Source organism: Sceloporus occidentalis, unplaced genomic scaffold (assembly GCF_023333645.1).
Source record: "Sceloporus occidentalis isolate IW3139 unplaced genomic scaffold, rSceOcc1.0.p SCAF_37, whole genome shotgun sequence".
NCBI classification, from domain to species: domain Eukaryota; kingdom Metazoa; phylum Chordata; class Lepidosauria; order Squamata; family Phrynosomatidae; genus Sceloporus; species Sceloporus occidentalis.
This window is the reverse complement of record NW_028317017.1, coordinates 4,959,174-5,247,531: the sequence shown is the minus strand read 5'-3', so window position 1 is coordinate 5,247,531 and position 288,358 is coordinate 4,959,174. Positions and strand designations below refer to the sequence as shown.

The 288,358-nt window shown below is 40.8% G+C and overlaps 5 protein-coding genes across 5 annotated transcripts in view; 2 read left to right on the top strand and 3 right to left on the bottom strand.

Annotated features, from left to right (window-relative positions):
• LOC149297766 (la-related protein 6-like) overlaps nt 1–11,681 on the top strand; it is a 15,922-nt gene extending 4,241 nt beyond the window's left edge. Inside the window, exons 2-3 of the mRNA XM_089488213.1 lie at nt 9,486–9,696; nt 10,644–11,681. Of these exons, the coding sequence (XP_089344339.1) occupies nt 9,486–9,696; nt 10,644–11,681 (1,249 nt within the window). The remainder of the gene's footprint in view (nt 1–9,485; nt 9,697–10,643) is intronic.
• A 15,438-nt stretch (nt 11,682–27,119) lies between these two features.
• On the bottom strand, nt 27,120–40,135 carry LOC149297765 (N6-Methyl-AMP deaminase-L-like). Its single transcript, XM_089488212.1, has 10 exons — nt 40,091–40,135; nt 38,423–38,553; nt 37,853–37,913; nt 36,536–36,620; nt 36,188–36,269; nt 34,740–34,866; nt 29,716–29,796; nt 29,152–29,278; nt 27,821–27,921; nt 27,120–27,320 (listed from the first exon to the last, which is right to left on the bottom strand). Exons 1-10 carry the CDS (start codon nt 40,133–40,135, stop codon nt 27,120–27,122), a joined length of 1,041 nt encoding a protein of 346 aa, XP_089344338.1.
• Nucleotides 40,136–49,110: 8,975 nt separating this feature from the next.
• LOC149297764 (TM2 domain-containing protein 3-like) lies at nt 49,111–53,385 on the bottom strand. Its single transcript, XM_089488211.1, has 6 exons — nt 53,307–53,385; nt 52,628–52,720; nt 52,034–52,191; nt 50,592–50,766; nt 49,608–49,683; nt 49,111–49,276 (listed from the first exon to the last, which is right to left on the bottom strand). The coding sequence occupies exons 1-6, from the start codon at nt 53,383–53,385 to the stop codon at nt 49,111–49,113; spliced, it is 747 nt and encodes a 248-aa protein (XP_089344337.1).
• Nucleotides 53,386–54,905: 1,520 nt separating this feature from the next.
• Nucleotides 54,906–78,829, bottom strand: LOC149297763 (threonine--tRNA ligase 2, cytoplasmic-like). The gene is made up of 19 exons (XM_089488260.1): nt 78,482–78,829; nt 73,349–73,435; nt 66,936–67,126; nt 65,906–66,029; nt 64,466–64,587; nt 63,927–64,044; nt 63,122–63,186; nt 62,162–62,240; nt 61,866–62,012; nt 61,347–61,445; nt 60,320–60,486; nt 60,020–60,182; nt 59,075–59,212; nt 58,861–58,938; nt 58,653–58,753; nt 56,397–56,501; nt 56,204–56,276; nt 55,670–55,784; nt 54,906–55,054 (listed from the first exon to the last, which is right to left on the bottom strand). Exons 1-19 carry the CDS (start codon nt 78,827–78,829, stop codon nt 54,906–54,908), a joined length of 2,469 nt encoding a protein of 822 aa, XP_089344386.1.
• Nucleotides 78,830–139,530: 60,701 nt separating this feature from the next.
• LOC149297762 (tight junction protein 1-like) lies at nt 139,531–286,547 on the top strand. Its single transcript, XM_089488349.1, has 30 exons — nt 139,531–139,625; nt 144,803–144,935; nt 250,253–250,309; nt 256,289–256,413; nt 258,865–258,967; nt 259,702–259,978; nt 261,144–261,247; nt 261,791–261,959; nt 262,295–262,442; nt 267,072–267,214; nt 267,685–267,790; nt 268,152–268,302; nt 270,746–270,854; nt 271,189–271,408; nt 271,874–272,058; nt 272,703–272,798; nt 273,100–273,182; nt 273,676–273,886; nt 274,230–274,330; nt 274,799–275,143; nt 275,860–276,108; nt 276,622–277,488; nt 277,668–277,762; nt 278,159–278,383; nt 281,169–281,219; nt 281,867–282,018; nt 282,111–282,579; nt 283,167–283,384; nt 284,593–284,736; nt 286,453–286,547. Exons 1-30 carry the CDS (start codon nt 139,531–139,533, stop codon nt 286,545–286,547), a joined length of 5,526 nt encoding a protein of 1,841 aa, XP_089344475.1.
• The last annotated feature ends 1,811 nt before the right edge of the window (nt 286,548–288,358 follow it).

Below are 288,358 nucleotides of genomic sequence, written 5' to 3'. Positions count from 1 at the left end.
AGGCAATACATCCTTGCTGACATTGTGTGAATTCTATATGTGAACACTTGCCAAAGCATTCTTATTATTAATAATTTAATATTAATATTATATCAGATTTCTCTTCTAACCTATGATTTTAGCCTTTGGTCGTTAAAGCAGATTACAATCTAAATTTGATTTTAAAATAACAATAAAAGGCATCATAAAGTAAAACACCTCTGGATGTTCATCATTCAATGTACATTTCATTGGGTTCCACGGTGATTGCTCCATATTTAGAATTTTGCCCTAGGATTACTCATGATAAAGTTTGTGAAGACAAGGACATGGAAGATCTGCCAGAAAATGAGCATTAGTACAAAATGTACTTTAAAGACAGACTTGGTATAATACACATTGTGAGAAAAACCATCTTACACAGCGTATTATAAATGATGGCTGTTTGCACAGATCATGTGTGTACCATTGGTAGATGTGATGTATTAATATCCATTGTTCACCTAAACTATTCTATTATTGTACTATTAGTATTGATATAGTATTATACTATTACTTTTAAATGGAATATTGGCAGTTACTTAAAATTTATTAACACTTAAAATAATTGTTTTGAAAGTAACCACTTCATTAACACTTCATCAAGGTCAATGGCTCATAACCTGTGCCGATACAGTGGTTCTCAACCTTCCTAATGCTGCGACCCTTTAATACAGTTCCTCATGTTGTGGTGACTGCCAACCATAAAATTATTTTATTATATATTGTGAAATATGTGTTTTCCGATGGTCTTAGGCGACCCCCAGGTTCAGAATCGCTGCCTTAGAGGCTCATCTCGAAAAGGCTCCTGTTGTTGCTGGCAATAACCAGCACTGATGAAAGCAACTAAACGGATGTGGAAATTGACATTCTGCCAATTTTTTGTCTAAGGGTGATGCATTTTCATGCATATGTAAACTGTAGGCCAGGGGCCAGTAAGTCTTAACAGGTATACTTGGCTACAGGTGTGCAGTCTGTGTATATGAATTTGCAGACAGGTACTCTTCAGGAAACGAGACCTCAGAGCAGATGTCTAGGACATAAACATCGTCTTCTTAATTTATTGTAATGCATTCTTGGTTTTGGCTTATGAGCTCAGCCCTGCCGTTGCAGGCATGTATCTGTGGTACATGACTCACCAATTTCATGTTCTAGCGGTTTGGTCTTTGTCAGTATTAGTAATTGCATGATACAAGGCAGATCGGTGAGCTATCATAAGAAAACTTACTTTAATCAATATAAATTAGAAAAAACTGACAGAGGTTATTCATTTTTTTAAACTGCAGGAAAATTACATCCCTTGTTTAAATAACACGTACATGTTTATAGACCTTGGAGGTTTATACGCTAAACCATGTGTCTAGTATTGCACATTATTATTTCTTTTTTTTTTTTTTTGCTTTTTTTCCCCAGGCAGGAAAGTAATTTGCATGATGTAGCAGATGGAAGAATCTAAAGCAGGGATTGTGCATGTTCAGGCAATGCCTGTGTCTAAGTATATATATATATATATATATATATATATATATATATGATGTGTAGGTCTTGCCATTATGACACAGGGGAGGAGGTGCTGTCTACTCTCCTGAGCAGCACCTTTAATGCTTATAAGAGCTGCTTGGTCTCATTGTTTGCTAACACATGGGGGATTCTGCAGAATACCTCCTATGGGTTCGTTCCTTCCACCTTGCTTCATGCAGCCTATTAGTGGCAAGAATTGTTGGACCATGGACAGAGATGTAATTACCTTCCACGCTGCCCTAGACCCGAGTGTCCCCAGCCAAGGTTGGCTTCTTTATTGCCCTTTAAAGGTGCTTGTGCCTTAAAGGTGCACACAGTCTTCTAATACATCTAATACAGAGACTGTGCAGAGCTGGCACAGCTTCGCCTATTGAGCAGTGGGACACCGGATGGGGCCTGATCGCCCAAGAGGGTGATCTGCCCCTTGGTTTTGCAGAAGGGGGCTGGTGCTCCCCCCCCCCGTTTCCTGACCTATTGGCCTAGACCGGGATATGTCATTGACCATGGAGGAGCAGAGCAGTTATAGCTTCGGTGCTGCAGCTTCTAGTATTTGTTTTATTTATTTTTTTGTTTGTGTTTTTGAAAGTAATCATTTTGATATGCATTATTTAATATGCATTATTCTATAGTGGGAATATCAGGGACCTTAAACTAAGGTTTTTACTGTGGAACAAATGGGCAGGCTAGTTGGTTCCAATGGTTCCTATCTGGTTTTCAAACTGTATGTTTAATTTACTACTTTGTTTTACTAAATGAAGCGTTAGTGACCCAGTACTGGTTAATTTCCTAAATCCTTCCAAGAAACAATGTTTCAAGCAAGTATAATTTTGCTTCACTCATGTTTTAGCTGGAAACATGTCATGTCATGTAACACAAAACCAGTGAAGCAACAAAGTCTCTGTGTTATTTTCATGCAATTAAAGCTTAAAGCAAAGAAGAGAATGTCAGATCTGCTAAGGCTTACTTGCTTAGCATGCTAGAGGGTGAAATTAAAGTTTAAGTAGAATGGCCCTTTTAACCAAATACTGCTTACCTGCCTAAAAACTTTATGACCCAGGGCTTAGGAATTTTAATTCAGCTTCTCAGGATCACACAATCCTCAATATTTGATTTTACTTGCCTTGGTGGTTTTTCTTATATGCCATATTTTAAGGACATGCTTGAACACAAGTCCATGAGTTATATTCACATGTCTTGGTTGGTACACCTGGCCACTTCATGATGGGATATTAAAGGGTTACTATCTATAAGAGGCCGCATTATAGCATTCCAATGTATTGATCTCACGACTGCTATTTTTAATCACACTTCTGGTTACATCCTGCCATTAATTATAATGGCCACTCTTCCAATCAATATTGCTGTCAAGTTTGTTTCTAGTGTAGTCTTGTACACTACATTCATTCCTGGAAACCAAAGGCAAACCAGTGTTGCTCCGTGAAATCCCTTGTTGATCTTAAAGGGTGTGAATGTTATTAGTTGTTCTGTGCTTGAGGGCACAGATTGCACATCATCAAATTCATAAAATAATGTGCTAGCATTGCGTTACAAAAAACATACTGTTGTGCTGCCCACGTGGCCAACAAAAGAGTTAAATGGAGAGAAAACATACATTACACAACCTGCATCATTACACAGACTAGCTCCTATTTGTAGTTCCTGCTTTTTTTGCATACTATCCGCACTCTGTTAACTCAGATTCCAGATTCTATGACATCACCACAACCCTTTCCTACGACTCATTTTTTACTACCAGACAGTATTTTTCTCTCTGAAATGGGAGCTTGCAGCCTTTAACACCCTGTTAGTATTCTGCATCATGAAGGGCCAACCTTAGTGAATACCTCCGACAAAAGAGCATTAATTATTGTTAAATACGTATTCTTAACAGTCCCCTCGATATAGGGACTTACTAGAAACCACAGGGTCCTGGTGCGAAAATTGCCCGGGCTCCCGACAACTTCACCTATGTCCCACAGTCCAACCTTTGCCCCAAACAGCTTATCAGTGCCATCCTAACCCCCAAACAGATAGAATTTCCCCTTTATTGTTTTAAAGCGTTTTTTTCCAGTTGTATCCCCTTTAATTGTACAATATTCAATATCTGCAGTTTTACACATTACAGAAACACACAAAAAAAGTTACTTAATATTAATTTTAGGACTTTGATGCTGTTGTGTTTAATTTTCTAATCAAAATTACTGATATATTTCATCTGCTAGATAAAACAATGTGATAAACACATTGAGTAACAGTCTTTTCAGCGAGCTAGCATTCTATTGAACAGGATCTCCTCAGATGTATTTTTTGACTTGATTTGGAGGGAAATCTCTTTGGTTGTGCACATAATACCCGCTGAGTGCTGGGAATGGTGACCAGTAGGGATGGTGTCGAGAAACCTGTTGCTAAGTAACTGATAATCAGATTATTCTTTCTCGGGCTCGCCATTGGTAATCTCCAGTGTCTTCCAGATTAGCTCGTGACTAAAATGTAGAGTTATACAGACATAAGGGAATGGGAACAGCGGACTCATTTAAATCACAGCCAGCATAAACATCTTCACTATGATGGAATTCAAAAATAGATTTTTTGTTATGATTTAATGCATATATTTTTTTCAAGATGTTTAAGATACCAGATCTCAGGCCTGAGCGCTTAATACTTACTGATTCTTATAACTGGTTTATGATAAAGCTATTCACAGTTAGAGTCGCATTGACAATTAGAATGTTTCTGGCCATGGCCCAGCCATGTAAAGTGCTGCAATACGTGGAATGTATAAACTCATGGAGGGGAATCGCATACTCAGTCATACATCCTTCTTACTACAGGGTAGCACTTTACATATAGCAGGTCAGCAACATGTAGAATGTATAAAAATATCCCGGAAAGTGGTTGAAATCCTGGTTACACATTACTTACAAGGATGTGTAAAGTGGTGGCATGTTTAGCTGACAAATGAAATCCTTTATGCGGGTTTAAAATGTTTACATGTCCTCGAAAAAATATCTGATGGGCCATTGGCCCACAGCACTCAATACTCTCCCGATCTGCCTCTACAGTGGAATATCCATCCATCCGGCAGGTGCACTTATGTTATTTGATGGCCACTGGCCTTAAAGTGCCAGGGCCACCTCATCACCTCCACTCCAGCCTGATCATGAGCAATGAAATATACCCAAGACATAAATGTTTCTTATATTCACAGTTGCCACATATAACTGCCTACGCAATACATTTACCCACATTTTTACAGTATTTGACATTTTTAGTAAACAGACTATATTAAAAAGGTTTTGTTAGAAATAAAGTGCATCACATATCATTACAGTCTTTTATATATACATTTCTTTACTCCACCATGAAATTTAACCTTTCCCAGAATGCAGTGCACAATTATCGTAGTGTCACAGATTGAACTTTGACAATGATCCCCTCTCAATGGCATAAAAGTAGATTACCTCCTGTTAGCCTGTGGCTATTGATTCAACAGAGTATCAATGCGGGAACGGCTAAAGCAATATGACTCGTTAAATTAATATGATGATGAAGAACATGCACCTGACCTTTACAAGAACAAGATAATCTCACTTAAAACGGATCTAGTACATTTGCCAAATCCGACATTTAACAATTTTATACACTAAGAAACCCGATGTAACCCAATGTAACTGTGTTTACAGAAAAAAAATAATATATATATATATATATATATATATATATATATGGTCTGTGTATTTAAATTCATTATGGCAGCTGTACTGTCTTTATGTATTTGGGTCTGAGTTGTGATACAGCCAGGTGAGGCATGGCACAGTTTTTGCATATGAATAAGGTTTAGCTTTTTTCACTATCTTCTTCTGTCAGTTTTTACTGTTATAAAATTTGTCATAAACTCCAGTTTCTGTCACTGAGAGAAATTTGGGCTTACAACTCCATTCACTTGTGTAGGTAGATAAGTGAGCAGCCTTTCAGCAGAAGCGGTAGAGCTAAATACAGCGAGGTAACGGGAACTCGCATAGGATAGGTAAATACCTATCCTAAGCATAAGATAAGACCAGGGGCCAACTATATATATGGGCAGATGAGGTTCTTGTTTCCGATCAAATTCTAGATAACTTCTCAGTTTGGCCAGGTGAGCATTAACATTGAAATATCTCTAAAACACCAACTCTGAATGCCAAAATGCACACGCTATAGGTAGTTTAATTATTTAATTTAGTTAAAAATTCTCCTATAAATCCAAAAAAAACTGAGCCTGGGAGCTTGTTGATTGTCGTCATCCTGGGTATTCCTGATAAATCCCAGCTTTCTTTGGCCCCTTTACCTTTTTGAAAATGCATTTCTACCTGCTCGTAATACAAACGCCATTCCTGCATCACTTTTTGCATCTGGTAGGAAGACATATCAGTCGGAAAGACTCAGCTTTCTAATCAATTAAGACCACCTGGAGATACCATGTATTTCATTATGTAAATAAATTCACAGCTGCTCAATTCTCAATTCACGCAGAATCATAAGGGAACTAATGTATACTAATGTATGTACATACACATACCTCGCTGTGCAGCTATGCGGAATCTGTTGGCACTAATGAAAATAAAATAATAAAATATAAAGTCATAATATTTTGCTGGGGAGCAGAATTCTTTAAGGAATAAAACTTTGCCAAAATGTCAGGATTTTCCTAATCCCCTCTCGCTGAAAAACACTTTCCCAGAAGTATCTTTGTACAAATTCAGTTTATTTTGTACTTTTAGTTTTCCCATTTCAAACTTAACCCTTCGGTTTTCTTAATTCAATTGAAACATAATTTTTTAAGAAAAATCACATGCAATATCACATTTTTACTTATACCTTTCTGTCGGGGTCATATTACTAATATCCCTTTGTATTAGATCACCGCATGTTTAGGTGTATGTGCAGCCAAGTGACATCGAAAGGGTTACTGAGGGCGGGCAGACCTGGTTTAAGTTCTTCTAAGTAGCAACAGGTGTAGTTTTAACTATTATTTCATGATGATATTGTATATCCTCAAATTATGTAATCTAAATATTTTTGTCTCTAATGTGGTTTATTATCTTTTGGGTTTACCTGCATCTTTAATGAACCATGTGTACTTTTTAATGTAGCTGAACAAGAGATACTTGCAGTGACAAAGGGGTTAATGATGTAAGGTTATATAAAGCAGCAGAGGTAGAGGCAGAAGCCCTTCAGAGTAGCAAGAGAGCGTGATTTCACCTTGTGGTTAGTAGTGTGGTTGTAGTTCAAGGCTGATTTAAGATGTATCAGTTAATGAAAGTATCACTCCGCTGCCTTTTAACCCTTTTGCCGCTGCCTGTTTGGGACTTGTTGTGGCCTGGTATGAAGTTTGGGTGCATCTGTAGAAAGGGGCAGAGGCTCTGTAGTGTTCAAGGCAAACTAGTCACAGGAGACCAAAAAGCTTCTGTGACGCCACCTTTCACTTTAGCCTTTGCTCCCTTTAGAGCTGCAGCTCAGCAATTTTGGGCAGCCTGGCAGTCTCTGAATTGGTATCTTTGTTCCCCGTTTTTGTTGCAGATATTAGAAAAAGACCTAGGGCCCTCTAAGTCTATTGGTGAAATGGTGACGCCTGCAAAATTAAGTGAGGAATGTGCTAATGGTGAAACCATATCAGGTGTTCCATGTGGACTAGAGTCATCTAGTGTTCAGTGCTTTATCAGAACAGTAGAAGAATTAGAAACCCCTTCTAGATTGCTGTTAAGTAAAGGCATTGAAGGGACTCTAGAAGATTCAGGCAATGAAGTAGAATGCTTACTGGTACGGTCAAACCAACCAGTTGAAAATGAGATTCATTCTCACTTAATGTGGCAGTCTGAGGTACCTTTTGGCACGGGATTAAATCAGTTTTTGGACAGAGATTTTCTGTCTGATTTTGCACTCAGGAGACATTGTAGGCCCCTGTTAGGAATTGACGAAGAGCTGGTTGATGAAGAATTAGGTTCACTTCTTGGTTACCTGGAGGATTCGCTGGAAATGTCTTTAGATTATAAACAAACTAATAATGGAGATATGTGGCAGCCTCTAGATCCAGGTGAGAAAGTTGACTCCCTTCCCATTGATTGGCCAAATCTACAACATGAGAAAGTAGATGGAATTAATCTTGGAGTTAATTTAGCATTTGAAGCCTTTGCTGTTATGGAATCCTGTGAAATTGGAGAATGTTTAGTTGAGGAAATCAGAAATGCTGAATTGAATGAAACTGGAAGTCACCAGAATGGAGTCCTTGATGGGGGCAGTTGTAGTGAGGATGATGCTAACAGACCAGACAAATACAGGTAAGTTCTCTTGTAGGCTAAATTCTGCTCTACCAGTTGGCTGTAAACCAAGTCACAACTTTAGTCTTTGAGTGCTTCAAACAGACCAGAAGATGAGTTAATCCTTACCTGAAAACAAGTAGTTTAATTTTTTAATTGATGAGCCTGTGATGAAGCTGTGATAGCCAACAATAGTGGCCTGTTTGCTGTCACAGGAGGGCTGGAGTTGTGCAGCCCAGCTCATGGCTTATAGACTTTTTATTATTTATGTAAAGAGTAAGAGACTGCACTGAAAAAATCCATCCTGGTTGCAGCCAGCCAAACCCCAACGTAACAGGTTATACAAGCAGGCTTGCATATCTGTAAATGGAAAGTGATGAGTGCGCTCAGTATAAGTCTATTAATAGCAGAGACAATATTACAGAACCTGTATATATGTCTTGTACATAAATGAATTCTTAGGACGTAATATCTTGAAACGGAAAAGCAAAACAAATAGTGTAGTACAATTAGGGTGTAATTGGCCCTAAAGGTTTGTTGTTGCACATTCCATAATTTGTATAGGCTCGTCATAGGTCTTTCCCTCAGGGCTCTTGATCACCGTCAAACTTCAGCCTCCACAGGAATAGTCACTTTTTTTTTTTTTTTTTTTTTTTTTGAGACACTAAAATTCACTAGGCTTGCCTATCTGCAGAGTTCCTCCACCCCACAATCCTCAGGCAGTTGTATTCCGAGCTGCAGTGTAACAATATCTGGAGGGGTTACCTGTCATGAACGCGTCATGAGTGTACAGGTTCAGGGGACGTGCTTACATGTGCTTTTTGTCGCCCTGAAGACAGGAGCACGTTGTCCATACGGTCAACACACATGGCCTTCAAAAAGCCATTCATACCAACGTCGAGGGGATTTGACATTAGTGCAGGGCAAGCAAGAGGTGGGGAAGACTTCAATTAAAATGAAAAAAAAACAGCAGTGGTTAAAAGGCTAGAGCTGTGGGTATTAATTTAGAGGTTTGCGGTGGTTCTATGTGGAATTCTAAGATGAAGTTACAGCTGGTGAGCATATATTTGAATTTTTTGACATGGATTAATTTTTGGCTTATGGTCTTCACTTGTTAATTATGTAGTAATAAACAGTAATGTGTGTTAATTTAAACATTTTAATACCAAGAACTAAAATCTTAAATGCTGTGAAAAAGAGTAGTTTGGCACAAATTAATATATGTTCTGCAAAATCATAATTCTACTTTACAGAATTTTTTTTAATCACGTGTGCCCCTAACCCCGTCCTGCCATACGGTTCTTAGGGTTCTATGTAAAACATGTCCATCCTCCTGCAAGGAAAAAGTCAGATGTTGGCGCCAGCTGGTTAGAACATGGATCTACTCACTGACTTTCTCATATGTTCTCTATGTACTACTCCTGAACTCAGCACCACAGGGACTGGAATGGAGAATGCTGGAAGCTTGCCTGCTATTGAATCATGCTGGTCTGATGCTTGTGAAGTCCACACAGTAACAACATTTTCAATAGAGCTTCTAGATCCCACTGCATGAATTCAGTGCTTGCTTTATACTTTATCGGCCCCTGTGTGTTTTTTTACATACTGCTCCAGGTTTTCATCCAGTTCTAATATTCCTTTTATTTTAAGTGGGACTGCTACCAGCGGAGGAGAGAACGACGGAGATGAGCTTGATCAGGACTGGCAACCTCCTGACCCGGAGCTGATAAAGAAGCTTGTAGTACAGATTGAATACTACCTTTCTGATGAGAATTTGGAGAAAGATGCCTTTCTATTAAAACATGTGAGAAGAAACAAAATGGGATTTGTCAGTGTTAAATTACTTACCTCTTTTAAAAAGGTAAGTAACAGTCTGGAAAATTTAAGAGGCTTCAAAAACAAAAGTATTACTCTTTGGTGTCATAGAGGCGGGTGTGTGTGTTTCTACATAACATTTTTATGTTTTGTTGAGGGTTGCATTTAAAGACTATAAGCTTTATTCACCAACATAGGGGAGCTTGCCAGGATGTGTCTTCCTTCCATCCTTACAAGTCTTACGAGCTACTTGGCATTACCGTGAGTTGCCCTACTCCTTAGAGTAGTTAGCATTTCCGTGTCTCAACAGTAAAGGAACATTCGACTGCATTTAGTGAATCCACCCCCAAATTTATATTGTAGTCATGAATGCTCATCTAAAGGGAGCTGCATTTTTTCCCCTAACTAAAACTTGGCCATTATGACATAACGTGAATAGAAACATGAGTAAACCAGTTGAACCAGGTACTTGTGAATATGTAACATTCTCAGATATACAATACCTTTGCTCCAGTTTAAAGAGGACTGTTTACATTCTATATTATGCCAGTTTCAAATTTGTACAGCTAATACAGCTTTTTTTCTTATGCAAGTATCAATATAAGAAATAATTCCTACGGACTTTTGTGATATTCCCTTTAACAGAGGACTACATTATTGTAAACCATTTCCAGTGCTGGATGTGCAGTTGGCTGGAGGAGTGTTAGAATTGCTGCTAGGTCGGACAGTAGGGTTCCAATGCAGTTGCACATAGGGACGATATGTCCTGTTGGTGCCTTCGGTGGCTCTCAGAAATGCAGAAACTGGATTAACATAACGCAGCTGGTTGTCGGTGCTGGATTTCTTTATAGTTTTATCTGATGTGCCTGATCCCCATTAGAAGGGTTTGACATTGTATGTGTGTCTATAATGCTGTGGGGAGAGACACCCTTCGGTTATGTTCAATGACTATGGTATTGCTATGATTAAATACGAATTTGTATTACTTTACAGGTAAAACACCTCACTCGTGACTGGCGAACCACAGCCTATGCTTTAAGATATTCTGACATACTTGAACTAAATGAAGACAGTAGGAAAATAAGACGAAAGACTCCGGTCCCTGTATTTCCTAGCGAAAATCTGCCCAGCAAGATGCTACTGGTCTATGATCTTCATTTTATTCCCGAGCTGCAGGGTTTAAATAAAGAACAGGAAAATGGCATTATGCAGGAAAAGATCATGGAACAGCTCCTGAAGAGTTTTGGGACCTTTGGTGTAATATCATCTATACGTATCCTCAAACCAGGCAGGGATCTTCCCTCAGATGTGAAGAGGTTTAGTAGTAGATACTCCCAGGTAGGGACTAAAGATTGCGCAATAGTGGAATTTGAAGAGGTAGAAGCGGCTATCAAAGCACATGAGACATTGAGTACAGAAAATGACACAGATGACTGTATTAAAGTGGTTCTGATTGGTATGAAACCTCCCAAGAAAAAGATTCAGAAAGACAGGAGCAAGGAGGAAGATTCCAAAAATCTTCGCAAGAGCAAATCTTTGAATAAAAGGGTAGAGGAACTCCAGTACACAGGTGATGAGTCCACATCTGAACCAGAGAGTAATCCTAACTCCCCAATAACAGGAAGAAAAACTCAAACAAATAACAAGCTGAGTCCCTCTGTTTACCAAAACAACCACTTGAGTCCCAATGCATCTCCCAGAAATAGTCCATGGAGTAGTCCTAGTGGTCAGAGAAAAGGTGTGAAGCATTCTCCACTTGCGGAGAGCATGAGCCCAGAGTTTTCCCGGAAAACCACAGAGTATTCCTCTGATAGTAGCATAACCCCCTCAAGTAGCCCCTGGGTGCAGAGAAGGAGACAAGCTCAGACTGTAACACAAGAGAAAAGTCCAGCCTGTAGCCCCATGCTAGGAAGGAAAATACAAAATGCTGATGGCTTGCCACCTGGAGTCCTGAGGCTCCCAAGAGGTCCTGATGGAACAAAGGGATTTCACAATGGAAGTGAAAGGAATAAACCCATGCAGAGTTTATGAATGCCATACACCTTTATGAAACTGGCTAGTCACTAACCTTCATTATCGAACTGTCCAGCAGTGTGCTTCAGGCCAGTCCAAGAGTCCAGGTGCTGCACATTACTTCTGCCTGGAAAGAAGTACCTGTGTTTCATATAGACAAATATAAAGTCTGTATTTATTTTTTTATCTGATTTAATTTGTATACATACTTTGTACGTTTACAGCAGCGAAACTGCTTTATATTTTTATTTCTAGTTTTGTTGCAAAACTATTTTTAATTTCATTTTTTCTTCACTACGTGTCTAAAGTGATCTACAGCAGAGAAACTGCTTAATATTCTTATTTGATTCTAGTTTTGTTTCAAAACTTTTTTTTTTTCTCTTCACCTGTTCTCTAAAGCAATGTTTTACCCTAATGTTCACCTAAGCCCTGTTCCCAGGAGAGTAATATGTTGCTTATTTCAGTGTCTTATGGCGGATAATACTACTTTGATACAATGCGGTTCATAAACTTCAAAAGGAATAACTGTATATAAAGAATGTATATTTTCTGTGATGTGAAATTAAAGATACCATAAGCATAAACAAATACCTAACTATTTTTCTTTTTTTTGCCACCCTTGGGATTTATTTTCCAAATGTAAATGGGGAGTGTAAAGGAAGCCTTATAGAAATAGTCCACTTCTCAAAATTGTATTTTTAATGCATTTGAGCCTAGATCCCAATAGAGTAGAAGGCTCTACTGAGAAGGTTCTAACCTAATTTTAGGGAGTTACGGTAGTTGATGTAGGGGTTAAGTGAAACCAAATACAATACTTTGCGTTCCATTTGCATGCAGTAAAATGGATCCTACCATGCATTTAACATAAAAATAAGCCAAATCCCAAAAATCTAGAAGCCATGGTTACCTGTATTTAACAACCCTTCTATAGGCTGTAGTAGATCCCATTAGTAACAACAATTTCTGATGTGTAACTTTGTGATTTGTTGGATTTATAGCCATTCCAATAACCACAAAAGTTGTGAAAGTATAGGTTGTATTGATTTTTTTTTTTCTTAAATGTTAATGTTAATCAATGCAGGAGTCTAAAATGTATAATTTGTGCTAGTAAATGTGTCAAATGTCTAGATAAGTAAAGTTTTAATTCAAAATGTATGGGTTCTCTTTAAATGTGTTATTTGCAATAGCTAGACAAATTAGACACAGGTCTAAATTGAATAATTACAGGATTATGTTGAAGGAATATTCTATTCCAATGTAAAGTAGTTATTAAGTAGGACTGTGTCTGTACAAGCCTGTTCTTATATCCATTCAACAAAGACTGCTTATTCTTGAAAAGCATTACATTTGCATAAACACATTTAAACAAAGTCTCAGACATGAAACACTTAGTTCATGAATATGTCATTATGACTATGTAGAACATGGGGGCACATTGCTTGGTAATGAAGTTCAGTAGTTACTTCTGGGGTAAGTATAAAAGCCATTTTGGCATGTGTATGACATCAGAATGTTGACCAATATGGTTGTGTTTTGTTAAGGATTGTCAAGATATGTGGCATCTTACTAGAAAACAATAGAATAGAGTGGAACCCAATAGTTTTTATGACTTGTGGAGACTGTTCACAAGCACTTGTTTTCTGGCTGGACAATTCTGGTCTATTTTAGGAACTGACATCTTGAAGGTCTAATCTCACGCTGTTTTCTGGTGGCTGCATTCAACTCCTTGTTTCGGGCAAAAGTATTTTGCATTTCATTTTTCCTTTAGGTAATTTTAATGTTCACATTGCATTCATGCTTGAGCAGAAAATTTACTAAACCCCTCACCCCAGGACCTTTGTTTTGCCAGCGCTGGAGCTATACCACATAATGCATCTCTTACAAGCGTATTAGATAAGGCTATCCCTCTGTGCATTTACATACATTAAAGTGTATATGATGGCTGTAGTGTAACTTTAAACAAAGTATACAAAAACCAAAAACTGTCTGTGCTTCTTACCCTAATAAAGTTGGCAACATATATATAAACATAATATAAATAAGAGGTTTTGGTTCTATAAATTGGCCAAAGCATAATTAAGCTCACCCGCCACATCAAGGCACACTCTCAATAGGGTGAGAACCTACTCTCACCTCCTACATAGTGGGCACACAAAGCAGTTTATACTGCTACCAAAACCTTATAAATGTGTTGGGGGAGGTATGATTAAACCTCCTCCCAATTAACCCCTGGACAGCAAGCTGCAACCAGACTGATGAGGAGCCAACACTGTACAGCCAACACACTATTTGCAGCATGCTTACACCTGTTTGGTAGGCCTTGTATTATACATTTATATTATTTGAGCCTGGAACTAGCTTAGTGCACCACAATTTTTTTCTTTTAACTTTAAACAAAGGCCTAAATTCATGTCTCAAGTTTCTTGGGTCATGCTCTGGCTTGTACTGAATTTCTGGCATCACCCATAAATTTGATAGCTGAACTGGTTTAATTTAACAATTACTGCTAGAGCTTGTAAAAATTAGACATGTCTTGAGTCAGCAAAACTCTAATTTAGGTTAAGCAGGTATATCCAGAAGACCATCATGCATCGCAGCGTAAGTATATTATACCTTTCAGTACCATCCACGTTCATGTTATGTGGTTGGCAAAATGTGCCAAATATGCAGTAGAACTTTAGTGATCTAGTTATACTGCAGTGCAATAGATGCTGCCAATCAGCTCCTGAGCTGACCGGAAACCATCTTTTCTCTCCCAGTGGAAGATTTGTGAAAATCCTTTCTTTTACAGTCAAATACTGAGGCTTTCTCTTACAAAGAAGACGCTGTGATAAATATTTTAGGAAAAAAATGAGCCGGTGAGCTTTTGTAGAGTACAGCTCACTACTTGGTCATAACACAAGCACACCAAAGGTACAAAAAGGTGAGCATCTATATCTCATACCTATCCTTATGTGTGCCTACTTGACTTGTGCAAAATTTTTGTTTTGTTCTTGGTCCGGTCGTTTTCGGCCCACAGACTTTTAGTCTTTCAGCATGTACTGGCTGACTTGGCATGATAGGAGTGTGATTGCTAACAGCAATCACATTCCCATCATGCCTAGGTTCCAGCATTTACTGGTTGGATGTGTAAGTGCTGGAATCTAGGCATGATGGGACTTTGATTGCTGTTAGCAATCACACTCCTATCATGCCAAGTCAGCCAGTACATGCTGAAACCTAGCTAGCTGCCCCCCTTGTGTATTAATGCTGCCAGCAGTATGGGGTCTACACATCACTTACAGCCACCCTGTACCAGCATGTACTGGCTGACTTGGCATGATAAGAGTGTGATTGCTAACAGCAACCACAACAAGCACAGTCCCATCATGCCTAGGTACCAGCATTTACTGGTTGCCTGGGTATGATAGGAGTGTGATTGCAGTGTGGACGCCAGGGCTTGCTTTGGGGTATGCAACCTGTGATCTATGCGTGTAATTTAGGGGGTTTTAAATATACCTTTTAATGACGTGTTTTTTTGTGAATTCCAATTGATCTATACCTGCAAAGCTGGGGTTGTGTGTTATTCTGTAGATCCATATCTGCTATGCTATGTTTCCATACATTATTTATGTATACCTGCAAATACAGGGTTAATATGTCTTATTCAGTTGATTAATACCTGCAATGCTGTTTCCATGTATTTATTTGATCTATACCTACAATGCTACGTTTCATATACTATTGTATACCTGCAAATACAGGATTTGTATGTCTGATTCTGTTTATTTGAGATCAGAAGTGAATTTCAGTTGATCTATACATGCAAAGCTTGGTTTGTGTGTTAATGTGTTGATCTATACCTGCTATCGGCAACTGGGGCTAATGTTAATATATATGGGCAGCAGGGGCATCAATACACAAGGGGCAAAAACACTAAGGGGGGTATAAACAACAATGCAGTGTGAAAAATCCATCCTGGTGTAGACGTCTGTGACGTAGATTGTGTCCTGCTGTTTGTGTGTTTTTGGTTATCAGTGTAGCAGAGCCTGTCCTCGGTGTGTGTGTGTATAGGTGTTGGTGTCGCAGAGCCTGTCCTGGTGTGTGTTCGGTTGTCAGTGTGTCAGAGCCTGTCCTGGTGTGTGTGTTTGGATGTGGGTGTGGCAGAGCCTGTCCTGATGTGTGTGGGTGTCTGTGTTTCAGAGCCTGTCCTGGTGGGTGTGTGTGTTTGGTTGTTGGTGTGGCAGAGCCTGTCCTGGTATGTGTGTCTGGGTGTCGGTGTGACAGAGCCTGTCCTGGTGTGTGTGTCTGTCACAGAGCCTGTCCTGGTGTGTGTGTCTGGGTGTCGGTGTGACAGAGCCTGTCCTGGTGTGTGTGTCTGTCACAGAGCCTGTCCTGGTGTGTGTGTCTGGGTGTCGGTGTGACAGAGCCTGTCCTGTTGTGTGTGTGTCTGTGTGGCAGAGCCTGTCCTGGTGTGTGTGTGTGTTTGGTTGTCGGTGTGGCAGAGCCTGTCCTGGCGTGTGTGTCTGTGTCACAGAGCCTGTCCTGGTGTGTGTGTCTGGGTGTCTGTGTGGCAGAGCCTGTCCTGGTGTGTGTGTTCAGTTGTCAGTGTGGCAGAGCCTGTCCTGGTGTGTGTGTTTGGTTGTCGGTGTGGCAGAGCCTGTCCTGGTGTGTGTGTCTGTCACAGAGCCTGTCCTGGTGTGTGTGTCTGGGTGTCTGTGTGACAGAGCCTGTCCTGTTGAGTGTGTGTCTGTGTGGCAGAGCCTGTCCTGGTGTGTGTGTGTGTTTGGTTGTCGGTGTGGCAGAGCCTGTCCTGGTGTGTGTGTCTGTTTCACAGAGCCTGTCCTGGTGTGTGTGTCTGGGTGTCTGTGTGGCAGAGCCTGTCCTGGTGTGTGTGTTTGGTTGTCGGTGTGGCAGAGCTTGTCCTGGTGTGTGTGTCTGGGTGTCGGTGTGACAGAGCCTGTGTTGGTGTGTGTGCGTTTGGTCATCTGTTTCCTTGCACTTAACTTACAGTAGGAATTATTTAATTTATATTTATCCAGAGATAAAATGCCCTCCTGAAGTTGTAGTGACTTCAGGGGACAAAACGTTCAAGGCCCTGAAATCATTTAGTGGAAAAGTTATTTATTGTGTTATAATATTTATTTCAAGGATTAGTCGCACTCAATTGTGGCTTCAGGCTTCCGATGTTGAATGATTAAGTATTATTTTAGCCCAATAACAAAAGTATAATTCCATAGCACATTACTTTTGGAAATTATTAAAACCCCCCCAGTTTGACTGTGGTATCTTGTGTGCCCCCCCTATATATTGTTTCTAGAGTCGCCACTGTCCATACTATCACACACACACTCATTCATTCATATACTCATTCATTCCCACATTCATTCCCTCACAGGCATACTCATTCAAACAACATCCCCCACCCCCTTACCTACTACAGCTCTCGATGCCGCTCACAGACTTCAGCAGGGGGCGCGGCCTCCCTCGTTCTCCACACAGAGGAGGCAGGACTGGAGGAGAGAATAGACCCTCCCACAAGTAAGCGGCAGGGCTTGTGATCCTGGCTGCCGATCTCACGCGGGCCGCACCTCGAGGTCACGCGGGCCGCATGTTGGACGCCCCTGTCATAGGAAATGAAACTGCTAGGCCCAAAGTCTAATTCCAGTCCCCCCTCCTTCCCGCAAAGCATTAAAAGGGGAAAAAAGGCTATTTCCTTCAAGTACCCCAAAAATACTTATAATTTATTGTTTGAGGGAATTGCTTTAAAAAGCATAATTTAAAAACAGTAAGTGGATATACAACTAAGCAAATTATATACATTTTATTACATTATAGAGGGAATTATTTCTAATTGTGTGTGTGTGTGTATATATATATATATATATATATATATCCAGTTTATATTGACCCATTTGTGTGGATAAAAACCACCCACAGATAAGCCTGATGCTTTCTAAATGCAGGTATCCAGAAATGCTTCATTAAATGTGTAATAGAGGAGGATGTCTAATATATAATGCATAGAGAGAGGGAATGGTGGTTTTTTTTTTTTGGGATGAGCATGTATTTGTAATAGATCATAGACAAATTACCAGAACAGGAGAAAATAAATGATGCAGTAAAAAAAATACATATTTTTAACGCTCTGTTTTCATTTAAAGTTGATCAAGGAAAAAATGTGGGTTGTGTATAAAAGGTGATGTTATTTAACATGGAATGCTACTGCAGATTAGTCCATGCTATTGGTAGTTATGGTGAAAAGACCACTTTTTCAACCTTTATACCAGAATCGCTTTCATACATAACAATTAGAATGCTGCTTATTATGGGTTTTTAAAAACTATGATTTCAAAAACAAACTTGACAAGCATTCGGATGCGCCCCGCTCCCTAGCTATTTCCCCCTTAAACAGCGGTGTTTCACACGGCGACAGCAGGACCACCCACAGGCGTTGTTGGGACTTCCTGTCTGGATTTTGTCCTTGATATTGCTAACAATTTAGATATTGTAAGATTAGTGGATCAAACTCAATTAAATCACCTACAGCAGCTCTAAAAAAACAAAAAAACTCCATCTCTATTTTGATGTTGGCTACACATCGGAGTTTGCTTTTCTTGGACATTATTTAGATATTGCCATTAGAAAAGAAGACTTCTGTCTCGGTTAACTTCTCAGGGAAAAGAAAAAATGTCGGTGCGCTAAGCTAGTCTCAGGCTCAAATAATACAAATGTATAATATGAGGCCTACCAAACAGTGTGAGCATGCTGCAAATACAGTGTGTTGGCTGTACAATGTATACATTTTGGTAGGCCTCATATTATACATTTGTATAAACTGCTTTGTGTGCCCACTATGTAGGAGGTGAGAGTAGGATCTCACCCTATTGAGAGTGTGCCTTGACGTGGCGGGTGAGCTTAATTATGCTTTGGCCAATTCATATAACCAAAACCTCTCATTTATATTATGTTTATATATTTGTTGCCAACTTTATTAGGGTGAGAAGCGCAGACAGTATTTTGTTTTTCGGTTAACTTCTCACCAGCTACTTCTCCTGATAGCAGGGAGCGGATGATAAGTGTTCTTGCACATGCTCAGTCTAACTCCTGTTCCCAATCAAAAGGTGCTAAGCTCCCTTTGAAATCAGTGGTAGTAACAGCAGCCAATCACGGTTGCTATCTGAACACATGTTTTGATGAGTACACAGGAAGTGTACTATTCATACTTCATGGTTTGGAGTCCGTGTAAAATACATTCCAACATGCACTAAAAATCAAAACACATTTTATGATTATATATATAATCAGGTAAAAACTAAATATGTTTATTTGCACCTCATTAGGAAGAATTGAAATTGACTTAAAAAGAAAAAAAGATATGGGATAGTCAATGTGGGGGACTAACTAAATCGAATTTTACTTATTGACTCTGTGTAGAACATTTGTGTTCAGCCATAACATGACCACTGACAGGTGAAGAGAATAACACTGATCTGAATCTTATCATGGCACCCGTCAGTGCCACGGCTGAAAGCGCCTACGATGGCCCTGTGAGCATAACAACTGGACCATGGAGCGATAAAAGAAGGTGGCCTGGTCTGATGAATCACATTTTCTTTTGCATCACGTGGATGGCCAAGTGTGTGCCTCACTTACCTGGAGGCACCAGGACGCATCTATGGAGGGTTTTTGCACGTGCAATTGTCCTGAATGCATTTTTTATTAAAAACTACTTTTCAGAAGTAAGCATAAAATATATGTATGTAAAATACATGGAAATTATACATTAAAGAGCATATATTCGGAACTAACTATAAAGTAGGCCCCGGAGACACAACAAAATAACAGGAGGGGCCCCATGATCCGGCCTTGATTATTGTAAGGGTCAGGCTTGACCTCAGATTGGCCCTAGGCAAATCAAGGGGGCGTGTGGCCACTTGGCTATTTAAGGAAGGCCAGGGGTCGTGGCCTTCCTCTTTTAAATTCAGAAAGCAGCGAAAAAGTTTTCCTGTTTTCCTATCAGCAAAAAAAACCAAAAAACCTATATTTGTTTCATTACCTGCTCTCTCTTCGTAGTGCCATGGCTGACCTGGACGGGCTGCTGTCTCGGGTCTGGTATTCTGCGGTTCAGTTCGGGACGTCCTGGATTGAGGAGCGTTTGGTGCAGCTGGCGGAAGAATCGGCTCAGCGGTCGGCGGGAGCGACACAGGATCCGGCCGTGACGCAGGAGAGGGCTACCAGGATGCGGAGGACTCGTCCGCCGGTGAGGCTGAGTCCGGAGATGTCGGCTGAAGACTGAGATCCCGGCCGTCACGGCGAGTGGTGAGCCAGCTTCAACTGAGGCGCGCGAGTCGGCAGTGGAGCAGGGGTCACGTGGCTGGCGTGGTGCCAGCGAGTCGGAGGGATGGCGGGACGGCAGGCGTCGTTGGCGTTCGGCTTCGCCGGCGCCAGTGTTCAGGGGGCGGCTTGAAGCGGCGTCTACAAGTGGCAGGCGGAGGAGTGTGCAGCCGAGTGATGTCCCGCGACGGCGGTCCCCGTCTCGGGGATCGCTTTCTTCTGCCGCGGCTGCTAGTCGGGTCCGGGGCAGGGCGCGTGGTCGGACCCTTCACGGCGGTCTCGCTCTCGGCCGGGTTCTACCCCCCATTCTCGGACAGGCGACCGCTTTTCCCGGGATCGAAGCAATGCTGGCAGCGGTTCCAGACGGCGTAGCAGGGCGCGGTCATCTCAGCGGTTGTCTGCTACTCCTGCTCTCTTCACTACACCTGCTGCTGGCGATGCGAGCGCGTCTGGAACGGCTGTGCACCGATCTTAAGGCCAGCTCGGTGAGTCTTCAGGGGATACTGGTCCCGCAGGGTTGTCTCAGGCTACTCATATGTCCGTTGCGCACGTGGCTGGGGCTGGGGTGGCTGCACAGGGTCCTTTGGTTCCTTCTGGGGATTGGGGCTCTCTGGTTGCCGCCTTTAAAGCAGTCTTAGACAAGTTTCCGGCTGCTTCTGCTGCAGTTCCGACTGCTACGATTGTGAGTGCGTCCCCGGCATCTGTCTGGGAGAGTGGTGTGGCTCGTGCCTGTGAAGTGCCGTCAGTCCCTGGCTCTTCCTTGGGATCGGCTGCTGTGGGGGAAGGGGGTGCCGGCGCGGGCTCTTCTGCTGTTGTGTCCCCTACGGCTGCGGCTGGTGCAAAGGCGAAACTGGAAGTTTATGTTTGCTTCGAGGACCCCTTGGGGGCCCATCTCAAGCAGGAGGTTAAGGAAAAGATATGGAAGGGTGAATATGTCGATATTTTCACCCTGCTGTCTTTGGAGCGATTTAACTTGGATAGGTCATCTAAGACGGAGGAGAAGAAAAAGGAGGATGAGGAAAGGCGTAGGTTTCGGCTGATTCCTAGGACCTTTCAAAATTGGATCCAAGCGTTTGCCATATTAGCCAGTGTTATCGGTGAAAAGGCGTCTGATCACTGCTCGCAGCTGTTTTGTTATATGGATAGTATTGGTGAGGCGCATAGGGTTTATGGCGGTCTGGCTTGGCTGCGTTATGATGAGTAATTCCGGCAACGCAAGGCAGTGCGTCGCTCAATTCGTTGGGACCACAAGGACATTGCTTTATGGCTTAAGGTTACGGCTCCGGTACGGCAGCCCGTTTCAGGGTCTGCCGGCGGAGCCCATAGCTCGCCGTCGGCGGGTCCCAGAAAGGGCTATTGCTGGCAATTCAACGAAGGCCAGTGTAAGTGGGGATCCACTTGTAGGTTCAAGCATGAATGTTCGGGATGTGCCGGTTCCCACCCCCTGTCCAAGTGCTTTAAAAAGGCAAAGGAGGGAAAGGCCTCTGGTACTGGGGGAAAAGGGGGCGACTCCAGTGAGGGTAAATGAGATGGTCCCATGGTTGGATAGGTATGCTGATAGGCAGGCGGCCGAGTTGATTTTTTCTGGTTTTTCGGAGGGTTTCCACATTCCGTTTTGGGAGGGGGAGGCTGTTCAGGCCCCCAGAAACTTAAAATCCGCTTTGTCGTTTCCTGGGGTGGTGGGGGAAAAATTGGCTAAGGAGGTTGAGTTGGGGTGCATGGCAGGACCGTTTGTTAGTTCTCCTCTTCCTAATTTGCGGGTTTCCCCTTTGGGTGTGGTGCCCAAAAAAGAACCGGGCAAGTACCGTTTGATACATCACCTTTCCTTTCCAGAAGGGGGATCCGTTAACGACGGTATTGACAAGGAGCTGTGTAGGGTCTCATACGCTTCATTTGATTCTGCCTTGCATTGGGTTCGGCGCTATGGTCGTGGTGCCCTGTTGGCTAAGTCGGATATAGAGGCGGCCTTCCAGCTATTACGGTTCATCCGGATTGTTTTCACCTCCTGGGCTGTATGTGGGATGGGCAGTTTTTTGTTGACAAGTGTTTGCCTATGGGGTGTTCGATATCCTGTTTTTATTTTGAAACGGTTTTTTGGAGTGGGTGGTCAGGGAGGAATCTGGTGTTCCGTCTGTCATCCATTATCTGGACGATTTTCTGTGTGTCGGTCCGAGTGGTTCTCCGGTCTGTGCCATGATTTTGGCTACGTTGCAGGGGGTCATGAAGCATTTCGGGGTTCCTTTGGCCCTGGATAAGACGGAGGGCCCTGTGTAACAGCTAACAACTTACCTGCAGCTGCTACAGCCATAGCAGCCTCCCGCAGACACTGCCGGACGAGACCCTCACCCATGCGCACGCCACAACTAAGATAGCCGGACATTTTCTCTGTTTATTTATGCTATAGTTTGTAGGCGGGGTTATCTGCCTGGGGCTATTTGAGGGCTCCTTAGCTGTCCACTCACTGCCTGTCAGAATTTCATGCTTTGTTTCTCTGGGCTCAGTTGCGGTTTTGTGTTTGCTCCAGTTCTGACTCCGGCTTTGTACCACGGTTTATCCTGACTTCTCCAACCCTTGACTTCGGCTTCGTCTCTCGGCTATCCTGACTTCTCCAATCCTTGACCTCGGCTTTGTCTCACGTTTATCCGAACTTCTCCAGTACCATTTCGCCTGTCTCTGGTTCGTGCCCGGGTTCTGCACTGTGGATCCTCGGCTACTGACCCTGACTATCTTCGGCCGTTATACCCTGTTACCCGGCTGAAGTTTCTGGGCATCGAAATCGATACTGTGTCTATGATTTTCCAGCTGCCCGAGGATAAAGTTACTGATTTGCGTTCGTGGGTTGGTCGTTTCCGTGCGGCTAAAAAGGTTACGTTGCGGCAGTTGCAGTCATTGTTAGGGAAGTTCAATTTAGCGTGTCGCATTATCCCGATGGGGCGGGTTTTTTGCAGGCGGTTAGCTCTGGCCACGGCGGGCGTCCGTTCGGCTCATCATTTCATTCGGATTACCTCGGACTTGAGGGAAGATCTTGCTGTTTGGGACGTCTTCTTGAGTGAGTTTAATGGGAAGGCTATTTGGATGGACGAGGCGGTGGCTAGCGTCGATATGGAGTTTTATACTGATGCTGCTGGTGGCGTGGGTTACGGGGCCTTCTTCCAGGGTCAGTGGAGCCGTGTCTGGATTTTCGGGCACTCCTTCGTCTACTGGGGTGAAAAGAGGGCTGCGGTGCGCGTTCAGGGTACTCAGCTTGGTCTCCCGATCAGTGAAGCTCAGGTTCGATGGTGTTCTGATATTTGGTTGTTGGATGTTCGTTTCGGTTTGGAGAAGGCGGTTGCTGTGTGGAGGAGCCACTGCATTCAAGTAGGTTCGAATGCATTGGCCGTGGCGGGGAACTGAGGTTCCGGTTGGCTGTTTTTAGGATACTTATTCGTGGTACCTGGTTATAATTGGGTGGTTTCTCATCCGAGGTATGGAAACCGTGTTTATTTGTCAAGTTTTGTGGGCCTTTTCCCACGGGCACGGTCCCAAGGGAATGAGGGGGCCGTTGTGCTTATGCCACGTGCTAGCGCGGTTTACGGCTCGTGGTAGGGGTGCACGGCAAAAGTTGGTGACAGCTCCCGGACGGAGGTGGAGCTGTCTGAAAAGGATTTCGGTTTATCCTTAAGGGGTGTGGTAGTAACCTCCATGGGGTGAAGTGTGGTAGTAGGGGTGGAGGGACCCTAAGTCATGGAGGTTACAATGTTACAACGTTATGTACGTTTAAAATTCAAATAAAGTTTTACGTGTCACAGTGCTTTTATAATAAATAAAGCTGTGGCCTTTTCAAATCCATTTGGTTGTCCGTCTCAGTTATTTATGGTACAATACATTATGTTTAAACCCGTTAGCATGACCCACAAGCTGTCAAGTGCTGGGATCATGGAGTTTTCTGAAACAATTGGTGCACACATTGGCTATTTTGTACCTACCCTGATTCTGCTCTGATTTTTAGCTTTTAATCTGTTTTTCTGAATAGTTATGGCAATCTTTATTTTGTATTTTTATGAACAGTTCAGAAAATCAAAGGTTACATGAGGTTGTTACTTTTACTGTGGGGTTGTAGGCTTGGAGGACCATCAGCTCAGTATTGTCTGCCAACACTTTATGTGCTTTTGCAAAACTTCAATAACCTAAAATTTTTGTTCATGTCAACATTGGCCAATGTCACTGTTACATCTGCAGATTCCTCGCTTTGTTCCCAGCCTCTAATCCAATCCAAATGTCAATAAAATCTCTTATATGAGAACTATTCCAGGTGCTCCTTATTAAAATGAGGTTGCCAACTGGGCAGTGTTCTCGGGAACATATTGATCCAATTATTTCTTAAAGCTACCTATAACCAAACTGAGCTACTGTATGTACCCATAACTCCCAATAATGGTGTGTGGCTTGTGGAGAGCTTTACCAAAACTTACTTTTGTGATTAGTTGGTAACCAACCAAACTATCTTTTTCTTATTCTAAACATCTTATTTATATAATGTAATTTATAGACACATTTCTGTTTCCATACACATTATTGTGGCTTTCAGGTCTGTAGTATTCTGCTATTATGTACGAAGCCCAGAAAAAAAGAGGCCAGAGCCCCCACCAATATGTCGGCGCTTGCGGTGACATCCTCTCCGGATCCTTCAATCGGGAGAGAGGATGTCACTGCAAGCGCTGCCATATTGCCCTCAGTTCACATGAGGGCAAAATGATGGCACTTGCAGTGATGTCCTCTCTCCTGATTGCTGGATCGGGATGGGATGTGACCGCAAGCACCGCTCTATTGCCCTTAGTTGGTGCGTTTGGTGACATCCCCTTCCCTGACTGGACGATCTGGGAGGATATCAGCGTAGCTCCGACATTTTGGAGGAAGTTTGCACAAGTTTATGGGTTATATCGGCAGAGATGCGGACGAAGAAAGAAGATAATATAGACAAGACAAGGGAGAAGATGAAGATGCAAAAGCTAAAGTAGTCGGCAGTGAAGGTAGGGGCACATTTAGAGAGCGTGAAAGAGAGTGAATTAAAATAAGAGTAACAAATTCCCAAATTAAAGGAATGGGCCAAAAACAAACAAAAAAATCTTTATAAACGCTTATAACAGAGAAACAAATTCAAATAACATAATACAGTATATTTGTACTGCAGACCATGCAACAATGCATACCGTAAAGGAAAAATGATTTGATCCCCTGCTGATCTTGTACGTTTGCCCACTGACAAAGACATGATCAGTCTATCATTTTAATGGTAGGTCTATTTGAACAGTACTAGACAATAAGAAAAAAAAATCCAGAATAACACATTTCATTTCATAAATTGATTTGCATTTTACTCAGTGAAATAAGTATTTGAACCCTTTACAATTCTTTACAATTTTGAAGTATGCTAAATATTTGAAGACACCATGCAACTGACGATAACAAGGTGAGCCCAGCTGGCTCTTTAAGGCCGCAGGCTGCCTGATAACGTAAGCGTAGCTGAATTTGCACGCCCACACCCTTTGTTCTTAATGCCCACGTAGTGTGCGGCTGGGCTTTCCAAGGTGGTGGCTGCACATTACATAATTCGATTTGCCCCTGGAGCGGCAGATTGGGTACGTGTGTGATGCTTTCAGCCAGCTGCCATAGCGCCTTTGCCCCGTGTGCCAGATGTCTAGCCCAGGCCTGCTGTGGTTTTATATCAAATAAAAATGCAGTTGCAGTGACCGGGCGCGATATAACACTTAACTATTGGACTACTGACTATTTATGTTGAGATGAAAGATTTTTGTTGCTTTGTTTAAACCATGTATTATGAAGGACCATTCCAAGTCATTTCGTGTGTAAGAAAGACTATTGTGGTCCTCCATAATGCATTGTTAATGGACTTATTTATTGAACGCTCTAGCACCAACATATTCTGGGTAAAGAAATAGTTGTGCATATACATAAAGGTGACCAACACGCTGCTCAAAGTTCTTACAATCAAAGTCTGACATTCTAAAATATAATCTCAACCAACCTCAAACATGCTATTTAAAGCCCAGAATATTTTGAATTATCCTTCTGATACTAAAATGTCATGGTTTTTAAAGCTGCTTTAAAGAGTCTGCTGACACCTGCTGGAGAAATGAAGTCAGGCCAGCCAGCAAGGTAGCCTTTATATAAGAACATTGCACAGTTGAAACCCAACAACTTATTCTTTATAATCAGTTAGGCACCGAATGGAGCGAGCAAGACTTGCCTATTAGGCAGTACTACCCTTAAAGAAAAACATGTCTTATCTGCTACTAATACCTTTTTTTACACCTACCTTATAGCCCCATTAACCAATCTAGATCATACACAGTTAAAGAAAATTACTCAATAGAGCGAAGTAGATATGTCAAAGTCTCCCAGCAGAAGTGGTGGATGTCTGATGACTCTTAAAATTAGGGAATTTAAACATGCATTGGATTGCCATGTGGCTATCCTGAATCTAAGGTAAGATCAAGTATTGAATACGTTCTGGTGTACGTCTTTACACCAGAAAAAAAAATGGGCTGAATGGCTCTTATGTACCGTTAAAATTAAGGATTCTATGCTCCTATGTCAATTGACTTAAGTCTTTCAACCAATAATTTTTTCCCTAGCCTAGACCTACCTCATTTTCCTTTTTTACTGCTACTTTTATACGAAACCTCAGATTTGTTGAACAATTCCTCTTTAGTTTTGTTTTAGGACATTATCAATAGCTGGATGTGTATTAAAGTAGACACAAAAGAATAATGATCTTTTATTTACGCAGCGCTTCATACAATACATATAATCAAGTCTAGAATTAGCAGACTAGGACAAACTGATACATTATTGTTAATAAATATGCAGTCTACTACATGATTTTCATTCGTCATTAGTGACACATTAAGAACACAAATGACCTTAAAAGAATAAAACCTTTTTTCTAGTAAAATATATTTAAAGCTTCTGTGTGCGGTACAATCTTCATAAAAACTATTTGTCTGCTGATATAGACGTAGGCTCTATGACACACAGACATATCATGTAATATTTTACTACTGGCAAACTACCAGGTTATAGCTATGGCCGGGACGGTGTTCAGCTTTAAGCCAAGACGTCCTTTCTTCCGGCTACATATCATGCATCTTCTTCCAAAAGCCCTTGTTTTAGCTTCGTCCACTTTTCCTTTAAGTTTGACTTTATACTCTCGGATGCAAAAATGTAATCAATGGCTTGTTCTGAAAGATCCCATATTTGCTGGGAATTCAAGTTGAAGGTATTGGCTGCCACTTGGTACTCCAGTGAAAGATCGGTCGCGAATACGCCTTTGTCATCGGTCTGCAAGACAGCAAAAACCCATATCAGCTACCGTATTGAACGTGTTTGTGCCAGCCATGACGTCCAGCGCATTGTACATGTTAGTTGGTTTTATTCGATAAAGAGGGAGCTGGCTGAAGAGCTCACTGACTTCACTTTACATGATAGACTCTAGTGAGCGTCTGTCACAATAGCAGCTTGGATGGCCCTCTATAAAAGCATAATAAAATCACTGAACTATGCATTAAGGAGGGCCAGCTCAGCCCTGAAGAAATGAATGCCAAGAACCCTCGTCATTTGGCAAATTGTTATCCGTTTTCTTTATCCCAACATGAGTTTCTAAAGGCTGAGCCTGTATCCTTGTTTGCCTGGCAGCTCTCTAGCTGTCTACAACTCTCATAACTCACAGCAACCCATCGGAGAGCTGGACCACAGCCACAAAGCTATCAGTTAACTACTTCTCATACAGTAACAATCTATAGATTAATTTAATCCGAGGCAGTAAATTGAGGGATCCTTACACAGAGCACCGAAGGGTGACCCAAGCTGTACCAAAATCCAAAATGATGCTTGTCGAAAGAAGGGACGGTCTGTCCTTTAATATTTGAAGTCAAGCAAAGCTCTAAAGAGTGATAAAAAGAACAATCAGGTTATTATATGTTGAGTTAGCATAGGATTAACCCTCCTAGTAGCCATACCACTTGAAATAATGTACGGTTTGTCACTGGTTAACCCTTTACATGCAAACACATTGTGGAGAAACGTGTTGCTTTTTCCCCTCTAGTACTTAAACAGGTGTGACAAAACTAGTTTTGTGGATCCTACGCATATATCTTTATATTTCTGGAAAGTAACCAACTCAGCGAGATGTTTAAGAGGCTGCAGGACAGCCAAAATACAAAATCTAATGGTTATATAGACCATACAGTAAATAACCACCTGTAGTTTGCACAGTTGTCAGATCTGCATATACAGAGATGTGAATATTCTGTGCCAGCTACATAAAAGTACATCATACAGAATTTTCCACTTTGCCGACTAGATCTGTTATTCTCAATTCACCAATTTCCTTTGAAATGCTATTTTTGAGATGATGTTCATAGTCTAACATATGGAAATTGATTTTCATTATTCTGTGTGTGTCCACAAGGCCGTGAGTCATGACATGATAAATTCATTTCAAACAGACAGTGAATCAAAACACATCAAGACACAACGTGCGTTGCAGACCCCACCGATAAAGATTCTGTAATGGAGACAGGACAGGCAGTTTGCAGATCTAGCTCTATAATGTTTTGAGCAGGAGTGGAGAAATCTACGTAGAATGAGACCGGCGAGATGTATCCAGACATCATCATCATGTAAAAACGTGGCAGCAATAACATTTTAGGAGCCATCTAGATCCTGGGATTTGTCAAGCTCCAGTTATATAAACGTCTCGCAGGACAACCAATGTTGGTCTATCAATTAACAGTATGTTTAAGTAAGCGTTACATGGAATCGTGGAAGAAGTGCACCAATTCTATTTAAAGTTAGGTTCATGGAGAGTTATTTTATGATCTGTACCTCCTAGTGCAAAGAGACAGCTAAAAATAAAGATATCTTTGACCTACTACTACTTCCTAACTGCTTATACAAAGGCCGTAGAATTGCTGGCAAACCAATATTATATAGAACATTTTTTGGGCTATGTTGAAGACAGCATAGCCTCTGTTCACTAACAGGTTAACCTGTATTAAGATTTATGTGAACTGGCTCACATATTCTAGGTATATACAATATGGCCCTTGACATATTAAAAATCATGATTAGTGCTGCAATCAATTTGTATTAGCTATAGGGGCTTTCATACCTAAAGGTATCTGCTTTTGTTTCACCGTCTCTACTATGTCAGGCGAGTTATTCATAAACGTTCCATGTCCGATTCGGTCTGGGGGAATGGTGAGTAGAAGCGTGGTCTCCTCCTGTTGACTGGGTATCTGCGATAAAAAAGGGTGATATATATATTATATATAAAATGTCTCAATTTAAAAAGTAGCACCTTAAACTCTTACTTGCGTCAGCTCAAGGAAAATAGGAAAATTGGTCAACATAAGAATTTTTCACATGCTATTAAAAAAAAGTTGCGAAACTATATTTTTATATACAATACGGTTAATGTGAGAAAACGGCAACTGTTAAATGTTCAGGGGAAGTAGATCTTTATTTTAAAGAAACTATTTAAATTGCTTTGAAGAAGTGCAGAGTGTTACATTTTACTGGCTGTACCTCTGCAGACTTCAGATTTGATTTTCAATAATTTCCATTTATTCGCAAAACCAAAATATGCTATTCTTTTCATTTTTACACACGCACATCTTCGCCTGATCCAGAAATACATTAGATGATGGTAGATGAGTTAATATCGGTTATGTACCTCTGATAGATGAAGAGCCAATTTGAGCCCGGACCTTTTAGCTTCACTGAGTGGATCGATGAAATCCTTACCGTGCCCTACCTTAAAATGGAAATAATTATATTAATTTCAGTGCTGCACCAATCCACAAAGATGAGAAGGACATACAAGCATGCGCCCTGATACTGTCAGACCAGGCTTATTCACCAAGCTTGTGACTTCAAGAGACCCGCAAAATATCCTAAAATGAGACAGAAATTCAGTATCTTCCCAGAAAAAAATGCCCATTTGGATTAACAAATGGGGGGGTGCGGAGTCCCTATATAGGCTATACACCTATATCACCCAGACACACACTGACAACGCGTCACTGTCAATCACACGGACTACTCTCAGCCACGTCCGTGTATATTCAGACATACACCACGTTCAGTCAAAACAAATGTAATTCTCAATAGGATGACACTCCGATATACACATCTCAACCACCATCTTACCCAAGCACTCCTCTTCACATTCACAACCAGCAGCTATGTGTCTGACATCATGAGACCCCTCTAATTAGCCACCTGTGATGTAATGTTATGTTGATTTGTGACACTGTTAATGTTGTTAATTTCCAAACTCTAAAGTTCTACCTTAAATACTAATATATGGTCTACCTTAAGTCCTGTGATGCAACTAGGAGGGGGCAGCAGAGAGAGAGGAAGAGAGAGCATGGAATAAAGAAGTTTCTGCCTGATCTGTCTGTCTTTATTGTACATACAACACACCACCCAGCTACTCATAGCAGAATGATCCCAGACTGCATATCACCCCCCCAACTAATTTAAGCTGTACACTTAGCAGGGCCTGGCAAAGCATACTTGCTTTTATTCTGCGGTGGTATTGGAGCCATAACTGTGAGATTCTTATAACTAGGGCTGAAACAACGAATCGATAAAATCGATAATAATCGATAACGGAAATCGTTGTCGACGATTTCCGTTATCGATTAATCGAGTGATCGATTCGTTGTTGGCTCCTTTTACTTACCTCCGCGAGCGTTCCCTGCTTCCGCTACACGCTCTGCACTGCGTGACGGATGTGACGCGTTCCGGAGGTAAGTATTCTTCATGTCTGTGCGAATCGCTCTGTGCGAGTGGCTCCGTTCGCACAGAGCGGTTCGCTCTGTGCGAGTGGCTCCATTCGCACAGAGCGATTCGCGGGGGTGGGGGTGGGGTTTCAGGGGATGCAGGGCAGAGTGGGGGTGGGGGGGCAGGCCAGGGTAGGAGACTGAGTGCAGGGCAGAGTGGGGGTGGGGATGCAGGGCAGGGTGTGAGTGTGGGGGCAGGGCAGGAGACTGGGTGCAGGGCAGAGTGGGGGTGGGGGTGCAGGGCAGAGTGGGAGACTGGGTGCAGGGCAGAGTGGGGGTGTGGATGCAGGGCAGAGTGGGTGCAGGGTGTGAGTGTGGGGGCAGGGCAGAATGTGGGGGCAGGGCTGGGTGCAGGGCAGAGTTGGAGACTGGGTGCAGGGGCACAGTGCAAAGTGCTGGGTGCAAAGTGCCAGGGCTGGGTGCAAAGTGTTGGGTGCAAAGTGCCAGGGCTGGGTGCAAAGTTCTGGGTGCAAAGTGCCAGGGCTGGGTGCAAAGTGCTGAGTGCAAAGTGCTGGGTGCAAAGTGCCAGGGCTGGGGCAAAGTGCTGAGTGCTGGGTGCAAAGTGCCAGGGCTGGGTGCAAAGTGCCGGGTGCAAAGTGCTGGGTGCAAAGTGCCAGGGGTGGGGCAAAGTGCTGGGTGCAAAGTGCTAGGTGCAAAGTGCAAAGTGCTGGGTGCAAAGTGCCAGGGCTGGGGCAAAGTTTCTTGAACAGTAACAGTCCACCTCTTTTCAGAATGTTTGGGGTTATTTTGTTTCATAAATATTGTGTTTGGGTTTTTGTACTTTGAAAATATTGTTTTTTTATTACATCATAACAAAATAAGAATGTTAATGTAAATTTTAAGTTGTTTTTTAACATCCAGTTCATTAAATTATTTTAAATAAACAAAAAATTTGCATATGGTTTTTTTTTATCCGATTAATCGAAAAAATAATCGGCCAACTAATCGATTATTAAAATAATCGTTAGTTGCAGCCCTACTTATAACTATGACTTAAAATTCAGGTCCTGAGACCTTAAACTCTGCAAGTGATGTTTAAAGTCAAGACACTCCATAACTAATATATATTCCCACGCAGAGAAACGCGTGACAATTCATTGATTCCTACGATGAACGCCAATAGGGTTTAAATCCTGGACACTACAGGTAGGCAAAATAAGCGGAACGTTTTTTTACAATCCTTATTTAGAACAAGAATTATTAACAAATGTAATACCGATCCGACTATTGCTTAACTAGAATCTCTGGACACATCTCAGGAGCTATGGAGCCATGGCTCCAAAAAACATTACTTTTGTGTTTTTTTCTTACTGTCTGTGAAAGTATTCATTTCTGGCTTCTAAAAATCTTTCTCTAGCTCCCACATTCTAAAATAAACATGGATTGTATATTTAAAGCTAATCAACATCCTATTTTAGGTATCACAGATTTATGATGCCACATTCAAGAAAGTCTGCAGTTTTTTCTCCCGCAGCGTGTAAGTAACCAATTTAAAAGGGATATTCTAGTGCCACATTCTGACCCACCAAAGAAAAATGCATAATTTAATGTGTATTTTTTAACTGAAACAAAAAACGCACTTTTAGTAGAAGCTGCAGCACACAAGGCCCTCTGCTGGAAGCAGCCAATTGCTGGCAGGAAAGTGCCTACATTGAAGTCATTGGGAACTCTTTAAATTCAACCATGGAGCTTAAAATTCTGTCCTAGCGACATAACAAAAATACATCACACAGCTAGGGTTGCCACCTGGCTGGTATTTAGAGCACCCTGCCAGACTCTATTTTTTGTTTCATTTCATGGCCGGCCTGTGTAAGCTCGCTGCCTGTGGAGGAAAAAGCCTTATGTCCCTACTCCTGCCTGCATACACAGGAGCTGTTTAAACATTTGCATTTGCACTATTTGGTGAAGTTGTCAGATGTATTTGTATTTAGTGTTCCCTTTAATTTATTAGGTTTTGTTCAATAAGTGTTATTTATAATTATGTGATTTTATTATTTGAATGTTTGTGTGATTTAGGAACATGACCTTCGCGTATGTATTGTATCTCTTATATATTACTTCCTGTGATGTCACACATATATAATCAACTATGCAAATTAGCACAGACGGTATTTTTTTTAGCAAGAAACGTGGCAACCCTACACACAGCATATGTGCGCAATGGCAAGCATTAGATGTGCAAGCCAAGGAGCTGGTGGGTGATTCTTATTCATTCCCCCATGTACTTGCAAAGAAGAGAAAAAGGACCTAAAAAGTTATAGAAATTAAGATGTGACAACATGTTTAACTCCTTAAGAAGTGAGCATTTTGAAATATTGGAAGAAGAAAAAAAAAAACCCACAAAAAAAACTCATGACTTATTTGAAAATGTTTATTCATGTACCAAAACAAATGAAAAAAAAACCTGCTAGACAGATGCTAAATATTTGTCCTGGGTTTAGAAATACCCAGTGTTTTTAGCAAGTCACAGGGTAATAAGTACAAGTAGTGTTTTGCTATTTCAAAACCCTTTTTTTTCTCAAACCAGGTCATACTGCCCCATTACCTATTTGGGACACATTTGAAACCATATATTTATGTTGTAGGGATTTTTATTTTTATTTTATTTTTTGCCCTCGGGTGGAGGGGGGCCACACGAATTTAAACTGGTCATCCTGGCCCCCCCAGTCCTATTCGGGACATCTCTGAAGCCAACCAATTCAATTTAACCCCATCAATTTATATTTTTTTGAAAACTAGACACCTCAGGGTATTTCAAATGGTGGCATTTTAAAATGTTTCCGTGCACTAATTATACCCCCTGTATTTTATAACCCCCTGACTTTTATAACCCCAGAGACGTTCCATGAGCACAGCCTTTGACCTAGAGTGGCCAGTGACATATCCCTTACGACCTCGTCCTTAAAGGGTTAACAGTTTGCTTCATTGTAGGGACAGCCTAATCTCCCATACAACCCCCATAAACAGAATGATTTGCAAGAACTATAATGTGCATGCATTACCTGCCAGAAAAGAAAGAAAAAAATAAATAAAAGACTCCAATGAATGTACCGCAATCCCCACCCTGCTCTCTGGATATGGTGCCACTTTTGGCTGCTTTCAACAGCCAATTACTAGCAAGAAAAGTGCTGCCAATCGCTGAAATCTTGTTAGATCTCCTTGAACTCTAAAGAAGATCCTCCAATATGACATGTATTAAATTGTGTATGATGGCTGGAATCTCCCTTTAAGAATCTAAAATTCTATAAAGTAGCTGTAAAGTTTTTTTTCAGTAAAGTTTAAAATGTCAATTACCAGCCATTATGGAATCTGTGCTCAAATCTGATGCAGTTTTAAAATTGCTAACTTACAAAACCATTTTATATAACCCAAAAGCAAAAACAATTTTCGCTAAGCAGTGTTTGATACAAATATCTCTTCATCTTGGTAAGGTTGTCTTCAAATCAGAATGAAAATAAAGAATATCACAGTAGTATCCTTACCTCTGCAGACATCTATAGCTATAGCATTTGTTACATGTACTTTAATATACACAGCCTGTGTTTTGAGACAAATTAGCAAACATTTACTTGTGGCGTAACCATGTAAACATCGCTATTGTTTGTTTCTCTACATTATCTCACTAATGCCTATATCCCCACAGCAGATGGCTCATCTTAGATAAAGCCTTTTAGTCGTGGTATCCCACAACAGCAGTAAGCAGTGACATAGGCAGATCCGCCTTAAATAATTCACCGCTTTCGGTATCTGTTCCTTGAGGCATCCTACGACAGTCATTCGTGAATCCCCCGCTGCTTATTTAATTAAACTATTTAAATTAATTTAATTTTAATAAGTCTGTCTAAAAATGTCCGTATGTTCTTTGTGTCAATTACGTTAAAAAAAGTAATAATCAGAACAGGAAACTCACACTTGGGTCACCGCTGAGATCCAAACCAAGAACGAGATCATCGGTGGAATGGAAAAATTCTTCAGCAAGTTTAACAGTCTCCATGGCAACTGTAGAGCCCCCTCGTCTATCAATCGCCATTAGGAACCTGAACAAACAGAAAATGTATATCAGGTACAGAGTGTTTTGCAGATTGTGACCAGTCTGCTGTAGCACAGCCTGGATATTTATTTATTTTTAAACACAATGACTACTGCCAAATAGTATTATTGTATCTTTAGTGAGAGAATCTCACTTAATCCTGTTATTTTAATAGGCCTTTTAGAGGCCCAAAGAAAACTCAACTAAAATAACACTGGATTAATAGGATCATGATCAGTGACACTTTAGGAGTTGTGGCTTGCCAAGTTACCAATGCAAGTATAATATGCTTTATAAACACGCTAACTGAACTACATTGGTCAATTGTTAGTCTTTTTGACCATAACTAAAGTTTTTGAGTCCACACATTAAGTGTTCAAAGATGTCCGTGTGACACAGTTGAAGGCGTTACTAATAACAGATCAGATGCACACGTTGCAGAGCCAAGAAGTACCTCAATGTAATAGAGGTTTTGTGTAAAAAGTAGAGTGCAAAGCTTTAAACATTCTCATCCCAACAGCTGCCGATGGTATGGTCCAATCAGCAGAAACATTCAATTGGTTGTTACTTGATAAAATCACTTTGCACCACAATCCTTTTAATCAGTGCAGACCAGTCTTCTCACTACTACATGGTTGTTAGATTTATCTTGTCCTGGGATGACATGCATACCCCCTGCTGCAAAAAGGGGGTAGCAGATCCCCCTCCGGGTTGTCAGGCCTCTGGCGAGCTGCTGCTCAATGAGCTGGTTTCTCATCCGATCTCTCCAACCAGCCTATTTACACTGAGCCAGCACAGCCTTGGTAGGCGGCATTAAAAGGTGCCACGTGCCTTTAGGCCATATAGCGGTGGGATATGACGTCATATCGCGACACTCAGCGTCTTATGGAGCACACCGCATTTTAATGCTATAAAGATGCTGGACCCAGGGCAGTGCCAGTGGAAAAATACACCACTGGCACCAATACAGATTGTGTCTGTGTAAACGTACTACATGTGCCTAAATGGGTCTTATTTAATTTCCCCTAGTTAACCTTTAATTACCTCTCCCAGCTCTTTATCCCCCACTGAAAAGTTTCAGGAGTGATCCATACTAATGGCATGCTAGCCAGCTAAATCTGCTAATTAACCATCAAGCCAAGCCAGGTGGAACCTAGCAGATGTACAGAATGTATCGTGTATCAACACTGTGCAGGATACCCCTTACACCAAAGAATAGTTATACCAAGTTGAAGCATCCATTACAAAAATAAACAGAAGTGTGGGGTCAGGGGTGGAAACTGCCAAAAGAAAAAAAAATTCTTTATAATATATATGGCATGTTTTACCTGACATCAATGTCAAGTTCCTCTTCTTTGCATTGCTTGATACCTTCAAGTACAGTCTCCACGTACATCCTTTTGGTCATACCTATGAAGGATCACAACGGTTTTATACAGGAAAAGGGGTTCTTTACCGAATAATAAAGGCATGAAGCTGTGCATTAGTGGCAAGCGAAGGTTGCCAAGATCCACAGCAATCGCATGATGGTTGTAGATCAAACGCAACCTGCTGTTCTCTAGTTGTAGATACATACTCCCATACGTCTGTGACCTTGTGGTATTGATTATCATTTGCTTATTAGTCAGTGCAGTTTAAAACATGTGGATAGTTATAGTTAGAAGGTTGTGTTGTACCTGTGGGAGACTCTCTAGGGGTGCTTCGTAATTCTAAATATTTAACACCATCATCAGCAAACTCTTTGATGACATCTTTAGTTACCTGGGTAAGTAAACAGAGAAATAGAACAAATATAACATGCAGCAGAGGGACCTAAACATGTCAGTGTTTTAAGAATACAAATATCCGGTAGGATGGGAGAATAAAATCCCACCAAATGGGCAGCTAAATTGGTTTTACATAAATAATAGTTAAGTCAGTGTCTTCATGACAATGTTTTATCTACTTACATTCCAAATTAGCTACCGGCTTAGCAGTGTCCTGGGAACATTTGTTATACGCAGAAGAATGGGAAGAAATAAAGCAATCTGCGGGTAACTACTAAATGTGGCCCCCCTTGTAGGGATAGAAAGGACAGTTCCACAGGTATCTTCACCCCAATAACACACACTGTTACCTATATATTGTTAATTATCACCTTTAGTTTGGGAAAAAATCTATCTATCTATCCCAGCTATGTTTGTCCTTGCACAAAGCGCACAGTATAATTCCAGCCCCAAAGATTAGGAGCGGCAAATGCATATACAGATACTGACTCAAGGTCAATATGATCATCATGTTTGGGCTAGCTATGAAGACAAAACAAGAAAACAGATATTTTAGTTTTGGGAAAAACTGAAAAATGAGGTTGGATGGTAAGCTCGTTTGAGCAGGGCCCTCCTCACCCGTTTCCATTACATACTATTTGTTATGTCCCGTCTACCCATTGTACAGAGCTACATAATATAAAACAATAAATAATAATAAATGCTCAAGAGCTTAAAGTGCGGTGGAAAGTGCCGTTGTGCATTCCCTGAGTGTAACACTTCAATCTAAATGCAGCTTTAGAAATATCATTTTGTGTTCTGCTAATTCTTTAATCAATAAAAATGTTGCCTTGGTCAAAATTTTATAAGTTTCCAGGAAATTCTTAATTGTCATGTGACACAAGCAGGGCCAGACTGGCAACAACGAGGCGGCCCAGAGTGCAGCCGGGGATATGTAGCCACCGGCTACGCGCTTCAGTGCTTGATCTGCAGATCTAGTGAGTGCCTGGCGCTATCGACAAGAGGCCCACCAGGCATTTGCCCAGAGTGCCAAGGAAAAAAAAAAAAGACATATCAAACATTTGTGCTTTTGTGTAATTATACATTGAGAGGAAATATTAATTCCCACAATTAAAGCTGTGACTAAGTGGCACAGCATCAATAAGATACAATCAGCAATTACTCAGATTATTACCCGCATATGTACATCTTTAATTTTACTCTAAACAGGTACCGGAGCCAACTTACCAATAATATGTCTTCTGCCGTATCTGTAATTTGGTGAATAATGCGAAACATTTCAAAACATCTGCAAACAAATACGAGTTCATTATGATCCATTAAATACCAATTCATCCTCAACTACATTGCAGAATATTGTATAGCAATGCATGTTTAATAGACTTCATGCGTTTTATTTATCAAGCAGAAAGTGTTCCGCACGTTACAGGATGGGAATGCATGAGAAGGCTTACCAATTCCACAAAAACAAAGTACCGACGTATGCAAAGAATCCCAAACAAAGATAATATTGCAGCAATACATTTGTTTGCTGGCTACAATATAATACATATATATATAATCACTCTGAGCATAATCCCCTCTATCTGGCTCCTACCACAAAAAAGAGAAATGTAAATAAGAAAGAATTCCATCTGGTGACTTCACGCCAGCCAGTAGTTGTGCCTATTTTTGTACACTATTGCCATGCATGGATCAGTCTCCCTAATCTATGATGTAAGGAGTGTTCTCTTCAGTGTAAGTTGAATGCTCGTTGAGCGAGGTTCCATCCATCCTTGAAATATCCTTAACACTCACTCATCTAGAGTCCTTTTCTGGCCTTTGTCTATCATTGTCATCCCATTCTGAATCTGCAAATGAGGTTTTTTGGCTACCAGCTTCTTCATGGTTGCAGAACTTATGGATCCATTCAAGTGTGCGTGGAGTTCCTACACAAAAGAGAATATAAGAACAAGTCATTTACTGTTCACATTTTTTTTAGTTGGCTTTGGATGCAAAAGCTACAATAATATACCTTAAGCAAAAAAAAAAAAAAGTAAGATATTGTGCAACGACATGATTACTTTAATAACTGAAAAAAATACTTTCACATAATTTGTACCGGTCTCACGTCTAATGGAAGGCATTATATACATTCTAAAATGTCAGCTCTGACATGCTTTGTTTTCGAAAGAATTCACATGTTATCTAAGAAGCTTCTGTACGTTTTCAGATAAGATATCTTATCCAGAGAGGCTATTCGGATGTTTCATACGGTGTTCTGTCTAACCCTACTTCATTCAAGAAATACATCACTGTTAACACGGCAAAACCAAGAATATACTGTATAATGTCAAACGAGAAAAGACAATGTTACATCTTTACATTTAACCTTGTGGACACAGCCAGGTTAGCAGCTGCCCATCCATGCATTCTTAAACAAGAAGAATTGATCAATGCCGTACCAATAAGAACTCCCAGTCAACCGCTACAAGGTACTCGCAGTTAACAATGAACCTTATATTTTGTCTGGAATGACAAGTAGATTGTGTGTAATATATATATATATTATACACACACATATATATATACATATATATATTACACACACATACACACAGTAGACATACATTTTTCTGTTAATATTGTATATAAATATTAGGCGAGAATCCATTATCTGGGAAACTTTGGGTCCTGCAACTTCTGCAAGTTGACTGGTGACATCAGGCTGGATCAGATACGGTGACTGCATAGATGACGGCAGGTCTTACATGAAACACCAACCGCATACAACAAACAAATCAATTGTTTATGCTACATGTTAATGCTTATGTTCAACGCCATTCTAGAACAAGCACTGGTAAGCATGACAAACTTGCAGCCACAGAAAGAGAAAAAAAAAGGACCACAGACAGACATTAAAACACTTTCATTGCTTTTCAGCACCGGGACACCATTATCTTTATCAGGACAAGTCAAAGGCAAGGAAGAACTTGCTCAAAGAGCTTAAAATCTAGAAGACGTTCTAATGTATTACCAAAGTATAACACGAATAAATTATGCAAAAATTACAAAAAAAGATAAAACATATGAAAAAACTGATTAATAGCCCTGTGACATGACAGATATTCAGCAATAGTTATAGATTCCATAGATCTGCTTTATATAATCTATGCCTCCCGCAGGATTACAAGTAGAAGACATTGCAGAACCTGTAATGATGTTTTAATGAAGCACTTCCAGAAATAAGAGCGATTTATGACATCACATACTGTACAAGTATTAAAAGGCCAGAAATATGTATTAGGAAATATTTTATTGCCCGATATGTGAAACATGGTCAGTAGTCTATATACACGACATTATTTATGAAATAACTCAAGAGAAACCGATTCTCGAACCCCGCCGCATACATATTAAATCATGAGAGCAATGCACTAAGGATACGCGTTATGCAGTGAGCACCGATTAATGCACCGATCTCACCACTTTGGGAAGGTCCCGGTAAAGCCACACGCCCGGTTCTGCCATGGTGCTCGCAGGATTTAAACTAAGCTGCCCTTCAGCAAATCAGCGGCGCGCGCACACTGGCTTTCTTAAAAGGCTCCTGCTGGGTGACGTCACGCCGGCGACAGAAGGCTCGCCTTGATTGGCCAGTGACACTTTTCCTGCTTACAGAAGGCTCGGTGCTTACCTTGGACACCGGTTTAATACGGTAACCCCGTTCAGTGCCAGGTTAATCCCTGACAGCAGCAGCTTTAACCCGTGAACAGCACTTTACACCGATATATCTGTGATAGGGAAGGATGACATCATTCATCCCAAGTCATAAATCAGCCCCGAATACAAGTGGTCCGGCATTAATCGTAAAATTAATAGAGAGTGTATGGCGAACAGAAAGCATCCGCGGATACGGATACGGTGCCCAATGTCCTGTATGTGAAATTATAACTAAAAAGGGGGGTAATTGTCCAATGCATGTAAACAGCCCTGTGGGGCTATTCAGGCAGCTGAAAAAAAGAGAAGAGTATCATTTAGTAACATAAAGGATTCCTGATTCTTGTTACCACAGTTATCCTGTACATAGTAGAAGGTATTGTGTGTAGATGAAAAATAAAAGGACTTCCTACAGTTAATAAAGGGAATAATACAGGTTTTATCATCAATTCATTTGCTGTGGTTTTCCGGAGCGCCGTCATGTCGTTGCCATGTTACACACCTTTAAAAGGCTACTCGCCCCTTAGATGTTTCTAATAATAGGTTTACACATTAAGTGTTGTAAACAATTTCTAGCAGAACAAGATCATGCGCAGCCTGGTAGAACACAACAGGGACATCTTTTCCAAGGTGTTATAAACACTTGCTTACGGCTTCTCGATCCCGGGAAAAAAAATCTTCACCCAGGGATCTTGGAGAAACAAAGGAAACCTTCCATTAAATTTCCTAATCATGTGGTTATAAGATCTCAAACATATAAATCTGAATCATTTGAAGCTAGAACCATAAAAACAATACCGCAGTCAATACTAAATTATGCTTATTTTATTTTTTATCCCAGATGTGACAGTGCCCCCCGTCCCCCAGAACCATATTCACTAATGGTGACTGATTTTTTTTTTTTTTTTTAAACTGAATTTTTATTGAGATCAGACATAAAAATAACACAAGTATCCTCCATGTAATGCATAGGAGTAAATACATAAAGAAAAACAACAGAAAAAAAAAACTGCGCATTACAATTGGACATTACTACCAGTATACCGCCATACAATGCGGAAAAACAATGTAGAAATATCATATGGGTATAACATGTATACAATATGTCACACAGATCTCGGATTTTACATTTTTAGGAACAGGGAAGGGGAAGGGACGGGGGAGGGAAGGGGAAGGGACGGGGGAGGGATGGGGGAGGGATGGGGGAGGAAGGAGAGAAAAAGAGAGAAAAAGAAAAAAAAAAAAAAAAAAAGGAATGAGGAAAGAGCGAGAAGAAGAAAGCAGTAGAAGAAAGAGAAGAAGCCCAAAGGTAATCAAGATGCCAGAGTCGCCTTCCGATACCAAACAGTCCGCAAATCTTTCAGGATATAACCACTAGGCATAGGGCAGAATGTAGCAGTATAATACTCATCCCAGGCCGCCCAAGTGTCATGGAAAATGTGTGGAGTGTTAGAGGCGGAATGCGCCATCTGTTCATAAGTACGGGTTGTAGTAAGCGCATACAAGACGTCCTGAATCGTGGGAGGGAGTGGGTCCTTCCACTTACGCGCAATGCAAACCTTGGCTGCGATCAAGACATGACCCAGTAGTTTTCGCAATGGGGAGGCTAATGACGGGGGAAACATATCTAACAACGCAATCTCCACCTCGGCCGCTATTGGAATATGCAACAATTCCACTATGAGATGAAAAACAGCCGTCCAGTAGGGTTTAAGCACAGGACAGCCCCACCATACATGGAGCATGGAGCCCACTTCCCCGCACTGTCTCCAGCACAATGGGGAGGAGGAGGGGAACATTTTAGCTAGCCTGGAAGGAACATAATACCACCGAAAGAGAACCTTCCTATTGGTTTCGAAGTGAGTAGCATTCTTTGAGACCCCCTGAAACGAGGAGAGGGCATGATACCAAGTTTGAACATCATATTCCCTGCCAAGTTCCCTCTCCCACTGTAGCATAAATGGAAGTTTGTCATCAGACCCGTGACCCAATAGAGCAGTATAACAAACCGAGATGGCCCCCGGAACACAAGGGGCTTTCAGGCAAAGCCGAACGATCGGGGAGTCAGGACAGGAGGCAGGGAGGTCCCTCAGATGCTGCGAAAGGACGTGCCGAACCTGTAGATACTTAAAGAAATCGCGACTGGGCAGGGAAAAAGTACTCCGCAGGTCCTGGAAAGAACGTAGACGACCCCCGGAGAGCAAGTGGGATACCGAAGTGACACCACAACGTATCCAATTATCTAAGTGGACATGAGGGATAACGGGTTTCAACGAAGACAATGGGGCATGCCCGAGAAGGTGATCAGGAAACCGCAACATGGATTTATGTTTGTCCCACACTGCCAACGAGAGCGAGGTCGTGGGTAAGGCATCCGGCAGTGGAGGTCTAGAATTTTTAGGAAGCCACAGAAGATCTCGTAACAAAAATGGGGAAGTAAACAAGGATTCATGGTCCACCCAGGCCACCCTAGATGGATCTGAAAAGAGAAGAAGGGTTTGAGCCAGGTTGGAGGCAAGATAATAGAGCCTGAGATTAGGAATACCCAAACCACCAAGTAATTTAGAGCGCTGTAAAATATGATACGGAAGCCGGGGCCGTTTGTGGAGCCAAAAAAATTTAGACAGTCTGGTTTGCATCGTGCGAAAAAATCCAGAAGGCAAAGCTATGGGCAAAGTCCGATAGAGATAAAGCAATTTGGGGAGGGAATTCATTTTGAAAGAGACAATACGGCCAAGCCAGGAAATCTCCAGTTTTGACCATCTGTTTAAATCGTCACAGATTTTATTCCAAAGCGGTAGAAAGTTGGATTTAAATAAGGAACCAGCCGACTTAGTAATGCGGACCCCCAAATATGTAATAAAGTCCGTACGCCAAGAATAATGAAAAGTCCCGGACACGGCGCCAATCACCGAAGTCTCGTATCCTATATTAAGAGCCTGCGTTTTATGCCAATTAATTTTGTAGTACGAGAGATTACCAAAAGTAGACAATAACGCATGTAAATTCGGAAGAGAAATCGTTGGATTAGTGAGTGTCAGGAGGACATCATCAGCGTACAGACAAATTTTAGAGTCAACGGAACGTATGGGAAAGCCCGCAATATCGGGGTGATCTCTGATGGCAATCGCCAGCGGTTCCATGGCTAGAGCAAACAAAAGCGGCGAGAGCGGGCATCCCTGGCGGGTACCATTGCTAATAGCGAAGGGCTCCGAAAGAAAGCCAGAGGTATAGACTCGCGCACGGGGCTGGTCGTAGAGGACAGAAACTGCGGTAACGAATTTCTCTGGTAAGCCAAAAGCCCTCAACGTAGAGAGCAGATACCCCCAATGAATGCGGTCGAAAGCTTTCTCCGCATCCAAAGAAAGCATCACACAAGGTGTATTAGTAGATTTCGCGAGATGGGTAATATTAATAATGCGCCTCGTATTATCAGACGGTTGACGACCTAAGATAAAACCGACCTGATCATTGCGGATCAAGGTAGGAAGCAAGGTATTCAAACGGTTAGCAAGCAATTTGGAATAAAGCTTAAGATCCGTGTTTAACAGGGATATAGGTCTATAATTTTCACAAGCCGAAGGGGACTTCCCGGGTTTAGGGACGGTGACTACATAGGCTTCAGACATTTCACCAGGGAGGGGTGTAGACTCCAAGAAACAGGAAAAGAGATCACTTAAGCGAGGAGCCAAAATAGATTTAAATTTTTGATAATAAAGATTGGAGAAGCCGTCTGGACCTGGGGCTTTATGAGACTTCAAGCCGGCAATGGTACGCTCTACTTCATCAGGTAAGGGCGGCGCCACCAAAGCCTCCCACTGATCTGCAGGAAGCCGAGGGATTGAAAGAGAGGAGAGGAAATCAGCAATCTCCACCGAACGCGGTTGCGGTAAGTCCGTCTGTAGACGGAGGTTATATAAGGAGTCATAATATTTCACAAACAGATCAGCGATGTCTTTTGGGTTATACACCCTCCCACCCTGAGAAGTCTGCAAGTAATGGGTAGTACAGGCAGACGTCTGGAGTCGAAGCCTGCGAGCCAACAAGGAATCAGCTCGATTCCCCTTTGCATAATACTGCAGGTGAAGCCGACGTAATGCGAATTCCGTGTAATGTAGTTGAAGTTTATGTAATTCAGCTTTGATCTCCCGTATCTGATCCTGAGTGTCTTTGGACCAAGATGCTTTATTGGTCAACTCCAAGGACACCAGACGGTCAGTAAGTTCTGAGATCATGCGTAATCTCTGCTTCTTTTGAGCAGACGCAATTTTAATAAGATGACCCCGTATGACTGCCTTATGGGCAAGCCAGAGGGTAGAGGGTGAAATCCCCGGAGTGGCATTGGTCCGAAAATACTCGGCAAGCGCGTCCGCAACATCCACGCATACCTCCGTCTGTTGCAAGAGACTTTCATTAAGGCGCCATCGGGCTGATGGTGACAAGGAGGGACCATTGACCAGGGAAATCCACACAGGAGCGTGGTCAGACCACGATATATGACCTATCTCTGCGCTTTGAATCAACTGCAAGACCTCACCATCTACCAAGAGCATATCAATTCTGGAATAACTTGAATGAACATTCGAGTAAAAAGAAAAGTCCCTACCTAAAGGGTGTACCACCCGCCAAGCGTCAAAAAGGGAGTGTTGATGAAGCAAATCTTGGAATTTTTTACCTTGGTCCGTCAGTGTCCTCAAATATCTAGTAGACAATTTGGCGGAAGAGTCCAAGGAGGGAGTAGAAACGAGATTAAAATCTCCTCCAGCAATCACTCTACCCTGCCTCAGCCTGTGTAGTTTAGTAAATACATGATCACAGAAAGCGGTCTGACCGGAATTAGGGGCATAAAGGTTAAGGATAGTATAAGTAGTACCGTCAATGCAACCCCGGACAATAAGGTAGCGACCCTTCGGGTCACGGGTCTGAGACAACAACTGAAAGTGAACTTGTCTACTAATAAGTATAGCTACACCCATAGTCTTGTTGGCAGCGCGCGCATGATATTCTAGGGGATAATATTTGGACGCCAGTAATCGTGCTTGGGATTTAGCGAGGTGGGTCTCCTGAATCAACACCACCGTAGCCTTACGCGTTTTGAGCTCCTGAAACAGCATCCGACGCTTATGTGGGGTATTTAATCCCCGAGCATTAATAGAAAGGAAGGTAATTTGCATCTTGGTACAATAGCAGTGGCAACTGGATAACGACCGACAGACCTAAGTGGCAAAGAGAAGAAAAAATAGAAAGAGAGAAGAGAAGGAGAAAAGAGAAAAAAGAGAAAAAAAAACAAAAAAAACAAAAAAAAAAACAAATAAATGAATAAATAAATAAAAAAAAAAAAAGGGGGGGTGGGGGAGGAAGAGGGGGAGGCAAGAAGGGAAGGAAACAAAGGAATTGATAAGAAAAGCAAAAGCACTTCAAGAAACACACAATTTGCGCACAACCTCAATGGTTATACAGAACGATGTGCTCAAGAAATACAGTGAACCGTATGTGGGGGCAAAAAACCAGCAGTGGCTAGGACTAGCTGGCACACAGGCGAGACAATGGTAAGAAAACTAAACATTTCTCCGGACATCCGGAAGACAGTATAAGGGAAATAGACAGAAGAAAGAAACCCCGAACAATAAAAGGCATGAGAACCAAAACAATGCATTTATACAGAATTGTAAGATTCCCACGGAAATGAACAAGCAGCAAGTACAACCAGGTGTAAAAGCATGCATAGAAACACAAAACCTTAAAGTATAACGTGTGAGACCCCCCCTGCCAGAGGAAAGAAAAAGAAAAAAAAAAAAAAAAAAAAAAAACCCCAGCAGGGAATAAACATGTGTATGTGTGGTGCAGAAGTGCCGCTAAGAGAAATCACTTGCGACAGAACTCGGAAAGCCTGCTCGAGGCATGCAGCACATTAAATAGGGATACCATGGTATTCAAAGTGAGCGGAACGAAAAATAAAAAAAAAAAGTAAAAAAAAATAAATTAAAAAAAAAAAAAATAAATAAAAAATAAATAAATAAATAAGGAATGAACATATGTGTGTGTGTGTGTGGTGCATAAGCGCTGCCAAAATAAATCCCGTGCGGCATAACTCAAAAAGCCTACTCGAGGCACGTAGAACAGTATGGATACGAATAGGAAATAAACGTGTGTGTGGGTGTGATGCATATGCGACGCTAACAAAAATCTCGCGCGGCATAACGCAGAAAGCCTACTCGAGACATGGAGAACATTAAATAGTGACACGGTGGTAGCCGAAAACGACATTCGAAATGAGCGCAAAAAAAAAAAAAAAAAAAAAAAAAAAAAAAATTAAACAGGTGTGTGTGTGTGTGTGTGTGATGTAAATGTGCCGTTAAAATAAAGCACATGCGAGATGAGAATAGAAGCACGTGTGAATGTAGTGCACAAGATGCATAACAATGCGTGCGTGAGGAAAAAATAAATGCAGTGGAGCAACATCCTAGGGTCCCCTAGAGAGTAGTGCAGACACAAATATATATATAAAAAAAAAAAACCAAAACATGAGAGTCAACATCATGTATGTGGTGCACCAATGCCACAGAAATCTGAGTAGCATGGGAAAATTACGTTGTAAGACCCCGCGGCACACGCGGCGTGTGTACATGTATGTAAAAACAAAATAAAAGTGCCGAACATCGAAAAAACATAAAAAAAAAAAAAAAAAAAAAAAATCAGAAATGCACTAAGCACAGGTAAGAACCACAACTATCCTTAGGAAACAGTCCAAAGAGACCCAATGTCAGCAAGAATAGGAGGCTTATCTGAAAGTCACGTAGCCGCAGGTGAAAGCCTCGACGGCGAAACAGATGGCACCAGAGCAGCCTTCGCATGAGAGCGGGAATGATGTTGCTTCGTTGTCCGCTTTCTGCTGGGCCTCGCCACGTCCTCGTCAGTAGGTGAACGTCGAGGAACAGGTGTAGAATCCATTTGGTCTATCGCCGTGACGTCTTCGTGGACTAAGTGCCACTGTTGCAGCAAATAAAGCCCCTCCATAGGTGTGCAGGCAATATGAAGAGACCCATTCCTGGTAATGAGGAGCTTCGTGGGAAAGCCCCATCTATAAGAGATGTGGTTTTTTCGCAAGGCCAAGGTAATTGGAATGAAGGTGCGGCGTTTAGCGAGAGTGGCAGCAGAAAGGTCTGCAAAAATGTGTAGGTGCGCGTACGGTGCTGGAAAAGAGGAACGCTGACGGGCCTGTTGCATAACAGCCTCCTTAGTTGAAAAATAATGGAGTCGTAAAACCACATCTCTGGGAACCGTGGACGGCAGGTTCTTCGGTTTCGGCACCCGATGAGCTCTATCAAGCCGAAGGTCCGAGTCCGAGGCGTCAGGTAAGAGCGTGACAAAAAAAGAATGTAGGTAAGTATGCAGGGATTCGGCTGTTACCTCCTCAGAGACGCCTCTGATCCTTAAATTGTTGCGCCGAGAGCGGTCCTCAATATCGGCCATCTTAGCAAGCAGCGCAGCATAATTGTCTTCCAACGCATTGTGCCTGTCGACCAACTCGTTAAAGGTAGAGGAAAAGTCCGAAAATTTCTGCTCCATGTGGTCAGTACGCGCTCCCAAATGTGCCAAATCCTGCTTCAAGTCCGAGAGCATATCCTTAATGGCTCCTGTCATAGAGGATTGCATGGAATCCAACATGTGTCTCAGAATCCCTGGGGTCACGGGAGCATCAGGATCGAGGTCAGTATCCACATCAGCGTGTTCAGGCTGTGACGGCGGGAATTCGTCGCCATCTTGGTCCTCAACCCCCGGCCTGGTGCGCTTGGGAAAATAATGTTGCAGCTTGCTCGGGGTCTTCTTCACATGTTTGTGAGACATCTTCCCCGCTTCAGGAATCCAGAAGCTACTTGGAGAAGACTTTGCCCGGTAAAAATCTTGTGTTTAGCCGCGGTATCGCTCGTGTGCTGGCGGAGCTCGTCTCTCACACGTCCATGCAGCTCCGTTGCCAGGCCACGCCCCCGTGACTGATTTTTTTATTCATTTAATCAGGAAAGAGGCATCTGGGCAAATTTCGGTCAATATACGTTTAGAACAAAATACTATCAAGGAATAGAGAAACAATAGACACAAGAGCTGTTGCTTTATGAAATAACCATAATTGTATGTACTCATTTTTAGAAAAAAAAACAAATGAAGAAATTCAGTAAGCTAACTGTAGGCGCTGCAATTCACAGATATATTTTAGGTTGCAGTACTGACAATAATAATAATAATAAAGTGAATTTTTGTGGGACCTTAAGATACAAAACACAAACTTGCTATCCAAGGTTTTTTCCATTAACCCCCCCCCGCCCAAACAATAAGGCATTATTAAATATAATATTCAATAAACGTTTGTTCACATGGTAGCTCTTCTTTCAGGAGTTTGAGAATAAAACTATTCTTAAACTATTCTGAAATTATACCACTGCTTTAAAATCTCATAGTATTTTTTTTTTATTTTTTTTTAACAGGTAAATTCCATGCTAGAGATACATTATTCACTTTTTTCTGTGAAGAACAAAAGTAAGCGCAAAAACACCACGGGGTAATAATTGTTAAAGTATAATATATATATATATATATATATATATATATATATATATATATATATATATATATATATATATATATATATATAAATAACAGTTGACCTTAATGAAAAGGTAGATCATGTACAGATACCGTACATAAAAAAATATACAAGCCGAACAAATCTAAATTTAATGTTCTGAGAAATGAGAGCTCATAGTTCTCTATTAGGGATGTGGGGTTACGTATTATATATACAAAGAACCATCGGCAGGGCCAACATATCCAACACTGATTAGGAAGACGTCAATCAAAGTCCATATTCCCAGGCCTCCAAAACTGAAGAGTTTTCCAAGTCCTTCTCGCCACTGTCCCAGATAGAAGCGGTCGGCTCCAAACCCACCAAGGGTTATGCTGTAAAAAAAACACATACATAAATACTGCTATTAAATCTGCTTTTAATATGCTTCCCTTACCCACAGTACCAGTACAGAGGATAGTGTTGTCAGGGGGCATACGTTTTTGGGGATGGGCAACTTATTGGTCAGCCCTTGGCCTAAAGAACATTGCAGAGCATGGACAGATTTTAGAATCATCTAGGATAATGGTGAATTGAGAGCTCTGTACCACCAAAATACACTTTAGAATTACAGGAAACCTATTTAAATGTCAATCAAGCAGTTTCAAATTCAACATCACATCTTCTTTCTTTTGAATTTAATTATAAGTAATAAGTATTCATTACCTTAAAACAAGGGCTGTTGACCATTTGTAACCTCCTGTCCAGTTGCAATACAGCATCTTTGGAAAAACGCGATTACCTAGGGAAAAATGCATCCAAAAGGTAAGCTATGCAAACTTCTATTCTGTTTATACGCATGTGTGAAATGTTGTGACCTAGCAGTCGGGAGTTTATTTACGCATTTTTTTACGTTTAACTGATATCCACCACCTCATCTTTTATTTAACACCCTTTGTGCTTTTTTTTTTATTTAACATCTCAGCCACTTTCACTCCCAGTCCCATCATGTATGACACCCCAATCAACCCCCTCCCCCTTCTTTAACACCATCGCTTGTTTTAAGTGGTCACCTCTCCCATGTTGATCAATATTGCTTCAGACCTGAAGAGAGGATAACGCTCGAAAGCTTGTCTTTTAAATATCATGTTAGTCCAATAAGAAAGGTATCACCGCATACTGCAATATTTTTTATTTTTTTATTTTTTTTAACATCGTGTCTACTGGACTAAATCATTTATATTAAAATTATATTCAACAACAATTTCTGTAGAAGAGTTGATAGATGGACTTGTGAAGCATGGGTAAGACAATGCACTAGTAGTTAACTGGGTACATTCATTAAACGGCAAATGAGCTGGTCCTATATAACGCACTGGTTAAAGCAGTGAGATTTCTTAACTAATTTACTAATAAATGATGCATTGTGCAGGGTCAGTTGAGAAGCATGCTTTAGCTTGTCCCTTCATAATGCTTACTTCAAATTATTATTGTTATTATTATTATCTTTTATTTATATAGCGCCAACAGTTTACGCAGCGCTTAATACAATACATAAATTCAAGGGATATGACAAGACAAGAATTGACAGACTAAGACAAACCGATACATTTGGTGGAGAGAGCCAAATGTATCGGTTTTAAATGTTTTTAAAATGTTTTATCTCAATGTCTTGTAAATAATAATTGGGAGAGATTTTCCACTACATACCCAAACATCGCACATGGTCCAGTACTGTGCAATTGGCACTGTACCGCTGCCTGGGGCAGGAGACGGTCATGCAGTTGGTTGAATTGGAGCACACATACTCGGTGGGAGGAAGCTGCCAGCAAAACTGACACGTCATGTTGATTGTGAAATATTGCTGCCGCTGATGGTTATCATCCTGAATGAGAACAGAAGAAAAAAAATAATCATAGAAAAGCAAGGTACCAAGGTGTCACTCGAAATATGCAAACTATAGAAGAGTGAAAGATTGATTTTAATTAAATACCGTATTGGCTCGAATATAGACCACACTTTCCCCCCCACTTTAAGTCTTTAAAGTGGGGGTGCGGCCTATATTCGGGGGTCTAGCGCCCGACGCCCAGGACATGCAGTTCCGGGCGCCGGGCAGGAAGCAGGGTTAGGATACAGATCCCCTGCAGCGGTGCAGGGGACCTGCATCCTACTCTCCGATACGCTGGGAAAGCCTCCCCTGCCAGCACTTCCCACGGCTGCGCGCAGACGTTCCCCGGCTGCGGCGATGCGAGCGTAAACAGCCCCCGCTGCTGGCACAGCTTTGCTTTAACAATCTCCCTTGCCGGGAATTCCCACAGGGGGAGTCCCGACAAGGGAGATTGTTAAAGCACATCGTGCAGACGTGCCGGCAGCAAGAGGTTGTTAACGCTTGCATCGCCGCAGCCGGTGAACGTCTGCGCGATGTATGCTAACAATTTTCCTTGCCGGCACTTCCCACGGCGGAAGTGCCAGAACCGGAAGTTGAATACGCGCACTGCGTAGCTGTCCCCCCCGGCCCTGCAAGACCCTGGGGAGTCTGCACCGGTAAGTCTAGGGGGGGGGGACCTCTTGGGGGCAGAGTGGCAGCATATCTCAGGGGGGGATAGAGTGGCACCATATCTCGGGGGGGGGTTTCATCTCGGGGGCAGAGTGCATATCTCAGGGGGGAGGGGGGGATAGAGTGGCAACATATTTCAGGGGAGGGCAGAGCGGCAGCATATCTGGGGAGGGCAGAGCGGCAGCATATCTGGGGAGGGCAGAGCGGCAGCATATCTCGCGGGGGCAGAGCGGCAGCATATCTCGCGGGGGCAGAGCGGCAGCATATCTCGCGGGGGCAGAGCGGCAGCATATCTCGCGGGGGCAGAGCGGCAGCATATCTCGCGGGGGCAGAGCGGCAGCATATCTGTTCCACTAAGTGTTTTTGTTTTTTTTTACTAAGAAATTTTTTTCTTTAAAAAAGCACCTAACTTTTAGGGTGCGGCCTATATTCAGGTGCGGCCTATACCCGAGCCAATACGGTAATTTGTTTTTTAAAAAATATTACAAAAAGTCAGGTGTCAAGTTGTATCATAAATGTAACCAAAGATTTATGTATGGATATACAATGCTATGTGTAGGACGGTTTATAGTAAAGTAAATAAAATGCTACTTACAAAACAGATGACCTGATCTTTGGCTTTGCATTCAAATATGACAGGTTTGCCGTAAGTGCAAGAATGGTTTGTTGCGCATGTCATACAAGCTGAAGGTAATTTGCTGCATAACCCATTGCTGGGGCATTTGGAGATATAATCCGGTATCTCTGGAACATCTAAAATAAATGGTTATACATTTCAAAACAACTAAGGGTTTTTTTTTTATTATTATTTTATTATTATTTTATTACCCACTTTACACAGTAATGTTAAAAAATATAGATTTATCAGGGTCATCATATTCTAAATATCAGTGACCGCACTGAAGCAGGCGAAGGCAAAACCCTCAAGGGGCGAAATGCTGCATTCTAGGATAATTGAGTGTAATATTTTAGGGATTTAAAGATTAATGCCAATTTACTGTGTTGACTTTTAATTTAGGTCTTTCTGCCAATTAGTTGCATTAACAGGTATAACTGCATATACCACCTTATTTCTTAGATGTACATGTTCTATATATCGAGCGGATATACAACTTCATACTTTACTAGACATAAACGCACATAAGAAAGCAAATCGGCTGTCCCCATCGACACGACAATAAATATTTACCTGTTGCTCTGGTGGTCGGAGGAACCGCAGAAGATGGGAGCTGGTCCTTCAGCAACTGAGCCACCGGCTGGGAATGCTCTAAGCTCAAAGACCCTAAAAAGCAAGCAAATGACACATTAAAGGAACAACATTAACCTGCATCATCCCGACAACAGACACCAAACTCATAGACGCAAGAACACAATAGATAAACTAATTGTTACAAATAATAAAAAAAAAAATCATACAAACTTTACATATGTCAATGAAAAGGCGAAAAATTGTGCCATAAAATTAAGGGCATATTACTTGAATATACTTTTTTTTTTGTACAACCCCCCAAACCTAAATTAAACCCCTCATTCTAAGTGGCAGTATTGTATCTCTATGTATAATGGTTGCTACCTTTATGTTGCAAGCCTATGGTAACCATGGATGATGGGAGTTGTAGTTACTAAGAATTACCGCAGTATCCAGCCCTTTTACAGGAGCTGTGAAAGGGTAAAGCGAATGGATATTAATAATACCGCGCGTAAAATAATGCAACAGCAAACGGTAAAGATATGACTGGAATCACTAGATAAAGCAGCCATGTAATGGAGAAAAGCTATGTTTGTTAAGTGTATATTTCAATAGTTACCGAATTTTTAAAAAATACCAGTGATAAAGGAGAGAAAGCCCGGTTTTAGAACACACTCACCACGGCCGGAAAACACATACAACTGCGAGACAAACAAAACAACACTGCACACCCTCTTCAACACTGACAAGCCAGCCATGTTGGTTGCAGTAGTCTAGTCGCAGGCTTCCCTGTGAGGTAAAGGCGCATGCGGGCCAGGAAACGTGCGTTCCAAGCCTCGCTCTCAGGTAAGGGCAGTACACGCGCTGATTCTTGCATGTACGTCACCGTATTGGCAGAGTTCAGATGCGTTAGAGTACGCATTGCCGAAGCATATACCTTTGCTTGTGGCTGGTAATTCATATTAATAATATACATATTAAACCACTAAATACTACTGCTAAAGCAATAAGTCCTTCAAAGTCGGTTCGTGTACACAGGGGGCCGTGGGTACGGCGGGCAGCTGTCTCCTGACAACTGATGGCTTTCATAAAGGAGACACAATGCCCCATTTTATAATATTGCATGTTTTTTTCAGGATAAGAAGGGCCTTCTTTTGAAATTATTTACATATAAAGCAATCATTTGTAACACTAATATGTAAAAAAATTGGCACATATTTATTATTTTTTTATTTCTTTATTTGGAGTGCAATATGATTTATCTTGTCATGTATTGTATCTTGTGGACCTCCATGATGTCCTGTTGACATCACTGTCCCTATAATTTTAACATTTTATAAATGCAATGTTATACTTTTTTAAGATGGAGAAACTTTGTCTCTCCCTATGTACTGATCTCATTTTATATTTATATTCCTGCATGCCAAATCATAAAACATTCTTCATATGAGAAACCTCATGGAGATCTCCACAATGGCCTCTAACTGGGCAGTCATGGTGGTCTAACATGATATGGTTCTTCAAACTGTGCAGGTGCAACGGTGCTCATACCAAGCGCCGTGAAGGCATGGTTGCTGACACAGAACCAAAAATGCTGGCTTCTGCTGACACGCTTTTTCCACAATGTAATATAACACCCATAGGGTCATGAAGGGGTTAAATCATTTCTATTTCAACATGCATTTTTATGAAATATATTTCAGAGATTTATAACTTTGGAATTGTTCATACAGTGCAATACAAAATGTACAAAAATGGATATATGAGCAAAGTTTAAAGATTGATTTTCTCACTATAGCAGCCAATAGTTAGGTTCCATAAGTAGAAACACTCAGTTGCTTGCTATAGTGATATGTGTAGGATAGATACATACAACTTTTGGCAGCTACCATCTTCATCAGTATGGTTAGGATGGACCTGCACTTCATACTCATAGACAGGTGTGTGGGAAAGTGTGTTATGCTTTGCAGCTCAATTCAGTAAGCTGTGGTATTTGTGCATTGCGGGTACGGAGAGAGAACACTCGACATCACAGAAGCGGCACCCAGATATATGAAGTAAAGCTTGCTAAGGCTAATAAGTTTGAACGTAGGGCTTTGTGAATAGAGCCCTTCAGATTCTGTGAACATGTCTAGGTATGGCTTGGAAAGAAGCTCCGTTGTGACAATAAATCAGACCAAATTGTCAGTTTCATTTTATTGGCAACTGACATGTTTACAGTAGGATATTATCGTATCCAACTTGCTTGAAAATGCATATGGGGTTTTTCATTCCACCATCAAAATTCTTCTTCTGCATATTTGCAGCGTGACGTCTTCAGGTTGAGCAGTTTTTGTATTGCGGTTGTTATGGAAACCTCCCCATGTACTTTGTTATCTCTTGTTCGCACGTTCACTGCAAGGTTAGCCTTCTCCTTCTCTCCTACCACTGTAAGAACAAGCATTCAATACATCATTAACATGTTTATTAATCACCTTTTGTCGTGTCTCGTAACATTTTGTATCATATTCTTGTGGGCTAGATATCTTGGCAAAAAAATCATGCAATATAATAAACCCCATGGAGATCTCCACGTCAGCCTCTAATCAGACAGTCATGATGTGCAGAATTGTTTGGTCTGACTTTCTGCCGGTTCAGGTGACAACTAGTGTTGATTATGGTTAGTTTAGAATGAAAGAGTGGTGAATGTATGGAGGGTTATCCCAGCATAAACCCCAGTCTAACAAACAGGAGATCAAATGTTTAAGAAATAAGTATAATCAGTATGCTTTCTTACTATTCAAAGTACAGGCTAAAATACAAAACACAGCAGCTTTTTGTGAGGACATCATGAATGGAAATTTGTGTAAAGGGCAATTTTGGGGAAAAACAGTAATAGTGTTCAGTAATCACAGCAAACAATGGGATTTTCCTGCCTGTTGCACCAAAACTGCTCTTCATACATAAACTCCTCTGTAATGTAATTCTTAAAGGAATAGTCTTCCATAGTCAACAATATCAAAGGACACGTGAGTCTGATGAAGAGATTGCTCAATTCATTACCAAAAATGAAATTGTACTGAGCCAGCTGCGCATTTCGTATCTTCTTGTTTAAAGTGCAGCTTTGGTCCAGGTCGATATCAGCCATGAAGCCTGCATCGAAGAAGTCCTTGCATACCTAAAACAGCAATAATTGCAAGTAGGCCAAGTAGACACAATAATACTTCTCAGCTTATACATGCAGAAACAATGTTGCATAGTTTATAAAAAATCTCAGGTGTGTTGTGGCATAACTCTACTTGTCTTAGACATGCTTAGTGTTCAAGGTACATATTCCACCAATGACATTGTTATATGGTAGTCTTATTTGACCACGGGACCTCTGCCAAATTAACACACATGATCCATTATTAAATCAGCTCATTATCTTGTGACTTCATGCGTAATCTGGTGGATTTGGACTTAATTATACTAACAAAAAGCATCACCACTTAGGGTAGAAAAATATAATCTTGTAAAAGGGTAAAGAGTAGAAATAGAAATGTAAGCTGCTTATTTATTCATTTATTAGTTGCCATTTGAAACCATGCTTAATACCTTTTGCGCATATTCATCGCAGCTTGGTCCTATAGGGACTACCATGATCTGACGGGGTGACAACCAAAATGGCCTGTTGAAGAAAAAAACGAGGCAAAAAGAATGCTAAATACCTTAATCTGCAGACTGAAAATATTCTAACTGATTAAGGCATGACGCTGTGAAATCCTCCCAATTAAGTGATTCTACGTACCACTTTCCACTGTAGTTTTCACAGAGAATAGCTATCATCCTCTCTACTGATCCTAAGACGGCACGATGAATAATAACCGGTCTTCTCTTATCATCTCCATCTTTGCTGCAAATGAACAATATCAGAATAAACAGATGTACTCCTGTCTTCACAGTGTTAGGACTCATCCCTGTTCAGAAGAATGGTCACCCATCAAACGAAAACGAAAGCTAAGATCCAAGTTTGTCTTAAAAGATTAGGACGTTTTCCAACAGTTTCCGTACCACATCATATAGGGGGTATAAGGCATTTCTGGAGGCAGAGTGGCATATAGGGGGTTAAAAGGCATATCAGGGAGGCAGAGTGGCATATAGGAGGGTATAAGCCATATCAGGGAGGCAGAGTGGCAAGCCTGGGTGCAGGTTGGCAAATAAAAGGATTTTTTTTTCTCAATCATAGTTTTTATTAAATATAAAAAAATAGTTTACATGAATTAATATTTACTAGTAAAACTTTTTTCCTATAGGGTCATATTCAGGCTTTTTCTTTTTTTCCTAAATTAACCCCTTGATGACAATTGCTGGTCCGGGCACGTCACCGAAAATCGTGACGATTATGACAATTGACGTGCCAGGACCGGCACGTCTTTAAACGGGTGAAAAAAATCGATCCGTGATCGATTTTTTCACTCAAACGGTGTTGCTCTAATGCCTCGACATCGAGGCATTGAGCAACACCAAAAAAAACATTCCCGGCCCCCCCCGATCGCTCCTAGGAGCAAATAAAAAAACATGTTTGAAAGACTGCACGTCTTTCAAACATGGCGGCGCCCGCCGCCGAAAAACGGGTTTAGGAAGCGATCGCGAGTCGCTTCCTTTGCTTAGCTGGTGTTGCTAAGATGCCTCAGGCACCCTAAATGCTCAACTTACCTTCCCGGTGCCGGCGTCTTCGAAACACATGCGGTGTTTCAAGATGGCGGCGCCCATCAAGCCGGGGGCGGAGCCTGCTGTCATCATCGGGGGGGGGGTGTTGCTGGATGTCATGGACATCCAGTGAATAACACCCCTAGTGGTCAGATCACTCATAAGAGTGATCATGATTTGCTAAATCAAAGGCAATGTTTTCTAAACATTGCCTTTGATCAGTATTGGATCTGCCTCCCTCCTTCACTTGCTTCTAGTGAGGGAGAGAGACAGATCAGTGTGTTTTCAGGTATTCTCAATAATATATATATATATTGATCCAAAGGCTCTTATAAGAGCCACCTATTTAATATTAACCCCTTCATTGCCATTGATCACTGCATAAACAGTGATCTTGCATAGTGGCAATTGTTTTTGGGGTACCTGCCCCCTCCTGATATCATTTCCTTGGTAGAGTTTTACTTAAACGCCCCGGCGGACCCTTTTGTCACTTTTTTGTGGTTTGTAAGGCATGCTTTATTCCGAATGTCTGCTCCTCTAGGAAGATTGGCCCCAAATGATGGTGCAAATTGTTTGCTGTTGCTTTTGGCACGCAGGATCCAGTTGGGTATGTTTGTTTGTAATGGCATATTTGTTCCAAATGGTGCAAAGTTTTTTTTGTGTGAAACTGTTTGTTTCCAGCCTATTTCTTGTAGGACACACAGATACTGGGTCCATCTTCTGCATTGTAACTGTGGAAAAAAACGCCATAAAAAACGCCAAGGCAATAAACCCACATGGCTTTTTCATGGCGTTTTTTCTCTCCCATAGACTTCTATTGGAGAAAAAACGCCAGAGTGTCAACATGCTGCGATTTTGAAAAACTGCCACAGAGCCCAAAAAAGCAGTAAAACGCCAGAGGACTGAAAAAACGCCAAACAGAAAAACGCCAAACAGAAAAACGCCAAGTGGATATGGCATTGTGCGATTTCCTATTGAAGAACAGCTAACATTGGGCCGCAGCGTTTTTCACTAATAAAACCCGTGTGGCTGAATTGGCGTTATTATGGGCGTTTCTGCAAAAAAAAAAACCCAAGTGGAAACCTAGCCATACTGTAGCAGAAGACCCGATCGGTGTCTCTAAGGACCCTGCAAGTACTCATCAAGGGAATTCCATCCGGACATTTAAATCCCTGTTGAAATGTAACGGTGCTCATTAAATGCAATCGAACAACTCAAATTTGGGCCCCAGCTGTTTGAGGGGAGACAGTATAACATAAAAAAAATAAATGATTGATTTAAAGGTGACAATAAAAGTTTGAAATTTTAACATATTTTTTTCTACTTTTAAAAAGTGCCAAGAATTCTCACTCACCTCACATACGTCAAATTAAACCTGATGGGCAGCTGGAAATCTAGCTGTATGGTTGCGCACTGATGGTACCGGCCAATGGCATCTTTGATTGTAATATCAATCTGCAATTAAGAGAACTAGTTTGATTAATGATGCCTCTGACAGCACACGGATACCATGATTCCAATAACACTGCATAGGCTAGAAGTAGCATGCTGCAGATACTCACCTTGGGGCCGTAAAAAGCTCCATCTCCTGGGTTTAGTTTCCATGGCTCTCCAAACTCATTTAGGCTGTTTTCTAATTGCTAAGGGTGTAAAGGACAATAAGTATACTTATAGTGCATCAAACAAGCTGCAGGTTTCATACTAAGCCAGGATGCCGACTCAGGTGGCATGTCTGACCCAAACAATAACGAAAAAAATGACACATTTTATAATTACCTTTTCCGCTTGATCCCAAATCTCTATTTCTCCCAGGTAATTATCAGGCCTGGTTGAGAGGTGGAGTTGGAAAGTGAACCCAAACACAGCATATACAGACTGAAGGAACTGAAGACATCCTTTCATCTCTTCCTCTATCTGGAACAGAGCAGCTCCCATTAATAGCAATGCATAGCACTGTCATGCCTAACGCTTTAGTCCCTGTATACAGTGAGGCCGCAATGGCATTGTAGGCGAGGGGCAAGTTAGTCTCTGCAAGCAAATTCCTCAGCAAAATAAATAAATGTTTTTGGCTTCCATAGTTATATTCACAGGTAATACTGCCCAGATGAACCAAAGTACTGTATTGTCTCTATTATAGGCCAGAGCCCTATAGGTTGTTGCTATTTGTAAAGAAAATGTAATTTAAAAATGTTGTTATAATGGGGTAGAAGTTGTCCCTGTGACCCCCCTCTTTTGCAGAATAACTCTTATATGCCACAATAATGGAGACAGATTTGCAGAGAAAGAGAAGCTTTTCTGCACCTCTCATTCTCAGCAAATCCGACCGCATTATTGTGGCCAATTGGAGAACTTCTGCAAAGCAGCGGCATCACGGGGACAGCATCTCCTCCATTCCTCCAATTGGGGAGAGGGCGTGTCCATAGGCTCCACCCCTTTGCCGAAGTGCTCCGGGAGGCCTGCTTAACAGAGTAGCCGACAAAAATGGAAGACACGGGGAGAAGCAGAAGAATACAGAAAAACAAGAAGGAGCAAGAGAAGAAGCAGAGCTGCGGAAAAGGAGACAGGGACATGGAAGCGGTCAGCAGAGAAGGTAGGGAGACACTGAGAATCTAAACCCTGATTATAGGCCCCACCCCTACTTTAAAGATTTAAACTAGGGGGAAAGGCTACGGCATATAATCGGGGCAATGCGGTTATACAATACAGATTTGCAAAATTTACCTGTTCCATAGTACAGAAAATATGAGCATCATCCTGTTGAAATCTCCTGACTCGAGTAAGACCGCTTAATGTTCCAGAAAGCTCATTACGATGAAGGACACCAAAATCTGCTAAGCGCAGGGGTAACTCCCTCCAGGACCGAGGGCGATGAGAAAACATCAGGCTGCAAAAGCACACAAACGGATTTCCCAGAATAAGGCATTACTTTTTTGTGTTAAACCACACCATATTTTCTGCTGGCGCATAGTTAGAAAGAAAGAAAAAACCATAGATGGATTAAAGGCCTTCTTTTCAACTTACCAGTGTCCTGGGCAATTCATAGGTTTAAGAGCAAAAGTTTCTTTCTCCACCTCAAAGGAGAACATGTTCTCACTGTAATGCTGCCAGTGACCGGAGGCTTCCCACAGTTTACTGTTGTAGATATTTGGAGTTGCTACCTCCGCAAAATATCTTTTCTGGTATTCTGCCTAAATTAATACACGATGTTGCAGGAGATTAAAGAATAATACCATAATGGTCATTAATGGTTATTATGAAGGCATGGATGGAACTATGATTAAGTGTGTAAATGTGTAATACCGCTTATAGAAATAATCCAGTTTACAGAAGATGGCGGCCAGTAACCAATCCAATTCATTTGGACACCGGCCTGCTTTATGGGGAATATTTAAGGAAATGTACAGCGCTACGGAACTTGATGGCGCTATATAAAAACAATAAATAATAATAATAATAAATACATAGTGCAAGGTACAGTCAAACCCTATAAAGAGTGCTTGTTACAAAAAATATATTCTTAAACAGCGTGTCTCTGAACCATTTTGTTTTCTTTCAATCAAATAATTCTGAATTGCAGCTAAATGTGATAGAAATATTCCAAGTCTGCTCATCGGCTGTTTGCCCGGGTCTGACAATCCAGTTGCTTGTAGGAATAACCTGGTAAGGGCTGCAGTTTACCTATAGGACTGTCGTATATATTATAAGCTAGCTAGAAATTTGTTTGCTCCTCACCATACATCAGACCTTATTGTGCATCGGACATCACTGAGCAAGAGAGGAACCAAAGCCTACACATTGCTTATTAACAGGTTTGTCTTAGTCTGTCAATTCTTGTCTTGTCATATCCCTTGAATTTATGTATTGTATTAAGCGCTGCGTAAACTGTTGGCGCTATATAAATAAAAGATAATAATAATAATAATTAACAGGCCAACGGTGGGTCTTTAAAAAATAATCCAGCATCAAGGGAAATATTTTCCTAAAACTCTGAAATGTGTAACAACATAAAGAAAAATCAATACAGTTGCCAGAGCTAGAAATAACTTACTTTAATGAAGTCAATGAGAGTGTTATAAATGTGGGCTCCTCTAGGCAAAAAGAAACAGCTACCTGGACTCAATTCATGGAAGAAGAAGAGTTCTTGTTCCTGCAATGGGATGTAACAGTAACTTCCCGTGTATAACAGCCATGTGGATGCTTGACAATTACCAACTTCACCGTGACCCAAGACCCAAGATAATCTAACAGCTACAACAGGCAACAAATCAGGGTAGAAGTAAGAGGGAGCAGGTTACAGAAAGAAATGCAAACCAAGTCTAGCCATGATAGAAAAAAGAAAATTGTTAAAATTAAGTCTAAGTTCTAATGGCCTTTACTATGAGGGGATCTCGAGCATACAAGCGGTTAAACTGACAGCCTCAATTATTAGTTAAGTAACGAACTACGCAAATATATTTCACATATATTATTGCAGCAAAATCAACCACAGACAGAGCCTTATTTTGATCTTGACTATATATATAGATTTGTTTCAACACTTATTTTAAATGGTGAGACCTGCACACACCCTTCCGATCTTTCTGTGATCCCTGTTTTTAGCTTCTTCTTGGAATGTCTCCCATTCTTTCATCTGCTTGTTATCAGGGAAAGATATTCCATAGATCCTTTGCAGCGTCTCCATGTCAGACTTGCCTTCCCAGTATGTAGAAGAATTCTGGAATATTGCATTCATTTGGAAAACATTATTACTGAACATAGATTTACTAACACATCACGTCAGAAAATGCCACGATGATAAATTATATAGTATGTTACTGTTACTCGTCACACGATACGACTGTTATTATGTAGTCACTTGCTCACCTTATAGATTTTTAAGGCTTTGATCTTCCCAGTGTGTCTCACATGGGGTCCTCTACACAGGTCTATAAGAGGTCCACATCTACAAGTGTGAGCCGGATTACAGCACAAGCATATGCAAAGAAAAGTCACACATACACTATATTTAGATCCATTTGGTGGTGACGCTAATTTGTATATTGTATGTAAGTATCAGCGTTTCACTTATATGTGCTTCCAATGTATTAACCTCTTTATAGTAGAGAACTTAGCAGCACCCATCCTGCAGATGCCTGTAACACATCAGCAAAGGGGCTTAGCAGCTCTATAATGTGGTACCCCAAAAGCAGTATTGGGGACTAGATTACATTTAAATAAACTATAATTTAAATCAATGGGCATTATATGTTTAAGAACATTTAAATTTATATAGAATCCTAACGCAATAAATGCATGCCATAATACTACATTGTATATACTTTAACAAAACATTGAGCATGTCAGAAAGACGCAAACGTTGTCCCTAATATTATAAGCAATTATTTTAATAGTCTTCTGTTCTCCTTCTCTGTGCACCTCAGCTTGTTAATGTTAGTGATTCTATTCACATGTCAAAAACAATGCTTACTATAGTTAAATAACTGTAAATCTCACAGAAGTGTACTTGTGTATTTATTTCATTTATGTGTTTAAACATCGGTATATTAACAACATCACATTACATTAACCCCATAAGGATGTAGAGTATTTTACATTTAAGGGCATAAGCAGTTCCCTATGTCTTAACTAGAGGATGAGGCTGTCATTAGACAATTTGTTCTCCCATCAATTGGCAGAGACATACAGCCTCTTCTAGCACAGGTCTAACTGGTGCCCCTCATCCAGATGAATGGTATGGTCCACACCTGCTCACAAAGCTATATGACCAAAGCTATTGCACTAATAACAGTGGGGTTGTCAATAATCAGTAATAGATGTATTCACCTGTACACGGTTGTAGTTGGTGTGTCAACCTTTTCATTCAAAATCCAGCACTTAAATTTGTTGTACTAAGAAAAAAAAAGCACAGAAGGAGAAAACCCAAACTCATTAAATGAATAAAAGATTCAACCCCAAAACAGGTCTGGCACTTAACCATTTTAATGTAAGCAAGATATTAAACTGCATTTACCATTAGGCATTAGAAATGTACTGCTATTTATGCAGATATGAGCATTTGTTGTTTTGCTGTTCCTATCATCCACAAATTTATGAATGAAGGTCTAATTTAAAGCAGGTAAAGCTCACAACAGTGTTCCCCAGATTACAAAACTCTCCAACTGAAGATAGGTTACATCTATACATTGTGCAAATTACCAAGAGAGTGTATCGATAAAAAAAAAAACTTTCAAAAGGACCCCTGTACATACTGATAAAACTAGAACTATGGTCCTCATATTGTGTTGTTCCATTTAGACAAAATATGAATTGCAAGCTGTAGTATGCTAAGCTTCTCCATCAAAGTTAATACAGAAAGGGAATTTAAACATGCATGGGACAGGCATAAGACAACCCTGAATCTAAGTCAAGACCAAGGGCTGATTAACATCAGAGTGTTTATATTAGGAAACATGTTTTTTATGTCTTTCTCCTGCTACTAACTTACCCTTACTAAATTAACCCCTTTTCCCCATTGTTTTTCCCTGATCCTAGTCAATTTAATCCCTCCTTAGTTTTCCCAGTCTCCCTGCTTTTCCTCTTTCACCAGATACTCTTTTTAATGTAGATATTTCTATTCTACATCCATTACCTTAAACATTTCTAATAGTAGCTCTTTACGGACTTCCAGCCTTTCAAATGGTTGCTTCTCTTTAATAATAGATTTACATATGTTCTCCAGAGCAGGAAATTCATTACTCGACACACCTCTAAAGAGAAAAGAATATAGAAGGTCTAAAATCTCTGTTTCATAGCAGCTTTTAATCATATTACATTCACTTTGGAAGGACATATACAATTTATCATGTTTCATTTGAGTTCATTGACAAGTCTGAATGAAAGTTAGGATTAATGAAACATTACATAGTACATTTCAAACTATGCATTATGCTTGGCCAACTCAGCCATTATTGTTGGAACAACTCTTTAAGGGTTGGCCTTGGATAGTGTGGCCAGTTTCACCTCACCTGTTTGAGTGTATGATGTACAGAGTGTCATAATTACAGGAAAAACAACACAATTCAGTATTTCTGCTACATGCTTTAAATGTATTACTTTGTGCTATTGCTGCTCCAACTATGCCAGGATGAATCAGCCCAGAATTTGTTGCAAGGCAAAGGCATTACTTACCTTTCCTCTAAGAACATGTCATAATAAAAGCCATTTTCTATAGGTGGGCCATAGCAAAGACAACCACCATAGTAATTCTCCATTGTCTCTCCAAGGACGTGAGCGCTGGAGTGCCAGTAGACCTATAGGAAAATAAATATTATTAATAGCATTTTATGAGAATACACAGTGAAGTATAACCCATTTCGGAACTGCAGGTGCTCCTCACTCCCCCACTGAAATCCATCTAGCGGCTCATTTTTAGTTTATCCAGATTTATATTTTACATGTCTAACGTCAATCAAATGCACAGCTGAGGGATTTCGTGTAAACGATTCTTTATTTTCCATTTTGTTACGATAGCAGCAATTAGTTAATTTAATCTGTTTTCTAAAACTGGAAACCCTGAAACGGTTAATGGCTGAAAATACACTTGATTCCAGAAATCCACTACTGTAGAAAAGAGGCGATGCCAAGCATCTAAAATATTGCTAAACAATGCAGATATGCGCTGTGTGAATAGGGAGAAAGGGGATTTGCCTTTATATATACATATACGTGTATGTGTGTGTGTGTGTGTGTATATATATATATATATATATATATATATATATATATATATATGTGTATGTGTTCATGTACTAATGGTTTATGGACTGCATTAAGGTCTACGATTGCTGAGCTGCAAAATGAATTGTCTTTCTGAATGCTATGGGTGACAAAAAATTGAAAGCAAAATCGCTGAGAAAAGCTATTTGAAAAATAAGTTATTGATCATGTTACAGGAAGCACTGACCAAGCATCCAGGCTGTTTACATACTTTACATGAGCAATGTCATTGGGGCTTTAAGGTAGCGTACATAGACAGCTGACATGATAATACAGGACAAAAACTTAATGTAGGGGATACTCTGGGAAAGAAGGACTGAAATAAGTCACTTATGGGGTCTATATTCAGACACAAATTGCTGCTCTCTCATTACCATGACAGGAGCTATTCAATTTAACAATGGAAATATGCAAACGTAATACCTCAATGCCTCCTCCTCGTTGGCATTTCATTATTTGGCAGGGGATAGTTTTAAAACAGTTCACAGGGACAGAACTGTCAGCAGTCTCACACCTTTTACAAAGCAGCCAAAGGTCTTAATCATTTGTTTAAAAGGACAATCCAATGTCTAGGAGAGCCCCTTTAACAAACAATGCAGAATATATTTCTAATGATTTGTGAAAAGTTAAAAAAAAAGTTAAGCCACCCCCTCTGTGGTCCCAGGATTCTCATCACTAACCGTCTACTTGAAGCAGCTTTGCGGTGCGGAAAATAGCTGGGATGTGGCCAAAGAGGCAAATACATATGGGGAGGATCCTGCAGAATCTCCAGTGCATTTGAAAGGGGAATACCACACAATGTAAAAGGAGCAATGAGCTCTTTAAATCAGTCTGCAAACTGTTTCTGCTTACCGCTTTAGCTTCCTCGTTGTCAAATGTAAGCAGTTCCAGAGAGGAGTCTCCTTCTAACGGACGGTCTAGGTCCCAAAGCTCATTGTTCACCTTGGCTATGATGATATTATCTGCCAATCCACGACTACAGATAAAAATGGATACATAATAAACAAACAAAAACATAAAAATAAATAAACAATGTCACATATTTCTCAAAGGAACACAGAGATACACGTTTAATAGATGGGAACCATCTATTTTTTTATTACTAGCCATATTAAGAAAGTTTTAACACTATTGAAAAGTCTATTTAGGAACAGACTTTATCAACATTGCCATAAAGAATCAGCTCAGTGTGGGGTGTGTGCACCCAAAATGTCACATGACTGACAACAATGGCGGCCTCCAGATAAATGAACAAAGCAAGATAAAACCTGGGTCCCCCCCAATGCTAACATTTTTCCAAAGTACTTTAATGATACTTGAATGGTGGATATGTACAAACCATTTCACATTGTTACCACATTTATATCACATTTATTTAACTATGATTAAAATGAATGCGTCAAAAATAGCGAAGCTACTGATGCACATATAATATAGCAGTCTTATCAGCGGCCAGAGAATCACACCAACAAAAAAAAAGCTAACTTTGGGATGGCGAGGAAATTATCAACATGTACATACAACGAAGCAAGGAATCAGTGTACAGCCAGCAAATACTATTGACAAGTTCCCTCTAACCCTAACATGCCTGTATTGCTTACTTTGTAATTGAAAGCCCTCTCTGGGCAAGAAGGATTCCATGCGGTTATATATTAAAACATGCAAACACGCATCCATGTTCTGTACTGAATGGATTTCCTAATTACACATTTTGGGAACCCTGAATCTTTATATGTAATATTAACTATACTTAAGATGCCATCAAGTTAAGGCTAGTACCAACAAAATTGCCGTGTTTATCTGTTTGTGAAATGCAAAACAACGGAAATCACAATCACAGAGAAACCTAACAAAGCCACCCTTGGATTCCCTTATATCTTACCTGATGCCAGCCGCCACCTGATATGGTGTCGTTCTCCAGGATTCCCCACTGACTGCTTTCCCGTCAGCTAATGTGATTTTAATAGGCTGACTATGGTTTCTAGCACGATCTGCAAGCAAAGCATCATGTTCCCTTCTCAAAGCTTCATACAACTGTAGCCTGTCTGATATAAATGCTGGAGCATTGCATACCTGTAAATGACAAATATAAACGTAAAAAGACCTATAGGTAAAGAAATGGCAAAGAGGAATGTTACAATCACCTAATGTTAACAAAAGGGAAATGAAGAAGAATGTTATTATAGAAGCACAGGTAAGCTTTACCATATAAGCAAGTTAGGCAGGTGGATTAATCCATAGTCCTCCCCACCTGAAGACTGGGGACACTTACCTAATAACAATTCAATTAATTGACCATCATTTGGCAAGTCAGTTGAGGTATGCACCAGCTTCTCAAAACGCGACATTCCTGCCATCACATGCACTTTAATGCTTACGATAGTCGAGTGGTTCTTGAAAATTTCCCCTTTGCCCACAACCCATTTATTTGGCTTGGCAAGTGTTCTGGTGCAGTCAATCAGTGGCGCAAAATGTTGGACCCTGGAAGAGGCTTTGTGCTACAGCTTCTTTTAAAGCTATGCCATTTATTGTCCCCCCCCCCAGAGGTTTAATGAATGCATCACATTAAACTACAGGGTGGAAAATAACCATTTGCTAGGGGTCTATAGCTTTAATGATTAAAAATGCAGTAAATTCTATTATATGCTCTTAAGGTATAGGTTTATTTAATGAGATGAGTAATTCAAAGAAGTATTAAAAAGACCGCATGCACATATGCGTGTTTCATACGCTAAAGGCTAATGCGGGTCATTAAGGAACAAGGGGGATGTGGTATAGCAACCATCCTGGAAACAAATGGTTATTTTCCACCTAATAGTTACAAAGTACTACTCCATGCTAATGCTACTGGACCTCTCTGCTGCTTTAGACACTGTGGACCACCCTCTTCTCCTTCAAACTCTACATGATCTTGGCCTCCTTGTCACTGCTCTCTCCTGGTTCACTTCCTACCTCTCTGATTGTACCTTCACCGTCTCTGTCTCCAATAACCCTTCCCCTCCCCCTCTCAGTCGGGGTCGCCTAAGGCTCAGTTCTAGGACCCCTTCTATTCTCTCTCTACACTTCCTCACTTGGCAAACTGATCTCATCCTTTGGCTTCCAATACCACCTGTATGCTGATGACGCCCAGATCTATCTATCCTCCCCTGATCTCTCTCCCTCTGTCATAGATCGTGTAACTAACTGCCTTGCATCTGTCTCTACCTGGATGTCTGCACGTTTCTTGAAACTTAACCTCTCCAAAACAGAACTTCTCATCTTCCCTCCAGCGCTAAGATTCCCCCATTAGTTTTCCTCAATGTTAATGGTGCCATCATCTCCCCGTCTACTCATGCCCGCTATCTTGGCGTCTCCCTTGACTCCAACCTGTTGTTCACCCCCCACATTTAGTCTGCCTCTAAAATCTGCCTTCTCCATCTTAAAAACATTGCCCGCATCCGCACATCTAACTCTTGTGATGGGCTGAGTGCATCAGGCTTATCGCTGTTAAAACTGAAGAGTAAACTCCACTACCCATTCATGCGAGGAAACCTCATTGGTGGTGGTGTGTTCAAAGAGCGTCCACCTTTACAGATTATCAGTAATACATGGAATCACAGGAATTATGCATGGTCCTATATGTTATGTCCACTAAAACTTCAACCACAGGTAGGTTATGGCTGGAGACCTGAACGCCTCCATATAATATTCAGTGATGTATAGCCTGTGTCATGTTTGACTTAGTTCCAGCTGCTATGTATACTGAAGCAAGTCTCAGATTCAGGTTTTATTTCATTTCCAAACTCTGCATAAGAATTAAGCTTTTTTGTTTCCCTAGCCTATCCATAGAAATTCTATTAATGCCCCCACAATTAATCAACCAGTTAACTATTATATGCTTCTGTTGCACAAATATTTTATTTTTAAAAAGCATAACAGTAATTGAATATTTTCCATATAAGTTGGACGTTCACTGATGTCACCCAGGAATAGGTAGTTTATAGAATTTTTAATTCTGCTTTATGACATACCCTGATGTAGGATGAGGGTGAATAAATTTCATTTTTCCCCTTGAAAGGTATAACTTAGTCAACTTAACTAAGTTTTAACTCACCCAAAGCCATCTCTTCAAACCACAATCTTAAAATACAAAGAAAGCAAGTACAAAGAGTTTTCACAATGGTTTATTAAAGTAAATGATAGTTTATACAGAATATATAACTCATACGACAAATCATTGTCAAATAAAAAGCTTAAAATGCATATACAGATATTTTTATACGTTTTTAAACGTTGGAATTTGTAAATGAGACAAAATGTATACACTTATTGTGAGCCTAAAAGGCATAGAAGCCTGGAATAGTATTGTTGATAAGGTGTTACTTATATTACTTTACGCTAAAGATTTAATCATATAAATCATATCATAAAAACACCACAAACATTTAAGCAGCTTTCTCAGTTTCTATGGCGACAACAGCATCATATAACAAATATTCCTGACAATAATTAAGAATGAGATTTTTTTTACATGATTACAGAATTTTTGGGAAAGGTGTGATAATTTAACAGTATTAGAAATTATTTTTCCAGCGCTGCATCTTTTGATCAAGGTGTTAAATTCAGCACCTTTAATCTTTAGTGAAATACCAGGGTTTTTTTTGCCGAGGCCAGATGTTGGAATTCCCTTCAGACACAAAAGAACCAACAGACTGGTCATAAAGATGGGCTGAAGCTGGCCCTGACCAAACAAGTATAGTAGTTTTTTTTTATATATATAATTGTGCAGTTATACAAATATCTCACAGTGGAACAGTGTTCCACTAGGCACAGCCTAAAGTTAAAGGGGCTACAATACTACACAACTGGGCACTCATGTATTTACTGTTGGCAGCAAACTTCATTTCAATACAGGTCAGGAATACAAAAGCAAGGTGTTGATTGGCCAAGTTCTCTCACGGCGAGAAAAGAAAAAAAATACATATACTGGAAATAGTTCTGTAGTTATCATACGATATAAAATAAACATTTGATTGAAGCATCTTGTCTATTGTCTAATAGTAACGAAATTTGGAAAATTGCCCAACGTCTTCATTTTAATAAATGACAAGCTGAAAACAGAAGAAAACGGTGTGTTATTTCCAATTATGGAGACATGAAGGTGGGTTAATGGCTTGAAACCAATGAAATTATATATACTATATACACACACATTATCGCTTACACATTGGATGTGGCTCATCTTTGATACAATCCAGAAGTTGTTGGTCTTTCTTCAGTAAAAGTAAGTAATTGTCTGGTGACTAAAGAGAATTAAAAAATTAAATTCTGGAAAATTACATGAAGTATTAAATCTACTATTCATACAATACTTACACCTGTATAACTAGAATATTTGTAATTATACATATAATTATTAAAGTGTGTGTGTCGTATATATGAGTGTGTTTGTTAACAGAAAATACATGTGGATTTTAAGTATGCCTTTAGTATTCACATCTAAAAGTGTATTTGTACTGGAGACAAAATGTGTTTGTCAACAAGGATATAGAGGTGTAGAGAGTTAAAAAAAACAAGCAAAAAGCCAGGTCTGTGGATCAGACCTACGGTTTGTGCAAAAGCTGCACAATGTACTCACTGGATCTTTAAAAAGAACTTTCCACGTGGTGTCTGGTGACCTGTACTGAAGCCCTTCCTGGTGTTCCAGCCACCTGGGTAACATACAGTCACTGACGTTAACAACTTGGTCCTGTGTGGCTGGTTCCCTATACTCCTCCAGCCTTAACAGAATGATTGTTGTTGCAGGTTCTTTTAGCGCCCCCTGAAAGAGATTTTAAAAAGCTCTGAACAATAAATATACAACTAAAGAAAAGTCATGCAGATAAAAAGCAAATTGAATTGAAACAAAATGAACTTACTTGAAGCGGGAATATGACTTTCCACGGCTGGCGCATGGTGTCCCAATATTCTCTTCTATGGATGAGCTGGAAAAAGTCTGGGTGTCCACCTTTCCTGCTTACAGAGGGTACCACTGATGTGTGTATATGTCCTCCTCGGTTATTTTTTGGTCCTCCTCTCATTCCACATGGCACTGTTCTCTTCTTGGGTCATGATGCAAAAGAACAGAAATGGAGTCTTCTGATATAATGGGGATTACACCCTTTTTTATTAAATGTTTTTCATGGCCAGCTTCATGGAAGCCAACTTCAGTTCCAAGGGAATCAACATACAAGCACAGAGAACTTTTAAAATGTCCTCAGCTTTGTTCAATGACCGGTCTAAATGCCATAAAGAGTGCACGCTAAAACAATAACTAGGGCACAAATGCCCCTTTACCTGCAGAAAGTGCAGTGTGCACTGATTCCAGCTGCAAACCAACCACTGGATGCCAGATGCTGTTAGGGCAGGTCATGGACACAGCAGAAGCTCATTACAGCTAATACTGTACACCACACAGTGGGAGTACTTTTATGTTTATTTTGATGTTTTTTCACCCCAGTGAACGTATATTTGTTTTAGAGCCGATACATTTGTTTCAACCAATGTAGCTAAGTTCCAGATAAAAAAAAAAAAAAATACGCTACTGGGTGAAGCCACCCCAATGAAAGTGTCTGCAAATAATGTAGTAATAAAAAGATATCTGTAACTCTATCTAAGTGTCAGACTGTCAAACTACATACATTGATGTTGAAAGGGTGTGTATAGTCTAAAATTCCAAGATTAATTATCTGCAACTATTTGAATAAATTATACAATAATCCAGGGCTCTCACATTATCAGAGAACATTTAAGTGTGTTTTCCCAATGGGTTTAGCTTTTTCATGTTGGATTTCCTTTTGTAACTAGTACATTCTATTATTATTGCTCTATAGAAACCATACGCAGCTACATTATTTAAGAAGTTTAAACATTAGAATTATATAGGGAGGTTTCTAGGCATTTGTTGCAGGGGTCAGTCACCTGACTTTTCCCGATTCCCATCGTTTTTGAAATCATGATGTCAATAGTGTTTTTTGGCAACATGTAAAAGTAATGCTACAATTTACACCACACTTAATAAACTACGGTATATTGATAAACAGAGTTAATATACATCAAAGACTGGGTAAATTGTTTACAGTTACTGTACATAGCTGATGTTTATTTTAAATAAAAGTATATTTTAAGTAAAACTGTTAAAAAAAAAGTTAAAAACATTAATACACAATGACGTACTTAGAAGGCATTAAATAAATGACACATTTAGTTCAGCAGTGAATATAGATGCACCACCGAAGTGCTACATTTTTGTGCAAAGCTGTACTTTATTACATAGTAGAACAAAAGGAAATACCGTGACTCACTTCCACGCGTCACAAAAATAGAAAAAATTATGGAATCACAATATAAAATTAAGAACAAAAAACAAAAATCACCTATACCATCCCTGCAAAAATAAAAATATACTGCCCCTCACTAAAAGTTTGGCTCTGTAGCTTCCCCAAATCCTAAGCATGCGGGGTATTGCAGCATTAGGCAAATGTGCACACAAGCTGGTGTTTCTGCAGGTGGACATACCCTGTGCTACAAATCCATAGCAGCATTACTGTAAAGCAGCTGCAAAGAAGGGGAGACCCCCCCGCCTCTGTATCACAGCAGCCTCAGCAAAGAAGGGGGAGATCCCCCGCCTCCGTATCACAGCAGCCTCGGCCGCTGCGAAGAAGGGGAGACCCCCGACTCCGTATCACAGCAGCCTCGGCGAAGAAGGGGAGACCCCCGACTCCGTATCACAGCAGCCTCGGCCTCTGCGAAGAAGGGGTAGACCCCCCGCCTCCATATCACAGCAGCCAGTGCGAAGAAGGGGGAGACCCCCACCTCCGTATCACAGCAGCCTCGGCCTCTGCGAAGAAGGGGTAGACCCCCCGCCTCCGTATCACAGCAGCCTCAGCCTATATAGCTCATAAATGATGAGCTATATAGATGAATGTGGTTTTAAAAGGAAGCCCTACTAAACAAATACAATACACAATTGGTGTGTGTTCACTAAATGAGAAAGAGGGAAATTACTGCAGAACAATGACATAGCAGAAATGTTAAAAATGCAATCTTCCACAGGTGAAAAAATGCCTTTGTCCTAAAGGGGTTAAAATAACTAATGCTGAAGCGCTGCATTTTCAGGGTGTATTGACTACAGGTTTCAAGAGCATTGCTGGAAACAGCAACATGTTTGTGTGATGCGTGCTTTGCTATTACTCTACAATACCTAACCTTTCTTGCAAGAATTGAGTCATAATTCATTTTAGAATCCAAACAAATGTACAATTTCATAACATGTACCTCCTCTTGCTTGGGTCCAACTTCCGATCCTGATTTCTTCACCTTTTTTCTCTTGTTCTGCTGAGTGGATGGCTTTTCACGCACATTCTGAAAATAAAGACATATTCGAGTGAAAATACTAAATACATTGGTTTTTGGGGGGAGGGATTTTTTATTTTTTTTTATACCATATTAAATTATACTTCAACTATGAAAATCAGTTGAGGCTACTTCGCATCTTGTTATTCAGACTACCCGTTGTTTAGATCAGAATATTAACATAGACATTGTAGACACTTGACCCCCAACCTTGGGCTCCATAGGTTGTATAGATGTAAACCAAGACACTACACTATCTCTACAGATTTCTTCATTGTCCTGCAGGAAGATCTATGTCTAATGATACATCTTAAGAATATTGGCAAAACACTAAAACCAAGGGAAGAAATAGCTATTGACACTTCAGTTGTTGAACTACATCCCTGATGATCCTGAGGCAGTTTGCATCAGTGACGACTGATCAGTGCGACTGTATGTCTGGACTCCAAGTAGTTAATGATGTTAGGACCTTATAAACCCCAAGAAACCAGAAGTTCTGGAAACATTACTAAACTCTGGAAATATTACTAAACTACTACAATTCATTAAGCTCTCCGGTCATTCCTTTTCTTTTCCATATAAGTGCCATACCACATAACTTTCCCTGTCCTGGGTAGCACATCTCTTACATAGCTGGCGTATACGGCTGTTGTATCTGGACAGGTGGATAGAGCTTCTAAATATATCTGCCTGGCTGCTACGTTCAGTAAATATGTCATCAGAGTCTAATGCAGACTTTGCCGTCTGGTACCCTTGAGGAAAAGGTAAATATAGGTCAAAAGTTTAGAAAGGGGTGCTGCTGAAAACTAGCAGGTTGAAGTTTTCATAAACTGTAATTAGCCCTATCCCTACTTAGAAACAAGAAGGAAGAGCTAGAAGCTCAGTAATGGAGGAAACCATTAATCAGAAGAAAGTGACAGGTAACTGATTAGTTTATGAAGCCCGAGACCCATAAAAAGTTGCTTCTGACTCAGATCATGTTATCCTGTGTGACCCCCGACAACACCAGTCTATGTTCTGAGCAGATGTGTGAAGAGAGCAAGCAATGAGGGTCCTCAATGTAGTGAATCCTTATAGTAAATGAAGGCTGATGCAAATGACATTGATGGCTCCAAAAGCACTATTTCTGAAAATCCAGTTGTCAGATGTAGATCTACGATATTCGGGATGGATATTCTTCATAGACATTTAACCAGACAATGTTGCCAACACAGAACAATATAAATATATGGTGCAAATGTATACATATGTAGAGACATTTTGTATTCCTGCAATGGCTATGAAGCAGCAGCGATGAGATGTACAAAGATGAGAACACAAAAATAAAAAAGGTTACAATAAGTGATGGAATACAGTGAAAACAATGAAGTCAGCAATCTGAATCAGTCCAGAACCGCTTAGGTAAACATATATTGCAGACATATATGTGCACATGTTGGTTCTCTATAAACTTACATGGTGCGGAATCCACCATATGCATTTGCCTGCCCTCCAGCTAGTTCCTGTACAGAACTATTCTTTTAAACAAATATAAGTGCATATAATACACTTACTGCCAGCCAGCTCCAGTACAGACTCCGGGAGGGGACCCTGTGTATAGGTGTGGAAAGAACCCCCACCAAGTTCAATGGGAGATCTTTCCTACCACCGATTGGCTGCTTCGTGCAGCCAATCAACTGTGTGGAAGCTGGCCCACAGAGCGGGTGGAAAGCTGCAGAGTCTCCATAAGGCAAGTAAATTTTTTCTTCCAACTTTGGGAAAAGCATATGAATGTACTTGACCGATCAGGGAGATCCCTCGAAGTATCCCATTACATCATAAAGTAACCGTAGTAAGAGATGTGAAAGAAGATGGATACTAGTAAGATCTCTTTTACATTAATTGTAGATCTTGTAACAGTTAATGCACCTTTTCCAGATTAATAACACAACTCAGGAACTGGTATGTCTGTTTAGGAACCGAGCATACACAAACACACCCGTACCCAGTAGCAAGGAATGCCTGGGATTGTAGACCTCAATTCTGGAATTCAAATACAATCAATATGTGGTATTCTCTAGGAACAGGACGAGCTGTGTACGAATACATGGAATAATGCCGTTTGGAATACCTGGCACATTCGTCAGCATATTAAGTGGAAAGTAGGAGATCACGATTAATTAAGGTGGTGCATAAATTGTGGCTTTACTGGGGTATTTCTACAATTTACAGATGCACCCATTCTTTTATAAGACTGGCCCTGCTAAGTTATACATACATATGTTTTACCTACTTTGCAAAAGATGACAAGAAATGTTATTTTCTAGAATTTTTTTTAGGTTTTGCTTGTTTACCTTCCCAGTAGGGGGGGGGGGGAGTGAGAGACACACTGAAGCATAGTATACAGAACACTAGGAAAGTGTGGTTGTTGAAGCTCAAAACATCCCAGTGGTTGAGGGGTTTATTGCAGAAAAATGAATATAAAATAAAAATTGAAATACTCATAAAAAGAAATTTATTACATGTAATAAATCATCTTTCTTAAATACAGTTTGGGGTTTAAATACAAATAATAAAAGTCAGTGTAAAGCAAATTTGCATTCGCATGTGATAAATCCCAATTGTGGTTTACATCAGTTTTTGTTTTTTTTAAGAATTATATTTTTTTCCCAGAGCGCACAGATGACCTTGGTCATTTAAACGGTCTTGTACAACACCTAATGGCTTTCTTTTTGCCATCTTGGGAGAGCTGGGATTTCTTGTTGTTTTCTTAGATCTGGTTACCATGCTGTGACTTCAATCCAGATGAAGGTAATTGTCTTAAACCTTTTGGGATTAAATTTGGAGTGAAAGAACAGGGATCAGGCCAAAAGCACAATTTATTTGAATGAAGTCCAGAGGTTATACACACGTAAAGCATTTGTTAAAAGGTGAAAGCTGTTTTCTTATGTCCAAGAGGGGAATACCTTGCCTTGTAACGGGGGAAAAAAAACTTGGCTAGAAAGGATCTCCCCACTTTGTGTTTCTTGCATGACCTGATTTAGTGTCTCATGAAATTAAGGTTATGCACATGGTAAGATCTTAATTGGTGGTCATGGAAGGAAAAAATAACCTTAAATAACCAGGGATAAAAAAAAATGTCTGGATAAAAATCCACTGCTTTTTACAATCCTTGTGCTTTTCTTGCATTCCATATATTAAATTTCTTGGCTATCAGACATGTCCTTGTCACAATATGAGAGGTCTGACTTATGATCATACCTGGGAACTTCCAGTCTGCAGCTACACGGAGACTTCCCTTGCGGGACACGGCCAGGACTGCCCACCAACGTCAGTGGGGGTTCCCTGCCAAAGTCAGTGGGGGTTCCCTGCCAAAGTCAGTGGGGGTTCCCTGCCAAAGTCAGTGGGAAACACCCCCTTTTAAAGGGAAAATAGGCGGGGAGTGGGGCGTGTCAAGACCCCTCTCCCGCGACCCGGAGCTTCAGCTGGAAATCTCCGGGTCAAACCTGGAGAGTTCCCAGGTATGCTCATGATCGTACCTTGTACGATTCCATCCTCTGTGCGGGTCTCTCTTCCTAATCCCGCTCCCGCTGAATTACTGACCATTACCACCCTCTCCAGCAATGTATGTGTGTCCCATCCCGCCCGCTACCGCAAACTAATTCACAGATACTCATTCATTCCCTCAATCACACATACTCGTTCATATATCCTCCTCCACCCACTAACCTGAACTGCAGATCTTTTGGTGCTGCTCGCAGTCTTCCACAGGGGCCGCTGCTTCCCTCTGCATTGCTTGCACCCTGTGCAAATAAGTTCTCTTGTTCTGCCCAGGGGAGGCAAGAACGGAGCAGGGTCATGTGACGCGACAAATTCACGTGACTCTGCTGGGTTCCTGCTTCCACTGGGCGGAGCAAGAGACACTGTGTGTGTGAGCAACCACCCTCTCTGGCATGCAACACACGGATTACTGCTCACACCCGCAATTTTTTTGATGAGTCCCACGGGACCCGCATCCCGATGACGTCCTCTACTCTATAGTTATTCTATAAGTGCTTTGCATGCGTAGTCACCAAAGATTCCTCAGCATCGTTAAGTATCCCTCAGGTTTTTTTTTTATTGGTGTATTAAATGTTTTTTTTTCTGTCCAGTTCAGTCATGGCTGTAACCAAGGACCAGGGAAAGAAGAGGGCATTTCAGGAACACTAGACTTTTTTAGATGTTCTCCGTGTAGATACTTGTCATGTTCTTCTGCTTTCAACAATAGCCTGTTTTCTTACCATATTTACGTTCCTTCGCTAATTCCATTACATGTATCAATATGCTTCCTGCAATGCATTATATACTTCTCTTATTTCATAAGTGCACACCTTCATTTTACTAACCCGCCATAAACCCCATCACATTTCCACCATTCACACACTGGTTATTCCACGTATTACCATATGCCCCTGCTATTCTTTTTTTGTACACCGCCTGCTTCTTCCGTACACCCCTAAGAGCAATAATGTCAGCTACAGGCCTAACAAATCACAACCACACCTGCACAATATACATTAACACGAGAGAGGATGTATGGATACAGCCTGCACCACAAGGATGCTCATTTTGGTACTTTCGTGTACAATCACACCTATGCGTATCTAGTTGTATTCACCTCCAGAAACGTATATGGTCCTTTATTCTGACTCCTGCCCCGTAACCTTAACTCAATGTGTATGTCACACACCCGTGTAGGAATGGTATGGTGGAAGGTAACAGAGTGCAGATGTATATGTGCTTTATTACAAAAAAAACCCAGAGCCAGGTCAGCGACACTTAAAGTGAATTAAACGCCATCCATTTTCATGCGAAAAACAGCTTCCATGCCACACAAGGCAGATGATGTCAGCACGTGATGTCACCAGTGCAAAGTGTGATGCAGTATAAGCCATCCCAGCAGCCAACACCCCTATGGAGTATGTATGCGAAGAACATGCCATTAAATCAGTGCACACACGCGTGACAGAACTGGACAAAGGGAATCCACGCGTGTTAGAGCCCGAGGGGGGGTGTAAATGCATTACACAGCCTCACCTGCTTATCCTCCGGCGCAGCCTCAGCCTCGGGCCTCTCCCCGGTCGCCCGGTCTTCCTCCTCCACGGAGCAGCCTTTCTTCTCTTGCTTCTCCAGCCTTCCGTTGCAGAGCTGGCCGCTGCTCTCCTCAGGCCTCCTCCTCTCCTGCTCCTCCTTTAGGCTACGCTGCAGGTGAACTATGCGGTACTTGAGCTTCTCGTTCTCGGTCCGCAGCTGCTCCAAGGCCGGGCTGGCATTCGCTTCTACGGTCCCGGTTAGTCCCAGGTCAAGCAGCCGGCCAATTTCATCACTAAGGCGGCGGATTTCCTCCTCCTGGCCGGACAAGCGGTCTGCTATCTGGGCGGCCATGGTCCGAAGTGAAATGCACGCTGACAAGCAGTGACAGCTGCAGGCCTCGCTCCTTACTGCAAGCTCCAGCGCGCAGTTACCGTACTCCACCGCTGTGGCGCATTACTAATCTTTAAAACACTGCTGACTGACACACAATGCCTTAAATTGGTAGTTTGGAGCAGAGCTGAAAATACGGTACAGTTACCATGGTAACCAGGCGCCTGCTTGTCCTTGCGGATTGTTCTCCACCAAAAATCTATGTGTCTTGTCATCGCAGGAGGCTACATATTTTACATGACTTCTCCCAAATAGCAGCAAAGAGATAAAAAAACAATGCAGTAAATGGGTAGCTAAAGTATTATTATTATAGAACCTCCAAATTCACCAATAACATGATAACGGAAAGCGGATAAAGCCACCCGACATCCATAAATCATCTTATCAGGCGACTTATAGAATGTGAAGAAAGCATCACTTTATAAAATAATAACAGAAAACAAAAGAGAAAGCAAGGACGGTTTCAAAAATATTTCTAGGGAGGGATGATATTCGCCTCTTGAATTAAATCATTCCTTTGTGTCGCTACACTTGCTATTTTATTACAAGACAGGCTTCATATTATGGAAGTAAGAGGCATGAGAAATAGACTAAAATAGAAGTCCCTTAAAGTAGAGTCACTAGTAGACATGTGCGCGTTTAAAGTCTCCGTGTTCGTTTTCGGGGGAAAGAAATCTTCTTCGAATATTCGCCCTTTCCCGTGTTCGTTTCGGGGGGAATATTTGTATACGTTCTTCGTATTCGTTTTCTGCCGGTTTTTGTAGCCCAAGTCTTCCTTAGTATAGCACGGGTTAACAGGAATCCGTAGGATCGCGCCAGGAGTTAAAGATCCGTAAGAGCGACTCTATTGGTCGCCGGCAGGGGGCTCGTCTTGCATCAACCAATGGAGGCCAGCTGCTCTTCATTGTTATCTATAGTCTATAGTTATCCCCAAAAACTAGATAGAGCTGGTTGTCAGCTCTGTCTTTTCCTTGACCAGACTAACCCCTCCACCCATTCTAAAAAAGTTGAAAATGCCTCAAAGTAAGAGCATGAACAACCTTGGTAATTGGGAATTCAATCAAATAGCAAAAAATATTTTTCTCTTTAGACTGAGTATTTATGGATGTCAGGGTGGCTTTATATGTTTTCTGTTATGCTAAAGAATTAAACATAAATGTGACACCAGAAAGAAACAGAATTTTATAACTTTTTTGGCTTGCATCATAATAAATTATCATCAGTGCCGGCCTTACTTATTAGGCAAGATAGGCAGACCCCAAGGGTGGTGATCTAGTGTGGGGGAGCCACCACCAGGTTCTCCTCTATGTAATTGATTAACTAGTGTTAGAGGTGTCATTCTGCTCTATATACAAAACTGCATTGACTACATAGTGTAAATGGCCAGGTAATGCACAGAGGCTATCATACCAAATAATAGAATCTGAGCATTCCTACCTGATCCCCAACTCAATGGCAACCCAAAATATTGAATTAAAGTGCTCTCTTTAAGCTACTATCACAGTCTCCTTGTAGACTGTGACCAGCTCTGTTTTACTCCAGATGATGTTGAGAAATTTTAACTAAGTTGATCAGCTGTTTTTGTGTATTAAATTGATGTTTCTTGATTGTTCACTTGGCTTTAGGGTCACCACATCAGCTATTTTTTCCAGTGCACATATGCATTTCATGTCGGTGGCCTGCTCGTGTAAGGTGCTTCCCTGCTGTTTTTAGAATGCATATGCCACAGAAATTAATAAATTGCTTAGTTATGTAGCGCTTCACAAGTACTAGTTAGCAACTTCTGAAATTCGTATGATATCACACATGATGTGTGGACGGTAGTACGTCTTACCAGAAGGAATCCAAGTTGCAGGAATGAACACACTTGCTTGACACGGAACACACACTAGGAGGCCTGGGGATGATAACAGGACACTCTCGTGGGGTAACCGTAAGCACGGGTGGTCGAATGAGCAAGCAGGGGTCAGGAAGCCAGAGGTCACGGGTGGTCGTATGAGCAAACCGGGATCAGGAAGCCAGAGGTCACCGGTGGTCATATGAGCAAGCCGTGGTCACGAGTGGTTGTATACGCCAGGTCAGTGTGCCAGAGATCACGAGTAGTCGTAGAATAACGGAAAATATCAGGAACACAGGAGAGCCTCAGAGGAACGCTAAGGAGTAGGAACAGCCACATAGGAAGTCACAATACAACTGAGCACTGGTATAGGGGTGAGACAGCTTAAAATATCCCGGGGAGGCGTTCCCGAGCGTCAATCAGCGTAACCGCGTCTTCCGTGGAGGCGGTCCGCCTTCTAAATATTCATGAGGCGGCCGCTGCGAGCTGCAGGATCGTCCCTGCAGGGGAGAAGAGGAGGATTTTGGCTGGGGACTTGGGTTCCCCGAGGTAAGTGCCTTACACATGATGTATTCATTCATGACGTGTACGTGCAATGTAGCTTGGGGATGGCCGTACATTATGTCAAGATTCCTCCAACATCTTCAAAATACGGTACCTATGACTTCTTCGAACAACCTATTTTGAAGTTATTTTCAAACATTAATGCTCTAGTATGGAATTTTACATCTATATGCAAATAAGGTCATAGAAAATCCACCTTTATAGGCTATTATAAAAAAAATTACTCTATGAGGTTAATTCCATAAAAGAGAGAGTAGAAAGTATAGCAGAAGTAGGGTTTTCACCAATTTACTTGTAGATCTTATACTGTAGCAAAAAGGCCTTTCCAGATCTTCTCTTTTTTTGTTTGAATTGTCATCTCTGCATATAACATTGTTGTACTTGGGAATCATGTGGTGCTAAATAAACGAGAAAGGTAATAACAACAGTGTTTTTGGAATTAATTTAAAAATTCCTTACGGAGCCATGAAGCAATTCTTAGTGCAGCTAAGCAATTTGAGACAGACGTTTACTGTGAATTTGATTGGCCTTTCTTCCGGACATGCTCCTGTCCTCTCGATGACCTAATTACAATCCTCCTTACAATCATCCCATCAATGCTTTTTATAGAAGTAAACACTGCACCAGGATAATGTATAGCCGCTTGAAAAAGAAAGTACACCTCTTTGAATTCTATGGCTTTACATATCAGGACATTATAACAATTATCAGTTCCTTAGCAGGTCTAAAAATGAGGTAAATACAACAGCACAACAGCACACGACATATTATACAAATTAACAAAAATAAAGCCAAAATGGAGAAGAAAAACTAACTTAACCTAACTGCTTCCATAGGAACTAGGATACTAAGTAGCAGACAGGTTCTTATTATTATTATTATTATTATTATTATCCTTTATTTATATAGCGCCAACAGTTTACGCAGCGCTTAATACAATACATAAATTCAAGGGATATGACAAGACAAGAATTGACAGACTAAGACAAACCGATACATTCGGTGGAGAGAGCCCTGCTCGCAAGCTTACAATCTAGAGGGAAATGGGGTGACAAACATAAGGCACAGAGAAAGGGTGAGAGGTATTGTGGTGGTTGTATCAATGACAAGGAAGTTCTAGCAGCTAAGATGGTATGCTTCTCTGAAGAAGTGGGTTTTTAGATGTTTCTTGAATGTTGAGAGGGAGGGTGAATGCTGAAGGTTCCTTGGGAGTAGATTCCAGAGATATGGGGCAGCTCGAGTGAAATCTTGTAGACGGGAAAAGGAAGAGGTGATGAGTGAGGAGGAGAGCCTTAGCCCATGGGAGGAACGTAGGGATCGAGTAGGAGAGTATTTGCTAATGAGGTCAGAAATGTACGGAGGAACAGTATTATAGATGGCCTTATATGTCAGTACCAGAATCTTAAATTTAATTCTAAAGGTAATTGGGAGTCAGTGGAGGGTTTCACAGAGGGGGGAAGCAGAAGAGGAGCGACGTGCAAGGAAGATGAGCCTAGCAGCGGCATTTAGGATAGACTGTAGAGGAGAGAGTCGAGACAGTGGAGTGCCAACCAGAAGAGTGTTGCAGTAGTCAAGACGGGAAATGATAAGGGAATGAACCAGGGTTTTTGTGGATTCTTGGGTGAGGAATGGGTGGATACGAGAGATGTTTTTTAAGTGCAAGCGGCAGGATCTGGTGAGGGACTGAATGTGAGGGATGAAGGAGAGGTTTGAGTCAAGGATGACCCCAAGGCATCGGGCCTGGTTAGTAGGAGAGATAGTCGTGTTGTTAATGGTGATAGAGAATTCAGGTAGTGGAGTGGAGATGGAGGGAGGGAAGATAATGAGTTCAGTTTTAGAAAGATTAAGTTTCAGGTAGTTTTGTGACATCCATGAAGAAATAGCAGACAAGCAATTGGTAATACGGGACAGGAGAGATGGAGAGAGATCAGGAGAAGACAGGTAGATTTGGGTATCATCTGCATATAGGTGATACTGGAGGCCAAATGAGTTGATTAGTTTGCCAAGAGAGGAAGTATAAAGAGAGAACAGCAGAGGGCCAAGGACTGAACCTTGGGGGACACCAACCGAAAGTGGAAGGGGTGATGATGTCTTGCCAGAGAAGTTGACAGAGAAGGAACGGTTAGACAGATATGAGGAGATGCAGGAGAGTGCTGTATCTCGAATGCCTATAGAAGCAAGTGAGTCTAGAAGAAGGTGGTGATCAACAGTATCGAAAGCAGCAGAGAGATCAAGTAGAATTAGAATAGAGTAGTGACCTTTTGCTTCGTCAGAGAGCAAGTCATTGGAGACTTTTGTTAGAGCTGTTTCAGTAGAGTGAAGGGGTTTGAAACCAGACTGTAGAGGGTCAAGGAGGGAATTAGAGGAGAGGAACTTAATGAGGCGATTGTACACAATCCGTTCAAGCAGCTTAGAGGTAAAAGGAAGCAGAGAGATAGGGCGGTAGTTAGTCAAATAGACGGGATCTGAGGAAGGATTCTTTAGAATTGGTGTGATTAGCGCATGCTTGAAGGCAGATGGTACAGTTCCAGATGATAGAGAAAGATTAAATAGGTGGGTAAGTGATGGACCAAGGGATGGATATAGAGACTTTGTGAGGTGTGAAGGGATGGGGTCGAGGGGACAGGTTGTTGGGTGAGAGGAAGAAAGAAGAGTGGCTATCTCTTCTTCGGTTGTAGGGGAAAAGGCAGTTAGTATAGTAGGAGTGGAGAGAGTGGTGTTGAGTGGTGTAGGAGGGAGTTGTAAGGAAGAGAGGTCTTTTCTAATAGTCTCGATCTTCTCTTTGAAGTGGGTAGCAAGATCTTGGGCAGTGAGAGAGGTTTGTGGTGTGGGTGTGGAGGGACAGAGAAGGGAGTTGAAAGTAGAAAAAAGGCATAGTGGGTTGGAAGAAAGAGAGGATATGAGAGTGGAGAAGTAGAGCTGTTTGGTGAGAGAGAGGGCAGAGTTGTAGGTGTGGAGCATGAATTTATAGTGAGTAAAGTCTTCGCTGGATTTGGATTCTCTGAAGTAACGCTCAGCCGTGCGGCAGCACTACTAATCATATGCCCTTGATTAATTGATCATCAAAAAGTTTGATCACCTCTATAAAAAGCTTAAGTTTTAGCAGTTTGCTGGTCTGGAGCATTCAGGTGTGTGTTAACACAATGCCAAGGAGGAAAGACATCAGCAATGATCTTAGAGAAGCATTTGTTGTTTCCAATCAATCTTGGAAGGGTTATAAGGCCATTTCCAAACAATTTAAAGTCCATCATTCTACAGCGAGAAAGATTATTTAAAAGTGGAAAACATTCAAGACAGTTGCTAATGTTTCCTGGAGTGGACGTCCCAGCAAATTCACCCCAAGGTGAAAACCTAGACTTACATCTCAGACTATTCAGGCTTCAGTTAGCATGTTAAATGTTACAGTTTCTGACAGTACAATTATAAAAAGACTGAACAAGTATGGTTTGTTTGGAAGGGTTGCCAGGAGAAAGCCTCTTCTCTCTAAAAAGAACATGGCAGCACGGCTTAGGTTTGCAAAGTTGCATCTGAACAAACTACAAGACTTCTGCAACAATGTCCTTTAGACAGACACGACCAAGGTGTAGATGTCTGGCCAGAATGCACAGCGGCACAGTTGACAAAAAACAAACACAGCATATCAGCACAAACACCTCATACCAACTGTCAAGCACAGTGGTGAAGAGGTGATGGTTTGGGCTTGTTTTGAAGCCACAGGACCCGTGAGCCTTGCAGTCAATGAGTTGACCATAAACTCCTCTGTATACCAGAGTATCTCTTTTTCACACGGGCAAGAAGTATTGGCATATTTGAAGGTATGTTTGTCACCGTTGATTCATAGGCAGATAGATGAGTAGATGGGTAGATTGATAGATGTGGCCCTTCTAAAGTTGTACTTAACTTAAGTTATAAATAACTATCTGCCAAGCCACTAGAGTAGCTATTAGTCTTCCTCCATCTCACTTGGAATAATTTTGCTAATGGAAAGCAGTGTTGCAAATCATTAGATTACCTCATTAATAGTAAAGCAGCACTCGCCATTGTTAAATAGTTACCGTTTACAGTCTGTCTTATTAATTGACATTTTCACCCGGAACAAGGAAATTTAAATATAATTCAAATCTTAGATAAAAAATGATGTGCTAGTAGATACTGCTGTTTGCTTAGTTGAAACAATAACAAACGATTTAGCATCGGAATATGTGGAAAAAGATCGTGAGTGTTTACATTTGTGCATTAAATATGAATGACCCCCTGGCAGGTTAAACAGTTAAAACCTATGTGTACCAAACACTACTATATGTTGTGCAGAATAGTACCATCGCTGACACCAACCCACAAATGTACACAGAAGGCAATCCTTTTGGCCAGATGGCTTTATCTACAGATGTTTGTAAAACAGACATCTGTCCATTGAGAGGTAGAATAGCATATGCATTATCTCTCATGACAGATTACTAATGGCAGAATAATTCAGCTAGGATTGTCATAATCTCTAATGTTAATCCTGTTTCATTAAGTGGAACCATTCCAAGGATTTATAGCATTTAGAAAAGCAGGTTTCAAAGACATTAGTTGAATAGAAAATTACTGCTTGTTTATTCATTATCTGCAAGAGAAGGTGGATAATCTGTATCACTCCAGCATTAGTGTTTTACTTCCCATAGTTCCAACATGAGTGCAGTTAGAGCAAAGTGGGAATTTTAATCTAATCATAAACAGTAGCTGGCAGTCATATTATTTGCGTCTGCCACATTATCAATAAACACTAGTGACCCAGTGCCCATGCCATCACACTGCCTCCACCGTGTTTTATAGACAATGTGTTTTATAGACAATGCCTTCTCCATAGCCTTTTCTTCCCCCCATGCTGATAAGGTTGATGTTGGTTTCATCTGTCCAAAGAATGCTGTTCCAGAGCTGGGCTGGCTTTTTTAGATGTTTTTTTTGCCAAAGTCTAATCTGGACGTTCTATTCTTGAGGCTTATTTACTCTTTATGGTATACTTGGATAATGATATGCCTACCTCCTGAAGAGTGTTCTTCACTTGGCTGGATGTTGTGAAGGGGTTTTTCTTTACCATGAAAAGGATCCTACGATTATCCACCACTGTTGTCTTCCGTGGTAGTCCAGGCCTTTTTGTGTGGCAGAGCTCACCAGTGCATTCTATTTTTTTCTCAGTACCAAAGTGTTGATTTGGCCACTCCTAATGAACTATCTCTCTTATGGATGGCCTGTTTCACTTGCATTGAGAACTCCTTTGACCGCATGTTGTGGGTTCAAAGCAACAGCTTTCAAATGCAAATACTATACCTCGAACCAACTCCAGAAATTGTACCTGCTTAATTGATCAAGAAATAATGAAGGAATAGCCCACACCTTTCCATGAAACAGCTTTTGAGTCAATTGTCAAATTACTTTTTGACACTTGAAAAAGAGAGGGCTACATATTAAAGAGCTGTAATTCCTAAACCCTTTATCCAATTTGGATGTGAATATCCTCAAATCAAAGCTGCACTTTAAGCCCATATTTGTTATTTAACGGTAACTTGAATTTATTTTGGTAAACAGACAAAGTAACAAAACTTGTGTCTGTGCCCAAATATTTCCAGACCTAACTATATGTAGTAGGCCTGCAGGCAAAGGCATTGCTATCTTCCAACTTAAACAAAGGCTTTCAGTTGCACTAATGTTTCTTGTAAGTACCGTATTTGCTCGATTATAAGACAAGGTTTTTTCCAGAGCAAATGCTCTGAAAAATACCCCTCGTCTTCTAATCGGGGTCGTCTTCTAATCAGACCTCAAATAGAGGTCTGATTATCAGGCTAAGATCCAGATCCCCCGCACCGCTGCAGGGGACCTGGATCCTCCTGTCTCCCCCCCCACACACACACACACTTACCGGTGCTTCCTGCTGTATTGCCGGGGCAGCGGGTTGACGTCTACGCGATCCGCGTAGACAACGTCCGCTGCAGCCGGAAGGAGGTGTGGCTAGCAGCGGGGGTTGTCTGCGTCCGTCGCGGATACCTTCCCCGACTGTCAGAGATCAGGGGAAGGTATCCGCGACGGACGCAGACAAACCCCCGCTGCCAACTCCACCTCCTTCCGGCTGCAGCGGAAGGACACGTCAACCTGCTGCCCCGGCAATACAGCAGGAAATTGGAAGCACCGGTAAGTGTGTGTGTGTGTGTGTGCGCGTGCGCGTGTTAAATGGGGGCATAGGGCATTTCTGGAATGCCTTATACCCCTTTATGCCACTCTGGCACTTAGGGGGTTAAAAGGCATATTATGGGGCAGAGTGGCATATAGGGAGGTATAAGGCATTTCAGGAGGCAGAGTGGCGTTAAGGGGGGCATTTAATAGAGCACTCTGCCTCCTGAAATGCCTTATACCTCCCTATATGCCACTCTGCCCCATAATATGCCTTTTAACCCCCTAAATGCCAGAGTGGCATATAGGGGTATAAGGCATTTCTGGAGGCAGAGTGCTCTATACAATGCCTTTTAACTCCCTTAATGCCACTCTCCCTCCTGGAATGCCTTATACCTCCCTATATGCCACTCTGCCCCATAATATGCATTTTAACCCCCTAAATGCCAGAGTGGCTTATAGGGGTATAAGGCATTTCTGGAGGCAGAGTGGCACATAGGGGGTCAAAAGGTATACCATGGGGCACAGTGGCATATAGAGGGTTACAAGGCATATCATGGGCCACAGTGCCATATTGGTGTGGCAAGCCTGGGGGCAGATGTGCGTAACTGGGGGACAGATGGGAAAATACAAGGAAATAAAAACAAAAAAAATATTTTTCTCAATCATAGCTTTTATTTAAAAAAATAGTTTACATGAATTTTACATTTACTGGTAAAACTTTTTTCCTTTAGGGTCGTCTTATATTCAGGCTTTTTCTTTTTTTTCCCCTAAGCTAATATTCAGATTTTGGGGGGTCGTCTTATAATCAGGGTCGTCTTATAATCGAGCAAATACGGTAATTAAGTTGAGGACCCACCATGACCCTGCTAAAAATCATTCCAGTTCATGCATTAAATTGTTACTGTGTGGTGTATACCCATTGGTCTCACGATAGATTCAGAATAGTTTTTTTGCTAATAGTAATAATAACTAACAGATACACTCTATCTGGTAAAGGGTCTACTATGGTATACAGTAGTATGAAGATAACACTTTAAAGTATTTTCTTAGCTCAAACAAAAGAGGGAAATCACACCAGAAACAATTAAGAAGGTAAACAACCAGTATAATAAAATATATTAAAAAAATTCTTTAAAAGTGTTTATCTCATTCAGAAATCTAGCTACAGTAATCATTGATTTAAATTACTAGGCTTTTCATAGGAATAGTCTCTGTATTTTGGTTAAGAAGACGTTAGCAATTGTAAGGGGCTTATTAGTGCAAGGTAATCCTCTTAAGAAGCTACATGCAGTATACTGGTGTACTTCCCAGTCTGACGAAAGGCCTTCATTGTGGCAGAAGAATTAAATTAATTAGAAGAGAAGAATGCTGTTGCGTCCCGTCTGTTCACATTATGTGCATATTACATGGTGAAGACGTTTGCTTGGAACATGCAGTTTTGGAATTTCATATATTTCAATATAAACTCAAGATGTTGGGTAGGTCTGCAAAATCTTGGCTCCAGAATACGGCAACGCCAATGAAAAGGGAAAATGAAGACAGAAAGAAATGGCCTTCTGTTATTCTTAACAATCATAGAGAGAAGATACTGGGTGAATTGGATGTAAATAAAGTCCTATCCTATCTCGTTTATGAAAAGGTTTTCTCATTGGAGGAATATAAAGACGTTTTGTCTCATGAAAGCAGTAAGGAGAGAGCTGAATCCTTTCTGGATAAACTTGCTGTCAAAGGTCCAAGCGCTTTCTGTGCTTTTTGTTCTGTTTTAGAAGAAATTTCGCCCCATTTGCTCTCAGGATTTCTTCCTAACTGTAAAGGTAAGAAGAACAATTACTAATGGATAATATATTCGTTTATACTAACTGGAGAATTATTACTGTTGCCCAGATATGCAGTGCCAACATACTTTTAACCTTGCACAATAGGGCATGATAGAATAACATGCAATTAATGCTAAATACAAGTTTAAAAAGCTTGTCTGAGCTAATACCTTAGACAGCCCATAAGACATATTGCGACTTTGATTAGATCTTTGGTTTCTGATTAATATTGACTATTTCTATACTGTTGCTGGGACAAAATTTCAGGAAGGGAGCAAGTCCATCTCATCAGCTGATAAAAAGCAATATGAAGTTTTACAGTAATCTACAGCATTACGTTATCTATAGTATATCTAGATTCAATTTTATTTCCAGGAAGGCAGCTCAAAGGTAACTGTGAATAGAGGCCTCTAGGCTTTTGTGTTATCCACATGCCTAAAGCCTGTGCTTCCTTCTCTTTTTCTTGTGGTTGGAAACTTGTAATGTCCCCAAATATCCGTGTGTTTGCTCAGAATGTCTGAGCCGTTGGAGTAGCAATCTCTATACATATAGCGTGTGTGAGGAGGAGACAAGCTGCCTAATGGTGATTTGTACGCAAGGGGGGAAGGCTGCTACATAGTGTTGCGTGCAGAGGGGGGGGGGGACTGCTGGATGGTGTTATGTTCCATGGTGTTGTTCGTCGGGGGCACCAGGTACTGTTGTGTGCAGTGCAGAGTCGGCTGTATAGTGTTGTGTGCGGGGAGGGGGAATAAAAAAAATAGTGAGAAGAAACAGGGGAAGAGAAAGAAAGAGATAACAGAAAGAGAAAGAAATCATTTCAATGGCATCCATATATGCTAGTCTATAAATAAACAGATACACTAGACTTGTGTTAAATGTATCTAATGGGAAAATTAGTCTTACGTCTTCATTATAATTTGTGACACCAATCCTTCTGGTTTTGAACAAATTTCTATTGTATTGTATTATACTACCTTCAGATGATGTAGACTTAGATGTTATTAATCAACCCACAACAGTAATTTGTGATTTAAACTATAATGCATGGTACCCATACAAAGCTTTGTATCTTGGTACCAGCCATAGCTTTGCAATTGTTAGCAATTAGCTCAGCAACTTAAACCCACCAGTCCTTGGAGACATGCCTCAAAAACCTTAGACAAACAATTCAGATATTTATGTCTTTGATATTCCAGCATTAAATTTGTACTGGGAAATACTTCAAGTAGCAAACAGGTGGCACTGCTGCCTCATTTAAAGCATCCTGGACCTTTTCATTAAACTTTGGTCAACTGTTAAAAAAACTATTACCTTTTTTCTTAAGCAATTTTATAAATATCGCTATTACAAATGTTTGGCTATTGTGGAAGATGGGATGGAAATCATTATGCACTGTTTCATAATAACAACATAATAAACCTCATGTTGGAAATATTCATTATGATAATTCTTTAGGGCTAGTCTTAGTGGCAGGACACTCAAACAACTGCCTGGGACACCGGCTTCACCTCCTGAAAAGTACTGAATGTGCAAAAGTAGGTGTGTCAGTTGGGATGCACACGAGGTCTATGAGAATATTGGTATTCGACGTATACTAGGTGTGTGTGGGGCAACAGAGAGACTTCAGAGAGACTTCTGCCTGGGTGCTATTGTATTGAGAAACCAACCCCCCTTGTTTTAATGGGCAAAAGCCAGCAACCTTCAGATGGCACAAGCATATTTCTGGGGCCTTGTGACAAAACCAAGCTAAAGGAGCAGCCAGACTATTGTAGGGCAAAGTTGCATAGGTAGGAGAAGGTGTGAGGAGCAGGGGCACTGGCAATGTTGCTTCAGCTCAACAGGCAACACAACTATTCACACCAGATATTGAAAATAGCCATTGGGAATAAAGCAGGTGTAAAAAAGTCTGCTTGAAGCAGGGACTGACCATGCTAAACAGTTATCTGAGGTATAATAAAACTAGCAAGCAATGTCTCTCTCCACTTACTGGCTAGTAGCCTACTAACTTATTAAACGTTCATCACACTTGTAGTTTTTAATTATTATTTACATGTAATGTATTTGTTAGCATATAATTGGCTTACTTTTGTGTAAAACTGGTACCTTGTGTTTGTTTACATCATAATATAAAGTCAGGCATGTAAATACTGATTTTGCACATGCGCAGCGTTGCATTTACCTTCTGCCACTTCAGGCCTAGGCCTAGATGTCTTAGGGCAGATTACATCGCCAGATCTAGAACAGGATAGATACATCAAGAAAGGGGTCTTCAACGCATCTTGTAGGGAGACCCCAGCTATTTACATTACACCACTATATGAGTGTAGATAGCACCTTCTAGCTCTGGACGAAAGTAATAAGAAACTCTAAAAATACACTTTGAAAGCTAAATATATTTAGTTTTATATAATCTGCATTTACTCACCCTGCATAACGTCTCATTTAATAAATTTTATTTATTTATTTATTTATTTCAAGTCTATAAAACTTAAAAAACCCAATAAGAAAATCAATGTCATTTTACTCTGAGCGTACTAGTAATATAGTAACATTGACAGGAAAGATGAACCATACATCTAGATTCCGTAATTGAGTTAATAGAAGTGCAGAAATCTGAAAAACATCAAATTTTAAAATATGTTGGTTGACATAAAAGACTAAATTCTATTACCTCTATCAGTATTGCCATTTATTTCATAGATTTAATGCATTTGTTTTTTTGTTTTGGAATTCAAAGACCCTTTAGCTGATACTGTACTACATCTAGATGTCATACGCATGAAAGAGATGACTCATTCTTCTGGTCTCCATAGATACAAAGAGAAGTAGTAATGTAACACTATCGGAGAAAAACCTTTGTAGCTTTCTTCATTTAGTAACCATAGAAATCTTAACCAACATCAAGATGTGGTAGAGTTTGAAGAAAAATAAATTAATTGAAAGTGGGTGGATAGTAGAAAAAGCAAATTCACAAGTATATAACATTTAGAAGATGGGGCAGGATACATCAAGAGCATCAGTACTTTTTTTTTTTATGATATTATTAATTATTTAAGCTACCTCAGAGGGGCATGAGGCCAATGATGATGGCCAAAAATAAAATTTTCTTGTTGTGTTCTGTCAGGGCCTTATCTCTGGCCGCAAGGTCATCCCTGTTCGATATGTGGCAAACTCGGGTACTGTGCCATGCTCTACTGCACCCTACATGCCTAGTCACGTCTTAGTGTCTGGTCCTCTTGCCGACAAATGCTTTGATGGGATCACTCTTGGGGGCACTGAAAAGCTGTGATGGAACAGACAGGCTGCTGGGGGAAACTGACAAGCTGTTTGGAAATGGCAAGCTGTTTTGGACAAATGTGGAACAGACATGCTGTTTGGGGGTACAGATGGCACAGACAAGCTGTTTAGGGGTACTGACAAGGTGTTGGGGACAACAATGGCACTGACAAGCTGTATGGGAACCAAAATGGCACAGACAAGCAGTTTGGGCACAAATATGACACAGACAAGCTGCTTGGGGGCACTGACAAGCTGTTTGGGTAAAAAGATGGCACATGCAAGCTGTTTGGGGCAAAGATGGTACAGGCAATCTGTTAGGGGTCACATATGGCACAGAAAGTAATGTTTAGACCCACAGAATAGCTGTTTATGGGCACTGACAAGCAGTTTGGTGCAAAAATGGCACGTACAGGTTGTTTGGGGGTAAATATGGCTCAGACAAATTGTTTGGGGGCAAATATGCCACATACATCCTGTTTGGGGACAAATATGGTACAGACAAACTGTTTATTACCAGATATCACACACAGTTACACAAATAGACAAACAGGGCACTGATAAGCTGTGTAATACCAGACATTACACACACACAGTCACACAAACAGACAAACACAGTCACATACAAACATAGTCAGACTAGATGGGCGGAATCGTTTGTATCTGCCCGCAAATTCTACATTTCAATGTTAATGCCATACCTCACCAAACAAACTGAATTACGAATAAAGCTCACTAAGTTCTCATACACACTGATGGCCACATAAGGATAGCTGCCATCATTTCTACTATGACTTGGTCCATTTTGTGTTTGTGCTATTGGCTTAATATTCAGCTGGTATCTGGAAGACAAAGACACTGTGCTTTGAGCAAATGGGTATTGATATAGTGTAGGTCATTATATTGCAGGCCATTTTGATTTGCACCTCTTGTCCAAGCCCAAATGTGGTCTTTAGACTAAAAAGGAAAACATTGTGAACTATACCTGACCTTCACATTTCATATTTAGTCTGAACAACGTTACTTTGCTAATAGTACCACATTTAAGAGTGCTCTTCCACCATTATATTGAACATAGGACGGAGTAAACCTTATATAGTATAGCATAATTCACCTACATCTTTCTTCTAATAAAAAATTATATTTGCCAGCAGTATTACTCTAGGCTGTAAAGATGCTCCAGAATAGATGGGAAAATAGTTTAGCTCAGCGATAGCTTTACCATTCCTTTAAGATCTTTTTTTGCCATCCTGGAAGGCCTTCAAATAAAATTGTCTTTCAGATAAAGCATTTCACTTTGTTTAATCACATCTCTTGCTTGGATATTCATATTCAATGTGACATTAATTTACCCTGGTGTCACAATGATTTCATAAGAGTTTTTTTCCCTTCTATACAGCTGGAGCCGCTGAACACAGAGCACAATATACTGTCTTTACAGGAAGGCATCATATCAGACAGCACAAACCCTCTTGATACAGTTCAGATTATAAACGCCATCCTTTTTTCCCCAGACCAGATGCAAAAAGGTTTACCTGACTTCATAATGGTGGAAAACAGGATGAGGCCCACATCTGAACCGCAAGAGCACTATGAGGACGAATGCAATTATATGAGTGGGAGCCCCCATGGAGAGGATCGCATGCAAGACTCACTGGAGGAATACAGGTCAGCTTTCAATGCTCTTGTTTCTATGTGTTCAATGCATATGATAACTGTAAATGTAAAATTAGCTGTTTGGATATTTTTTAAACTGCATTGTTATGAATTAATATATGGTGAAGCTGTTTGGGGACTCCAAGCTTTCCTTCAGAGCATGTTGACGTTGTTTAATACATTTGTGTGTTAGTACTGATATGATTATTAGACCTTGTAAAACTGGACCTTATGTGCCGTTCAGTTGCCGTTTAGTTGGATTGGACTAAATACAAGCCTGAGCATTTAAAAAACACAAGCCCAAAGATGATGACACACTTTCTGCAATTGGAAAATGTGTCCAGGTATATAACTGGGAACTGTCCAGATTTGACCAAAAGTCTCCAGGTGAAGTACCGGGTGAAGTTCCTTCCTAGGTGTCTGATCACTTTCTCCTCACAGGAGAGAGATGGTTGGGTTTACCCATGTTCTCTTAGCGCAATTAAGGCTGTCTGGGCTAGCCCTATACCCACATGCGTGACCACCTCACCTCCTCACAAAGCCACTTCCTAAGGAGAGCCCCAAGAGGCCAACACAAGGAAGTTCCCAAATATGTGCATTTGACTCGAGGTCAGTTCAGGCTCTGAAGATTTCAGTTATTCGATTTAGGCTTGTGAGCATAGTTGAGATTTATAAGAGACTATTGTTTGGGATATGTTATTAAGTAAATGTGAGCAACAAAGGCCACCATTAAATACAAATAAATGGTTTATTTTGAAATATTACTGCTGTTTGTTATCAAGATGAACTGAACAGAGACTTACTATATATCGGCAGCACTGTTGACCCAGCTGGTATAAAACAAGGTTTCTGATTCTATCCCGAAAACTCAATATGGTGCAGAGGAAGGTTAATGGTATTTGTCAACACAGGTGGATCCAAGTGTATGAATGGTTTAAACCAAACCAGAAATCTAGTTATACGTCTGAACAGGAGTTGTATCCACCAGTGGGCTTTTAGTTTATCTTTTTGGTCGGCAACTATTTATTGATGGACATTTTTTTTGTTTTGAATTTTACAACTAGTATCTTTTAAGAATTATGTTTTATACTGATTTCTAGTCTGTAATCTAATTAGATTTCTGGTTTGGTTTAAATATACACAAGGGTTACCCCTATTCTTGTTTTTTGATTGGACGTTATCGATATACAATCCTGCTACATTACTATTTTAACTCTTTCTTTTATGAAAATATATCAAAGGTTTTGGAAAACCTAGACTCTAAAGATCTAAATAATCTTGTGCACCAATTTTCACAGGGCTCAACAAAAGCCAAATATATGTGCCTAAAATTGAAAATAAATCACATTACTACTGTTACCCTGCCCCTTAATAAGTTAAAATTTGTAATATTTTTTTTTATGTTTTTAGCATTTTTGCCAAGAGCAGCTGTACGTAACCCAAACCCTTTATCACGTGTTGTTTTATAGTTGCTCTGTCCAATCCATTGTCAAAACAAAACATGTTGGTATTTTATAAATAATACTACGAAGTAGAAGAAGAACTATATAAATAAATACAATAACAAGATGTTTTGGGCCAGTTATGATTCAGTGGAGCCAGTACAGGTCCATAGTACATCCACCATATATACAGTATTTTCCAAATCCTACAATTTGATCCTTTAGTTAAATACTATGTAAAATGCAGTCAAATGGAGACATTTGTTAAAACTGAAATGCCAACTTGGCATATCCGTAATGCTTTATTTTACCTTGGCCTCTGTTTTAAATGTAGTAAAGGAGCAGATAGGGACCTGTGCTAGACACACTCCAAGGTGCTTCTACTATTTGTAGACCGAGACCTAGGCAGGGAAGTAAAGGATGTCTCAGTTCAACAGACTGTCCTCTAATACTCATTTCATTACTTGACTGAAACCGGGACATGCTAACCCTTTTTTTAACATCTCACTCTTCCTCCGGGGCAAGAAAAGTCTAGATTAATTGCTATGTCTGCACTGTGAAGTCATTAAACGGCAGTTATTCACACTACTCAGTCGATATCTAGACTCTGGCGTTTGAAAAATTCTGCCATGTATTTTCTTTCAGGAGGATGATGGATGAAGCAGTGTTACCTCTAAAGAAAAAGGTTCTGTGGCCTCTTTTAAAGTTCTTTAATATCAAATTAGCAATGGTGTCCTTTTTTCCTTTTAGCGTAGGATACATGACTGGCATTCTCAAAACCTGTCTGCCTTGCTTCTTTGATCTTTTTTTTTAGCCCAGAAAGATACATGATTGGGATTTAATGAGCATGGCACAAAAGCTCGTTAAGACAACAAATGCAGATCTTATTATATTTTTGCAAATCTTCCAAATATGTAACGATTTCTGTACAAGACGTTTAAGAGACTTAACCTTAATTTATGAGCACCTGCACAAGCTATTAGCAACAATGGTATAGTTTGCTGTATAATGATGTCATAACCGTCTTGTGAGAGTGTTTCTGATATATATTAATGTCGAAATGTAGTTTATTTTGCGGCCACGTTTCACTTATCATAACAAAACAGAATCATCAGCTAGAAAGCTACATTCTACTATTTCTGTCATGGTTATTGTCACCTCTGTTTACTGGCATATGCATAAGTGTACTTTTTTATTATTCACTGCACATGCAATGCCTGTATACACAGTTATTCTGTTGATGACTGCGTTCATTGCTGCATCACCGGATGCTTTGTATATGATACGTATGTTTAGCCATGTGATTGCCACAGGGTCACGTAACATCATGTTACATGACCCCCACTAGGTTCCCGCCTCCAAGGTTAACCCCCCCCCAATAAGTAGAAGTCAATATCATATCAATCTGTGGCGGGATCTGTCACAGCTTTTTCACCAGACCACGAGGCAACTGTGCCCCTCTAATGAAAAAAAGGTAGTTGGGTGGAAATATAGGTGCTGGGAGAACATGGCAGTGGCTGGTGAAGACAATCAAGGGGTTAATGGGGACATGGCAGGGGTTGGTGGGAACAATACAGGGGCTGATGAGGGCATGGAACGGAATGGTGGGGACATGAAGGGGGCTGGGTGGCATGGCAGGAGCTGGGATTGGACATGGCAGGGCTGGTGGGACAAAAAAGATGCTGATAGGGACACTAAATGGTTGGTAAGGACAATACAGGGACTGATTGGTGCATTAGAGAGGCTTTGGGGAATTACAGATGCTTGGGGGACATTGCCCCTAAACAACTTGTCTCCCCCTTGCCTCCCTCCTTCCAAAATACACTCTGGCACACATATGTAAACACACATTTACACAAATTACACACACACACTAGATGACCTTGTGGTGGAGAGGCCCTAAAGCACCAGGTGGCCAGACCTGGCCTGAATATATATATGTATGTATATATACAAATATATATAATACAGGGGAGGGCTGGCAGCCTAAGGCCTGGGGGGCAAGTCAAGTCAAGTGGCCCATTGTGCCACCGAATCAGCCCATCTTTTCCTGATTTTCTAACGCATATTGATTATAAAAATACAAATATGATTCAAATGTGGTTTAACATAAGTAAATTTAATAGCAACAAAGGATAGTAAAAAAACGCAAAACCTAATGTCCCCCTGATGCTCAGCCAGGTAAATGTCCCCCATGATACTGGCTGAGAATTATGGGACGTATAGTACACAGCAGCAGGGAAAGTGTTTTTAAGGCTAATATGAGTACCCTACCAGGATCAAGTGGGCCCATACACTCTCAAATATTAATTCCCTGGAAGAGCTGATTGGGGACAGAGGTGACACTGGAGAGCTGAATGGGGACAGTAATGACATGGGGGGCTGAATGGGGACAGAGGTGACACTGGAGAGCTGAATGGGGACTGTAATGACATGGGGGTCTGAACGGGGACAGAGGTGACACTGGGAGGGGCTGATTGGGGACAGAGGTGACACTGGTGAGCTGAATGGGGACAGCAATGACATGGGGGGCTGAATGGGTACAGAGGTGACACTGGAGAGCTGAATGGGGACAGTAATGACATTGGGGCTGAATGGTGACAGTGGGGAGCTGAATGTGGATAGTAATGACACTGGGAGGGGCTGATTGTGGACAGAGGTGACACCGGGAGGGTTTGATTGGGGACACAGGTAACACTGGGGAGCTGAATGTGGACAGCAATGACATGGGGGTGCTGAATGCAGACAAAGGTGACACTGGGAGGGGCTAATTGGGGACAGAGGTGATACTAGAGAGCTGAATAGGGACAGCAATGACATGGGGGGGCTGAAAGGGGACAGAGGTGACACTGGAGAGCTGAATGGGGACAGTAATGACATGGGGGGGCTGACTGGGGACAGAGGTGACACTGGTTGGGGCTGATGGGGACAGCAATGACATGGGGAGCTGAAAGGGGACAGGGGTGACACTGGGAGGGGCTGATTGGGGACGGAGGTGACACTACCTTTTTTTTTTTTCTTAACGAATACAAAAAAATAATATATAATTTGTACAAATATAGATTGGTTTAATAACCTTGTACATCTTCCACCGTTCCCTGGTAGCTGCAGACTGCCGTTTTCTACGTCGTGTCACTGACATCCGGTGCTCCAGCAGTCTGAGTGCGAGGGGGCGGAGCTTTCACCCCTGACGCTGCTCCCATCACTATGCGGACAATCTAATCTAAACGGCCGAATCGTGCTGCTGATGCCACCGGTGGGGGTTTTTTTAATACTTTTTTTTCTTTAAATTTATGGCAATCCGGCTTGCCATATTAAAAAAAAAAAAAAAAAAAAATTTAAAGTAGCGCCAGCCGGCGGCATCAGCAGCACGATTCGGCTGTTTAGATTAGATTGGCCACATAGTGACGGGAGCAGCGTGAGGGGTGAAAGCACCGTGCGAGGGGGCGGAGCTTTCAACCCTCACGCTGGCATTGCTCCAATCACTAGGCGGCCGTCGCACACGGCCGCTGGGTGCTGATGCTGCTGGCTGCTTTAATACCTTTTTTTAAATTTAATATGGCAAGCCTTATAGTATTATAGTATTATAGTAGTGCCGGCCGCCGGCATCAGCACCCAGCGGCCGTTTAGATTAGATTTCGGGCGGCCTGGGGGGCAATTGCCCCCCTGCCCCCCGGCCCAGCCCGCCCCTGATATAATATAAGGTAACTATCTATTTATACATAACTTTTAAAATTCATTTTTGGTCATTAAGTTACTTGCAAGGCTTGCATGTTGATAGTATTACGTGGGTCACAAAATGTATTCTTTTGCCATGTAATGTCAATGACAGAGCCATTTTTGGACTGAACCTAGACTAGATATGGATTTAGGATTGCTGGCTACAACTTTACGCAAGATTTACATTTATTAAAAGGTCACTGACATGGGGCGTGTCCAGCCGCCAAGGAAGATGGACGTCTGAGCTCTGTGCTCCGCTGCCGCCCGCACTTTCATCTGCTGTCATCCGGCTGCCAGACACGATGGGGCGAAATAAAAAAGCTCCCGCCGAACCCCCAACCCCGAGCGGTCGCACCAGAGAAGCCGCTAACTCCCTTCGGGAGTATTTCAGGACGCCTGCGGACTTGGCCTCGCAGGCCTTGGCGGACCACGCGGCGGACTCGCCGGCCAGCTCATCCTCCCTGGAGGAGGCGACGTCCGTTCCTGCTCCCGCGCTGCCTCACCACTCACCTGAGGTGCTCCGGCTGTTTTCCTCGGCGCCTTGGCGCTCGGACTTCTCCACCCTCATCGCGGAGCTCCGGCAGGTGGTCCGGGACGAAGTGGCGACCCTCCGTACTGACCTCTCCTCACTGGAGCACAGGGTGACGGTCCTGGAGGAGGCCTCGGCCTCGCTGCAACAGGTAGGCCAGGCCGTGACTCGGTCTGCTGAACACCACCTGCGCTGCCTCCGTGCTGTGAGGAGGCGGCTGGAGGACCTGGACAACAGGGGACGCAGGCAAAATATTAGAGTCCGGGGTGTTCCTGAATCTGAGGCCTCTGAAGACCTGCTGGCCCTTCTCACTACCCTGTTCTCCGGCCTCCTGGGCAGGGCTGTGGACGCCTCGGCGGTGGTAGACAGGGTGCATCGTGCCCTGAGGCCCCGTGGTGACCCATCTAGTCCTCCCAGGGACATTATCTGTCACCTGACGGACTTCCGCCTCAAAGAGGCCATAATGTCCCGCGCGCGGGAAGTGCGCACGTGGCCGCTTAATGGCGCGGTTGTCACCCTGTTCCATGACCTCTCTGACCTCACCCTGCAGGCCCGTCGCGCCCTGAGGCCCCTGACCCTGGAGCTTCAGCGCCTTCACATCCCCTATCGCTGGGGTCACCCGTTTGCGCTCCTGATCCGGCACAACAACACGTCGCTGACGCTGCGGCACCACCACGAACTCCCCCGCTTGCTGAGTGCCCTGGGCCTCCCTGCCTTGACCGTGGCCGACTGGGCTCTGTCTGGCCTTGACGCAGACGACGGGCCGGCGAGGCAGCCACTCTCTCGGCGCACCAGGCGTGGATTGCCTGAGCAGCCTACCCGGCGCGAACCACCAGCACCACAACCTTTCTCGCGCCATCTGGAGATTGAGGAATGATCACCCTCTGCACCCCTGTTGACCACCACCCTCGATGCTCACTCCGCCACTATACGGAATTGTGACTATTATTTCTTTTTTTATTATTTTTTATTTTTTTTATTATTTTTTATTTATTTATTTATTTTTATTTTATTTTTTTTTTTTCTCTTATATTTTATCACCCCTGTGGGGCTTCACTCCTCGCCGTATTCCTCCATGGACGTCTGCAGGTTTGATTCTGTATCTACATGTCCCTATGCCTGTATATTGTTCGCCTTATCTATTGCAATGTTTATGCACCATATTCGCTCTCTCTGGTCTCTTACTCCATTGCTGCCCACTTTCCTATGGGTCAGTAGGTCCGTACTTTGTTCGCCTTATCTTTTGCAATGTCTCTGCAGCCCATTCGCCCTCCCCGGCGCTTCTGTCCTGGGTTGCATGGGTGCTCACTTTGCCTTTGTTGCGCTTCCAGGGGCTACCTGCTCCTCTCTGCTTTGAACCTGCGGTACCGGGTGTATATATATGTTCCCTACCATACATTTGTTCACGCGACGCCGCGGTACCTGGGCCCGGGGTTTGTTCTTAACAAATGTGTATATGTCACCCTTTTTTTTTTTTTTTTTTATATATATTTTGTGTCAATGGATCTATATATTGTTCGCCTTGTCTATTGCATTGTCTCTGTACTTCGTTCGCCCACAGGTTGCTTTGTGGCTACTTTTGCCTTTGTCGCGCGACCTGGGGTGGCCTACTCCCCACCGCTCTGTGTGTACGGCGCCGGGGGCCTCTGCCCTCTACCTATGTTTCATACCATACCTCTGTTCACGTGGCGACACGGCACCGGGGCCTGGGGCTTGTTTGTTTGTCTGTTTTGATTATTAATTTATTTTATTTTTTTTATTTTATTTATTTATTTTTTTTTTTTTAATTTATTTATTTATTTTTTTCTTATATTTTATCACCCCTGTGGGGCTCCACTCCTCGCCATATTCCTCCGTGGACGTCTGCAGGTTTATTTCTGTTTCTCTATGTCCCTATGCCTGTATATTGTTCGCCTTATCTATTGCAATGTTTATGCACTATAATCGCTCTCTCTGGTCTCTTACTCCATTGCTGCCAACTTTCCTATGGGTCAGTAGGTCCGTACTTTGCTCGCCTTATCTTTTGCAATGTCTCTGCAGCCCATTCGCCCTCCCCGGTGTTTCTGTCTTGGGTTGCATTGGTGCGCACTTTGCCTTTGTTGCGCTTTCAGGGGCTACCTGCTCCTCCCCGCCTTGAACCTGCGGTACCGGGTGTATCTGCCCTTTATATATGTTTCCTACCATACATTTGTTCACGCGACGCCGCGGTGCCTGGGCCCGGGGTTTGTTCTTAACAGGTGTGTATAATGTCACTTCCTTTTTATATATATTTTGTGTCAATGGATCTATATGTCGTTCGCCTTGTCTGTTGCGTTGTCTTTGTACTCCGTTCGCCCACCGGTTGCATTGTGGCTACTTTTGCCTTTGATGCGCGACCTGGGGTGGCCTACTCCCCACCGCTCTGAGTGTACGGTGCCGGGGGCCTCTGCCCTCTATCTATGTTCCGTACCATACCTCCGTTCCCATGGCGCCACGGCACCAGGGCCTGGGGCTTGTTTGTCCGTGTTGATTATTGTGTTGTTTTTTTTTGTTTGTTTTTTTTTTCCGACCTAGTTTAGCTGGCTAGTTTGTGTTACTCTATTACTGTTTTTGCTGCGGGCGGCGGCGCGCAGTTGTTCTCGCTGTTCCTACCAATATATTTTTGATCTCTCATACCTTGTTCTATTTTTTCTGTTCTTCCTTGTTCAGTTGCCTCGGCTCCCTCACGCTCACGCCTTCGTTCTGCCATCGACCTCCCTGTCCGTTAGGGTCGTTTCGGGCAACCTAGTGTTGCCCTATTGGCTGGCGTGTCTAGTGCGTCTCGCGGTCTTTACTGACCGTTTTGTTCCCGGTCCTCGAACCCTTCAGGTTTCCCTTCCCTCGTACTCCTCCCCCTCCCCTCTGTCTGTCCCCCCCCCTTTATTTTATTTTTTTTAATTATTTTTTTTATTTTATTTTTTTCCTCTCTTTCCTCTTCTCTCTCCTCCACCCTTCCTCCCCTCGGGCATGTCGCCCCCACCACGCGCTTCCCCCCTCACCTTCCTGTCCCTTAACGCCCGTGGACTTAATATCCCTGAGAAGCGCTCTCACCTACTCCGGGATCTACGTCGCGACAGAGTGGACGTAGCGTTCCTTCAAGAGACCCACTTCCTCTCCGGCAGGTCCCCTAGGCTCTCAGATCGCTTCTACCCTACCGGCTATTTCAGCAGCAATCCCTCCACCAAAACTAGGGGCGTGGCTATTCTCCTCTCCAAATATCTTCCCTTCTCGGAGGTTGGCGTCTGTTCCGACCCCGAGGGGCGCTACCTTCTGTTAAAAGGGGTTATCGCCAATCAAAAATACACCTTCGCTAACCTATACCTCCCCAACAGACGACAACACGTTTTCCTCCGACAGGTGCTTGCTAAATTACGAGACTTTCAGGAGGGCGTCCTGGTCCTCGGCGGAGACTTTAACATCCCTCTACACCCTGCTCTGGACACCTCTACGGGACTTTCCCATATCCCTCGACATGTACTGGGAAAGGTCTCTTCCTTGCTGACCTCCCACCGCCTGGTAGACTGTTGGCGTGCCTTCCACCCCACGACTAGAGACTACACTTTCTACTCGACGCCGCACGGCTCCTACTCTCGTATCGACTACTTTTTCCTCCCCTACCACTATACGGCTCTCGTCTGTCGTGCCCGCATCGGCATCACCACTTGGTCGGACCATGCCCCGGTGCTCCTATCGCTTGATTCACCTCTCGTTCGGCCTTCTCGGCGCTCTTGGCGCCTCAATGAATCTCTGTTGTCTGATGATTCGGTGTGTGCCGATACAATTCAGGCTATCACCAGTTATTTTGACGAGAATCTCACGGGTGATGTCCCCAGCCTTACGGTGTGGGAGGCCCACAAGAGTGTGCTTCGGGGTCACTTTATCCGCATCTGCTCACAGCGCAAGAAACTCGACACGGAAAAGATAGCCTCTCTCTGCCTGCGCATTGCGGACGCGGAGAGGGCCCACAAGGACTCCCTCTCGGGGGACGACCTGCAGCTGCTTGTGTCGTTGCGGGGGGAACTGGCTTCGATCTTGAACGCCAGACACCAACGTGCCTACCAACGCTCCAGGGCGTTGTTCCATGAACATGGAGATAAGCCTGGGAAATATTTGGCGAGGGCCCTCCGGGCCTCTCGTACTCTGACCTACATCCCTAAAATCCGCTCCGACGCCGGCAGGGTGTGTCTTCTTCACTCTGATATCGCGGATGGTTTTGTCCAGTTCTTCACAAAACTGTATAACATCGTTCCTCCGTCAGGCCCCCACTCCACTGGAGACCGGGAATCGCAAATTGCGGACTATCTGCAACGCACGATCCGTGTGCGCATTTCTGCTGAAGACGCGGCCGGGCTAGACGCCCCTATTACCCTCCCGGAGTTACTTTTCGCCATCCGGTCGTCTCCGAGCGGGAAATGCCCCGGCCCTGATGGGTTTCCCCTTAAGTATTATTCGCGGTTCCGCGACCAACTGGGCCCGCGGTATGTTGAGGCCTTCAACTCTCTACTACGGGGTGGCCACATCCATGCCCACACCCTATCCGCCTCTGTGACTCTTCTCCCCAAAGCCGGTAAGGATCCCGAGAACTGTGGCAGCTATCGGCCGATTTCCCTCCTTAATTCGGACCTCAAGCTTTTTGCCAAAATTCTAGCCACCCGACTCAACCCTTTAATGCCAAAACTTGTGCACCCTGACCAGACGGGGTTTGTTCCGGGCCGCGAGGCTAGGGACAGCACTATTCGTGCTGTGAACCTCCTTCAGTTGGCCAAGTGTTCCAACCTTCCCACTATCCTCCTTTCCACGGATGCCGAGAAGGCCTTTGATAGGGTCGACTGGACCTTCATGTTTGCTACTCTCCGGCGCATGGGCTTCAGCCCCGGCCTGCTGACTTGGATCCAGTCACTCTATGCATCTCCTACGGCTCGCCTCTGTATCAACGGATCCCTCTCGGACCCTTTTCCTATATCTAACGGCATGAGGCAGGGGTGCCCCCTGTCGCCCCTGCTGTTTGTGCTCTCCTTGGAACCCCTGCTCCAGGCCGTTCGTTTAAACCCGGACATTCATGGTCTGACGGCGGGGGGGTCCAGCCACAAGGTCCTGGGCTATGCCGACGACCTTCTGTTCGCTATCACCCGGCCCCATCTTTCCTTGCCGGTCGTCCTGAAGGAGCTTTCCGATTACGGGAAACTTTCTAATTTTAAAATTAACATGTCTAAGTCGGAGATTCTCAATGTCAACTTACCCCCGGCGGACAGGGACTCCCTGGCTGCTTCCTTTCCTTTTAAGTGGTGCCCTTCCCAGCTGAGATATCTGGGTGTTTGGCTGACGGATGCCTCCTCTCGCCTCTTTAGCCTTAACTTCCCTCCCCTCTTGTCATCGATTCGATCTGACCTGCTTAAGTGGTCGAGACTTAGGGTCTCCTGGTTGGGTAGGGTTAACACCATCAAAATGAATGTTATGCCTCGCCTCCTCTACCTGTTTCAAACCTTGCCGATTTCCATCCCACCCTCTTTCTTTTCCTCTGTCCGCTCCGCCTTTCTCAGTTTCTTGTGGGGCCCTCGATCGCGACGCATCAGTTTCGCTACGCTGATCCTCCCTAAGTCTAGGGGTGGCCTCGCCCTGCCCTGCCCGCGAACGTATTATCGCGCCTGTCATTTGCTGCGCATTGTGGAGTGGACCCGCTCTCCGGCCCATAAACAGTGGGTGGGAGTGGAGAGCGCGCTGCTGGGCCTCCCGATCTCCTCTCTCCCCTGGCTCGCTGTGGATACGGCGCGTCGTCTTGCCTCCCCTCACCCCTTCATGTGTGCTACGCTACAGGTCTGGCACTCCTTGCTCCGCACTACACGGCTTTCTTCTGTCCCTTCCCCACTCACCCCGACTTTCCGCCTGGGCTGGGACTCAATCTTTTCCCTGCAGCGACTCCGGAGGGTGTCCCGAGATTACGATCTTTTGTGACCCCTGCGGGGCTTAAGCCCTTGGATCACCTTGTCGGCCAGGGGACGACCTCCCTGATGGTTAGGCTTCGCTACCTGCAACTGCAAAACTTTTACCGCTCTTTGGCTCGGAAACATAACGTGCTGCGTGACCTCTCCCCTTTTGAGTCCCTGTGTGTGATGGATGCCCCTCTATCCCACGGTATCTCCAAACTTTACAGCCTCCTCCTGTCCGCCTTGACCCCCTCACCCCCTGCGTTCATGGGGAGGTGGGAGACGGCGCTGCAGGTCGTCCTTACTGAGGAACAGTGGAGCAAGATGTGCATCTTCGCACATCGCTGCTCTCTCAGCGCTAAAGACCAGGAGATGTCTTATAAACTGCTAGCCCACTGGTACCGCCCGCCTTCGGTGTTGTCTCGCTACCGGCCTGGGTCGACAGACGAGTGCTGGAGGTGCGGGGAGTCCCCGGGCTCTCTCCTTCACCTCTGGTGGAACTGCCCTCGTATCGCTCCCTTCTGGTCCGCCGTGCACGATTGTGCTCAGTCCCTCACTGACAGGGTCCTCCCCTTCACCCCGGAGTTCTACCTCCTACAACATATGACGTTCTCCTTCTCCTGGTACAAACGGACGGTTGTTAGGCACCTGATCACGGCCGCTAAGGCCCTCATACCTCTCCACTGGGGTGACCCCTCCCCTCCCTCTTTTAGGGAGTGGTTCCTCCGGGTGGACAATAAGCGCTCATTGGAGGAATTGGCCCTGTCGGCTTCGAATGCGGTTGAGAGATACCAACGCACCTGGTACCACTGACTGGCATATGCCTCTGGTCCCCTCGCCCGTTCCTTACTGTCCCAGGCGCCTGCGGACTTACCTACAGCCCTTATATCTTGACCCCCTGCCCGACGATATTGTAGCGCTCTGGTCCACATCCCCAGTCCTGGCCCCTCCTCTAACCCCCCCCTTTTTTTTCCTTCTCTTTCTTTCTCTTTTTTCTCTTCTTCTCCCCCCCTTTTTGTTTCTCCCTTTTTTTTTTCCTTCCCCCGTGGCCTGCCTTCCTTCACATGCCGCTCTTGACTCTACCCACTCGACCCCCGTTCTCTCCTCTGCGGTTATATGGGCCGTATGCCCGTGCAAGGATCCCCCTTGACAGGCTGCTCCATCCCTGACGCCTCTACGCTGGTGGTTGCGCTCATTTAGCACTTAAGGCCACTAAGGCCATTCAGAGCTGAAGTCAGCAACCTTTGAGGCTCCTCACTCCCTCTCTTAGGTGTGCTATTTAAGACATGTGTCTGTCAGGGGTCTTCTGATGATATCTTGTCGCTAGGCGGGTAATTGTCGGGGGGCGGATTGTCGGGATGCCATTGTTCTGATGTGTACCAACTTGGATGTCACGGTTTGTTTGCTCCCCTACCCTTTCTTTTCTGTATCCCACATATTTTGAAAATTTTGAAAATCTCAATAAACATTGATTTACCCTAAAAGGTCACTGACATAACCATAATAATCCTTGATTGAGCCATTTATTCGGCACCCTGTCTTCCTTCCATAATACAGTCTTCTCATATGGGCCTAAAGAATGTACCGTATTTTTCGCTCCATAAGACGCAGTTTTTTTCCTCCCAAAGTAGGATGAAAAATCAGCCGCGTCTTATGGAGCGAAGATGCAGGCAGGGAGGGAGGGGGGGGGGGGCAACGATATACCGTATTTATCGGCGTATAACACGCACTTTTTTAACTAAAATCCGGAGCTTAAACCCTACCTGCGTGTTATACGCCGATAAATCCGGGGTCGCAACTGAGGCAGGCGGCGGCGGCCGCCAGCAGAGGAGTCCTGGATTTCTGCCAGTCAGGGGGGCCCAAGGGGTGCCGAGCGGTTGCTGAAGACAACCGCTCGGCAACTCTCGGGCCCCCCTGCCTGACAGATATACAGGAATCCTTTGCTGGCGGCGGCCGCCACCGCCGCCTGCCTCAGCGCTTCAACTCCTGTGTTGGAAGCGTTTGTCTCGGGTGCCGGCGCTTTACGCTGGGCGCCGGCATATGACGTCAGACGCCGGCGCTCAGCAGTGAAGCGCCGGCAACCGAGACAAACGCCTCATGCTTCCAACACAGGAGTTTAAGGTAAGTGACCGGGGCGGCGGGGGGGGATCCTGAGAAGGGGGGGGTTAGGGAGTTAGAGGGGAGATCCTGAGAAGGGGGGGTTAGGGAGTTAGAGGGGAGATACTGAGAAGGGGGGTTAGGGAGGGAGGTCTTACTGTGTGTGTCTTACTGTGTTTGTGTGTGTGTGTCTTACTGTGTGTGTGTGTGTCTTACTGTGTGTGTGTGTGTGTGTGTGTCTCACTGTGTGTGTCTTACTGTGTCTGTGTGTGTCTTACTGTGTGTGTCTTACTGTGTTCATAGCTTATTCAGTTATTGTAATAAATATTTTAGCCCATTTTTTAGCTCAAAATATTTTTTCCTTTTTTTTCTCCTCTAAAATCTAGGTGCGTCTTATCAGCAGGTGCGTCTTATAGAGCGAAAAATACGGTACCTTATCAGTCTGTTTTTTCAGACAGTGACTCTTGCACTGGTACTATATATGAATTCCTCTGTTTAATTTACTAAAGCAGGGACACCACACCCATCCACCCCTATAATGGAAAAGCTCTTCTCGGCCATGTAACACATAAGTATGTGACCCTGCATTAGTAGCTGTGCGCAAGGTAAAAGTATAAGTGTGTGGTGTTAAGAGTGTGTAGGGGTGAGTTAGCATATGTTTATTAGAGTGAGTGTGTGTTTGCATGTTAGAATATTGTGTTCGAGAGTGTTAACATAAGGTGTTAGTGTGACCGGGTGTGTGTTGTGTATGATGTAACTATTTGATGTTAGATTGCGTTTGTGTGTTAATGTTTGCTGTTTGCGTGTGTGGGTGTTAGAGTGATTTTGCATGTTAGAATTTTTAGTCTGTGTGTAAGTTGTAAAAATCATCCACCCTTGTGCCAGTAACCTAGGTTCACCCATGGTGATGATACATGATGTAAGACATTATATATCTGTCAATATATCTCAGCTTTCTCTCTGGAAACACATTGACTTTTTTAAGAACATGAACAAATTACATCAGGGACCTGCAAGAAAGATATGAAAGGCTGAACTAAAGTTTACAGGGTTGTAATGCTAAAGCTGTTGGAAAATTATTAACACATCTTAGCGGTGTCAGATAAATGATACCAACAACTTAGCACATGGTAGATCTCAGAGGTTTAAATGCATCCCAGTTGCAGGAGCATTGATACCTGTTAAAAGTGCAGGCAAACTGCTGTTTTGTGCTTGTCATGTGATGTCTCCTGCATGTTTCACAGCATCACAAGCAGTCACATGACATAAACATCATGATACAAATGGCATTGGAAACTCATGTATAGAAACATTGCGTAAATGCACAGTGCAAATGCCGATACCAATACTGCTGGTCTAGACCCATATTGAGCTCTGCAGTGTAGGCCACTGGCTGGATACGCAAAGTCATGATTTCATGTATAGAAGGAAAAAAAGCTATCCAACCCTAACTGTCCTTATGTGAAAAGTAATTGCCCCCTCAGTTACCAAATCAACCAAATTTAATGATTACTACCAGCCGTATTGAATCTAAATATCAATTAAATAGAACGTGTCTTGCAAAGTCGGCTAAAAGGTCTCAAAAAGCAGCACATGATGCTGCCACCTAAAGAAATTCAAGAACAGATGAAAAAAAAAACATCTACTTGTCTGGAAAGGTTTCAAAGCGATTTCTAAGGCTCTAGGGCTCTAGCGAACAACGGTCAGAGCCATTATCTACAAATGGAGAAAACTTGGAACAGTGGTGAACCTTCCCAGGCCTAGTCAACCTACCAGGATTCTTCTAAGAGCACATCAATGACTCATCCAGGAGGTCACAAAAGAACACAGACGAATGTATAAAGAACTGCATGCCTCACTTGCCTCAGTTAGTGTTCAGAATTCCACAATAGAAAAGTTCGTGCAATAAATGGCATCCATGGGATTACATTGCTGACCAAAACTAATACAAAGGCTTGTCTTATTTTGCCAAAAACATCTTGATGACCCTCAAGACTGATGAGTCAAAAGTAGAACTTTTTGGAAGACATGGGTCCCGTTACATCTGGCGTGAAGCTAACACAGCCTTCCATAATAACAACATCTGTCAGGGGTTATTAAGGTCCGGAATGCAGGAGAACACTGAATCCAAGAAGCACAATCCAGCGAGGTCAAAACAGGATAGCCAGGGTCAGGTATGCGGCGATCAACAAAGTCCAGTATAAATAGCCAGGGTCAGGTGCACGGATATCAGCAGTGTCAGTATGAATATCCAGGGTCAGGTACACGGATATCAGCAGTGTCAGTATGAATAGCCAGGGTCTGGTACACGGAGATCAGCAAAGTCCAGTATGAATAGCCAGGGTCAGGTACACGGAGATCAATATCGCAAATGTTGGGGGTATTTACTTTTTAATGATCACATTAAAGCTCCATTTTCTGTTTACCCTTGCTGTCCTATATTCAATTTAATTGGATAATCTCAAACATTTAAATGTCACAATGCAAAAATAGGAGAAATTGGGAAAGGGGAAAAAACCCTTTCACAGTACTGTATGGTGAGTGTGTATATGTATGGGTAAGGGAGTTACTGTATGGTGTTGGAGTGTGTATTAGTGTATGATGCTAGCGGGAGTGCGTTAGTATTTGGTGTTAGCATCTATTATTATTATTATCTTTTATTTATATAGCGCCAACAGTTTACGCAGCGCTTAATACAATACATAAATTCAAGGGATATGACAAGACAAGAATTGACAGACTAAGACAAACCGATACATTTGGTGGAGAGAGCCCTGCTGTGTGTGTTTTATAGTTTGTTACTATATGACTTTACAATGCGTGTGTTAGTGTACGGTGCTATCATGCATGCCAGTTACTGTATGATGTTCAAGTATGTGTCACTTTGTGGGTGTTAGAGTTTGTTTGTTACTATATGACTTTAGAATACGTGTGTTAGTGTATGGTGCTAGCATGCATGTGCGTTGCTGGATGATGTTAAAGTACGTGTTGCTGTATGGTGACAGGGTGTGTGCTAGTGAATGGTTTTGGCGTGAGTGTGTGTTACTTTTTATTTGGTGTTAGTGTGGCTGTAAGTGTATGGTGTAAGCATGAATGTGTGTTTCAGCATATGGTATTTAAATTCCCTTTCTGCATTAACCTCTAGAACCTCTGCTGGGAGACTATTCTACCTGTCTACCACCATCTCAGTTAAGTTAAACTTAATTACATGACATCTAGTGAATAACAGTGACATAAGCAAGATAACAGGAGTGTCTTGTCCCAAGAAACAGGACAGTGAAGCAGATACAGCTAAGAATAATACAATAAAAAATAATATATGACTGCACGGTTGCATTAGAGATCTAAGATACAGTAATGAATCTGTATACCTTTTTTTGGTACTAATTAATTTAGACCTGGAAGTGTACATTACATTACATTTCCCTATTTGATTCAGCAAATCATCATACCACTTCAACATTATGAAATCCAGTTGAATTCAGAGAATGATTTATGAATGCAATCCACTAGATGGTGCAATTTATTATAGAATAAATGTGTGGGTGTTTAGAAACATTAAATGTGAAAAATACCTGTATGTAAAGAGTCTGTACAACATGTATAATCACATGACTTAAAACATTTAATTAAACATATGTACAGTACTCTAACCTAAAGTTCTATTGCGAAACAGAATTCCATTCAGCAATGTGAGAAATCAGTTTTCCATGTTGCGATATAAATACCTAAGCTGTGATATACAGGTTTTATGATCTGAATACTGTTTGAAAAGCTGCTTACTCCATGCTTTTGCTGATATAATAATCAGCTAACCGGTTTAAGCACTTGAATGCATGTGATAGCTGGGAGGTCCCTTTAAATGTATGTGGTGTCCCCCTTGCAAATACATGGAAGATTCTGCATGTCCCCAAGCTATTTTCTATTTTTTAACATGTAAAAAATGCATTAAATAAAGTACTCACAAAATACTCTAAGATGCCTTCTTCTTTAATGAGGCTGTCATGGACAGTAAACTGTACCACCACAGACACACATATGAAGACTTGTAACAGGGGATGGTAGTGTGTGTGTGTGTGTTTTGAAAGCTGGACAGATTTCTTGAATGACATCAAAGAAAGGAAGGAATTGACTATGTATATATAATACTTTTATTTCTTACTTTTTTTTAAAAAAGTGATATTAAATATAATAGCTTGTGTGTTTATAATTTCTATGCTAAAAACCTTTTTATGGGTTTTTATGACACTTTAGGCTTAAGCAGGGTTCAGGGCCCCTCTATTGACAAAACATCTTCAGTGACAGAGGGAACTGTCCTCTAAAACCATTTTTATAAGTATCTTCACCTACTGGATAAATAATCCTCATTATATATGAGCCAGAAATGACCACCAATAGACCTTTGCATTTAGGTTAATTAATTTAGGTTGGCACATTTACCTCACCCTCTTGCAGAACAATTCAAAAATAACACTTGACACAAGTAAAATTCCCTGTAGATATTGTTGACAGAACAAACAATGGAAAACCCTATTATTGACTATTATGTATAGATACAGGTCTGTGTAGTTCATGAAATGCAACTTTATGATTGACAATTGGCATTGACAGGTGTACAGTATTGTGCTATTTATTTTTGTGTATTTATCTTTCACGAACATGTTTAATCCTCCTTAAATCCCATTAATACTACTTGGAGTGCTGTAAATGCTGTCATTGAATTGATTGGTTGACATGGTTTAGGAGGTGTCTTCCTTACTCTCTATAATCCTTGTCATTCCACTAATATTGACTAAGAGCGTAATTACTATGAGTTGCAAATGTCAACTTCAGATCCGCCTGTATGAATTTGCCAGGTTGCGTACAGAATTGTCCTGGATTATGTATTCTACTTTGGCTTGTCATCAGTCATCTTCCAGGACTTACATTAAACAGGTACTCTTCTTCCTTGTGCCATGGATTCTGTGCAGAGCACTGGGACCTAATATCATATCCAGCCACTTCCATCCTCAAAAGGATGCACAGTCAGAGGAATAAATACTATGGAGGCTGTGACGACTAGTAACTCCTTGTTACAAGGAGATCATCCTATCCAGCTAATGGAGCGGTTGTGTACCTGGGAGCCAGAGGCGTATCTAGTGAAAATAGCGCCTATGGCAAGCACTGAAATTGCGCCCCTGTCCAAACTTCCACACATTAATTCACACTCTTTACTACCCCTTCTCCCTCCCTTGCCACTTTCTAACCCCTTTTCCTACTACCCTCTTCCTCTCCCCCTTTGTAGTTCTCTCACCTTGAGGTCCAGCGACGGGAGTCTTCTGTCTTTCTGCACTGCTGCGGTGCCCGCTGCTTCACTGCTGAGCGCCGTAATATGACATCATATTTCGGCGCTCAGCAGTGAAGCAGCGGGCACCAGCGAGCGGCTTTTAAATGCTGTCTTTTTTTTTTTGATGCGGGGGAGAACGAGGGGCGCCGAGCTGTTGCTAGGTGTCCCTCTCTCTCCTCCGCATCAAAAAAACCCAAAAAACACAGTGTTTAAAAGCCGCTCGCTGGTGCCCGCTGCTTCACTGCTGAGCGCCGAAATATAACGTCATATTACGGCACTCAGCATGAAATGCCGGCACCGGGACGGAGGTAGAGGGCTCGTGGAGGAGAATGAGGGGCGCCGAGCCGTTTCTAGGCGCCCCTCTCTCTCCTCCACATCAAAAAAAAAAAAGACGGCGTTTAAAAGCTGCTCACTGGCGCCCCCTTTCAAATGGCGCCTATGGCACGAGCCATAGCTGCCATACCCTAGATATGCCTCTGCTGGGAGCCCAATCAGTAATGTAACGCAGGGAATGGTCAAGCTTAAACTTGTATTTTAACTACTGTCTTAGTATTGAAATCTTTACATATATATGAAATCTTTACATATATACATACATACGTGTTGAAATTTTGAAATAGTTTAAGTATGTAACTTTTAAGTGATACTGTTATTTTAATTAGTACACAACAGCATAAATGGTACTTAAAAAATATGTTTTGTTCCAGAGGTTAATAATCATATGTATATGAAAATGCTATGAAATACAGGCATTTGAAGTGCAGCCTTAGCTTCTGACATTTATTTATTTTGGTTCATCTGTAAGCATAGTCCAAGGAAATGATTGTTTAGCCTTCAATGAAAGCTGCCATACAACCAAAGTGATCCAATTGTTTCTAACTGCAGGAATATCCTTAATGAAGGAGCAAGGAAGGCATGCGTCGTGTCAGGAAACCTCATGTAAGAATTCAAGGGAACTCTGTTTGGTTTGTCTCAGTGAAAACTTGAACAGGAAGCTCACTCACCGGCCGGCTGAGCATTAAATTAAACAAAGCTGGTCTCTGTGAGGTTGTCAGAGTCTTATCTCTGAATTTCACCTGTGTCAGATGAGGCACAGCAAAACAAGCTTCAAATGACTTGGATAAATTTTTTAATCTTGAAATGTCAAATTAATGTTATCTTGTTGGAATGTTCCCATGCAACCAAGACACAAAATATGTTCAGCAAAGGTCTCAAACCCACTGACCCACACAGAAAATGGCCATATATTTATACGTTCATGTATATGTTTTATTTGTGGACAGGGTTTACAAAGTGGGTATGATACTGCGTGGGAAGGAAGATAAAAAGGTAGAGCATGGATTATTAAACTGAATGATATATTGAAACAGGATCAGTGTATTGCATTACAGCAAATAAAGATAAAAGGGCAGTGGAGGGAGAGTTCTTGCAGGATGATGTAACATTTTTAGGAGGGGTGAGTTAGAGGAGCTTAAATAGACTTCAAGACCCTCTCACAAATTCAGGCAATGAATTATAGCGTGGGTACTACCTAGTATTTGGATGATGTGGGGAAGGACTGTTTTTAGAGGCAGATGAAGCACTTATTGTGACTGAATGTCATGAGTATGATGAGGGATTGAGATCTAAGCATATATTCTCATATATTTTGTGAGAATTTAAGTTTTCAGAGCACCATCAGTAAATGGCTGCTAGTAGGATATAGTTGGTGTGGTTTTCAAAGGAGCTAGTATGTAAGAGGTCAGATAGTTGGTGGAAGATATGACCGTTCATGGGGAGATGTGTGCAGGGAGGGGTACGAGGCATTTTCGTCTGCAGGTAGGCAACAAGGGTTCAGAAATCAGGCAACAAAGAAATAGGCCAGGGAGGTGCCAAGATAAACAGAAGACAATGTATCTGTATGTAAGTGAGGTCAAAAACAGTTCAGGCCCCAAAATAGAAGACCTTAATGCTGTATAAAGGCTATGAGGAGGCTTCAAACCAAGTCTGGAATGCGACAATGGACTAATGCCAAATGTCACTGCTATTGGGCTAGGTTCTAAAAAGCTCAATAGAATCTAAGCAACATACTGTATACATGCATGTACATATTACTTAAAACTGCATTCATATTTTGAATGTCAAAATAAAGCACACTCGCGCTAATACCATACAATAACATGCACATACACAGTAATATATGCACATATGCTAATGCCAAACGGTGACACACATATGCTCTAAGTCAAACACACACATGCACACACACGCACTTTAACACCATACATTTCCACATGCATATATATAAATGTGTACATACTCTCACTCACTTACCCACCTTCTTCTTGCCCTTTCCCACACCAGGTTCTGAGCCACCGACCAGATCGAAACCACCAACACCAACACCAACCAAACCAGAAACCCACTACTTCCTATTAACCAACCATTATTCCACCCCAACCTTACACAGACCAGCCCTGCCACTGTGAAAAACTAAGTAAAAGTGACAGTCACAAAATGGAGGGACCTATTTATGCAGGACCTCCCAAAGCCCCCTAACCAATGTACCTTAACCCCATTATCCTAAGCCCACTTCCTCACCCAGTGAAGGCCCCATTCACTTAGCTACACTGGTTCCATGGGCTACACTCTAGTTGGAGCAACTTGCCAGTGTTGGCCCTATCTAGTGAATAGTAAAGGAGGGAGTTGAAACCACAACTCCCCTGAAAACACTCCCTTTAGTAAGTAAACCCCACCACAACACTCGGTGATTTTGCTCCCTAAGTCTACCCTTAGCAAAGCCCCTGGCCACTGTTTTAGCCTTTTACTTATTTTGCAGTGCCACGTGGAGGTGTAAGTAAAATCCAAAGTTTCATTTAAAATTACATTAGTAACTTTGCTTTTATTTGAAGATAAAATTAAATGTATTCCTTGATTCATTTACATAAATCCCTTATGGAATCAAGGCAGCACTAAAAATAGCTTAATCCTATCTGATGTATGAAATAGCATTTTGCAGGTAGAGCTAAAATGTTAATCTTAAAACACTAATGCTACCTACAATATGCATAATCTCTAAGAATACTGAAACATCTGCCATAGTAATGTGGCACTGTGGTACTTAGTAATGCTATACTGTCTATACAGTATATATATATATATATATATATATATATATATATATATATATTGTGACAGAATGACCTGTCATACAGGAGCCCAAGGTACTCAGAGATGGCTCCAGCCTGGCTGCCAAACAGGCAGGAACTCCATTGTTAAACTAATCCCATTAACAGGATGGCTACCAGGGGGATATTCAGTAGCTAAAGGGGATTAAAGGTTGGGTTGTCTACCAGTTTATCAATGTTAATTTATGTTAATGAAGTTCTGTGGCTATATCAGTGTATGTTTTACAACAATAAACTGTTCATTCCTGCTGTACTCAGTTCAAGGTAGTTGTGTCTACTTATTGGGTACACATAGCAGGGTTCCAAGGTGCGCATGCTGGCTGGTGCTGGAAGTGATTCCGGGGACAACAGGAGGATACATGTGGGTGATCTCTGGGAGTTACTATTGGCCCTTTTGAAAGTCTTTCAGATACTTACGCTTGCCCATTTTTCCTGCTTCTAACACATTAACTTTGAGGATGAAATGTTCACTTGCTGCCTAATATATCCCACTTACAATCTAGAAGGAGTTAGGGTATAAAGAAGGCAATTATTGTGCAAGTTCGTAAGCATCCCTAAAGATTAGCAGTAGCCATAATCTACACTGACATGACAGTCCTGGAAAACTCCAAACTACTGTTCTACTCTTAAGGGACAACATATATCCTTCAACACAAAACAAGAAGTAAGGAAACAAAAGTTCAAACAGTGAGTGACAGCCCAAAGACTGACTGGCCATTTAATTTTTTGTTTTAGAAAAATGTATCTGCTAGAACTGAAGCTCCACTGTTCCATTAACAATATTAATGATCAGTCTAGTTCAGTTCATTCCATGATGGAGTTACCACCGTATATCAGTGAACCACCCTCCCTATAAATGTATCTCACTGCTGTGCAAGAGAAAACCTCAACTCAACTAAATGTGTTTAGTTATAAATAAACAATTCTTGAGTCTGAACAGTCATAATGCATAACCTAATTTCATCCAAAAATAACCACATTCAAGCTTAAGGCAATTTTTAAAGAACACATAATGTATGCGCCAACCGCATGCTTAAAATAAATCTTTACTGCTTTTATTTTTTGGATAGATGTGTAGCAGACATTCCCAGGGCTCCAAATGATTTCAGTTCAGTGAATCAAGTTGGAATGCTAGCTACAAAGATATGCTAGGGAATTAGTGCTAATGTTTAAATAAGCTTTTGTTCATATATGTTTAATGATGTCAAACTTAAGCAAGGAAAGGCTAGCTTGGTAATAGGGTCTCTTTCATGTTTAACTTAAATTGAGAGAATAACATAAATATGTTTCCTGATAGATCTAGGACAGTGAATTCCTTCCGGACATCTATCTCAGAAATTACTCAGAGAGGAATAAACAGTAGATGAGACTATACAGTAACTGTTGAATCATCGGCATTGCTGACTCAGAACGGGAGAGACATGGCAGACTCAGACCTTGTAAGAATTGCAATTCTCTGTCTGCTGGGCTGTAAAGTCTTTAAATTAGAAGATAAATACGATTGAAAACATCGCAGATCATTAAGATGTATTCATAGTGATTTGTATCTGCTTGCTAACCATGGAAGCAGTTGGTAAACATAGCAATAAATTACATTCCAGAGGAGAAAATAATTCTAACCAATGAACATGTTCAGTGAACTAGAAAATTGTTCTTTTCTTGCTTTGCTTTATTTTTAAAAGGGTTTTGTTTTTGGTTTATGGTTGTTTATGTAATGCAATTTCACTGCTTCATAGTGTACAAATACGTTATTAAAAAAATAAAAAAATAAACTCATTTTCTGTTTAATGTAAGGTTCCAAAGTAATGTGAAGTTCCTTGCGGCATTATACCTGTTTCAGGAGGCCTTAGGTTTGCATGATCATTTTACCGTGGGATTAACTGTTGGATCAAAGACGGGAGAAAATGGATACGATAAATTATAATGCTAACAATTTATCTTATATACAATAATGATTTGTCTTGTCAATGTCAGGAAATCTGAATTGATGACAGCATTCAAGTCAGCTCTGTTCCATTCCAACATTGTAAGTTATTCACCAATTAACTTTTTAGATACTCGGGGGCGTGGTTTGACAGCCGACCAACATGGACGCTTAACTTGCTGGCTCCGCTGGCCCGCCGCATTAATTAGCTCCAAACGGCGCTTCTCTACTGAAAATGGGGAAACACTCGAAGGCTATCGCTACCCCTAAGCCTGCCCCGCCGAAGGGTCGACCGCTACCTACCTCTGTGAAGTCCTTCATTCACAATTTGCCGGACGCGGAGTCCCGTGATTCCCTGGAGAAGGCCTCGCCACCTGGCAGTCCTTGTAGCGTGGCCTCGGATTTGCCGTCTGAATCCAGCCAGGATCCGCCGCATCTGCGGACGAATCGAGATGGTGACGGTTGGCGGGACACCCTGAAAGATCTACCTACCAAAGCGGATCTTATCTCTATTATTCGAGACACTCATGCTCCGCTGAAAGCAGACCTCGCGGAAATCAAGCGGGACCTCCAAAACATGGGTGACAGAGTCACTACCCTTGAAAGTGATGCGGTTGCTACTCGCTCGGCAGTGGATGTCGCTTCGGAACAACTTCATCTACAAGCTGAGACTATTGCCCGGCTGACGCAAAAGGTCGAAGACCTTGACAACCGAGGCCGTCGCTCTAACCTGCGAGTACGTGGCATTCCGGAGTCTGTTGCTGGGCCCGATATCACTACGGTGACCTGTGCTCTTTTTAACCGCCTGCTCCAACAACCGGATGACACGGTAATTAAATTTGACCGGATTCACCGGGCACTTCGCCCTAGACAGCCTGATGGTCGCCCGCCGAGGGATATAGTGTGCTGTCTCACGGAATACGCTGTGAAGGACGCTATACTTGCTGCGTGTCGCAAGGCCGGCTCTTTGGATTGGGATGGTAACGCTATACAAATCTTTCCCGACCTGTCTCCCATCACCCTTCAGTATCGTCGGATGCTCAGGCCTCTTACATCTGCCCTCCGGGATGCCGCCATCCCCTACCAGTGGGGCTTCCCGTTCTCCCTGATGGTTCGCAAGGGACCGGACCGCTTTATCGTCCGTCGGGCTGAGGATGTACCGGACCTCCTTGAGAAGCTGGGCCTACCTGCTGTCGCTATTCCTGATTGGGAATTTTCCTTCCCTCTCCCACCCAAATTGAGCGTCTCCTCGCGTGACTGGTCAGCCAGACCCCAGAGGCGCCGTAAATCCAGACCGGAATGATGCTCTCCATGATTACGCTGTAAGCTTACCTTGCTGTTCTTCACGAGACTTTTTGCTGGCGCTTCCCTGGACTCCTTCACGTCTTCTCATCGCCCGGCTCCGCTTCGAGGGTTGACCTCTGGCTGCACATCGCCGCTCCCTATCGTCCTGGATGACTTTAGGCTCTTCTGCGGTTGGCTACCGCTCATGGACTACCCGTGTGTTCCCTCTCTCTCCTTGCGGACGTTGTTGGTACCGGCTTGTCCGGTACTTGCACTGTTTGTCGGGTTCATGCGAGGGTCGACCCTTCCTTGTGTTTATCTTTGCTTTGGCTTCTCTCTTTTTTGTTATTTTATTATTCTTATTGTTTTGTGCTTTTATTTGCCGTGTACCTGGTCTTGCCTCGCAGGGCTCTTGCTTACCGGGACTCGATGTGTAGTATTGGGGGTCCCTCGCCTTTACGGCTCCCCTATTGTTTTCCGCTTTGGTAGCTTTTATTTTGCTTTTTGTCCCTGCCGCGCTCTTTCTCCTCCTTTGGGGTTTTTTTCTTTCCTAGTCATGACGATCGGGACGCCTTTTTCTTTTCCTTTCTTTTCTCAACCGATCTCTGTCATGGCTCCCTCTTTCCTTTGAGGGCCTTCCTGGATGGCGGGTTGTGAGTTTTCCCCGCAGCGCTTCCCTTGGTCTCCGGTTTCCGGGTTAGCCCGTGCTCGAATACACTCTTCCGCATCCCTGTTAGCCCCTTTTTGTGTTTGAGTTGTCAGTCTTTGTTGCGTCCTTTCTCCTCCTTCGGGAGTCTTTTTCCTGCCTAGCCACTACGGTCGGGAAGCCTTTTCCTTTTTTCTTTCTGCTACCGACTCCTGTAGTGGCTTTCTTTTTCCTCCACAACCTTTGCCAGGGCAATAGGCTGTGTGCCATGCTAGGTAGCTACTTTGTGGCCCTGGGCTATTTGACTGTTTGCCTCGCACACACTTATCCGCTTTTGCGCTTCTGTTCGTTAGCCCTCCGTGTCTGTCGGTCTTTTCTGTTGCTCCCTTCTCCTCCTCCGGGAGTCGTTTTTCTTTCTAGCCATGGCGGTCGGGAAGCCTTTCCCTTCTCCTTTCTTTTTGCTCCCGGCTCCTGTCATGGTTTCTCTTTTGCTAGCGTAGCGCTCACCTGCCAGTGGCGGGTTGGGTGTCTGTAGCACACGGTTGCGCATTCCACGGTCCTTGGTGGCCACACATGCCTCTACACATTTACTTGTTTTATCCCCATTTATTTGCCTATTTTTGCCTATTCTTACGCCGTTTTGGTTTCTTTCCTCCCTTGTCATATTTCTGGTATGCGGTGGGCCATGGTGCCTGCTATAATTTTCCCCTTTTTTTTATTGGTTTGTAATTGTTTATTTTTCTTTCTGTGTTGTTTCTGCTGTCTCTGCTCCCTGAGCTGACCATCCTGGTTCCTTGTGTACCAGGCCTTTGGTTTTGTCCATTGTTTGGACGTTATGGCTCTCCTGTTGCTAGGCACTCTTCGTGTTGGTGCCTGCCTCGTGGCTTGTCCACGCTTTGTTATGTTTTATGGTTCTTGTGTTTATATTTGTATGGATTTTGTTGTCTTGATGGCGCGTGTCCTCTGCTCACTCTTCTGCTGTCTCTCTAGGTGTCACACTCATGCAATCGAATAAAGTGAGGTTTACTACCCTTAATGTTCGGGGCCTTAATAAGCCGGAGCGTCGCTCTCAACTGATTCGCTTCTTGCGGTCTGATAAATCTAAGGTCGCCTTTATTCAGGAGACCCACTTCAGGGCCGGGAGGGAACCCAAATTATATTCTCAACACTTTCCTCTCCTCTACACGTCTAGCTCCCCGGATTCCAAAACTAAGGGGGTCGCTATATTACTCCATAAATCCCTGCCGTTTCAGCATGTTGACACCTGGAGGGATCAGGAGGGTAGATGCCTCTTCATTAAAGGTTTTGTTGCCACCCAAATGGTTACCCTGGCCTGTGTTTATGCCCCCAATCGTGATCAAACGCGGTTTCTGGTTTCTGCCCTCCACAAATTAGCTGATTTTCAGGAGGGGATCTCCTTGTTGGGTGGTGACTTTAATATGACGTTGGACCCGCGACTGGACAGCTCCTCGGGACGGTCGTGCATCTCCTATTCGCGCATCGCCCGGGTTAAACGGGCCCTTCACGCTATACAGTTAGTGGACGCGTGGCGTGTCCAAAATCCCTCTACTAGGGATTACACGTATTTTTCCCCTTTACATTCTCGTTATACGAGGATTGATACTATTTTCGTGTCTCACCATCATTTACCTATGTTGTCCTCCTCCAGTGTGGGTCCCATCACTATAAGTGACCATGCCCCGGTCCATGTTACTCTCTCCTTTAAGTGTCTCCCCCCCCGCTCCTGGTGTTGGAGACTTAATGAGTCCTTGCTTTCCACGCCTGCCCATGTTCAAATTCTTGATAAGGACCTCAAGCAATATTTCTCGGAGAATGTTTCTGCCCATCTGCCCTTTTCCACTGTTTGGGAGGCCCATAAGTCGGTGATACGGGGGCGGCTAATTCAAATGGGGGCTACTGTTAAGCGCATCCGTTTGGGTGAAATCATGCGTCTTACTAATGAGATAGCTCGTTTGGACTCTAGGCATAAACTCACCTTAGACCCTGCACTCCTGGTTCAGTTGGTTGCTTTGCGAGAGAGGTTGGCGTCCCTGGTGGATAGTCAGTCCAGGCGACTTTATCTCCTAACCCGTAGTCACTTCTATGAATCTGGGGACAAGGCGGGTAAGTTGCTTGCTAGGGCCCTTCGTGCCAAGCGGGCTCAGTCCTTTATACCGGAGGTCCGGGATCGTTCCGGTGCCGCCCGCCACTCCACCCCTGACATAGCAGCTTGCTTCCGCGATTTTTATGCATCCCTGTACAACCTGCCTCCAGCTCCGGGCTTGGCGCCGTCCTTTCGGGATTCCCTGCGGCAGTATTTGGCTAAATATTTAACGAAACATGTTTCCCCGTCGGATGCTGCGCTTTTGGATACCCCGATTGACCTTGCTGAGGTGGTGGCGGCCATTAAATCTCTCCCTAATGGCAAGAGTCCTGGTCCTGATGGACTTACGAAAGCATACTATAAACAGTTTGTTGCCACTTTAGCCCCCCATTTGGTTACCTTGTTTAATGGCATGGCTGATGGGGATCACTTTGACCCGCATACCAACACTGCCCATGTTACTGTTATACTGAAGCCGGGTAAGGCGGCTGACCTTTGCGAAAGCTATCGTCCCATCTCATTGCTCAACACTGACATAAAATTATTGGCCAAGATTCTTGCTACTCGTTTGGGGCCCCTTGTACCGTCGCTCATCCATCTGGACCAGGTTGGTTTTGTTCCGGGGCGGGAGGCGAGGGATAACACCACCAGAGTCCTTGACGTTCTTGACCGGGCTGGGCGCCTTCATACCCCGCTGGCTCTGGTCTCTACGGACGCTGAGAAGGCGTTCGATAGGGTCTCGTGGCCCTATCTCTTCCAAGTGCTGCGCAGCTTGGGCCTGGGTGCGACTTTTTGTAACTGGGTCTCAGTACTCTATTTTAACCCCTCTGCCAGGGTCAAGATTAATGGCTTTCTTTCGGACCCGTTTTTCTTGGCCAATGGTACTCGTCAGGGTTGTCCACTGTCCCCCCTCCTGTTCGCGCTTAGCATGGAACCTTTGGCCAATGCTATTAGAGCCAATCCTGGTATCTCTGGAATGTTAGTTTCGGGGGTGGAGCATAAATTGGCCTTATTCGCGGATGATATGTTGGGGATCCTGTCTGCTCCCCTTACATCCCTGCCCTTTTTCCTCCAGGAACTGGAGACGTACCAAGCATTTTCTAATTATAAGATAAACTTGGGTAAGTCGGAGATATTGGGGGTCCACCTGGCGGACTCTACTAAACGGGAGTTAAGCTCTCGGTTTCCCATTAAATGGTGCGGCTCGTCCCTTCGATTCCTGGGCCTCCAACTCCCTGCGGATCTCTCCCTGCTATTCTCATTGAATTTTGTCCCCATCCTGCAGCGGGTCTCTCAGGACCTGTGTAAGTGGGCCTTCCCGCATGTTTCGTGGTTCGGGAGGGTTGCCGTCGTTAAGATGAACATCTTGCCACGGTTCCTGTACCTCTTTCATGCCCTACCGATTTTTATTCCCAGGGATTATTTTAAGCAATGCCACCGAGTCTTTTTGAAGTACATTTGGTCGTCTGGACACCATCGCCTCGCTTTTTCCCATCTGGTTTGTCCTAAGCTCCTGGGAGGCCTGGGTGTCCCACACTTGGAGTTGTATTACCATGCGGCTCATCTGGACTATTAGGGCTCCTAAGCAGTGGGTGGCACTGGAGGAGGACGCTCTCCCGCACCCCATACACTCTTATCCGTGGCTGTCCACCCCCTCCCGGCCCACCGCTCGCCTTAAACATTGCACCATTTCCCCGACTATGCGGGTCCTCCGGAAATACATGTCCAAGGGTTCTTTGACGTCCTCCACTAGCCCTCTCTTCCTCATCTCTGACAATCCTGCCTTTGCCCCTGGCTACAGAACAGGCAGGACTAGACTGTTTTCTCCTTTAGTTTCCGGTATTTTGCGTTTCTATCATATTTCTGACTCAGTCAAACCGTTGCAGACTCTGTTAGGGGCGTCTCGGCCGCGCCCGCAAGACACCTTTTTTTATGCCCAAATGCGCCACTTTATTGCTTCTTTACCGTGCTTGATGAGTTACCGCAGACCTCTGACGGAATTTGAACGCCTGTGCACCTCTAAGTCTGAGCCGCCCCACCTGGTTTCCACACTGTACTCCATCCTCCTTACTCTTGAGTGCTCCTCTAAGCCGTATTTCCTGGCCCTTTGGGAACGGGATCTCCCGGCTCTCTCCGGGGATGAGGTATGGGATAAGATTATTCAGTTGGTTCATAAGGGCGCTATCTCAAGTAGAATCCAGGAAACCTCCTACAAGTTATTGATTCGGTGGTATCGCACCCCCACGCTTTACATCAATTCCTCCCGGATGTCCCGGACTGTTGTTGGAGGTGTGAGACGGGCCCTGGCACTATTTTACATATTTGGTGGTCTTGCCCCTTGGTTACCCCCTTTTGGAGGCTAGTGGAAGGGGTGATTCGGGAAGTAAATGACCCTCATTATGTGCTGACCCCCGAGGCGGCTCTCTTGCACCATACATCGCTCCCGGTCGCTGTTTATAGACACTCAGTGACGTACCATATATTAAGTGCGGCCAAAGCTGTTATCCCCCGTTTTTGGAGAAGCCGTGACACTCCGCCGATCCAGGCTTGGGTCAGCAGGATGAACTTTATTGCCCACATGGAGGAGTTGGTGTGGGCCTCCAGGGGCAAGGAATATTTGTTCATCAGGCGCTGGTTCTGGTGGAAGGAGCTCACCTCTTCCCCGCGCTTTCCTGCTCTTTTACAGTCCGCCTGAGGGGCCCCTTCGGTCGTGTGGGTTTGCCACCCCTGGGTCCGTTTGCGCGGCTCACCCTTCCCTGCTCTGGGTGTTCCCCTCTCTTTGTGTCCCTCGGCTGCTTCGCTAGCACTTAGGTGTTATGTGGTTGTAGCGACACGCGCCATCTGACTCTGATTTTTATGTTGTGTTCATGATTTTGTTTTGTTTGTTTTTGTTTGCTCTCTCCGTACGGACATTTCCGTGTGCTTACTTATGTGCCTTTTTACCATACGCATTGTGTTGAGGGGGTCTTTGTTGGACACTGATCTCCACTTATCTAACCTGTCTATTGAGCACCTCTGCTCCACACTATGTACTTTTGCATACTTCTCCCTTTCGTTCCGTGTCACGATGCTCTCTGTCATGCATGATTATCGCCCTGTGAACCGATATGTCGTTTGCCTATGACCATTGATTCATCGTGATTTATTTTGCAGTGCATTGTGCTTCTGTACTATACCTGTGCCTTTTGGTATGTTTTCGGATGTAACACACTGTTGTATACCTGATCTTTTATTAAACGGAGACTTGAAAAAAAAACTTTTTAGATACTCCCCTCTGAACGGCACCCCTGATCACAACCAAGTCAACCAAAGTCAAGTAGTATAGTAAGTTACCTTGGAGCTCATTCAACTTGGGGTTTCATGTGAGCTCTGGGTCACTTTTCATTCATTTTTTTCCCATGGCCAGGAATGTTTTCCCAAGCCTTTGGTTTGACTTGATAGTATAAAACTCTAAAGCATCTGGGTTTGTGCATTAAATCTAATTCTAGTGCAGAGTTTAAAAAGTTGGCCATATCACCACAGCAACCAATGGAATGGTCCAATCAACAAGAATCCACCATTGGTTGCTATGATCATAAGAATACTTCAAAATCTGCATAAGAATCATATAATCACATATAAGTTTAATGTCTAATGCACGGTTTCAAAGGTTTTCTTCAGGGACAATGTTATCTATTCACTAAAGGGAGAGTTGGTAGGAGAGTTATGGTCACAAACCCCTTAACCGACTATTCATTATAAAGGGCCAACACTGGTATGATTCACCAGCAAGGACTGCTTTGAGTCTTTATATTATACACTATATGACTAAAAGTATGTTGCACATCCCATTCCAAAACATGGGCATTAATATTACCGTATTTGCTCGATTATAAGACGAGGTTTTTTTCAGAGCAAATGCTCTGAAAAATACCCCTCGTCTTCTAATCGGGGTCGTCTTCTAATCAGACCTCAAATAGAGTCTGATTAGGAGACTAAGATCCAGATCCCCCGCACCGCTGCAGGGGACCTGGATCCTCCTGTCTCACCCCCCCCCCATCATACACACTTACCGGTGCTTCCTGCTGTATTGCCGGGGCAGCGGGTTGACGTCTACGCGATCCGCGTAGACAACGTCCGCTGCAGCCGGAAGGAGGTGTGGCTAGCAGCGGGGGTTGTCTGCGTCCGTCGCGTAGACCTTCCCCGACTGTCAGAGATCTCTGATCTCTGACAGCCGGGGAAAGTATACGCGACGGACGCATACAAACCCCCGCTGCCAACTCCACCTCCTTCCGGCTGCAGCAGAAGGCGACGTCAACCCGCTGCCCCGGCTGGAAGCACCGGTAAGAGAGGGCTGAGAGGGGAGAGAGGGGAGAGGGGAGAGAGGAGAGAGGAGAGGGGAGGGGAGGGGGGGGAGAGAGTGTGTGTGTGTGTGTTAGTTAAATGGGGGCATAGGGCATTTCTGGAGTGGCGTTAAGGGGGCATTTAATAGAGCACTCTGCCTCCTGAAATGCCTTATACCTCCCTATATGCCACTCTGCCCCATAATATGCCTTTTAACCCCCTAAATGCCAGAGTGGCATATAGGGGTATAAGGCATTTCTGGAGGCAGAGTGCTCTATACAATGCCTTTTAACTCCCTTAATGCCACTCTGCCTCCTGAAATGCCTTATACCTCCCTATATGCCACTCTGCCCCATAATATGCATTTTAACCCCCTAAATGCCAGAATGGGATATAGGGGTATAAGGCATTTCTGGAGGCAGAGTGGCATATAGGGGGTCAAAAGGCATACCATGGGGCACAGTGGCATATAGAGGGTTAAAAGGCATATCATGGGCCACAGTGCCATATTGGTGTGGCAAGCCTGGGGGCAGATGTGCGTAACTGGGGGACAGGCTGGAAAATACAAGAAATAAAAACAAAAAAAATATTTTTCTCAATCATAGCTTTTATTAAAAAAAATAGTTTACATGAATTAACATTTACTGGTAAAACTTTTTTCCTTTAGGGTCGTCTTATATTCAGGCTTTTTCTTTTTTCCTAAGTTAATATTCAGATTTTGGGGGGTCGTCTTATAATCAGGGTCGTCTTATAATCGAGCAAATACGGTAATATAGTTGCCCCCCCTTGCAGCTATAACAGCTCCCACTCTTCTGGAAAGGTTTTTCAAAAGATTTTCAATTCAGCCAAAAGAACATTCGTGAAGTCAGGCACTAAAGTTGGATGAGGAGGCCTGGCTTAAAATTGGCATTACAATTTATCCCAAAGGTGTTAAGGCCCGGGCTATTTGCAGGCCATTCGAGTTCCTCTACACAATCTTGTCAAACCATGTATTTATGGACCTTGTACTGATGTTGTCGAGTTTGGAACTCTGTAGTGAACACTAAGGACTTCAGCACTCAGCAGCCCTGCTCTGTGAGTGTGTGGCCTACTGCTTCATTGCTGAGCTGTAAGTTCCAGACGCTTCCACTGGGGCAGATCTAGAAGGGCAGAGATTTTATGATCTGGATTGTGGCAAAAGGTGGCATCCTTGGACAATGCTTTTTTTAAAGTCACTGTGCTCCTACAGTAGATGGCTGCCTACAGTATGTGCTTGATATTATACACGTTAGGAACTGGTGTGGCTAAAATACCTAAACTAAACTCCAGAACGGGCACACCCCCTCCTGTGAGTAACTCGCTCACTGCTAGGCGACGGGAGGTGTGGAGCAGAGACTCGTGGTTTGCTGGGTTGCCGCGGGAGCAGCGGCATCTAGGCAAAGATTATCTGGAGGGCAGGTAAGTCGTTTTGGCGCTCATTGATGAGGTAAAGTGGGAGGGACTGTGTGTGGGAGGATACATATCAATCACTAAAAGTGGTTTCATTGATGGTTATGGCTGTAATTGATGGGTCCAAAAACCCATCTTTGCCCAATCAGCATGTAGAAGGGGAAGGGACAAGCATTAGGTATATAAGTGTACTGAAGCCATTTTAACTTGTCAGTAGCAGTAGCTACTGTCACTACACTTACCTCGTGAACTGCCACCGGGTCCCGGTGCGCCCCCCATTCCAACATACAACATATTTAAACAAACTTACACAAATCACATATCCATGCCCGTCCACACACAATTACACATCCATGCTTACAGGCACACACAAGTACACATCCATGCTCACACACACAAGTACACATCCAAGCTCACACATACACATAATTACACATCCATGCTTAAACATGCACAATTACACATCCATGCCCCCTACACACACAATACCACCTCCATGCTTACACTCACAAGTACACATCCATGCTCAAACACCCACAAGTACACATGCATGGTCAAACACACATACAAGAACACATCCATGCTCACACACACAAGTCCCCATCCATGGACACACAAACACACACAAGTACACATCCATGCTCACACACACAAGTACACATCCATGCTTACACACACAAGTACACACCCATGCTCAAACACAAGTACACATGCATGCTCACACACACATACATGTCCATGGACACACACACAAACACCCACAAGTGCACATCCATACTCTCACACGCACAGGTACACATCTATGCTCAAACACCCACAAGTATACATACATGGTCAAACACACACACAAGCACACATGCATGCTCACACACACACAAGTACACATGCTTGCTCACACACACATACAAGTCCTCATCCATGGACACACACACAAACACCCACAAGTGCACATCCATACTCTCACACCCACAAGTACACATGCATGGTCAAACATAAACACAAGCACACATGCATGCTCACACACACAGAAGTACACGTCAATGCTCATACAGACACACAAGTACCCATCCATGCTCACACACAAAAGTACACATCCATGCTCACACACACACACACACTGCTAAACAGTCCAAAATGAGCCATAAGCTTTACAAAATAAAATTAAAAAATTTCAAGTTTAGAAAAAGTGTATGGGGATGTTCCATTTTGTGCCCTGTAACTTCTAAAACCCATAAAAAACCTATGAATATGGGGTATCACCTTAATCTGGAGATTCATCTGAATACATTTTAGAGGATTTCTGAGCAGGTGCATGTAATTTGTGCAAAGAATCCTAAACAAAACATTAAAGATTGGTGAAAAAAGGAACAACTACGGCTCCCTGTGCCAGAGATTGATGACCAAATTGTTGCATAATAAGTGAAATCATGTGAAATACCCTGAGTTGTGGGGGTATTTTGAGGTGGTGAGCAATCCCAAATGAGACATAGGTCTCATAAATGAAATCTGAAAGTTTCAAGTTTGGAAAAAAGGAACTAACATGTTTCATTTGCGTCCTGTAACTTCCAAAAAAAAAAACCCAAAACAACAAAACAATTTTCAAAATAAAAACCCCTACATTTATATATTTTGTGATATCTTGGTCATCAGGGACCAAAAACATGGGAAAAAAGAACAAATTTGTTTTTGTTTTTACATTTTTTAAATATATATTTCATACTAAATGTTGGCCTGTACATCTAAAATTGGCATCAAAAGAAACATCTCCTTAACAATACAAGATGTTAATTGTGTAGGTACACGCTAAATTAAAAATGAGATTCCTAGTTAAAGAAATATAATGTAAATTAGAAGAACAGAACATGTAAAATAACAGTTTATACATGTGTGTGTTTCTAGTTGTACTGTTTAACAAATTCAATTTGCCTACAATGTTCCTATAATTATTGTTTGTTAGAAAAATGTTTGCCCATGCATGCAATTAAAATGTAATTATACTGTTGAGGTACTGTCTGCAAACTTTCCATTCTAGAAATTATTTCTAGACCTGATATAATAACAACAGATAATAATAACTTTTATTGTTATTTATTTAAATTATTGTGGAATGGAGAAGCAGGGTTAAAACATCACTCACACACTTAGTCTACTGTACGTATAATTATCACCTTTGTAGTCAGACTCTGAATATGTTTAACACAATTTTAAAATACTATCAGATATCTGCCCTTTGATGCCATCTAGCCTCCTGTATTTTAAGTAGCTTTTATTTATTTTTTTACTAATAGCCCTCAGCAAACCATTAATGCATACAGGCAAGAAAGAACACATCTGGTAGGTTGTTTGGAGGGGCAGAAATGGAACATGCAGGCTGTTCGGGGGAAGAACTGACACATGCACGCTGTTTGGGGGCACAGATGGCACAAACAGACAAGATGTTTAGCATAAAATATGGCAGAGGCAAGCTGTTTGGAACACTGACAAGCTGTTTGGGGGGCAAAAGAGGGCACAGACAGGCTGTTTGGGGGTAAAGATGGCACATGAAGCCTATGTGGGGCAAATATGGCGCAGCCTGGCTGTTTGGGGCAACGACAGGCTGTTTGGGGGCACCGACAAGCTGTTTGGGGGCACCGACAAGCTGTTTGGGGCACAGACAGGGTGTTTGGGGGGTAAAGATGGCACATGTAAGCTTTTTGGGGAAAAGTATGGAATAGATAATCTGTTTTTGGGGCACTATCAAGCTGTTTTGGGGCAAAGACATTATATATCATACTCTTATATTCCACTTAATCTGCCATTCTCTTCTTATATTCATCTTTTTTTTAATGTGGCTTTATAATCCTTTGTTGCAACTGAATAAATGCTATAATGTATAATGTTTTTGACATTCATTTTGTAGCTAAATTACTGCCATATGTGTCTTTACCATTGCAATACCAAATGTAGTACTAAAGAGAGTGTAAAGTCCCATATGGTACTCACCAAAACTATTACAATTTTAATAGTCGTGTTTGAAAAACACCGGGGACTCAGAAGCACCGGTAAGTGGGGGGGGGGGGGGGCGGGGCGCATAACACAGGCGGAAGATCCAGGTCCCCTGCATCGCTGCGGGGGATCTGGATCTTAGTCTCATAGTCAGACCTATTTGAGGTCTGATTATAAGACGACCCCGATTATAAGACGAGGGGTATTTTTCTGGAAAAAAACTCGTCTTATAATCGGGCAAATACGGTAGTTTTTCTCAATCAACTGATATGGACATAGTTTTGAGTGCTGGAATTCTTCCATTAATGCGAAACAGCTAGCTGAGGACAAAACTGTGAACTGACCTGTGACTGCTTTTACCTAGTTCACTTGTACATTATTGGACTATATTGTCACAATGTTGTATAACGTGATCAGCATTATCCGATGAAACAGATTATACTATTGGATGTTTAGCATTATGTCTACTAAAGATAGCTGTAGGGGATTCCCAACATGACAATATACATATTGAAGACAACTTGACAGTATATTATAAGTTATGCACTTGAAGATTTTCCATTTTAAATCTAACTTTATTATATATCAGAATACAGTATATATACACCACTTTCCTTATTTACCTGTACGTAGATACATGCGTAGTGTAAGGAATGTATGCAGTTATGTAACATAATATTGTATCAAGTAAATGATACATGTACAATACTTCATGTAACAAAGAACTGCCTCTACCTTGTTGACTGTAACCTGATATATGTCAATTTCTGGAGTTCTCATGTGTATGTCTACAGCCAGTGATACAGTGATGTATGAAATGGTTAATTCTAAATATTACGAATATTAAGAATAGCTGAACTATCCGGTGACTTATTTATCATCCTATTATTAAAGAATTGAATATTTTCACCCGCTCACTGGTCTCTGTGGTCCACAAATCTTCAGCAATTAATTGAATATTTCTTTTGGAACTTTAAGCCTATATCCAGATCATGCCTCTCAGTAGGAACAAATTCCCTCTGTGGGTATCAGGATGTTGCTAAACATTAGTTATGTCAATATCTCCATATTATGTTCAACATGGTTACAAAAAACAAAAAACTGATTCTTCTTTTGTATGGTTTGCAGTTGCACAATGTCTTAATTGCTATCATGGCAGCATATGTAAGAAATATCAATTGAAGTAACAATTGTAGCAAATGTTGAGTCAGACAATCACCTCTGTGGTAGCGAGAGAGTCGACCCACTACCTCCTCTGCTGTCTCATCTTCCTTCATTCATGATTAGGCCAATTTTAGGCCTTAGTCACTGTGCACAGCCATATGCCTGTCTATCTAGTCTAATAAAATACTAAATATAAACCACAACATGTTTCATTTTTGGCTTTTCGAAATGCCTTTCCAGTACTGCACCACTGCACACTACTTCCACCATAGATGATGATATTAACTTTTTTGCCTTAATGTCCTTTTAATTTTTTTTCAGAAATCCTTTTCTTGCCGCTTTTACACACAAGACTTCCTTCAAAAAGGAAAGCCATGCATTTAATGTTAAGTGCTCAGCTTTCCTCCTAGACTGTAAAGAAAGCTACAGACCAGTCATAGGCTGATCAAGAGCTTCTCTAAAAATATAAAATGAATGAGCGATCAGTGAAGGCAACGATCTGCTCATGGAGCAGGCAGCCTAAATTGGCTGTTTGCTGCCATTGTGACCAATGATGAGTGCGAGCGTGCTACCAACTGATATATTGGGAGATAAACTGGATGATATGCCCTTATGTACCATATTGTACAATGTCCCTGCATCCAACTTTGCAGCTTGTCCAAATTGAGTGCTATGGTGCCGTGAAATAAGTGTGACAGCTCCAATATATACATCATTGGTGACTGAAATTATATCCAGTTTTATAATTATTATCATTAAAGGGACAGTTTTATGTCCCAGGCAGCTTCACCAAAGATGAATGTATATTAATGTACTTACCTACTAGAGAAAACTGCCACTCCAGAGCTGCAGAGGAGTTGCCTCCTCCATGGTCCGATGTTTCATATGTAACTAGAATGCTGTCAGGTGGTACTTATGGTTCAATGTTGTTAAATAGCAAATATATATTAGTAAATTATCATTTAACTTGGAAATCCAGTTATGTAGTCATCTAATTTGAAATTAGAATTTCAGTTGAAAAAAGGCCTAAATTGTCATTTATCAAATCAGGCTTGTTTTCATGTCCTAAATTCATTCATGTTATCTTCTGCATTTAAACCCAGCATGTGTTTGCAAAATTAGCATAATGCAATGATGTGATGGGATAGTCAGAATTTGATTACAGTTTGATGAAATTTCAAAATACATTAAGGTGGATTATTTCAGTGAAAAGGCTTACATTTAAAATGAATTTTCATATGTTTTTAAAATCTTCTACTTGTAATCTATTTTTAAATGATATTCTTCAGCACAACGTAGTTGTAAAGAATATGTTTTTTGAGTATTTGTAGCCTTTCTGTCAGTCTGGCCCTGCAAAAAAGTGGCCACTAAATGTACATCAAACTTGGATTTACCCTTTGGCTAGGCGTGTGTTCCAGACGGGTCTAGTAAGACAACCGGAGCACATGTGTGGATAGTGTCCTCACTGATTTCACATTGACCTGATTCCAAAGGGACCACATTCCTGCCACTGATCTGCCATGTGGAATGGAGTAGGTGTTCTGCTGTAGCTATCGAGCTTCAGCTTCTTTCTTGGGTAACTATATTGTTTATTTTTAGCAATTTAAAGAATGCATATTAAACTACAGAAAAAATGTTTTTCTTCCAATTCAGATTACCATGTAATGTAATGTAACTGCTGAATTGTTAATTCTGGTGTTGGCATTTGCCAACCACAAGAAGGCAGTACGTGCCCAGCTGGCTTGCAGCTCCATTAAGTCTGGGGGGGGTATCAAGGAGGATGTCAGTGAGGAGCTGGCACTCATCCACACCCCCTGCAGCACTTCTTGTCATGAAGGTATAGGGGGTTATTGTAAGGGGATGTGACCATATCTGGGAACTCTCTGGCTTAGGCTGCCTAGAGCCCTTTTTGCAGGATGCGGATAGGAGGTCCTACTGACATCAGTGGGCAGACCTGTGATGTCAGTGGGCAATCTGGCAACATTGTGGGAAGTCCCGCTGATTTTGCGAGCCACATGCCATTTTTGCATGGGAAGTGGGCAGGGTTCGGGGCGTTTCTATTCAGTGACCAAAAGAAGCAATGCTTAACATGGAGAATTCTCAGGTATGGGTGTGATACCAGTGTTAGAGGTGTGGGGTTATGCCTTATATATCCCCCCTGTGCTTCCTGGATATTGCCTCCAAGTTTTGTTATTTGATCTCCTGGTTCCTGACATAGCTTTTCTCCTCTGGATGTCATTATTTGCTGCCTGCCTACTGACCGCTGGCTTGTATATACCGTTTATGCTGCTTGCTCCCGCCTTCAGACCTCTGGACCGTTACCGACCACCTGGGCCCTTGTGCCATCACTCCTACCCAAGTGTCTGCATTCTGCTTATCTCATTTGGCTCTGTGGTGTTTGCAAGTTGGTCTACCTGTCTACTAGCTCCATCTACAAAACGTATCCAATTAGGGTTTATTCAAGATTAACATTTAAATTGAATGAATGTATTGATTAAGGTTATGTTTTATATATTTATGAATATGAAATACACATTTCCATATAACAAAATTATTTGTGGTGGCAACAGATCTCAATCTGAATGAAATCAAAACATCTGTTGAATTATAATCCAAAACTCAAACCATAGTATTCATAATTCATTTAGTAGTCATGTTGGTGGTTTTACTTTTGTGGGCAAGAGAAACAGGTAATAAGTACATCTGAACTTCTTACAAATGCCTTTTATATCATCACTAAAATGTATTAATTGGAGCACATCTGAGGTTTGTATGAACAGTCGGCATCCAACTCTGAAAACAAAATAAACTTGGTAAGATCTGAACAGGTTGGTAAAGCCTCGGTTTGCCGAGTTCAGAACCCTTGCACTCAATGTGCACACTTATCAACAAGCATTTTTATTTCCACCAAACTAAGAAACTATTTTCTCATGGAGACTACTTCAGTTGACTGCAGCGTTACACATGGCAGCAAAACACCTTGTAAATGATTGTATTAATACATTAACCTCATTGTGTCTGAGGCATTTGCATTTTAAATGTTATTACATAACTCACTTAGCAACAATGCTATGATTAGATTTGTATTATTTATTATAAACAAATGAGGGATTATGGAAATTGACAGGGAAGACTGCGTTGCTGGGAGCTGCTCTAGATTGGAGAACAAAATTCACAGTTTAATGTTTATTGCTCTGACTTTTTGATGGGTGGTGTTGTGTTAAAGAGTCATATATATCTGGATGTAGGCCTAAATCTTGCACTTCTCAGGATATCACATAAAATTTTCCTCTTCTGTGGATGTTATATATTCCACACAACAACCGTATTTGTGAGTCATTGACTCTCTAAAAACAAAGAGCCTCGTTCAAGTAGGCAAGAAATCCTACACTATGTATGAGATGAATTGTGTATTTGTATTGAATGTGGCAATAATATGGGAAGGTTACATGGTGTTTGTGGTATGTAGAGGACAGTGCTCTGAGGAAACTTGGTATGGGCCAGAGGTGGTACCATAAAAGCAGATGAACTGCTTATGGTAACCACTGGCTTAGCAGATGTGGGCGCTGGAAAGGCAGTCTTCTCAGAAAGTTATAGTACAAATAGTCACTATAAAGTAACTTTATGTTATTTACTGTAAACACTAAAACATAAGAGTCTCTGGTATGGGATTAAATCCTAGATCTCCTATGATCATAGTAACATGGCAGAATATTAGGATTCTGTTTGTTAATAGAATATGTGGTTAAATAGGTTAGTAATTATGAAGATGTAATAAGGAAGTGGCATTATATTTTATATGCTGCATACGTCACACAGAGCTCACATCCTATCTAAATGTGACTCACTACAAAAAATGAATATGTGAAAATCACTGTAATGATACCAAAATGTTATTTTGGTGAAATCAAAGTGCGTTTGAAAGCAATGAAACCAGCAGCATAACACTGTTACAGCTAAAAATGCTATACAAACATGGCAGGGCATACTCATCATATTGAGGTGACTTATCTCCTATGTTTTATCTCATAGTAACCTGGTAAAAAAAACTATCTACTCTCAGAGTGATCCATTTAGAAAACTGATTGTTGGTAATCCATATTAGCTGACCGATGGAATGCTCTTATGACAAATAATGCATCCTTTAGACCCATAATAATTCTATTTAGGTAGGCAGAAACACGTCAAAGATAAGGTTTTCTTAATGTTGATCCTAAACTGCAACAATGCGTGTTTTCAGGATCTACTCCGATGAGCGTGAGTTGATCAATTAGTCTGCCTGTTTTTCCCTGCTGTAAAATTCTCTAACCTTATTTAGACTTGGTCTTATATTCAGGCTAGCCATATGCCTTTATCATACATGTTTAAATTCCCTAACTGCATTAACCTCTACAACTTCTGCCTAAAGGCGTTTCCACTCATCTAACCGAGTCTTAGCAACTCACTGCTTCCTTACATTACATCTAAGCCTCTGACCCTCTATTATTATATATATTCTTTTATATAGCGCCATCATATTCCGCAGCACGGTACAATGGGCAAACAGGACACTGTTAGATACTGGGTTTTTTTGTATATCACACAGAGAGTTAAAAGTGGATTTCCAGGAATGAAAACTTGAGTGATTATATCATTATTATTTTCCTTAATTATCGCTCCCATACATGCCAAACCAAATTGTAAAACTTTTTTTTAAAGCCCTTTAGTAAGTTTATCCAATAAATGTGCTAACACATGCATGTGGATTACCCACCCAGTGTGGCTAAAATCAGTTCTGCAGATTCCTACAAAACAATGACTACCCAGAAATTATTTTTCACAGTCTTATGTCAGACAGTCTGGCATCATGGGAATGCAGTGAGATGGACAGCTATCATGTAACAGTTTTGTAAAACAAACAAACAACAAAATTGCAAAACCTATGTAAATAAATCAACAACCATGACCTTCTAAACAGTATATGAAACAGATAAAAACAAATCAAGTGGCTTACACTATAAAAGAAAATGAATAGTGGTATAAGAAGGCAGTGATCAATGTTTTAAATGTGATACTACACACTCCTATATGTTCATTCTGCACCAGTCTCCAGTTCACGCCCTGATAAATCTCAGCAGTACACCATCTGTTCCAAACACGTCTCACTTACATTTTACAACACACTACCCCATTCTGAACCTGCTGATCTCTACGCCTGTTTTAATGAAAGACCCCAAATACGCTTTCAGGTTACACCATAGGTCTCTTTCTATAATTGCATTTACCCTGTCCAGCTGGCACATCAATTGATGTCTGGAAAATGTCCTTGTAAGAGAAGCTTGATAAGATTGACCCTGCATAATGCATAGTGAAGTTCATGAGTTAAAATCGCAATTCTCCGTTACATGGAGACATGCTCTCAGTGTGACGCCACTTCTCATACCTTTTGATTGTCATGCTGATTTTTATAAAGAGACACTCACACGGCCACGCTCATTCTCATCTGACAGTCTCACTGTCACGCCAGCTCTTACCTTTGTTATAATCTCAATTGCACACTTATTTTCACATGCTGACATACTCTTACCTGCCACACACCAACCCTCTTCCACAGTTTGGCCTTCTCATATAATTCTCTCTCATAGGAGATGTACTATGATCCCCATGTTTTTCCCTAATTACTTACACTTCATATTCCATTTTATTTTATGGTGCCGGTCCTTTTGAATAAAGCCGGTAACCAACTTTCCACTACAAATCTACAGAGTGTATGTTTTCAATCCACATTTAAGTTCTAAGAGTACTGTTAATGTCCGCTATAGAAAGAATCTCCTGCTTGTGGGTTCTAGAATAATGTCAATGAAATCATTCCTTGGCGGGGTTCTGAAGATTTATGTGGCTGTTTCTTGAATTCCTCCGTGACTCATTGGAGAATCAGTCCTATACCTCTAATTCTATCTCTTTATGGCCACTCAAAATCCTGAAGTTCTAAATTGGCACTACTTTACCCTTGGTATGTCATCACCATAGTAAGTTGATTTAACAGGGATGCCAGATTAGATATCTACTGCTCTGGTAAAGCTTTCTTCTCATGAAAAGCATTTTTGGGGATATGATAAGTACCTTGTGCTTATCACTAAAAAATATATATTATTTGATCTGAAACAAAAAACATATTTTATCAGCTATCCAACAAGCATATCTTTACATCTGGTGTAGCAACAACAAATTACTTGGCAATATCTTTGGAGTTTTTCATCCAAATGATCCAACATACCGACCATAGGTATTAATTATTTGTTTCTTCCACTCTTTGGAAACAGTAATAGCTGAGCAAAAGACATAGAAACATAGAATTTGCGTGTAAAGATTCAGACCTCAATTCTTGACCTTGTCTTATATTCAGGATATATTTATACCTATCCCATACATGTTTAAATTCCCTTACTGTAATAACCTCTACCACGTCTGATGGGAAGCAGTCCCATTTTTCTACCATCCTCTCATCAAATGCATACATAAAGATCAGTGAAAACAGTAATAATAATAAAAATATTACTGTAGTATTTAGGATTGATTTTTGTACCCTCTCAAATGTCTACCAAGCCCACTGAAATGAAACATAAAAGCTAATATCGTTTCAGTTTGTCCCTTTTTGGGTCGTGGCAAACCCTCCCCCCTTCCTGTAAAAAAATCGAAGTTCCATTAAAAAAAAAATGCGAAATTTTCCAGTAAAAAAAGTGTTGACCTAAATTGTTGAGAATTCTTGTGGGGAGGAGGAGGCGTAGGAACTAATTGCTTAATGTGCCCGTTGCCCACTGCCATCCTCTCCCTCCCCCCCTCCCAGCTTGTCCTTTGCAGAGATGCTGGGGAGAGGGCACTGGGATGCTTAGATCATTTGGAAGTGATCGCTAGGTGTTTGCAGCCACAACCTCATTAGACCTAAACCAGCGGTGAGGGGATTAACAGGACGCTATTCTAGGCGCTAATAGGATTGTCTGAGCTTCAGTGACAGAGGAAAGAAGGGCGGGTGGAGAGAGAAGAGAGAGAGGAGAGGAGAGGGAAGAAGGATGGCGCTGCCACCTCAAGCTGTCAATGTTATCTCTATGTGCCGCTCAGAAATGGCGCTCTGCTGACAAGACACGCCGAGGGGAGAGCGGAGCACAGCCCGGGAGAGCGAGGGGAGGAGACCGGGGGGTCACAGGGCAGGACGGCAGATGCCTGGGAATCCCAATTTCATGATCGCATGCAGAGGTCTGAGGGGGGGCATCAGAGGGGAGAATCAAGGGGGGAGGCAAAATGAAATACCAGAAATACCTGACTGTGCTGCAGATGGCGATTGGGGTGACTCCTTCAAACAGGGGCAACCTGCTACCTTATAAAAGAAGGCTATGGTGAGTGGATCGTGCCCCCCCCCCCTGTGTCCGTTACATGATGGGTGCATTCGGTGTATTGTGCATGCTTCGCAGAACCATTCCGTGTGGCTTAGTATCATGTGTCATGCAGGTATGTGCATGTAACGCCCGTTACCTTGGAGACTATATAGTGGGAGCAGACACATGGCGTTATACATGTTGCCTTGGATACTATATAGTGGTACCCTGCGTGCTGCACATAGGTGTTGCTGTGTATAGGTGAAATGTACTGTGTGCCATGGGTGATGCATCTGTGTATGGATTGTATTGTGATGGGTCACACTTCATGTTGTGCTATCCACATTGTGTGTGTGCTGGCATGTGACAGCCTATGTGCGTGACATGAGGCACCTTTTATATATGTGTATGCAGTATTCTAAATAATGACTGTATATGTTCATGCGTTGTGCGCCAAGCGACTGATGCCTATGAAAGATGTATGGCTTTAACACAAATGCCTGTTGTGTGTAATTGCATGACGGTAAGGGCCATGATGCATAATGCATATGTGTTATTACAAAAGATTGTTGTCCGCCTTGCATGGATATTATGCATGAAGCTGCCTAGGTGAACGTATTTCTAAATGTAAATAAATAGCATTTATATTCTGGCCATTATACCGCACTAAAAGAACCTCAGCATTCCACTTTCATATATCAACATAATACATCAGAGACATTTTCATGTGTAATTCATATAAAAACACAAAGCAGGCGTTTAACCCGAATCCACAGCGCCGATATTTCTATTAGTAATGAGTACACACAATTCCCCCCCCCCCCCCCCGAAGTAAGTGGCCTTCGCTTCCCATAGAGCCTACGCAGAGTGAGAAAGGATAACAAATGCTGTAGGGACAATTGATGGTGATCAGTTTTCCAAGACTATATTGGTTATCAATGGCAAATGAATATTAATTACCCAAGCACTAGTCCTCGTGAAACACGAATAGTGTACGGTCAGTGCTTTTTGGTCTCTCCGGTACCTGTCCTTTGTATCGCATTGATCTATCGCCACGCTAGAATCCGAGATCCTGTTCAATGCAAACAGTAATGCAATATTTACGTGCTCTGCTGATTAGGGGGCTTGCAATGCAGAGACAATCAATTCAATATATATATATATAAATCTATATATACGGTATATATATTTACACATTTTTACATTGAATAACTATTTTTTGTTTTTTCCCCCTTGATTTATGTCTATTATGTCATTTAGTCATGGTGTCGTATATCAAAGTAACCATATCACATCATTGTCTATTATTTTTAATCATATCAGAAAAGCCTGTTATTGTTTTATTGTCAAACATTCGATTTGCTGTAGTGTGTTGTGATTTATTTTGTCAACAATAAGAGTAGACACATAGAATTTGAGTTATAGCAATCACATTTTGATTTTCTTTTTTTAGACTGTATGGACGACACATACGAATAAGCATAAAAAGATAAATATCTTAGTAGGCAGCTTACCTCCAATATTAGGCAACAAATCATACAGTACCCAGTACAGGGTAAACAACTGTGTGCACACAATACATGTCCAGCAATCAGTAAACACATAGCTCGTGGCTACCAACCACCTTGTGAGTATCTGCCTGCCTACACATATAATGAATATATAATATTACTCAGGTTTTGTTGTTTGCTCACACGGATCACAATCTCCTATGATACATTTTTAAATGTTAAAGTGTTATAGATTTACCTATTTTGTTTGAATTGCTATAGTCAGAGAGCGTCTGAAAGAATGTCTGTCCTTATATCACATTCGTTATGTACATCTTGTGTATTACAGTTTACAGTCAGCCCTTTATCCTTATTTACGCGTACCGTGCTATAATAATTGCCCTTATAAACCCTCAATATATCTCACTAATGCTTTGAATTGAACAATTCTTGACATTTATTTATTGGTGTAAATATGTTTTATGAACTTGTTTAATCCCTACTGCTTCTCAGCAGGTACTCTGAAGTAACTGATGCTCTAGCTATTTACCAACTGCCATGATGTGTTTGTTAATGTTATCTCGGTAAATTAAACCCTTTTATCTTACTATATTTTGGTAGACAGTAGAACGCTTGGTTCTTTGGCATGGAGGAGGTCCATTTTAGTGGAGGGCTTGTGAAAGTCTGTGAATAAGGACAAACAAGCTTTGTTGTAACAGACACACGGTAAAAAAAGACCTAGGTCATTAGAAATAAAGAAATCAAAGTACCATAGAAACAAAAAAGCTCAGACCCACACCATTATATACCGTACAGACTTTTTTCCCCCGTGGGGAACCTTGTGTAGATATTAAACTTAATGGTATTTGAAGCAAACTTTGAAATAATTGATAGTTTAGGTAATTATCAAGCAAACCCATGGGCTTCCAGGAATCTTTTGTGAACCTTCACATTAAACTAGCTGGAAATAATATTAGAATACCAAAAATATGACATTTCTGGATTAACATTTAAGAAGGGTGGTATTCATTTCATTTGGCTCATGTCTTTCAAAGCCTGCTGAAAATATATTATTATTACTCCTATATATGTTCACGTTGTCTCCTTCGTGTATATAAGGTCACCATCTCTTTATTTATGATAGACAGCTGGACCTCCGTTTTTGCTTACTGTGCTTTGTATAAGCTCAGGGAATCCGCCTCTTACCCCATCTATATCAAACTAATTAACCATTAAATAGTATTGTGAATGTCCAGCCAGCTTGTTTTTCTGCAAAATAAACCTTTTATTTTTAGCTGAAAGAGGCCAAAGTACCATTGATTCAACATCCATCATAAAATTGCAATTCCTTAAGCAAATTTGTTGGCCATCTGCAAATATAAGGATCACCTAAGTGTGGGCTCCAAGATCTGTGTCAGCTAAGAAAAGTCACTAAAGAAGTCATTAATATTGCTTAATACAATTTGATGTATTTCCACTTTGAACCTGGGGCATATTAATAATAATAAGTAATAATGAACAGACTAAATTACCAGTATCACACCAGCAGAAATGATAAAATTTTACATACAGAATTAATGTAATTAAAACCTCGTCTCTGTAACGTTATTTTTGCCCTAGATTTTTTTCCCAGCAATTATAAAAATATACCCTTGGCAATATTTTCACTTACATATGAGATAATGAAATTGCAAAGCTGCAGATGTGTACCGGTCTGGATCATCTGCTGTCCAAGGTACTGTAAACATCCCCGCTAAAAGTCATTAATTGGGCTTTGAGGAAAATTTCTTTTACGAAAAACAATACATTGTAAAGCGTTTCTCCTTTTTTCCCCAAGGTTTGCTAGTTTTAAATGTTTTATTTACATGGAGTGTATGAATTGAAGGTTTATTTGCCATATCCATTTGCATTAATTTATTACAAAGTTAAAAGTGAACATTTGTGCTATTCACAAAACTGAACGTGTCCTCAACTGGAATGTACTCGGTAACTGAACTCACCAGCATCATATAGCTTCTGAGGCTCTACACACAAAAATTGGGTTTTATTACAGCGAGTGTGGTCCTGTGATGTGGGCATGAGCCCAATGCCTGGGTTGGCCTAGATCATCAAAGGTGTCATAGCTCAGCCGAAAGTAGAAATGGCAAACGCTCTTCCCATTTTGTAACTGGTTCCTTGCATGCGCCCGGAAGAATGCATGATATGATCTCTTAATGGCAGCTTGGATGGACACATGTCATGATGGAAACAGCTTGCCAACCTCTACTTAGTGATGTAGAAGAACTCATAGTTACCTAGTTGCCTTTCCCAGGGGTTCATCCGAAAACAGTTGTCCACATAAAATTTGGATTCTGTTTACCTGAGCTCAGGAAAATTGAGAATTTGCAGAGTTGTCAAAGTTGAGTTCTGAGTATATCTGTGTTGGACCCAAGATGAATTTGTTTTTAGTTACCTAATACTAATAAGCCTGGAGGACAGACCCTCTGAACCACCTCAAGATTTGCTGTGTGATATACTGTATCCGGGTCTGTTGGTCATTTGTTTTGTGCTTTTATAATGCCACAGCATACTATTATTTTTAACACAGAATAGTTGGGCTAGGAACGTGTTGGTTTGTTGAGGGTTCTTTTCTGTCAGAATCAATGAGTCTCATACGGAGCGTCTGTAATCTTCTAAAATAAGGAAAAACCTCTGTGTTCTCTCAACCACAATGATGTAAGCTGATTGTGAAGCAAGTTATGTGGAATTCTAACAAGATGGGTAAAATAGTAACATACCCTATATGACATCTTACACTAATCTGCCCACGATAAAATGAAAAACAATACTATATACTATCTGTCAGTGGGGAAAAAAAGATTCAAATGGTGAAAAAAGACTCGTAAAGAGCAAAATCCACTAGTTTAAATATTGGTGTTAAATCACACAGCACTCTCTCAAACACTAGTGCAGTGTTTTCAATATAATATGCCAATACTTCAGTTTGATTTGACTTATCGCTGTCACTTTTGCCATGTTAGAGCTTGTATTCATATACATTGACAGGTCTAACAATGAGCCAGTCATTGTTTTTCTGTGTTCTGCGTTTTATTACATCATTAATTTGGAAAATAATCATTTGTCACTGCTTTCATTAACGTTAAGTACTGTCTAGTTCTTCGGCTTCCAGTAGATATCATTGTGTCAAATAAATCTGCTTACTCAAACAAATACTCTGGTGATTATTCAGTAAAAAAATAAAATGAACTATTCCACTGTTTTGTGCCAAAGTGTCCTCTCTGACTTAAAATGAGGTCTGTCAACTGCCAAAAATCTTTAGAAGAGCACTCTAGATGCTGTGAATTAGCAGTCGAACCATGAATGGTGCACAGGAGATGGTGGCCCTAGAGATTGTGAAGAACAGAATTTAGAATTGCTGGTGACTAACATAACTAAAATGCTTATGAATGTCCTGGATATACACAAAGTTGTCCCAAGAATCACATTAAATTAATAACAAGGTATATTTTGCAAAAAAGGTATAGAGGCACTAGATTTGCAAATTGGTCCGTATCTCCTTCCAAAATCTATTTTTCCTTATATTTCCAGTATTCAACATTATGCTGAATAGGAAACCTTAAGTTGCTTTAAACATGATATATGATATTATGTGATTATAGCAGACCTTTGTTCCACCCATTGATGAACTTGTATTTGGTTTTATTGCAGGGTCACCCCATCATCTGAGAACCCCAATGCTGCCACTTCTAGCACAAGTCAAGGGAAACCATCCCTACGAAGAATAAAGGGACGGATCCACAGAAGCAAAAGTTTGGACAGTGTTGACCTCTGTGAGTTTAATGTAAGTGCTTGGTATTTTTCAGTCTGATTATCACTACAAAGTGCTAGATGACTAAAGGGGAACTAAATAGCAGACAACCTTGGCTACTGCAGGCATATGGGGTCCTTTTTTGGTATCTTGCTTTTGCCCTGTAGAATTGCAATAAATTGCAAGTACCAGTACTGGCATATTTTGGTTTTGATTGTATAAATTTTAATTTATGTCCATAGCAACTTTTTGATAGTTTTGTTATCTGCTAGTAAGACAATATTTATTCACAATGGAACATGATATTTAGCACTTTCATTTTTTATTAGAAACGTGTCTCTGCTGGAGAGATCATTTTGAAAACGTAAACTCTTCTTGAAGCTTCAGTATTATCTGAAATGTTTTCAGTAGTGTATCCGGTAACCCCCATGGCGTCCCCTTTACTTAAGTGAATGTTAGAATTACTCCGTCGTCATTAAGATGTCTTAGAAGGAGTTAGCACCAGGGACACGTCTCTGTGTCTCGGAAGCACTGCCAACATTGTAATCAAAGCTCACTTATTAAATCCTAAAATTGGATTGCTCTGGGTTGATGCGGAGACTGATCTCTGTGAGATGTTTGAGTGAGAATTATGAACAAGTTGGAGTATCCCACTTGGGCTGTATACTGTACTTCTCTATACATTAAATATACAGTAAGTGATTCATGTTGATCCATCGTTTCTGAGATGTTAATCATGTTAATTTATTTCAGATTTACTGTGTAAATTGCTGTGTGTGTTTTTTGGGTTAAAATATGTCATAAGGTGTCATAATCAACATCAGGAGACAAAAGTGCTGTGTTACAATCATGAGGATTCTATTCAATCTGAATTGCAACTAATGCAGTTGATTCTTTTTTGGGGATATTTAAGGTAATTTCACCTAAGGAGCAGTCTCCTCCTAAATGTAATAGCTCTTTTGCTTTAATGGTCAAGTATGCTGCATGGATTGATGGAAGGTGGTTGGACCAGTTATATTATGGGCACACGTCGCCTCCTTAATTGTATTGAATATGTACTGTATTTCAGCTCCTGTGTATTATGCTTCAGGGCATAAACCACTTTTTTTGCTGATATTGAAGCAAAATCAATGTGCTGCTTCTTTAAAATAGAGTTGGTTGCAACGCCCTCAGGGTTAAACAACCCAATATGTCATACATTACTGGAGCAGAAATGGCGGTGATTTCTATAGCTTTTTAATCTGCACATCTCCTCTCTTGTTAACTAAAACCCCCAAGTGATTTACGCTATAACGTGAAGGTGAATGGGATTGAAAGAGCTGACTTGTTATTTTTCTAGAGAAGGGTTTCCGCTATAATGCACTACCGCAGTGAGATGTAAAACCTTGCAAGCATATACTTTGCAAACATAATGGAGGCATCACGTTCGTTTCTTTATGAATTAATCATTTGTTCTGAAAAAAAGTCTTTAAGTAGCTGGGGATGCTATCTGATGCCACCCATTGATCGTAGTGGCACTGCACAGATTATAGAACTGCTTTTTTTAGAATGCCAGCAGCAAGGTTACTGTGACTGTAATAATGTCGTGTAACTAAGCCACCTGACCTCTAGGTCTCCCCCAAGGTGGAATCTAAGGACTTCTAGTTCAAAGCAAAATTATGGATTTAAAATATTCACTTGAAATCCCAAATGCCCTCTTTTCTGTCTCTTGCCAAGAAATCGGTCAGCAACAACACAATCATTTGTACTTGCTGCTATCCTCAATGACCATACACACAGTTACATTGCATATATATATATATATATATATATATATATTACCTAAACTATCATAAATTGGGACATTGCTTATCTACTACGTCTGTGCAGATGAAAAATGGTTCTATATTACTGTTCATTTAACAGAACAGAATGGCTTTCACTGACCAGTGTTTATACCATGAAGGGGCAATATAGACACCAGCCATATTATTATGTGGGAAAATCAGTTTTTAACTATAAACCACCTTGTGCGAGGCAGATTAAGGGCTGGGGATTTATTAGAAACATCTGCTATTGGTGCTCACAATATGGGATAATATCCATACCTGGGAACAGTTTGCGTTGGACCTGGAGTCTCTGGGTGTAGCAGGGCAGGGGAGCAGCATTTGGTCGCACTCACTATCGCATAGCTTCCCTCCCACTCCCAACCCACTAAAGGCTGTTTGGGGCCAGCCCTATCTCTGTGCATGGCTATCCCCGTCCATTCACAAAGCCACTCTCTCGGAAGAGAAACCCCCACTTCACTTCTTAGCCAGTGGCCTCGTCACACACTTATTTGAGTAGGTCACTAAAGTGTTGTAACGAGGCTCCCCAAAAGGCAATTGTATGATGGAACTAAGACTGCATTACCACATCCTTTTCATTAACCATTCTGTAAGAAGCTTTTTTTTACACTGGATCCTCTCTTACCTTTAATCTGTGGTTAGAGATGACATATAGTTGCCTTCATTTATTTTGACAGATTATACACTAGAATTGCAAAATGCACACACTGGCACTTTCACAGTATCATAAATTATCTGTGATCTTTAATATGCACTCCTGGATTTGTGAAAAGGGAAGTTGAAAGTTGCTCTCTTTATAGGGTTTTGATGGGATTCACTGATTTATTCGTAAACATCAGTAGGATTATTATTATTTTTTCAAACTGCACATGGACATTTACATAGTCAGCTACCTTGGCAAATATTAATTTAGAAAAGAGGCTCTAGGGTCGCATATTCACAGATCTGGATTTACAGATCACAAGATCCCCAGTAGATTATTAACTTGTAACTACTGAGCAATCTATAGAAGCACAATGAACATCACGCTTCAGACCATAAGGCTGCATTTCTTAGCCCTGGTCTGGGTGCATGTTATAGAACGCATTGTTCTAAATCCAAGCAAGTTCACAGAATTGGACCAATGTTGTTAAAAATGTGTTGAGGTATGTCAATATGTCAATTGGCGGCATTGGTCTATATTCCTTTAAAGACAATCCTACTATATACAGTATATATATATATATATATATATTTCTAATTTGATATTCTTTAAATGATTGTAGTAATAATTCATCATGGTCCAGTTCATAGTTCTAATTTCCTTTCACTCAGATGACCTGTCATCTGAGAATAGGAGACTGAAGTTTCCCTGTTGTTCAAATTAGAGTCATGTCATCAGGCAGCTGATATCAAAGCAACAGAGCCTCAAGCTCAGTATCTCATTTACCACCAATATCCTTCATTACAGAGCAAATAATATCTTAGACATATGGCTTACGGCTATGAAATAGAAAAAACACAAACATATGCTGAGATAATCTGGATTATAGAGTGCATCATCCAGCAATTAATCACATTTAACTCTTCTATATCATACTTTTGATTTCAGCATCATACGATGCCAGTCACGTAAAAAGCAGATTCATGTTGTAAGGGTGAAGAAATGGATTGTCTAAATTAAACTAAATCCATCTCATAATGGTGAAGCTGTAATAACCAATGAAAGGTTAAAGAAAAAAAATCCTTTCTTATCCTGGTTATACCCTAGTGAAATTTAAAGGATATAATTGCTCTGTACAATATATTTGTGAAATATTTCCATTGAGTCTCCATTGAGTTAAATTAGTATATTGGTGTGTACCAATAATTATTTAGGTCCTTTTTAATGTTAATGGTAAACCAAGTCTTTCAACGAGAATCGTAACCTTCCCAAATGCTTGCCATCCCATTGGCGAAGGATCTAGCACTAAAACATGTGGATATCTGTGTCTCAGATTTTGTTTGCAGTGAAGTTAATTTCGAGTCAACAACACAAACAGATCTATTGAAGCATTTACGATACCGGTATAGATTAGTGTGGACACATACTGCTAGAATTTTTTTACACTTTGAGAGCAGCAATATTATTAATTATTATCATAAAGCATGGCCCTTATCATTGTTAATTTACCTTAAATATGTCAGCGTACTAGGTTAACATTTATTTTTTCATTGTTTTTAACTCCATATCTGTAAATTAATGTTCCTTATGGAACTGTGGGGCATTTGAAAGAAGTTTTCTTCAATTCATTTATCCCTCATATTATGTCATTTTATATCCCTAAGTAACTTTGATCTGGGTGGTTCCTCAATTTTAAAACAATACTAGATGTTTAAGATCCACCATTCCCTTGTGTACAATTCGTGATACCATCAATGATTAACTAGATAGAGTTAATTATGCTGTGCGCTTGAAATCTATTGATTTCTGCAGTAACTAAATTAATCAGATTAAATGTTCTGGTTTGCCTTTCCTTTGTTTAACAGTCTTGCATTATCTTTTCAATATAACCAATAATAGCAAAGAACTCACCTATTCCAAGCATTTTTCATATTAAAAAAGAGGGTGCAAAAGACGGTCCCAACAATCTGTGATAAAAACTGATGTAGGTCAATACACTGCCTTTTTATCCCCACAATAAATGGCATCTTTGACCTCCCTCCCCACAGCAGAGCTTGGTGTGTCTCAAGTATTGCCATATTTGTTACCTTTCATCATAATATTACATACAAATAAAAAAGAAGCAAGACCATTTTACTAACTGTTTATATCAACAGTCAATTTAGAAGGGAGATGGAGAAGCATGATGGACACAACCTGTATATTGGAACAGAGATTCCTTTCAGGCCATTACTATAATGCATGCTTACAAAACAATGAGATTGGCTTATCTGAAGTACTGTATTAGCGTAACTTCACCAAACCAGAAAGTAATGCATATGTGTATCATCTTAGAGGAACATACAGTCATAGCAATGATTCTGTTGAACTCTGCAGGATCACTCAGGATGAATTGAACAATTCGTTTCTAATGAGTATCTACGTAGTTTACATCTAGACCCGCCCGTTTCAGTCTATAAACCAATTTTTTTTGGCTTGACAAATGCTGAAGATGGGAAATATCTTCTGAGTTAGAGTAGATGTCATGGCAGCTATTAAATTGTTTTATATAGATCATATGAATGTAGACAGACTTTGTGACAGAAGGGGGCTTCTGCAATTGATCACTTGGTTATGGACACTGGTGGCCAGGTATGGACACCTTACTTATCCTATCTGTTCATACTTTAGCAAGAAAGCAGCAGGTCACCACCACAAGATCAGCCACCCAGCACATACTGCTCTAAAGCTACCCTTAATACGGCAGAGGGCCAATTATTATTTATTGATTTCAGTATAAACCGAATAAGCATATACTGTCTCCAATGCGAACTCCTGCAGACAAAACATGAACTACTTTATAAACATGCTTGGTGCATCTGGTTATAAGTAATTAATTCACTCGAGATCAGCAAAATTAGGGCACTTTCTGCTCTGGGTTCAGTCACTGCTTCAGCAAAGCCTCGTTTAGATGTAACATCAGTCTTTTATCTATCAGGGCAGCTTTAGAAACTAATGGTGTCTCTATCCCAAGCACTGTGTACTTTTCAGACAATTTAATAATATCGCTTTAATCTTTAGCTAAAGTGCAGCTCTCCTGCAGAAACTGTACTGGATAATGTATTTTAATGTCATTTCAAAGGAGGAGTAAGATCATCAATGTATGTGTACCTTGTTGCATGCGTACAAATACATACATGATGCACAATTAAAATAATATTTCATGAGTTCTTGTGCTTTGATGGACAGAGGCTTTATAGGGGACGGAAATATATTTCATGGAACAGACAGAAGATTCTTTGTACTAGCTCTTGTTATTTTAAGTACAGATTATACCATACAAGGATTAAAGGCTATTCCATTTACAAATAAACAATATGTTTTAATATACATAATATCAGAATGTAGAATATTGAGTTTTGTAGTTTTCATTCTGGTTTCATTTATGTATCAATAGATTCAGTTTTAAAAGCCAAACAAATATAAGAAGTTTAGACAGATAATATTATCTGAATATCCAGTGAGGCTTTCCAGTGAAATGATGTAATAATATAAAAAATATACTGTATAAAAGCAACATCCGTATATTGGTAAACATCATATTACTATATGAAAGTCACTATAGTGGACACTATGCATTCAGTAAGTTACTGGCCCCATTGATGGATAGTATATCCATGAAGTGACAATTCTCGTGTAAATTATTATTCTGGTATTCACCGAGCTGAAGATCTAGCTAGAGGCTGATCTCATAAGGGTGCCTTCGTCACCTTGGAGTTGAATAGATGTTCTTAACATGAATAGAGCTCTCTGCACACAGCTGAAGAAAAGTGAGCATGCCAATCAATCATAATTGTGAGATGCCTGATTTGTACTATACAAATGAAAGTACAAATAAAGGTCTACATTTTCAACTTAAACATATGACTTTTTCATTTCATCTGTTGATGTGTGTTAACCACCTGATTATTTGTTTAAGCTTCACACTGGTGACCGTAGCATTAAGCAATACAGTTTGATGTTATAGCTGAAGCTGATTGGTCCTCTCAGTCCAAATTGAAGGACTTAAAAATGAGGCTAGTCATAATCCATTTTCTACCCGTCTCGAAATCTAGAAAAGCTAGATCCATTCCAACCACATGACACAACTAAACTCCATATGTCCATGATGTCTAGAAAAATAATGGTAACCTTGTAATTTAATGACTTTGGCTCAGGTTCAGTTATATCACAATTAATGATGTTGCAAGCAATATGGAAAAACCTGCTACAGGCATGTAATAGGACACCTTAATCCATATAAATCACATTGCCTGGTTGCGGGGATCGAATGGCTTTAATGAACAGACGTGTTCTGGAAGCAGCATTATAGTATAGGTATAAATTTAAGATCTAAATAAAGTGAGCTTTTTCTTTTTAACTCATTACACCTGCCTCCTTTATATTCAGAGTGCCAATGGTATTGTTTGCTGTTTGCCTTTCCATAGGTGCTCTGACGGCAATAAGAGGTAAACCCCAGCTCATTTTGAAGACAAAGCTGCGCTTATTATCTGGACATAGCCAGATATTTTGTGTGAAGTAGAGCTGACTGGTCCCTTGGCCCTCCCCCACCAATACCTAACACACAAACTTACTCTAACACACACAGTAACACACCCTTACACACTAAAACATGCTTATACCATCACTCCAACACACCTGAATATGTCAATCACACCCTCACACTCTTACCTTGCTTAACATGGGGGTCTTCCTTATAGCTGCTCACATGTTGCTTTATATGACCCCACTGTGCTCCTCACTCTGTGAGTGAGTCAGTCCAAAGTAGACCAGCCCTGTTAGAAGAATTTTGGACTAGCCCAGGGGTAAATAGTTACCAATGCACAATTAATGGTGTAATTATTATTATTTAATTCTATATCTTTTTCTGAGCACATACATTTATGAAGGCATAAACAAACATACATTGTCAAAATTTTAGTACATTTTTAGTTCATTTTCTTTTTACATATACAATTCATGGCTATGCGGTTGGCTGCCTTTTTTTCTTATATATGGCCTAATACAAGTGTCAGACAGTAACAGTAGAGAGTCAGTCCCTGATGGGCTTACTTGTTTTAATACAGTGCCGTGCAAGTGTGAAAGGGATAGAAACAAAGGAAAAGCCTCTAGCAAGTGAAGAACAGATGTGAAAGTGTTCTGAGAACTTAAAGAAACATTAAAAATAAAAGCAAATGTGATAAAACGAGCGGTGCTAAAACTGTGTTGCTTAGATGTGGGAACTTTGGAAGATATGTGGGAACATTTTAAAGTACCAAGCAAAGTGTTTCACATTTGGGATTCTTTCAGGAGAGGAGGAACGGAGCAGAGCATTCAATTTTTATTCCAGTGTTCAAGTTAATCTAGACATGGAAGGAGGGGCTGTCATACTTACAGGGGTCAGCACCAACATTTCTTATGGTGGACATTTACTGGGGTCTGTGGTGGACAATTGAATGATGTTCTATGGACCTCACAAACCTTGCCATGGACACTGGTGTCCTTGTACGGACACTTTGCCTATCCTTGCACATTTACCTCTGGCATGTTTCAGGTTCTCATATGGTAGAACTGTGAAGTGTTTTTATGAAGAGTCTGTAAAAACTCTTAAATAGACTTGTGTCTTAGCTAGACCTGTGAATTTGTTAGCAAGATTACTTCAATACCAACATTCAGTTTTCACATATGTTTTATCCTAGGAAAACCCTGATTGTGTTGGTCTTGCAAAAGGCAGAGATAAGTTGATGAGTTGAAATATTTTAAGTCACTGCAAGTCCATTGGAAACCTACAGTTTAGTTACTAGCTTACAGTATTCCTTTGTGTCTCTACCTTGAAATGCAGGTTTAACATTATTGGAGAAGCTGGCCCACGATGATCTTCATATCAGAGAACCCCAGCGGACAATATAGTATATGATTTCTATAGCCTGCTACAAATTCCCCATAGCTTTCTTACAAACAACCACATTAATAATATACAAATTTTTATTCACATGAAATGGCAACAGACAATAAAATAAGCTATGTGAAGCCTATGGAAGTTGTGTTTGTTGTTTAATATCTTGATGTATGACTCCCACTGAGGCTTGACCTCTTTCCTTGCTACTTTGGACACAGTCCTTAGGCATGACATTCATTTTATTCCCTAGTCTCTTTCGGCTATTTGGTTCACACCCAGGATAACATCCGTGTCAATGTTTTTTTTTTATTTTCTTAGATATGATGAAAACATACACTTGCTCAAGGCTTATGTAGGATGATTATTCTGAAGATAATGCTTGTATAAAACGAGCATTTCTGATTTGTCATTGATAATGGAACCCACTAAAAGCATTTGATATTACATATAGTGCCAGGAGATTCCATAACCCTGTTACAGCAGAGAACAGTGACAATATTTAACAGACAATTTAAAATGACAATAACATCAATACATGCTTAGACATACGGGTACAGAAAGAGAAGACTTCTCTTCTGATCTGTAAGACATTCAAATTAATATTGTATCAAAGAACCAAAAAGCTTTTATTAAATCCTTCTACAATACAACTAACCTTTACTTCTTAGGAAGTCGGAAAGCTTCTAAACCCACTTTACATTTGGAAACTCTTTATCATATAGAATTTGAAAGATTTGAATTTTTTATTATTAAACTGAAAGCTGTATTTGATGTTGGTCTTTATAATGGTTCTTTTTTGTGCTCTGGTTAAGTAGTATTATCACGTAAAGAGGTCCATTTACTGGCATAACTACTGTGACCCCTTGTTTGTGCCTTCTCGTACTGATTAAGAATAGCTTTGAAATGGCTCGTCTGACCTAGACTGCTCCGGCATTGGGGACACTCACAGTGTTTGAGCAGCCGGACAGAAAGTTGCAGGAGCGGTGAGACGTAAGCGAGGGTAGGAATGTTTGTTTGTTTGTATGATTGTCAGCATGTCTGATTGTGTTTGTGTGTGAACATGCATGTGTAATTGTATGTGTGAGCATGAATGTTTAACTGTGTGCAAGGGGCAAAAAAGGCACAGACAAGTTGTTTGGGGGCAATGATGGCACATACCAGGGCCCAGTGGTTTCTAGTTACTCCCCTGGGTGTGTTGCATCCATGCAGTTACCATGGAAAGAAATGTCGCCGAGTTTATGCTCAAATTGATGAAAATGTAATTTATATAGGTTTTTATCCAGGGGTTCCATCTAAATTCTGGAATATACTATAGAAGTTGTGAGTGGTTGTGTCAAAGACTATAGATTATTGCCTGGGAACCAATCATAAAAACAATCCGAAAATCTGTTTTACCCTTAAATGGGAGCTCTCACTGTTGTTTAATTTATCCTGTATATGGCATATTTATGTTGTCCCTTGGGTACCATTAATATGTGGTTAGTAGATCTTTGTTTCTTTAAGCAGGAGAGCAGGACAACATGCATACATTTTTGCACAGATCTTCCTTAGTTCTGTTTTTCCTAGTTTCATTTATGTGCAATAAATCCATAAATATTTACGTGATTTTTTTGTACGCTATATCACCAGTGCTGTACAACCGACCCCTAAGAGGCTTCCAAGACAGGTAAGTACTTATTATTATTATTATTTATTGTTTTCCAAGGCGCCATCAGATTCCGCAGTTCTGTACAAAGGGTAGACAGGACATAGCAAGCAGTATATAACGTAACAAGATGACTTACAGAAACAACAGGTGCTCAAATGAGCTTACACTCTAGAGTGAGTTAGGGTGTATTATACAAGAGGTAAAAGTGCATCTTCTATCTGGTTTCTAGTCTGATTATGCTGATTCTCCTTGATGGTGGTCCTGTTCCTCAGACAGAAAACATGCCTGATGATTTCCAGCGAGTGTGCCATAGCGGTGCTAGTTGTAAATTGGGACTCTAGACTCTAGATTTCTATATACCTCCACTATGTCCAAACACACACTAGATATAGTATTTTTTTTACTTCTGCTGTACTGACAGGGGCTCAGTTTGGACACAGACCAATCAAGAATATTTAGACTGAATGAAATCTCCTTTTTGCTTCTTCATGGTGACCCTTTGTTCTTCTCTGTATTACTTTTCTCCCTCGCATAGCATCTGCACGTCTTGTTCGGCTAATGGTACAGAAGTTTTAGGTTGTAGCATTTCAGACTTGAAGTTGTACACCAGAAATCCAGTCAGATGACTTCACAAAGCAGAATACAAATCTGCAGACAAAAGAAAAGATCTCTGCTACATTGTTGTCATCAGCGTTGGTGGAAATCTTTTGGTACTTCATGCTGTTGAGGTAGCTAAGCGTGTCTGGGCCTCATGGGAACCTAATTCTCTCCGACATTTTTAATTGAAGTTCTAATTTTGACACTCATAGACTATGCAGTTCATTAATATCTTCTTGATACTATGAAACTAAGAAACCTCCACATTGTTATTTTAAAAATACAATACAGTTTAAGATGTAATGTATGGGAGTTTTACTTCACTGAGAGGGTGGTAAATAAGTGGACCAGCCTTCCGGCACAAGTGAATATAAACCAAGGACCAGATGCTCTTTAAATGACATCAACATATATGTTTCATAAACGAATGAAACTGTAGCATTAATTGTTTTGTCAGGGAAAAGAAAAAAATGTTGTTGCGCTAAGCTAGTCTCAGGCTCAAATAATACAAATTTGTAATATATGAGGCCTACCAAACAGTGTGAGCATGCTGCAAAAACAGTGTATAAAAGACAAAAAAGCTTCCGCCGGTCACGTGAATGAATAAAAAGAAATATATCCTATATTCTGCATCTCCCAGTAAACACACTCCTCACTAGTGTTCAAACAATATATACGTCTAGGATGAGGCGCAAGAACATGTGGAAAAATAAAAAACAATACTAATAGTGTAGTAAATAAACACACTGTGGCTAATAATGGTGTTAATGGTGTTAATTGCACTCCCATTTCCACATGTTCTTGCGCCTCATCCTTGACGAACAAATATATAAACATAATATAAATGAGAGGTTTTGGTTATATGAATTGGCCAAAGCATAATTAAGCTTAATAATTGTTGGTGTGCTTTTTTTCTTTTCCCTGTTTGCACATATTTGAGGTTGTTGGCTCCTCATCATTCTGATTGCAGCTTGCAGTCCAGGGGTTAATTGGGAGGAGGTTTAATTGCACCTCCCCCAACACATTTATAAGGTTTTGGTATCAGTATAAACGGCTTTGTGTGCCCACTATGTAGGAGGTGAGAGTAGGTTCTCACCCTATTGAGAGTGTGCCTTGACGTGGCGGGTGAGCTTAGTTATGCTTTGGCCAATTCCTATAACCAATTTACAACCTCTCATTTATATTATGTTTATATATTTGTAGCCAACTTTATTAGGGTGAGAAGTGCAGACAGTTTTTAGTTTTTTGTATTAATTGTTTTGTCCCTAGAAAAAAAACAAATTTTTGCCGACCAGCGCATATAAACGACCCCTACATAGGATGTATAAGCTCACAGAAGGGAATCTGTTACTTAGTTATGTATCACACATATTGCAGAACAGCATTGGTCATTAACAAGTAAAACATACATTATTTGCGCTCTGCAAAAAATAGGCTGCTTTGGTCATCTTATTTTGTATACCTGTCTGGCACGATTACGTGTTCACTATAATCCTGGATTAATTCTACGTTTAGCCTGCAGAGGGCAGCATTACAGTTTAGAAAGCATTTGTCGGCGCGTGTTAATTTCTTTTCCATTAGCTGGACTGTTATATCAGCAATTGTTAAAAAGCAAAAATGTGAAATGTAAATATCAGTTGACTAGGTTTTTTAAATGTTACTCTCAATAATTATTTACCAAACTTATTTCTTGTTGTGTGTGCTTTGGCATGGACTAGACGCTTTGCTTATGAATGTAGACAATAAACTACAGAGGTGTGGTTTATGTTTATAAAAATACGTACACATTTTAGAAGCAAGAATGATGAAGAATAGTGTCCTGCAGACGGCACTGGCCAACTATAGAAATATAAAAAAATATATAGTATATAATAACATGTGACATACATAATGGGCTATATGTAAATCGGTGAATGATTATGCATTGGTTAATATAGCCTTAGGGTAGCATTGGCTTTTGGTTCTATCAATCACCATATGAATCCAATATCTCATCAACATACAGTATATGAAAACTATTGGGCATACGTAGAAATGTTTGGTTGATTAAACTCATGTATTTGCAGCAATTAACTCATTCGAGGGATCTGTCCTCTATTTTTCCATCTAAATATGTAACTTCATAGATATCATTTATATTTGTATTATATTTAAAACATGGCAATATAGGTTAATTAGCCATAAGAGAGAGGCTGTGCCAAAATTATCTTGAAACCCTTTCAGGTTTACATTTGCACAAGTAACAGGAAAAAAAATGGATAAATAGGAAAGATTTCTGCACACACCAACTAAAAATTAGAGGGAACATTAAAAGGGACCAGGTCATACTTCTTCACAATGGCTAGAAGCTGGAGATTCTCATACCATGATGCAGTTGGGCTTATCCAAGCAGCACAATTAAATCTTTGTAGGTTATTAAAACATTTCAGTGCTATAGGTGATAAAGCAGCATTTTTAGGAACTATATGTTCACCCATGACTTAAATTATTATTATGTTTAGGTTTTATTGATTCAGACTTGGCAGTGGCTGTGGCTGAATAGAGTAGCTTCACTGGTCCTAAATCTTGTGAGACTAAACATTAGAGATAAATTTCCTTTAGCCCACCATGTATTGTAATGTCTGTGAAATGGATGTCCATCAGCATAAATTATGAGCTGAAGATGTGTTCTGTTATTCACTGACTGAAAATATAGTTCTACTGACTAGTAAAGAGATGTGAGAAGTTTTTAACATTGCAGTTTTGAATCTCCAAAGTAGACACATGCCTTTGTGTTGAGCTCCAAATCCCAGTCAGCTTGCCACCACTGAACTCTTCCTCTTAATGAAATGACAACCAAGGCATCCAATTATTTCTGCACATACTGTATAGTACCACTGAAACGGCTATAATAATGTATGTCCCGACTGATAAAAGTAAATCAGTAGAAAGACCGGGAAAGTTATGCCTAGATGTTCGACTGGCATCTGCATTTTACTGCCGACTGCCATGACAGTATCTACAAAAATGTCTTACAGTATTTAGACAGGAGCATTCCAGCCCTATGCACATGTAAAATGAAAATTGGAGTCCATTTTGCATGGACTTTGGTGCCTTTTACTCCATGCAAATAGGTGCGGGCATTCTTTAGATATTGCAGTTAGAAAATGAGATTTGTGTCTTATTTAACTCCTCCTTCAGCTGCCTTTGGGGAAAGGAAGGAGCGTACCACAGTATGCTTCTTTCACATGTTCCGCAGAACTCCCATTCTAGTCAATGGGAGCAACATCAACCAAATCACATCTGAACCCTGATGCTTTCCTAAAAAACTATACTATTGGCTGCTGCTTCGGAGACTTCATTGGGCGAGGTACTGAGCTTGTACAAGTTTATTACAAGTTTAGATACCAATACTAAAATGCATTCCTTGCAAAATGAACTCTGACATACATTAAAAATAGAAATACAATTTTATGGACTAGACTATTCCTTTAATCTACTGGTATTTTGCACATGCAAATTCTACATTGTCTTTGATCGAATATTCAGTAGCAATGTGTCTAGCTTTGCTTATTTTTATTTTATTTTCTTTAAGCCGGGACATTAAGTGGATTCAAGTTTCAGAGGCTTAACACAAGTTAAGTTGTTGAATAAAATATGACAAGATCTTGAAACTGAAACAGATGTCCAAAATGTTTTAGACAGGGGTGCACATCCAAGCACGCGCCGATGTCATTGCAATTCTGACAGGGGACAGCTGGAAGCTCCAAGCTCAGCACAACTGAGGTACTTAAGAGTGCTGACGGGGCTCTAACGCAGCAGTTCCCAGGTGAGACTTCTACTGACGAGGACTACAGGAATCAGCAGAACAGCTGTGTGAGATGAGTGTTTTGTATCCTCACTCATGCATACACATGGACACCTAATGACTACCAGTAGCAGGGAAGCTGGTGTCAGATTAACAGCAGCCTAACACTGCAGATAGGAGGCTTTCATTTCAATTGTTTGCCTGATCTGTACCTTTAATATTAACGCAGAACTAGTAAATATGTAATAAAGATCTCCTCCATAATTATCACTTTAGTGATGGAAATATGAGGCATGTAAAGGAAGGGTGTGTTGGAAGAAGTTTAGCTTATCTCTCTCTCTGTGACCCTGCAGAGAATCTTCAAGCGCTTGACGCTCCCTCTAAGAGGTCATAAAAGTAACTTGAGGGCCCTAGAGAGAGATGCCTATTAGTCCAGAAGTTCTTCTTTTGTTTTGGTTGTTGTTTCCTTCCTCACAAAATCAGGAGAGGGATGCTCATGCAGGTATTCATACATGTTAAGGTTTCAAAGAAAGAAGCATTATTAATGTTATACTAATACAACGGGACAGTATCAGGAAAGTAATATTTATTATTAGGTCTAATTTCTATTGTCCTGTGTAGCATGCTGCATAGCACCGAGTTCTGTAAAGTTCCCTTGAGAGATACTGTGGCTTGTCAGAATTTCTTTTCATACTTTTTGCTGATCAGGTAACGCTGTTTGTCACTTCACAAACACTGGACTCCAACACACAATACTCATCACATTTCTGAAAGCTAGATTCCAATGACCTACAGAGGTTTCAAGGTCCTATGCTCAACATCACCACCATTTTGGTTTGTCTAGGTTCCCTGTCTGTTTTAGTCATGTTTATACCATAATAATACATTTAAAAGGGTGTAGTCTAGATTCTAAGTTCATTTGAGCAGGGCCCATCTCTCCTTCTGTTTCTGCGCAGATTGTTATATGATGCTTTACTTGTTAGGTTTACCTATTGTATAGGGCTATAGAAAATGATGGCACTATGTAAATCAATACAAATATAAAAAAATCTAAATAATATAATTATAATAATAAAAAAATAACAATAAATATTTCCCTTCTTCCTCTTTTCTTTCTTCTTCTTCTTTTATTATTATTATTATTATTATTATTATTATTATCTTATTTATATAGCTCCAACAATTTACACAGCACTTCTTACAATACAGATATTCAAGGGGAATGACAAAACTATAACAGACTAACCACTACATTAGGTACAGAGGGCCCTGCTTGCAAGCTTGCAATATAGTAATAATAATTAAAATTAAATTGAGCACGGAATAAAAATACTGGGTCCTTGGTGTTAAAATCAGCCTCCAGCTGGAAGCAATTCTCTTACTAATATGTAATTAGGTAGACTTCATCAGCCATTTGTTTCCAGGACACTTATGTTTTTATTTATTGCTGACCAGCAAATGTAAAAAGCAGCCCTGCATTATTTGGATGATACTCCTGAGTAGTCTTTCCACTTCTCTCGGTTAACATCTGTGCTGGTCAGTAACATGTGAAATTAACGTCTCCTGGAAAAAATGGCCAAAAATAGCCGTTAAGCAGTCTGCTTTGCGTTTCAATAAATATTGAGTCAATCTGGTATGTCTGAGGCCCGAGAGTCCAATGTCCTGACTTTAGACTGCATTCATGTGACAAAACTAAGCCACAGTTTAGATGCAATTGTGATGGGATTTGCCAAGATGCTTTTCCTCTACAGAACCTGCTGTTGCAGCACTTTTATTGTGTAGCGGAAACGTTGCAGCAAAGTAGGGTTGTCTGTTTGAACTGTCATGTCTGACACAATGAAAACAAATTCTAGAGGATTTGATGCTGTGTGGGACATACAATGTCTCCATTGTCAGCAGCCTTAAATACCATAAAATTAATTCTCTGTGAATTAGGAAAAGGGGACAGTAGTTTTGGATTACAACTCATATACTGCTTAGCCATCTGAAATGTTTTGTTGCTGGGAGTTGTAGTTCTGAAAAGTTGTAATTAGCATCAGCAGGACACTAAATACATAATGCATAGCATTATTACTAACAAACAGCTCACCACCCTCAGTTTCCTAATTTTGATTTTCTAACCCCCAAATTATCTGCAGAGGGTATCTTTTAGGTCATGCCGTTTTGGGAACATTGTTGAAAGCAGATCATATTGCTTGACTAATTGAACGACTGCATGTTCCTTTTGTGGAAGCAAGAGTATGTTCTTAAATTCATATATCTGAAACTGGAAGCATTCTGTTTCCCAGTAACAACTTCCTTAAACTATTACTTTTCTTCGGATGATTGTAGTTGAGAAACACTGCCATATTGACCTTACGGCATACAGCGAAGGCAATTAGGAAAGGAATTTGACCTACTGCTAATTAACCAGCTCAGCTCCGATATACGCTGTATGATGATTACAAACAAGTGCTTGGAAACAATATTACATGCAAGAATGAACGCATGAATCATCCTGCAACTTAGCTTTTATGTGAGTGTCCTGCACCTGTCTCTGTAGACCTTACTAAATATTTCTTGATACTGTGACTCATGTACAAAATTAACCAAGTCACCCCAAAGTAACCTTTTTTATATTTGCTAGTATAGTATCTTGGTCATTCAAATGTATATATCTATGTATATATACACACACTACTATAGCTATACAGAAGCTCAGGGTCACTTAGCTGTTTTCACAGAAAACAAGAACATTTCTAGCTGTGTCACATAATTACAAGAGGGTTTTTCTAATGATCAATTAGCCTTTTAAACTTGGATTAGCGAACGCAGTGTTCCATTGGAATACAGGAGTGATGCGCCTCTGTATTGCTATGAAGATGTTCTATTAAACATATTTCTGATCCATGTCATGTTGTTTTAATGGAAAAATGTGCTTTCTTTAAAAAAAAAAATAAGGCCATTTCTAAGTGACCCCAAACATTTCAATGGTAGTGTATGTTCAAGTCAAAGATTCCTGGATATAAGTGATCTTTTAGTAAAGAAAAACGTCAGGGAAGGAAAGAGGGACAGAGGGATCTAAGTCCCAAAGGGGCAGTATCCCTACTTTTCAATGCACACATACTTTCCATGTCTTAAAATAAATGGATATGATGTGAGAATAGGTTAATGGGAGACATCTGTGTTTCCTTTGACCTTCTGCTGAAAAATTGTATAATGTTTTTATGTTCTCCTGAAAAATCCCTAAATAGGCCGCTGATAAATAAAACTTTCTCTCAACGCATAACAATAAGAATGTTCAAGTGCAAATATTTGTCAAGAAACAAAGTTCCAGGGTGTGGTGAATTAGTACTTAGTTCTAGTGTACCCATGCCAGAGATCTTGGCTTCTTTACAGCTGGCACATTAAGACTTCTCCCTGTTTTTGAGCTCCAGCGAAGAATACTAGGATAAGTCATCCCGTGCATTTAAAGGAACAGTGTAGATAGCAAATTAATTCTATCAGATCTTCAGATGCTTAAAATAAATACATTTTCTGGATGCAGGTTAGACATTCAACAGTACTATGAATAGTGTTTCCAGTGCAGCATTAACTTGCAAAAGTGTTAAGCAGAGGAGGTAGAACAGTACATTTAAAGCATGTTCTGCCTGTGACCCATACACTAAACTTCCTTAACAATAATAATAAAAATCTTAGCACTGTCCCCTTAAATTAAAGTAGAACTGTAATGATTCCTCTGTTTTTCCCATTCTGTTCACTGGGTTTTTGGGGCAGTTAATGGGTCTAGGGGTGCCCAATCTCAAAGCCTTCTCTAGACCTCTGAATTAGGTGGTTATATGACATGTGATGATTAAAACAATACCAACTCCGTTGGCTTCCATGAAAAGGTTAGTATGCATCCCCAGGTGTATGGGCAAAGTCAAATTGAATGTGTGTCAAACGCTGATTTGTTGTGTCCATTTGCCATCAACTTTTCTATTGCTTATCTATTATTACATTTGTATGGAAGGCACTGTAATTCTCTGTAGTTGGGGGACGCTATGTTGTCTGTTTTACTTGCCAAACCTCAGCCTAATTAGCTCATTAAATGACACAGATAGAAGAAGACTTTGTTGGTTTACCACCAAGCCCATTATCCTCATTTAGTATTACTGAGCTCTAATCAGCTACTAACTACTAGCTTAAACTGTTTGACAGCCCCTAACAAAGGTTGCATAGATCTTTTTCTCCTCTACCTGATAAACTTTAACTGGTGTATTCAGGAGATCGTATTTAAAAATACATGATTCTAAAGATAATTAGTTTCATGTCTTTTTAACATATGAGTTTAGGAATGAATGTGGGAGTTACAACAGCCCTTAAGCTGGAGGCATCTCAAAGATTATGAAGAACATCTGTCAAAGTCACATTCATGAATAATTGCTATAGATCTAGTTGAATTTGGCATGCAGTAAAATATATTAATAAACAGTCTTACATTTTTTTCAGTGTACTAAATAAAATGCTATTTTATTTTCACATTTTAAAATAATTACATTTGCTTGGTATCTGCTGCAGTGTAAGCCCTTAACTTTACCTTAAATCAACAGAAGGCCAGACAAAGAGTTAGCAAGTTGGCAGAGTGTATGCCATTAATTAAAGCATGGAAGAACAATTCACATTCTTAAGGTTAATTAGAAAGTCAGATTACCATTGAGACCTGAAAACCTCTACTTAATGTGCAAGGAATTTGAAAAAAGGCAGCAGCAGAGGTTTGGGTGAGAAAATGGTTCTGCGGTGGAAGCTCTAAATTATAATTCCCTGAAAGCATTCCTTTCCTGTAGTACTTTGACAAAATGGCTGAGAATACTCCTCAGCGAATAGGATATTGATACAATAATGATATTTGGCGACAAACCAGCCTTTTGTGTCTGAGGGTTGGCTCTTTTGTATGTGTGTGTATGTGTGTATATATATATTTGTGTACGGAGTCTGGGACCTTGTGTGATGAACGAGAATAGTGAGATTAAGTGAGGTTAAGTTGTACTCCAGACTCCGCCCACAAATACGGCCATTGCCATAGCCTCTAACATATATATATATATATATATATATATATATTTAAACATTAGGAAAGGAGGTTCCTGTACCATAGAGCTTTCAGTCTATGAAGCTGTAGGGAGTGGGAATAAAGATACAATCAGGAGTAGGAGGTAACCGTTGTTTGCATGTTACTATAGTGCTTCAATTAAAAGTGTTCTTTTAGTTTTCTTTTGGAGTTGAAGCTTGATGTTCGAGTTCTAGAGATATGAAGTGCCAAGGCAGAATGCAGAGATGGAGCAGTAGCTATTAAAGGCGAAGAGAGATGCACTATAGATAGTGGTGTAGAGGATTGTCGGTAGTATATTGGGATATAAGAGATTAAATATAGGATAGGGACGAGTGCTGAAGAGCATTGAACGTAAGGAGGAGAATTCCCCCCGAGTTTCAAGGTTTTTAGCCCTATCTTATGGTCTCTGCGTGAATGTTAAGATTGTTTTGTCATGCAGTCTGACACTTACTTTTTTACATACTGTCTGATTTAATTATATTGGAGCATTCCTAATGGTGGTCCTCACTGGTGTAACGTAGCTGGAATCTCTGCCTGAAAACTGGTTACAATTCAGAATGTCTTTACCTTTTGAATCTTGTTTTTGTAGGGGTCATTAATATACCAATGAAGTTACTGGCAATAGAAATCGTGATGAACTAAGCTTTATGCATTGCTGTCTGAATAATCTCAGAAATAACTTATTTAGAAAGTATTCCCAGATTTGTAATAATAGACGTGTGCAAATGGACCATGAATTTCGTTTCCTGTCTTTTAAGTTTGGACGAAAAATTGGAGGGCATTTTACATTTGGAAACAAAATTAACCCTCATTTACTCTCTCATGCTCTCTCACACTCTCATTCATGTTCTCTTACACTCTCTCGCATCTTCTTGCTGCTCAGTACCCACTTCTTCTTTGGCATCTTCTTGTTCTTCTGTCTTCTTTCTTTGTTCGCTGCTCCTTGTGTCTTCTTTCTTCGTCCGCTTCTCCGTGGACATGGCCTCCCGGCGAACTTCTGCAATTTAATTTAATTATTATTTATTATTATTTATCTTGAATAGGGTAACAGTTGCCCTTTCCTTCTAAGAATATGCCCTTTTTATTCTAACTATATTTTTCATTCCCTAGTTAGTTACCCATTAAAAAAAGACCATTCATGTGGCAACTGCTGTTTGTTCTCAATTGATTCAGCTCTTGAGGCACTATAGAAGTAGGATTTATGCAAATGCATCTTATCTCTTTTGATACAAGTCTTTCAAGGCCAGTGGGGTGAATGGTTTCATCAACTGCAAGTCTAAAAATAATTCACTGTGTAAAAATCATCAGTCAGTAGAGCTAGTTAAGGCACAGGAGGCTGCTGGGGAAAACATATTTTCAAAAGCAAATGTTCCCATAGCTAATTATATGATTTCAAAGTGAAGAACAGACTGCCCAGACTTCTTTCTTATTGTCTTTGTGTATTATTATTATAATTATTAGATCCTCTGTTTTCATAATAGGACAAAACTAGAGGACTGGAATAAGGTATCCGTGCTATCTAGTTTAATTCATTGGTCTAGCTAAGTGACCTTGGGTTAATGAAACATATGTGAAACATATATTACCAGGAGTAGATTTCACTCTCATAATTCTGTAATTAGACTCATCCATCACAAATAAAAATCCATTAAAAGTTGACCGTTGGTGTGACAGGTGAACTATGCATGGATGTAGTTTAACATAATTAACGTGAACATAATAAATAAATAAATATATACTACCATAGAAAAGCTTGTGATCACTTAGAGATTTTCTAGGTTTTGCATAAGGGGCTCTGGGTAAATGGGAAGATTCTTGCAGTCTTTCGGTTACTCCTTCAAATACTGATTTAATGATATTTGGGCATTCCTATTCATGCTCAAATAATATATAATAATAATAATATTATATATAATGATAATTATAATGTAATTATAAAATAACAACACTGCTTTTTAACAAGGCTGGGGTGCAAGTTTGAGATCCAGCACACATTTTGCATGGGTCCGAGATACAGTGTAGAAAGGAGGCCTGTTATAAGCATTCATCACTTCTGTGTTCAAATGGCACGTTGTGTTCGCTAATCCAAGTTTAAATTTAGAAGGCTAAGAGATCTCCAGAAAACTCTTTTGCAATTATGTTACAGCTAGAAATGTCCTTGTTTTCCATGAAGTGAGCCCAAACCTTTGAACGGAAGTGTATATATACAATTTACCAGTCTGCTTCAATTTGACATGTTATCATATGCATGTTGTTTTTGTGTCCGCGTGCTGTTTTGTATCTTAGTTTGACTTTTAATATACTGCATCCTATCAGAAAATGAAAGCTGTTTTCCACTTTGTTGGCATAACTGTGATATTCTGGAATCAAAACGAGCGGTTTGATGCCATTGAGTGCTGAGGGTGTGAACAATGTTTAACACATGGTCCTTATACTGTTAATGAAAGAGGAAGGACCCGAGCTATACAATGTATGTGTGATCTGTCATAACAACATATTAGAACTGAGGGAGAACACTGCTTAAGATTCCAAGGGCAGCTGAAGTGTGTCATGAATATATAGAAGTTATTACGCCTGCAGATCACTATATGAACAGTCTCTTTTTGTGTTGACATAAATCACTGTTTAATAAATAAATAAATATTCAGGCTAGATACTTAGAGGGTCTCTTTGTACAGGAACAAAACAAAAAATCACACAAAATCCCCTGGGATAATTCTAACACATCACATGTAATGTTACACTGCTATTTTTGAAGTGCTATATTACCATACATAACATCTATAACAACATATAAAGGCCATCAGTGTATCCAATACTATATTCAGTGTTACATTCAGAAATTGATATAGTAAGTGAATAATGAACATTAAATATCAACATTAATTTCAGTACTGTTACATACTTAATGCCCAGTTACATAATGAATACGATGGCTACTGGCTTTGATGGAAAATAAATATAAAATATTGGGAGAGATTGCCTCCAGTGGACAAGTAAAGAAAAATGATTGATTAACATCTTGCATGTCAGAGGGTGAATATTCCTTTCAGCCATCACCACTCTGTAACCCAAAGGGTTATTAAGGCAGAGCTCGACAAATCCCAGGCGCCAGGTCGCCATGGCGACTGATAATTTTGTCCTGGCGCCTAGGTGATTGTGAGCCAAACCGGTGGCCGAAACACACATTCGGCAAATTGCAGAAATGAAAAAAAAAAACGGCCGAAAATAATCCCCGCAGGTGCCGCACTGCTTAGCTGTGCGTTGCTCTTAATGTGCAAGCAGCGTCTCTTGTGCTGGAGTGGCCACAGGAAGCAGGAAACCAGAGGAGTCACATGACTGCTCTGTTCCTCCTCCCAGTGGGTGGGACAAGAGAAGTTAGTGCAGAGAGACAGAGATAGAAGCAGCAGGGCCCCTATGGAAGTCTGCGTGTGAGAGATCTGCAGTGCAGGTAAGGGGGTGAAGGAGGGTGCACGAGTGAGTATATGAATGAGTGTGTGTGTGATAGCATGGTTGTGTAAGTGGGGGGAGGAGCATGGCACATGGGGCTCTAAGTGATGTGCAGCATCAATACACAAGGGGGGCAGCAAGCCAGGTTTCAGCATGTACTCTTATCAATAATTCGAGATTGAGTGCTGGGGCAAAGTGTGAGACTGAGTGTTGGGGCAAAGTGTGAGACTGAGTGCTGGGGCAAAGTGTGAGACTGAGTGCTGGGGCAAAGTGTGAGACTGAGTGCTGGGCAAAGTGTGGGTGCAGGGCAAAGTGCTAGAGCAAAGTGTGGGTGCAGGGCAAAGTGTGGGTGCAGGGGCAAAGTGTGGGACTGAGTGCTGGGGCAAAGTGTGGGTGCAGGGCAAAGTGCTGGGGCAAAGTATGAGTGCTGGGGAAAAGTGTGAGACTGAGTGCTGGGCAAAGTGTGGGTGCTGGGGCAAAGTGCTGGGGCAATTAATGCACATATTATTATTATTATTATTATTATACTTTATGTATAAAGTTCCGACAGATTCCGCAGTGCTGTATAAGATGAAAATGTTACAGATAACGACAAGTACAATACAGCAATTGACATACAGATACAAGAGGAATGAAGGGCCCTGTTCCCGCAGGAACTTACGTTCTAGGTGGATAAGGGGTGAGAAACAGGAGGTTTGGAATTGGAAATACATTTATTAATGCCCTTGGTATTCTTATTATCTGTTCTACTAACTAATTGTTCCAAAGAAACTTTGTAAGTTCCCGAATGATAAATTACAAAGCGAATTTGCAAACTTCTGGACAACCTGTACAGAGCCGGCCTTAGGCGTTGTGGCGCCCTGTGCGGACTACTCCTCTGGCGCCCCCCCCTCTGCCCCTTCAAACTACTCCCCCTCTCTACCCCTTCAAACTACCTCTGCCCCTTCAAACTACACCCCCCCTGTCCCTTCAAACTACACCCCCCCTCTGTCCCTTCAAACTACACCCCCCCGCCACTTCAAACTACACCCCCCCTTCAAACTACTCCCCCCCCCTTTCCCCCTTCAAACTACCCCCCCCCCCCCCACACTTACCTTGTTGCCGGAGTCCTGCGGTGAGAGCGGGAGGCATCCGTCTTCTCGCTCTGCCGGCATTTCATGTTGAGCGTCGGCACAGTGACGGAGTCACGGAGAGTAAGGGGCGCCGAGCGGTTGCTGAGAACTTCACGAGCAACCGCTCGGAGCCCCTGACCAGGACTTGGATTAAAGCATCGTTTTTTTCTTTAAAACTTTATTTAACATGAATGATGTTAAATAAAGTTTAAAAAAAAAAAAACGATGCTTTAATCTAAGTCCCGGTCAGGCGCCCCTGCAACCATGGCGCCCTGTGCGGTCGCACAGGTCGCACACCCCTAAGGCCGGCCCTGAACCTGTATAATATCAAACATCCCATGCTCAGTGAAAGCAAAGGAACATATTCATATTATTTGTCTTTGAATATTACAAGATACAATTTGTACGTAATAAAAAAATTTTCGATACAATTTTACTTTAATTTGCCATCAGAGAACATAATGTACTTCTGCTATTTTCCTAGCATATTGCATTTTACATTGTTACAAACATACCCAGAATAAAATACAACAATACAATACAACAATGCAGCGCATAATATCTGTTTCCTTTTATTTTGTTTATGGTTCAAGCTAAAAACTCAAATTAAGAAATCCAGATTTTATCAAAAGCCAGTAATTATACTTTCTAAATAATATTTTAAAACAAACACTTTGAAATATTTAATCTCTTCCCTTACACCAAATGCATGATGGCATGAGTCACAGACCTTCAAGATGCACAAAAACATATTTTTCTGTACCAGGATGACTCAATGTGTGTTAATCTTTTTGTCAGTTTTGTTTATTGTCCATTTTAATGTTATTGTGGTTTTCACTCTCTGTCTATTGTAAAAAACTGGTGCTCTATAAATAAATGTAATGTAATTATATAGATACATTTAAAGATGCACCACTTAGACCGTGTTCTAATCACATCTTCTGTTTTCATGGCAATCCTTTTTTGTTTTTAGCATTTCTGTGTTTGATCAAACAGTCCACTGTGCCCACCCATTGGAGACTACAGACTTGAATTAAATACTCTCTGAGAAAATATGAATGGGGCAGTGGTAGGTATGGCAATTCCAATTAAGCTAGTTTACTACACTTGAAGTAGATCTGGCACTTTTTCTAAATGTAAAACTTTACATTTTTATCCATTCATGCAATTGCCTTTACAGATTAAACCAAGTTATATGTTTGCATTAAAAACATACCTTATATGTTCACCATGAGAGAAGCCATCTTACCATGGGAAAAGCATCCTTTGGGCAGGTGAAGATAACATCAGGACAGGAAATCTATTAGATGATGTTGACCCTGCCATTTTGAAACACATATCTAAGCTTCCATGGGGTTGACTTTTAACTAAATATTTCCAAGACAATTACACTTACTGACAAACAATAAAAACATGGTGTGTAATTTGTTTTGGTTCATGCTAAAAGCCTTTGATGTCAGCGATGTTAAGCTGATTTTCATTGGTGTTAAACACCGAGATATTCTTTTCTTTACATATATTTCCACTAATAAATAATTAATAAACCAACTACCCTAACAATCAGTGTGTGTTAAATGTACTGTACTTTTTATTAAAATTTGAGTGAACAAAGAAACAGCTCTTATTGACTTACAGAGATGTAGCCTTCCTTAGTATACCTGTTTCTTTGGATGGTGACTTAAATCTGATGAACATCTTCCATGAATTTTTCATGGAGTTTATACTTTATTTGACATGTTTAAAAAGACTGTAAGAAGACCAAAGTAACCTTTCCTAGAAATAAAGGTTTTTGGGAACAACATAATGATACTGTAAGTTCATTTACAACTCACATTATAGTTAGAATAAATGCAGAAATGTTATCTAGATGTTATTACTTTTAATGACAGTAGATTCAAGATTAGTTGCTAGAGAAATGGATGATTACTCATGGATCATATTTGTCTTCCTTGTGAAATAATAAAATTAGAAGTACAAAAGTGGTCTCCAATTTGTTTTGGATGAGTGGTGGCAAGTTCTGTAGTTTTGGCACAAATTATGTTAACCTAAAGACAACCATGTGATCAAAAATCCAACACAGAGACTTGTTATATAAAGCTGTGTTATTACATAAATAAGGATAAAAAAAGACTTGATGTGGACTGTGTCTGACATCACTTAGCACTTCAAGTACCATATAAATCATCTCATGAAGGAAAATTAATTTAAACAAACAAAATCAGACAGGTTCCATACAAACACAGAATTTGATGACAGATAAAAACCATTTGGCCCATATAGTCTTTCCATTATTCTTGCTGTAAAGACTCAAAACTCAAACTTGTCCTAAATTCAAAATAGCAATATGCCTATCCCATGCATGTTTAAATCCCCTCACTGTATTAATTGTATTGGGATAAAACAACACCCAGAACTCTGAAACGTGTAGTTTTTATTAAGAACATTGTTTTAATTGTTTCTTACTGAACTTTACAGTTTAGTGACTTTAGACTTTTCTAAAAAGTTGTTCAAATAAACCATTGAAGTTGGGATGTGACTGAGCAAGGTGCTAGCTGGACCTAACATCCCAGAGTAGATGTGGCCCTGGATGACTGGAGTTTGTCACAAGAAGTCACAAAAAACTTAGACTAACATGTAAAGAACTGCAGGCCTCACTTGCCTCAGTTAAGGTAGTGTTAAGAAAGAGACTGTGCAAAAATGGCATCCATGGGACAGTCAAAAACCACTGCTGACCAAAAAGAACAGAAAGGCTTGTTTCTGCCAAAACATCTTGATGACTTTTGATATAATATCCTATGGACTTACAAGTCCAAAATTAAACTTTTTGGAATATTTGGGGCCCCATTATATCTGGTGTAAAGCCAACCCAACACCATCCTACAGTCAAATATGGTGGTAGTAGTGTGATGGTCTTGGGCTGCTTTCCTGCTTCAGGCCCCAGGGCGACTTGTTATAATTGATGTAACCGTGAATTCTGCTCTCTACCAGAAAATTCTGAAGGAGAATATCTTGCCATCACTTTGTGACCTAAATCTCAAACACAGCAGGGCTATGCAGCAGAACAATGATCCAATGCACACAAGCAAGTCCTCTTCTGAATGGCCTGCATGCACACTTCACCCTTTAATTAGTGGGATCCTAGAGACAAGTATCACGTTTTTCTCCTACAGATTAAACAATACACTTTAAAATACTTTAATATGCATTGCTTATTAGTGGTGTTGCAAGGTGAACTATACTCTCTCTCTAATTGCCTATATTGCTCCTTAGAGGCCTGGCTATATTCTCTACAGTTTACATGGATCACAGTGAGGTTTTTTTAAAATGTAATTATTTTATAAGTGTTTTATGCTAAATCTATAAACTGCAAGCCGGTTTCCTTTTCCATACTTTTTGTATTCAATTTTTAAAACCACATATGACCAAAGGGTAGAAACAAACAATTGTCTTGAGATCATACTATGGCCATATCAAACTGTTAAGAATCTAATTTATAGCTTTCTCTGGGAAATCACTGGAATGCATGATTATTCTTGTATTTGATTCCCATGACCCTGTGAGATGTTACTTGGCAAGCTTTTCACTAAGGATATAGACTATTGCTTTTTTATTCTCAAAGGGAAAAAAACATGTTTCTTTATGGTTGTTGTTAACCTAAACATTTTTAAAGTATAATTTTAAGCAATGAAGTAATTGTAGAAGTGAAAGAAACATCAAAGTCATTAAAGATCAAGTCATTAGTTTGCAAGCAGACAGAAAAGAAGAACATATTATTTATGTGTCAAAATCTTCTGTAGTGCTTTGCGTTAAATTTGTATTTACCATATTGGCTTGAATATAGGCTGCACCCCGATTATAGGCCGTACCCCGATTATAGGCCGCACCCTAAAAGTTTGGTGGTATTTTAAAGAAAACATTTTCTTTTAAAGAAAAAATACAAATTAGTGGAAACAGTATTTTACCTAATACACAGAAATACGTGTATTTTAACATTTGTGGTATCTATAATGCAGTTAGTCAGCATATGTTGTATATAAACAGAAATTCGGAAAACCAATAGCCATTTTAAGGTCCTCCCTTAATTCATAATGCACCTAACTTATAGATATTCCCCTCCCAGATATGCTTTAGGCCCCCTAGAAATGCTTTATGCCCCTCAGATATGCCACTCTGCCCCCCGGTTATGCCATTCTGCCGCCCCCCGGATATACCACTCTGCTCCCTGGATATGCCACCCTCCCTCAGACTTACCAATGCAACCCCAGACTCCCTGGTGTCTAGCGGGGCCGGTCGGTGGACGTCTGCACAATGCGCGCAAACAACCTCCAATGCCGGCACTTCCACCAAGCCTTCTATGACGGAGGTTGTCTACGCGCATCGCCGCAGCCGGTGATGTCACGCCGTTGCTCCACCATAGAAGCCCCGCAGAAGTGCTGGCAGCAGAGGTTGTCTATGCGCATTGCGCAGACGTCCACCGGCTGCCGGAGAGTAGGATCCAGAACTGAATCCTAACCCTGCTGCTTACCCGCAGCATGGCTAAATGAAAAAGGAAAAAAAAAACCACATGCCTGGCACCCGGACCTGCATGTTCCGGGCATCGGGCGATATGTGTTGCGCATCCCTGCGCTAAACCCCGAATATAGGCCGCACCCCCACTTTAAAGACTTAAAGTGGGGGGGGGATGTAGGCTATATTTTCTTTATATAGCACCAATAGATACTAAGTGCCTTGTAATTTGCAATTAAGAGTAGCTACAATAAGTAAAACGGGTGCAGTAGACAGTAGACCTTGTGATTACTGGAGATCCATGCTGTCACTACCAACTGGGTTACAACATGCAAACTCTGACAATTAATATTACACAAATACCCTCTTATATGACATTATACTTTATGCCACTGTCAGACTTCTGTTTATCATGTGCCTGTGTATGTAAGCTTCCTAATAATGCTGATTGTTTGGTGCCCATTCAAATCTGTGAATGCTGAGCTCTTCTTTGTGTTGATACTCCGTGAAAGACCTTTGGCTTTCCTCAGATCTTGATAGTACCCTTCCTGATCTAGCCATTGGCGTAACTTCACTACTAGTTTGATTAATCTCTCTGTACCTTGCACATATCCAGGCAAGGATACACAGAATTCCTGACCTGTTTGCATCCTCCAAGGCCCTGAGTTGTACACCACTGATTTAAAAGAATGGGCTGAGAAAGATAAGAGACTGGACATAAAAATGTGCAGTAGAGTCATGGATTCTAAGCATTCTCCCCATGTTGTTGTGTGAAAGGGAGACACTGCTTCTGGACATCAGATTTTTGGTGGATTTGACTCTGGGACTTTGACTTCTGTAGTGATTCTAGTTATTTTCATGCCTTTTCATTTTTATACTTGGCTATATAGAAAATTTTGGTAGTTCTATGTAATGGATCTTCCCAGATACGGTGTAGGTATTTTAAGTCATTCAGGTAGCATTTTCTATATCCGAGGTGTGCAAATAGGGTGTGAGTGGATAAGTATTCCTAGAACAGTTTACTGTGACTGGTGTTAGAGCTAAGTGTGAAGTCGTTATGCTGCTTTCTCTTGATGATGTGCATAATCAAGCAGAATCAATTGGAAGCATTAACTCCAAGAACATGAGGTCAATAATCAATGTGATGCTTACCTTCCACCCTGAAGGAATGATAAATAGTGCTTGAGCTCCAATTAATGAATGCAAACGCTTAATGTAACAAGAAGTATTCAAGTCTCCTGGATCACTGTGTAAGAATTAGATGGGTCTGTGTTTCTTCTGCTACATACAGGAGCAACTATTGCAGGTCCAAACCGGCCATTGGGCACACCAGGCAAATGGCTGGGGGGCTGGTGTCCAACAGGCCTCCCACTTAGCTTTAACATCGGGCTCTGCCCAATTTTATCTTACTGTAATTTATATTTTCATTTCAGATTGGTAGTCACACAAAGGATAAGGTAGACTGATATGTTTTCATATGTACAATGACGTAATGTAGACTACACACATTTATGATGTGTTAAATACTGTCGCTGGCAATATGTCTATAAAATTATTTCAACACCTTTGACTACATACTTAACCATGTCACACATTAATTCAAGCAATTTCTGTTCTATGTGTCAAAACTGTGGGGGTTGTGTACAAAGAGCAATTCCTGAAACAAATGATTAAATGATTAAAACTGGATCAAAGTGAAGGATCATTCCACTGGTTGCCATAGTAACTGTGCAACATTTAACACTTTGCCTCAAAATTGTTTCATATAGACCCCAACTATGTCTTTCCAGGCCTTTAGAAAAGTACTGCATAAAGTGCATATTCATATGTAAATATTTAGATTATAGAAAGAATAAGAGAACATGAAATTACCTAAACATTTATAACTTAGAGCGAGTTCTAGTATATACAAACATATACGGTGCATTTATAACATTGGCTCGAATATAGGCCGTACTTTAAGTCTTTAAAGTGGGGGTGCGGCCTATATTCGGGGTCTAGCGCCGGGCAGGCAGCGGGGTTAGGATACAGATCCCCTGCAGCGGTGCTGTATCCTACTCTCGGATGTGCTCAGACAGCCTCCCCTGCCAGCACTTCCCACGGGGGGAGTGCCGGCACGGGAGATTGTCCAAGCGCATCGCGCAGACGTTCACCGGCAGCGGCGATGCGAGCGTAAACAGCCTCCGCTGCCGGCACGTCTGCACAATGTGCTTTAACAATCTCCCTTGCCGGGAATTCCCACGGGGGAGTCCCGGCAAGGGAGATTTTTAAAGCACGTCTGCGTGAACAATCTTCCTTGCCGTTACTTCCTACGGCGGAAGTGCCGGCACCAGAAGTTGAATATGTGTTATGTGTAGATGTCCCCCGCCGGCCCCGCAAGACCCCGTGGAGTCTGCACCGGTAAGTCTGGTGGGGGGTGACCTCTTGGGGACAGAGTGGCAGCATATCTCGGGGGGGGGTATAGTGGCAGCATATCTCGGGGGGGGTATAGTGGCAGCATATCTCGGGGGGGTAGAGTGGCAGCATATCTCGCAGGGGATAGAGTGGCAGCGTATCTCGGGGGGGTACATCTTCGGGACAGAGTGGCAGCATATCTCGGGGGGGGGGGCAGAAACTTTTTTCATTAAAAAAGCACCTAACTTTTAGGGTGCGGCCTATATCCGAGCCAATACGGTATATTTATTTACTGAATAGTGGATAAGTGAAACACCATTCCTGCATTCCATGTGGCAGAGGTTAATGTATTATAGGTATTTAAGCATGTATGAGCTAGGAGGATGGCTGTCCTGTGCATAATACAAGGCCAAAAGCAGGGACTTAAAGCAGGTGGAAAATGTGAGCTGAATAGATCCTATGTGCTTTCAGATAGTATGTCTATTCTTTTATACATAACATTGTACATAATAAAGCAGTATGGATACTGTTTTAATGTTTCTTATTCACGGAGACATGCATTTCCTCCTCAATGTCATACAATGCATTAATAAATAATAGAACAATGTTAATGAAGTCTTTAAAATGTGTACTGTGGTTGGTATGAATAAACCAGAGGCCTTTTCCAGTCGAGTGGCCTCCTTTATACGGGGTGTTCATGACATTTCAGGAGAGTAGATCACATGTTCAGTTCAACACACTCTGGTTGAAAGTTCTGTCTTTGTTCGAGTGTGGTTATCTAAGAGACCTTTGAGCTCTGTTCAGTGCTTGCCTGCAATGATCCAGCAAGGGTTAATACTAGTATGTACACTACCATATGCACTGCTTAGCTGAAATGTTGAGTTGTTTATTTCCACTTACTAATTGAAGTGTGAACATTAATGTTGGTGTGTGCAGACAACAGCCTTGCATACAAGGATTTCCGTTATTCAAAATCCTGTATAAAAAGAAACTCCAGTACTCCTATGCCGCTCCGCCAAAAAGGAATGCATATTATAAAGAACTATATACGTTTCCAGAGAAGCTGCAGTTCACCACCCTCTCGCTGGTCTAGTTGTCTTACTGCTCGATAGCAGGAAAGTGGACCCATTGAAATCAATGCAATCACTTTCTGCTAATGTGCACAAGGGGTATGTATTTCCAAACATCCGGAGCTATCATTACGTACTAGAAAAATATATTACTTTTCAGTTGGTTCTCCAAGTTACCAGATCATTGTCAGGTAAATACAAGAAGGCTTTGGGATATCGTATATACCTTCTAATTGCTAATACCACCTTTGTTTTAGATTATTTACTTCATCCATCAAATTCACTTTAATGGATATGTTAGCTGTGTGGTCCCTTTTAAATTTTTGTAATGTTGCTTTTGCTAATGCATGGTGGGATTCTACGGGATCCCCTATATTCATGTCTACCTTCCCTCATCCCCCAAGTTGTGATATACCGTACTTACCACCAGTCAGCTCCAGCCCTGGCATGGAGCTCTGAATTACTAACATTTGTGTTATCAAAGGGTACCTGAACCATGTGGTACACAGATCATCAAGAGAAGGAAAATGCATCATATGAAATAATAATATACCACCAACAGTATTACAGTACAGATAAGAGTTTATATGCTAGTTGCTGTTAAATCTACCTGCAGTAATGTAATCCTAGCTGTGTGGCTGTTGAAAGATATCCGCTCAGCGTAAATTATTTTGCTGAGCAAATAAAGCCTTAAATAATCAAAGCACTTATGGAGAGGGACGCTGAGTGGGTGAGGTTGTATGAGGACAGGACTATGCATAACAGGCAAATACACATATACAAACTGAATGACAGCTGTTTCTATAAGACAAAAAAGCATGATAGCTTAACAAATAGCTTACATGCTTGCCTTTAGATGCACTTCAGATGCACATATCTGGTTCTTAAAGTGTTAACATAATTGACTTATTCTATACCATGTTTAATAGATTGTAATTTCACTAAAGCAGGGCCCTCTTCTCCTTCTGTACCAGTATGACGTAATGTATGTTAATGTAAAATTTTGCATGTGAATCGTATATACTGTTCATTTTCATGTTATTGATACTTTTTATTGTCGCCATTACAATACTCCTAAAGAGTCTGCTGGCCCTCTATAAATAAAATGTAACTATACTGAATTAGTATAAATGCAAAACCTGTATATACAAGGCCAATGAGCCAATAAAATGTAAAAGGAAACATCATGACAGCTAAGTTTTATGATTTGTGTGATCAGTCAGGCATCTGTATTTTGGAGAGATTTAACAACCTGTTACAATATGTGATGCGCAGACTTGTGCTTTCTGATTAAAATGAATGGTAATTTTAAAGGAAATTTGCCAAGTTTGCATTTTGTTTTTCCCCTCTCTCTCTCTCTCTGTCTCTCCCCCTCCCCGGGGAAAGCCTCTCCCTCATTCCTCCAATCGATGGAAAGGGTGTGCGTGGAGGATCTGTCCTTGTGCTCTCCGGGAGGCCAGATTAATAGGGCAGATAGCGAGAAGAAGCAGACCAAGAAGAAGGAAGACAGAAGAACAAAAAGAAGCAAGACAAGTGGAGATGCAGAAACACAAGGAACTTGGTTTTCAAATGGAAATGGAAATTTCATCAGAACTGAAAGGTCAAGAAACCAAATTTGGACCGAAAAAGAAACAAAAAAGTGCTCTGAATCAATTTTTGTCCATGTGCGCAAGTCTAGGGATGCGTGTTATGAAGTATTGCTAATGCACAATACACAAGAGTAAGTTCACTTAGAATTCTAATTATAAAGTATTTCTGTTCAACTACATCACTCTTCAAATGGAGCTTGGTTTCACTAGAAAGTCAATTTTTTTCAGTGTTTTATACAGCAGCCATGTAAGCCCAACATATTCTTTGACAACAGGGCTAACCCTGAAATTCGACTATTAAATATTTGGATCTATATTGGGATTTTACAATTCCTTTTTCCCATTTAGCAATTTTTCTTGAGCCGAAAGTGAGGACCAATGGCTTTGCAGACCATTGATGAAAAATTAAGGTATCCCCCCCACACAGGTTGCACCCTTTAAGTGCTACACTTAAGTTTCCTTTTCTTGAATGCTGGAGGTATTACTGAGTGTGTAGCACGAGATTGTGTGATATTGTAACTTGCAGGATCCGGATCTCTTTTGTCTCATTTCTTGATGGCCAAAAGTGAGTAGATCTGTACAAACATCCACTCGGTTCCCTATGAGGATAGAATGGTGATAAATCTAAAAATGTTCCAGAATGGGATCTTCAAACATAACTCTGCTTCTGTGCAACAAAAATCAGTGGCATGTCTTTCGTCTTAGTTATTAACACAGAATTATATGACAACACCAAAGATGATAGCTGGTTTAAAATGTTCTATATATGCAAAAAATCACATTCAAATCCTTACTTCTTATAATGAGGGACTTTACTTGTGGTATTAAAAGTGATTGTAATGCAATGTTCATTTTTATCACAGTAACAACCAATGGAATGGTCTGATCAGCAGGAATATTCTAGGGCTGCAACAAACTAATCGATAAAATCGATGATAATTAGTTGAATCGATTTTTATCGATTATAAAATGAGGGTTTTTTCAGAGCAAATGCTCTGAAAAATACCCCTCGTGTTATAATCCGTTAGTGTGACTCACAGGAATCACAGCAGCAGTTGCTACTTACAGTTCCTCCCTGCAGTCACTGCCGATTGGCCCGCCCACTTCCTTTTTCCAGTCCCTCCCTGCAATCGCTGCTGGAGAAAGAAAGGGGCGGGGCCAATCGGCAGTGACTGCAGGGACGGACAGGGAGGAAGAAAGGGGCGGGGTCGATTGGCTCCGCCCATTTCTTTAGCATCGCCATGGCTGTGACACTCATCTAACTGTGAGTATAAAATTAATATTTGGGCTGCTGAAAGTTAGGGGAGGTGGGGGTTAATTTAGGGGCAGTTATGGTTAAGTTAGGGGAAGTTATGGTTAATGGGGTGTTTAGGGGCAGCTATGGTTAATGGGGTGTTTAGGGTTAATTTAGGGGCAGCTATGGTTAATGGGGTGTTTAGGGTTAATTTAGGGGCAGTTATGGTTAATGGGGTGTTTAGGGTTAATATAGGAGCAGCTGTGGTTAATGGGGTGTTTGGGGTTAATTTGAGGCAGTTGTGGTTAATGGGGTGTTTAGGGTTAATTTAGGGGCTGTTGTGGTTGATGGGGGTCTTTAGGGTTAATTTAGGGGATGCTGTGGTTAATGGGGTGTTTAGGGTTAATTTAGGGTAGTTGTGTTTGATGGGGTATTTAGAGTTAATTTAGGGGTAGTTATGGTTAATGGGGTGTTTAGTGTTAATTTAATGATGAGGACTGAGGGTTAATTTAATAAAGTTAACTTAAGGCGCAGTTAGAGGTAAAGGGGGGCAGACTAAGGGGAATCTAAATCCTGGGGGCAGTGAAGATTAACCCAGTACTTATTTATAAAAGTATGGTGTCAGTGTGATGCGAACAGGTCTGTGACTCTGAGGGGACTATGAGATATCTGGGGGGTATAAGGCATATCTGGGGAGGATGGAGTGACATATCTGGGGGTATAAGGCATATACGATATATAAGGCATATGTGGGGAGGGCAGCGTGGCATGTCTGGGAGGCAGTGTGGCATGTCTGGGGAGGATGGAGTGGTGTATCAGGGGGTATAAGGCGTATCAGGCACAGTGGCATATGTGGGGGTAGAGTGGAGTGGAATATGTGAGAGGCAGCGTGGAGTGGAATATGTGGTAGGCAGCGTGGTATATGTGGGAGGCAGCATGGAGTGGCACATGTGGGAGGCAGCGTGGTATATGTGGGAGGCAGCATGGAGTGGAATATGTGGGAGGCAGCGTGGAGTGGCACATGTGGGAGGCAGCGTGGTATATGTGGGAGGCAGCGTGGCATATGTGGGAGGCAGCATGGAGTGGAATATGTGGGAGGCAGCGTGGAGTGGTATATGTGGGAGGCAGCATGGCATATGTGGGAGGCAGCATGGAGTGGAATATGTGGGAGGCAGCGTGGAGTGGTATATGTGGGAGGCAGTGTGGAGTGGTATATGTGGGAGGCAGCGTGGAGTGGTATATGTGGGAGGCAGCGTGGCATATGTGGGAGGCAGCGTGGAGTGGCATGTCTGGGAGGCAGCGTGGCAAGCCTGGGCTCAAATGTGCATGTGGGAGGCAGCGTGGCATATGTGGGAGGCAGCGTGGAGTGGCAGATGTGGGAGGCAGCGTGGAGTGGTATATGTGGGAGGCAGCGTGGAGTGGTATATGTGGGAGGCAGCGTGGAGTGGTATATGTGGGAGGCAGCGTGGAGTGGTATATGTGGGAGGCAGCGTGGAGTGGTATATGTGGGAGGCAGCGTGGAGTGGAATATGTGTGAGGCAGTGTGGAGTGGTATGTGTGAGGCAGTGTGGAGTGGTATGTGTGGGAGGCAGTGTGGAGTGGCATATGTGGGAGGCAGCGTGGAGTGGTATATGTGGGAGGCAGCGTGGAGTGGTATATGTGGGAGGCAGCATGGAGTGGCATGTCTGGGAGGCAGCGTGGCATGTCTGGGCTCAAATGTGCATAAATTGGGGGGGCTGGTTGGGAAATAAAGACAAGAAATGCATTTTATCAGTTTTTTTTTTAATTCTGCCTTTGTATTTAACATCATTTGTTTATTAAATTATTTTAAACAAATGAAAAATGTACATTCATTTTTTTATCCGATTAATCGATTAATCGAAAAAATAATCGGCCAACTAATCGATTATGAAAATAATCGTTAGTTGCAGCCCTAGAATATTCCAATGATTGCTAAGTTGATGTCACCATTTTTCAAACTTAGCATTAGTACTGCTTTTTGTATATAGCCCTAGTGCATAGCGGTAAAAGTGGTGTAGTTACCGTAGAAACCACTGAATTGCCTACCCCCATTTGCTTCATTTTACTTAGCACCAAATGCTATGCTTAAATATAGCCCCAAATGTGCTTTAAATAACTAAACAAATCTTTATGCAGACAGATGAGCGCACAAGAACGATGCATGTCCTGGTATCAACATTTAAATTATGCAACAGAAGCATATTGTAATCAGCTGGCATTAGTCCCTTTTGTGCAGAGTATTATAGGCAAGAATGAGAACACTCACACCAGAAGCTATTGTATAGTTTTGGTATTTACAAATATCTACTCTGTGTGAGGAGCATTGGCCCAAGGCTTGGATTTTACTAAGTGTCACGCATGCCAAAGACAATTTAAAATAGATGCTTTTGATCTGACAGGCCAGGTTTACTTTTAGGGGGCTTTAATCCCAATATTGTTCATATTGTTACATTTTCTGCCCAATTTAATATAGTTAAGTAGTCTGCTGAATCTTGACATAATGCTGCCTAGGTCCAAGGATGAAATGCTGCCCCCCCCAAAAAAAATGTAATATAATTCAGTTTACCTATAAAGCTTGCACTCTCATGTAATTCAGTTAGGTAATAAAGCTTGCACTCTAATTCAGCTAATGATAATGTTTGGTATGCATACAGAACACTTGTGCATTGGACCAAAAATGATTGAGACAATTTTTTTGTTTAACTTTTGGTCCATTCATTTTTGGAAAATGAATATTGCTTCCTGCCCTTTTGATTTGGACGCAATTTGAGGAGCTCATTCATGCTTTCTCACACTCTCATTCACTCTCTCCCACACTCTCATTCACTCTCTATAATGCTCTGTCTTAATGTCTTCCTACCTTCTCGGCCAACTGCTTCCTTGTCTCCTTTTCCGCAGGTCTGCTTCTTCTCTTGCCTCATGTTCCAGTGTCTTCTTTGATTGGCTGTTTTTCCTCATTATCCACTCTGTTATTCAGGCCTCCCAGAGTGCTTCTGAAAAAAAAGGCAGAGCTCCTGAACACACCCTGTCCCCCAAGCGCGTACTGGGACCTTGGATGGCAAATTGGCGCTTGAACCAAATTTCAAAAGATTGTTTCATTGTATAATTATTATTTTTTTGAGCTGTCTTAATTTACAATGTTAAATCTTAGCTCTTGACACAAACATTCAATATTCAGTTGAAGTCTTCACTTTGGCAAGCTCTGTATATTAAAGCAGTGTCCATTGGCTTGAGCTGGTCCGGAGATTTCAGTGTCAGCAAAATGATGTAATCGCTCGTGCCACCACTGCTGATTTGTTGTTGTTATTATCTCAGACTTGCAGTTCCAGCAGACTCATAGTACAAGCCATTATTCATTTTCTGCTGCAGGGATCCACAGACCAGTGCATGAGCGCTTTATGAATAAGGGGCTTTTAGCTACATGATATAGAAATATACATACACCAGACACATTTTTAATAGAGTTTAGTTCTGTAGTGGGGCCATACAAGACTGAAGCTGAGGGTAAATGAATATTTGTATGAAGTGGTAATATACGTGATTAATATAGATTCTCAAAGCCAGACAGCATTGCAGACAGGGGCATAACTAGTTAACACATCCATGCTCACACACATACACACATCCATGCTCACAACAATGTTTTGAAAATAAACTGAAATAAAAACATTTACAGCAATAATGTCCAATAAAGGAATAGTGTGCTAAATTTCAGATGTACAACTTGTACACCTAAACGTCTGAGTCTACGGGTTATAAATAACCTGCGGAGTATGTGCTAGTTAAGTTCCTATTTTTTTACATGTGACAATGCTGTGAACTTCCTTGTGTCTCACCGGTGTATTAAATTATTATTATTATTTATTGTTTTATATAGTGCAATCAAATTCCGTAGCGCTGTAAAATGGGTAAAAAACTAATTGAAGAAAATCATATGAGAACTTTCTTTAAGAGTTGAACATATAAATATTAACTATTTAATTGCTAGTTTTGTTCCACTATGATATAAAAATAAGAAAACCCCCCATTGTGAGGCAACATCTAATCAGTAAAGGATGTGAAAGTGTCTATGCTGGGTTTACTACTTAAAGTAACTGTGTGTGTGCGATTTAAACATTGAATAAAAATATACGTATTTGTAGGCCAGGAATCTAGTTAATCAAATCTTCATTTAGACAAACATAATAAAATCATGAAAGTATCCAATTTAAACAGAACTATATTCCCAACTGGATTTCTTAAAGTAACATTATTACAGCATTGCAAAGACACTGGATAAAGATTGGATGGGTTACTTTATTCTGTTCCAGAGGAACACAATACTGTATCTATCTTTATATGGGTCATCCTGTGTATCATCTCATATAATGGTCTAGGCTGGCCTAGGATGCTAAGTCCATGTAGCGACAGCCCCTCTGCTGCAAAACCAGGAGGGGATAATATTGTTTTGGCATTCAGGCTCCATGGTGCAACGCTGCTCCATGAGACAATTTGGGAGGTCACAACTTTCCCTTGTAACTGGCCCAGTTACACTCTGGAGGTCTGTGCCTGGTTAGTAGAGCCTCCATAGTATCTGTGGCACGTTCTTTTGTGGCATAGTGCTGGGATATAATGTCATATTATGAGCCTGAGAGGAGAAGACAACTGGTGAAGATAAAAGGAGTGAAGGGCCAGGCATAGGGCAGCACCCAGGTATTAGACCCTCAGTTATTTTGTTAGTATATTAAGGAAACTTTACATGGAATTTCCAAACCACAGAAGTGCCCGAGCAACTTCAAAGACCAGTTCTTTAATTCACAAAATTTTAAGCTATAAATGGTAAACTTTGTAAGCTAAAATTCCACCACAGTTATTTTTTATATACTGTTACGTGACAGTTTCAAAGAGTAGCAGCCATAATAAAGAATGATATTCTAGTAAAACACTTTGTGTACACTAAATATGCAAAGGGAAATCCTAGGAAATCAAGTAGGTTGAAAAAAAGGTTACTCGCAGCTTTTGGATGCCAAAAATGCTAATTTGTTCCTGTCTTTGAGGCTAAATAGGAATGACAGCTAATGTTAGCTTAATGAATAAGCCCCCACACAAATTCCACATTGGGATGTGGGGGTTACTTCAAAAGGAATGTAATCATGTGTTTGTGTTACATCAAAACATTTTTATCTTGTTATTCATACTCCCGCCCTATGCTGGGAATAAAGGGCCTATTTAGAACATAGCAGGGCACTGTTTCGGAATAATTATATGTCCTTCACATTCACTTCAATTTACATGAATAAAGCAGGAGAAATTAACACTGTTAATAGTTTATAATAATTCAGAAAGTTTGGCATCCCAGATGTTATGACTGCAACGCCAGTCGTACACTCAGCCAGCATGTGGTTAAGCATGATAGTTGCAGTAGTCCAAAAAACTCAAGTCGAAGGTGTATAATCTGTGTAGACAACGCTCAGCATGAACTGACTTCCATGCTCCCCTATGAAGATGTGTCAACTTCTTCAAACAAACATATATAATAGGAGTAACAACAGGAGTGGTTTGTTGCCATTGTGCCATTTTGTGCCACAGAGACACAGCAATTCTAATGACATTATCACTGTTACTTTAATGGAGACTGAATAACATGGTTACCACATTCCCAGACATTCTCATAGCATCTTTTTTTGGTGATTTCTTAAAATTAAACAATATCTAAAATTCTATACATATTGCATCTTAATGTTACATATTTTTTCATAACACTGCTAATCAAATGTATGTAGAATTTTAGGAATCGGTCAATATCCATATATCGGGATATCCAGCCAGCAGATTCAGTCAGTATGGGGAGCTTTCGGCCAGATGGCCAGTCTGGGACGAAGACATTTTAAATCAAATATGTATCAATCTTTCTGCAAAGTGTATATATATGGCTAAGAGACTCCGGGATTCACACTCAGACTAGTTTTGCAGGAAATGTTTTGTTATTCTGGTACTAGGTCCCAGTAATTTGTAACCATTCCCCATCAGGCATAATGCAACCAGCCCTTTGTGCAATCTAAGTGTGAATAATCTCAATTTCTGGTCCATAGTTTTAGCTCTCTATATTATATTGTAATAGATTTTATTTAGAGAGTACCAGCAGATTCTGTACCGCTATTACAATAATAATAGAAAGAGAACATTAACAGTAACATTAAAACTGACAGTATACGATACTGACATAACACATATTAAGATACACTGGTACAGAAGGAGAAGAGGGCCTTATACTATACTTAATAAATCCACACTGAAAGCTTGTGTAGCACTTTTTTTAAGCACAAGCGTACAGTTTAACAATTCATTGCGAGTTGCAGTTTTTAACTGAGCCACCATATGATGGTTTATGAATGTTAATGCGTTTAGGCTTTTCCACCTTGAAAATATAGGCCAACAGCTGTAAATGTACATCTCGGGGATGGTTTATCATCTATTTTTGTCTGTAAAACCAGTGGCTGGCATGTGTAATCGGGTCAGAGAAGGAGAGAGGAGTTGTCAGGTTCTTTGTGCTGACATATTGCTTCTTTTCTGCTTAATCCCTGGTTATCTAAACGAGACCAAAGTTACTCAGTATGGACCTTGCAAGTTCTTAATACCTCTGAATGCATTCTTCCCTACATTTCATATATCCATGAGGGACTCTTTTTTGATACGGCGTGGTAAGGCTTTTTCGAGACTTTGGGATGTATTGATAGCTAGCTATTCTAAGAATATTTATTGTTATACTATTGATGCCTTATTTCATTATGGTATATAAGAAATTAACAATGTAGTTTGCGTACACAATTTTATGTGTGTACATAAAACTATCACCTCCTGTTGCCTCCACTAAGCAGTAACAGGTGGAGTTAGGTGGTAGAGGCGCATATCATTAGAATGTAGCACGTAGGAATAATGCTGCTCTCTTGGTCAGATATATTTAGATGAATATATCTAAATGAAACATTTGTCAGTGATGACTTTTTTTATATTGGGTAGTATTTCAAAATCATATTGCGATATGACTGTCAAATAATCAGACATATTCTTGTCTATGCTGACTAAGCCTAGAACTAGGGTGACAGGCCTGAGAAGTTAGGACAGACGCCTATGTCCTGGTTTACAAGAGGCTGATATTCCTGTTATGTATTAAGACCAGAGCCCCCCATCAACATTGCAGCCCCTCGCCTGACCACTTCTCCTTTCCAGTTCCTATTTCCTTTTTCTTGTCCCCTGAGTGTCTCTGCCTCTATCAATACCCCTCTCCCAGAAGTGTCTGTACACCTCTGCCCCCCCCAGTTTCCATACCCCCTCTGTTCCCATGGTGATTACATATTTCCCCCCTAGTGTCCAACACACTGTGCAAAATCTACCCTGTGCCCATCCCCCAGTACAAGTTCCCATCACTCTTCTGCATACACCTCTGTGTTTACCTTTCATGGTTGCTGCGGACCCGGTGTGTACAGTAGGGCCTAACAGCTGGAGGTGTACTTCCTGCTGCCGGCATGGCTCTGCACATTGCATGTGTGACAAGCGACATAGGACAATAAAGCTCCTTACATCTGTATTGGCTGTACCCCTGATGGTGGTACTCATTACCTTGTGGGTGCAGCTCACAGATCTGGTTGGACCTCATAGGTGGACCATTTATAGTATGAAAGTGCCTAGCCAGAACTCCATAGTACCTTTCCCTTGGGTGAGCTACTGAGGCAGAATGCCAGGATATGATTGATGCATGTGCAGAAAAAAAAGGCTAGGTTTGATAGGGGGAGGGGTTTGTTGCCTCAGGGGTCTGTCCTGGGTCAGACCTAGGCCAATGCCCCTATTAAATACATTATGGAAAATGACCCAAAATGTTCACAGGTTCTGAAGGCTGCGCTGCCAGTTCCTCACTGTCACAGCACTTGCTCGTGATTTGTAATCTGTAAAGCAGCTGGTCAGAAATGCTCAGAGTTTATTTAACCCACACTGCCGAGGTGAGAGCTGTGAACACATTCTCCAGTAATGGACCTTGGCAGTTTGTCAGTGAACAGGTTAATTAAAATTTGGTTGAGGGAATATTAATAAAAATGGATTTACGTGAGCTGAATTAAGCAAGGAATGTGCTTACACTGAAAAAATGTACTGTTATTTCTAAACCAGAAGGTCTTGCTTTAGTTCATTATGTGGGATATGGCTGACCAAATCAATTCTGAATTAACCCTGAAATCTCACCCATGTGTTGGATTTTTGAGAGCTAACAAGATAAGCAAAGTTTTTGTCTCTGGAAATCAAACAGTCGGTAAACAAGATTTACAACCCTGGAGAACCTTCAAGGTGTTGGCAGAACCCTCAGCAGTGATAGCAAAACAAAGCAAACAACTTTCATATTAAATATATATTGATTGATCAGAGGTATCATACAGACTTTTGACTCACACATCCCTTTATTTATTGTGGCACCAAGTATTTTTACAAATACAGATAAATAAGAAACTATATTTAGGATTCCATATCTTAACATTCTTCCCTTGGTTCGAAGATTTAAGGAACCAGGGCTACCCTCAGAATTTGTAGGGATATCGTATCTCTTTTTCACACAGACCTGAAGAGTCCATGAGAGTAAAGGAGACTGGTAAGCAGTGGCACTAAGGGGTGCTTCTAAGTATGAGGGCTCTTTTAAGGACCCATCATAGAAGAGGGAGAAGTCTGGGTAGCCTACCCTGGGAAGTTCACAAGTCTAAACATATAATATCAGAACTATATTTTTATTTCCTTGTGCATTGATATGTCTTTGGATTTCATATTTATGATCTATGGGCATTGAACAACTGAGAACTGGAGCAGTAGAAACAAACTGTAAACCGAAAGCAGAAACATGAAACTTCCCCCTAGTAGGATCCTTCGTAGCCCTCAAATGAAACACTGTATAACTATAGCTGTAATTGTTTTAGTGTTAATGTTAACACATTTAATAACAAGAAACAGTACTGGTGTTTAACTAAAAGAAGCAAACTTATATAACTTTGGGGGGAAATGTTCTTCCTGTGTATTGTTCATTCACAATAAGTTTGCACTAAATGTGTCACCCTGAAGAATTGTTCTTGATGTTTGCATATTGTTCTCAGTAAATGTACTAATTTTGCATAGCTTAAGTCTGACTCAGATCTGCCTTTATTCACTAAGAATTTAGTGGTCAGTCAAGTGACTGACCAGACTCAACTTAAATGGCAAACCCTTACATGGTAACACTATTTGCTAACATATGTTTTATTTGCGAGTGTATGCGAGCTTTGTGGGTTGCATACAAGGGCATGCAAAATAATTTTAATCCCCCCCACAAAATAAACAACAAAATGCATTAAGTACAAATTTAAAAAAGGAAGACCCCCCCCCCCCATCCCCCACACTGAGTCTGGTGGAGCTGGAGTAATAAACCTGGGGAAGTATTGGGCCCCTGTTTACCCCTTCCTCTGCACAGCTGTTATGGCAGGTTCAAAATTAATAAAAGTCCTTGTCAGCACCTATGTCCCCAGTCCATTGGGGTGGTGGGGTTTTAAGGTGTCACAATAAACTCTTTGGAGAGGGGCAGATCCTGTCAGGTGTTTAATTCTGACTGTTCTCTAGAGAAGGAGAATTACTGGAATTCCTTGTAAGAATCATATAAGAATAGGTGACTCATAGGAACAATAGTACGTTACTTTAAACAAACTGTTGTCTAACAAACCAGAGGTATTTATTATACACAGATTTAGATGCTAAAATCTATAATGTTTACAATGTTTCTAGTTCCTACAACTGTCAGAAATATTCACTTGTTTTGCCTTATATTTACTGGGGTTCCTAAAAGAGAAGAGCTACTGCAAACTGAACCCACAGCGGGGCCGTCTGCTTCTCCATTTACCTAAAACCAAATTACTAACCAAAAACTAATTGCAGATCAATTTCACTGGGTTAATTCACTAATCACAGTTCTTATTATAAGTATTTATTGTTTTACGTAGCACCATCATATGTAGCGCATATTCTTTACAATGTGATCTCACATTAATGTAAAGGTACACTGAGCTGACATAAGTGGGATACAATTCTAGAGACTCATTGTTACCCATGGAGTTCCTTCCAAATGTGTTAGATGAATCCACCACAATTCCATAGGGTGTCACAGGTTGACACCAACACCGATGATGGAAGATAATTTGCTTTTGTGGTATGTAGGAACCATTGTTTTTTAATTGTAGTTTTTAGATTTTTACACTCATATGCTAAACCTAGAGATTAAACAGGACAAAAACCTTCCTATAACGCCCCCTGGAATTCCTGATATGAGAACTTGGTTGCTGAACATCTTTCTTCTATTACCATTGTGCTTGTGCTGCAGTAACTTTGTATAAACAATGCATACTGACAATCAATATCTTCAATCACTGACATAAAGACACATATATATCTGCGTAACTCTTGGCCTGGGGGCTACATGCGGTCTCCTGAGGGAATACATCATTGCCAATTAGACCAAGGAAGATGAAGGAGGAATCAATAAGAATTGCAAACAGCCAAAGGATGGAGGGGTTACAAATGTACACAATGCAGGAAACACATTTTATGGACTTTCTAGAACACATCTGAAATTTGCTATTATTTCTCCATAGACTAACCATAACAAGTTACACTTGTGGGATATTTATTTTATGCCTAATATTCCTTTGATGTCAAATCTTTTGCTGATAGTTGATGTGTTACCATCTTTATCATTAGATGAACTACTCAATAACTAGTTCTTTATCTGACTGGTGTTTTGTCACATCATACAGATCTCCGCAGACCTGATTTTTGTGTATAGCTGCTTTGTTAAAAAATACTAGTAATATGAAGTGCCTCTCTCTACATGTGGGTATATCAGAGATGTGTCACAGAGGCAAAGGTCAAGGGAGTCAATGTAAGAGTTTACTGACATTGGGGTTCTCTGCACTGAGAATCACCCCTTAGTTCTACCGAGACCCTGATGATCTACCCATGATGCGCACTGGCTTTCACATACTTGACTTTAGAACATCTGTCATATTACTCTCGGCCATCCAAGTGCTGTGATTTATGTTGGTCCATACACTGTCTACTTTCTTAGAATTGATCCAGGTAAATGACATTTTGCAGAATAGCCAGAATGCATTGGTAGACATTGTGCATCAGTGTTGTACAGACGTCAAGAGCCGCTAAGGGTTAAAGGGTTAATTATGTTGCACTTTTGGTAGGTCTAACGTGTGTCACTGCAGAGGTTGTAAAATGAAATCTATTCTACACTTAATAGATTTGTTTCCTGTAATTTACCAGTAGTGGGTCTCATGTGCACTCACCAGGATCTCAGATATGTTTAGTAACTAATTTGTTTGGGATCTGAAGCACAGCGCAGTTTGTAGAAATGAGTTTGCCCTTTAGCAAGAAACAGAAGCAGACACCATGGCTGTCCTGGAAGCATAGCCGTGGCCTCTCGCATCCAATGTGTACTGAAGCATGACACAATTCTTAGCATCTTTCTCATTCCTCATCAGCTTTCTTATGTCCCATAGCTCATTATTTTCTGTGTTCTATACGGGTAGCTTAAATGGCAGGTCAAGAGGAATGCTAAAATAGAGGTCATTTACAATTTATTAAACATGTGAACTCTGTCTAGCCAAAAGAACACTACAAGATAGAAATACCTCCTGGCTTTCATTCTGCATATGGTTAAAATAAGGCATATAAGTGATAACAGTGTATACAATCCTGTATGTTTTTAAATTGCTTAGAATAGATTTGCGTAATAAAGAAAATTGGAGATTATGTAGAACACTTGTCCTTTGACAAAACATCAAAGACTAGAACATTTTCCATTGTTTCAAACCCTATAGGTGCTGGGGAAATAGTAAAAGCTGAACAGAACTGAAGGCTAACAAACATTTAGTCCAAGAATAGAGCATTCACAGTATCAGAAGGTATCAGATGCCCTCATTAAGAAGCATCGCAAATCTTTTGAGAGTATGTGAAAGTTTTTTGGAGAGTCGCATTTAGGAAATAGCATATCACATTATAGTTGTATTAAAATCATTTATTAGTTGTATTAAAAGGCAATGTTTTTCTTGGTTTTGGATATACATATTTTTTAAAATGAAAGGCTACTAGAAAAATAAGATTTGAGTAGCCTTTAAATTTAAAATTACAGGATCTAAATCCATATTTAAGAAAAAATCTTAAAAACATTATATGTATCTAAAAACGAGATGCTAATTATTCTAATTGCACAGCATGTTGTCGTACCAATGTTGCATGATTTAGCGATAGACTGACAGATTATGTATTACAGATCTAGTATTAAAGGACAATGGGCGGTCCCTAAACCCATTGAAAACAATGCATTTTGAGCCCGTACATGTACGGGCTTTGTCATTAAGGGGTTAACCCCTTAATGACAAAGCCCGTACATGTACGGGCTCAAAATGCATTGTTTTCAATGGGTTTAGGGACCGCCCATTGTCCTTAAGGGGTTAAAATTATCTGCTCACCAAGAGGGTGGTTTGATTTTCCTCCAGTGTTTGGCATTTCATCTGTTATTAGTTTATGTAGACATTATTAGGTTAAAACCTAGAATTTGACAGCAGCTAAGAGCCATTCAGTCCATCTAGTCTGCCTGTTCTTCTGGATGTAAAGACTCAAACCAGTCCTTGGTCTCGTATTAGATTCAGGATATTCAAATGCCTTTTCATGCGTGTTTAAATCCCCTTACTGTATTACCTCTACCACTTGTGCTGGAATCATGTTCAACCTATCTACCATCTTTTAACCCTTTAGTTTTAGACTATGTTCTAACATTCCTCCTCCTTTGAGATTAACTTCCCTCTCGTTACTCTAACGCCTTTTAATTATTTAAATGTTTCTATCACATCCCATCTGTCTCTTCCTTTCTTCCAAGTTTTTCCTGTAATTTTGTATCCTGCAAACCAGCAACGGGAAGCTTAGAAATGGTAGATGTAAATTCATGCATACCATAGACATAAAACTATCCTGAACATGTGACAAGACCAAGGACCAAGTAAGGTTAGCGGCAGACCTGGCAAAGAACAAAAAGGAGACCAAGTATGCCAAATGACTATGAGAAAACAGTTTTAAAATGAAGGGCAGTATTTAGCCAACTTGGTCGGCGCTCTGCAGCAATAACTAACATAAGCCCCTTGTTCAGTAAACCCCTACAGCTCTCCATACTGTTCACACCGAACTGTGATTTTACATAAATACACACACATACACTATAAACTCTGACTAAGGCTTTTTGTTATATTTGATTATCCTGTACCTTTAATAGTGCATGACAAACTATTGTCAAAAGTGTCCTTCATTACAGGGTCTGTGGTCATGTTACATTAACGTAAATTAAGGCCCAGTTGTCAGCATGATGCTCCGATGCGCTGACTCCAAGCAGAGGATTTGCCACTAGCTATATGTTGGCCCAAAACTGCCAGGATCATGCACACTATAAATAAAGATGCCCTGGATCAGTGCTTAACACTTCCCATGACATTGCTGATAAAGGGATAGAAAACAGTGCACAAAGTCTGATAAAAAAGAATGACAAGTATAGCGGAGAACAAATGCCAAAAAAAAATAAAAAAATAGATAAAATAAGATATCTTAGAGGTGGAGCTGTTTACTTCCTAATCATCGGCTTGGAAATACGAGTACATTTTCAAAATATAAATAGTTTATTGTGAACATTTATTGTGTGTTGTATATTATTAATGTACGTTGCATGGACTTGTGATGGCAATGGGACAGTAATAGCAATGTTAATGGCAACGACACGTGCTAACTCAAAGGCACATGAAGGGCGCAGGTACATTAATAGTGACAAAACCATACTCTCTGCGGTGTATACTTTACTATGACTTATATGATGGAGGGCTATGTCACAGACGTACGTCTTCCCGCCTGGATTTGCTGAGTGTGAGTTTTCAGTGAAGTGCAAAACAATTAAGATGTTTTGATTTGAGTTAAATCACCAAAAAATCAGCTGTTTTTAAAATCTGTATTACGGTGACATGGAAGCTGACAAAAAGACTGGCCCTACACGAATCGCACCTGCATCCCTGTATATACCACCTATAAAGGTGTTGCTAGATACATTAGAAGAAATTCTAGCTCACTCATTGACCATCTAACTTGAAAGTCTATAGAGAAAAGGACTTCATTAGCATTGCCATAAAGAAGCAGCTCAGTTATCCAACATACCACACGACTAGAACACAAAAATATAAATAACACTTTTCATCAATGTTATACTATATTACTGTATACAATAGTATTTAATGATCAAATAATCCATGTTTAACTGTCATATCTTATCTAAATGCTTTTTCGGGAAGCTTGCTTCAATTACTTGAAAGACAAGTGTAGAGCTTAATATTTTTCACTGGCATGTTAAAAGGGCAGCCCCAAATACCCGATTTATAAAGAGATTTTCCTTCATAATTCACAAAATGTTACATAATCCTTGTTTATTAAGGGACATGTTTTATTGGGATTATAGTTGATATATTATATAATATTATTATTAAATAATTCAATTTAATTCATTATAAGAGGGACAAATACAGTGCATTTTTTAGTGTAGGTTTACTGTTGGAAGGCTGACATTTAAATAGATAAATATTTATTTATTTCTCGGTCGCCTTTTCCTTTTGTTTGGATTGATAGAATAGAGAAATAATGTATTTTGTATCAGGGAATTACACAAATAGCTACATTTATGTGTTTATGTGTGAGTGCAAAAAAAACAAAAAAAACCTTCACCGTGATTCACCAGACCATACATCAGAAATGAAATGCTCACCCTCGCTACCATTTGCAAAGGAAGCTTCTATTTTTGGCTTTCTAAGAATGTTTAAACCAAACTGGTTCAATGAAGCAAACGCCATTTTTGCAAAATGGATACTTAGCTGGCTCGATTGATTACTAGTGTAAGCACAAACCCTGCCAGAAGCCTTTAGAGCAGAGAGACAGGAAACATTAAACTGTAAATTCTACATTTAATTTCACTAAAAGGTTATAGTGCTCACACCAATTTATTATAGTTACTGCAAGGTGGAAGATTGCTTCCAACACACAGATAGATGTAACAGGGCCAGGGGGACTGGATTGGTAAACGCATATAGACTGGAGTTTATTCATTAAAGGGACAGTTTAATGTCCTAGACGTCCTCAGCGGGGGAAGAATGCATATTTAAGTATGTTGTGAGCACCTGAACATGCATTCTTTAAAAACGTAAATAAAAAATAAAAGAGTTACGTAAGGGAGAACCAGCAGCAGGTCCAATGATTCTCGCAACTGATTGACTACTTGAAGAAGCCAAGCAATAGCATAGACGCGCGCCCAATTTGCTATGTATTATTATGGACCAGCCCTACTGAGCTTCTCCTATGAATATATGTTGCTTGTACAGAGTATAAGCAAGTGATGCTACACCTTGGTTCTTTGTTAAAATAGCAAGCAGCCCTATGCAAGAGGCCAGGAACAGAGTTTGCCTAGGGCTCTGCTTTGAAATCAATGGAGGTGATCTGTGCGCATGTACGTAGGGGGTTTCTTTGCGCTCCCCCCTCCAAAAAAAAAAAAAAGAATCATGGGGCTGGCTATGGGTGAGTACTAGTACATGCGCGCTTCTGACCAGGAGATGTGCTCAGTCCCCCTAGAGGCAGGGACAAATACCAAATGCATACAGAGGATTCTGGGAAACCTCGCTGTGCATTCGGGTTCAAGAACTAAAATATAAGGTGAAACTCACCTTTATATGTTGGAGTGTACCTTTAAGAAAACGAAGCATTAGAGGTTGCAGCTGCAAAATATTCACTTCCCGTGCTTTGTTTTACGTTCAGGAAATAATGTACATTTAAAAACAATTCTTTATCCTGTCAGTCTAATTTCAATACTAGGAGTCCTCAGAGAAGAATGCTCTTTGGGACGAGAAAAACAAAAAATGTTTATAGAACAGGAAAAGATCTGTTTGAACAAGATTCCCTTTAACTGTTTCAGTTCTTTAGGTATGGCATATTTTTTATTAAAAAAGGTATGTTTACTTGCAAGCCCCATGTAGTGGAGCTCAAGGGATACTTACAAAAAGAGGAGTTTGCTACTAAATCAAACGTCTCATCTCACCAACTTCACTATATATGATCTATATTATAAAAGGCCAGCCCCACTTAGCCTTGTCTTCTAGGAGAATTGAACTGACCCTACATGATGCATAACTGATGAATGAAAAATTCTTAACTCCTCCATTTAACTATACATTATGCTGGACCAGTTTGCACATTTTTAGAAGGGAAAAACTTTATGTAGTTGGCCCTCAATAATATAATGTAAGTATAAGCATGTGCTTTAATATAAATGCTTCATTCATGGAAGGGTCACAGAAATGCTTCCAATGAAGGCTAAATACTAGCTTTGCCCGACGGCATACTAATGGTTGGGCACCAGTAAAATGTGGTGGAGCTGACATATTCCATGCTCATAAAAAATGGCTCTTTAGGTATCTGCCTAGTGTAGTTTGTAGAAAATAAAATCCAATTTGTGTCTTTGTTTTGTCAGAAAATCAAATGACAGCTAAACTTTAAAAATAGACAATACATGTTTGCTACAAAAGATACCCACGGTAATAACGCAACCCCTCTTCCTCCCATAAAAGTAGCAGAGGGAACGTTTCAAGGTTGAGGCAATTCTGAAAAGTTATAACCATACCTGGAAACTCTCCAGGTTTCACAGAGTCTCCGGGTTAAATGCTACTGCCATCCCTCAACATGTCTTCTCTTTATCCAGCCAGGAGAGTGGTGTTTAGCCACTCCTACTCACCACCCACTACCCTCCTACTTCCTGCCCATTTCCCCTCCCATTGAAGGCTGTCTGAGGCTAGCTTTGCCCCTGCATGTGGCTAGCCCTGACTCCACACATATAGCCCTGCCACATCATGAAGCCGCTCCAGGTAGCCTACCCTGGAGAATGGACAGGTGTAACTAAATATATGTATAAGCAGCATGTGGACATTATTCCCAAGGCCCCAAGTAGACAGATATTGCTGCAGAAGGGCACCTTTTGTGGTACCTTGTGACTGCCTTTTCATGTTACCTTTACCCCTACAAACCCAGATATCCAATAGGAACCCATAGCAGAGCATTACCATTCAGCTGTTTCACTTGGTGATCATGTGATAGTATAATGCAAAAATACTCATACAACCATTCTAGTCTCCATAGTAACTAGTAGTGGTACAGTGGTTTTAACAGTTTGTAATACATTTAAAGGGAATTTTGTCACATTGTCCATATTTTTTTTCATTTTTTCAATCAATTGCGGAAGATAAACATAGCAAGTTAGATCTGTTTCGTTTTTAGCAAAATTTAAATGACCTCAAAATTATTTCTTCTAGGGGATAATGAATCCAATGTGTCATATTCTATATATATATATTGTTTTTCCAACTTACTCTGGTTTAGAAACAGCATTGATTTAACCAACACATGGGAGCTATTACTTGAGGTTATGTGTCCCACGGATATAAGAATGTATTAAATAATACATACACCCAGCTTCACATGGTGAACACATTTGTTAAAACAAGCCAAGTACAGTTCACCTAGCACAGTGTTTGGTGTGAGGAATAGTTCACGAGCAGAGAATTATTTGCTTAAATAATCACTTTTATCAGCTTCCAGCTGTGTACTTTAAAGGGAATTCATTCCATATCTACAGCAAGAACATTTTCAACAGACAAAAGAAAAGAAAATAAGGAAAGAGTACAACACCGCTGGGATCTTAGAGGATATATACATGAATGTCGGGGTGGCAATCATTCGCATTTAACGATTAGCTATGTGCTTTAGCTGCAGAGTGGCTTGTCGGATTCGAGCTTGTATGTTATGTCGACGGACACCACACCCTTTCCTGAGCCGCAGTAGAATGTGGAACATTAACATGGGCAAAGGAAATAGCCTTTGTGGTTGTAACCTTCCATGAAATGATAATACCGCTCTAGAAACACACTTACAGCAAGGTACGGCTGCATTCTTGTAATAGTGGAAGTCCTGTGGAAAAATACATGGTTTTTTTTTTTTGGAGTATTAAATACTGTGTTAACTTTGTTAAGAAAAACGTGGTTTTATTTAATTTTGTTCCAAAAAAAAGTTTCTTGATCTGCAGACCTAGGCCATTATTGTCAGTCATGTGATATTTCCCTGCTCAAATGCCATACAGAGTTTCTTTACAGCAGTGCTAAATACGTCATACCTGTACAAGAACTATCTTTTCACTAGTAAGAGTATAAGACTGGGTGACTAAGACTAAGCAATTCTGTTGTTTACCGCCAGGCACTATGATAAGGAGCTGTGTTTGACTACTTGATTTATGTGCAGTAGTATGTGTAGTATGACGATGCTGCTATTGCACCTAGAATAATACCTGCTGCATCTATGTGGATCGGAGAGAATCCATGAATTTGGGGATTTCTTATGATGATTGTTTGCTGTACTAGAAGTGGGTCCAGTTTCAGAATGCTCAGTCTGTATTGATAGTTTCAGTCTGTTTTAGGTTCCAACTTTTTATTGTTTTCCAAAATTATACAGCATAGAGAAACGTAAAGGGGTAACAGTACAAGACAGAAGTTCAAGACAAACAAAAGATCCAAAATAAAAGCAATCTTGTTAACATTGGTTCATTTGTACGGTATTTGAAGTTCAATCTGTTTCTTAAATACGCTCCAGTATACCGTGTTTCCCCGATAGTAAGACACCCCCGATAGTAAGACGTATCGGGAGTTTCAGAGGGGTCAGCTAATATAAGCCGTACCCCGAAAGTAAGACATATGTCTTACTTTCGGGGAAACACGGGGGATTTGCCTACGGCCTACGGCCGCATTAACGCAGGGCATAAGGGGCGCCTGCCCCTTAGGCCCGCCGCACCTGCGACCGGGTCCGCCACTCTAAGGGGCCGGGAAGTCCCCACCAAGGCCGGCCTTACGTGTCTGCGGCCGCACAGGATTTAAATTAAAACATCGGGGTTTTTTTTTAAACTTTATTTAACATCCTCCATGTTAAATAAAGTTAAAAAAAACTTTATTTAACATGGAGGATGTTAAATAAAGTTTTTTTAACTTTATTTAACATGGAGGATGTTAAATAAAGTTGAAAAAAACCCCCGATGTTTTTATTTAAACCCTGTGCGGCCGCAGACCCCTAAGGCCGGCCCCTTAGAGCAGGGCCGACCTTTGGGGTGTGCGACCGCACAGGGCGCCACACTCCAGGGGGTGCCAACCTGCGGCACCCGGCACCCCTCCAGAGACGGACAGTAATGTCCGCCGCTGGAGGAGCAGGCTCGCAAGGGAGCGGTATCGGAGGTCTTTAACAGACCTCCGGCTCCCTTGAGTGATTTTAAGCCGGGTTCAACCCGGCTTAAAATCACTCAAGGGAGCCGGAGGTCTGTTAATGACCTCCGATACCGCTCCCTTGTGATCTGCGCGGCAACAGCTGTTGTGCGCCGGGGTTTCTTGTCAGATCCCGGCGCACAACACTGAAGCCGCGCCCACCGCTGTCCGTGCCCTCTGACCCGGAAGGAGACAAGAACTGGCGAAGAGGAGGAAAAGAAGCTGAAAGAAGAAAGGAAAGGTAGGAAAGCATTAAATTCGAAAAAATTTTCCCAATATAAGACATACCCCGAAAGTAAGACATAGTGGGGCTTTTAGGGATAAAAAGAAAGTAAGACGCTGTCTTACTTTCGGGGAAACACGGTAGCTAGAATGTGGCTTTTGGAATGTGGGAGGGCTGGTGAAATTGACAGAGGAACAATTACCCAGTGGCATTCACAGTTTCCCATTAGGCCACTGTTGTGGAATAAAAGTACCTCTAGGCAGTGTTTTCAACATGATTGAGTCTTCTCTGTGCCCCCAGTGGTCTGATATGTGTGTCTTAGGCAGGATTGCATTATATGAAATGAGCATGTTGTCTCACTTGGCTGACAACATGGGCAGGCAGGCATAATGTTGTCAGCTTCCTCCTTTAGTAGCTTCTAGTACTTGGATTCCACACTGAGGATAACCCATGATCACTTGAGCATCTTGAATACTATCATTGTGGCTTAGGGCTATGGATGGTGGAACTGAAGGTGTCACCGGTTGCTTTTCATATGGTGCATTGATGCTATTAAACATCATTAATATAATACATATACCGATAATACTAATCTAGAAAGTATCTCTTTTAAGTAATTAAAGGCATCTGATTTTGAAAATGAAGAAACGCATCTTGAGGAATGCAAGGTTTCCTAGGTGACTTAGCCTCCGTTTAAAGGTATAGAGCATTGCACCGTTTACTGCATCTCTGCGTAATCACAGCACACAGATTAATACACCATGTCGTTTAACCTTTAACAGGGCCTATAAGGATAAGCACCTGGCTGTTTAAACACATTAACTTTCTTTTGCACTAGGCTCATCATAGTTGATCAGCCCAAAAATCCATCAAGCTCCTACCTTGGTCCTTGATTTCCCCCCAGAGTCTTCTTCTTTGAGATTATCCTGTATCCCCTGTCAATCTATCCACTCCTGGCCGTTACCGATTTCCCCTGGGATTCTGTATTCTGCGATTTAGGTTAAAATCAAAAGAGATAATAATTGTAATCTCTTATTTTCATGCCATACTTTATTTCAATCAGTTCTCTCCCTTCATAATTTCAGCAACACTCACTTATCCTTTCATTTCAAACCATTTCATTTTAGATATCCCTGCAGATTCAATGGTGCCTGCAGGGTGGAGGGCACTCTATAGAAATCCATATATCATTGATCCTGTAAGCAGCCACAATCCAATGAGGAAGAACCATGTTTACCATAACATAGTCTAGTTTTCAGATTGTCTCTCTGACTGAGATGTTTTGCTTCGGACCTCGAATTTGAAGCCTCTATAACGTTCTTCTGAGTCCCATAATTAACCAGTACATGAAGTTGCTTCTGATATCTTGTTTATTCCTTCATGTAAACAAAGATTCTGTTTTAGGAATATAGTTTAATCAGGGCAAGAATGAAATGAACCTGCACCAAAACATGCAGCGGTTGAACATTATAACCTGGATTCTTATAACCTCTTGGATGTACATTTTTTACATCTGTTTTAACTTTTAAATCTATATTTAAATCAAACACAAGGATCGTGTTTGTTCTTTTTGACAGTTTAGAAAGAGATGCCAAAGGTCCTGTTTTGGTTTCTCTCTTTATTAAACTGCAATACACAAGTTGATTGGTAAAACACTACACTGACAAAATGATAAAGTATGGGAAAATAAATACATACAAGCTCCTTTTGTTTGAAAAGTTTAGAAATTAGACTTTTGAGTCTCTAAATCTTAGAGATTGTTCACTGAATTTTCATTTTGATTAAATATCAAACAACTTTGTTATTAATTGTAGATTATATTTAATTAACACAAAATAACTAATTTTAAAATCTGTATTGTTTGGTGCCAACCAGTGAATGCGATCAATATGTGTTAGAAAAACAGGTACCTATATACTCTTACTATATTGTTTAGATTATTAAATGGTGACACATGCATAGGAACTGACACTTTTTAAGGATCATTAAATCCACTTTTTAACACTACCCATACTTGATAGTTTGCCTGGCAATATTGTTTAAAATTCAAACTGTTTTAACTCAGTAACGTTAATTAACAGGAGTTTGGTAGAATAGCCACGTTGTTTCCTTTTCCTAGTCTTCTCTCATTCCCCACCATTGTAAACCCACAAGTAATACTAAGAGTAAAGTAAAATACATTTGCTGAGGGACAATCATATAAATCTTAAAAATAAGTGCTTTTTTTATTACGTAGCTTGTCAGCTGCCGTGGCTCAACGCTAATCCAACAAGCCGGAGAACCAAGCAGATATAGTCAGGGCCAGATCCTGATATAAGCGAATGTCATAAAAATAGATCCACAATGTGAATCAGCTGTGTGTCAAGGACACTTGTCACTGTGGTTGTACAACTCATTATATCATAAAACTCTGATAATTAAAGTGTGATTAATACTTAGCCATTTAGTCTGACCACGCACATCCTGCCTGCCGAGAGCTTTGTTCTCTCACTCATTCTTTTGAAAAGGCATAGGTGATTTCTACTCTTCACAATAAATGTGCCTTCTTTGTGTCAGGAAGGATAAGATTTGTTCTTCCTTCCTTTCTACTTCACACTCTGTTGCATTATTCTTAGCCGGGATAGCAGATAAAAAAAACAGGAAGTTGTCTGTTAAATGGTTATTGTGGTTCTTTCAGCTTCCTTTCTTGGTGGGCATTAAACGCAATAACGAGACTCTGATTCACCACAAACCGAAGAACTGACTTCTGTCATCCCTCTGATCAAAAGAAGCTAACAAGGGAAGCTTGTGAATGAACATCTAAATGCCCCTGGACATCTTTCACATTTTGCAGTTGTCCATAACATATGTTCATAACAATGTTTTTCAGTTATAACGGAACCTTCCCCCCCTTACCTCAATACATAATATGCAGAAGCCCCTTGTAGAGTTGTATACATAATTAACTTATATCGGTAGTTTTAGTGATAAGGTCTACAAGGCTAAATATAGCTAAAAGAAGAAAACTTCTATAAATTTCCCTGCCAAAATTTCCAAATTGCAGACACCATGGCATCTAACTTTACTCATGTCATATATAGGCCCATCCACTTATGCATGCTTCTAAAATGAATTCACTCCATGTAGGCTTCCATCTACAATGCAGGTGGAGACTGAGTGGTTGAAATTGCTCACAAGTGTATCGTAGAGACTATAACATAGCTTTGTCAAACATGTGAAAAGGCTAACACTACCATTATAATAGTCCGGCAAGAATTAATGGCTCTAATCAAAAGTTCAATGTCAAACATCACATTGGTATTTTTAGCCAGGTAAGGACGGGGTATGAGTTCATAAGGTTTGAAAACAGCAGGTGGATAAATAGGCTGAATGGCTATTATCATCCATTACATGCTTTTTCATTTCACTTACATACATCTGTTAATAATAAAACAATTGAGAGAAATCCCAATGTATTTTTTAAGCAGTATGAAAGGGATAAACATTTTAACTCTTCACAATATTTTATATTTATTTGAAGATGACAACACTCAATATATTCCCTAATACGTGTCTTATTGGGGACCCCCTCTCAGACCTTCTTCTGCATACCTCCTGCGCCGTCAATGGCACAGGCAGTGGTACGCCTCAATCTCAATTGTGATGTGAATGTACATAACATCTGGAAGCTTAGAATCAACCGTACACAAGCTTTGTTATGTAGAGCGCCAATCCTTAAAAACAACAGTAGTAGCTGTGAAAAATAGCAGCTGGCCATTATCAAGTAATGGGAATGATGCCAGGTAAAGAACAATGCAAAGCCAGAGCTGATGTGAATAACAAAACCAAGCAGTACCCTCACTGACAGCACTGAGTGTTTGCTAGACATTGATGCTGAGAGACTGGAACCTTGTTGATCCATAATTCAAACTCTGGGCTACATTCCATTCCATATTAATAGCCTCCTCTGAAAAGTCATTTGGGAGCACTTTTAATAGATAGTCCTCTCATACAGTGATCACATTCATCATCACAGCTTATTACATTGTTGCAGATTCTGCCTTTTCAGCTCCTGGAAGCAGTATTTCTGTTTCAGCACCCTGGGGTTGGTGAAATGCCTAAAATCCACTTTTCTGTGACACAAATTGATGGCAGAAGAGGCATGTTTTCGTGTTTCTGTCTGCTTGAGCACAACTTACTAAAACGGTCGGGTAGTTATCTGCTCATTCACCCTAAGGTGATGGCTAGTTTTGATCCATTGAAAATGTCTAATTATGTGTAACATGATTAATTTGTTAAGCTAGTTTGGATCATTTCTAAATAAAAACAAAATCTGATATTTTTGCTGCTCATGTTTTTTTTTAAGTTGATTTATAAATTTAAAATAAGTGTGCATGTATAGTTGGCTGTACTGACTCTCTAATTACACGGGTGCTTCTTTTTTGTAAATTACTGAGATGAATGCAGTTGTTTTCTCAACCTCAGTTGAATTACTTGACCATGGGGTGGCTCAATCATTATGATGGCCACGCTTATCATTAGGGCATCGCCGCATGGATCACGTTTCTGTGGCATGATTGAGAGATCTTAAAATGCCTTTTGGCTGGCACAAAGTGTAATCCTGGCCATAGAGCAGATCTGTGCTATTCCTGCACAGACCTTTCCACCTGCTCTCCATTGTGGTCCTCATGATGCCTACTAATGCTAGAAATAGTGTTATATATATATATATATATATATATATATATATGTACAACTGCATTGTGTCAAGCCATACGCAAGACCAAAAGGAAGCTCAAATACAGAGATCTGTACTGGTGGTGGAGGTAAGGGACAAATAAACACTATATACATATCTAGACATAAACAGAAAGAGGGACACTTTCTTAATAATGACTTGATCCACCATTCCATTTCATCTGTCCCATTTATTGCCAACCTATCTACACATTAGAGTATTTCAGCCCCCAGTGTGCCTAGCTTTTGACCGGTATAGCACTTAAATATGCTATTGTTGATTTCTTTAACCATTTAGTAAAATAGACAATTGGCAAAAATGTTTAGGAAAATACAGAAGAATATGATTTCTTCCAGCTAAATTTATTGAGCTCTTTGCCACGAGGGGAACCTTGTCTTGTCGGAAATAATAACTCACAGTGATAAAAAGTACATATACATTGTTCCTATAATCTTATTTGAATCAATTTCCTTAACGCAACATTTTTCTATTTAAAAAAATACATGTGCAGAATTTTAAAGATATTTGGAGTACAGGTAACGTACCGTATTTGCTCGATTATAAGACGAGGTTTTTTCCAGAAAAAAACTTCTGAAAAACCGACCTCGTCTTATAATCGAGGTCGTCTTGTAATCAGGCCTCAGATCATCCCCCACGATACCTCACAATTCCATCGGCAGCCGCCGCCGCCGTATCAGCTGCAGCCACCGCCGCCGCTTCTGTATTCGCGGCAGCTGCCGCCGCCGCCGCCGCTTCTGTATTCACGGCAGCCACCGCCGCTTCTGTATTCGCGGCAGCCGTCGCCGTTTCTGTATTCGCGGGAGCCGCCGACTCCGTATCCGCGGCAGCCGCCGCCTCCGCCTCCGTAATCCGCGGCAGCAGCCGCCGCCTCCGTAATCCGCGGCTTCAGCATCCTCCGATGCGGCCGAATCGGAAGCTGTGACCATAACAGATGCGCGGGTCACGTGGGTCGCGCTGTTCTCACCTGACCCAGCTTCGTTTTTTACGTTTTGTGCCTATGATTCTATGCAAATCAGTCCTACCTGACAGTCTGTGCTCCTGTTCACAATTTGTGAAGAGGAGCATAGACTGTCAGGTAGGAATGATTTGCATAGCTGGTTCAATTAGGGGCACAACCTAGTGAACTACATTTCCCATGATTCCCAGACCCCTTTAAGCGTGACTGAGGAGCATGGGACATGTTGATGGGACATGTTGATGGGACAAGTTGATGGGACATGTTGATGGGACATATAGATCTGCTATTCCCACTGACAGGTGAGAAAGAAAAAAGAAAAAAACACAAAAACAGTGGTTTTGATTTTTTTCCCATTAGGGTCGTCTTATATTCAGGCCTTTTCTTTTTTTCCCCAATAAGATCCAAAATTTGAGGGGTCGTCTTATAATCGGGGTCGTCTTATAATCGAGCAAATACGGTACTTAAATAATTAGAAATTTTGAATAACTGTAACAGCCCAACTCTTCTAAATGAAATCACCCAACCAAGTAATCAAAACCTGACTTTCTGGATATAATTGAGAGCTGAGAATCTGTGTGTGATAGAATGATCAAGTTTGATTACAAGAACACCCCAGACTATGATACACGAGGCAGTCTATTAACAGCCATTGTCAATATGTCTTTGTCTTCGGCAGTGGCGTCGCTACAGGGGGGCAAGGGGGGGCAATTGCCCCCCCCAGGTTATTCCTTGCCCCCCCGCCGAATTGGTAACCACCCAGGACAGACCTTGACTGCTAACGACGGCATGGTGCCGTCGCTAGCAGTCCCAGTCAGGTGCTAACGACGGCACCATGCCGTCACTAGCACTATCGTACCTTGATGGAGGTCTGTGGAACTCCATCACCACCTACCCCGGCGATCTGCCCCTCACACTGAAGGGCATCACCGGGGCCACCCGATCTGCCCGGTGACGTCTCGCGCAATGACGCAATGACATCACCGCGCAACTTTATTAACAACTGACAATTGTCAGTTAAAGAGGTATGGGGGCATGCTTCTTAGATGCCTGTATCTCAGGCATCTAAGCAGCTACATACCCCCAACATATACCATTGGAAAGGTAATCGCCTCACCTTTCCAACGGTATATAGATTTTAAAAAAAGAGTAAACTTATTTTTGCTGTAAAAGTGATTTTTTCTTCTCCCTTTACCATCATTTCTTTGGGATTGTAAGGGGAAAGAATGGTGTGTGCTACTGTGAGTAAATGTATGGAAAGAATGGCGTGTGCTTCTGTGAGTGAATGGAGATATGAAAGGCGTGTGAATGATCAGTAATTAGGGTTGAAGCCTTGACATGGCATTACTGCTCACGTAGGAAGTTAAATTATGGCACAAAAAGTACACATTTGCAAAAACGACATCCCTTGGCGCATCAAATGAGGGGCTGCATGTGTTTCTAGTAGGGCTGAAACAACTAATCGATAAAATCGATAATAATCGATAATGAAAATCGTTGTCAACGATTTTCATTATCGATTAATCGAATCGATTTTTATCGATTATAAAAATTATAATCCGACCTCAAACAGAGATCGGATTATAACACTAGAATCCAGATCCCCCGCAACGCTGCAGGGGACCTGGATTCCCCTCACTATCGGCCGGTCTCTCACTTCCGTCTCTCTACCCCTCCCATACACCCCTCTGACTCCTCCACCCTCCCATACATCACTCTGCCTCTCTACCCGGCTCCGTTACTGACAGGAACTTTCACTGCAGCCTCAGCGTAAGTGAAGGGCAGTAACGGAGGCTGTGTCTGTGCGCATCGTTTAGACCGCCACCGGCTGACAGAGGATCATCCTCTCTGTTAGCCGGTGGGGGTCTGCATCGCACAGACAGCCTCCGTTACTCACCTTCACTTACGCTGAGGCTTCTGTGAAGCTGCAGTGAAAGTTCCTGTCAGTAACGGAGCCGGGTAGAGAGGCAGAGCGGTGTATGGGAGGGGGGAGGAGTCAGAGGGGTGTATGGGAGCCACCCTCCCATACACCACTCTGGCTCCTCCCCCTACCATTCGGCACTCTGCCTCTCTACCCGGCTCCCTGGTGTCTTGTGAACCTCCGTGGCTGACAGGAGGCAGAGTGGAGTATGGGAGGGGGGAGGAGGCAGAGTGGAGTATGGGAGGGGGGAGGAGGCAAAGTGATGTATGGGAGGGGGAGGAGCCAAAGTGATGTATGGGAGGGGGAGGAGGCAGAGTGGAGTATGGGAGGGGGCAAAGTGGTATATGGGAGGGGGAGGAGGCAAAGTGATGTATGGGAGGGGGAGGAGGCAGAGTGGTGTATGGGAGGGGGAGGAGGCAGAGTGGAGTATGGGAGGGGGGAGGCAGAGTGGTGTATGGGAGGGGAGAGGAGCCAAAGTGGTGTATGGGAGGGGGGAGGAGCCAGAGTGGTGTATGGGAGGGGGAGGAGCCAGAGTGGTGTATGGGAGGGGGATGAGCCAGAGTGGTGTATGGGAGGGGGAGGAGCCAGAGTGGTGTATGGGAGGGGGAGGAGCCAGAGTGGTGTATGGGAGGGGGAGGAGCCAGAGTGGTGTATGGGTGAGTTATAGTGGTGTATGGGGGGTATTATGAATTTCAGGGCATAAAGGGAGTATAAGGCATATCGATATTAGGCATAACAGGGGGGCATAAAACATATCTGGGGGTAAAAGGTATATCAGGGGGCTCAGTGCCATATAGGGGGTATAAGGCATATCGATATTAGGCATATCAGGGGGCATAAAACATATCTGGGGTAAAAGGTATATCAGGGGGCTCAGTTGCATATCACTGGCATATAAGAGGTATAAGGCATATATGGGGGCAGAGTGGCAAGCTGGGGGTCAGATGTGCATAACCGGGGGCAGTTTGGTAAATAAAAAAAATGTAAACAAGGCTTTTTTCTCATAGTTTTTATTAAATATGAAAAATAGTTAACATATGAATTAATATTTACTAATAACTTTGGATTAAAACCTAGTTTGAGAAACACTGTGTTTGGGTTCTTGTAGCTTTTATTATTATGTCAGTAAAATAAGAAGGTGAACAGAGAGAGGCCATTGTGATAAAGAGATGAAAGTGTAAATTGTACGTTTTTTATTACATTATTTTAAATTGAAAAAAAATTAAATTTTTTTATCCGATTAATCGATTAATCGAAAAAATAATCGGCCAACTAATCGATTATTAAAATAATCGTTAGTTGCAGCCCTAGTTTCTAGTACAAACCTGGAGTGCGCAAGACACAAATGAACATGTCGTTATGGTTAGAAAAAACATATTTTCAAGCCAAAGCGACATATTCCATCATTATTTGTGCACTCAACTTTTGTCCTAGAAATACATGCAAAGATGGCAAATCTTATGTGTGTTATCTGGGTGCTGGCCAGGTTCTATGTGGGCAGCGTGGTTGGGGTGTGCAATCTGTGATCTATCCCTGTAATTTAGGGGGTTTTAAATATACCTTTAATGCCGTGTTTTTATGTGAATTCCAATTGATCTGTACCTGCAAAGCTTGGTTTCTGTGTTCTTCTGTAGATCCATATCTGCTATGCTATGTTTCCATACTTATTTTTGGAAACCTGCAAATACAGGGTTTGTATGTCTTGTTCAGTTGATTAATACCTGCAATGCTGTTTCCATGTATTGATTTGATCTATACCTGCAATGCTACATTTCATATATTATTATTGTATACCTGCAAATACAGGATTTGTATGTCTGATTCTGTTTATTTGATATATACCTTCAGTGCTGAGATCACAAGTGAATTTCAATTGATCTATACATGCAAAGCTGGGTTTGTGTGTTAATGTGTTGATCTATACCTGCTATCGGCAGCAGGGTCTAATATTTATATATATATTTATATATATATATCGGCAGCAGGGACTAATATTAGGCCCTGAAATCATTTAGTGGAAAAGTTAAGGTATTGTGTTGTTTAAAGGATTTCAAGGATTAGTCGTACTAAATTGTGGCTTCAGGCTTCCCATGTTGAATGATCAAGTATTGTATTGACCAATAACAAAAGTATCATTCCATAGCACATTACTTTTGGCAATATATATATATATATATATATATATATATATATATATATGTGTGTGTGTGTGTTTTTTCAGTGGTATGATTTAATGGTGGAAATTATTAATGCCCCCCCAGTTTGACTGTGGTATCTTTTGTGCCCCCCCCTATATATTGTTTCTAGAGTCGCCACTGGTCTTCGGTGACCCTTCAGCTGATGAGGCACCATTAAATTACTTACATGAATTTCAGCCATCAGAATAACTAGGTCCTGTGGCAGAGAACAGTCTAAACATAACCGTAAGGTTTCCCTGGGCTAAAAAAGAAGAGGAATTGACCACAAGAGTAAATTGGTATGACTAAACTATATGTCTCTATAGAGAAGGGTCAGAGAGAGAGAAGGTAATTTATACATAATCAATGCAAAAGTTCCAAGCATTGAACAGTGTCACACAGTTCTGTACTGCAGCTTTGCATCGCTTAACTTACGAGACATTAAAGGGATTTAACTGCTCAACTCCACATTACCACTCTACTTGGTATACCCACTCTATTTTTAATGGAGCACTTGCTCAAAGTGCCAGAGTAAAGATTGTCTTGGCAATTAAAATGCCATTAATAAGTATAAAGCAACCTGGTATGTCATCTCAAACCATGATACGCTCTACTTCATTAATGGATCAGAGATAATTAGTAGAGTACCATTGCGCTAATCCTCCCAGGACTGGTAAGAGTGGCACAATGGAAGCCCTACTGTACCTAATGGCACGAATATGTTGCAAGGAAACACAACAGTGGCTGATGTTATAGTAAACTTTATTTTAGTATTGTGGTATTTTAAATGAATAGTCATGTCATTTTTTACATGATGCTGCGTACTCCTTGTGCTGAGAAAACCCCAAAGTCCTGTCTTCTCAGTAATGTGGCATTGTATCCTGGATGGCAGCCTAACATGCCAGTGGCACAAATGGATAACAGCAGATGATGGTGAGAATGCATTGGAAACATGTAAACACTCTATATGTATACGCAGAGACCTGTCCCTGGCAACTAAAAAGTGTCAGCAGGTAGTCATTAGCTATGTGAGCCTGGGCAAGTATGACAAGGCAGTGTCCTACCATGACGAGGATAGTCCTTCTTATTTGCAGGTCATCTTTCTGCTGACCACCAAGATATGACATCATGTCTTAATGCAACAGGGGCTACTCAGTACAGACCTCCACAATATAATTGGTCAGTTTTGGTGGAGATTTATTTTATTTTCCCAAGGAGCCATTAAGAGCTGCAGCATTTTGTGAGAACTGTCACCTAATAGGGAGATTGGTCTAAACCAGAATAAGCCCTGAATTAAGCTGGATTCCATCTTTGCTGATGGCAGTAAAATTCTCTCCTATTATGTTTGTTAATATGATGGGACCCCATTAGAGGAATAGATATATTTCTGGCATCTACATACACAGACTGTTTGCAACTGATAGACAGTACTGAGCCCAGAGGTAGTGTGATGTTTAAGCCATGATAAGAATTGACTTAAAGAGGACAGAGACAACCAGAGTTAGCAAGGAGTGCTTTACCATGTACCTCTTTGCCACTCAAAGTTTTTACTTTACTGCGAGGGTGGTGTATAAATTGTAAGCCCACAGTAGAGGTAGTAGAGGTAAATACAGTGAGGGAATTTAAACACACATGGGATAGGCATAAAGCTATCCAGAATCTAAGGCAAGACCATGAACTGATTTAGGTTTGAGTCTTTTATGCAGGAAAAGTAAATGGGTCAAAGTGTTCTTATCTGCCGTCAAATTCTGTGTTTCTGTACTTCTATGTAAATAGTATAATTTCAGAATTTTAACACAATATTCAAATTAGGACATGTGTCGGATGCAGAGGGACAATATTTTTGCATTGTGTGCCATGATTGTCTTTAGTTCTTATTGTGAATATACTTCAACTGTAGGGAGATGTAGGAAACCACACTATTGATTGTTTAGAGTACTCTGTTTACTTGGCGAGCATGATCCTTTTACTATACTGTGACCAATCCTTGACATCATTTGTCTGTATAAACATAAACAGGTCAGGGAAGGGCTTCTAGAATGATTTATGGCATCCTGTGAAGAATGAAGCATCAGGAGTCAGTGGTTGGGAAGTAGGAAGTATATGGCTAATAGCAAACAAGAATGCCTACATTTCAAATTTACCCAGAAAATTAAATAACCGTCACAGATCAAATTGTGTCTTATGGTTTAAATGGATATGATAAATTAGCACAGTAACCGCGTCATAAATAAAGCATTAAGTGTAATAAAATCAATGTAACTATAATGACACATGTATCAAATGTGGTGTGAAACAACTATTAGTCAAAACAGCTTGGGTCTAAAAAATGCATTTTCGATTTTTTTCGATAAGTGATATAAGTAATACACATTTTTTTTATCTTGACCCCAGTCGAGGAATGCATCCCTATCGCTAACCAGCTGCAATGCTAAGTATTGTTAAAAATAGTTAATATACCCATCATACACCACTGAGGAACGTGATGGAACTATATAAAACAATAAACAATAATAAAAGGGCAGAATGAGGGCTCCTGCAGCGCATGGGGTTGAGTTCCTGGGACCCCAAAGCCTGCTTTTGGGCAGAAGTAGTTCCTTTAAAGCCGACATCTACTGCTGTTAACTTCTATAAATATTTAGGTGATAGGGTCTTATTATCAAACTCCTCCACAGGAGCCAGTGGCATTACTAATGAAACGTGAACTCATGAAGAGAATACAACCACTAGTGCACTGATTAATAACATAGATATTTAATACATATCAACCATTTCAGTTCTCTCAAGTAAACGTTCTTTAGCTAGTAAGATGATGTAGTTTTAAAATTGAAAGATATGGCCAGTAACCCTTTGGTGATGATAACAGTGTATCAGTACTAACATCAGAATGCAAGGTGTGGAGATACTTGTACAAAAGGCAAGAAAGCAGAAAGGAAGACACATTAAATCTCACTACAGTGAATACCGATCACACAGAATAAAATGGATTTGCCCAAGAATGCATTTATTTTACAACATTACTGATGGAGAAACTATTCAGCCTGATCTACTTTGTGTGATTTACGGGAATCTACATGTTATGTGCTGTGAAACGTGCTGGGTAATCCATTATTAAATATGAGCCTGATGTTAATATAGAAGGAATTAGGACGGTGCTGTTTTGTCATTTGCTGGAAGAATTGTCATAATAAAGAAGGAAGTAATATAAATTCCAAATGGTTACAGAAACATCTTGGTGGATGACAGCACCTGATGGGAACAGTGCTTGCGTCCGCAGAGGGGTGTTTGGGAACTAGACACGAAGGAATTCACAGGCAAGAGGCAGAACTGGTGTAGTGGCGGCCATGGTAATCTAAGATATGTGAGAGGTAATCTAACACTATCAATAGGCTTTGGAGAGATTTACAAGCATAAGAAGAAATGTGGAAATCGAGACATCAAAGGAGACGTAAAGCCAAGAAGAAACATAGGTTTTGACTGCAGGGAAATATTGGTTTACTCATAATATTTTCCTTTCCCGTTTAAGTCCAGTGTTATTAAGTGGTTGTGTAATATAATGCTTATGTTGTCCTTATGCTTTCCCAAAGCATTTTCCCAACATTATTTACTGGGTTTGTTAAAATGGCATGTGCTTGAAGTTTATCCAAGCTACTTAATAACCCTTTAATAGAATTTTAAACTTCCCAGCTACTGTATGCAGTACGACTTATCTCCATCCATGGGAGACAGTTATATACCTGTATAGAGTCAACTGCACAGATTAGAAAGCCAACTGATGAATAGTGTCGGGATATAACATCATACATACCCTTCTGCTAGTGTCCACACACACAGCACCCACTGCACTCCATACAGTATGTCACTTGGCTTCTTATTTTGTGGAATGTGGAGAATTGACAGGAAATAGAGGAAAGAAATAATAATGTACTGACAAATAGTTAATTTATAACACAGTTAGAACACAGTAAGGTGCAGGTATGGCAAGGGTTAGAGTAGTGTGTAAAGTTACATAGTTGCATTGATGCAGAATTTGTATTTAGAACAAGAATATTAACCTCAGTTTTCCATTCCAACCCCTGTGGACGAACACTCCTCACATTTTTATTAGCCTCTCCCCACTGAAGCATTTCACATTAGCGATATATATTGTGTTAATTTAACATAACTGTGTTGGTTTACATCTTAAAATGTTTCCAAAACTGTCTCTTAATGAAATGAAGTTTTTTATGCATCAATTGGCATCATAGACTAAGCTGAAGGTGGATTAGGCGGAGCAAACACAAGGTGTTTTATTAATTTGTAATGTTAGCATCAGCTTCCCAGAAGTGGGTTCTTAGGGTTAGCGGTTTTGTTATTTTTCCAGATGTAATCTCTCCATTGCCTAGGACTACACCCTGAACAAGAACAGGATAACTGCTGTTTAAACAAGACATATCTACTAAACAAACACACCGACTTCTTATCATATTGCCTTTTGGTAGACAAGAGAAAGCAGGGCCGGCCCGACAATGGAGCCGAGTGGGGCAACCGCTCCAGGCGGCACTTTTGAAGGGGCGGCACTTTGCCCTTTTTTTTTTTTTTTAAGCGAAAGACAGAGAAAGGGGCGCCGAGTGGATTTCGCTTACCAAGCTGGCGGTACCCGCTCGGCGCCCCTCTCTCCTCTGCGGCGAGTCTCCCTGTTCGGTCTCGGTGCCGGCTTGTAATGCTGAGTGCCGGAAGATTTCGGTTTTTTATTACCATGTACTGAGAAAGTGATTGAACAGGCAGAATTGCTAATTGAAAGAGATTCAGCCGCTACGCCTACTCCATCACTGTGTAAAATGCGGCCAAGAAGATGACACCGCTGCCTTATTCTACTATGTCGTTAATGTAAACTTCATCTTTTTAATGAACGATAGTTTGTCAATAAAAGTGGAGAAAGGTTTTCCAAATGTGTATTTTTTAATGCACAGCAAATCAAAAAAAGCTGAGGTGTAAAAATGTGTTTTGAACCTGATAAAACTAGTTACTTAAAATGACCCGAATCTGTCGTAGTTCAGAAACCTGTGCCGGTAGAATATCTTCTCTTTTGTTCTTCTGCTTTTTTGATGACTTTTCTGTTGACCTGTAACATTTGTATATCTAGCACTTATTGGCATGTGTTCAAATATTACAAATTCCAGCATTCCTTGACTTCTCTAGAAGATTCCTTCAGTACCTCTGGCTTAGAAAAACTTCCTGCAGTCAAAGCCGACACAGCCAGGTTGTTTACAAATGGAAAGGATAATTAATCAAATCCTTGGTATCTGCTTTTAATTTAATAGATAATTGTTTTCTTTGCAAAGTTCCCATCTTGGTAAGGCTAATGTCAGCTGACTTACATCAAAGCGGTATGTACCAGAACAATGTAAGAAATGTTGATTAGGTACTGAAGCATCGCATTCATGTATATATAAGTGCTAATTACTCTAATACCAGAGTTTGGGTAGTTTTTAAAAAATGCTGGTAAAGCTCTTATGTAAAAGGGCAACATTTAACAAGTACCACAAAGCTTGAAAACACAAAGCTTACATAACATAATGATATATTTTTTAGTAATATTATTATAATATGATTATATGTATTATATGATTATTTAATTATTTGTGTATAGATAGTGGTGAGTGGCCATATCTGGACAGGCACAAGCCAAGCCAGACCCCAGCCTGATTCCCCAATAAATGCTGCTGCAATAAAGCAGGGTATGTATCACCTTGTCTTTTGTGCCTTCCAAGACATATAAATGCTTTTACCACGAGGGTTTATAATTACAGTTAGTATATTAATGCATATTTAGCATATCGATGAGAATATTAATAATAAAGTAATTTGTTTTAGGCGCCCTGCCCCTTAAAGCTTTTATTCTATATATATATATGAACTGGAATTGGTTTGGACCAACTGATTACAAGCTCTTAAAATCAGATTTCAATAATTAAAGCTAAGCTTCTAATGTTGACATATATTTGATATCAAATAGTTTATGGGAGCAACAATTGGGGTTTAAGCTGATTTTGTAAGCGTTGCAATGCAAGGCCTCTTAATGTATGATTCTCTTCTTATCATTTGGATTCTTAAGTCTTCGAGAAGGAATTTTAAGTGTTTTCTCATCCACAAGACCACTTTACATTCCTAGAAGCCGTTTGGAGGAGGGTACCTGTCAAAAAGAAAGTGGAGGAGTTTGGACACAGGCTGTACTAGAACTTACATATACCCTGGATGATGTTAAGCACCGTTATTCATTCTTGAGGCCCTAAGCAGCAAAGAAAGGGAGGATAATTCTTTTGCTAATTAAGAAAAAACACTGAGTAATGAACTGCTGGTGGTGGAAAGTATTTATTAGTGCACCAAAAACTCGTTATAATAACATAAACATTGCAAATGACTTAATACAACAGGAGCCAATTATGTATATAAATGAGCATGTTTATCACATTTGTTAACGTATATTTTTTTGTAAATTGCTGCTACACATTGATAGACATATGGAAAAGAGAGTACGCAATAAACTCACTCCCTGCAGTTATTCTAGTCCTCAGTGAATAGTAGACTTGTGCTTTCAGATTCATACAAATTGCAAATTTACAGAATTTCAGCAAATTCGGAAATTCGTACGAAAATTATCAATAAAATTCTGCAAAATAACATCAATAATTTATTGGCATTATTAATTTATTTTAATTAATTTAATAAATTATATATTTTTTGCACATGTGGAAGGGTCCTATTTGTTACACTAAAAATCAGCATTAATATTTAAATTATAATCCAGAACCTACGCATATATGAAAATAAAGAGAAAAATTGCAGATTAATAATCAGTTTACAGAAAATTATATAAATCAAAATCAATCTTAAATCCATCAGGACCTTTTCATTTAAAAACCCGATTGATGTCTATCCGGCCCTTTTTTTCTTTACTGATTACTGTTCTCTGATGAGTAAAATGTGATAATCTTAAACAGACTCCTTTTACATTTACCAGAATCATTATTTTAATCTACAATTTTGGTTGTTTCAGTTAACATGTTTTTTCCCCCAAAATATAATTAATTTTGTGCATGTAATGTATGCTGGTTGTATATATTTGTGTATATATTATATAGTATAGTTATTGCCCAAGCCAATTCTTCATTGAGTTTAGAAGCATTGTCCCTCAGGCTTGGATTTTGGTGGCAGCAGGCTGTTGTCTTTGAGAGCCATGTGTGCGCAAAATCCAGGTGGAATTAGTTGCTCCAACAACTTGCATGGAAATCTCATGGATACTGTGTCCACAATAATGTAAAGTAAGACAAAGCACTATTTGTAATGTCAGGATAATTTCTACACCCATTTATTGCAACATACACACAAAATCCATGAGACTGATAAATGTGCACTGCGATACCATTCTACATAGATGTATGACAGGTCCTTTTCAGTAACGGAGACAAAAGAACATAACTGTCAATGAAGAAGTGTCCTCCAAAAGATGACCACTGTGTATTAGAGTATTTCAAAATATAACATTTTAAAATAGTTCTTAGTTTGCTTCTTCGTTGCTACCAGCACAAGCAAGTCATCAGATAGAGTATGTAAGTGTGTGGCCTCAAGACAGATCTAGAATTTTATTTCACGCTTTGTTAAACAAAAGATTCCGTCTTCACTTGTGCACAAAAATAGAAAAAGGATCTAGGCAGCTGTGAAATAAATGCAGTGACATGAAATGGTTATACACGTACTTTATGAAATCAATTTATAGATGAAAAGCGTTCTTGTGTACTTTAAGAAGAGAGCTTTTTAAAGGCCGGGTGCATAACATATGCTGCAATGCCCAGGAGCATATCAAATTGTATACTTGTTACTTTATGGGGAAAGATTGATTGTAACACTATTAATATTTAGACTCTGTTTTGGTATAAATACTGACCTGTTGCCAAGGCAGTTTCCCAGCACTATATAGCGTTACATATAAAGAGGGGACTATGAGTGATTTAATGAAGCAGCACTTCATTTGTTTTTGGATGGTTTTCCAGTTAAGTTATGAAGACGTTAAAGGTTTGATTTTTCTCATGTATTTACTCATTAAAGTAAAGGTCCAATTTCTTTCATTGCCACAAGAGGTATGGTTAGAGGAATGGCTAGGGGCTTCACTACTTAGTACTTTGGCTTTGTGACATAACTATGGCTATTTTTCTTCTTTGAAGCCTGAGGTACTCATGCTTCTCCGTCTGTGAAAAACAGACGGATCAAAAATGATAAAGCCACAGTGGAAACCAGGTTCCCAGTTGTCCTCTTCTGGGACCCCACATTTCGCTCAGGGGCTATGCGTTCTCTTACTTCCCCTTATGAAAAATTACTGCAGTTTTTCTGAAGTAATACTGCTGTTTTTTTGACATGAAAAAACTGCAATACTGCACTTTTACTGCAGTATTACTGCACATTTACTCCAGTTGTACTGCATTTGTACTTCACTGTACTGCAGTTTTACTGCACATTTACTGCACTTTTTTTTTTTAGATTGCAAACCTACAGTTGTACTTCAATGTACTGCAGCTTTATTGCATTTGTACTTCCGTACAAAAATAACTGCAGTACAACTGCAGTACAGTGAAGTACAAATGCAGCACAACTGCAGTAAATGTGCAGTAATACTGCAGTAAAAGTGCAGTATTGCAGTTTTTTCATGCTCAAAAAACAGCAGTATTACTTCAGAAAAACTGCAGTAATTTTTTCGTAAGGGTCCCTTTCAAGCCGAAGCATAAGAAGGACCAGATCTTCTAGAGTCTTCTCAGAGAGGATCCACTAAACACTTCAAGGAAGGGAGGCTTCCAAAAGACACTTCCACCAAAAAATCTTTAGGGAGCCGGCTCTACTGTGGCATTTTCAGTGAACCATGTGACCAAATGCTAATTCCTGTGCACAAAAAACTACAAAAAATGTCCAATGTGATGTGTCGTTGCTATTCTTACAGAGGTCATGTCTCCAGCAATCTTTGATAAATACTTTACCCATATTCCACTTACCCTAGGCTTGCCCCTATTCTCATAAGATGTGCTTAGGATCTTAAGGTGGAGTGATGGGTGGAGCCTGGCCGGCCCAAGATATAATGCCGCCTGGGGCGAAGTTTAAAATGCCGCCCCCCCTGCCGACGCCAGGGGGGTGGGGCGGCATTTTGAACTTCGCCGACGCCATTATCTACCCTCCCTCCTTATTATCTACCCTCCCTCCCTATTATCTACCCTACTCCCCCCTTTGTATTTACCTTTAAACAGTCCTGCGGCGAGTCTCCCTGCTCTGCCACGGTGCCGGCTTGTAATGCTGAAAATTGAAGTCACTTCCGGCGCTCAGCATTACAAGCCGGCACCGAGACCGAGCTAGAGGGCTCACAGAGGAGAGAGAGGGGCGACGAGCGGTTACTGACAACTTGATAAGCGAAAATCACTCGGCGCCCCTCTCTCTCCTCCGCTAAAAAAAAAAAAGAAGAAAAAAACCAAAAAAAAAGCGCTTGGGGTGGCAAAGTGCCACCTCTTCAAAAGTGCCGCCTGGGGCAATTGCCCCATTCTGCTCCATTGTAGGGCCGGCCCTGGGTGGAGCAATAGGTATACCAGTGGAATAGACATGGTGGGCTGATGGGAGGGCCATGGGGGCCCAGGCGTTAAGCATCTATTGGGCCCCAAGATTTCTAATGGCGGTCCTGATATAAACACCAGTCACTGTAAACAGATTGGAGACATGCTGTGGCATTTTTCTCGGAGGTATATTTGTCATACCAATTGCTTCTATTTATGTTGTGTTAGTTGAAGGATTTAGTTCTATATCCAGTAAGAAGCAGGTGTTTTATTTACATGGTTGTAAACATGAACTGCGCAATAAATACACACTATCCCAAAGGTAGTTCACATTTATGTTGCCATGAGTTCAATTCAGCAGAGATTGTACTCAGAAAGTAGCAGGAGAGCTCTTAAAACTACATAGCTGAAGTATGAAAACAGACTGTCGCCATATGGAACCTAACTACTAAATGGTATGGTCAGTGTGTTTAATACATCAGCCCCAGTCTTGGAATAATGTCATTTTATTGCGTAGTCTTTTTACCGCATCCATGAGATGGACAACAAAAAATAGATGACAGTGACACAAGGCACATATGAAATATGTAATGAGAAAACCCTGGAGAATGATGATCAGCTGGATTCCTTGGCAACATTGACATGGAAAGTAAATCTAGCTAGTGCCAGATACAGATACTTGCTACAAAATAATAACATAGGGTCCCTAATACCTCCCCCGGGTTAGCCCCCCCATATTAAATTTTTTTACAAAAGATCATGGCATTTGTTAGATCATTGTTAGATCAGGTTTGATCAACTGTTTTTTTCGTTAGATCTACTCTAAAATAGGCAATATTAACAATCTTTTTCAGGGGGGGCTAACCCGTAGCCAGCCCCCCCTCAACAAAAATTTCAACAAAATGTTACTGATTATGATAGCTCTACGTTAGATCAGGTTTGATCAGACAACATTTTTGTTAGATCTAGTCTAATTACTGAGATATTGCATATTTAATGAGGGGGGGCTGGCCCCCCCTCAACTGAAATTTTGATTTTTTTTAATGGATCTTGGTAGATATTCGTTAGATCAGGTTAGATCAACAGTTTTTTTTCGTTAGATCTACCACGCAGGAGGCGGTATTCACAATCTTATTTTGTGTGCGGGGGATGGGTACACATACGGTCTGGCCCCCCCTCAACTGAAATTTGGATTTTTTTTAATGGATCTTGGTAGATATTCGTTAGATCAGGTTAGATCAACTGTTTTTTTCGTTAGATCTATCACACAGGAGGCGATATTCACAATCCTATTTTGTGTGCGGGGGATGGGTATACATAGGGGCTGGCCCCCCCTCAACTGAAATTTGGATTTTTTTTAATGGATCTTGGTAGATATTCGTTAGATCAGGTTAGATCAACAGTTTTTTTCGTTAGATCTATCACACAGGAGGCGATATTCACAATCCTATTTTGTGTGCGGGTAATGGGTATACATAGGGGCTGGCCCCCCCTCAACTGAAATTTGGATTTTTTTTAATGGATCTTGGTAGATATTCGTTAGATCAGGTTAGATCAACAGTTTTTTTCGTTAGATCTACCACGCAGGAGGCGGTATTCACAATCCTATTTTGTGTGCGGGGGATGGGTACACATACGGTCTGGCCCCCCCTCAACTGAAATTTGGATTTTTTTTAATGGATCTTGGTAGATATTCGTTAGATCAGGTTAGATCAACAGTTTTTTTCGTTAGATCTATCACACAGGAGGCGATATTCACAATCCTATTTTGTGTGCGGGGGATGGGTATACATAGGGGCTGGCCCCCCCTCAACTGAAATTTGGATTTTTTTTAATGGATCTTGGTAGATATTCGTTAGATCAGGTTAGATCAACAGTTTTTTTCGTTAGATCTACCACGCAGGAGGCGGTATTCACAATCCTATTTTGTGTGCGGGGGATGGGTACACATACGGTCTGGCCCCCCCCTCAACTGAAATTTGGATTTTTTTTAATGGATCTTGGTAGATATTCGTTAGATCAGGTTAGATCAACAGTTTTTTTCGTTAGATCTATCACACAGGAGGCGATATTCACAATCCTATTTTGTGTGCGGGTAATGGGTATACATAGGGGCTGGCCCCCCCTCAACTGAAATTTGGATTTTTTTTAATGGATCTTGGTAGATATTCGTTAGATCAGGTTAGATCAACAGTTTTTTTCGTTAGATCTACCACGCAGGAGGCGGTATTCACAATCCTATTTTGTGTGCGGGGGATGGGTACACATACGGTCTGGCCCCCCCTCAACTGAAATTTGGATTTTTTTTAATGGATCTTGGTAGATATTCGTTAGATCAGGTTAGATCAACAGTTTTTTTTCGTTAGATCTATCACGCAGGAGGCGATATTCACAATCCTATTTTGTGTGCGGGGGATGGGTATACATAGGGGCTGGCCCCCCCTCAACTGAAATTTGGATTTTTTTTAATGGATCTTGGTAGATATTCGTTAGATCAGGTTAGATCAACAGTTTTTTTCGTTAGATCTACCACGCAGGAGGCGGTATTCACAATCCTATTTTGTGTGCGGGGGATGGGTACACATACGGTCTGGCCCCCCCTCAACTGAAATTTGGAATTTTTTTCATGTATTTTGGTAGATATTCATTAGATCCGGTTAGATCAACTGTTTTTTTTGTTAGATCTATCACACAAGAGGGGGTATTGACAATCCTATATAGTGTGCGGGGGGATGGGAATACATATGGGTTGTCCCTCCAACCGAAACAAACTGTTGATCTAACCAGATCTAACGAATATCTACCAAAATCCATAATTGTTTTTCCAAATTTCAGTTGAGGGGGGGCCAGCCCGTATGTATACCCATCCCCCCGCACATAAAATAGGATTGTGAATACCGCCTCCTGCGTGGTAGATCTAACGAAAAAAACAGTTGATCTAACCGGATCTAACGAATATCTACCAAAATCCATTAAAAAAAATCCAAATTTCAGTTGAGGGGGGGCCAGCCCCTATGTATACCCATTACCCGCACACAAAATAGGATTGTGAATATCGCCTCCTGTGTGATAGATCTAACGAAAAAAACTGTTGATCTAACCTGATCTAACGAATATCTACCAAGATCCATTAAAAAAAAATCAAAATTTCAGTTGAGGGGGGGCCAGACCGTATGTGTACCCATCCCCCGCACACAAAATAGGATTGTGAATACCGCCTCCTGCGTGGTAGATCTAACGAAAAAAACAGTTGATCTAACCTGATCTAACGAATATCTACCAAGATCCATTAAAAAAAATCCAAATTTCAGTTGAGGGGGGGCCAGCCCCCCCTCATTAAATATGCAATATCTCAGTAATTAGACTAGATCTAACAAAAATGTTGTCTGATCAAACCTGATCTAACGTAGAGCTATCATAATCAGTAACATTTTGTTGAAATTTTTGTTGAGGGGGGGCTGGCTACGGGTTAGCCCCCCCTGAAAAAGATTGTTAATATTGCCTATTTTAGAGTAGATCTAACGAAAAAAACAGTTGATCAAACCTGATCTAACAATGATCTAACAAATGCCATGATCTTTTGTAAAAAAATTTAATATGGGGGGGCTAACCCGGGGGAGGTGTCCCTAATATGTAGCTGCAACTTTATAGAATAAAATGAGTTGCCAGTATATAATCTAGTCTACCTCACACCTCCTAACATTTTAAATGGCCAAGGAAGGGCACATTGCTTTAGGGAGCAGGGGCCGGCTGACCCACACACAGGGGGCCACATTTTCAGTGAATCCCACAGTAATCATGCATTTGGTTGTACTGTATGTGAGTAGCTATAAAAAGGCTCTAGACAAGGTGAATGTGAAAGAGTGAGCATGAGTGAGTGTGTGCGTGTTAGGTTGAGTATGCGTGTTACTTGCAGGGGTGCCAATTGGCTTTACTTCTCTGTGGTCCAGAAGGTGCCAGCCATACCCAGGGAAACTTAGATGGAGATTTGTCCAGGGGCAGGACTTTATCACTACTTTTTAGATGATGTTGTGACTTAGTGACAGCTGTTTATAAGGCATTTCTAAGAATAATTATTTATTTTTCTTACATAGTTTAATGTTTTCTTTGCTGTTCCTAAACATATTACTGGGTTTTGTGGCTGTGTAACTTCCGTACACCAAAGATTCCAAGCTCGTAGACATCCTGGTAGTATAGAGGAGTAGAGATTTGGGTCCAAAAGAAGGACTGTCCCTCCCTAAGAGGAATACTTGGGATGTATGCCGCCTGCATCTCCATAAAAGTTGGTTATTATTCTGAAAAGCAAATCAGCTTATTCTCCTTTGAAGGTAGGATTCCAGCAATTTTATGGACAGGTTCTCCACCAGAGATGGAGTCAAACTATATATTTAGTATTCCTTTTTAAAGGGACACTCTAGTGCCCCTATGCAGCCCCACTTATGTACTTTAATATGTATTCATAAAAAAATAAATGCCACTCACTATAAGGAGACGCTGCAGCTCCACAGTTGCACCACTCTATCCTGCTCTGTGGTCCTACCAGTCTTGGCTTCTTGAATTACTGTCAAGAAATCGGTGGGCAGTGATCAGTGGGCAGTGATCGGTGGGCAGTGATCTCTTATTAGACACCATAGGACTCTTGTGCGAGTCATTGCTGGAGCTGGCTGCTGGTGAAAATAGCCCCCCCCCCATCAGGTGCGGGTAACAAGGCAAATTAATAGGCAGGATTCTGCTGGATTCTTCCATGCATTTACAAAGAGAAGAAAATGATAATTTACAGGAGACAAGGTTGTCATGTGCATTAAAGTGCCTATGATGGCTGGAATGTTGTTCATTCATTTAATGAGCTTGAATGTTAATTCATTTATTACCGTATTTGCTCGATTATAAGACGAGGTTTTTTTCAGAGCAAATGCTCTGAAAAATACCCCTCGTCTTCTAATCGGGGTCGTCTTCTAATCAGACCTCAAATAGAATCTGATTAGGAGACTAAGATCCAGATCCCCCGCACCGCTGCAGGGGACCTGGATCCTCCTGTCTCACCCCCCCCCCCATCATACACACACTTACCGGTGCTTCCTGCTGTATTGCCGGGGCAGCGGGTTGACGTCTACGCGATCCGCGTAGACAACGTCCGCTGCAGCCGGAAGGAGGTGTGGCTAGCAGCGGGGGTTGTCTGCGTCCGTCGCGCAAACCTTCCCCGACTGTCAGAGATCAGAGTTCCCCGCACCGGTGCGGGGAACTCTGATCTCTGACAGCCGGGGAAAGTATACGCGACGGACGCAGACAAACCCCCGCTGCCAACTCCACCTCCTTCCGGCTGCAGCAGAAGGCGACGTCAACCCGCTGCCCCGGCTGGAAGCACCGGTAAGAGAGGGCTGAGAGGGGAGGGGAGGGGAGAGTGTGTGTGTGTGTGTGTGTGTTAGTTAAATGGGGGTATAGGGTGTGTGTGTGTGTGTGTGTGTGTGTTAAATGGGGGCATAGGGCATTTCTGGAGTGGCGTTAAGGGGGCATTTAATAGAGCACTCTGCCTCCTGAAATGCCTTATACACCTATATGCCACTCTGCCCCATAATATGCATTTTAACCCCCTAAATGCCAGAGTGGCATATAGGGGTATAAGGCATTTCTGGAGGCAGAGTGCTCTATACAATGCCTTTTAACTCCCTTAATGCCACTCTGCCTCCTGAAATGCCTTATACCTCCCTATATGCCACTCTGCCCCATAATATACATTTTAACCCCCTAAATGCCAGAATGGGATATAGGGGTATAAGGCATTTCTGGAGGCAGAGTGGCATATAGGGGTATAAGGCATTTCTGGAGGCAGAGTGGCACATAGGGGGTCAAAAGGCATACCATGGGGCACAGTGGCATATAGAGGGTTAAAAGGCATATCATGGGCCACAGTGCCATATTGGAGTGGCAAGCCTGGGGGCAGATGTGCGTAACTGGGGGACAGGTTGGAAAATACAAGAAATAAAAACAAAAAAAATATTTTTCTCAATCATAGCTTTTATTAAAAAAAATAGTTTACATGAATTAACATTTACTGGTAAAACTTTTTTCCTTTAGGGTCGTCTTATATTCAGGCTTTTTCTTTTTTTCCTAAGTTAATATTCAGATTTTGGGGGGTCGTCTTATAATCAGGGTCGTCTTATAATCGAGCAAATACGGTATATAGCATGGGTGCACTTCACTGTGTCTGTGTAAATCAATGACTTGGTTCAACATTCAACTTATAAAGTAACATTTTCCCCTTATGTATGATGAACTCTGATGACTTGTCTTGTGTGCCTGAAGAAAACATTTGTAGGCTTGAGAGCTCATGCACAAAAATATGCATTGTTTTTTTTTTCAATGAACATCAAAGTTACATCAAAAACTGCTGTACGCTTCTGTTAATAATATAGTTATTTTGCTAACATTTTGTTACTACGCAAATGTCAGGACTCGGGTGATCAGGTCGGGTAGGAGCCCATGCGCAGGGGATACTTGGGGTTCAGTATGTAACCCACGGTGCATGATTATGCAAACAAAGACACCACAAACAGAAATCCAGGTAATGCAGTGTATTTCATGTATATAACAGGGCCAGCAAATAAGGGTAATATAGTCTAAGCAAGTAACCGGACGTATGGCAAAATAAAATACAGGTAATAAGTCTTTTGGCAGGGAGCCCGCTTGGAAGGGCGCAACAGACAGAGAGCCCGCTTGGAAGGGCGCAACAGACAGAGAGCCCGCTTGGAAGGGCACGAAAGGCACACAGCCCGCTTGGAAGGGCACGACAGACAGAGAGCCCGCTTGGAAGGGCACGACAGACAGAGAGCCCGCTTGGAAGGGTACGAAAGGCACACAGCCCGCTTGGAAGGGTACGAAAGGCACACAGCCCGCTTGGAAGGGTACGAAAGGCACACAGCCCGCTTGGAAGGGTACGAAAGGCACACAGCCCGCTTGGAAGGGTACGAAAGGCACACAGCCCGCTTGGAAGGACACAAAGCAGGGAGTCCACTTGGAAGGACACAATAGCAGGGAGTCCACTTGGAAGGACACAATAGCAGGGAGTCCACTTGGAAGGACACAATAGCAGGGACCCAGGAACAGTACAGGTGCAGAGCCACAGCAGGAAGGTCCATAGACTTCAATACAAAGGCCCTGACTAAAGGGCAGGGCAGGTTCATAAAGGCAGGGTAATCCAGGTAATAAGGCCCAGCTGGATGTAGACTAGGGCTCAACCCAGGTAACAAGGCACACCTGAGTTCTGAGTGCTCCAGAGGGTGGAGGGTGGCCACTAGTGGTTGCAGATGTAAACACCACAGGTATTAAAAAAGCCATGGTTCAGGCAGCGAAAAATTGGTTCCTGACAGCAAAATAGGAGAAGGAAAGCAATATGGGTCAATAGTTCAAGAAAGGAATTTCTAGAAATTAAAGGGAACATTTCTGATTTAACACTTTCTCCACAAATGTGCCTGGTTTATATACTAGTAGATTTAACGGTGATTTTAGTGCAGCATATTGCATTGATTGATTTTTTAACTAGAAAATAAAAAAATCTACTTTATTTTGTTACGTTTTGGTGTCTATGGACCAAATGAATGCAGAAGTATTGGAAAAGAACTAATAAACATTATCTATAAAAATAATAATGTTGAATGACCCATTAGATCTCTGCTACAACAATACCTTCTGGGTACCTTGACTCAAATGGGGGATAATAGGGGTATCAAAATTACGGGGGTTACGTTCCATCTGGGTTGCAGTCAGAGAACCACACTCAGGTCACTTGATGTTGGTTGTAGCCAGATTCAATTGTGAAAATGGTGCTGGTATGTTTAGGAGGAACAAGTAGCCCTGTACATGTGCATTCACCACACAAAGGGATCCACAAATTCACTAGTGGATGTCAGGATCTTTTTTTGTTAAAATCATTCAAAACAATTACATGCATGTAATCTTTCAAAAGCTCAACTGCAATGTAGTCTTTGAATTTGTCATTTATTTTGTGGCAGTAAAGGTGTGCCATTGTTCGTTGCTCACATTTTGACATTGGTCTACTTGTAAAATATATAATTCTATTTCTAATTATTATTGTATATATTACATTACATTACATTTATTTACAAGATATAAGGGATCAAAGAGAGAACAGATTCAAGTGTAACATCAAGACAGCGAACTTGATTATGGAATTGCCAACAGTGATTGAGATGTCAGGAATTGTAGACAGAGGAGAAGGCCGAATAAACAGAAGCTCAGCCTTGGAGATGTTGAGCTTCAAGTAATGGGATGCCATTTATGATGCATTTTCAGAAAGGCAGTTGGTGAGGTGAGGTTGAAGAGAGGTTGAAAGGTCAGGAGAGGAAATGTAAATAAGGTGTCATTAGCATATAGGTGGTACTGGAAACCATAGACACATATTCGTTTTTCAAGGGAGGAAGTGTAGGTGGAGAAGAGTAGAGGTCCTAGAACTGAGCCCTGAGGAACACCAGCATCAACACCAACATCAAAGCTGTTTTGCCATCAGGATGGCTGATGGCAAAGAGAAGGGTTAAGGTACAGTGTCATTGATGATAATTATTTTTGGGTGAGGTGCAGAGATAACAACTATAAATTCAATGCAAAAAATCCACCCCAAAAAATGTTACTTCTAATATAACAAATTCTATATTCTTAGTTCCAACTGTACATAGTTTCTCCAACACTAAAAATACTTTATTAATCGTCATGAGACATTCGACACATTACTTAAGAACTCATCACACCTACTTTATTATCTATTTTGTTTTATTAGCAAGAATTATCGAAATAGTGACCTAAAATCAATACTCCCCATCTTTTCCATGCTGAGATTAATGATAAGACAGGAGCAGAAGTCAGGAAATAACCAGTTATGGGTCTCTGATTTCAGGCTATGGGTCAGTGGCTCTCAAAAAGGCTTCTCTTTCTCCTTTGTCCTTAGGTGTACATGTTTGACTTGTAGTTCACATGCTGCTACATTCATTGTCTTGGAAATAATTTGTGGTGGTAGTTTTGATATACTCCCTTAACCCTTTAGAGGTACTCTACACAGACAAAACATTGAGATCTCTAGCATGTTTAGCCATTAAATATAAACAGATCTATCATTTAATTATTTCCTCTGAATGTTGAATCAACAGTAGTAGTAGTGGTTAAGAGCAAAACTGTAAAGCAAGTGCGCTAAGATTATTAAAACATATTGAGGCAAAAAGGTGGATTTTTATTTATTTTGTTCTCTCTGTATTCTTTGCTTATGACTCACAACAACCCTGTTTGCTAATGAATAATTTTATACTGCTGGAGCAACATGCGGTTAAGTGCAAATACAGCAGTAATCTGAAGATTAAAAGTACAATTAAACATTACATTTGTACATGCAAACATCAGTAAGTATGGAGGCATAGCCTTAAGTGTTTATAAGATTTTTTTATACTTTCACAAGTTTTAATTACTTTAACTAGGCTAGATGGGAAAAAATAACTTAAGAGGTGTTGGCATAGCCATATTACAAAGGTTGTAATGGATTTTTCTTAATCTAAGAAACGTGCATTCATGACCGTGAGAGTGTCAAAAATCTTCTAGTAAAACACACATATTCGTTAACTGTTTCAACCGGTATGTATAGTACAATATTTCTAAATATTCTTTCTAAGGTATAAGGAAGAGGTTGCCCTGTGTTCGGTTACACATAACTGCAATCAACCTGAATACGTTTTGTACATATCATGTAAATGTATTTAGTAATGAGTAAGTAGTGCCCGCATGAGCCACTGATTATGGTATAAACAATAGTGGGGGGTTTTGTATACAAAATGCAGGCTTATAGACTGAGTAGCTTTGTTTCTTTTTATGTTCTCTTGTAAAACAAAATAGAATACGTCTTCAAGTACAATAGTGAAAGGACTACACTGTTTTTCAGAAGTGCATCTAAAACCTTGAAGTATGAGACGCTATGACATCACACACCTTGCATAACAGTCCAGAACAAGTAGGGAATGTATACCTAATTCTGAGGCATAAAACATCTAATTCACTAACCATTAAAAAACCCACTCTCACACCTTATATATAGCAGTGAGCCTTAAATAGTATAGTATTAATATGCTTACCTGGTTTTAGCAATTTCTGTTCCCCACATTACAACTTAACATTGTTACTTCCTTTGAATTGATAAAGGTAGAACATTTTTTTGAAAATCCTAAAAGATAAGGGTGGTTTTGTGCTTAATTAAGGGTCATGGGTTAGTAAAACCTTTTATATAACCTATAGAGTAGGTATATATTTTAACATGGTAGGATGACCACATTGGCTATTTTCTCCAGGGCATATATACATTTTACATGCTGCTGACCTGCGCTTGTTACAGGATATTTCATTCCCTTATGGAATCCTTTACATCTTCCCTTATACATATATATGTGCCGCAGGGCAACACTTTACATGTGCTGGACAGCAACATGTGAAATCTATATGCAAATGTGGTCACCCTACATGACACAGAACTACAAAGAACTATCATCTTGTTAAAGAAACAGAAGCAAAATGTACAAAGTATACATAAAAATATAATAATATTCCCCATTCCAGCATATACAATTAGACCATGCAATCAATACCCCATTGTACAAAGCTGCGGAAAATGATAACGCTATACAACTAGATAAACACCAATAATATCCCCCTGTAAATTAATTCTTCAGGACTGTAATGGTTTTTAATCGTAAATGTTCTAAGCCATTGAAGAAGTCGAACACCAAAAATAAAAGAAAAAACATAAAATAATACATTTTGAGATTGTGGGTGAGCAAAAATCGTTTTCACTGGCAACAATAAGCGTCATTAATAATCTTTAGATTTATATATTTACTGTTAAATCCAACCACAGCACACAGATCATTTTTCATTAATCAATGTGAGCACGTGATCTGTGGATGCCAGGCCCACATTAATCAACACCTACGGGAATTTGTGTTGACTATTTCTTCTTATTAAACAAAGCTAATTAGTTCAAAGTGTTAGTTCTCCTTTTTTTAAATCAAGTTACAAGAATAGGAGATGTTTAAACAAATTCCAAAAAAGTTATACTTTATATATATTAGAGGTGGAAGGAACATATTTCTTTTATATATACATAGGAGTATTTTAATGAAGAAGTTTCACTTACTACACATAATGCTTTACATTGAATAACCTAAAACATATATATATATATATATATATATATATATACCATATGGACAAAAGTATTGGGACTGCTGCCCATTACATCAACAGGGACTTTTATGATATTGCTTTCTAACTACATTGACAGAGAGGACAAATTCAGTTTCCTGCCCTTTCACTGTGGAGAAAATTTGGAGGGCTTTTCCATTCGGAAAACGAAATTATTTGTCAATCGCTATCACTCGCAATAATGGCCCTCTCTTTCCCCGTTATTCTGAGTGTGTGTGTTTACATCAAATCCATTGTGTGTGTGTGTATGTGTATGTGTGTATTTACATCAAATCCCACCCAGCTTCAAATCACACAGATCCTTCTTTTTATCTATTTCATGATGTTCTTAATTTCAGCCGTAAACTTTCCATTAATGAAGTGAGTTAATGTTCCTATGCGACCACTGTTCCAATTCATTGAATATATACTCTATTTCATTACGGCGAAGAGCTCACATATGGTGTTTCACAAAATAAGCCATCATAGCATTTTCTAGGCGGGATTTCCGCGTGTAATTGGTACTCCCTGCGGTACGTCGTATGTACATACATCATATATAATACTATTATGAATGTGTAATCCCAGGAATTGTATTTTCATTAGTATGTGAGGGCTAGGTACCTTTAATCAGCTCTTGCGATGGTAATACTATTACACTCTATTATATGTGTTGTAAATGGTTCTGGTGCATATAAGAGTACTTTTTTAGCGTAGCTTTTGAGCGGCAGATCATATTATAGTATATAATGGATAGTTTGATCCCTGTACTTTCTACAAATGGACAACTTCAACGCTATTTCTCTGTAGGCCACATAAATCAATGAGAGCGTTACATCTGTCAATAGGAATTGCTACAAGGAATATACCGTATATGCTTTGTGATAGGAGTGGAGTGTGTCAATGTGTCTCTCCCACCCCTGGTTATTTGTTTGGACCCAGAAATAAGCGTTAAAGGAATGCTGTGTGTTGTGAGGCGTGCAGCGGGTTGTGTTACTTTCATTCACTGCGTTATCAGTGTCCGGTTCTGGCCGCACACCAGCCGCGTATCCCAGTGCCCTCTACTCCTGCTTCCAGTCAGGACCGCTGGAAGGGCCGTAACAACAGCACACGGGGGTGGCGCATCCAGAGATGTAAATCCACGCACTCATATCCGAAAATATACACGGGTGGGGTCGGGAATAAAGCCTTTCCTGTATTATTTTAATCTGGGTTTGTTAAATGTAGATGCCAGAGAGGGATTAGCCGCAGCGGTGGATCCGTGTTGTGTGCTGCCTGCTCCCCCCGCACAGGGAGTGGTCTCTCCGACACGGCCATGTCCGTGGTTGCTTGGAGAGAGGAGGCCTGTGGCCGTGGTGGGAGGAGGCGGGGGTGGGCCGGAGACACACGTAGCCGGGTTCCGCTGCCATTGTACAGACGAGCCCCTGGGAAGTACGAGCTGAGGCAGGATACGGCGCTCTGTCCCAGGAACCGTTATTAAACCCGGCCATAAGTGACGCGCGTCGTCTCTCCCTCCGGACCAGGTGCCGTGCCAGGAATACCTGGGAATACAAAACTTTTGGCGTGTGTGCCCCGTCCGCCCGCATTCCCGGCGGGACTCCTCCCGGTAAATCCAGCGCTGGGGACCGCTACTTCCCTTCAGTGAAAGTTGAGTTCCCCGTCCCTTGAATATGTGTATTCGGGCGGCGTGAAGAGGAGGTGGAGGAGACACTTTCTCCGGGCTGGGGGGGGATCACTGACACCAACCCTCCAGGGAGAAGCAGGCCTGGGGGGCTTGTGTACAAGGAGACAAGATGTCGGCCAGAACCGCTGCCAATAAGGTAAGCGAGACGGGTGCTGTGGCGCCTACATAGTCCTTAGCGCCGTAATGCCGCTGTTCTAAAGAGACATGGATGCTCCGGCATAGTTTTCTGTATCGGGGATAGCGCATGCATAGCCTGTTACGCAGTATAAAGTTTCCGGTGCTGTGTGTGCGGCAGTGAACGGATCTCGGTGTGGGAGGGGGCTGGAAGCCGGCCCTGTTTAGTGGGATATTTAATCAGCTTTGGTGCTTCTTAAGTGGGGATATTTACTTACTGGACAGGGAGCCTCTGACACCGCCGTACTGTGCGATGGGGGTGGGGTAATGGGCCGGGTGGTAGTGGGATTATTTTTCTAGTAAGATATATTGGCTGCAGCTCTTTTGTCAGGAAAGGGGTTGTGCGTCGATTGCTAGCACACACGCCAAGTCTCCATAAGCGGTAAATGCCCTGTGAACTTATGGCATGAGAGCATCTACTATATTGGATTTGTGGTTTGTCGAGTATTGATCTGCATTGCAGCTCGAACAGCAGGATTGCAGCGCTACACACACACACACACACACACACACACACACACACACACACACACACACACACACACACACACACACACACACACACACACACACACACACACGATTTAATGCATTGTGTCCCATCGCCTGATCATATGTCAGTGGCTGTTGAGCTGTTGTGTCAGATGTAGTGTTCTGTGCACACAGAGGCCGCCCTGTGTCTTTTTGTAGGGACACTAATAATAGCATGTGCCTTGATTATTTTCGAGACCCTTTTGGCTGTCAGCTGTTACAGGCTGCTCGGGGTTAAGGAGCCCATATGGCAAGTGTGTGGGATGTCCTGCATCCAAGTGTATTGGATCAGACTAAACCTCAATAAATAGAATGCAGGTGCTGTCTGACCTGTGATCTATCAGTTCTCCATTCTCCATGTATGTGGAAGTGACAGCTTAATGAGTGCATGGTATTTCTTTTCCTATTTGGAAAGGAATGTGTTGGTGTGTCCCCCTCCCCCTGCCACAAGTGTGATTCTTTCTAGGGTGACAGTACACGTTGTGTGATTATGGGAGTTCTACCTCTGCTGTTGCCTCCCTGTGTGCATTGCTTTATCATGTGGGGGGTGGGGTGAGAATGGCCTGGGATCTCTGCTCCTTACCTCCTCCTGACACAGGAAGGGAAGGGTGGAGATCCTCCTGTTTAGAAGAATCACAAGAGCCGAATTCCTTCTTGAATGTCGAATATAGTGATATTTATACACGTTAAATGGAACTTTTGTTTCCAGCATGCGTTTACCTTTAGGAATATTCACCAGTGTTCTCTGGCCGATAACGCAAGCCCTGCGTGATAATCGCACTTGGACCCTTTTAAGGACATAAAAATTATATTTGGTGCAACATGTTGTGTTGGTTTCTTTAATCATGTGTTCTGTGTCTTTATATAATGGATGAGTCGGCACAGGGCATTGCACTATAGATATAGTCCACACCAAACATCAGCACAGTTCACCTGTTCTGCGCAAAAATAATACACATTGCAGAGAATATGTAGCTGTGACTATAAGGATGCAAGCACTGAGCTGTATATACCTTAGGCGTTAGACTCAGGGCTTCCACTGCTTTGCTGTAAGCGACATTTGTGTCAGATTTATTTAAACATGCTTTGTTTTTTTTATATGGTAAATATTGTTTAAAGGTTGCCTAGTTTGTTCAGAAAAAAAACTGATACATAAAAGTTGAAAATCACAATAAAAAATTAGTTTTAAAAAAAAATAAATATAGGTAATAAAGCCCTATTATTGCTATTTTATATAGCACCATCAAATTCCGTAGTGTGGTACAGTGGGATAAACGTATTGCACGTGTAGAATGGTTGACTCTTGGTTGGACCGGGTGAGTTCACGGTGAGAGCTGTGTGTTCCCGATGCAGGTGCGTGTGTGGGTGTGCTGTGACCTGCTTCCCTTGTGCTGCGTGTAATTACTACATTGCTTCAGGGTAAGGGTGGAGGATCACGGTGCGGCAGGTTGTTATATAGTAGTAATACGAGGTTGAGATCATTTTGGAGTCCTGGATCTGTGTTTAAATCATCTGCTGGGAGTCTGGAGATCTCATGCTTCTCGTCTGTTGCTGGATAGTTAGGTGTTCCTGTGCCGAGTGAAACTCTGCAGTTTCGATGTGAGGCCACGTATTGGTATGTACACTTTGTAAACCTTGAGCGATAAGAGAGAACACTCCTTGCTTTCTGACCTGCAGTCTCATGACTTATGCTGGCATAGCCTGCTTGTAATCTGCAGATATGTTTGTTACTTGCAGTATTCCCGACTAAAGCTTCATGGTAAACGGAGCCTCTGTAAGATAGTTTTATTACGGATGGGACTCGGATCCCGTTCTTTTAAGGGACTGCTCCGTCTCAAAGCGTTCTTCACACGCAGATTTAGAATGCGCATCAAACGTCTAGGTCTTTAAGAATGTGAAAAATTTGTGGCCAGGCAATGGTTAACGTCACTGGCATCCCAAGTTTCAAATATAGACTAGTGATAAGGGCTTTGACGCCTCCCAAATTCCATTGAGAACATGGCAATAAAACAGACCAATTTTGTGTGTGAAGATTTTTTTTTTTATGGCGCTGCATAGTCCTTTTCTCTTGGAGAAAGATCGGATACGTTTAAATACTTTGTATTTTTCACGCAGTGTGGATGGAAAGCTGCATTGCATGTAACATTACCGCACCGGGTACTTCTTGGGTCTGCTCGTGCCAACACATCTAATTGTATATTGTGGACACTGGGCTTCACTAGTTTATAATGTATATGAAGATTTGGTGTTTTTTTTTATATATATATATATTACAACCCCTTGATGCCCCTATTAAGTCCTTGAGTTTTGTTATTTGGCTTTCCCTTTTTCTTTTCTTCTTTTGTTGCAGTTTTATTAGCATTAGCTCTCATTGTTTCCATTTTTTACTTGATTATGGAATAACATTACTGTGAATAGTTAGTTTTAGTATTGTGCTTGTGTTTATTCCACACCCACTCCGGTGACTTCCATCTTTTGGTTGGGTTGCGTTTTGTAACTGGTTAATCTTGATATGCTGGAAAGTGACTGTACAAACAGGACGTAACGCTGTAGCTGTGCCATTATATTGTGTTCCGTATGACACAACGCTCTAAATGTTGGCATGTAGATGACACCTTTTATTTAATCTGGAGTAGTCAGTTCACTTTGAATAGGTATCAGGAGCCATAACTGAAGCGTCATCACCAATGCGGTTTTGTTAATTGTGGGTGGGTGCCTTTTGGATTGCGTAAAGTCAGAATTGGTGATTTATATGAATGGGTGGATACAAGTATTAAGGGTTTCCACAACCGGCCCTGTTTCTGTTAATAAGTGACTTTTTACCCGCCATCTGTGTAACATGGGGAAAAAAAGTTAGGGGACAGTCCTAGTATTGTGACTGTACATAATTTTTTTGGGGTACTGTAGCTTGTAATGGAAACTTACCTGAAATTTAGAGATGTCCTTAGTTCTGGTTCCCACCCTGTGCACAAACGGCAGCGCCGACGTAGCTCTCCAGCAAATGGTGCGAGTTCCCGCTGTCACCATGGGATAAAGGCTAATACGGTGAATCTAATCATTCGTGGCGAAGGTTGTAAACTTGCAAGAGCAGGGCCCTCTCTGTACGTGTTAGCCTGTGTCATTCCAAATTTGTCATTTATTTTACTTATTGTAACGTTGCTACAGAGTCTGCGGTCGCTATCCTGAATCTAAGACACGATCAAGGACTGATGAAGGTTTGCGTCTGCATCAGGAAGAGCGGGCAGAGTAGATGGCTGAATGGGTCTGTTTTTCTATTGCTTTTTTTTTATATTGGGTTTATTTATTGTAGAAACAATTAGGGAGACAGAGAAGACCAATCTGTGTAACGTACTGGAAATCTTTTAGATGGGTGACTCCTGTCTTCCTAAATTGCAAAAACCTTTTTTTTCTCTTATCCTAACCTTATGCCCTGTCATTATCAGTCAAATTATAAAATTGCTTTGTTCCTAGGCTTGTTGGCCTCGTGCTCAAATTAGGCCTATACAAAATGATGTACAGTAAAAGGGTTGGGGGAGAGGTGTATCCATGTATATAAAGAAAAAAGCAATGTTTAGTTGCTTTTAGTGTTTTTCAAATGGGTTTCTAGAGTTTCTCCAGCTTAAATCCAGCTAAATAACTTCCTGATCACAAGGAAAATGCGGGAGAAATTATTTTACATGGGAGCAGAATATATTTACTTGGTTATGCAGTGTTTATCTAGTAAAATGCATCATAAATTGGAACATTTCCAGAATAAAGAGTAACTAGTAGAGCCTCAGTCTGCTTGATCTGTCCCTGGTAGATATCTGGTCAAACACAATGCTATGAGCGCAGTTCTCTTAATATTCAAAAATATAAAATATTAGTACAGTATTTTTGCTAGTAAAGTAATAATGCTTTCAAAAACATGTTTGTTTTTATATTCAACACAATGCAAAGCGAGTCATCAGAAGAAACCTTAACTCAATATTTTCTGTGACCACCCTTCGTCTTCAAAGAAGCATATAGTTAGGTGTATGATTAAACATGTGCTAATGATCATCAATTTAATATGTACATTGAAACACAATCATTAACTGAAACAAAAACAGCTGTGTGTGAGGAACAGCCAATCTCGCTAATGTAAATAACTAACAGGGTTGCTAAAGACTGTTTAATGTCAAAACTCATACACCTTGGAAATACTTGGCACAGCAACCAGACACAAGGTAGTTATACTGCATCAGCAGAAATTTCAAGGTAGACCGGGGTTTGCAGATGTTCTGTCCAAGCTCATTTGAAGAAATACAAAGAAACAGACAATGTTGAGGATCGTGGATGTAGTGGTCAGACCAGGAATGCAACAGATGAAAGATGCTTGCTTCTCAGCGCAGTTTGAAGATGTTCATCATTAACAGAAAACAGTAGGGCCCAGGTACACCCTTCATGGAAGACTCGCGTCCAAAAAGCCAAACCTCTGATGTGGAAACTAGGCCAAGCTACCCAACTATTCCCGAAAACACAGGAACTAGGGAGCAGAATAATGGCAGCAAGTGCTCTGGACAAACATTTTAAATATTCAGCTGTAACAGAAGACCATTCACTGAAGGACTGGAGTGGTACAAGAATGAGCAGGCAACAGTGAAGCATGGTGGAGGTTCTTTGCAAGTTTGTGGCTGGATTTCTTCAAATTATATTGGGGATTTGGTTAGCCTTAACGATCTCTGCAATGGTGAGAAGTACAGGCAGGTACTTATCCATCACACAATACCATCAGGGAGGCATCTGATTGCTGCAGAATATATTTGGAGCCAATCGACCCTAAAAGTGCAGTCAAAATCAAGACCAATCTTAATACAGGCCATACCATCGCCAACAGAAGTCCTGTAAGTGATGGTATGGCCCCCACAGAGCCCTGATCTCAACATCAAGTCTATCTGGGATTACACGAAGAAAGTAAGAGAAGAAATTGAGTTTGCTGACATCCATAGAACTGTGGTTAGTTCTCCAAGATGTTTGGTACAACCTACTTGACAGGTTCCTTAATCTATGTGTAAGTGTACCTAGAACAGGGCTTGACAATCTTTTTTTTTTTTTTTTTTAATTTATTTATTTATTTATTTTTTATCTAGGAGCCAGCTAAAAAAGTTAGGAGCCAGGACTTTTTTTTCCCCCCTACACTCGCACTTTGCCCTGCACCCACAGTCTCACACTTTACCCTAGCCCTCACTTTGCCCTGCACTTACACTTTGCCCACACAAAAAAGCACCAGTGCATACTTTTAATTACCATTAATTAATCCCATTAATTATATCCCCAATTTCCTATAGGCATCTTTATCACTAAATAGCTTCCCATAGTCCCATGTTTAGAGACAAAGATGCCTATGGGAAACTGGGGACAGACTTTGCCTTTGCTCCCAGTTTCCCATAGGCATCTTTGTCACTAAACATGGGACTATGGGAAGCTATTTAATGACCAGGATTCCTATAGGAAATTGGGGACAGAGTTTGCCTTTGTCCCCAGTCTCCCATAGGCATCTTTACTAAACATGGGACTATGGGAAGCTTTTTAGTGACAAAGATGGCTATAGGAAACTTGGGACAAAGGCAAACTCTGTCCCCGGCTGCTGCCGGCGGCTCCACCCTCCTCACTGAACGGGACTGCCACCGCCCGCAAAGGTCATTGAGCAGCGCTGGTGCCGCCCACAAAAGTTGAGCGGCGCCAGCTGACTCCTATTTTGAATCGACAGGGGTGGCTTTTTAAGAAGCCGCCCCCGTTGTTCCGAAATAGAATTGAGTCAGCTGGCCAGCGCGACTCGGTGACCTTCGTGGGCGGTGATAGCCCCGTTCAGTAAGGAGGGTGGGTGGAGCCGCCAAGTCCCCTGCAACGCCGCGGGGGATCTGGATCCTAAACCCAAAATTATCAGTCGACCTGGCGCCTGGGATTTGTCGAGCCCTGACCTAGAAGAATAAATGCTGTTTTAAAGGCAAAGAGTGGTTGTACCAAAAAAAAAAAAAAATTCTGTTCACTCAATTTTGTAAAATGATTATCAACTATCAAGTTTTTGAAAGCATTCTTACTTTACAGTGTTTTTGTTCACAAATCTTAAAATTAGTTATTCACTATGGGGAACAAAAGTGACTGAATTAGGGATCAATAGAAAATCTTTCTGGAATGCTGCTGTAGTTTGATTCACATCAAATTAATATATAGGCCTAGCGTGTCATTGTAACTTACAAATAATCATTACATTTGTGTGATGTGTTTTAAAGGCCAGAAACTATTTTATTTTAAGCAGAATTCAGCCATCGACAAATTCCTTTTCTTTCCCAAACTTGTCTCTTCTCTTCACTCTGTAATGCTGCCAGTATAGGAATTGGCTTCTACCCAAGGAATGGAATAAATTCATGAGTAGTAATATTATTATTTTGTGGTGAAGATCAGCTATAGGACCGGTGGGGTTGTGAAATTGACTGTAGCAAGAATAAGTAAATAGTTTTGGCAAACATAGAGGCGCAGGGAGAGAATGTTAAGTGTACAGTTGTTCTGGCAGTAATGTTGTTATAGCCTGCCGTAATGATTGCTATTGGCCGAGGAACTTAATGATTTCATGGGCTTCCCTAGTAAGTAAGGTTTGTAGGGAGCATTTGGCCCCCTTTCTGGAACAAGGAGTATTTTATTAAAAAAATTGGGAAGCATAAGCCAACAGTTCTTAGTTCTTGAAATCATGGTTGTGTCACTGTAGCTCTTACATCTCCAATCAGTCTAATTCCTGTTTACAGTGCAGTGATTTTTGTTTTCAATGCCAGTGTCTAGACATTTAATTATAACAGTAGTGTAAAAAAATCGGTTCCTCCTGAGCAAGCCGATAAAGCCTTTTTTGGAGTAATACGTGACAATATATACGAGTGTCTTTTTACTGTACAAAAGCAAGTGGATCCTTGCAAAACATAATGGACTAGAAAGCACACTTCTAATGAATTGTTATGCGGGTCATACTTGTAGTAGTAGTAGTGAGATATTTTTGCAGAAGCACCACCGTAAAGCTTTCAAATTCTGCTTTTGTTTCGTAAACAAGGACCTGTGGGTAAAATGAAATCTCACCTTGTTGCCTTTAATTATGCTTTTCAAAGGGTCAACACAGTCCTTGAAGGAGAAACTTGTTGCTTAATTGGTATGATCACTTGGCTGCATACTATCTTAGTTGGGAAAGGTTGCAGTGTGGGGAAAGCAGGACCCTGCATTTACTGATGGACTCTGTGATCTGCACTGGTTGATTAGAATTTAGATGCACTAAGGTGAGAAGAGCCTCTCCACCTAATATTCTGTAGAGCCTCAACAAAATAACATGGGAACTGGGGAGAACCCATCTGGAGGGACTTCATACCTTACTGAGTCTGTAGCTTTTTAGGGGTGATCATCTTTACCGGTTTACACAATGTTGGGCTGCTTGGTCAGATGTCCAAGGTGCCATTAATGTCTGATGCACACACATCTCCACGTGGGAAGCAAGGAAAGGTGCTATGTGTCTGATCTGCATTGTCAATCTGACATGACATCGATTAAAAATTAAGATTTTATTGCTAACCTCAGCTAGGGCAAACATCCTTGACGATCTGCACTTAACAGGGTAACTAATCCTGGAGTCATCTTGGTGACTACGTGGATGTGTTGCGTGTTTGTATGTGTGGAGTGAACATTTTGTTAGGACATGGCCAACTGCCTGGTTCCAAAATTTAGCACAAAATGTGTAACTACTGGTGAACATACATTAAACAGAGCACCAGTTAGAAGCATAGAAGTGGTGCCTTCAACATCAATTCATTAAAAAAAAAAAAAAATGTTTTGTCTTCCAGTACTCATTGTTTTCTACCTAGTGTAACGACTTGTGGAAATGCCAAGATTCTGTGTGCAATTGGCTAGGTTGTGTTTTGTGATCCCTCTCCTGGTTGCTGTGGTGACAAAATATTGTCCTGTGTATGGATGGATCTGAAAATAGAAACATTGTGTAATTTGCCAATTGCTGTATTTATAACAAATATGTTTCACTAACTCGCTGTTTGGACTACCCCCTACCTTTCTTTCAGAAATCTTTCCAGTGAGAATGACTACCATATAGTGCAGGGGCGTCCAAGTTTTTTCTGCAGTGGGCCACTTCATCAGAATTGTATACGTGCGAGGGCCGCACTCATTTTTCACTGTGAGAAAATATGGCCTTTAATAAAATATGCAGATTAAAATAAATTAAATGACACAAAACCTTTACTTTTCCTCTCACTGATTTCTGGGCCTAGAAAGTTTTGTGACTACAAATGCAGGATTCTGGATAAGTAAAAATAAAATAGTTCTATTTATTTTAGGGATGCACTAAAATGAAAATTCTGGACCAAAACCGAAAATTCAGGGTTCACTTAGCCGAAACTGAAAATGACCCCCCACACACTTTTTTAATAAAAGTAAGTTACACACCAAAATTGTACAAAAAATTATATATTATGATTAACAGCAATCTCAGGCATACCCAGATTCCAGCATGTACTGGTTGGCTGGGCATATTACCGGTATTTTTTGTCCAATTTTAGTGTGTAACCATGCTTTTATTAAAAGTAACACACCACAATTGGACAAAAAAAATCAACAATATGACTTGGCATGATAGGAGTGTGATTGCTAACAGCAAACACACTCTTTTTATACCCAGGCAACCAGTAAATGCTGGAACCTAGGCATGATGGGACTGTGATTGCTGTTAGCAATCACACTCCTATCATCCCAAGTCAGCCAGTACATGCTGGTACAGGGTGGCTGTAAGTGCAGACCCCATACTGCTGGCAGCATCAATACACAAGGGGGCAGCTAGCCAGGTTTCAGCATATACTGGCTGACTTGGCATGATAGGAGTGGGATTGTTAACAGCAATCAGTCCCATCATGCCTAGGTTCCAGCACTTACACATCCATGCTATCACACACATTCATTCACAGATTCATTCCCTCAATCAGGCATATTCATTCAAACACACTCCCCCCACCCCCTTACCTGCACTACAGCTCTCTCAATGCTGATCAGACTTCAGCAGGGGGCGCGGCCTCCCTCGGTCTCCCCACAGAGGAGGCAGGACTGGAGCAGAGAATAGCCCCTCCCACAAGTAAGCAGCATGGCTCTTGTGATCCTGGCTGCTGATCTCACGCGGGCCGCACCTCGAGGTTCCGCGGGCCGCATGTTGGACGCCCCTGATATAGTGCATGCTATATTGACGTATAGAACTCCAAAAGACTTTACAGTACTCCTTTTGGTCTAGGCCAGCAGGTCAGGAAAGGAAGCAAAACCAAGGGCTATGGGGTGATCAGGCTTCCTCTCATGTGCTGAAGCTGAGTGTCCTAATGGTGGAGCTTTCCTGGATCAATCCTAGGGCAGCATCCAATTTAAATACATCGCTGGCACAGAGCCTGAAATCAAACTTACATGGGCCCAGTTATGTCTATTATCCCTTTAAAAAAAATGTAGGGTTCTGAGTAGCATTTCTCAATGAAACCCTGGAATTAAAAAAATAAAATGTGCACGGAACATGTTTGTGCGTTATGCAAGAGCTGTGTGCTTGTAGGCATGTGTGTCTGTCCAATCTGCCAGAAACAAAATCCAAAATTCTTTAGTGTAAATTCTTGTTTACAGTGTAGATAAAGGGTCCTTTTGTTCTTTGACAAGATAACATTTGCTAATATTGTATACTTCCAGTGTTTGAAGGTTATTTGGAGGCCCAACTTTAATATAACGCACAGCTGATACAATGAATTACATGTTTATTGTGTAACTAAAGGACAGCGCTCTAAAGCTGCCCTTTTGGTGAGTGTGTGTGTGTGTATAATTATATCTCAGTACAGTGATATGTTGCAAGTTTGAGAGAATCTAGCTTTCGAAACCTGGGAATGGTTGATTCAATCAGGAACTGTTTAGTAACCGGTATACCCCGTTCCCTGAAATAGTGGAGATTTGATGTGAAGCCTGAGATTTAAGAGTTCTTCAGGAGCTGAAAAGTTGTATGTAAAGAAGCCTGTGCTAAATAAAAAGGGTTGAGATGGGTTTGCTTGGCTTCTGATTTTGGGATGGAACAGTTTTGTTCGTGTGCTGTGACTGCAGGCATTCAGATTACATCTGCCGCGGGAATATGGGAGGTGACCTTCATAGTTACGACATGTGGAATGATGAGCACTAAGGCAATCTGTCAGCTGGTTGCCAAAGACTTGCTATAACACAAGTAAACTATTTCAAAACGTTTACTTTCAGATTTTTAGTTCTATATGTTGAGAGATATATATATATATATAATTTTTTTTTTTTCTGCTCTAGCATCTAATTTTTTTCCCTAGTGCCTTTCTTAGATCTTTTACCCCCATTTCTAAATATAGGATATAGGTAATAACAAGGGTTTAGAAAAATGTAATCTGTTAGGAAAAAATGCTATATACCTAAAATGACCTTGTTACAGAAGAATTACCTAGTGAAAGCAGGGTGAAGATGTGAACTGCTAACATAAACTTTTTTTATTTGCCGTTACCCTCTCAAGATATATATATGTATGTGTGTGTGATGGAGCAGCTACAGTCATGTAGTTAGCAAATAGAGTATTGGGGTATATCTAGGGTGTACAAGACTGGTACATGCCCCAGCATCAATGACCCCTTCCAATTGTTTGTTGGAGAGAAGGCAGATGTTCGTATTGTTTCAGTGCTTTGGCTGTGTTGGGTACCATAATACTACATGTTTTTCAGCTGTATAGAAAGATCTATGGATTGTGGTTGGGTCAGACCATGGTCTTTATAAGCGTTTTGCTTACTAAGGAAAAATATGTAATATTTGAAATACGGGTTAAGCAGCTCTCCTGCTTTTTATTTTTAGATGGAATAGTAATATGACCACGTACAGAGCTGATGGAGAGAGGGGATTACGGACACAGGAAGTAATTTATTTGTGAGCAGTTAATTTGTTACATAACATACTTAAGGTCTTGAATAGTCCTCCATAATTAGAATCCTGACTGCTGTATTCCTGAATCTCACACCAGTTTCTAGGGCAGAACGGCTGAATACAGTTCCCTTTTATTGTCTTTACTGTAAAGGCTTTAGTCGTGAAAAGCCTCGGTATAAGAGCTTGATAAATGTGTCCTATATGAAGATGTTGTAGTCAATAGCCGCATTAGATTCTGTTTTGTTGTTTTCTAGTCTTAACACAACAGTATAGAAAAGACTGGCCGCTATGATAGATTGCATATGGTGATCCAGTCTCGGTGTAGGGAGTCCCCAGTAAAGTGATGGGCTGTCTGCATTGTTATCCCTAAAATGTTTGTGACCTTATCTGGGATGATTGTGTAGAAGAACAGCTGCTGGTTCCTTAGATTACCTTTTTTGGTGCCAGCCCAGGAATTAAGGCTGGTTTTCATAAATATCCCCTGGTTGGGTTGGTTTGGTTTGGCAGGCCTGCATAGTCATACCCCCTTAGAAGAAATAGACTTTGTGTAAGAAAAATGCTATTACCATAAAGCAGATTAGTTTGTTTTTTTTTCCCCTCTCCTCCAAACACCTAAATAGAAAGTGTGCAGTGTTGGTTCAAGATGTCCGTAGTGCAGACTACCCTTCCGGGCTCATCCTCCGCCATCCATCCACAGCTGCAAAAAAAAAAAGTCGGGATCCCTTCTGTGTCCCTTTTTTAAATATCCCTGGACTTTATTCACTTTCCATAAACATTAGGAACAGAGACCAAAACAGTAGCGTAGCACAGTGGCATCCAGTAACCGAAGCTTCTCTCAGTACCTTGCTGCTGTTGTATGTATTCTGCGTGAGGAATTTCTGCATCATGACTACTGCTTTAGCGGAAATCTATAAAATGACTACATGGGAAGTGCCAAATGGCCCTTGTGGAATACCCTGGACTGTTGGTGACCCAGCATACAATATAATATATATATATAATTCATACTATATATTCTCATCTTGGTTTAAAGGTGTCCTATGATATAAAACTGTCCTAGTCTTATTACACTGAGGGATCTCATGATGTCTGTTCAAAATCTTTGAAGACGCACTAGCCCCAAAGTTGCTTTATGTGGCATGCTATGTAGCTATTACTTTGATCTTGTTTTGTTTGTTTACAGCATAGTAAAAGCTGTTAAGGGGAACAACTGCCTAAAATGTGACTTTTTACAGAGAAAAAAAAAAAACATGTTAATAGGCCTAACATCATCTCCCATGTTTTTGCCCATCTTGTCTTTTGTGCTGCAATAAGCATCATAAATGATTGTTTAATTGGTTTTGTAAAATGCGTGTTGGTTTTTCTGCTTACTTTGTTGCCGAGTTCTATGTCTACCTTCTGCCTCTTCTATCAATATGCCAATTTCTGAATGCAAGAGCTCAGGCGATATCTTGCCAGCAATGTCGGGGCTACTACTCTTCACCCGTTTGAGTCGATTTCCCGTGTCTGTATATTTAGGAACATTGCTAATGTAACATTAATGAAAGTGTGTACATCAAAATTGCTGGCGGTAAAAGATCCGCCTTGGCTCATAATATTATGTATTAGATTTCCACTTATTGTTTGGGGAATGCTTTCCTCTAATAACGTACCAGTTCCCATAGTAATACTTGGTAAGACGATCTTGTCTTCCCAGGAAGACGTGTTAAGAGCTTTAATAGTGCTGCTTATACTTCTCTTTTGGTCCATCAATGATATTATTCATATTGCAATATACATTTGTGGTTTAGCCCTATCTGTTTGGTTAATCAAGGCCTCATTCTTATTGTTACCAGCTGTTTTGATTCCCAGAGGGCGTTTTGTTCATCTAAACCATAGATATGGATTATTTCTTATGCGTTTTGTGTACGATGACCCTTGAGGAGATCTCTGATGTTGAAACCGGCTTTGTAGGCATTTCAGACTGTCACACGTCCCATGATATTCTGTCTCCGGTTTTGATTTTTCTCTTTGCCCCCGGGCAGAGCAACATATATGTTTTTAGACCTGACACCCTGTCTCCATCAGTTGCATTCTGTTGCTGATGGCCATGTCAGCTTCATTTGCGTTGGTTCTGATGTTTCTCTAGATCACACTTTTTTGAGGTTTTTGTTTTTTTTCTTCTTATCTTATAAATCAAAAAAAAAAAGGGTATTGTGCCCAAAGAATTCAAATTTTTCCTCCTAAGAAGGAGCATTTTTGTTCGCATCAAAAATTACTAATAAACGAAAGTTGGGTTTCAGTCTCACAAGCTGCATGGAACAATGCTCGCTGGCCGGCTCATTGTTAAAAGTTCATTAGATCTTAAACTGTATGCCCCACATTCAAAATGGAAGCTATTGTCTTAAGAGTAACGCCGTGCTTCGCAATGAAAACCTAGTTCATTTTCTCAATTGTAGTTTTAGCATCAAGAATGGAAGTCGTTAATCCTTCTTGCAAAGTTTGAAAATTTGTCATTTATTCATAATCTTTTTCTCTTCTACTGCGATGAACACAACAGGTTTTAATTAATATGTCCGGTACAAAGGGGTTTTTGTGTAGAGTGCATGCCAGATTTAAGCAGTAGTTTCTCATCCAAGTGAATGTAAAGTATAGACTCGTTTGTACATTTTTAGTTCTCATGGAATCTCTCCCTTCATAAAATAGCATATGGTGTTCACCTGCCATGAGTTTGGGGATTTTTGCCCGATGCTTTGCTGATACTTCTACTTGTACATCTTAATGATCCGCTGTATTGGCAGGGTGCAACATGTTACTTAACTTTCATGCTTCAGGCTTGTATTTTGATGTCTTCAAGGATTAGTAATTTGTTATCGTTTAGCTTTTGAGGTATAGGTTGACCAGATGTTGTGTGGACCTGCGGATTGAGCAATAATTTCATGAGAGTTTACTTCACTTAATGAGGGCATTGTTAATTTAAACTGTGTTCAACCAATATGTGGTTGGAAGAAGCAAGTTCCTTGCACTAAAATGTAGGTTTTGTTTTTTTTGTTTTTGTTTTTTTTTTTTTTTATTGGCATTCATTTATGTATTTTTTTTTTTATTTATTTTTTTTTAATTGCGTGGGGTTTCATATATGAAAATAGTAGTGTGATTAGCCAGGGATGTATTCGGTAATTACTAATCATCTTGGTATGTATTTGGACTTACAAATCCCCCTGCTTCATATTTTGACCTTGATATGTTGTCCTACTTTCATTAATAGGGATTTATTATAATATGATTTGGTAGATATTCATACAGTAAAAGTTGTGCTTTTAGACTCGACAAATCTCCCATACAATAAATACATTGTTTAGTATGCTATAAATTTGGCGCAATACAGCGTCAACACTGCACATCAGGATTGAAAAGTTAAGTTCTAAGTGTCAGTCCGAGACCGGGATGACACCTAATTACCTAAGTGGCGTGAGAAACTATTCTATAAAACTGTTACTGCCGCACCATCTATGCGAATGAGTTCCAGAGAACTCTTTCTTGTATAACATGGTCTGTTTGGCGGCTTCTTTGGCTTCCGTTTTGAGTCTTGCTCAACATACACTGCTGCACGAGACCAGTCGCTACAGATGGAAATATCACATATATATAAATAAATACAAATTACGGCAACAACCAATTTCCAAGGCGAAGCTGGACTCTTCTCCATCCGGGCAGTACGACTTAGTCTGCTTTGGTTTACGGGATCTCTTTTTGCTTTTGACTCTTGTAAAGTAATATGCTTCTTCATGCTGGTGCCGCATAACTGGAGTATCCCTCTAAAGTAGCTCTCAAATGCTCAGTTTTTATCGTGAGACAGGAATATCTGGAAATTCGAATACAGCCATTTTAAAAACTAATTGAGTGGGAAGGAACTTGCTGATTAATACTTTTACACTGACAATTCGCATGTGTCCAAACCTGCAAATGGAAACCGGGTGTTGCTAGTATCGGCATCCTGGTGCTCGTTCTGCCTTTGTAAGAAACTCTGTCCGCTGACTGCTGCGGCATTGCTTGGTTGTAGGGTTTTTATAATTCGGGCGCTGATACGTGAGGGTTTAGTAATATTGTTATCTTTCTGACCCTTGTAATGATGGCCGTAAAAGAGAAGCTATCACACTTTTACCTGTTTACGTTTACTTTTTACCTCCTTGTTCTTTAGTATGAGGGATTATTGATCACAGAATTAAAACCAGATTGTCCTCGTATACAAAAAAAATATATTATCTTATGGGGGGGGTATAGATAGATAGATAGATATATAGATATATATATATAGATATATCTCATTTCTATTACAATGCAAAATAGTACTCCATATATATGTTTCTAAATTTAAAGTGTTTTGCTGTGTTGTGAATTTATATTAATGTTTGGATTTAGGGACATGTTCCTATAGCTAACTATGTAGTCCAGCAGGGCATATGGATGTTAAAGCTGTATAGTATCATTAGTCAGGTTAAAGAGAGAGGAAAAAAAAAAAAAAAGTGATAAAGGACGGTTAAATTAAATTAACCTGGGGGGGGGGGGGTGAATGTATAAAATTAATGACAAAACTGCTGCTCGCAATTCTACCGGTGTATTTGGTTTCCAAACGTTCCAAAAAAAAAATACCGCAACAATATTATGTTGTAATAAGTATATTATTACATAAGTGGTTTTTTTTTTGTTTGTTTGTTTTTTTTTACCAAAAGTGCTCCAAAAAAGAAAAAAACTTACTTTATATTTATAATCCCCATGTCCAAATCTCATAAAACACACACACTAATAATATATTAAGTGTGTGTGTATATATAAAATTATATATGCTCAACAAAGTCGGTGTTCTCTGTATAAATAAATGTAACCCCCCCCCCCCCCCCCTGATAATGCACCTGCTTCTCCTATTGGGCATGTCGGTCATAGAAGAGGATTACAAATTTGACGACCTAATTTCTGTATTATAAAAAGTATCCATAAAGTTCGCCTTTGTTCTTCCAGAATAAGGCCAAAAACCCACATTGAAGAGTTTTCAAATTTTTCCCTTACAAAAGGGACACTTTCGTTATTGGCTCCAAATGATAATCTGATTACTCACTGGATCAACAGACTAGAATTAATAGTGTCCTTGAAACCTGTTATATCCCTGTAGATTTTTTTGCTAAAAAATATAGCCTAGCCCATATCTTTAAAGGAATCTAATGAACTTGATGGCACAATCTCTGTGGGTAGCGAATTCCACATCTTTATTGTTCTTGCAGCAAAGAACTGCTGTGGAAACGTTTTTTGTTTTTTTTAAAGGGTCATCAGAACTCAGCTGGTATAATAACTTACTTTGTAAAGTAAGCGCTTGGGGGGCTGTATTGTCTCACGGTCTCGCCATCCCAGGAAGTTCATCTTGGATGGTAGACACTGGTCCTGGAATGGCGAATAATGTATTGGTGTGTTGTGGTGTAACTGCGTTGCTTTGTTTAACATAAAATGTTGATTACCATTGTCTGTAATGTGTTTTGTATTGGTCATTTAAGTCATGTTTCAGCCCTACCTTTTAAACATGGCAGTATCTTGGTTTCAGAAATCCATTTTGCTGAAGAACAAATATGCTTTTTCCAGCTGACAAAAAGAATCCGCTTTCTTCCTAAGTAGAGCACTTTGTATTTCAACATTTGTTTCCTTTAAGGAAGCAAATACTTCTTGCATGAAAACATATAATTAGTTGGGCCGGTCTGAAACCTCAAGCTGTCGCTAGTTTCTTTCTTACTGAGGAATAACGCCATAGTTGCTCAGCGGTTAAACTAGTCATAAAGTCATAAAGTAGACTTCACCAAATCAGTTAGGCAGTTGAACCATGTTATTCAAAGCTTGCTTGTCATGCACGTGTCATTTTAATTAAGATAATCCAGTATGGTATAAAGATAAATGCCCTCACCAGATCGTAAATACCACGTTTTGTGATTTTTCTTACCTGGCGTAAGGTTGCCCAAAATCGGTATGAGGCGTAAGGTTTAACCCTGGAGACATTGCATTGAAGCTGTTCTCTCTGGGCTTTTCCGTCATCTCCGACATGCTCTGGGCTGTACAGAAAGATATTGACATTTTGCAGAGAGTTCAGTGGTGGGCTACTCAATGTGATGGGCTGTTCTCTCCCCTAAAAATGTATGCGTTTCTGTCATCTGTTTTGCGGAAAGGCTGGCATGAAACCAGCGCAGCCGACTGCCTCCAGCAAGTGACGGGTATGGGAGGCAGTTGAAAGCCACAAAGCACACATTGTGTAGTACGTATATGTAAATGTAAAAGCTAACTTGATTTGATTTATTGTGAATCTATAGAGGAAAAAATCCCAGTCCCTGTGAAAACCTCTGTGACACGTAACGGTCTCTTGGGGGTTGTTTGGGGGGGGGGGTTTAAGCATCATCCTCTTTCTTTATAATGAGGTCTGCAGGTTCCTGACCCAATGTTGTTTTTGTAGAAATTCAGTAGCCGTTATCTGGCATTTGCTGCATGTTTTTATTGATGTGAGGCTGATTCTCTTCCTGGCTTCTCTATTGTACATTTTTTTTGCCCCGTAGGTTGTGTTTTGTGGGCATTCCAGCAGTCAGTCGTTGAGTAACTCTGTTTTCGTTGTATCCAGTAAAATTCCCCCACGCAAACGCTTTGATTGTTGAGGTTTTCAGTGAAAGAAGTGGGAAGAGGATGTCTGAGCTCTCAGAGCAAACTCAGTCTGACAGTTCAATTTACGACAACCTTGTCCAAAGGCGGCTGTCCGGCACTTGCCTAGTTTGGCGTCTCCACAGCTGAAAGCCTCTGGCGAACTCTGCTGAATCAGGGCTAGCTGGAATTCTCCTGTGTCTTTCAACAGGGGTATCTATTTTTGCATTGCGCTTTTTTTTGCCTTTCCAATAATCCATTTTTCCCCTTCTCTTTTCAGAACACTGTAATGGAAGAAACCGCAATATGGGAGCAGCAAACAGTGACTCTTCACAGGGTAAGTATGGTAGGAGTTAATTCATTGTACGGAAAGCAGGATACTGACTGCCATTGGAAACAATAGACAAAAGCCAGATGTCAGGAAGTCGGCAAAGGAAATCATTTTGGTTTTGTTAAAATTAGTCCTTGTAAAGTTTGAGCTCATGGTCGTTTTCGGTTTGCTGATGTGATATTCTGCATTGTTTTTACTCTGGTTCAAGAGGAAATCATATCCCCAAAATAAAAGGGTCTTCATGACCGTGAAACAATGCGTTCTCTCATGCCAACCCTTGTCTTTTTCATTTGCACATATAATCCGTCTAGTCACTTTTCCCTACATTCCCGGGTACGTGAAATAAATCTGGTATGTTGTGTTTTCAATTTATTTTTTAAAAAGTGATGTATATGGTAATTTGTGGTTTTTGCTTGGTTTTAAAGCATGAACACGCAAATGGCTGTAAAATGCGTTCTTCTATTGGTAAAACAGTCAGGAAAAATACTCTGTCTCTACGTAATAATAGATTACAACTCTGCAGGCTGCATATCTCGTGTATAAACCTTAAGGCGCTGGTGGTCTGTCTGTTTGATGCCATGTAGCTACAACATATATACCTTATTTGCTCGATTATAAGACAAGGTTTTTTACCAGCGATGCAGGGGACCTCGATCCTCCTGTCACCCCCCCCCCCCCCCACTTACCGGTGCTTAGTCCGGGCAGCGCGTAGAGCTCGACGCGATTCGCATAGAGCTCTACACACTGCCCGGTGCTTAGCGATTCGCGTACACAACTTCCGCTGCAGCCAGGAGGAGGTGGGGTTAGCAGTGGAGGTTGTCTGCGTCCATCTCGCAGACCTTCCCCGGCTGTTCCCCGTGAACTCTGACAGCCGGGGAAGGGCTGCGCGATGGACGCAGACAAATTCCGCTGCTAGCCGCACCTCCTCCCGGCTGCAGCGGAAGTTGTCTACGCGAATCGCGTAGAGCTCTACGCACCGGGGACTCAGAAGCTCTGGTAAGTTTGGAGGAGGGGAGGGGGAGGGAGTGTTAAATGGGGGCAGAGTGCTCTGTGAAATGCTCTTTAACCCCCTTAATGCCACTGTGCCTCCAGAAATGCCTTTTAACCCTCTATACGCCACTCTGCCTCCTGAAATGCCTTAAACCTCCCTATATGCTACTCTGCCCCCTAAATGCCAGAGTGGCATATAGGGGTATAAGGCAATTCTGGAGGCAGACTGGCACATAAGTGGTCAAAAGCCATATCATGGGGCACAGTGGCATATAGGGTATATAAGACATTTCTGGGGCAGAGTGGTAAGCCAGGGGGCAGATGTGCATAACTGGGGGGGGGGGCAGGTTGAGAAAAAAAAAAAAAAAGAAATATATATTTTTCTCAATCATAGCTTTTATTAAAAAAAAAATTGTTTACATAAATTAACATTTACTGGTAACTTTTTTTCCTATAGGGTCGTCTTATATTCAGGCTTTTCTTTTTTTTTTTTTTCCATAAATTAATATTCAGATTTTGGGGGGTCGTTTATAATCAGGGTCGTCTTATAATCGAGCAAATACGGTAATACCGCTGAGCTTGTGTTGCCGTGAATAACCTTACCCGTAAACGTGTTCTTCGCAGACAACACTGTTGCACTGCGAAACATACTAACTTTCAAATCTTTGGGGCCCTCTAGTAATCAAGTAGCCTTTTATACTTTAAACTTGGATTAGTGAACACGATGTGCCATTGGAACACAGTCATTAACAACATCTTAAAAAAACCAAGGACATTTCTGAGTGATCCCAAGCTCTTGAATCGTGGTGCAGGGAAATGTAGAATAAAAATAAATAAATAAAAAAAAGAATCCCTGGGTATATCCTGCCAGAAACTGCTAGTTGTCGAGTGATTTTATTTATTTATTTTTTTTGAAAGTTTATTTTGCCTATTTTCGATGTGTCGGTGGTGTTTCCTGTTTCCCCTGCATTCCCATTATGAAGAGACTATCTAGTTGAGGCTGTTTGCCAAGTGCCAGTTGGTTACAATGCATGTGCTGTATACCACACAGCTGTGCTTGTAAACAAGCGGAGATAGACCATGTTTCCAGCGAGAACAATGAGGGTTTTATTTGTGTTGTCAGCATTTAGAAGCTACAATTTGTTCAGCGAGAACTAACAAACCAGTGAAGGCAACCAAGCAAGCTTTGTTCTTGTGTCTGCTGAACAGAGGAGTGACTTGGGAAGGGAGTAAAGTTCTATCTGCTGAATGACTGATGGAGCAGGTAGTGGTGATTGCTGGTGTGACCTCTCAACAGTGACCAGTTACTCGACTGTGGACCTTGACTTTCTCGGTACTCTAAAAGTATATACAAATCCCTGGGGTGGTGGAGGACCTGCTTTGTGACCTTTTCTGGTGACTGTGATGCCAAAAATCTCATGCACACAGTGTTAATTCAGAGATTTCACTGGTTTCGTGATACAGATTAGCATCCTGCATATTTCTCTCACAGGGCCAGCCAGTGAAATCAACTCTAATCGTGAGATTTTAGAGCCTCCTTGGCACTTGTTTTCAAGCAGAGTACTTGCCCCAGCAGACCCAAGACGGGGCTAGACCTTCATGATTACACAATGTAAAGGTTCCATTGATCAGTTTGCATACCCTGAACCCAAAAGAAAAGAATGTAAACTGCACAAAAAACCCATAATTTATCAATGATGCCTGTATATCTGTAACATTAAACTCAGACTCTCACCTTAGCAGGTCACACAATATTTCTCAGCCAATTAAGAACCTATTCTGCAAGATAATAATAATTGCACAGTTTAATTGTAGACCCAGTTTGTTTTATATAGCCTTTTGAAATGCTTTAATAAATAATGTGCCCTTTTCTTGCAATGGGGGAAAATGTCTCTCTTTACATATCTGAGAGCGGACTCTTGGAAAGGTTATGTGTGGCCGCAGTCTCTCTTGCTGCATGACATTTCTATTAAACGTTCAGGCTTTCGCCACCTTTCTCAAGGGGTTTGGCCTTCAAATGGACACATTTTCTTAAAGGACAGCATGCACACTTTCTCTTATCTGGCATTCAGCATGGAACATGTGTGTCACGTATTATGAAAATTGTATATGAAAGGAGCTCGCCAGACCTATTTTAATGGTAAATGCATGAAGGAGTTGATTTAACATGAGCATCAGTGTGTTTTAAGACATGTTATTTGCAGGCAATTCAGTTATTGAAGGTTAGACTACGATCTCCAACTGGTTCTTGTGGAAACGGGCATCGTACCATAGGATGCTTCTTGCGCATTAGAACTCCTGTCAAAAAGAATTGAGCTTTCATTGGAGTCACTGAGGGTAGCAGAAGTCATTGGCCTATACCAGGGGTGTCCAAGTTTTTTCTGCAGTGGGCCACTTCATCAGAATTGTATATGTGCGTGGGCTGCACTAATTTTTCACTGTGAGAAAATCTGGCCTTAAATAAAATATGCAGATTAAAATAAAGTAAATGACACAACCTCTCACTGATTTATGGGCCTAGAAAGTTTTGTGGATTCAGGATAATTAAAAATGAAATAGCTCTATTTATTGTAGGGATGCACCAAAATGAAAATTCTGGCCCAAAACTGAAAATTCAGGGTTCACTTAGCCGAAAATGACCCCCCACCTTTAAAAATAATAAAAAAAAAAAAAATCAACAATATGACTTGGCATGATAGGACTGTGATTGCTGTTGGCAATCATACTCCTATCATACCCAGGCAACCAGTAAGTGCTGGAACCTAGGCATGATGGGACTGTGATTGCTGTTGGCATGATAGGAGTGTGATTGCTAAATCAGCCAGTACATGCTGGGAAAGGGTGGCTGTAAGTGATGTGCAGACCCCATACTGCTGGCAGCATCAATACACAAGGAGGCCATGCTATCACACAAACACTGATTTTTTTTTCACAGATTCATTCCCTCAATCACGCATACTCATTCAAACAACCTCCCCCACCCCCTTACCTGCCCTGCAGCTCTCTCGATACCGCTCACAGACTTCAGCAGGGGGCGCGGCCTCCCTCTGCGTTCTCTGGTACTGCACAATGGAAGCAGGACTGGAGCAGAGTCATGTGATATCACGTACATTCATGTGACTCTGCTGGGTTCCGCTTCCTCTGTGCAGTACAAAAGACCCTCCCACAGGTAAGTAGCAGGGCTCTTGTGATGCCCTGGCTGCCGATCTCACGCCGGCCACACCTCGAGGTCCCTGGCCTATACTATATGGATAAAATATTGGTAAACTTTGACATTGGTTTCTAAACACTGACACAAACGCATCCGGCCACTATTGAGAGAAACTAGAACATAGATTGTGAGCCAGGCCCTCTCGTCCAAAATCAGTATCTGACCTCACAAATGCTCTACTGGATTAATGGGCAAAAATTCCCACAGAAACACTCCAAAATCTTGTGGAACGCCTTCCCAGATGAGTGGAAGCTGTTATAGCTGTGAGGGTTTGAACTACAGATGGATTCTGTTCCTGTTGGTTTAATGTTGAGGCGTCCCAATACTTTTGTACATATATAGTGCATATGCTATCTGATGTTTTTGCTAGCATACATAAAACTGTTTGTGGCTTCAGTGACTTTAGTGGGATTGCTACAAGCATGCGCAAAAATGTTACCTACTAATGCTTACTAGTTTTAGTAGAGGCAACCAAAAGAGGGGGGAAATGACAGTCTCCAACTTGCATGCAGTTAGGCATCTTTATTTAGCGGTTCTCATGAGGTTGCCATAAACCTTTGTGTTGTGTCAATTAGACGTTAGCAGAGTTGAAACACATAGTCTGCCCTTTTGGCAGGATGACTTGTTGCCAGGCTGATAGATCTTTGCTTAATAATACCAGCTCTACGTTGGATCTCTTTTGCTTGATGGAACGTTTTTGCTGCTCCCTGGCTTGCTTATTGTGTGCCTCCTGTTCTAATCCTCTGAACCAGTCACTTTCCCTCTTTCCAGATTTGCCCCTTTTCCGTCTTCTAGTCCAGGAAGACTAAAGATCGAAAGGGAATGCCCGTGTAGTGAGCTGGATTTTGAAGCGTCACTAACACTACTACTCTGGACTTTGCCTGTTGGAAGTGTTCTTCCTTTATGTTCACTTCAAAGTCATCTCACAATTTGTACAAATAGGTTTATAGCTGCATATCACGAGTATACAACTGTAAAACAACATAAAAAGAGCTATCATAGTCACACTGCTGATCTATGGATACTCGTGCCTTCGCATTTAGACAAATAATGGTTAGATTGCTATCTTCTCTAACATCAGAAATCAAAAAAGGACATAATCAACCCAAGCATTAAACAATTCCATTTAGATAACATCGGAGCTGATAAAGTGCCCCATCAGTTGTGCATTTGAAAAGGAAACCTTTTCCTTGAATAACTGTATAGATAATATAGCTTTACATTCTAAACTTTGACTTGTGAAGGAGACGTACAATTTCCGAAATATAAACTAGTGTGGATGATGGCAAGAAGGGGTGATTTAAGTCATCTGTCTTGCAATGCTTCCTCCTAGACAGAGGTAGTTTCAAAGTTGTAACAGATAATACATAAAATATATATTAATTTATCGAATATATAATTACGAGAGAAGGTACCTGTCCTGCTTCTCTATACTTTTATAAAATGTTTCCAGGAGCACACGCAGAGGGCACTATTGACGATCCTTGGCATCTAGTGTTCTTTGTAAATACATTTGAATCGTAATGATACATTACTGTATTCTGATCTTTCTGTAAATGTGATGGATCGGGCTGCGTGGCAGTGCTTACTATTTTATGTAAATATTTGACTTTATTGAACGTTATTCAACGTATTCTTTGGTAGTTTTAAATACATTAAAATATTTTAAATAAAAAAGCGAGAATTTGTATGCACAGGTCTGCCATATAGTTGATCCCTGTCTTATATTGTATATATGTGTATACATAAAATACAGTATATAATGTTTTTCTTTTCGTCGGTAGGCCCCAGGATTTGGATTTGGGATTGCAATATCTGGAGGAAGAGATAATCCACATTTTCAAAGCGGAGAAACCTCTATTGTGATCTCAGATGTTCTAAAAGGCGGCCCAGCCGAAGGCCTGCTGCAGTAAGTAGTTCCTTATTTCACAAACCCTGCAAGACATATTTGCATTGTTATTCGCCTTTTTGGTCTACCGTCTGTGAGTTTGGAAAGACAAGCCAATTTAAGGACGGGGCATTTAGTTACGTGGCTGTGATAAAAAATGTGGATTTACCACCCTGTGCCACTTTTAAAACGCAGTCATACTGCCTAGGAAAAGTTCTAAGACAAGTGAGTACTGAGTTACTGTGTGTAGGCGCCTCTATAAACGCTTTACAGCTGTATATTCTGCATTCTCTGTACAGTAATGAGACCATAGATGAGTATTTAGAAAATATTATGTACGTGGATATACCGTGCATGGGGTTTATAATGTGTGTATGAATACAGCTCATCTGCGCTGCTGGTTTTAAGGCTTGCATGTCCTTTGACTTTATTCTCGTGCACGATGACGGGAAGAACAAATCGCCAGGCTGCCATTGCATCGGGGATTAAACAAGATTATCTTGCTTTATAGGTGTCTTCATTTGTACATCACAAAATGAGTTTTTTTTGTTTTTTTTACAAAAGCTGTGGGGAAACTGATGAGTCAACTGTGAGTCTGCCATTAATGTCAACTAAGCCATAATCTCTCACCCTTAACCCCATAAATGCCAGTAGTTTTTTGGGTCCATACAGTAATGGGGTCATCTCTGTTTAAAATGCAAACGGAAAAGGTGCCAACTACCCTGTAACATGTTTCACAGAATACATTTTCTACTTCAATTTGTGCAAGTAAAGAAGTAAGCAGAGTTCAGCAACTTGAGTTTGGGTTTAATGCGAAAATAAGAAACAAAGCAAACTTTTCTTTGATAAACTGCTAGATGGCTTTGTTCCACTCAGTCTAAATCTACACAAGACTTTCACCCACCATCCCAACCACAAGATTACTTGTACAAGAAGGGTTTTTATGGTTAGATATATAAAGGAAGAATCGTCAAAATCCCTTTAAATAATTGAAAAAAAACGAAAGTATCTAACGCTTAAAAGGAGGTGTTATTGGTAGAATTCATGCATATTCCTTTCACACTTGGTTTTATTTTAACTACATTAGCATGGCTTGATGAAAATGTATGAACTCCACATTAACGCCTTTTTCTGAAACTCCAAGGAGGTTTTGTGGGTTGTACAACACACTTGATTATGTATTTTTAACTAAAGTTTATGAATATTTCTTTTGTTTATAGGCTTTAAATAGCTGCTAACTTTTCTTTAAAAAAAAAAAAAAAAAAGGGCCTTACACGTAGAATTTCTGTTACTTGCATTTGTATTACCCCTCATAAGTAATTCTACACTTCTACTGTAAGATCTTGGGTGTTAAGTGTATTGTGGATAAAAAAAATTAAAGTTGTATACAAACTTTAGATACAGGTTTTGTATAAAAAAATAAAAGTTTTACACCACACAGTAAAATAAATTCAAAGTAAACATAGAAGAAATACAATATTCTTCAATATAAAAACGTGACGTGTGTAAAATTGGAACTCGTGCGTTTAAGAGCGATATGCTGCGCTTTTTCCACAGCACAAGATGATTATCCATGAGGGTAGTAGATCCTTCCTTCCTTCCTAGGTCACATCTGCTCCCAGTAGTATCTCGGAATCGAAAGACCGCAATATAAGTAAATATTACTTAATGCATTAACGGTATAAATGAGATTACATTAATAAAGTCAGCAGCGATCAGGGTCCAGTATACAGGAAAACCGGCTCTGTAAGGCTTTGTGTTTGTGTGTGCCTACTGTGTAAATGTTCCAAAACAAGGCTTCACAGTATACATGATGAATTCCAACAGAGCGATGGCCAAAAGCACACCTGTGCATATAAACACGGTTTGCCACAATGATGTTACTACCCCTTTCAGGTTCTTCTTGTAAGTAGCAGTTCCCGAGGAAATTACATTTTACGTATTAAGACTTACGCCGGGATGAACAAATGCTGCTTTTATATTTCTTTCCTATTAGTATATCCATAGAGAGCAATCCAAAATGCTTCATGCATTTTTATTACATGGGGCCTTTTTATCTGCCGACTGGGATTTGTCCAGCCAGGCACCCAAGATGTTGTCTGTTTCATTACGATTTCTTACTTTGTCCCGTTTGTGGCTCCTAAAACTAGGCTGTGCCCCTAAATGACCTAGTAAAGTGGTAAGGGGTTTTGGTGCTGATTGTAATGAATAACTATTAGAAAATATATTTTTGAGAATGTTTCAAAAACACGTTTTGTATTTATTTATTTTTTAAATACCTGTTTTCTTAACTGTAAACTTGTTACACAACCAGCTTCTTTGAACTCTCTGGTTGCTATGCCTGTTACACATTTGTTTGCTTGTGCTTTGTGCAGCCTCTTTGTTTTATTATCTGGTGAAATGATTTTACATTCTAAATATATAAATTTTGGGGGGCAAATAACTAAGAAAATGTAACCTTTTTCTCCCCAGGGAAAATGACCGTGTTGCAATGGTCAATGGGGTTTCAATGGATAACGTTGAGCATGCTTTTGCAGTCCAGCAGTTAAGAAAAAGTGGAAAAAATGCCAAAATTGTAAGTTAATGGGTTTTGTTTTCCTATTGCTTTTGTAACAAATATGTATTTACCTGACAAACTTCTCACGATACAGTCCAGAGCATCCATTGGAGTTTTTAGGATGTTTGCCATTTCAGATGTTTTAGTGTTTATTCTGTAGAGGTGTTGGTTGGCAGTTGTGATTTCAATGCTTATTTCACTATTCATTATGAAGGGCTGGCCCTGCATAATGCATAGTTCAACCAGTGAGGTGACTTACTGGAAGCCACACTTGATAACAGCAGGGTTATCTAAACTGTTCATGGGGAAGAAGCATACTAGGGTTGAGCCTTCATAATCTGTGATTTATTTATACATCGGGCGATCCTATGCCTGACCCAGTAAGTATCCCCAGGACTTACCTTGCCGTCCTGCTCCCGACATGTTCTTCACGTCAACAACCAGTGAAAAGGTGCTAACATGTCTACTGTACTATATACTACAATAGGAAGGGCTCACACTCCGATATAAGGATGAACCATGTTCATTGTTTTGTAGTTATTTCTTGAAGGTCTGGATTTAGACTGTAACAAATCTTTGAAATAAGGTGTGGTTGCCCTTATTATCCTAAAACAAGCCTTCTGGCTTGTCTGGTGTCTGTAGATGAGTGTTTAATAATGCTTCTACTACCACCTTAATTTTAGTGGAAGGGTTTTCTATCACCTTTACCCACCATAACTTATGTAATGGTATTCCTTATTATCCTAATACAGACAATCCGGCGGAAGAAAAAAGTGCAGCTTCCAGTATCTCGTCCTGACCCAGATCCGGTTTCCGAGAATGAGGAGGACAGTTACGAGGAGGATGTGCCTGATCATAGTGCCCTCAGTGGTCCCAGTGCCAGCAGAAGAAGTGAAAAGAGCTGGGTGAGAGACAGAAGTGTGAGCAGAGACCGGAGTTTATCACCCAGATCAGATAGAAGATCCGTTGCTTCCAGTCAACCTCCAAAACCTACCAAAGTGACCTTGGTGAAATCTAGAAAAAATGAAGGTACATAGCTTGTGGCATGTTTTAAATTGCTTTTTCACACGGAGACTTTAACACAAGTCTGAGTCTTGCTTTTAATGCAAATGAGGTTGATGAGGAGTCGATAAGAAGGCTGTACACCCAAATGCAGCAGCAAAAGTGTGATCACGCTATGGTAGGTTGACCACATCGAACACTTTTTCCGGGATCTGCATACATGTAGCTAACCAGCTCATGTGAAGTGCTACAATACAGGATATGTATAGCTCTTCAGATGCAGGGCAGAAATAAGAGTAGTTTTTCCTGCTCCAGTAATCCTCATCTTATTTGGACAGTGCAGGAAGTTTATAATGTGTACAGTGTTGCATTCATGTACCAATGCATGGTATTGTTTATCAGTTCTACAAATGCAATTTGGGGTGTCAAGGGGGTTAAACTGTAACTTTAAAGCTTCAGTGTTATATGACAAGCCTCCAAATTCCTACCCAACTAACTGACCTAAGACACACTTAATCAACACACTTTATTCCCTTTTTTCCATTGCTAGCATTTAATTTAAATCTATGATCACTGTAATTACATTATGTAAGGGATATAAAGCCGACAACATGCCTTAGCCACAGAGCTTAGCCTCATCATTAAAGAGTCGGCCCACCCTACAGGCCTGGAAACGAATATGGAAACTGCCACCTACTTTATGCCTAACGTTCATCATAGAGTCCATTCTGTGTGTGATACAATTCTGACTTTAGAGCCAATTAGATGGACCTCTAGGGATAAAGCTTGTCTGGACCGTTTTCCGCTTCACAACCCAGCGAGTCCAATGTAAGCTGAACCTGAAGCAAGGTTGTTAAACTCTGAATATTTGCTGGCATCGCTCCCCTCAAGGGCAGGCATTAGCGTTCCGGAGGAAGAATATTTGTCTTTTTTCTTTCTGTGACCTGTCCAAGGGGTTTTTTTTTTTTTTAGAAAACTTTCTATTCTAAAAATGTGCCGAAAAGCTAGGTTAAACTAGAATTTTAACTAGCTGTGTTGATGTAATGATTACTTGTTGAATGTGCTAATTCAGGTGCAACCTGGTCATTTAAAAAGCATTTGATGGGAAGCTGCATTATTGAAGATGTTGAAAGTACTGCTTTCCCTAGCAGGTTGATGTGCAACTGACCGTTTTTCTATCTATAAATTACAGAATACGGATTAAGATTGGCTAGCCATATTTTTGTAAAAGAAATATCCCAAGATAGCCTGGCGGCAAGGGATGGAAATATTCAGGAAGGAGATGTTGTGCTCAAGGTAAGGGTTAGGCTTATGGTGGTCTGTTCATAATGACTAATTAGGCCATGTACTCAAACACATTATGCTTATTCTTTGAGGATGATGTATGGGGTGGCCTAAATTTCTATAACATGTACTTGTATTTTGGGTTCTACCTTTTTATCTTGCAGATCTATCAGTGCCTTCAGTGTAGCATTTCTAATCATGATGATCCGTAATGGTAGCAGACTTTACATGTCAAAACTTCTTGGACAAATAGAACCTTTATCAATGACTTTATGGGACATTAGACTCCTTTAAGCAGCTAGTTCTCCAGAAAAAAATGCTGTGCCTATTCTCTTTCAAACTTCCGCTTGTAGTTGGTACATTTTACTTTGAAAATGATAAATCGCTATCTAGGAATGTGTGATTGAATGTATGGTTGCTTGTGTCCTACACACCAGATGAGAGAAAATAAAGCCTCTGCTCTGTGCTCACTTGGTGTCATTTAGAAGTAATTTACTTTTAGAAGCAGTAAAAGTTTTATGAATAGACTGTAATCCTTTAATTATTCTGTTGCAGATTAATGGCACAGTCACTGAAAATATGTCTTTAACTGATGCAAAAACATTGATAGAAAGGTCAAAGGGCAAATTAAAAATGGTGGTTCAAAGAGATGAAAGGGCAACTCTGCTTAATGTCCCAGATCTGGATGACAGCCTTCATTCTGCAAATGCCTCAGAGAGAGACGGTAAGCTGGACGTTCAGTCACTAAAGTGGGAGTTGGCAGGAGAGTTGTGGTTATAACCAGTGTGGCTATGTTTACATGTAGATAGTTTACCCAAATACATATGATTAGCTAACATGTTTAGGTATTTGTGCCTCTTCAGGGACATGCTCCGGGTTCTCATTGTTATAGCCATGCTAGAGCACCAACTATCTGGAATATTAGGACAAGTTAGCAGTAGCCTTGCAGAACCAAGAATCTAACAAAATACAATGTATTATATCAAATGCCATTCAATTTAGCGCTTTAGTACATTTTTCAAATTTACTGCAACTGTTTTCATTCAAAATATTTAACAGACATCTCAGAAATTCAGTCGCTGGCATCGGATCATTCCAACCGTTCACATGACAGGCCTCCTCGGCACAGCCGTTCAAGGTCTCCTGACCAGAGATCAGAGCCTTCAGACCATTCCAGACATTCTCCACAGCAGCACAGCAACAGCAGGTGATTGATTACATTTGTGCTGAAGTTTTATTTCATTTATTTGTTCGTGTAAATAACAACCAATCTGTGGATAATTAAAGCTGTTCACGTTGGCTAGATTGTGAAATGTTGTCTGTTGAGGGGTAGACTGATTATTATTAGTTTTATTTTTTTAAGGCTATTTGGTTTCTTGTGAATGGCCATTTATTATTTTAGGCCTTATTTCCAAATCTGGCCCACCTTTTTTACTGGACATATTTCCAATTTTTATGTATTTTATAGTGCTTAAACAAATTGTCAGAAGTTGAAAGTTCTTCATGGATGCTTGTCGCTTCTGTTGTTGTAACCTGTGTTGTAGGAAAGCCACCATTACTTTCACCTCCGGTTTGGGAAACACAGAATGTGTCTTTACATGGAAGGACACCATGGGCCTTGCTTGGACTATACTTTGAAATATGTAGTAACACAATACATAATCCCCAGGAGGCATGATGTACAACCGCCTCACCAATAAGTCTCGTAAATTCTGCTGCATGTCTTCACTGACACATAGATCGCCAAACGCTTATTAAGCCTAAACTGTCTAAAACCTTAATCCCTGTAGTATGGACACTTTGGGACATCCCTGGGGCTCTTACAAATACAATTTTTTGTGTGTGTGTGGGGGGAGGCTTGTAAGCAGATTGTTCAATGGTTAATAACACCCTTATCCTAAATGTGCTGCTTCCGCTGATTATGACTAATGATAAATCAGTTATTATATGGTGTTCAATGCATTAACTTTGCCGCGTGGTAGTAGCTTGTGATGTTTCACATGATCTGACTTTATTCCATCAAAATAAGATTAGTGCTATCCCCGGGACACGACATCTATTTGTCTTGTGTAGTGTATATAATATATATATCCGCCAATAATTGGAAAATTTGAAGCACTCAATCATATATGTGTGTATGTGGAGATATATATAGTATGTATCTAATATGTATCTTTACATTTATCTCCATTTCTTGAAATTAATATAGCCAAGAAATTTTAATTTTTTTTTTAATTTTACATATTCACATATTTGTTACGAATAGTCAAGACACGTTCTCACACATCATGAAAGTGTTGTATTAACTAGTTTTCTCCATTCTCTTCGTTCGTGTTCAGTATCCCTTATTTCTAATGGTAAATACACAAGCATCTTAATGGCTCTCCGCATGATACTTTTTGAAGTTTGTCTGGCTCAAATTACATCCTGTACAGAAACCTCCACTATGTTCTGTCAGTATCTGGAACAGTTATTTCGTCATTGCATACCAAGTTATGTGGGATAGGACAAATGATTCCTGGCTTTTTCCAGTCTATAAACACCACGGTGTGGACATACCTTAACAGCGCTTTAAAGTTAATTATTTTATCCTATGGAATATGCAAAGGGTCTGACTCCTACACTCGAGAGTAGCAATTATTAGGAAGCTGTTTCCGACCTTTTTATTTTTACGTACTGCATTTTTATAGAGCTTTTTAAGGAGGCATAGGGGACTTTATTAGCTTTTTTTACACAAACCATTTTTTTGTTTGTTGGAGTTGGGAATGCCATGCAAGTATCATAGGACTACATATCTACAAGGGTGTGTTCCAGATCTGTGGATAAATAATTTTATTGGGACCCAACCTCTTATATTGGAACGGTTTACCATCCAAGAAACCTGTGTTCTGTGAACCTGGCTTGTATTCCTTCTCCGAAGGGCTCGTGTAAAAGTGTTGGGCTTGCACCGGTCTCCCTGACATATCGCAGATGTTGGAGTTGTAAGCACACTGTCAGAACATATATACGAACTGCAATAACACCTTGGGTGACTCATGGGAAAAGCTATCATTTTGCACAAGTTGTCACCTAGAAACAAAGAAAGATTGCTGGCTTAGTCCCACATAATTCCTACACATTCAGGAGGTGATAGAACGCCATTTACCGTTTGCCACTGAATTTTCATCACTAAATACATCCTACTATTTTTGGGCTTTTCTGTGGTACCCATAATATCATTCAAACTGTTTTTGTTTGACTGTTTTTTGTGAAAAATTGTGGGGTTTTTCCCAGCTTCTGCAAGTTCATTCTGAAGCTGTTAGAATTCACAGCCTAGCAAATAACGTGTACGCATTTTACCGTGCGGGTGCGACAAGCTAACGGATATATCTGGAAACCCATGCGTTTTCATACTGAACTTGGTCAGTTTATGTAATACGTCACGCAGTCAAATAACAGTTTGTTAGGTTATATGATGTCCTCTCCTGCCCCTTTCAAACCATACGAGTAGAAATTACTTCGTGTTTGAGTTGAACACAAAGCCTTCCGTCAGGTGGTTCCTGAACTGTGCGTGGTAGCGGTTACTGGATGTCCTAATGTGGTATATTTCTTAGTGTCCAGCAAATTAAGGACTACAGTGTGATTATATATATATGTGTGTGTGTGTGACTGTGTCGCATAATGTACAGGTAGCGCGGCTCTGCATGTGCCAGCCTATTGTATCAAACAAAGTGTTCCACCCATGTTTAAAATTTGCCTGCTTTATCTTTCCGCACAGGCTTGTTCTCTATTGAATGACTTACGAGAAAAAAATGTTATCTTTTCGGGAACACGTTTCCTGTAATTATTGGTAATAAAGGACAACAAGCTTACAAGCTGTCTTTCCAGAATTATGGCACACCAAACATGACCAGTATAATGAAAGCCGATTCATGCAGCTCATTGACAGCTTTGTCACAGTTACGTCTGTGATTTTCTCGGGCTTGGCTTTTTTTCCCCTCTTCTACACTTTTAAAAACTAGCTCAGTATGTGTTATGATTATGTCTGTTTCCTTCCAGAACTACAGAAGCTAAGTCATCACTTGTTCTTGGATTTGACATTCATTCACAGGAGATCAGAGCGTAGCGTTCCATAGCTGCCGTCATCTGCATAGATTTTTGTCATATGTAACCAAGAGCTGAAACGTGTTGGTGTATAACAGAATATCCTTGATTGGCAGCAGCATTTTATTGGGGATGAAAAAGCTCAGTTTTTAAAAGGAGAGAGCAGTTTGCTCTGTACCTCTGTTTAGAAAGAAAAAAGTTAGCTCGGCTAAGTATGCGCTCTTCCTGCAAGGGAGGCAAGTATAAAGGCACAAGTTTATTTTTAATAACTTGGACCAACACAAATAAAAAATATATAAATCAAAACTTCGTTATTGCCCATAAAAAAAAATAAATAAAAAAAAATAATACTCGGTGTGATGCTTGAGCAGGGGAAAGACTCCAGAAATAACCGCATAGACGACAGCCTCCTAGAAGACTCATCAATAAATTGTAGGGTTTGGCTGATAACATAGTTAAAAGGATGAGGTAATGGTTGAGTGACAAGAGACAGAAGGCTGCAGTTAATGGTGCATATTCAGAGGAATATCTTGTTACTAGTGAAGAACCTCAAGGATCTGTATTGGGATCCATATCTTGTAATATTGGCAATATTACAAAACATCTTAAGGTATGTCTTTTTGAAGGTGATACATAGATGTGCAACAGGGTAGGCGTTCCTGGCGGAACAAGCCGCATGGCAAGAAGTTTAAGTTGGAAGAATGGTTGAGAGTGTGGCATCTATTGATAAATGTAAGATAATGCACTTCGGACGTAAAAATCCCAAGGCGTTAGGGTACTGTTCTGTCGGTGACAACAGAAGAGGGGACTTGGGAGTAATTTATTTCTGAGGTTTTAAAGTTAAATAGGTAATGCAGTAAAGCATCACACAAAGGAAGCAGGGTGGTGCGTTGTATGGCTAGAGGCATTCGTAGCAGGAAGAGAGGTGGTTCTGCCACTTCACAGGCCTTTCTGGTCAGGCCTTACCTAGAGTATTGGATAATGTTCTGAGATTCCATCTCCAGAAAATTGACAAGTTCAGAGGAGAGATACTATAAATGATTAACCGTTTGCAAGATAAAAAAAAAGACTTGGGGGGAACTAGGTGTATATATAACTTGGAGGGGAGCAGAGAGAGACTGGGATACGATGGAAACGTTTAAATGCCGAAAGGTATTTAGAAATGTGCAGGAGGGACGTTTATTTCAGAAGAGCAATGTTATAACAAGGTGCCATGGTCTTAAGCTGGAGGGTCAGATGTTCATGTGTAAAACTTTTATTGTACTTATGGGCTGGTAAATGGAACAACCTCACAACTGGTAGAGGCTAATCCATCGAGGGAATTTCAGCATGCATGGGATAGACATAAAGCATGAATCTAAGACCAGAGCAAGGACTGATTAAGGATCGGAGTCTTTACATCAGACACAATGGACAGACTAGATGGGCCAAATGGTTCTCTGGCGACAAGTTCTATGTTTCAACTTTATAATTTGTGCGGTGACATGTTATTCTACACCGCCTTTTTGGAGACTGGATTTCCTCTGCAATATTGGCAGAGGGAGTCCATACTTTGAAAGTTTTGAAAGCTCTAAGGCTTTTGATTAGGTGCAATTCATTGATTTGGATATCTGATATTGTAAACATCCAGCCTCCCCTCCCAACTTGTTTAAACCAATCCACAGACCAATCTGATCTGTATATAAGAGCTTTGTTTTAAATGTTTTAAAGCAATGAAACGTATTTTTTCCATTTCGTTTCATTTCTCCTACAGTACCCGAAGCAGAGAGGATGAACGAATAGCAAAGACTGGAACCATGTCTACACCAGTTAAAAATGCAAATAGCTTACCACTTAACAGGACCACAGAGGAGCCATTAGTGGACAAAACAGATAAACAAACACCACCTCTTCCAGGTATTCGCTTATCAATATCTGTTGTTTAGTAATGGAAAGTCACTGTTTACTGATTTATATTGTTTGCAGGTTAATGGGTATGAGGTTTTACCTTTTATAAATCGTGAGGGTTTAGCGCCATTTTAATAGCATGTGAAAGAACTTGCGGTGACTTGTTGGTTGTCAACTGCTGTTAGCTTGATCCACTTGGTCATGGCTTGTGGGTCTACAACGAGATATTTGTAAATACAAATCTTTAGTTATGCCCCGATAAGGCTGTAGTGATTCTGATGTGTCCGCTTAATGTTTTGCTTCCTGATGATGAATGGAGATTTTGCAATCTCAGAGTTTAAGATCCAGGTTTAGGATTGAAATGACAAGAAAAGGTCTGCTTTTTAAAGTTTAACAGTATTTTAGTACATATACATTTTTCCTTCGTTTTGCAAGTGTGGTTTTTTTGTAGTAACTTTTTTTTCTTATCTCTTTCTCAGAACCAAAACCAGTGTATGCTCAGCCTGGGCAGCCAGATGTAGACTTGCCGGTCAGTCCCTCTGATGGGCCGTTTCACAATTCTACACATGAAGATGGAATGTTGAGGTAATTTACATGGGAGCTTGTACAAGTGGAGTAAATGTTTGTGTCATAAAGGATCACATGGTAGTTAATAAAATTACAGAGAAGTACAGTGTCACACTTGCTAATCTATCCAAACTATTTGGTTCAAATGTAAGGGGCTTTTTGCCTGCAGAAGACTTGTTTCTGGGGTAGATTGTTGTCTATGGAAGGGGGTAAGACATTGTCTTCTAAACATTAGTACAGAGCCATTGTGTTCTTTGTGGTACTTGCCAATTATGGTTCTAAACTTGCTTGAGAGTATTGATATTCTGTCTAATTTTATATATGGGTTAGTTGATTTTTCTTATGCTGCATTGTTTTTTCAATGTCTTTTCCGTTTTAGGCCGAGTATGAAACTTGTGAAGTTCAGGAAGGGAGACAGTGTTGGGTTACGTCTCGCAGGTGGTAATGATGTTGGGATTTTTGTGGCCGGCGTTCTGGAGGACAGTCCTGCAGCTAAAGAAGGCTTAGAAGAAGGAGATCAAATTCTTCGAGTAAGCGACAACCTTCTTAGGAATAGATGTTGAGGTTGAATAAGCGGAACTTTCCTCTATGCTGATTAGCAATACATTTCGTTCATAAACTAAATGCTTCCATAAATCAAATGTTGGCAACCAGAATATTCAGCAAGAAGAATAAAGAGCTTCCAGGTTGCAGAGATAATGGTCTGATGTGGATTATAAGCAAAAGTACACAAGTTAGAATGATGTAGATCTAATGACGTTAAAGATGCTTTTGTCAGTGCCATCCTGTGTTTATTACAGCTTTAATAGTTTTGATGATGCATCAAAACTGACTGAATGATTACAAAAAAAACTAGGTGCTGTTGACTCTGCTGCAGACTTCGCAAGAGCCTTTCAATACCAAAGAAATCTCAAAAGTAGGGCTGAAACAACTAATCGATAAAATCGATAATAATCTAATGAAAATCGTTGTCAACGATTTTCATTATCGATTAGTCGAATCTATTTTTATCGATTTATAAAAAGAGGGGTTTTTTTCTGAGCAAATGCTCTGAAAAACTCCTCTCCTTATATAATCCAACCTCAAACAGAGATCGGATTATAACACTAGAATCCAGATCCCCCCCGCAACGCTGCGGGGGACCTGGATTCCCCTCACTGTCGGCCGGTGGCTGTCCGTGCGATGCGCACATACAACTTCCGCCTCTCCCCTCCACTTCATACACCCCTCTGGCTCCCCCCCCCATACATCACTCTGCCTCTCTCCTGACTCCCTGGTGCTTTGTGAACCTCCGTTGCTGATAGGCACTTTCACTGCAGCTTCATAGAAGCCTCAGCGTAAGTGAAGGGCAGTAACGGAGGCTGTCTGTGCGCATCGCGCAGACCCCCACCGGCTGACATAGAATCGAGGTCTCCTGCAGAGGATCATCCCCTCTGTCAGCCGGTGGGGGTCTGCATTGCACAGACAGCCTCCGTTACTCACCTTCACTTACGCTGAGGCTTCTATGAAGCTGCAGTGAAAGTGCCTGTCAGCAACGGAGGTTCACAAAGCACCAGGGAGTCGGGAGAGAGGCAGAGTGGTGTATGGGAGGGGGGAGGAGTCAGAGGGGTGTATGGGAGCCACCCTCCCATACACCACTCTGCCTCTCTACCCGGCTCCCTGGTGTCTTGTGAACCTCCGTTGCTGACAGGAGGCAGAGTGGAGTATGGGAGGGGGGAGGAGGCAGAGGCAGATGTATGGGGGGGTATTATGAATTTCAGGGCATATAGGGGGTATAATGCATATCGATATTAGGCATATCAGGGGGGCATAAAACATATCTGGGGTTAAAAAATATATCGGGTCTGTTGCATATAAGGAGTATAAGGCATATCGGGGGCACAGTGGCATATCAGGGGGCACAGTGGAATTTGGCATATATGGGGGCAGAGTGGCAAGCTGGGGGTCAGATGTGCATAACTGGGGGCAGTTTGGTAAATAAAAGAAAATATAAACAAGGTTTTTTCTCAGTTTTTATTAAATATGAAAAATAGTTAACCTATGAATTAATATTTACTAATAACTTTGTATTAAAACCTAGCTTGAGAAACACTGTGTTTGGGTTCTTGTAGCTTTTATTATTATGTCAGTAAAATAAGAAGGTGAATAGAGAGAGAGAGAGAGAGAGAGGCCATTGCAATAAAGAGATGAAAGTGTAAATTGTACGTTTTTTATTACATTATTTTATATTTTAAAAAATTCCTTTTTTTAAATCCGATTAATCGAAAGAATAATCGTCGATTATTAAAATAATCGTTAGTTGCAGCCCTAAAAAGATTATATTGTTATCCCATAGAAAATTGCTATTGCCTACTTATAATTATGGTTCATTCAGCACAAACATTAATATTAAAGATGGGCGAACTGGGTGGTGGCACAGCACAAGCTAAGCTACAGCTCATGTACAGCCTGCAGCAAACTGGAGTCGCCCACAACCAGTGAGGTCTGTATGGATGCTTGTCAGTCACAGTGGATTTACATAGTCCACGCACACCTACATTCTTGTCATGTTGGGGTTAAGACGTCTTACTCAGCCAGCGATAATACAATGCTGTACAAAAGTATTTTCCCCTTGGTTTCTATTTTTCCGTATATGTCACACGTAAATGTTTCAGATCATCAAACTAATTTTAATATTCGACAAAGCTAATGCGAGTAAATGAAAAATGCCATTTTTAAATGATTTCATGTATAGGAGGAAAATAGCTATGTAACCCTACCTGGCCTTAAAGTGAAAGAGAACCCCCACTTTAGTTAATAAATCAACCAATTTACCAAATTTACCAGATGCAACAGGACCTAACACAGCATTCCACAGTAAGAACACTCTACCAGAGGCAAACTTGGTGGTGTTAGGATGATAGTCTGGGGCTCTTGCTTCTGCTTTGCTTCTTCAACCATGAATTCTGCACATAAACAAATATCTACTTGCAGGTAAACAATGTGGACTTCACTAACATAATAAGAGAAGAAGCAGTTCTTTTCCTACTTGACTTACCCAAAGGTGAAGAGGTGACTATTCTTGCCCAGAAAAAGAAGGATGGTGAGTATTCTCTATTGAGGGTTGTGGTAAACGTGTAATTATGAAACAGACCCGTTTTACAGGGAAATGTATATTCTAAACATCTGACTCATTTTTATGAAATATGTAGTGTTTGTGGTTACCATTTATTTTAAGTATGCAACTGCATTCATTGATCAGCTACTGCAATAGGTTTGTTGGCTCCAGGAAGCTAAACCGATATACCTTCAGTTCTTTCATATAATGTTAAATATTTTGTTCTGGTTTGTAAACCATTTAATAATCCCGAGAAAATGCCATCGTGTACTTGGCTGCTTTTTAACAGACATTTACGGTTACTTAATTATTCTTCCAGTTTATCGACGAATTGTTGAATCAGATGTTGGAGATTCTTTTTATATCCGGACGCATTTTGAATATGAGAAAGAATCGCCCTATGGGCTAAGTTTTAATAAAGGCGAGATCTTCCGAGTGGTGGATACACTCTACAATGGGAAGCTGGGATCATGGCTGGCCATCAGAATTGGCAGAAACCACAAAGAAGTGGAAAGAGGGATTATCCCAAACAAAAACAGGTGCAGTACAATGCCCACAGTCGTTGGATAGTATGTGGTATACACCTGTAGTGTGTGCGTATATTTCATATATATTTATGTCTGTATAACTGCATGCAGACTGGAGCATGTATTTAGTTATTGGTTTTGAAGGACAAGACTTCTATCTTAAAGTCCAGCCCTGACTGCCTCCACTCAATTGTAAGCTAGCTAGCACTGAGCAAGAAGTTGCTGAAACAGCAGTTTATTATTCGAACTCCAATAACCAAAGCATGCAGTATAAACCAACTGCATGCAGTAAAACACAGACGCCCATGCAAAATAGAGTCCAGCATTGTAAAAGAAATGTATAGTGTATAACGGTTAATTGTTGTGGGCGCTGGTGTCATAAATACATATCCGTTTCATCGCCGTATGCGCTTTTAGCCGCAGATTACTACTTTCCACTTCATTACACACCAAATGTATCGTTTCTGCCTCTACCAGAGCCGAACAGCTTGCAAGCGTGCAGTACACTCTCCCTAAAACCGCCGGTGGAGATCGTGCAGATTTTTGGAGGTTTCGTGGTCTCCGTAGTTCCAAGAGAAATCTGAGAAAAAGCCGAGAAGATCTTTCTGCCCAACCTGTCCAGACAAAGTTCCCAGCATATGAAAGAGTCGTCCTCCGAGAAGGTTGTCTTAGTTTCATATTCTATGCCTTTCGGAATGCCTGGTAAAAACGGTCTTTTGTGATTTAAACAATAGCTTCGACTTAACATTTTATGGGGTCAAAGTTATTTGCTTATACTCATGTTTGGATGATCTAAGAAATGTACAGATGTAATCACCATCGATTTGCTTTACTAATTAGTCATTCTTAGATCAAAAATACTAAAACATTTCTTAAAAAAAATAAATAAATAAAAAAAATTTGCTGGATCATAGGATCTTTGACAGGGGGGTGCAAGACTGACAATTTAGAACATTTTAGCCAGAATTAAATGGAGTGACATGCCTTGGAATGAACTGTGCCAGTGGACGCTCTGTATAACGCCCATAGTCCATGCTCTTTACAGCTCCTAATCATACAGCGGAGCGCCTATTCTGCTCAATGTAGTAATGGAAACATCATCCTTGGTACTTTTGATTGACTACTCCCAGAAATAATTTACGTTTGACAACTTTTTACCAACCCAATCACAATGCGAAAAGCAGGCACAGGCTTATCTTTATGTGACTTCAGAGGTAGATAGATCTACTAGGATGTATTTGGTTAACAATTAATTTGTCTAAGTGGAGCAGAAGATTTAAAGGTTTCTGGATCACATCTCTTCCAGCCGGATTTCTCAGGCCTGTGGTTATCTTTGGTCCTATTGCTGACGTTGCACGAGAGAAGCTGGCGAGAGAAGAGCCAGATATTTATGAGGTTGCAAGTAAGTTGTTTTTTTTTTACTAGATAATTCTGTGTTTGGTCATAATGATACATGGGCTTTTTATGCGGATTGTGATTTTTGTGTTTAAAGCAGGTACATTTTAATACATTAGTTGACAAGACATTGTGCTGGGGTTGTTGGGAGGAGACTGATGTTCTTTGGATTGCCTCTCCTTGCCGTGGCAGATAAGCTGTTTGCCCATGTTACATGAAAAGTCCCTATGTATTTGAGCAGATTGGTTTGAATTTTCTTGATTTTTGTTTTTTTGTTTTTAAATCCTCTATGTTGTTGTTGTTGTCAGGGAGTGAACCAAGAGACGCAGGCACTGACCAGCGAAGCTCTGGAATCATCCGTCTTCACACTATCAAGCAGATTATTGACCGGGTGAGTGTTTTACTATTCAGCATGTTTTGGGAGTGTATGGTTTCTGCATTGATGCATATTGATTCAGTAGCATTTTATATTTGGCCTATATATTGTCCCTGTATACAAAGAAATCCAGCATATCAAAAACTTCAAGTGCATTTCTCATTTATTTTAATCTTATTTCTTTTCTTGGCAATCACAAAAAGGAATGTTTTAAATGTCCTGTAGTATTATACAGGCTGAGCTCTGGGAGCTAGGGAGATCTCCCTTGTACCCAGCCCATTGAGCAGAGGTACACTGGCATCAGTGATTGCCAATCTGCTCTACTGTACCTGTTTCCCTACTGCTTTTCCTTTCATACTGCAGGCATTACTAAAGCAGAAAAGGCTTCCACTGAAACGAGGAAAATAAGCTACTCCCGCATGAATTCCCTTCCTCCCTGTAGTATATCAGAAGAGAAGGCTGAGAAACGTACCATTTCTTACCTCTGCTACACATTATTTTTCTGCAGGATAAGCATGCTCTTCTTGATGTGACTCCAAATGCGGTAGATCGCTTGAACTACGCACAGTGGTACCCAATAGTTGTGTTCCTCAACCCCGACTCCAAGCAGGGTGTGAAGACCATGAGAACGAGGTTGTGCCCTGAGTCGCGCAAAAGTGCCAGAAAATTATATGAACGTTCACACAAACTACGCAAAAACAATCACCATCTTTTCACAAGTAAGTAGATGTTCAACCTTTTCAAGTAAATATATTGCCCTCTTTAATTGTGTTCCAGTAAGTAGAAGATAGACCACCAATTGCATAACCTAAAGGCCCTCCACTCCAAAAAAATAAATTATTTACCGCCTGAAATAAGCAGACTATCAAGTATACGCATGCCTGCCATACATATACAAAATGTCTGGTCATTATCACATAATATTGTACATAATACGTTGAGAATTCTATGCATTTATGCATTTTAAGTCATAGTTGTATAGTCTTGGTTCCTTTTTAAATGTGTAGATATAATAATCTGGTAACGTCTGTATTAAATCCACACGAATCTTTATTTTCACAGCTACCATTAATTTAAATTCTATGAATGATGGCTGGTATGGAGCACTGAAGGAGGCTGTTCAACAGCAACAGAACCAACTGGTTTGGGTCTCAGAGGGCAAAGTAAGAATTGTTCCAATATTTTTAGTATTTCCGTGCATGTGTTTTGTGGGAATGTTTTCAACATACTCACTAGAATGAAGTGCCTGGAATTCACATAGAAGCTGCAAATGTATGTATGATCCTGCTCAACCGGCCTTTGATTTAGATGTTATGCACTGTAAAAGTGATGCTCACTTTCTAAATATGTTTATTGAAGGCAGTTCCAACAAAGTGTATAGCGCTAAATTTTCTTCCTGAAAGTGCCTTTTGTGATACACATTCTGTTTTCCCGTTTCACAATTTCATACAATGTATAATTCAGTTCATTGGTAGATCTGTTATCTTGCTAAAGCAGTTGTGAAATGTTTGACTCTCGGCAAAGTGTTGCTTGTGTAGTGGATTGCAAAGATATCTGAGTCTTCCAGAGAAGATTCCTGATCTTTAGTTAGGAAGTACTAATGTGGTATAACTTGGCTTCATTCGGTGCAGGCAGAAGGTGGCACAGATGATGATCTTGATTTGCATGACGACCGTCTATCCTACTTGTCAGCACCAGGTAGTGAATACTCAATGTATAGCACTGATAGCAGGCACACATCTGACTATGAAGATACAGACACAGAAGGTGGGGCATACACTGACCAGGATCTGGACGAGACTCTTAATGATGAAGCTGGCACTCCTCCAGAGTCTGCCATCACTCGCTCCTCTGAACCTGTCAGAGATGACACATCAGGAATTCAGGAGAACCAAACCTATCCTACTTTTCCACCTCAGCCACAGCCACTTCATAGAACTGATTCTCCTGGGTATAAAAATGTAGCACCTCAACAGGTAAGCCCATTTTTGTATTTGTGGGTTGTACGTAACAGATTTGTCTGTTTGCCATGTTAATCTTTTATGTACCGTCTTAACCTTTGTATTTATGCATTGCAGTAAATAAAGTATGTGCCTTATATATGAGAACCTTGAGCATCATCTAGTGATAACCTTGACCAGTCCGTTCCAACAGTGCCTCTAGTTTTCTATAGACACAGCTTTAAAGTTTGGAAACAAAAACTGTTTATTGTACCCTAGGTCTGGAAACCACATGGAAGCCATGCATCTATGTTTAACTGTTACATGCTATCAATTCCTTTAACACTGGGACTTCATTTTAGCATGTTCATAAAGGAGACGCGAGTGCCTCAGCTGCTAATTTAGTGTATTTCAAATGCAAATTGCCACAGTACAAAGTTCCCTCATAGTTTTATGGAACAGGGATTGCTAACTGTACAGACTACAATGACATGGCTGTGACCTTTGCCATAGGGTAACAATTGATGTAGTTCCACCTAGGGTTTCAGGGTCACCTTTTTTAAGGAAATACACCTGTGATCGTTTTCCGAGATTCCAAGGGCCAGTAATGAAGGGGAGTTTGAGTTTATTTATTTATTTTTAATGAAGGTTTGCTTTAAGGTGAATGTACAGTTTCTATATTCAGTATGATTTTGTCTTGTCTTTTTATAATGTTGATTTAAAGTGAAATCAATATTTTACACACTCCACAGAAAGCAGATGCCTTACCTGCAGCCCCTTACCTTTCTCTGCCGTCTGAAACACACCATACTACTTCAACTGCTGCTGTAAATCCCAGTGTAAATCTAAATAATGTCAGATTGGAGGATCCCAACCCTGCCCCTTACAGCTCTTACCAAGCACAAGCTGGCCCCTTGCGATCACCAAATACTGAGGCAGCTCAAATTATGCTAAGAGACCAAGAGCCTTCATCTTTACCAGTGCACATAGACCCAGCAAAGGTACCGGTGCTACACCGTTGCGCAAGTCTCCTCTACTTTCAGTCATACTTGCATCTACAAGTCTTTTCTCTTTAACACCTTCTCCTTAAAACCTTTGGTATACTGGAGATGCCTGCAGCGCAGGTTTCTGCAGTAACAGAGGTATACAGGGATATAGATGTGTTTATTTGGAGCAGTTCACTATGCTGCATCTAAATCACTGGAAATTACCCTGCATGCTGTTTTCCTTTTCCTTGCATGGCTTTAAAATGTTGCATGGTACCCTTTTTCATTATCCCTCTTACTGTTCTGGGTTTACTGGAAACAGTCACATTTTTCTATATAAAAGGGTTTTGTATTCTTTAGTGCACCATATTACGAGCGTGGGGGGGAAATATCTTTTCATATTGACCTTAAAACAACAACGAGAATAGTGCATGCAAAGTGCTGTTTTGCTGCTATGGGAGTACAAAATGGAAAAGCGGTTGCTTTATTTTCATTGTGTTGATGGTCTTCTGTACTTAATTCACGCAGGTTTACAGAAAAGAGCCATATGCTGTGGAGGAAAATCCTAGGCAGAATTATTTGATGAAGCAGCAGGTACTCGGCCATCAAAGGCATGAAAAAGAGACCAATTTGAGTTTTGATTCCCTGCCTGCATATGCAGACAAGCCACTGAATAGAGAATATGATCACTCTTACAGATACGACTCCTCTGTAGATTATGTAGATCAGTTTCCACACAATTACGATCCTCGTATACATTATGACGATCATGTGCCTACTTATGATGACCAGTGGGGTTATTATGATGATAAGCAATCATATCAACAAAGGCCGCAGTTTGACAGCAAACATCCCAGGGACTTCAATGTTAGGCAACACTCAGAAGAAAACCTGGAACATAGCTATTTTCCCCAGCAGCCTCGATTTGAGGAGCCACCTCCAGCTGCCTATGACAATCGGCCACGTCCGCCGAAAAACTACAAGCCTCCTCAAGTACTTTATGATGAACCAACTCCAGCAGAATATGATATGCATATAAGATACAAACCAGAGCCCCAATCCTTCCCTCCTGTACCCTCGTCAAAGCCTGCTGAGAAAACACAGTATTTTGATCAACAGCCAAGGAGCTATGAACATACCCCACCCCAAGCATTTACCACTAAACCCGGGCAGTATGATATTTCTCCTAGGCTTGAGACAATGCCTCCCCCAGCACAGGTGAAACCAGAGCCTCTGCCATCAAACACTAAACCATTACCGGCTCCTCCAACTGAAGATGAGGATGACCCAGCCATGAAGCCACAATCTGTGCTTACCAGAGTGAAGATGTTTGAAAACAAGAGGGCCACCCAAGGGGAAAAGAACAAGGACATGAATGACATATCCACCATAAAGGTGCGTAGAATTAAGGCTTACAGTTTTTTGAAGTAGATGGCATAATACACCTAAAAACTCTTCCAGCCCTAAAGAGATTGTGTTCTGAACATATGACAAACTATGTAGTTGAAAAGGTAAAACAATTGCTTTAGTATGATGACTTTAGGTTGTGTTGTTTTTTTTTTCTTTCCTTTTAGGCTCCCGAAGTTGCACCTAAACCCATAAATGTTCCAGTAAATGCACCAAAAGCAGCCCCACTGCCTCATTATGAACAAGAAAAGCCTGCATATAGGTAAATTTGTTGAAAGTCGAACATGATGTTAAATGTATTGGTTTCCGTGTTGCAACTAATGGAAAGTTACCCCCTTTTGAAAGGGGGTAGCTAGGAAGTTCCCAAGTGTACAAATTCTGCCCATCAGTATGTACAATGCAATACAAGTGTGAATTTTACGTACATGACTACTTTTGTTTCGCTCCCCGTATTTATTTTTTTGTGTTGCGCTAGAAATATGTATAGGTGTGTACACCTATTTTTGAGATTTGTATCTTCTCTCCTACATTATGAGCAAATCCATTTATGAGGCTGAAGTTGTGCACATCTGATATTGAACATTCTATATCTAACTAGGGTATCTAATTGGGTATCTAAAAAGATGTTACAATGAGCTTATGTTCTGGTTTTCCCCAGAGTTCCTGAACCACAGAAACCTCAGGTGAAGCCTCCAGAAGATATAATTCGCTCCAATCACTACGATCCTGATGAAGACGAAGAGTACTATAGGAAGCAGCTCTCTTACTTTGATCGAAGAAGCTTTGACAAGCCCACTCCCCCGCTGTCGGCAAACGTCCTGCCTGAGCCTGCCAAACCCGTGCAGTCTCAGAGCCAACTTAGCTTTAACAGCTACCCCTCCAAGTACGTTCTGACATGCTGCACTTGTCTCTCTGTGACCTCTTCATTGCACCCACATCCTGACCTTTTGCAGTAAGAGGAGTAACACCTCGTGTGTGAAAGGTGTTTCTGTGACTCGGTTCTTGCCTAATCTTTTGTGAAAGATATGAGCTTTCCTGAGATTTTGTCATTTTGGGCTTCTAATGACCATATTCACTGCAGGTATCTGGTTACCCATTTGCTAATAGGCCTCCTTTCTGTAGGTTTCTAGACACAAACCAAATGTTTACTATTTAACCAGTCCAACCGGTATCTTGGAAATCTGATCTGTTTTGCACTTTACGTTTATTTTACAGATGCTATATGTGCTACATGAATTCTGATTAGTTAGTATGAGGCTTTAAACTGTGATAATTTTTAAATATTTGGCCTTAAACTAAACCAATATGTCTGCCTTACATATAGACCGGTAAAACAGTCCAACTAGGCTGCTTTTAAGTTAGTTTTCACTGCAATGGTTTCTCTTGTACACTGCAGTGTATATTCTGATCCCCTTCTAGACTGTTACTCAATCTGTCCTTTTATGCTCACGTACGATATTCTAAAAAAGACTACTACATAAATATACAATGCAATCCTGTAACCTTTCTGCTGGTTGTGGTTTATTCTAAAGTCGGGCTCCTGAGTTTAATAGCTAATCTGTTTTCTTCTGCTGTCAACCTTCCTCCTGCTTTAACACAGATGACTGGTACTGTTATTAGTGGGAATGGGTAGGGGTCTTCTAACTCCCACCTGCTCAAATTCTGTTAGCATGGACTAAATGGAGGGCTTTCACCTAACCGATAGAACATGGCTTATAGCAAAAAAATAATAATCCTATGGCAGCAATAATAAGGCAAGTAGATATATTGTCTTACATGGAAGGTGGTTCCTCTTCATGTGGTTAAGGTGCTATCTAGGGGCTGCACACTTCAATTATTTAAAGGTCCTGTTTTGTTCAAATGTTCTTATGCTTTTTTTAAAGAAGATAAAACATGATCTTGCTTTTTATACCTCTTTTTGCTATTTGTGTCTACTTTTCTATGTTCTTTGTTCTGTGAATTAAGTTGTCTCCTCTGAGACCAGTTTGACTCCAGATGGCAAATAACCTTTCTGAATAGAAAGACACCATAAGGGTTCTTCAGGAAATACTTGAATATGGGGAATTCGTGTTGGGTGATATGTGCACTAGAATAGTTCACACCATGTTGAGGACACGGATGTATACTATATGGACAAAAGTATTGGGACACCTGACCATTGCACCCACAGGGACCTTTATGACATTGTATGCTAAATACATAAGCATTAATGTGTAGTTGGTCCCCCTTTGCAGCTTTCTCTTCCATGGGAAGGCTTTTCACAAGATTTTTGGAGTGTTTCTGTGGGCATTTTTGCCCACTCATCTAGTATGAGTTGGTCCATTTTCTGTTAAACTTCTTCCTATAGTTTATCATGCCTGGCATCATGTCTTTATTAGGACAAAGGCACACTCCTACATATACGTTTACTTGTTTTCACCCTGTGAGCTCACCTGTTTATCCAGGCAACCAGATAAGAGCCACATGATATGTCTAGGTCTTTCCCTTGAGCATGGATTACATTAGGCTCACAGTGTAGGCTGAATAATAGAAATATTACTAATTAAATACCATTGATTTAAATTTGTGTAGCAATGAGGAGAACGTGATATATAAGTGTGTGTGTATATGTATATATTAGTGTGTGTGTGTGAAATTTTTTTTTAAAAGAATACCTTAAACAAAAGCTTAAAGTATGCATTTGAAAAAAATGTCTTTCCTGAAACCCTAAACACTTTAAGAATGTTATGATGACCTTATCCATTGCCTCATAACCACAGAACAAGTTTGTGGTATGAAAGTATTCATAAACTGATCAGACAGAATAATACCGTGTACTCCCATACAAGCTGCTCTAAGCATCTCAAACTGTTTTCATTAATCTTGGTTAAACATGTCTGAAGTGGGCTGGTTTTTAAGACCCTTTAAAGTCTAAGTCAAATAATTTAAGACGATGGACACAATCTTCTCTCTTGGACATGTTGTGTTTCACCTTTTTTGCATCCATCTCTCTGGATGCATACCTCCGTGGCTTCCAAAAATATGTCTAGCTGACTTTTATCGCCAAAATAACATAGGGGTCTTAAAAATACAACATAAAGTGAATCGGCAGGAGGTATTTCTTTTAATGGTGTAATATAGATAAAATCCAAACATCCTGCAGTCAGTATTGTATGATGTGTCTGTTAAAGGGAAAATAGCTTCAGCTGTACAGAAAAAAACCATTTGTGTGGTTCCTTTAATAAAGCTTCTTACCCTAACATCTTGTAGCTCCAAGGCACATAAGTTTCTGAGCCCAAAAAAGTAATTTAGCTTTTGGCTCATACATATTCTGCCCTCAGTTATGTCTGCCACTCCTGTGTTTCGTCTAATGATGGTCAGTGTTGATCTTTGTTTGGGGGAGCAGGGGATCAGTCACAATCCCACTTTACAATCTAATGTAACCCAAACGTTTCTTAACCTTCTTCCTACTTTGTGATATTGGTTTGTCCTGCATTGTTTTCTCCAGAGTTGCAATGACGTGTTCGTTTTGTATTAGTTGGTAGTCCTGTAACAGTAGATGGTGCATTAAAGCCGTGTTGGATGTCTTTTGTTACACAGTAATGATCAGATGCAACATATGAATTGCTTTAAGTTAGAATGACCCTTTTCTTTCGTTCTTCTGTCACATTTGCTTTGCCACAACGTAGATTTCTTGGCTCTTACACTAGCTATGACTACTTGAAAAGGAGCATCAAGTGGTAAGATTGGCATTAACATAAGGCTGCATTTTGAGACATCATTCCTTTATAGATTCATTATGGCGTTATGTGCACCCAGGACATAAGGGAAAAAAATCGTATTTTTTTTTTTTTTTTTTTTATTTCCCCTTTAATTGAAGAAAAACAATTCAAACATTCTAACATACAATTTTTTTTTAAATGATTCCTTTTTAGTGATTGTCCGTTTGTGACTTTATAACTCTGTGCACATAAAGCTTGCTATTCCTACTTTGGGTGCTTTTCCTGAAACATTTTCTTGTGTCCAGCGTTCAAAAGTAAATAGACCTCGTTAAAAATAATAAAATTGGGAATGTGTAGATGTTTATCATAGTCAACCTGAGTAAGCCATTTATAAATGAGCAGATATTGCTGACTCTTGTTTTGCTGCTTAAATGAGGCTGAATTCATACATTTGCAGTGTACAATACACAAGTCATCTACCGTCTGTGTCCAGTTTTCAGTGTTACATTATCATCTCAGCCATGTGTTGTCTTAGAACTCTCTTGTATAGAGTTTGCTGTCCCTGTAGTTGAATGTAAGCCCTGTGCACTATCCCAAACTTTTATATAATTCATGCAACGCTAAGTATACCTTTGGAAGTAACTGTTTCACTCAAAATTTTACAGGGGAAAACCTGCAGATCCCGAGCCTCTTGACAGAACGGTTGGTGAGAAACGCTACGATCCGGTTCCACAGGTTACACCCTCATCACAGTATAGCCAGCAGTCTCCAGTGCTTGTGAACCATTCAACACATTTAAAACACACACTTCCAGAAAGTACGTATGGTGGTCTTTGATTTACTTCTCTTTCAAGGCATTAGTGTCATTAAATGCCATTTACAATTTATATTTTTGTGTCTGTTTTACAGTAAACTCTGTGTTGGTGGACATTCCAAGTTCCACCTTGACCAAACCAGAACCACCACCAGCGCAGGCCAAGCCAACGCTTTTCAGACCTTCTAATCGGGAGGACACCGTGCAGTCAAATTACTTTCCCCAGAAAAGCTTTCCAGACAAAAGCCCCATTAATGGCACAGAACAGACGACGAAAACGGTTACACCATCCTACAATCGCTTTACTCCAAAGCCTTACACGAGTACAGCCAGGCCCTTTGAACGCAAGTTTGAAAGCCCCAAATTCAACCACAATCTTCTGCCAAATGAAGCACAAGCAAAACCCGAGCTGCCCACCAAGCCTCAGAATTCTCCCCAGCCTATTTTAAAATCGAGTAATGCCGTAATGCCACCGGAGCTGGACGTCTCATCCAAACCAGCGGAGAGCAAGCCTAAATTTCAACCAAATAATGTTAATGCAGTGCCTAAAGCGATTCCAGTCAGGTAAGGTTATGTGATATTTTAGTGTAGAAAAGAATTCCTAATGCTGTTTAAAATAAAACCTCAAAAGAGACTATTCAATAAGCACTATGTTTTATAAACTTTGAAATCTGTCCCTCAGCAGCCCTGTCAGTAGTTCGGTTTGGCTGAACCTGCCGCCATTAAAGTTGGTTCCATACAATATGATCTAAACTCTTCAGGAAGCTTTACAAATGGCCTACGTTTCAGCTGCCTAACTCTCCTTGAAAGTTCACTATTCAGGGAGTTGTAAGTTACGTTAGAAAACAGTGCAGTTTGGCCAAGTTCCTAGTTAGCTTTTCCAGTAAGTACTAAGAATTAGAACACAGTTATGCTATATTAAGCACCAATGTATTACGCAGCACTGTAGAATTTAAGCACATATACATTTGCACATACAGACACAACAGGAATTGAGGACAGTGCCGTTCCTGGCAAGGATGGTGGGCTTGCGAGGTCCCCTCTGAGCTTAATAGTTTAACATCAAGGCAGAGTAATCATTGCGCTGTGATAGCTCAGGTCCCGCTTAACTACTTTTGATTGTGGAATGTGTTGCTTTACTTTTATTACAGCCCTTCAGCACTGGAGGATGATGATGAAGATGATGTGCACACGGTTGTGGCAACAGCTAGAGGCATTTTTAACAGTAATGGTGGTGTACTGAGCTCAATAGAGACGGGCGTTAGCATCATAATACCACAAGGAGCAATTCCTGAAGGAATAGAGCAGGAAATTTACTTCAAAGTTTGCAGAGACAACAGCATTTTACCACCCCTAGATAAAGAAAAAGGTAAGGCGTAGAACTGGGTGAAATATTGAGAATCTTTTCTGCTGAGTTACCCCAGAACTGGCGGCTTCGCCTACTTCCACGGCAACTTATGCCGAAGTGATGTCATTTACATGTGACCCCCTATGTGCCACTCTCCTCCAGAAATGCCTTATACCCCTATATCCCATTCTGGCATTTAGGGGGTTAAAATGCATATTATGGGGCAGAGTGGCATATAGGGAGGTATAAGGCATTTCAGGAGCCAGAGTGGCATTAAGGGAGTTAAAAGGCATTGTATAGAGCACTCTGCCTCCAGAAATGCCTTATACCCCTATATGCCATTCTGCCCCATAATATGCATTTTAACCCCCTAAATGCCAGAATGGGATATAGGGGTATAAGGCATTTCTGGAGGAGAGTGGCATTTCAGGAGGCAGAGTGCTCTATACAATGCCTTTTAACTCCCTATATGCCACTCTGCCCCATAATATGCCTTTTAACCCCCTAAGTGCCAGAGTGGCATATAGGGGTATAAGGCATTCCACAAATGCCCTATGCCCCCATTTAATGCACACGCACGTACCGGTGCTTCCAATTTCCTGCTGTATTGCCGGGGCAGCGGGTTGACGTCTGCTGCAGCCGGAAGGAGGTGGAGTTGGCAGCGGGGGTTTGTCTGCGTCCGTCGCGCATACCTTCCCCGACTGTCAGAGATCAGAGTTCCCCACACCGGTGCGGGGAACTCTGATCTCTGACAGTCGGGGAAGGTATCCGCGACGGACGCAGACAACCCCCGCTGCTAGCCACACCTCCTTCCGGCTGCAGCGACGTCAACCCGCTGCCCCGGCAATACAGCAGGAAGCACCGGTAAGTGTTTGTGGGGGGGGGGGGGGCAGGAGGATCCAGGTCCCCTGCAGCGGTGCGGGGGATCTGGATCTTAGTCTCATAATCAGACCTCTATTTGAGGTCTGATTATAAGACGACCCCGATTAGAAGACGAGGGGTATTTTTCAGAGCATTTGCTCTGAAAAAAAACCTCGTCTTATAATCGAGCAAATACGGTACTTTATCTGTTTACTTTACTAGCCTGTTCAGTAGAACCTGTAATATATGAAAGATGAGAAAAATTCTCTATATTCTCTGTATTTAAATAGGGATATAGTAAATTTGTTTATTTTAAATGTGGTATTGTACACCGCTGTGAAGTTTGCTTTATAAATGTTCTCTTGCAGGGGAGACGCTGCTCAGTCCCTTGGTTATGTGCGGACCCCATGGATTAAAATTCCTGAAGCCGGTGGAGCTGCGCCTACCACACTGTGCGTCTATGACTCCTGATGGTTGGTCTTTTGCTCTAAAATCATCCGACACCTCGTCGGGTATGCTTTTTTCCCCCCACTCTGTCCTATTGGGTCGTTTGGATTCTGTCACTCAGCTGCTTTGGGCAAATCAATGCGCACTTCTCATTTTCAATGTTTCCACGCTTGTATGGCTTACTCTGGCATTCGGTAATACTCGTTACCTGTAGACTTCACATACAGGCGAGTTAATAAAATCTAGAATAGTAATAGTTTATGGAGGTTTAACAAACTAGGATAAACTGCAATCGGTGTCCGTTAAGACTATGTGAATTACTTTATAGGCCCACGTTCTTTTGGATGGTAAAGTATAGAAGGAGCAGCCTAATTGTGACCTTTGGACGCAGAAGCACTTTGCTATTAACAGAATTAGGGGAAAGAGGCATGCTTTATTTCATATATGAGAAAAGATGAACACGAAGTGGAATCAGGTGGTGGCGACGGACCTGGATTTATATAGTAAAAGGCAGGAAAAAAGTTTATATTTTGTTCTGCCTACAAACAGCATTGTTCTTGGATAGCTTTTCTAAATTACCTAAAAGTTTGTAAATAGCTCATCTGCTCTATATGGCCAGTGAGCCTGTCATACATAGCACCTATATTGCCTAGTAATACTAAATATGATTTCTGATACTGATATTGTATTTATTACTGACTAGTTATTAGTGCTAGATCCCACGTCTTGGGCTTTGTGGTTTATTTGGCTATAAGTGACGCATGTGTGCAGATGTCACATTGGGGGTTTATGTTTAAAGATACATTCTGGTGCAAAGTGGTGCATTCACAAAGGAAACCATTGCACCAAAACTTTACAATCTAGATCCTCTTCAGAAATGTTTGCTTCGCAAGGCTAATTATGGATACATCCTTGGATATAATTCCATCTCTTCAGTTCCCCCATACAGTGTGCCTATCCTCAAGCGATGGCAACATTTCCCCATTGCGCTTTACAGGCAGTTGGGTCGTCTTACCAGGAAGGCCTTTGCTGTTATCACTATGCCATCTGTTACTGATGTCAGAGCCAAGCTAACAAATGTGGCTACATACCGAGTCCTGCGCATAGCCTGTGTTTGTTCTTTATGGTGCCGACGGGTCCAAACTTAAAAATATAACTTGAACATTATATATATATATATATATATATATATATATATATATATATATATATATATATTAAAAACATAACCTGTATGTAACTAGGACAATGTTTCTATAAAATGGCATACCTACCGGAGGTGGACCACATCATCTGCATGCTTGTGGCTAACAGGTTTGTTTTGCCGTTCAGAATTAATGTGTGTATTGTTATATTACAGAACCCTTCATTTAGGTATTTAAATTAATGTTTTTCCCTGCAGCGAGAGATGAAAACTGTGTAATCCAGGAAAAAAACACAAATGCTGATGCACATGCATGTGTGAGGTTTCTTATGTTTAACTTCCAAGTATGTCCTCTAGAGTGCAGTGTTGGGGTTTGTACCGGACTGTCCTCTTCCATAACTCCATTATTTATCATCTTTTATTGTATAGCGATAAACATTTACGCAGTGCGTCTCACATTGGATGCATTCACAGGGTATGACAAAAATGTAAAGCTGGCTCTGCACGTAAGCTTACAATCTAGAGGGTGAGCTTTAATGAAGCGTGAAGAATTCAGCTGCATGTGTAATTGTGTTACCGGGTGTTTCAAAAGTTATCGTGATCAGAGTTTAACCCATTATCTTTAATATATTTACAGGTGATCCAAAACACTGGCAGAATAAGTCCCTTCCAGGTGATCCCAACTATCTCGTCGGAGCAAATTGCGTGTCTGTTTTGATAGACCACTTTTAAGCCTCGGTTGCCGTCAACAGGGATAATGTGAAGTCTGATTGGACCTATTTATCATTACACACATTGAGTATTAACTGTTTTTTACGCAACGATGGGACTCAATAGTGTTAGTAATTTTGCCTGAACTTAGATTTTACGGAGTAGACTTAAAAGCCATGGTCAGAATACCGGCCTCCCTACAGGCATGTGAAGGTCGTACCGGTTATAACGACTTCCTTGTCTTTTATGATTAATGCCTTTTTACGTTGCATAAGTTTGTCTCCAAAGGACCAATGCTCAAACACTACAAAACAGCAATTAACATGATTCCTATTTTCCAACTGTTGCCTGACACCAGTCATTTTTTTTTTTTTTAATTTTTTTTTTTAAATATATATTTTCTTGGTAATGTTGGAATTTGATGAAGGCTAGCACTTTTTATTTTTTTTTTATTTTTTTTTTTTTCCCACCGTAAGAAAATAAACCTAAAACAAGTATAAAAGTTCGAAAACGTTTAACTGTTGGTGGGATCCCAAAGCACAGTTCATCTCTCTGCTACGTGACTCTGACACAGTGCTAACGCTGTGGTATAAGAGTCCAGCAGCACAGAGCTGAATGTTGCCAAAATAGCTTGAAAATATACATTATGAAAATCTTCCGCGACTGTAAAATTTAAAATACACCCTGCCGTTTTGCTGACCACGTACCACGAGGTCTGTGTCGATGGTTTGGTTTGGCAGCAATATGGTTGACCGTGGTTCAGGTGCTTCTGTGGATCTGTGATATAACCTATTACTACATGCATTTAACCAGCAGGGATGCCTTACCCTCATGTTAGGATAGTCCTCATTATCCTCCTTGTTCTTTCTCTCTCTCTATTATGAAGTTCGTATGGCTTTCTGCGCTTTTATTTTTTTCTAGGATAATGTATAATGACAAAAACTTTTAAGGAGAGAAAAAAAAATTTATTGTGAACTTATATTTGAAGTGAGCACGAGTGAGATTGGATACTCCTCTCTTCTGCGATCCAGGAGAGACGAAGGAAAGAGTTTGTTTTCTGCTATGCATTTGAAAAATTCTCAAAGATGTTACAATGCCTGTACATAAACTGCGTGCATACCACTTTCTCTTTTTTTGGGGTTTTTCCTTTGTTTTTTTTTGTTTGTAAATTTAACTTTTTTAAGCTTTACTTTTTGTATAAAAAAAAGAAAATTGAACGTTTCTTAAGGATACCTTTGTACTCATACCTTTTTTGAGCCTTGAACTTTGTAACATCTGCAGCAATAAAGCAGCATTTCTACAGTACTCGCCATGAGAACATTTTGAAGCGAAATGCACAAAAATTGCTATCTTTATAAGTGCTGAGCATAACTCCTCAGAATTCTCTAGTTTGATTAATATCTTAAAAGTATCCCTGCTGCAATTTGTGATAAGGATGCTGTACTATGTGCCCTAAAATGTATTTTTTTACTAATAGACGATTTATTATGGCACATCCGCACGGTCTCTTTAGAAGATACAGCACTGCATTCTCTTAATCAGTTATAAGTTCTTCACGTGTGGCTGATTTAATTTTTTTTTTTTTTAATTTTTCATTTGCAGTTATAAATTACACATTTCTAAGTATACAAAATAAAACTGGTTTTAAAATAAAAAAAATAAATCTTCCTAAGGACTTTGTGTGATTTTATGTTTGTTGGTTGGGGGGAAGAAAAAGACCGGTTATGTTGCATTTTTAAAAGAAAATGGGTGCAGTCACATGTCCATCAACACAACTGTATTAAAGTATGAACCTGTGTTATAGATATACATTAAAATCACAAGTGTGTATA

What these genes read in the sequence shown, in the direction of transcription:
- LOC149297764 (XM_089488211.1), bottom strand. Translation starts at nt 53,385, where the DNA reads ATGGCTGGCTTGTCAGTGTTGAAGAGGGTGTGCAGTGTTGTTTTGTTT. An exon ending in GTATGTGTTTTCCGGCCGTG is followed by an intron (nt 52,721 to 53,306) that starts GTGAGTGTGTTC and finishes CTTGCTTTTTAG; the next exon opens with GGTCTTTGAGCTTAGAGCAT. An exon ending in GGACCATGTGCGATGTTTGG is followed by an intron (nt 49,684 to 50,591) that starts GTATGTAGTGGA and finishes ATTTTTCCCTAG; the next exon opens with GTAATCGCGTTTTTCCAAAG.
- LOC149297765 (XM_089488212.1), bottom strand. Translation starts at nt 40,135, where the DNA reads ATGGCAGAACCGGGCGTGTGGCTTTACCGGGACCTTCCCAAAGTG. An exon ending in ACCGGGACCTTCCCAAAGTG is followed by an intron (nt 38,554 to 40,090) that starts GTGAGATCGGTG and finishes TCTTTTGTGTAG; the next exon opens with GAACTCCACGCACACTTGAA. An exon ending in GAACTTGACATTGATGTCAG is followed by an intron (nt 34,867 to 36,187) that starts GTAAAACATGCC and finishes CTGTTTGTTCAG; the next exon opens with GTTCCTAATGGCGATTGATA.
- LOC149297762 (XM_089488349.1), top strand. Translation starts at nt 139,531, where the DNA reads ATGAAATACCAGAAATACCTGACTGTGCTGCAGATGGCGATTGGGGTG. An exon ending in ACAAACACCACCTCTTCCAG is followed by an intron (nt 267,215 to 267,684) that starts GTATTCGCTTAT and finishes TCTCTTTCTCAG; the next exon opens with AACCAAAACCAGTGTATGCT. An exon ending in CCTAAAGCGATTCCAGTCAG is followed by an intron (nt 282,580 to 283,166) that starts GTAAGGTTATGT and finishes CTTTTATTACAG; the next exon opens with CCCTTCAGCACTGGAGGATG.
- LOC149297763 (XM_089488260.1), bottom strand. Translation starts at nt 78,829, where the DNA reads ATGGCCGCCCAGATAGCAGACCGCTTGTCCGGCCAGGAGGAGGAAATC. An exon ending in AAGCCTTAAAAATCTATAAG is followed by an intron (nt 62,013 to 62,161) that starts GTGAGCAAGTGA and finishes GCAATATTCCAG; the next exon opens with AATTCTTCTACATACTGGGA. An exon ending in GAAAACTACAGTGGAAAGTG is followed by an intron (nt 56,277 to 56,396) that starts GTACGTAGAATC and finishes TTTCTTCAACAG; the next exon opens with GCCATTTTGGTTGTCACCCC.